A 282,708-nucleotide genomic window follows, 5' to 3' on the forward strand; every position below is an offset into this window, starting at 1 on the left:
GCAAAACACCCCGCGTCCAACGAAGTGTGATCCTCGAAAGGCCCAGTGTGGCTGAAAGTCTCCAGTAGTCAGTCAGAGAGTGCTGGTCAATGCGCTGGGGGGTCAAGTTGGCAACTGGAGAATGTGGGAGAAGCCCGACCTTCCCCCTTTGGAAAGCAACTTCGTTGCAGCTTCCAAGCCGCCTGAAAACCCCACCACCAGGGCACTAGTCACTCCACAGATGCCTCTGAGGGGCAGTGAGTCTTTCCAAAAGAAACCAGATGCTTGCGATTCCTTCCTGGGAGCTCACCCCAGGAGCATACTGTAGCTAAATGGCCAACTAAATGTGACCTCTAGTCGCGAGGTAATGTGCACATTTTCTCATTACCAGAGCTAGTGGTGCACTGTTTCCAGGAAGTCTTACTCAATGGATGGCTTTAGCTTTAGTGTGCCTCACAGCTCTCAAGACGCTCACGTGGGCACTTCTTTCCAAGGAAGTACACTGTGTACTCAAAGCCTTCTGAGCACAACCCAGGGATACACAGCTCTGGGAACATCCCTCACTATGCAGTTGGAAGGGCCGGGAACTGAGGTGGTCTCTACGGCTAGCGCTCCACAGCTTTGAAACAACCTCAGGACCACGGTTCTTGGCAGGCTTTCGTTCCATGTGTGTCTGCCACGTTGAGGAAAGCTACACTGCCCTGAAAGAAACCCCCGGGGCTCCAATTCAGTTTGGGGGCTCCTGCCCGACGTCTCTCTAAGTGACGCGGAAGCTGGACTTTAGGTCCAGCCCGAAATCAGGTAGAGAGTTACCCTGAGCATTGCTAGGCATTTGGAACATCCAAAGTCACCTAGGCCTACTGAGGGCATTCAGAGGATTATGCCGTTCACCACATGCAGCACACACTGCCTCCAAAAGTTTCAGCGCCGAAGGCCGAAGTGTGTTCCAAGGGTCTCCCTTGGACTGTCAGAGAAGATAGGTGTGTGTGCTGGGTGATCCAGTCTGTTATTGAGAAGCCTGGAAAAAGGCAGTCTTTTCCCCATTTGAAAGGTAGATAGTGGCGGCCTCCAGGCTGACTGAAAGACAGCGCTGTTACCCGTCTTCTAGTCACCTCGAGGAATGCCTCAGTGAAGAAAGTGAGTTTCTCCTATGAAACCAGGGGGTCGCCAGTGCCTTGCTGGGAGCTCATCCCACGCTTGCCCTAGCTAAAGTGCGAAGTAAACGTGAGCCCTGGCCTCAAGGTAAGCACGAGTGTTTCTTATCCGCAAAGTTTTCTGTGCAGCCACCTCCATGAACCCTGACTCGATAGAGTGCTTTCAGTCCTCTACGGCTTTCCGTAGGCCTCAGAGAGTCGCGTATGAATTCCACTCTGAGGGAGAGCGTGTGCGCTGTGAGTCCCCTTTTTGTTTCCCGAGCCACACAGCACAGAACGGACTGTTGGGGTCAACTCTTTCTATGCAGAGGGGAGGGCAATGAACTGCTTCTCGCTTGGAGAGCTTGATTTCTACAGCTGTAAGGCAGCCCCGGGACAACGTTTTTGCCAGGATTACAGTCAACGTGGCTCTCCCTCTGTGGGGGCCCTCTGAACGGCACTGAAAGAATCCCTGAGCCTAAAGTGCATCCTGGCAACTCTTACCTGTCATCTCTGTGTTGTGACGCCAGGTACACTGTAGGTCCAGCCTGACAGAAAGTACAGAAAAACCGGTACACTTGTGAGGCATTTGGACGATCCAAAGTCACCTAGGCCTGACTAAGTCATTAAGCGGCTAATGCTATTCAGGGCACACAAAACACCCCGCGTCCAACGAAGTGTGATCCTCGAAAGGCCCAGTGTGGCTGAAAGTCTCCAGTAGTCAGTCAGAGAGTGCTGGTCAATGCGCTGGGGGGTCAAGTTGGCAACTGGAGAATGTGGGAGAAGCCCGACCTTCCCCCTTTGGAAAGCAACTTCGTTGCAGCTTCCAAGCCGCCTGAAAACCCCACCACCAGGGCACTAGTCACTCCACAGATGCCTCTGAGGGGCAGTGAGTCTTTCCAAAAGAAACCAGATGCTTGCGATTCCTTCCTGGGAGCTCACCCCAGGAGCATACTGTAGCTAAATGGCCAACTAAATGTGACCTCTAGTCGCAAGGTAATGTGCACATTTTCTCATTACCAGAGCTAGTGGTGCACTGTTTCCAGGAAGTCTTACTCAATGGATGGCTTTAGCTTTAGTGTGCCTCACAGCTCTCAAGACGCTCACGTGGGCACTTCTTTCCAAGGAAGTACACTGTGTACTCAAAGCCTTCTGAGCACAACCCAGGGATACACAGCTCTGGGACCATCCCTCACTATGCAGTTGGAAGGGCCGTGAACTGAGGTGGTCTCTACGGCTAGCGTTCCACACCTTTGAAACAGCCTCAGGACCGCGGTTCTTGGCAGGCTTTCGTGCCATGTGCGTCTGCCACGTTGAGGAAAGCTACACTGCCCTGAAAGAAACCCCCGGGGCTCCAATTCAGTTTGGGGGCTCCTGCCCGACGTCTCTCTAAGTGACGCGGAAGCTGGACTTTAGGTCCAGCCCGAAATCAGGTAGAGAGTTACCCTGAGCATTGCTAGGCATTTGGAACATCCAAAGTCACCTAGGCCTACTGAGGGCATTCAGAGGATTATGCCGTTCACCACATGCAGCACACACTGCCTCCAAAAGTTTCAGCGCCGAAGACCGAAGTGTGTTCCAAGAGTCTCCCTTGGACTGTCAGAGAAGATAGGTGTGTGTGCTGGGTGATCCAGTCTGTTATTGAGAAGCCTGGAAAAAGGCAGCCTTTTCCCCATTTGAAAGGTAGATAGTGGCGGCCTCCAGGCTGACTGAAAGACAGCGCTGTTACCCGTCTTCTAGTCACCTCGAGGAATGCCTCAGTGAAGAAAGTGAGTTTCTCCTATGAAACCAGGGTGTCGCCAGTGCCTTGCTGGGAGCTCATCCCACGCTTGCCCTAGCTAAAGTGCGAAGTAAACGTGAGCCCTGGCCTCAAGGTAAGCACGAGTGTTTCTTATCCGCAAAGTTTTCTGTGCAGCCACCTCCATGAACCCTGACTCGATAGAGTGCTTTCAGTCCTCTACGGCTTTCCGTAGGCCTCAGAGAGTCGCGTATGAATTCCACTCTGAGGGAGAGCGTGTGCGCTGTGAGTCCCCTTTTTGTTTCCCGAGCCACACAGCACAGAACGGACTGTTGGGGTCAACTCTTTCTATGCAGAGGGGAGGGCAATGAACTGCTTCTCGCTTGGAGAGCTTGATTTCTACAGCTGTAAGGCAGCCCCGGGACAACGTTTTTGCCAGGATTACAGTCAACGTGGCTCTCCCTCTGTGGGGGCCCTCTGAACGGCACTGAAAGAATCCCTGAGCCTAAAGTGCATCCTGGCAACTCTTACCTGTCATCTCTGTGTTGTGACGCCAGGTACACTGTAGGTCCAGCCTGACAGAAAGTACAGAAAAACCGGTACACTTGTGAGGCATTTGGACGATCCAAAGTCACCTAGGCCTGACTAAGTCATTAAGCGGCTAATGCTATTCATGGCACGCAAAACACCCCGCGTCCAACGAAGTGTGATCCTCGAAAGGCCCAGTGTGGCTGAAAGTCTCCAGTAGTCAGTCAGAGAGTGCTGGTCAATGCGCTGGGGGGTCAAGTTGGCAACTGGAGAATGTGGGAGAAGCCCGACCTTCCCCCTTTGGAAAGCAACTTCGTTGCAGCTTCCAAGCCGCCTGAAAACCCCACCACCAGGGCACTAGTCACTCCATAGATGCCTCTGAGGGGCAGTGAGGCTTTCCAAAAGAAACCAGGTGCTTGCGATTCCTTCCTGGGAGCTCACGCCAGGAGCATACTGTAGCTAAATGGCCAACTAAATGTGACCTCTAGTCGCGAGGTAATGTGCACATTTTCACATTACCAGAGCTAGTGGTGCACTGTTTCCAGGAAGTCTAACTCAATGGATGGCATTAGCTTTAGTGTGCCTCACAGCTCTCAAGACGCTCACGTGGGCACTTCTTTCCAAGGAAGTACACTGTGTACTCAAAGCCTTCTGAGCACAACCCAGGGATACACAGCTCTGGGAACATCCCTCACTATGCAGTTGGAAGGGCCGGGAACTAAGGTGGTCTCTACGGCTAGCGCTCCACAGCTTTGAAACAGCCTCAGGACCGCGGTTCTTGGCAGGCTTTCGTTCCATGTGTGTCTGCCACGTCGAGGAAAGCTACGCTGCCCTGAAAGAAACCCCCGGGGCTCCAATTCAGTTTGGGGGCTCCTGCCCGACGTCTCTCTAAGTGACGCGGAAGCTGGACTTTAGGTCCAGCCCGAAATCAGGTAGAGAGTTACCCTGAGCATTGCTAGGCATTTGGAACATCCAAAGTCACCTAGGCCTACTGAGGGCATTCAGAGGATTATGCCGTTCACCACCTGCAGCACACACTGCCTCCAAAAGTTTCAGCGCCGAAGGCCGAAGTGTGTTCCAAGGGTCTCCCTTGGACTGTCCGAGAAGATAGGTGTGTGTGCTGGGTGATCCAGTCTGTTATTGAGAAGCCTGGAATAAGGCAGTCTTTTCCCCATTTGAAAGGTAGATAGTGGCGGCCTCCAGGCTGACTGAAAGACAGCGCTGTTACCCGTCTTCTAGTCACCTCGAGGAATGCCTCAGTGAAGAAAGTGAGTTTCTCCTATGAAACCAGGGGGTCGCCAGTGCCTTGCTGGGAGCTCATCCCACGCTTGCCCTAGCTAAAGTGCGAAGTAAACGTGAGCCCTGGCCTCAAGGTAAGCACGAGTGTTTCTTATCCGCAAGGTTTTGTGTGCAGCCATCTCCATGAACCCTGACTCGATAGAGTGCTTTCAGTCCTCTATGGCTTTCCGTAGGCCTCAGAGAGTCACGTATGAATTCCACTCTGAGGGAGAGCGTGTGCGCTGTGAGTCCCCTTTTTGTTTCCCGAGCCACACAGCACAGAACGGACTGTTGAGGTCAACTCTTTCTATGCAGAGGGGAGGGCAATGAACTGCTTCTCGCTTGGAGAGCTTGATTTCTACAGCTGTAAGGCAGCCCCGGGACAACGTTTTTGCCAGGATTACAGTCAACGTGGCTCTCCCTCTGTGGGGGCCCTCTGAACGGCACTGAAAGAATCCCTGAGCCTAAAGTGCATCCTGGCAACTCTTACCTGTCATCTCTGTGTTGTGACGCCAGGTACACTGTAGGTCCAGCCTGACAGAAAGTACAGAAAAACCGGTACACTTGTGAGGCATTTGGACGATCCAAAGTCACCTACGCCTGACTAAGTCATTAAGCGGCTAATGCTATTCAGGGCACGCAAAACACCCCGCGTCCAACGAAGTGTGATCCTCGAAAGGCCCAGTGTGGCTGAAAGTCTCCAGTAGTCAGTCAGAGAGTGCTGGTCAATGCGCTGGGGGGTCAAGTTGGCAACTGGAGAATGTGGGAGAAGCCCGACCTTCCCCCTTTGGAAAGCAACTTCGTTGCAGCTTCCAAGCCGCCTGAAAACCCCACCACCAGGGCACTAGTCACTCCACAGATGCCTCTGAGGGGCAGTGAGTCTTTCCAAAAGAAACCAGATGCTTGCGATTCCTTCCTGGGAGCTCACCCCAGGAGCATACTGTAGCTAAATGGCCAACTAAATGTGACCTCTAGTCGCGAGGTAATGTGCACATTTTCTCATTACCAGAGCTAGTGGTGCACTGTTTCCAGGAAGTCTTACTCAATGGATGGCTTTAGCTTTAGTGTGCCTCACAGCTCTCAAGACGCTCACGTGGGCACTTCTTTCCAAGGAAGTACACTGTGTACTCAAAGCCTTCTGAGCACAACCCAGGGATACACAGCTCTGGGAACATCCCTCACTATGCAGTTGGAAGGGCCGGGAACTGAGGTGGTCTCTACGGCTAGCGCTCCACAGCTTTGAAACAACCTCAGGACCGCGGTTCTTGGCAGGCTTTCGTTCCATGTGTGTCTGCCACGTTGAGGAAAGCTACACTGCCCTGAAAGAAACCCCCGGGGCTCCAATTCAGTTTGGGGGCTCCTGCCCGACGTCTCTCTAAGTGACGCGGAAGCTGGACTTTAGGTCCAGCCCGAAATCAGGTAGAGAGTTACCCTGAGCATTGCTAGGCATTTGGAACATCCAAAGTCACCTAGGCCTACTGAGGGCATTCAGAGGATTATGCCGTTCACCACATGCAGCACACACTGCCTCCAAAAGTTTCAGCGCCGAAGGCCGAAGTGTGTTCCAAGGGTCTCCCTTGGACTGTCAGAGAAGATAGGTGTGTGTGCTGGGTGATCCAGTCTGTTATTGAGAAGCCTGGAAAAAGGCAGTCTTTTCCCCATTTGAAAGGTAGATAGTGGCGGCCTCCAGGCTGACTGAAAGACAGCGCTGTTACCCGTCTTCTAGTCACCTCGAGGAATGCCTCAGTGAACAAAGTGAGTTTCTCCTATGAAACCAGGGGGTCGCCAGTGCCTTGCTGGGAGCTCATCCCACGCTTGCCCTAGCTAAAGTGCGAAGTAAACGTGAGCCCTGGCCTCAAGGTAAGCACGAGTGTTTCTTATCCGCAAAGTTTTCTGTGCAGCCACCTCCATGAACCCTGACTCGATAGAGTGCTTTCAGTCCTCTACGGCTTTCCGTAGGCCTCAGAGAGTCGCGTATGAATTCCACTCTGAGGGAGAGCGTGTGCGCTGTGAGTCCCCTTTTTGTTTCCCGAGCCACACAGCACAGAACGGACTGTTGGGGTCAACTCTTTCTATGCAGAGGGGAGGGCAATGAACTGCTTCTCGCTTGGAGAGCTTGATTTCTACAGCTGTAAGGCAGCCCCGGGACAACGTTTTTGCCAGGATTACAGTCAACGTGGCTCTCCCTCTGTGGGGGCCCTCTGAACGGCACTGAAAGAATCCCTGAGCCTAAAGTGCATCCTGGCAACTCTTACCTGTCATCTCTGTGTTGTGACGCCAGGTACACTGTAGGTCCAGCCTGACAGAAAGTACAGAAAAACCGGTACACTTGTGAGGCATTTGGACGATCCAAAGTCACCTAGGCCTGACTAAGTCATTAAGCGGCTAATGCTATTCATGGCACGCAAAACACCCCGCGTCCAACGAAGTGTGATCCTCGAAAGGCCCAGTGTGGCTGAAAGTCTCCAGTAGTCAGTCAGAGAGTGCTGGTCAATGCGCTGTGGGGTCAAGTTGGCAACTGGAGAATGTGGGAGAAGCCCGACCTTCCCCCTTTGGAAAGCAACTTCGTTGCAGCTTCCAAGCCGCCTGAAAACCCCACCACCAGGGCACTAGTCACTCCATAGATGCCTCTGAGGGGCAGTGAGGCTTTCCAAAAGAAACCAGGTGCTTGCGATTCCTTCCTGGGAGCTCACCCCAGGAGCATACTGTAGCTAAATGGCCAACTAAATGTGACCTCTAGTCGCGAGGTAATGTGCACATTTTCACATTACCAGAGCTAGTGGTGCACTGTTTCCAGGAAGTCTAACTCAATGGATGGCATTAGCTTTAGTGTGCCTCACAGCTCTCAAGACGCTCATGTGGGCACTTCTTTCCAAGGAAGTACACTGTGTACTCAAAGCCTTCTGAGCACAACCCAGGGATACACAGCTCTGGGAACATCCCTCACTATGCAGTTGGAAGGGCCGGGAACTAAGGTGGTCTCTACGGCTAGCGCTCCACAGCTTTGAAACAGCCTCAGGACCGCGGTTCTTGGCAGGCTTTCGTTCCATGTGCGTCTGCCACGTTGAGGAAAGCTACGCTGCCCTGAAAGAAACCCCCGGGGCTCCAATTCAGTTTGGGGGCTCCTGCCCGACGTCTCTCTAAGTGACACGGAAGCTGGAATTTAGGTCCAGCCCGAAATCAGGTAGAGAGTTACCCTGAGCATTGCTAGGCATTTGGAACATCCAAAGTCACCTAGGCCTACTGAGGGCATTCAGAGGATTATGCCGTTCACCACCTGCAGCACACACTGCCTCCAAAAGTTTCAGCGCCGAAGGCCGAAGTGTGTTCCAAGGGTCTCCCTTGGACTGTCAGAGAAGATAGGTGTGTGTGCTGGGTGATCCAGTCTGTTATTGAGAAGCCTGGAAAAAGGCAGTCTTTTTCCCATTTGAAAGGTAGATAGTGGCGGCCTCCAGGCTGACTGAAAGACAGCGCTGTTACCCGTCTTCTAGTCACCTCGAGGAATGCCTCAGTGAAGAAAGTGAGTTTCTCCTATGAAACCAGGGGGTCGCCAGTGCCTTGCTGGGAGCTCATCCCACGCTTGCCCTAGCTAAAGTGCGAAGTAAACGTGAGCCCTGGCCTCAAGGTAAGCACGAGTGTTTCTTATCCGCAAGGTTTTGTGTGCAGCCATCTCCATGAACCCTGACTCGATAGAGTGCTTTCAGTCCTCTATGGCTTTCCGTAGGCCTCAGAGAGTCACGTATGAATTCCACTCTGAGGGAGAGCGTGTGCGCTGTGAGTCCCCTTTTTGTTTCCCGAGCCACACAGCACAGAACGGACTGTTGAGGTCAACTCTTTCTATGCAGAGGGGAGGGCAATGAACTGCTTCTCGCTTGGAGAGCTTGATTTCTACAGCTGTAAGGCAGCCCCGGGACAACGTTTTTGCCAGGATTACAGTCAACGTGGCTCTCCCTCTGTGGGGGCCCTCTGAACGGCACTGAAAGAATCCCTGAGCCTAAAGTGCATCCTGGCAACTCTTACCTGTCATCTCTGTGTTGTGACGCCAGGTACACTGTAGGTCCAGCCTGACAGAAAGTACAGAAAAACCGGTACACTTGTGAGGCATTTGGACGATCCAAAGTCACCTAGGCCTGACTAAGTCATTAAGCGGCTAATGCTATTCAGGGCACGCAAAACACCCCGCGTCCAACGAAGTGTGATCCTCGAAAGGCCCAGTGTGGCTGAAAGTCTCCAGTAGTCAGTCAGAGAGTGCTGGTCAATGCGCTGGGGGGCAAGTTGGCAACTGGAGAATGTGGGAGAAGCCCGACCTTCCCCCTTTGGAAAGCAACTTCGTTGCAGCTTCCAAGCCGCCTGAAAACCCCACCACCAGGGCACTAGTCACTCCACAGATGCCTCTGAGGGGCAGTGAGTCTTTCCAAAAGAAACCAGATGCTTGCGATTCCTTCCTGGGAGCTCACCCCAGGAGCATACTGTAGCTAAATGGCCAACTAAATGTGACCTCTAGTCGCAAGGTAATGTGCACATTTTCTCATTACCAGAGCTAGTGGTGCACTGTTTCCAGGAAGTCTTACTCAATGGATGGCTTTAGCTTTAGTGTGCCTCACAGCTCTCAAGACGCTCACGTGGGCACTTCTTTCCAAGGAAGTACACTGTGTACTCAAAGCCTTCTGAGCACAACCCAGGGATACACAGCTCTGGGAACATCCCTCACTATGCAGTTGGAAGGGCCGGGAACTGAGGTGGTCTCTACGGCTAGCGCTCCACAGCTTTGAAACAGCCTCAGGACCGCGGTTCTTGGCAGGCTTTCGTTCCATGTGTGTCTGCCACGTTGAGGAAAGCTACGCTGCCCTGAAAGAAACCCCCGGGGCTCCAATTCAGTTTCGGGGCTCCTGCCCGACGTCTCTCTAAGTGACGCGGAAGCTGGACTTTAGGTCCAGCCCGAAATCAGGTAGAGAGTTACCCTGAGCATTGCTAGGCATTTGGAACATCCAAAGTCACCTAGGCCTACTGAGGGCATTCAGAGGATTATGCCGTTCACCACATGCAGCACACACTGCCTCCAAAAGTTTCAGCGCCGAAGGCCGAAGTGTGTTCCAAGGGTCTCCCTTGGACTGTCAGAGAAGATAGGTGTGTGTGCTGGGTGATCCAGTCTGTTATTGAGAAGCCTGGAAAAAGGCAGCCTTTTCCCCATTTGAAAGGTAGATAGTGGCGGCCTCCAGGCTGACTGAAAGACAGCGCTGTTACCCGTCTTCTAGTCACCTCGAGGAATGCCTCAGTGAAGAAAGTGAGTTTCTCCTATGAAACCAGGGGGTCGCCAGTGCCTTGCTGGGAGCTCATCCCACGCTTGCCCTAGCTAAAGTGCGAAGTAAACGTGAGCCCTGGCCTCAAGGTAAGCACGAGTGTTTCTTATCCGCAAGGTTTTGTGTGCAGCCATCTCCATGAACCCTGACTCGATAGAGTGCTTTCAGTCCTCTATGGCTTTCCGTAGGCCTCAGAGAGTCACGTATGAATTCCACTCTGAGGGAGAGCATGTGCGCTGTGAGTCCCCTTTTTGTTTCCCGAGCCACACAGCACAGAACGGACTGTTGGGGTCAACTCTTTCTATGCAGAGGGGAGGGCAATGAACTGCTTCTCGCTTGGAGAGCTTGATTTCTACAGCTGTAAGGCAGCCCCGGGACAACGTTTTTGCCAGGATTACAGTCAACGTGGCTCTCCCTCTGTGGGGGCCCTCTGAACGGCACTGAAAGAATCCCTGAGCCTAAAGTGCATCCTGGCAACTCTTACCTGTCATCTCTGTGTTGTGACGCCAGGTACACTGTAGGTCCAGCCTGACAGAAAGGACAGAAAAACCGGTACACTTGTGAGGCATTTGGACGATCCAAAGTCACCTAGGCCTGACTAAGTCATTAAGCGGCTAATGCTATTCAGGGCACGCAAAACACCCCGCGTCCAACGAAGTGTGATCCTCGAAAGGCCCAGTGTGGCTGAAAGTCTCCAGTAGTCAGTCAGAGAGTGCTGGTCAATGCGCTGGGGGGTCAAGTTGGCAACTGGAGAATGTGGGAGAAGCCCGACCTTCCCCCTTTGGAAAGCAACTTCGTTGCAGCTTCCAAGCCGCCTGAAAACCCCACCACCAGGGCACTAGTCACTCCATAGATGCCTCTGAGGGGCAGTGAGGCTTTCCAAAAGAAACCAGATGCTTGCGATTCCTTTTTGGGAGCTCACCCCAGGAGCATACTGTAGCTAAATGGCCAACTAAATGTGACCTCTCGTCGCGAGGTAATGTGCACATTTTCTCATTACCAGAGCTAGTGGTGCACTGTTTCCAGGAAGTCTTACTCAATGGATGGCTTTAGCTTTAGTGTGCCTCACAGCTCTCAAGACGCTCACGTGGGCACTTCTTTCCAAGGAAGTACACTGTGTACTCAAAGCCTTCTGAGCACAACCCAGGGATACACAGCTCTGGGAACATCCCTCACTATGCAGTTGGAAGGGCCGGGAACTAAGGTGGTCTCTACGGCTAGCGCTCCACAGCTTTGAAACAGCCTCAGGACCGCGGTTCTTGGCAGGCTTTCGTTCCATGTGCGTCTGCCACGTTGAGGAAAGCTACGCTGCCCTGAAAGAAACCCCCGGGGCTCCAATTCAGTTTGGGGGCTCCTGCCCGACGTCTCTCTAAGTGACGCGGAAGCTGGACTTTAGGTCCAGCCCGAAATCAGGTAGAGAGTTACCCTGAGCATTGCTAGGCATTTGGAACATCCAAAGTCACCTAGGCCTACTGAGGGCATTCAGAGGATTATGCCGTTCACCACCTCCAGCACACACTGCCTCCAAAAGTTTCAGCGCCGAAGGCCGAAGTGTGTTCCAAGGGTCTCCCTTGGACTGTCAGAGAAGATAGGTGTGTGTGCTGGGTGATCCAGTCTGTTATTGAGAAGCCTGGAAAAAGGCAGTCTTTTCCCCATTTGAAAGGTAGATAGTGGCGGCCTCCAGGCTGACTGAAAGACAGCGCTGTTACCCGTCTTCTAGTCACCTCGAGGAATGCCTCAGTGAAGAAAGTGAGTTTCTCCTATGAAACCAGGGGGTCGCCAGTGCCTTGCTGGGAGCTCATCCCACGCTTGCCCTAGCTAAAGTGCGAAGTAAACGTGAGCCCTGGCCTCAAGGTAAGCACGAGTGTTTCTTATCCGCAAGGTTTTGTGTGCAGCCATCTCCATGAACCCTGACTCGATAGAGTGCTTTCAGTCCTCTATGGCTTTCCGTAGGCCTCAGAGAGTCACGTATGAATTCCACTCTGAGGGAAAGCGTGTGCGCTGTGAGTCCCCTTTTTGTTTCCCGAGCCACACAGCACAGAACGGACTGTTGGGGTCAACTCTTTCTATGCAGAGGGGAGGGCAATGAATTGCTTCTCGCTTGGAGAGCTTGATTTCTACAGCTGTAAGGCAGCCCCGGGACAACGTTTTTGCCAGGATTACAGTCAACGTGGCTCTCCCTCTGTGGGGGCCCTCTGAACGGCACTGAAAGAATCCCTGAGCCTAAAGTGCATCCTGGCAACTCTTACCTGTCATCTCTGTGTTGTGACGCCAGGTACACTGTAGGTCCAGCCTGACAGAAAGTACAGAAAAACCGGTACACTTGTGAGGCATTTGGACGATCCAAAGTCACCTAGGCCTGACTAAGTCATTAAGCGGCTAATGCTATTCAGGGCACGCAAAACACCCCGCGTCCAACGAAGTGTGATCCTCGAAAGGCCCAGTGTGGCTGAAAGTCTCCAGTAGTCAGTCAGAGAGTGCTGGTCAATGCGCTGGGGGGTCAAGTTGGCAACTGGAGAATGTGGGAGAAGCCCGACCTTCCCCCTTTGGAAAGCAACTTCGTTGCAGCTTCCAAGCCGCCTGAAAACCCCACCACCAGGGCACTAGTCACTCCACAGATGCCTCTGAGGGGCAGTGAGTCTTTCCAAAAGAAACCAGATGGTTGCGATTCCTTCCTGGGAGCTCACTCCAGGGGCATACTGTGGCTAAATGGCCAACTAAATGTGACCTCTAGTCGCGAGGTAATGTGCACATTTTCTCATTACCAGAGCTAGTGGTGCACTGTTTCCAGGAAGTCTTACTCAATGGATGGCTTTAGCTTTAGTGTGCCTCACAGCTCTCAAGACGCTCACGTGGGCACTTCTTTCCAAGGAAGTACACTGTGTACTCAAAGCCTTCTGAGCACAACCCAGGGATACACAGCTCTGGGAACATCCCTCACTATGCAGTTGGAAGGGCCGGGAACTGAGGTGGTCTCTACGGCTAGCGCTCCACAGCTTTGAAACAGCCTCAGGACCGCGGTTCTTGGCAGGCTTTCGTTCCATGTGCGTCTGCCACGTTGAGGAAAGCTACACTGCCCTGAAAGAAACCCCCGGGGCTCCAATTCAGTTTGGGGGCTCCTGCCCGACGTCTCTCTAAGTGACGCGGAAGCTGGACTTTAGGTCCAGCCCGAAATCAGGTAGAGAGTTACCCTGAGCATTGCTAGGCATTTGGAACATCCAAAGTCACCTAGGCCTACTGAGGGCATTGAGAGGATTATGCCGTTCACCACATGCAGCACACACTGCCTCCAAAAGTTTCAGCGCCGAAGGCCGAAGTGTGTTCCAAGGGTCTCCCTTGGACTGTCAGAGAAGATAGGTGTGTGTGCTGGGTGATCCAGTCTGTTATTGAGAAGCCTGGAAAAAGGCAGTCTTTTCCCCATTTGAAAGGTAGATAGTGGCGGCCTCCAGGCTGACTGAAAGACAGCGCTGTTACCCGTCTTCTAGTCACCTCGAGGAATGCCTCAGTGAAGAAAGTGAGTTTCTCCTATGAAACCAGAGGGTCGCCAGTGCCTTGCTGGGAGCTCATCCCACGCTTGCCCTAGCTAAAGTGCGAAGTAAACGTGAGCCCTGGCCTCAAGGTAAGCACGAGTGTTTCTTATCCGCAAGGTTTTGTGTGCAGCCACCTCCATGAACCCTGACTCGATAGAGTGCTTTCAGTCCTCTATGGCTTTCCGTAGGCCTCAGAGAGTCACGTATGAATTCCACTCTGAGGGAGAGCGTGTGCGCTGTGAGTCCCCTTTTTGTTTCCCGAGCCACACAGCACAGAACGGACTGTTGGGGTCAACTCTTTCTATGCAGAGGGGAGGGCAATGAACTGCTTCTCGCTTGGAGAGCTTGATTTCTACAGCTGTAAGGCAGCCCCGGGACAACGTTTTTGCCAGGATTACAGTCAACGTGGCTCTCCCTCTGTGGGGGCCCTCTGAACGGCACTGAAAGAATCCCTGAGCCTAAAGTGCATCCTGGCAACTCTTACCTGTCATCTCTGTGTTGTGACGCCAGGTACACTGTAGGTCCAGCCTGACAGAAAGGACAGAAAAACCGGTACACTTGTGAGGCATTTGGACGATCCAAAGTCACCTAGGCCTGACTAAGTCATTAAGCGGCTAATGCTATTCAGGGCACGCAAAACACCCCGCGTCCAACGAAGTGTGATCCTCGAAAGGCCCAGTGTGGCTGAAAGTCTCCAGTAGTCAGTCAGAGAGTGCTGGTCAATGCGCTGGGGGGTCAAGTTGGCAACTGGAGAATGTGGGAGAAGCCCGACCTTCCCCCTTTGGAAAGCAACTTCGTTGCAGCTTCCAAGCCGCCTGAAAACCCCACCACCAGGGCACTAGTCACTCCATAGATGCCTCTGAGGGGCAGTGAGGCTTTCCAAAAGAAACCAGATGCTTGCGATTCCTTTTTGGGAACTCACCCCAGGAGCATACTGTAGCTAAATGGCCAACTAAATGTGACCTCTAGTCGCGAGGTAATGTGCACATTTTCTCATTACCAGAGCTAGTGGTGCACTGTTTCCAGGAAGTCTTACTCAATGGATGGCTTTAGCTTTAGTGTGCCTCGCAGCTCTCAAGACGCTCACGTGGGCACTTCTTTCCAAGGAAGTACACTGTGTACTCAAAGCCTTCTGAGCACAACCCAGGGATACACAGCTCTGGGAACATCCCTCACTATGCAGTTGGAAGGGCCGGGAACTAAGGTGGTCTCTACGGCTAGCGCTCCACAGCTTTGAAACAGCCTCAGGACCACAGTTCTTGGCAGGCTTTCGTTCCATGTGCATCTGCCACGTTGAGGAAAGCTACGCTGCCCTGAAAGAAACCCCCGGGGCTCCAATTCAGTTTGGGGGCTCCTGCCCGACGTCTCTCTAAGTGACGCGGAAGCTGGACTTTAGGTCCAGCCCGAAATCAGGTAGAGAGTTACCCTGAGCATTGCTAGGCATTTGGAACATCCAAAGTCACCTAGGCCTACTGAGGGCATTCAGAGGATTATGCCGTTCACCACATGCAGCACACACTGCCTCCAAAAGTTTCAGCGCCGAAGGCCGAAGTGTGTTCCAAGGGTCTCCCTTGGACTGTCAGAGAAGATAGGTGTGTGTGCTGGGTGATCCAGTCTGTTATTGAGAAGCCTGGAAAAAGGCAGTCTTTTCCCCATTTGAAAGGTAGATAGTGGCGGCCTCCAGGCTGACTGAAAGACAGCGCTGTTACCCGTCTTCTAGTCACCTCGAGGAAAGCCTCAGTGAAGAAAGTGAGTTTCTCCTATGAAACCAGGGGGTCGCCAGTGCCTTGCTGGGAGCTCATCCCACGCTTGCCCTAGCTAAAGTGCGAAGTAAACGTGAGCCCTGGCCTCAAGGTAAGCACGAGTGTTTCCTATCCGCAAAGTTTTGTGTGCAGCCATCTCCATGAACCCTGACTCGATAGAGTGCTTTCAGTCCTCTATGGCTTTCCGTAGGCCTCAGAGAGTCACGTATGAATTCCACTCTGAGGGAGAGCGTGTGCGCTGTGAGTCCCCTTTTTGTTTCCCGAGCCACACAGCAGAGAACGGACTGTTGGGGTCAACTCTTTCTATGCAGAGGGGAGGGCAATGAACTGCTTCTCGTTTGGAGTGCTTGATTTCTACAGCTGTAAGGCAGCCCCGGGACAACGTTTTTGCCAGGATTACAGTCAACGTGGCTCTCCCTCTGTGGGGGCCCTCTGAACGGCACTGAAAGAATCCCTGAGCCTAAAGTGCATCCTGGCAACTCTTACCTGTCATCTCTGTGTTGTGACGCCAGGTACACTGTAGGTCCAGCCTGACAGAAAGTACAGAAAAACCGGTACACTTGTGAGGCATTTGGACGATCCAAAGTCACCTAGGCCTGACTAAGTCATTAAGCGGCTAATGCTATTCAGGGCACGCAAAACACCCCGCGTCCAACGAAGTGTGATCCTCGAAAGGCCCAGTGTGGCTGAAAGTCTCCAGTAGTCAGTCAGAGAGTGCTGGTCAATGCGCTGTGGGGTCAAGTTGGCAACTGGAGAATGTGGGAGAAGCCCGACCTTCCCCCTTTGGAAAGCAACTTCGTTGCAGCTTCCAAGCCACCTGAAAACCCCACCACCAGGGCACTAGTCACTCCATAGATGCCTCTGAGGGGCAGTGAGGCTTTCCAAAAGAAACCAGGTGCTTGCGATTCCTTCCTGGGAGCTCACCCCAGGAGCATACTGTAGCTAAATGGCCAACTAAATGTGACCTCTAGTCGCGAGGTAATGTGCACATTTTCACATTACCAGAGCTAGTGGTGCACTGTTTCCAGGAAGTCTAACTCAATGGATGGCATTAGCTTTAGTGTGCCTCACAGCTCTCAAGACGCTCACGTGGGCACTTCTTTCCAAGGAAGTACACTGTGTACTCAAAGCCTTCTGAGCACAACCCAGGGATACACAGCTCTGGGAACATCCCTCACTATGCAGTTGGAAGGGCCGGGAACTAAGGTGGTCTCTACGGCTAGCGCTCCACAGCTTTGAAACAGCCTCAGGACCGCGGTTCTTGGCAGGCTTTCGTTCCATGTGCGTCTGCCACGTTGAGGAAAGCTACGCTGCCCTGAAAGAAACCCCCGGGGCTCCAATTCAGTTTGGGGGCTCCTGCCCGACGTCTCTCTAAGTGACACGGAAGCTGGACTTTAGGTCCAGCCCGAAATCAGGTAGAGAGTTACCCTGAGCATTGCTAGGCATTTGGAACATCCAAAGTCACCTAGGCCTACTGAGGGCATTCAGAGGATTATGCCGTTCACCACCTGCAGCACACACTGCCTCCAAAAGTTTCAGCGCCGAAGGCCGAAGTGTGTTCCAAGGGTCTCCCTTGGACTGTCAGAGAAGATAGGTGTGTGTGCTGGGTGATCCAGTCTGTTATTGAGAAGCCTGGAAAAAGGCAGTCTTTTCCCCATTTGAAAGGTAGATAGTGGCGGCCTCCAGGCTGACTGAAAGACAGCGCTGTTACCCGTCTTCTAGTCACCTCGAGGAAAGCCTCAGTGAAGAAAGTGAGTTTCTCCTATGAAACCAGGGGGTCGCCAGTGCCTTGCTGGGAGCTCATCCCACGCTTGCCCTAGCTAAAGTGCGAAGTAAACGTGAGCCCTGGCCTCAAGGTAAGCACGAGTGTTTCTTATCCGCAAGGTTTTGTGTGCAGCCATCTCCATGAACCCTGACTCGATAGAGTGCTTTCAGTCCTCTATGGCTTTCCGTAGGCCTCAGAGAGTCACGTATGAATTCCACTCTGAGGGAGAGCGTGTGCGCTGTGAGTCCCCTTTTTGTTTCCCGAGCCACACAGCAGAGAACGGACTGTTGGGGTCAACTCTTTCTATGCAGAGGGGAGGGCAATGAACTGCTTCTCGTTTGGAGTGCTTGATTTCTACAGCTGTAAGGCAGCCCCGGGACAACGTTTTTGCCAGGATTACAGTCAACGTGGCTCTCCCTCTGTGGGGGCCCTCTGAACGGCACTGAAAGAATCCCTGAGCCTAAAGTGCATCCTGGCAACTCTTACCTGTCATCTCTGTGTTGTGACGCCAGGTACACTGTAGGTCCAGCCTGACAGAAAGTACAGAAAAACCGGTACACTTGTGAGGCATTTGGACGATCCAAAGTCACCTAGGCCTGACTAAGTCATTAAGCGGCTAATGCTATTCAGGGCACGCAAAACACCCCGCGTCCAACGAAGTGTGATCCTCGAAAGGCCCAGTGTGGCTGAAAGTCTCCAGTAGTCAGTCAGAGAGTGCTGGTCAATGCGCTGGGGGGTCAAGTTGGCAACTGGAGAATGTGGGAGAAGCCCGACCTTCCCCCTTTGGAAAGCAACTTCGTTGCAGCTTCCAAGCCGCCTGAAAACCCCACCACCAGGGCACTAGTCACTCCATAGATGCCTCTGAGGGGCAGTGAGGCTTTCCAAAAGAAACCAGGTGCTTGCGATTCCTTCCTGGGAGCTCACCCCAGGAGCATACTGTAGCTAAATGGCCAACTAAATGTGACCTCTAGTCGCGAGGTAATGTGCACATTTTCACATTACCAGAGCTAGTGGTGCACTGTTTCCAGGAAGTCTAACTCAATGGATGGCAATAGCTTTAGTGTGCCTCACAGCTCTCAAGACGCTCACGTGGGCACTTCTTTCCAAGGAAGTACACTGTGTACTCAAAGCCTTCTGAGCACAACCCAGGGATACACAGCTCTGGGAACATCCCTCACTATGCAGTTGGAAGGGCCGGGAACTAAGGTGGTCTCTACGGCTAGCGTTCCACAGCTTTGAAACAGCCTCAGGACCGCGGTTCTTGGCAGGCTTTCGTTCCATGTGCGTCTGCCACGTTGAGGAAAGCTACGCTGCCCTGAAAGAAATCCCCGGGGCTCCAATTCAGTTTGGGGGCTCCTGCCCGACGTCTCTCTAAGTGACGCGGAAGCTGGACTTTAGGTCCAGCCCGAAATCAGGTAGAGAGTTACCCTGAGCATTGCTAGGCATTTGGAACATCCAAAGTCACCTAGGCCTACTGAGGGCATTCAGAGGATTATGCCGTTCACCACATGCAGCACACACTGCCTCCAAAAGTTTCAGCGCCGAAGGCCGAAGTGTGTTCCAAGGGTCTCCCTTGGACTGTCAGAGAAGATAGGTGTGTGTGCTGGGTGATCCAGTCTGTTATTGAGAAGCCTGGAAAAAGGCAGTCTTTTCCCCATTTGAAAAGTAGATAGTGGCGGCCTCCAGGCTGACTGAAAGACAGCGCTGTTACCCGTCTTCTAGTCACCTCGAGGAATGCCTCAGTGAAGAAAGTGAGTTTCTCCTATGAAACCAGGGGGTCGCCAGTGCCTTGCTGGGAGCTCATCCCACGCTTGCCCTAGCTAAAGTGCGAAGTAAACGTGAGCCCTGGCCTCAAGGTAAGCACGAGTGTTTCTTATCCGCAAGGTTTTGTGTGCAGCCATCTCCATGAACCCTGACTCGATAGAGTGCTTTCAGTCCTCTATGGCTTTCCGTAGGCCTCAGAGAGTCACGTATGAATTCCACTCTGAGGGAGAGCGTGTGCGCTGTGAGTCCCCTTTTTGTTTCCCGAGCCACACAGCACAGAACGGACTGTTGAGGTCAACTCTTTCTATGCAGAGGGGAGGGCAATGAACTGCTTCTCGCTTGGAGAGCTTGATTTCTACAGCTGTAAGGCAGCCCCGGGACAACGTTTTTGCCAGGATTACAGTCAACGTGGCTCTCCCTCTGTGGGGGCCCTCTGAACGGCACTGAAAGAATCCCTGAGCCTAAAGTGCATCCTGGCAACTCTTACCTGTCATCTCTGTGTTGTGACGCCAGGTACACTGTAGGTCCAGCCTGACAGAAAGTACAGAAAAACCGGTACACTTGTGAGGCATTTGGACGATCCAAAGTCACCTAGGCCTGACTAAGTCATTAAGCGGCTAATGCTATTCAGGGCACGCAAAACACCCCGCGTCCAACGAAGTGTGATCCTCGAAAGGCCCAGTGTGGCTGAAAGTCTCCAGTAGTCAGTCAGAGAGTGCTGGTCAATGCGCTGGGGGTCAAGTTGGCAACTGGAGAATGTGGGAGAAGCCCGACCTTCCCCCTTTGGAAAGCAACTTCGTTGCAGCTTCCAAGCCGCCTGAAAACCCCACCACCAGGGCACTAGTCACTCCACAGATGCCTCTGAGGGGCAGTGAGTCTTTCCAAAAGAAACCAGATGCTTGCGATTCCTTCCTGGGAGCTCACCCCAGGAGCATACTGTAGCTAAATGGCCAACTAAATGTGACCTCTAGTCGCAAGGTAATGTGCACATTTTCTCATTACCAGAGCTAGTGGTGCACTGTTTCCAGGAAGTCTTACTCAATGGATGGCTTTAGCTTTAGTGTGCCTCACAGCTCTCAAGACGCTCACGTGGGCACTTCTTTCCAAGGAAGTACACTGTGTACTCAAAGCCTTCTGAGCACAACCCAGGGATACACAGCTCTGGGAACATCCCTCACTATGCAGTTGGAAGGGCCGGGAACTGAGGTGGTCTCTACGGCTAGCGCTCCACAGCTTTGAAACAGCCTCAGGACCGCGGTTCTTGGCAGGCTTTCGTTCCATGTGTGTCTGCCACGTTGAGGAAAGCTACGCTGCCCTGAAAGAAACCCCCGGGGCTCCAATTCAGTTTCGGGGCTCCTGCCCGACGTCTCTCTAAGTGACGCGGAAGCTGGACTTTAGGTCCAGCCCGAAATCAGGTAGAGAGTTACCCTGAGCATTGCTAGGCATTTGGAACATCCAAAGTCACCTAGGCCTACTGAGGGCATTCAGAGGATTATGCCGTTCACCACATGCAGCACACACTGCCTCCAAAAGTTTCAGCGCCGAAGGCCGAAGTGTGTTCCAAGGGTCTCCCTTGGACTGTCAGAGAAGATAGGTGTGTGTGCTGGGTGATCCAGTCTGTTATTGAGAAGCCTGGAAAAAGGCAGCCTTTTCCCCATTTGAAAGGTAGATAGTGGCGGCCTCCAGGCTGACTGAAAGACAGCGCTGTTACCCGTCTTCTAGTCACCTCGAGGAATGCCTCAGTGAAGAAAGTGAGTTTCTCCTATGAAACCAGGGGGTCGCCAGTGCCTTGCTGGGAGCTCATCCCACGCTTGCCCTAGCTAAAGTGCGAAGTAAACGTGAGCCCTGGCCTCAAGGTAAGCACGAGTGTTTCTTATCCGCAAGGTTTTGTGTGCAGCCATCTCCATGAACCCTGACTCGATAGAGTGCTTTCAGTCCTCTATGGCTTTCCGTAGGCCTCAGAGAGTCACGTATGAATTCCACTCTGAGGGAGAGCGTGTGCGCTGTGAGTCCCCTTTTTGTTTCCCGAGCCACACAGCACAGAACGGACTGTTGGGGTCAACTCTTTCTATGCAGAGGGGAGGGCAATGAACTGCTTCTCGCTTGGAGAGCTTGATTTCTACAGCTGTAAGGCAGCCCCGGGACAACGTTTTTGCCAGGATTACAGTCAACGTGGCTCTCCCTCTGTGGGGGCCCTCTGAACGGCACTGAAAGAATCCCTGAGCCTAAAGTGCATCCTGGCAACTCTTACCTGTCATCTCTGTGTTGTGACGCCAGGTACACTGTAGGTCCAGCCTGACAGAAAGGACAGAAAAACCGGTACACTTGTGAGGCATTTGGACGATCCAAAGTCACCTAGGCCTGACTAAGTCATTAAGCGGCTAATGCTATTCAGGGCACGCAAAACACCCCGCGTCCAACGAAGCGTGATCCTCGAAAGGCCCAGTGTGGCTGAAAGTCTCCAGTAGTCAGTCAGAGAGTGCTGGTCAATGCGCTGGGGGGTCAAGTTGGCAACTGGAGAATGTGGGAGAAGCCCGACCTTCCCCCTTTGGAAAGCAACTTCGTTGCAGCTTCCAAGCCGCCTGAAAACCCCACCACCAGGGCACTAGTCACTCCATAGATGCCTCTGAGGGGCAGTGAGGCTTTCCAAAAGAAACCAGATGCTTGCGATTCCTTTTTGGGAGCTCACCCCAGGAGCATACTGTAGCTAAATGGCCAACTAAATGTGACCTCTCGTCGCGAGGTAATGTGCACATTTTCTCATTACCAGAGCTAGTGGTGCACTGTTTCCAGGAAGTCTTACTCAATGGATGGCTTTAGCTTTAGTGTGCCTCACAGCTCTCAAGACGCTCACGTGGGCACTTCTTTCCAAGGAAGTACACTGTGTACTCAAAGCCTTCTGAGCACAACCCAGGGATACACAGCTCTGGGAACATCCCTCACTATGCAGTTGGAAGGGCCGGGAACTAAGGTGGTCTCTACGGCTAGCGCTCCACAGCTTTGAAACAGCCTCAGGACCGCGGTTCTTGGCAGGCTTTCGTTCCATGTGCGTCTGCCACGTTGAGGAAAGCTACGCTGCCCTGAAAGAAACCCCCGGGGCTCCAATTCAGTTTGGGGGCTCCTGCCCGACGTCTCTCTAAGTGACGCGGAAGCTGGACTTTAGGTCCAGCCCGAAATCAGGTAGAGAGTTACCCTGAGCATTGCTAGGCATTTGGAACATCCAAAGTCACCTAGGCCTACTGAGGGCATTCAGAGGATTATGCCGTTCACCACCTCCAGCACACACTGCCTCCAAAAGTTTCAGCGCCGAAGGCCGAAGTGTGTTCCAAGGGTCTCCCTTGGACTGTCAGAGAAGATAGGTGTGTGTGCTGGGTGATCCAGTCTGTTATTGAGAAGCCTGGAAAAAGGCAGTCTTTTCCCCATTTGAAAGGTAGATAGTGGCGGCCTCCAGGCTGACTGAAAGACAGCGCTGTTACCCGTCTTCTAGTCACCTCGAGGAATGCCTCAGTGAAGAAAGTGAGTTTCTCCTATGAAACCAGGGGGTCGCCAGTGCCTTGCTGGGAGCTCATCCCACGCTTGCCCTAGCTAAAGTGCGAAGTAAACGTGAGCCCTGGCCTCAAGGTAAGCACGAGTGTTTCTTATCCGCAAGGTTTTGTGTGCAGCCATCTCCATGAACCCTGACTCGATAGAGTGCTTTCAGTCCTCTATGGCTTTCCGTAGGCCTCAGAGAGTCACGTATGAATTCCACTCTGAGGGAAAGCGTGTGCGCTGTGAGTCCCCTTTTTGTTTCCTGAGCCACACAGCACAGAACGGACTGTTGGGGTCAACTCTTTCTATGCAGAGGGGAGGGCAATGAATTGCTTCTCGCTTGGAGAGCTTGATTTCTACAGCTGTAAGGCAGCCCCGGGACAACGTTTTTGCCAGGATTACAGTCAACGTGGCTCTCCCTCTGTGGGGGCCCTCTGAACGGCACTGAAAGAATCCCTGAGCCTAAAGTGCATCCTGGCAACTCTTACCTGTCATCTCTGTGTTGTGACGCCAGGTACACTGTAGGTCCAGCCTGACAGAAAGTACAGAAAAACCGGTACACTTGTGAGGCATTTGGACGATCCAAAGTCACCTAGGCCTGACTAAGTCATTAAGCGGCTAATGCTATTCAGGGCACGCAAAACACCCCGCGTCCAACGAAGTGTGATCCTCGAAAGGCCCAGTGTGGCTGAAAGTCTCCAGTAGTCAGTCAGAGAGTGCTGGTCAATGCGCTGGGGGGTCAAGTTGGCAACTGGAGAATGTGGGAGAAGCCCGACCTTCCCCCTTTGGAAAGCAACTTCGTTGCAGCTTCCAAGCCGCCTGAAAACCCCACCACCAGGGCACTAGTCACTCCACAGATGCCTCTGAGGGGCAGTGAGTCTTTCCAAAAGAAACCAGATGGTTGCGATTCCTTCCTGGGAGCTCACTCCAGGGGCATACTGTGGCTAAATGGCCAACTAAATGTGACCTCTAGTCGCGAGGTAATGTGCACATTTTCTCATTACCAGAGCTAGTGGTGCACTGTTTCCAGGAAGTCTTACTCAATGGATGGCTTTAGCTTTAGTGTGCCTCACAGCTCTCAAGACGCTCACGTGGGCACTTCTTTCCAAGGAAGTACACTGTGTACTCAAAGCCTTCTGAGCACAACCCAGGGATACACAGCTCTGGGAACATCCCTCACTATGCAGTTGGAAGGGCCGGGAACTGAGGTGGTCTCTACGGCTAGCGCTCCACAGCTTTGAAACAGCCTCAGGACCGCGGTTCTTGGCAGGCTTTCGTTCCATGTGCGTCTGCCACGTTGAGGAAAGCTACACTGCCCTGAAAGAAACCCCCGGGGCTCCAATTCAGTTTGGGGGCTCCTGCCCGACGTCTCTCTAAGTGACGCGGAAGCTGGACTTTAGGTCCAGCCCGAAATCAGGTAGAGAGTTACCCTGAGCATTGCTAGGCATTTGGAACATCCAAAGTCACCTAGGCCTACTGAGGGCATTGAGAGGATTATGCCGTTCACCACATGCAGCACACACTGCCTCCAAAAGTTTCAGCGCCGAAGGCCGAAGTGTGTTCCAAGGGTCTCCCTTGGACTGTCAGAGAAGATAGGTGTGTGTGCTGGGTGATCCAGTCTGTTATTGAGAAGCCTGGAAAAAGGCAGTCTTTTCCCCATTTGAAAGGTAGATAGTGGCGGCCTCCAGGCTGACTGAAAGACAGCGCTGTTACCCGTCTTCTAGTCACCTCGAGGAATGCCTCAGTGAAGAAAGTGAGTTTCTCCTATGAAACCAGGGGGTCGCCAGTGCCTTGCTGGGAGCTCATCCCACGCTTGCCCTAGCTAAAGTGCGAAGTAAACGTGAGCCCTGGCCTCAAGGTAAGCACGAGTGTTTCTTATCCGCAAGGTTTTGTGTGCAGCCACCTCCATGAACCCTGACTCGATAGAGTGCTTTCAGTCCTCTATGGCTTTCCGTAGGCCTCAGAGAGTCACGTATGAATTCCACTCTGAGGGAGAGCGTGTGCGCTGTGAGTCCCCTTTTTGTTTCCCGAGCCACACAGCACAGAACGGACTGTTGGGGTCAACTCTTTCTATGCAGAGGGGAGGGCAATGAACTGCTTCTCGCTTGGAGAGCTTGATTTCTACAGCTGTAAGGCAGCCCCGGGACAACGTTTTTGCCAGGATTACAGTCAACGTGGCTCTCCCTCTGTGGGGGCCCTCTGAACGGCACTGAAAGAATCCCTGAGCCTAAAGTGCATCCTGGCAACTCTTACCTGTCATCTCTGTGTTGTGACGCCAGGTACACTGTAGGTCCAGCCTGACAGAAAGGACAGAAAAACCGGTACACTTGTGAGGCATTTGGACGATCCAAAGTCACCTAGGCCTGACTAAGTCATTAAGCGGCTAATGCTATTCAGGGCACGCAAAACACCCCGCGTCCAACGAAGTGTGATCCTCGAAAGGCCCAGTGTGGCTGAAAGTCTCCAGTAGTCAGTCAGAGAGTGCTGGTCAATGCGCTGGGGGGTCAAGTTGGCAACTGGAGAATGTGGGAGAAGCCCGACCTTCCCCCTTTGGAAAGCAACTTCGTTGCAGCTTCCAAGCCGCCTGAAAACCCCACCACCAGGGCACTAGTCACTCCATAGATGCCTCTAGGGACAGTGAGGCTTTCCAAAAGAAACCAGATGCTTGCGATTCCTTTTTGGGAACTCACCCCAGGAGCATACTGTAGCTAAATGGCCAACTAAATGTGACCTCTAGTCGCGAGGTAATGTGCACATTTTCTCATTACCAGAGCTAGTGGTGCACTGTTTCCAGGAAGTCTTACTCAATGGATGGCTTTAGCTTTAGTGTGCCTCGCAGCTCTCAAGACGCTCACGTGGGCACTTCTTTCCAAGGAAGTACACTGTGTACTCAAAGCCTTCTGAGCACAACCCAGGGATACACAGCTCTGGGAACATCTCTCACTATGCAGTTGGAAGGGCCGGGAACTAAGGTGGTCTCTACGGCTAGCGCTCCACAGCTTTGAAACAGCCTCAGGACCACAGTTCTTGGCAGGCTTTCGTTCCATGTGCATCTGCCACGTTGAGGAAAGCTACGCTGCCCTGAAAGAAACCCCCGGGGCTCCAATTCAGTTTGGGGGCTCCTGCCCGACGTCTCTCTAAGTGACGCGGAAGCTGGACTTTAGGTCCAGCCCGAAATCAGGTAGAGAGTTACCCTGAGCATTGCTAGGCATTTGGAACATCCAAAGTCACCTAGGCCTACTGAGGGCATTCAGAGGATTATGCCGTTCACCACATGCAGCACACACTGCCTCCAAAAGTTTCAGCGCCGAAGGCCGAAGTGTGTTCCAAGGGTCTCCCTTGGACTGTCAGAGAAGATAGGTGTGTGTGCTGGGTGATCCAGTCTGTTATTGAGAAGCCTGGAAAAAGGCAGTCTTTTCCCCATTTGAAAGGTAGATAGTGGCGGCCTCCAGGCTGACTGAAAGACAGCGCTGTTACCCGTCTTCTAGTCACCTCGAGGAAAGCCTCAGTGAAGAAAGTGAGTTTCTCCTATGAAACCAGGGGGTCGCCAGTGCCTTGCTGGGAGCTCATCCCACGCTTGCCCTAGCTAAAGTGCGAAGTAAACGTGAGCCCTGGCCTCAAGGTAAGCACGAGTGTTTCCTATCCGCAAAGTTTTGTGTGCAGCCATCTCCATGAACCCTGACTCGATAGAGTGCTTTCAGTCCTCTATGGCTTTCCGTAGGCCTCAGAGAGTCACGTATGAATTCCACTCTGAGGGAGAGCGTGTGCGCTGTGAGTCCCCTTTTTGTTTCCCGAGCCACACAGCAGAGAACGGACTGTTGGGGTCAACTCTTTCTATGCAGAGGGGAGGGCAATGAACTGCTTCTCGTTTGGAGTGCTTGATTTCTACAGCTGTAAGGCAGCCCCGGGACAACGTTTTTGCCAGGATTACAGTCAACGTGGCTCTCCCTCTGTGGGGGCCCTCTGAACGGCACTGAAAGAATCCCTGAGCCTAAAGTGCATCCTGGCAACTCTTACCTGTCATCTCTGTGTTGTGACGCCAGGTACACTGTAGGTCCAGCCTGACAGAAAGTACAGAAAAACCGGTACACTTGTGAGGCATTTGGACGATCCAAAGTCACCTAGGCCTGACTAAGTCATTAAGCGGCTAATGCTATTCAGGGCACGCAAAACACCCCGCGTCCAACGAAGTGTGATCCTCGAAAGGCCCAGTGTGGCTGAAAGTCTCCAGTAGTCAGTCAGAGAGTGCTGGTCAATGCGCTGTGGGGTCAAGTTGGCAACTGGAGAATGTGGGAGAAGCCCGACCTTCCCCCTTTGGAAAGCAACTTCGTTGCAGCTTCCAAGCCACCTGAAAACCCCACCACCAGGGCACTAGTCACTCCATAGATGCCTCTGAGGGGCAGTGAGGCTTTCCAAAAGAAACCAGGTGCTTGCGATTCCTTCCTGGGAGCTCACCCCAGGAGCATACTGTAGCTAAATGGCCAACTAAATGTGACCTCTAGTCGCGAGGTAATGTGCACATTTTCACATTACCAGAGCTAGTGGTGCACTGTTTCCAGGAAGTCTAACTCAATGGATGGCATTAGCTTTAGTGTGCCTCACAGCTCTCAAGACGCTCACGTGGGCACTTCTTTCCAAGGAAGTACACTGTGTACTCAAAGCCTTCTGAGCACAACCCAGGGATACACAGCTCTGGGAACATCCCTCACTATGCAGTTGGAAGGGCCGGGAACTAAGGTGGTCTCTACGGCTAGCGCTCCACAGCTTTGAAACAGCCTCAGGACCGCGGTTCTTGGCAGGCTTTCGTTCCATGTGCGTCTGCCACGTTGAGGAAAGCTACGCTGCCCTGAAAGAAACCCCCGGGGCTCCAATTCAGTTTGGGGGCTCCTGCCCGACGTCTCTCTAAGTGACACGGAAGCTGGACTTTAGGTCCAGCCCGAAATCAGGTAGAGAGTTACCCTGAGCATTGCTAGGCATTTGGAACATCCAAAGTCACCTAGGCCTACTGAGGGCATTCAGAGGATTATGCCGTTCACCACCTGCAGCACACACTGCCTCCAAAAGTTTCAGCGCCGAAGGCCGAAGTGTGTTCCAAGGGTCTCCCTTGGACTGTCAGAGAAGATAGGTGTGTGTGCTGGGTGATCCAGTCTGTTATTGAGAAGCCTGGAAAAAGGCAGTCTTTTCCCCATTTGAAAGGTAGATAGTGGCGGCCTCCAGGCTGACTGAAAGACAGCGCTGTTACCCGTCTTCTAGTCACCTCGAGGAAAGCCTCAGTGAAGAAAGTGAGTTTCTCCTATGAAACCAGGGGGTCGCCAGTGCCTTGCTGGGAGCTCATCCCACGCTTGCCCTAGCTAAAGTGCGAAGTAAACGTGAGCCCTGGCCTCAAGGTAAGCACGAGTGTTTCTTATCCGCAAGGTTTTGTGTGCAGCCATCTCCATGAACCCTGACTCGATAGAGTGCTTTCAGTCCTCTATGGCTTTCCGTAGGCCTCAGAGAGTCACGTATGAATTCCACTCTGAGGGAGAGCGTGTGCGCTGTGAGTCCCCTTTTTGTTTCCCGAGCCACACAGCAGAGAACGGACTGTTGGGGTCAACTCTTTCTATGCAGAGGGGAGGGCAATGAACTGCTTCTCGTTTGGAGTGCTTGATTTCTACAGCTGTAAGGCAGCCCCGGGACAACGTTTTTGCCAGGATTACAGTCAACGTGGCTCTCCCTCTGTGGGGGCCCTCTGAACGGCACTGAAAGAATCCCTGAGCCTAAAGTGCATCCTGGCAACTCTTACCTGTCATCTCTGTGTTGTGACGCCAGGTACACTGTAGGTCCAGCCTGACAGAAAGTACAGAAAAACCGGTACACTTGTGAGGCATTTGGACGATCCAAAGTCACCTAGGCCTGACTAAGTCATTAAGCGGCTAATGCTATTCAGGGCACGCAAAACACCCCGCGTCCAACGAAGTGTGATCCTCGAAAGGCCCAGTGTGGCTGAAAGTCTCCAGTAGTCAGTCAGAGAGTGCTGGTCAATGCGCTGGGGGGTCAAGTTGGCAACTGGAGAATGTGGGAGAAGCCCGACCTTCCCCCTTTGGAAAGCAACTTCGTTGCAGCTTCCAAGCCGCCTGAAAACCCCACCACCAGGGCACTAGTCACTCCATAGATGCCTCTGAGGGGCAGTGAGGCTTTCCAAAAGAAACCAGGTGCTTGCGATTCCTTCCTGGGAGCTCACCCCAGGAGCATACTGTAGCTAAATGGCCAACTAAATGTGACCTCTAGTCGCGAGGTAATGTGCACATTTTCACATTACCAGAGCTAGTGGTGCACTGTTTCCAGGAAGTCTAACTCAATGGATGGCAATAGCTTTAGTGTGCCTCACAGCTCTCAAGACGCTCACGTGGGCACTTCTTTCCAAGGAAGTACACTGTGTACTCAAAGCCTTCTGAGCACAACCCAGGGATACACAGCTCTGGGAACATCCCTCACTATGCAGTTGGAAGGGCCGGGAACTAAGGTGGTCTCTACGGCTAGCGTTCCACAGCTTTGAAACAGCCTCAGGACCGCGGTTCTTGGCAGGCTTTCGTTCCATGTGCGTCTGCCACGTTGAGGAAAGCTACGCTGCCCTGAAAGAAATCCCCGGGGCTCCAATTCAGTTTGGGGGCTCCTGCCCGACGTCTCTCTAAGTGACGCGGAAGCTGGACTTTAGGTCCAGCCCGAAATCAGGTAGAGAGTTACCCTGAGCATTGCTAGGCATTTGGAACATCCAAAGTCACCTAGGCCTACTGAGGGCATTCAGAGGATTATGCCGTTCACCACATGCAGCACACACTGCCTCCAAAAGTTTCAGCGCCGAAGGCCGAAGTGTGTTCCAAGGGTCTCCCTTGGACTGTCAGAGAAGATAGGTGTGTGTGCTGGGTGATCCAGTCTGTTATTGAGAAGCCTGGAAAAAGGCAGTCTTTTCCCCATTTGAAAAGTAGATAGTGGCGGCCTCCAGGCTGACTGAAAGACAGCGCTGTTACCCGTCTTCTAGTCACCTCGAGGAATGCCTCAGTGAAGAAAGTGAGTTTCTCCTATGAAACCAGGGGGTCGCCAGTGCCTTGCTGGGAGCTCATCCCACGCTTGCCCTAGCTAAAGTGCGAAGTAAACGTGAGCCCTGGCCTCAAGGTAAGCACGAGTGTTTCTTATCCGCAAGGTTTTGTGTGCAGCCATCTCCATGAACCCTGACTCGATAGAGTGCTTTCAGTCCTCTATGGCTTTCCGTAGGCCTCAGAGAGTCACGTATGAATTCCACTCTGAGGGAGAGCGTGTGCGCTGTGAGTCCCCTTTTTGTTTCCCGAGCCACACAGCACAGAACGGACTGTTGAGGTCAACTCTTTCTATGCAGAGGGGAGGGCAATGAACTGCTTCTCGCTTGGAGAGCTTGATTTCTACAGCTGTAAGGCAGCCCCGGGACAACGTTTTTGCCAGGATTACAGTCAACGTGGCTCTCCCTCTGTGGGGGCCCTCTGAACGGCACTGAAAGAATCCCTGAGCCTAAAGTGCATCCTGGCAACTCTTACCTGTCATCTCTGTGTTGTGACGCCAGGTACACTGTAGGTCCAGCCTGACAGAAAGTACAGAAAAACCGGTACACTTGTGAGGCATTTGGACGATCCAAAGTCACCTAGGCCTGACTAAGTCATTAAGCGGCTAATGCTATTCAGGGCACGCAAAACACCCCGCGTCCAACGAAGTGTGATCCTCGAAAGGCCCAGTGTGGCTGAAAGTCTCCAGTAGTCAGTCAGAGAGTGCTGGTCAATGCGCTGGGGGTCAAGTTGGCAACTGGAGAATGTGGGAGAAGCCCGACCTTCCCCCTTTGGAAAGCAACTTCGTTGCAGCTTCCAAGCCGCCTGAAAACCCCACCACCAGGGCACTAGTCACTCCACAGATGCCTCTGAGGGGCAGTGAGTCTTTCCAAAAGAAACCAGATGCTTGCGATTCCTTCCTGGGAGCTCACCCCAGGAGCATACTGTAGCTAAATGGCCAACTAAATGTGACCTCTAGTCGCAAGGTAATGTGCACATTTTCTCATTACCAGAGCTAGTGGTGCACTGTTTCCAGGAAGTCTTACTCAATGGATGGCTTTAGCTTTAGTGTGCCTCACAGCTCTCAAGACGCTCACGTGGGCACTTCTTTCCAAGGAAGTACACTGTGTACTCAAAGCCTTCTGAGCACAACCCAGGGATACACAGCTCTGGGAACATCCCTCACTATGCAGTTGGAAGGGCCGGGAACTGAGGTGGTCTCTACGGCTAGCGCTCCACAGCTTTGAAACAGCCTCAGGACCGCGGTTCTTGGCAGGCTTTCGTTCCATGTGTGTCTGCCACGTTGAGGAAAGCTACGCTGCCCTGAAAGAAACCCCCGGGGCTCCAATTCAGTTTCGGGGCTCCTGCCCGACGTCTCTCTAAGTGACGCGGAAGCTGGACTTTAGGTCCAGCCCGAAATCAGGTAGAGAGTTACCCTGAGCATTGCTAGGCATTTGGAACATCCAAAGTCACCTAGGCCTACTGAGGGCATTCAGAGGATTATGCCGTTCACCACATGCAGCACACACTGCCTCCAAAAGTTTCAGCGCCGAAGGCCGAAGTGTGTTCCAAGGGTCTCCCTTGGACTGTCAGAGAAGATAGGTGTGTGTGCTGGGTGATCCAGTCTGTTATTGAGAAGCCTGGAAAAAGGCAGCCTTTTCCCCATTTGAAAGGTAGATAGTGGCGGCCTCCAGGCTGACTGAAAGACAGCGCTGTTACCCGTCTTCTAGTCACCTCGAGGAATGCCTCAGTGAAGAAAGTGAGTTTCTCCTATGAAACCAGGGGGTCGCCAGTGCCTTGCTGGGAGCTCATCCCACGCTTGCCCTAGCTAAAGTGCGAAGTAAACGTGAGCCCTGGCCTCAAGGTAAGCACGAGTGTTTCTTATCCGCAAGGTTTTGTGTGCAGCCATCTCCATGAACCCTGACTCGATAGAGTGCTTTCAGTCCTCTATGGCTTTCCGTAGGCCTCAGAGAGTCACGTATGAATTCCACTCTGAGGGAGAGCGTGTGCGCTGTGAGTCCCCTTTTTGTTTCCCGAGCCACACAGCACAGAACGGACTGTTGGGGTCAACTCTTTCTATGCAGAGGGGAGGGCAATGAACTGCTTCTCGCTTGGAGAGCTTGATTTCTACAGCTGTAAGGCAGCCCCGGGACAACGTTTTTGCCAGGATTACAGTCAACGTGGCTCTCCCTCTGTGGGGGCCCTCTGAACGGCACTGAAAGAATCCCTGAGCCTAAAGTGCATCCTGGCAACTCTTACCTGTCATCTCTGTGTTGTGACGCCAGGTACACTGTAGGTCCAGCCTGACAGAAAGGACAGAAAAACCGGTACACTTGTGAGGCATTTGGACGATCCAAAGTCACCTAGGCCTGACTAAGTCATTAAGCGGCTAATGCTATTCATGGCACGCAAAACACCCCGCGTCCAACGAAGTGTGATCCTCGAAAGGCCCAGTGTGGCTGAAAGTCTCCAGTAGTCAGTCAGAGAGTGCTGGTCAATGCGCTGGGGGGTCAAGTTGGCAACTGGAGAATGTGGGAGAAGCCCGACCTTCCCCCTTTGGAAAGCAACTTCGTTGCAGCTTCCAAGCCGCCTGAAAACCCCACCACCAGGGCACTAGTCACTCCATAGATGCCTCTGAGGGGCAGTGAGGCTTTCCAAAAGAAACCAGATGCTTGCGATTCCTTTTTGGGAGCTCACCCCAGGAGCATACTGTAGCTAAATGGCCAACTAAATGTGACCTCTAGTCGCGAGGTAATGTGCACATTTTCTCATTACCAGAGCTAGTGGTGCACTGTTTCCAGGAAGTCTTACTCAATGGATGGCTTTAGCTTTAGTGTGCCTCACAGCTCTCAAGACGCTCACGTGGGCACTTCTTTCCAAGGAAGTACACTGTGTACTCAAAGCCTTCTGAGCACAACCCAGGGATACACAGCTCTGGGAACATCCCTCACTATGCAGTTGGAAGGGCCGGGAACTAAGGTGGTCTCTACGGCTAGCGCTCCACAGCTTTGAAACAGCCTCAGGACCGCGGTTCTTGGCAGGCTTTCGTTCCATGTGCGTCTGCCACGTTGAGGAAAGCTACGCTGCCCTGAAAGAAACCCCCGGGGCTCCAATTCAGTTTGGGGGCTCCTGCCCGACGTCTCTCTAAGTGACGCGGAAGCTGGACTTTAGGTCCAGCCCGAAATCAGGTAGAGAGTTACCCTGAGCATTGCTAGGCATTTGGAACATCCAAAGTCACCTAGGCCTACTGAGGGCATTCAGAGGATTATGCCGTTCACCACCTCCAGCACACACTGCCTCCAAAAGTTTCAGCGCCGAAGGCCGAAGTGTGTTCCAAGGGTCTCCCTTGGACTGTCAGAGAAGATAGGTGTGTGTGCTGGGTGATCCAGTCTGTTATTGAGAAGCCTGGAAAAAGGCAGTCTTTTCCCCATTTGAAAGGTAGATAGTGGCGGCCTCCAGGCTGACTGAAAGACAGCGCTGTTACCCGTCTTCTAGTCACCTCGAGGAATGCCTCAGTGAAGAAAGTGAGTTTCTCCTATGAAACCAGGGGGTCGCCAGTGCCTTGCTGGGAGCTCATCCCACGCTTGCCCTAGCTAAAGTGCGAAGTAAACGTGAGCCCTGGCCTCAAGGTAAGCACGAGTGTTTCTTATCCGCAAGGTTTTGTGTGCAGCCATCTCCATGAACCCTGACTCGATAGAGTGCTTTCAGTCCTCTATGGCTTTCCGTAGGCCTCAGAGAGTCACGTATGAATTCCACTCTGAGGGAAAGCGTGTGCGCTGTGAGTCCCCTTTTTGTTTCCCGAGCCACACAGCACAGAACGGACTGTTGGGGTCAACTCTTTCTATGCAGAGGGGAGGGCAATGAATTGCTTCTCGCTTGGAGAGCTTGATTTCTACAGCTGTAAGGCAGCCCCGGGACAACGTTTTTGCCAGGATTACAGTCAACGTGGCTCTCCCTCTGTGGGGGCCCTCTGAACGGCACTGAAAGAATCCCTGAGCCTAAAGTGCATCCTGGCAACTCTTACCTGTCATCTCTGTGTTGTGACGCCAGGTACACTGTAGGTCCAGCCTGACAGAAAGTACAGAAAAACCGGTACACTTGTGAGGCATTTGGACGATCCAAAGTCACCTAGGCCTGACTAAGTCATTAAGCGGCTAATGCTATTCAGGGCACGCAAAACACCCCGCGTCCAACGAAGTGTGATCCTCGAAAGGCCCAGTGTGGCTGAAAGTCTCCAGTAGTCAGTCAGAGAGTGCTGGTCAATGCGCTGGGGGGTCAAGTTGGCAACTGGAGAATGTGGGAGAAGCCCGACCTTCCCCCTTTGGAAAGCAACTTCGTTGCAGCTTCCAAGCCGCCTGAAAACCCCACCACCAGGGCACTAGTCACTCCACAGATGCCTCTGAGGGGCAGTGAGTCTTTCCAAAAGAAACCAGATGGTTGCGATTCCTTCCTGGGAGCTCACTCCAGGGGCATACTGTGGCTAAATGGCCAACTAAATGTGACCTCTAGTCGCGAGGTAATGTGCACATTTTCTCATTACCAGAGCTAGTGGTGCACTGTTTCCAGGAAGTCTTACTCAATGGATGGCTTTAGCTTTAGTGTGCCTCACAGCTCTCAAGACGCTCACGTGGGCACTTCTTTCCAAGGAAGTACACTGTGTACTCAAAGCCTTCTGAGCACAACCCAGGGATACACAGCTCTGGGAACATCCCTCACTATGCAGTTGGAAGGGCCGGGAACTGAGGTGGTCTCTACGGCTAGCGCTCCACAGCTTTGAAACAGCCTCAGGACCGCGGTTCTTGGCAGGCTTTCGTTCCATGTGCGTCTGCCACGTTGAGGAAAGCTACACTGCCCTGAAAGAAACCCCCGGGGCTCCAATTCAGTTTGGGGGCTCCTGCCCGACGTCTCTCTAAGTGACGCGGAAGCTGGACTTTAGGTCCAGCCCGAAATCAGGTAGAGAGTTACCCTGAGCATTGCTAGGCATTTGGAACATCCAAAGTCACCTAGGCCTACTGAGGGCATTCAGAGGATTATGCCGTTCACCACATGCAGCACACACTGCCTCCAAAAGTTTCAGCGCCGAAGGCCGAAGTGTGTTCCAAGGGTCTCCCTTGGACTGTCAGAGAAGATAGGTGTGTGTGCTGGGTGATCCAGTCTGTTATTGAGAAGCCTGGAAAAAGGCAGTCTTTTCCCCATTTGAAAGGTAGATAGTGGCGGCCTCCAGGCTGACTGAAAGACAGCGCTGTTACCCGTCTTCTAGTCACCTCGAGGAATGCCTCAGTGAAGAAAGTGAGTTTCTCCTATGAAACCAGGGGGTCGCCAGTGCCTTGCTGGGAGCTCATCCCACGCTTGCCCTAGCTAAAGTGCGAAGTAAACGTGAGCCCTGGCCTCAAGGTAAGCACGAGTGTTTCTTATCCGCAAGGTTTTGTGTGCAGCCACCTCCATGAACCCTGACTCGATAGAGTGCTTTCAGTCCTCTATGGCTTTCCGTAGGCCTCAGAGAGTCACGTATGAATTCCACTCTGAGGGAGAGCGTGTGCGCTGTGAGTCCCCTTTTTGTTTCCCGAGCCACACAGCACAGAACGGACTGTTGGGGTCAACTCTTTCTATGCAGAGGGGAGGGCAATGAACTGCTTCTCGCTTGGAGAGCTTGATTTCTACAGCTGTAAGGCAGCCCCGGGACAACGTTTTTGCCAGGATTACAGTCAACGTGGCTCTCCCTCTGTGGGGGCCCTCTGAACGGCACTGAAAGAATCCCTGAGCCTAAAGTGCATCCTGGCAACTCTTACCTGTCATCTCTGTGTTGTGACGCCAGGTACACTGTAGGTCCAGCCTGACAGAAAGGACAGAAAAACCGGTACACTTGTGAGGCATTTGGACGATCCAAAGTCACCTAGGCCTGACTAAGTCATTAAGCGGCTAATGCTATTCAGGGCACGCAAAACACCCCGCGTCCAACGAAGTGTGATCCTCGAAAGGCCCAGTGTGGCTGAAAGTCTCCAGTAGTCAGTCAGAGAGTGCTGGTCAATGCGCTGGGGGGTCAAGTTGGCAACTGGAGAATGTGGGAGAAGCCCGACCTTCCCCCTTTGGAAAGCAACTTCGTTGCAGCTTCCAAGCCGCCTGAAAACCCCACCACCAGGGCACTAGTCACTCCATAGATGCCTCTGAGGGGCAGTGAGGCTTTCCAAAAGAAACCAGATGCTTGCGATTCCTTTTTGGGAACTCACCCCAGGAGCATACTGTAGCTAAATGGCCAACTAAATGTGACCTCTAGTCGCGAGGTAATGTGCACATTTTCTCATTACCAGAGCTAGTGGTGCACTGTTTCCAGGAAGTCTTACTCAATGGATGGCTTTAGCTTTAGTGTGCCTCGCAGCTCTCAAGAGGCTCACGTGGGCACTTCTTTCCAAGGAAGTACACTGTGTACTCAAAGCCTTCTGAGCACAACCCAGGGATACACAGCTCTGGGAACATCCCTCACTATGCAGTTGGAAGGGCCGGGAACTAAGGTGGTCTCTACGGCTAGCGCTCCACAGCTTTGAAACAGCCTCAGGACCACAGTTCTTGGCAGGCTTTCGTTCCATGTGCATCTGCCACGTTGAGGAAAGCTACGCTGCCCTGAAAGAAACCCCCGGGGCTCCAATTCAGTTTGGGGGCTCCTGCCCGACGTCTCTCTAAGTGACGCGGAAGCTGGACTTTAGGTCCAGCCCGAAATCAGGTAGAGAGTTACCCTGAGCATTGCTAGGCATTTGGAACATCCAAAGTCACCTAGGCCTACTGAGGGCATTCAGAGGATTATGCCGTTCACCACCTGCAGCACACACTGCCTCCAAAAGTTTCAGCGCCGAAGGCCGAAGTGTGTTCCAAGGGTCTCCCTTGGACTGTCAGAGAAGATAGGTGTGTGTGCTGGGTGATCCAGTCTGTTATTGAGAAGCCTGGAAAAAGGCAGTCTTTTCCCCATTTGAAAGGTAGATAGTGGCGGCCTCCAGGCTGACTGAAAGACAGCGCTGTTACCCGTCTTCTAGTCACCTCGAGGAAAGCCTCAGTGAAGAAAGTGAGTTTCTCCTATGAAACCAGGGGGTCGCCAGTGCCTTGCTGGGAGCTCATCCCACGCTTGCCCTAGCTAAAGTGCGAAGTAAACGTGAGCCCTGGCCTCAAGGTAAGCACGAGTGTTTCTTATCCGCAAGGTTTTGTGTGCAGCCATCTCCATGAACCCTGACTCGATAGAGTGCTTTCAGTCCTCTATGGCTTTCCGTAGGCCTCAGAGAGTCACGTATGAATTCCACTCTGAGGGAGAGCGTGTGCGCTGTGAGTCCCCTTTTTGTTTCCCGAGCCACACAGCAGAGAACGGACTGTTGGGGTCAACTCTTTCTATGCAGAGGGGAGGGCAATGAACTGCTTCTCGTTTGGAGTGCTTGATTTCTACAGCTGTAAGGCAGCCCCGGGACAACGTTTTTGCCAGGATTACAGTCAACGTGGCTCTCCCTCTGTGGGGGCCCTCTGAACGGCACTGAAAGAATCCCTGAGCCTAAAGTGCATCCTGGCAACTCTTACCTGTCATCTCTGTGTTGTGACGCCAGGTACACTGTAGGTCCAGCCTGACAGAAAGTACAGAAAAACCGGTACACTTGTGAGGCATTTGGACGATCCAAAGTCACCTAGGCCTGACTAAGTCATTAAGCGGCTAATGCTATTCAGGGCACGCAAAACACCCCGCGTCCAACGAAGTGTGATCCTCGAAAGGCCCAGTGTGGCTGAAAGTCTCCAGTAGTCAGTCAGAGAGTGCTGGTCAATGCGCTGGGGGGTCAAGTTGGCAACTGGAGAATGTGGGAGAAGCCCGACCTTCCCCCTTTGGAAAGCAACTTCGTTGCAGCTTCCAAGCCGCCTGAAAACCCCACCACCAGGGCACTAGTCACTCCATAGATGCCTCTGAGGGGCAGTGAGGCTTTCCAAAAGAAACCAGGTGCTTGCGATTCCTTCCTGGGAGCTCACCCCAGGAGCATACTGTAGCTAAATGGCCAACTAAATGTGACCTCTAGTCGCGAGGTAATGTGCACATTTTCACATTACCAGAGCTAGTGGTGCACTGTTTCCAGGAAGTCTAACTCAATGGATGGCAATAGCTTTAGTGTGCCTCACAGCTCTCAAGACGCTCACGTGGGCACTTCTTTCCAAGGAAGTACACTGTGTACTCAAAGCCTTCTGAGCACAACCCAGGGATACACAGCTCTGGGAACATCCCTCACTATGCAGTTGGAAGGGCCGGGAACTAAGGTGGTCTCTACGGCTAGCGTTCCACAGCTTTGAAACAGCCTCAGGACCGCGGTTCTTGGCAGGCTTTCGTTCCATGTGCGTCTGCCACGTTGAGGAAAGCTACGCTGCCCTGAAAGAAATCCCCGGGGCTCCAATTCAGTTTGGGGGCTCCTGCCCGACGTCTCTCTAAGTGACGCGGAAGCTGGACTTTAGGTCCAGCCCGAAATCAGGTAGAGAGTTACCCTGAGCATTGCTAGGCATTTGGAACATCCAAAGTCACCTAGGCCTACTGAGGGCATTCAGAGGATTATGCCGTTCACCACATGCAGCACACACTGCCTCCAAAAGTTTCAGCGCCGAAGGCCGAAGTGTGTTCCAAGGGTCTCCCTTGGACTGTCAGAGAAGATAGGTGTGTGTGCTGGGTGATCCAGTCTGTTATTGAGAAGCCTGGAAAAAGGCAGTCTTTTCCCCATTTGAAAAGTAGATAGTGGCGGCCTCCAGGCTGACTGAAAGACAGCGCTGTTACCCGTCTTCTAGTCACCTCGAGGAATGCCTCAGTGAAGAAAGTGAGTTTCTCCTATGAAACCAGGGGGTCGCCAGTGCCTTGCTGGGAGCTCATCCCACGCTTGCCCTAGCTAAAGTGCGAAGTAAACGTGAGCCCTGGCCTCAAGGTAAGCACGAGTGTTTCTTATCCGCAAGGTTTTGTGTGCAGCCATCTCCATGAACCCTGACTCGATAGAGTGCTTTCAGTCCTCTATGGCTTTCCGTAGGCCTCAGAGAGTCACGTATGAATTCCACTCTGAGGGAGAGCGTGTGCGCTGTGAGTCCCCTTTTTGTTTCCCGAGCCACACAGCACAGAACGGACTGTTGAGGTCAACTCTTTCTATGCAGAGGGGAGGGCAATGAACTGCTTCTCGCTTGGAGAGCTTGATTTCTACAGCTGTAAGGCAGCCCCGGGACAACGTTTTTGCCAGGATTACAGTCAACGTGGCTCTCCCTCTGTGGGGGCCCTCTGAACGGCACTGAAAGAATCCCTGAGCCTAAAGTGCATCCTGGCAACTCTTACCTGTCATCTCTGTGTTGTGACGCCAGGTACACTGTAGGTCCAGCCTGACAGAAAGTACAGAAAAACCGGTACACTTGTGAGGCATTTGGACGATCCAAAGTCACCTAGGCCTGACTAAGTCATTAAGCGGCTAATGCTATTCAGGGCACGCAAAACACCCCGCGTCCAACGAAGTGTGATCCTCGAAAGGCCCAGTGTGGCTGAAAGTCTCCAGTAGTCAGTCAGAGAGTGCTGGTCAATGCGCTGGGGGTCAAGTTGGCAACTGGAGAATGTGGGAGAAGCCCGACCTTCCCCCTTTGGAAAGCAACTTCGTTGCAGCTTCCAAGCCGCCTGAAAACCCCACCACCAGGGCACTAGTCACTCCACAGATGCCTCTGAGGGGCAGTGAGTCTTTCCAAAAGAAACCAGATGCTTGCGATTCCTTCCTGGGAGCTCACCCCAGGAGCATACTGTAGCTAAATGGCCAACTAAATGTGACCTCTAGTCGCAAGGTAATGTGCACATTTTCTCATTACCAGAGCTAGTGGTGCACTGTTTCCAGGAAGTCTTACTCAATGGATGGCTTTAGCTTTAGTGTGCCTCACAGCTCTCAAGACGCTCACGTGGGCACTTCTTTCCAAGGAAGTACACTGTGTACTCAAAGCCTTCTGAGCACAACCCAGGGATACACAGCTCTGGGAACATCCCTCACTATGCAGTTGGAAGGGCCGGGAACTGAGGTGGTCTCTACGGCTAGCGCTCCACAGCTTTGAAACAGCCTCAGGACCGCGGTTCTTGGCAGGCTTTCGTTCCATGTGTGTCTGCCACGTTGAGGAAAGCTACGCTGCCCTGAAAGAAACCCCCGGGGCTCCAATTCAGTTTCGGGGCTCCTGCCCGACGTCTCTCTAAGTGACGCGGAAGCTGGACTTTAGGTCCAGCCCGAAATCAGGTAGAGAGTTACCCTGAGCATTGCTAGGCATTTGGAACATCCAAAGTCACCTAGGCCTACTGAGGGCATTCAGAGGATTATGCCGTTCACCACATGCAGCACACACTGCCTCCAAAAGTTTCAGCGCCGAAGGCCGAAGTGTGTTCCAAGGGTCTCCCTTGGACTGTCAGAGAAGATAGGTGTGTGTGCTGGGTGATCCAGTCTGTTATTGAGAAGCCTGGAAAAAGGCAGCCTTTTCCCCATTTGAAAGGTAGATAGTGGCGGCCTCCAGGCTGACTGAAAGACAGCGCTGTTACCCGTCTTCTAGTCACCTCGAGGAATGCCTCAGTGAAGAAAGTGAGTTTCTCCTATGAAACCAGGGGGTCGCCAGTGCCTTGCTGGGAGCTCATCCCACGCTTGCCCTAGCTAAAGTGCGAAGTAAACGTGAGCCCTGGCCTCAAGGTAAGCACGAGTGTTTCTTATCCGCAAGGTTTTGTGTGCAGCCATCTCCATGAACCCTGACTCGATAGAGTGCTTTCAGTCCTCTATGGCTTTCCGTAGGCCTCAGAGAGTCACGTATGAATTCCACTCTGAGGGAGAGCGTGTGCGCTGTGAGTCCCCTTTTTGTTTCCCGAGCCACACAGCACAGAACGGACTGTTGGGGTCAACTCTTTCTATGCAGAGGGGAGGGCAATGAACTGCTTCTCGCTTGGAGAGCTTGATTTCTACAGCTGTAAGGCAGCCCCGGGACAACGTTTTTGCCAGGATTACAGTCAACGTGGCTCTCCCTCTGTGGGGGCCCTCTGAACGGCACTGAAAGAATCCCTGAGCCTAAAGTGCATCCTGGCAACTCTTACCTGTCATCTCTGTGTTGTGACGCCAGGTACACTGTAGGTCCAGCCTGACAGAAAGGACAGAAAAACCGGTACACTTGTGAGGCATTTGGACGATCCAAAGTCACCTAGGCCTGACTAAGTCATTAAGCGGCTAATGCTATTCAGGGCACGCAAAACACCCCGCGTCCAACGAAGTGTGATCCTCGAAAGGCCCAGTGTGGCTGAAAGTCTCCAGTAGTCAGTCAGAGAGTGCTGGTCAATGCGCTGGGGGGTCAAGTTGGCAACTGGAGAATGTGGGAGAAGCCCGACCTTCCCCCTTTGGAAAGCAACTTCGTTGCAGCTTCCAAGCCGCCTGAAAACCCCACCACCAGGGCACTAGTCACTCCATAGATGCCTCTGAGGGGCAGTGAGGCTTTCCAAAAGAAACCAGATGCTTGCGATTCCTTTTTGGGAGCTCACCCCAGGAGCATACTGTAGCTAAATGGCCAACTAAATGTGACCTCTAGTCGCGAGGTAATGTGCACATTTTCTCATTACCAGAGCTAGTGGTGCACTGTTTCCAGGAAGTCTTACTCAATGGATGGCTTTAGCTTTAGTGTGCCTCACAGCTCTCAAGACGCTCACGTGGGCACTTCTTTCCAAGGAAGTACACTGTGTACTCAAAGCCTTCTGAGCACAACCCAGGGATACACAGCTCTGGGAACATCCCTCACTATGCAGTTGGAAGGGCCGGGAACTAAGGTGGTCTCTACGGCTAGCGCTCCACAGCTTTGAAACAGCCTCAGGACCGCGGTTCTTGGCAGGCTTTCGTTCCATGTGCGTCTGCCACGTTGAGGAAAGCTACGCTGCCCTGAAAGAAACCCCCGGGGCTCCAATTCAGTTTGGGGGCTCCTGCCCGACGTCTCTCTAAGTGACGCGGAAGCTGGACTTTAGGTCCAGCCCGAAATCAGGTAGAGAGTTACCCTGAGCATTGCTAGGCATTTGGAACATCCAAAGTCACCTAGGCCTACTGAGGGCATTCAGAGGATTATGCCGTTCACCACCTCCAGCACACACTGCCTCCAAAAGTTTCAGCGCCGAAGGCCGAAGTGTGTTCCAAGGGTCTCCCTTGGACTGTCAGAGAAGATAGGTGTGTGTGCTGGGTGATCCAGTCTGTTATTGAGAAGCCTGGAAAAAGGCAGTCTTTTCCCCATTTGAAAGGTAGATAGTGGCGGCCTCCAGGCTGACTGAAAGACAGCGCTGTTACCCGTCTTCTAGTCACCTCGAGGAATGCCTCAGTGAAGAAAGTGAGTTTCTCCTATGAAACCAGGGGGTCGCCAGTGCCTTGCTGGGAGCTCATCCCACGCTTGCCCTAGCTAAAGTGCGAAGTAAACGTGAGCCCTGGCCTCAAGGTAAGCACGAGTGTTTCTTATCCGCAAGGTTTTGTGTGCAGCCATCTCCATGAACCCTGACTCGATAGAGTGCTTTCAGTCCTCTATGGCTTTCCGTAGGCCTCAGAGAGTCACGTATGAATTCCACTCTGAGGGAAAGCGTGTGCGCTGTGAGTCCCCTTTTTGTTTCCCGAGCCACACAGCACAGAACGGACTGTTGGGGTCAACTCTTTCTATGCAGAGGGGAGGGCAATGAATTGCTTCTCGCTTGGAGAGCTTGATTTCTACAGCTGTAAGGCAGCCCCGGGACAACGTTTTTGCCAGGATTACAGTCAACGTGGCTCTCCCTCTGTGGGGGCCCTCTGAACGGCACTGAAAGAATCCCTGAGCCTAAAGTGCATCCTGGCAACTCTTACCTGTCATCTCTGTGTTGTGACGCCAGGTACACTGTAGGTCCAGCCTGACAGAAAGTACAGAAAAACCGGTACACTTGTGAGGCATTTGGACGATCCAAAGTCACCTAGGCCTGACTAAGTCATTAAGCGGCTAATGCTATTCAGGGCACGCAAAACACCCCGCGTCCAACGAAGTGTGATCCTCGAAAGGCCCAGTGTGGCTGAAAGTCTCCAGTAGTCAGTCAGAGAGTGCTGGTCAATGCGCTGGGGGGTCAAGTTGGCAACTGGAGAATGTGGGAGAAGCCCGACCTTCCCCCTTTGGAAAGCAACTTCGTTGCAGCTTCCAAGCCGCCTGAAAACCCCACCACCAGGGCACTAGTCACTCCACAGATGCCTCTGAGGGGCAGTGAGTCTTTCCAAAAGAAACCAGATGGTTGCGATTCCTTCCTGGGAGCTCACTCCAGGGGCATACTGTGGCTAAATGGCCAACTAAATGTGACCTCTAGTCGCGAGGTAATGTGCACATTTTCTCATTACCAGAGCTAGTGGTGCACTGTTTCCAGGAAGTCTTACTCAATGGATGGCTTTAGCTTTAGTGTGCCTCACAGCTCTCAAGACGCTCAAGTGGGCACTTCTTTCCAAGGAAGTACACTGTGTACTCAAAGCCTTCTGAGCACAACCCAGGGATACACAGCTCTGGGAACATCCCTCACTATGCAGTTGGAAGGGCCGGGAACTGAGGTGGTCTCTACGGCTAGCGCTCCACAGCTTTGAAACAGCCTCAGGACCGCGGTTCTTGGCAGGCTTTCGTTCCATGTGCGTCTGCCACGTTGAGGAAAGCTACACTGCCCTGAAAGAAACCCCCGGGGCTCCAATTCAGTTTGGGGGCTCCTGCCCGACGTCTCTCTAAGTGACGCGGAAGCTGGACTTTAGGTCCAGCCCGAAATCAGGTAGAGAGTTACCCTGAGCATTGCTAGGCATTTGGAACATCCAAAGTCACCTAGGCCTACTGAGGGCATTCAGAGGATTATGCCGTTCACCACATGCAGCACACACTGCCTCCAAAAGTTTCAGCGCCGAAGGCCGAAGTGTTTTCCAAGGGTCTCCCTTGGACTGTCAGAGAAGATAGGTGTGTGTGCTGGGTGATCCAGTCTGTTATTGAGAAGCCTGGAAAAAGGCAGTCTTTTCCCCATTTGAAAGGTAGATAGTGGCGGCCTCCAGGCTGACTGAAAGACAGCGCTGTTACCCGTCTTCTAGTCACCTCGAGGAATGCCTCAGTGAAGAAAGTGAGTTTCTCCTATGAAACCAGGGGGTCGCCAGTGCCTTGCTGGGAGCTCATCCCACGCTTGCCCTAGCTAAAGTGCGAAGTAAACGTGAGCCCTGGCCTCAAGGTAAGCACGAGTGTTTCTTATCCGCAAGGTTTTGTGTGCAGCCACCTCCATGAACCCTGACTCGATAGAGTGCTTTCAGTCCTCTATGGCTTTCCGTAGGCCTCAGAGAGTCGCGTATGAATTCCACTCTGAGGGAGAGCGTGTGCGCTGTGAGTCCCCTTTTTGTTTCCCGAGCCACACAGCACAGAACGGACTGTTGGGGTCAACTCTTTCTATGCAGAGGGGAGGGCAATGAACTGCTTCTCGCTTGGAGAGCTTGATTTCTACAGCTGTAAGGCAGCCCCGGGACAACGTTTTTGCCAGGATTACAGTCAACGTGGCTCTCCCTCTGTGGGGGCCCTCTGAACGGCACTGAAAGAATCCCTGAGCCTAAAGTGCATCCTGGCAACTCTTACCTGTCATCTCTGTGTTGTGACGCCAGGTACACTGTAGGTCCAGCCTGACAGAAAGTACAGAAAAACCGGTACACTTGTGAGGCATTTGGACGATCCAAAGTCACCTAGGCCTGACTAAGTCATTAAGCGGCTAATGCTATTCAGGGCACGCAAAACACCCCGCGTCCAACGAAGTGTGATCCTCGAAAGGCCCAGTGTGGCTGAAAGTCTCCAGTAGTCAGTCAGAGAGTGCTGGTCAATGCGCTGGGGGGTCAAGTTGGCAACTGGAGAATGTGGGAGAAGCCCGACCTTCCCCCTTTGGAAAGCAACTTCGTTGCAGCTTCCAAGCCGCCTGAAAACCCCACCACCAGGGCACTAGTCACTCCATAGATGCCTCTGAGGGGCAGTGAGGCTTTCCAAAAGAAACCAGATGCTTGCGATTCCTTTTTGGGAACTCACCCCAGGAGCATACTGTAGCTAAATGGCCAACTAAATGTGACCTCTAGTCGCGAGGTAATGTGCACATTTTCTCATTACCAGAGCTAGTGGTGCACTGTTTCCAGGAAGTCTTACTCAATGGATGGCTTTAGCTTTAGTGTGCCTCGCAGCTCTCAAGACGCTCACGTGGGCACTTCTTTCCAAGGAAGTACACTGTGTACTCAAAGCCTTCTGAGCACAACCCAGGGATACACAGCTCTGGGAACATCCCTCACTATGCAGTTGGAAGGGCCGGGAACTAAGGTGGTCTCTACGGCTAGCGCTCCACAGCTTTGAAACAGCCTCAGGACCACAGTTCTTGGCAGGCTTTCGTTCCATGTGCATCTGCCACGTTGAGGAAAGCTACGCTGCCCTGAAAGAAACCCCCGGGGCTCCAATTCAGTTTGGGGGCTCCTGCCCGACGTCTCTCTAAGTGACGCGGAAGCTGGACTTTAGGTCCAGCCCGAAATCAGGTAGAGAGTTACCCTGAGCATTGCTAGGCATTTGGAACATCCAAAGTCACCTAGGCCTACTGAGGGCATTCAGAGGATTATGCCGTTCACCACATGCAGCACACACTGCCTCCAAAAGTTTCAGCGCCGAAGGCCGAAGTGTGTTCCAAGGGTCTCCCTTGGACTGTCAGAGAAGATAGGTGTGTGTGCTGGGTGATCCAGTCTGTTATTGAGAAGCCTGGAAAAAGGCAGTCTTTTCCCCATTTGAAAGGTAGATAGTGGCGGCCTCCAGGCTGACTGAAAGACAGCGCTGTTACCCGTCTTCTAGTCACCTCGAGGAATGCCTCAGTGAAGAAAGTGAGTTTCTCCTATGAAACCAGGGGGTCGCCAGTGCCTTGCTGGGAGCTCATCCCACGCTTGCCCTAGCTAAAGTGCGAAGTAAACGTGAGCCCTGGCCTCAAGGTAAGCACGAGTGTTTCTTATCCGCAAAGTTTTCTGTGCAGCCACCTCCATGAACCCTGACTCGATAGAGTGCTTTCAGTCCTCTACGGCTTTCCGTAGGCCTCAGAGAGTCGCGTATGAATTCCACTCTGAGGGAGAGCGTGTGCGCTGTGAGTCCCCTTTTTGTTTCCCGAGCCACACAGCACAGAACGGACTGTTGGGGTCAACTCTTTCTATGCAGAGGGGAGGGCAATGAACTGCTTCTCGCTTGGAGAGCTTGATTTCTACAGCTGTAAGGCAGCCCCGGGACAACGTTTTTGCCAGGATTACAGTCAACGTGGCTCTCCCTCTGTGGGGGCCCTCTGAACGGCACTGAAAGAATCCCTGAGCCTAAAGTGCATCCTGGCAACTCTTACCTGTCATCTCTGTGTTGTGACGCCAGGTACACTGTAGGTCCAGCCTGACAGAAAGTACAGAAAAACCGGTACACTTGTGAGGCATTTGGACGATCCAAAGTCACCTAGGCCTGACTAAGTCATTAAGCGGCTAATGCTATTCAGGGCACGCAAAACACCCCGCGTCCAACGAAGTGTGATCCTCGAAAGGCCCAGTGTGGCTGAAAGTCTCCAGTAGTCAGTCAGAGAGTGCTGGTCAATGCGCTGGGGGGTCAAGTTGGCAACTGGAGAATGTGGGAGAAGCCCGACCTTCCCCCTTTGGAAAGCAACTTCGTTGCAGCTTCCAAGCCGCCTGAAAACCCCACCACCAGGGCACTAGTCACTCCATAGATGCCTCTGAGGGGCAGTGAGGATTTCCAAAAGAAACCAGGTGCTTGCGATTCCTTCCTGGGAGCTCACGCCAGGAGCATACTGTGGCTAAATGGCCAACTAAATGTGACCTCTATTCGCGAGGTAATGTGCACATTTTCACATTACCAGAGCTAGTGGTGCACTGTTTCCAGGAAGTCTAACTCAATGGATGGCATTAGCTTTAGTGTGCCTCACAGCTCTCAAGACGCTCACGTGGGCACTTCTTTCCAAGGAAGTACACTGTGTACTCAAAGCCTTCTGAGCACAACCCAGGGATACACAGCTCTGGGAACATCCCTCACTATGCAGTTGGAAGGGCCGGGAACTAAGGTGGTCTCTACGGCTAGCGCTCCACAGCTTTGAAACAGCCTCAGGACCGCGGTTCTTGGCAGGCTTTCGTTCCATGTGCGTCTGCCACGTTGAGGAAAGCTACGCTGCCCTGAAAGAAACCCCCGGGGCTCCAATTCAGTTTGGGGGCTCCTGCCCGACGTCTCTCTAAGTGACACGGAAGCTGGACTTTAGGTCCAGCCCGAAATCAGGTAGAGAGTTACCCTGAGCATTGCTAGGCATTTGGAACATCCAAAGTCACCTAGGCCTACTGAGGGCATTCAGAGGATTATGCCGTTCACCACCTGCAGCACACACTGCCTCCAAAAGTTTCAGCGCCGAAGGCCGAAGTGTTCCAAGGGTCTCCCTTGGACTGTCAGAGAAGATAGGTGTGTGTGCTGGGTGATCCAGTCTGTTATTGAGAAGCCTGGAAAAAGGCAGTCTTTTCCCCATTTGAAAGGTAGATAGTGGCGGCCTCCAGGCTGACTGAAAGACAGCGCTGTTACCCGTCTTCTAGTCACCTCGAGGAATGCCTCAGTGAAGAAAGTGAGTTTCTCCTATGAAACCAGGGGGTCGCCAGTGCCTTGCTGGGAGCTCATCCCACGCTTGCCCTAGCTAAAGTGCGAAGTAAACGTGAGCCCTGGCCTCAAGGTAAGCACGAGTGTTTCTTATCCGCAAGGTTTTGTGTGCAGCCATCTCCATGAACCCTGACTCGATAGAGTGCTTTCAGTCCTCTATGGCTTTCCGTAGGCCTCAGAGAGTCACGTATGAGTTCCACTCTGAGGGAGAGCGTGTGCGCTGTGAGTCCCCTTTTTGTTTCCCGAGCCACACAGCACAGAACGGACTGTTGAGGTCAACTCTTTCTATGCAGAGGGGAGGGCAATGAACTGCTTCTCGCTTGGAGAGCTTGATTTCTACAGCTGTAAGGCAGCCCCGGGACAACGTTTTTGCCAGGATTACAGTCAACGTGGCTCTCCCTCTGTGGGGGCCCTCTGAACGGCACTGAAAGAATCCCTGAGCCTAAAGTGCATCCTGGCAACTCTTACCTGTCATCTCTGTGTTGTGACGCCAGGTACACTGTAGGTCCAGCCTGACAGAAAGTACAGAAAAACCGGTACACTTGTGAGGCATTTGGACGATCCAAAGTCACCTAGGCCTGACTAAGTCATTAAGCGGCTAATGCTATTCAGGGCACGCAAAACACCCCACGTCCAACGAAGTGTGATCCTCGAAAGGCCCAGTGTGGCTGAAAGTCTCCAGTAGTCAGTCAGAGAGTGCTGGTCAATGCGCTGGGGGGTCAAGTTGGCAACTGGAGAATGTGGGAGAAGCCCGACCTTCCCCCTTTGGAAAGCAACTTCGTTGCAGCTTCCAAGCCGCCTGAAAACCCCACCACCAGGGCACTAGTCACTCCACAGATGCCTCTGAGGGGCAGTGAGTCTTTCCAAAAGAAACCAGATGCTTGCGATTCCTTCCTGGGAGCTCACCCCAGGAGCATACTGTAGCTAAATGGCCAACTAAATGTGACCTCTAGTCGCAAGGTAATGTGCACATTTTCTCATTACCAGAGCTAGTGGTGCACTGTTTCCAGGAAGTCTTACTCAATGGATGGCTTTAGCTTTAGTGTGCCTCACAGCTCTCAAGACGCTCACGTGGGCACTTCTTTCCAAGGAAGTACACTGTGTACTCAAAGCCTTCTGAGCACAACCCAGGGATACACAGCTCTGGGAACATCCCTCACTATGCAGTTGGAAGGGCCGGGAACTGAGGTGGTCTCTACGGCTAGCGCTCCACAGCTTTGAAACAGCCTCAGGACCGCGGTTCTTGGCAGGCTTTCGTTCCATGTGTGTCTGCCACGTTGAGGAAAGCTATGCTGCCCTGAAAGAAACCCCCGGGGCTCCAATTCAGTTTGGGGGCTCCTGCCCGACGTCTCTCTAAGTGACGCGGAAGCTGGACTTTAGGTCCAGCCCGAAATCAGGTAGAGAGTTACCCTGAGCATTGCTAGGCATTTGGAACATCCAAAGTCACCTAGGCCTACTGAGGGCATTGAGAGGATTATGCCGTTCACCACATGCAGCACACACTGCCTCCAAAAGTTTCAGCGCCGAAGGCCGAAGTGTGTTCCAAGGGTCTCCCTTGGACTGTCAGAGAAGATAGGTGTGTGTGCTGGGTGATCCAGTCTGTTATTGAGAAGCCTGGAAAAAGGCAGCCTTTTCCCCATTTGAAAGGTAGATAGTGGCGGCCTCCAGGCTGACTGAAAGACAGCGCTGTTACCCGTCTTCTAGTCACCTCGAGGAATGCCTCAATGAAGAAAGTGAGTTTCTCTTATGAAACCAGGGGGTCGCCAGTGCCTTGCTGGGAGCTCATCCCACGCTTGCCCTAGCTAAAGTGCGAAGTAAACGTGAGCCCTGGCCTCAAGGTAAGCACGAGTGTTTCTTATCCGCAAAGTTTTCTGTGCAGCCACCTCCATGAACCCTGACTCGATAGAGTGCTTTCAGTCCTCTACGGCTTTCCGTAGGCCTCAGAGAGTCGCGTATGAATTCCACTCTGAGGGAGAGCGTGTGAGCTGTGAGTCCCCTTTTTGTTTCCCGAGCCACACAGCAGAGAACGGACTGTTGGGGTCAACTCTTTCTATGCAGAGGGGAGGGCAATGAACTGCTTCTCGCTTGGAGAGCTTGATTTCTACAGCTGTAAGGCAGCCCCGGGACAACGTTTTTGCCAGGATTACAGTCAACGTGGCTCTCCCTCTGTGGGGGCCCTCTGAACGGCACTGAAAGAATCCCTGAGCCTAAAGTGCATCCTGGCAACTCTTACCTGTCATCTCTGTGTTGTGACGCCAGGTACACTGTAGGTCCAGCCTGACAGAAAGTACAGAAAAACCGGTACACTTGTGAGGCATTTGGACGATCCAAAGTCACCTAGGCCTGACTAAGTCATTAAGCGGCTAATGCTATTCAGGGCACGCAAAACACCCCGCGTCCAACGAAGTGTGATCCTCGAAAGGCCCAGTGTGGCTGAAAGTCTCCAGTAGTCAGTCAGAGAGGGCTGGTCAATGCGCTGGGGGGTCAAGGTGGCAACTGGAGAATGTGGGAGAAGCCCGACCTTCCCCCTTTGGAAAGCAACTTCGTTGCAGCTTCCAAGCCGCCTGAAAACCCCACCACCAGGGCACTAGTCACTCCACAGATGCCTCTGAGGGGCAGTGAGGCTTTCCAAAAGAAACCAGATGCTTGCGATTCCTTCCTGGGAGCTCACTCCAGGGGCATACTGTGGCTAAATGGCCAACTAAATGTGACCTCTAGTCGCGAGGTAATGTGCACATTTTCTCATTACCAGAGCTAGTGGTGCACTGTTTCCAGGAAGTCTTACTCAATGGATGGCTTTAGCTTTAGTGTGCCTCGCAGCTCTCAAGACGCTCACGTGGGCACTTCTTTCCAAGGAAGTACACTGTGTACTCAAAGCCTTCTGAGCACAACCCAGGGATACACAGCTCTGGGAACATCCCTCACTATGCAGTTGGAAGGGCCGGGAACTAAGGTGGTCTCTACGGCTAGCGCTCCACAGCTTTGAAACAGCCTCAGGACCACAGTTCTTGGCAGGCTTTCGTTCCATGTGCATCTGCCACGTTGAGGAAAGCTACGCTGCCCTGAAAGAAACCCCCGGGGCTCCAATTCAGTTTGGGGGCTCCTGCCCGACGTCTCTCTAAGTGACGCGGAAGCTGGACTTTAGGTCCAGCCCGAAATCAGGTAGAGAGTTACCCTGAGCATTGCTAGGCATTTGGAACATCCAAAGTCACCTAGGCCTACTGAGGGCATTCAGAGGATTATGCCGTTCACCACATGCAGCACACACTGCCTCCAAAAGTTTCAGCGCCGAAGGCCGAAGTGTGTTCCAAGGGTCTCCCTTGGACTGTCAGAGAAGATAGGTGTGTGTGCTGGGTGATCCAGTCTGTTATTGAGAAGCCTGGAAAAAGGCAGTCTTTTCCCCATTTGAAAGGTAGATAGTGGCGGCCTCCAGGCTGACTGAAAGACAGCGCTGTTACCCGTCTTCTAGTCACCTCGAGGAATGCCTCAGTGAAGAAAGTGAGTTTCTCCTATGAAACCAGGGGGTCGCCAGTGCCTTGCTGGGAGCTCATCCCACGCTTGCCCTAGCTAAAGTGCGAAGTAAACGTGAGCCCTGGCCTCAAGGTAAGCACGAGTGTTTCTTATCCGCAAAGTTTTCTGTGCAGCCACCTCCATGAACCCTGACTCGATAGAGTGCTTTCAGTCCTCTACGGCTTTCCGTAGGCCTCAGAGAGTCGCGTATGAATTCCACTCTGAGGGAGAGCGTGTGCGCTGTGAGTCCCCTTTTTGTTTCCCGAGCCACACAGCACAGAACGGACTGTTGGGGTCAACTCTTTCTATGCAGAGGGGAGGGCAATGAACTGCTTCTCGCTTGGAGAGCTTGATTTCTACAGCTGTAAGGCAGCCCCGGGACAACGTTTTTGCCAGGATTACAGTCAACGTGGCTCTCCCTCTGTGGGGGCCCTCTGAACGGCACTGAAAGAATCCCTGAGCCTAAAGTGCATCCTGGCAACTCTTACCTGTCATCTCTGTGTTGTGACGCCAGGTACACTGTAGGTCCAGCCTGACAGAAAGTACAGAAAAACCGGTACACTTGTGAGGCATTTGGACGATCCAAAGTCACCTAGGCCTGACTAAGTCATTAAGCGGCTAATGCTATTCAGGGCACGCAAAACACCCCGCGTCCAACGAAGTGTGATCCTCGAAAGGCCCAGTGTGGCTGAAAGTCTCCAGTAGTCAGTCAGAGAGGGCTGGTCAATGCGCTGGGGGGTCAAGTTGGCAACTGGAGAATGTGGGAGAAGCCCGACCTTCCCCCTTTGGAAAGCAACTTCGTTGCAGCTTCCAAGCCGCCTGAAAACCCCACCACCAGGGCACTAGTCACTCCATAGATGCCTCTGAGGGGCAGTGAGGCTTTCCAAAAGAAACCAGATGCTTGCGATTCCTTTTTGGGAACTCACCCCAGGAGCATACTGTAGCTAAATGGCCAACTAAATGTGACCTCTAGTCGCGAGGTAATGTGCACATTTTCTCATTACCAGAGCTAGTGGTGCACTGTTTCCAGGAAGTCTTACTCAATGGATGGCTTTAGCTTTAGTGTGCCTCGCAGCTCTCAAGACGCTCACGTGGGCACTTCTTTCCAAGGAAGTACACTGTGTACTCAAAGCCTTCTGAGCACAACCCAGGGATACACAGCTCTGGGAACATCCCTCACTATGCAGTTGGAAGGGCCGGGAACTAAGGTGGTCTCTACGGCTAGCGCTCCACAGCTTTGAAACAGCCTCAGGACCACAGTTCTTGGCAGGCTTTCGTTCCATGTGCATCTGCCACGTTGAGGAAAGCTACGCTGCCCTGAAAGAAACCCCCGGGGCTCCAATTCAGTTTGGGGGCTCCTGCCCGACGTCTCTCTAAGTGACGCGGAAGCTGGACTTTAGGTCCAGCCCGAAATCAGGTAGAGAGTTACCCTGAGCATTGCTAGGCATTTGGAACATCCAAAGTCACCTAGGCCTACTGAGGGCATTCAGAGGATTATGCCGTTCACCACATGCAGCACACACTGCCTCCAAAAGTTTCAGCGCCGAAGGCCGAAGTGTGTTCCAAGGGTCTCCCTTGGACTGTCAGAGAAGATAGGTGTGTGTGCTGGGTGATCCAGTCTGTTATTGAGAAGCCTGGAAAAAGGCAGTCTTTTCCCCATTTGAAAGGTAGATAGTGGCGGCCTCCAGGCTGACTGAAAGACAGCGCTGTTACCCGTCTTCTAGTCACCTCGAGGAATGCCTCAGTGAAGAAAGTGAGTTTCTCCTATGAAACCAGGGGGTCGCCAGTGCCTTGCTGGGAGCTCATCCCACGCTTGCCCTAGCTAAAGTGCGAAGTAAACGTGAGCCCTGGCCTCAAGGTAAGCACGAGTGTTTCTTATCCGCAAAGTTTTCTGTGCAGCCACCTCCATGAACCCTGACTCGATAGAGTGCTTTCAGTCCTCTACGGCTTTCCGTAGGCCTCAGAGAGTCGCGTATGAATTCCACTCTGAGGGAGAGCGTGTGCGCTGTGAGTCCCCTTTTTGTTTCCCGAGCCACACAGCACAGAACGGACTGTTGGGGTCAACTCTTTCTATGCAGAGGGGAGGGCAATGAACTGCTTCTCGCTTGGAGAGCTTGATTTCTACAGCTGTAAGGCAGCCCCGGGACAACGTTTTTGCCAGGATTACAGTCAACGTGGCTCTCCCTCTGTGGGGGCCCTCTGAACGGCACTGAAAGAATCCCTGAGCCTAAAGTGCATCCTGGCAACTCTTACCTGTCATCTCTGTGTTGTGACGCCAGGTACACTGTAGGTCCAGCCTGACAGAAAGTACAGAAAAACCGGTACACTTGTGAGGCATTTGGACGATCCAAAGTCACCTAGGCCTGACTAAGTCATTAAGCGGCTAATGCTATTCAGGGCACGCAAAACACCCCGCGTCCAACGAAGTGTGATCCTCGAAAGGCCCAGTGTGGCTGAAAGTCTCCAGTAGTCAGTCAGAGAGTGCTGGTCAATGCGCTGGGGGGTCAAGTTGGCAACTGGAGAATGTGGGAGAAGCCCGACCTTCCCCCTTTGGAAAGCAACTTCGTTGCAGCTTCCAAGCCGCCTGAAAACCCCACCACCAGGGCACTAGTCACTCCATAGATGCCTCTGAGGGGCAGTGAGGATTTCCAAAAGAAACCAGGTGCTTGCGATTCCTTCCTGGGAGCTCACGCCAGGAGCATACTGTGGCTAAATGGCCAACTAAATGTGACCTCTATTCGCGAGGTAATGTGCACATTTTCACATTACCAGAGCTAGTGGTGCACTGTTTCCAGGAAGTCTAACTCAATGGATGGCATTAGCTTTAGTGTGCCTCACAGCTCTCAAGACGCTCACGTGGGCACTTCTTTCCAAGGAAGTACACTGTGTACTCAAAGCCTTCTGAGCACAACCCAGGGATACACAGCTCTGGGAACATCCCTCACTATGCAGTTGGAAGGGCCGGGAACTAAGGTGGTCTCTACGGCTAGCGCTCCACAGCTTTGAAACAGCCTCAGGACCGCGGTTCTTGGCAGGCTTTCGTTCCATGTGCGTCTGCCACGTTGAGGAAAGCTACGCTGCCCTGAAAGAAACCCCCGGGGCTCCAATTCAGTTTGGGGGCTCCTGCCCGACGTCTCTCTAAGTGACACGGAAGCTGGACTTTAGGTCCAGCCCGAAATCAGGTAGAGAGTTACCCTGAGCATTGCTAGGCATTTGGAACATCCAAAGTCACCTAGGCCTACTGAGGGCATTCAGAGGATTATGCCGTTCACCACCTGCAGCACACACTGCCTCCAAAAGTTTCAGCGCCGAAGGCCGAAGTGTTCCAAGGGTCTCCCTTGGACTGTCAGAGAAGATAGGTGTGTGTGCTGGGTGATCCAGTCTGTTATTGAGAAGCCTGGAAAAAGGCAGTCTTTTCCCCATTTGAAAGGTAGATAGTGGCGGCCTCCAGGCTGACTGAAAGACAGCGCTGTTACCCGTCTTCTAGTCACCTCGAGGAATGCCTCAGTGAAGAAAGTGAGTTTCTCCTATGAAACCAGGGGGTCGCCAGTGCCTTGCTGGGAGCTCATCCCACGCTTGCCCTAGCTAAAGTGCGAAGTAAACGTGAGCCCTGGCCTCAAGGTAAGCACGAGTGTTTCTTATCCGCAAGGTTTTGTGTGCAGCCATCTCCATGAACCCTGACTCGATAGAGTGCTTTCAGTCCTCTATGGCTTTCCGTAGGCCTCAGAGAGTCACGTATGAGTTCCACTCTGAGGGAGAGCGTGTGCGCTGTGAGTCCCCTTTTTGTTTCCCGAGCCACACAGCACAGAACGGACTGTTGAGGTCAACTCTTTCTATGCAGAGGGGAGGGCAATGAACTGCTTCTCGCTTGGAGAGCTTGATTTCTACAGCTGTAAGGCAGCCCCGGGACAACGTTTTTGCCAGGATTACAGTCAACGTGGCTCTCCCTCTGTGGGGGCCCTCTGAACGGCACTGAAAGAATCCCTGAGCCTAAAGTGCATCCTGGCAACTCTTACCTGTCATCTCTGTGTTGTGACGCCAGGTACACTGTAGGTCCAGCCTGACAGAAAGTACAGAAAAACCGGTACACTTGTGAGGCATTTGGACGATCCAAAGTCACCTAGGCCTGACTAAGTCATTAAGCGGCTAATGCTATTCAGGGCACGCAAAACACCCCGCGTCCAACGAAGTGTGATCCTCGAAAGGCCCAGTGTGGCTGAAAGTCTCCAGTAGTCAGTCAGAGAGTGCTGGTCAATGCGCTGGGGGGTCAAGTTGGCAACTGGAGAATGTGGGAGAAGCCCGACCTTCCCCCTTTGGAAAGCAACTTCGTTGCAGCTTCCAAGCCGCCTGAAAACCCCACCACCAGGGCACTAGTCACTCCACAGATGCCTCTGAGGGGCAGTGAGTCTTTCCAAAAGAAACCAGATGCTTGCGATTCCTTCCTGGGAGCTCACCCCAGGAGCATACTGTAGCTAAATGGCCAACTAAATGTGACCTCTAGTCGCAAGGTAATGTGCACATTTTCTCATTACCAGAGCTAGTGGTGCACTGTTTCCAGGAAGTCTTACTCAATGGATGGCTTTAGCTTTAGTGTGCCTCACAGCTCTCAAGACGCTCACGTGGGCACTTCTTTCCAAGGAAGTACACTGTGTACTCAAAGCCTTCTGAGCACAACCCAGGGATACACAGCTCTGGGAACATCCCTCACTATGCAGTTGGAAGGGCCGGGAACTGAGGTGGTCTCTACGGCTAGCGCTCCACAGCTTTGAAACAGCCTCAGGACCGCGGTTCTTGGCAGGCTTTCGTTCCATGTGTGTCTGCCACGTTGAGGAAAGCTACGCTGCCCTGAAAGAAACCCCCGGGGCTCCAATTCAGTTTCGGGGCTCCTGCCCGACGTCTCTCTAAGTGACGCGGAAGCTGGACTTTAGGTCCAGCCCGAAATCAGGTAGAGAGTTACCCTGAGCATTGCTAGGCATTTGGAACATCCAAAGTCACCTAGGCCTACTGAGGGCATTCAGAGGATTATGCCGTTCACCACATGCAGCACACACTGCCTCCAAAAGTTTCAGCGCCGAAGGCCGAAGTGTGTTCCAAGGGTCTCCCTTGGACTGTCAGAGAAGATAGGTGTGTGTGCTGGGTGATCCAGTCTGTTATTGAGAAGCCTGGAAAAAGGCAGCCTTTTCCCCATTTGAAAGGTAGATAGTGGCGGCCTCCAGGCTGACTGAAAGACAGCGCTGTTACCCGTCTTCTAGTCACCTCGAGGAATGCCTCAGTGAAGAAAGTGAGTTTCTCCTATGAAACCAGGGGGTCGCCAGTGCCTTGCTGGGAGCTCATCCCACGCTTGCCCTAGCTAAAGTGCGAAGTAAACGTGAGCCCTGGCCTCAAGGTAAGCACGAGTGTTTCTTATCCGCAAAGTTTTCTGTGCAGCCACCTCCATGAACCCTGACTCGATAGAGTGCTTTCAGTCCTCTACGGCTTTCCGTAGGCCTCAGAGAGTCGCGTATGAATTCCACTCTGAGGGAGAGCGTGTGCGCTGTGAGTCCCCTTTTTGTTTCCCGAGCCACACAGCACAGAACGGACTGTTGGGGTCAACTCTTTCTATGCAGAGGGGAGGGCAATGAACTGCTTCTCGCTTGGAGAGCTTGATTTCTACAGCTGTAAGGCAGCCCCGGGACAACGTTTTTGCCAGGATTACAGTCAACGTGGCTCTCCCTCTGTGGGGGCCCTCTGAACGGCACTGAAAGAATCCCTGAGCCTAAAGTGCATCCTGGCAACTCTTACCTGTCATCTCTGTGTTGTGACGCCAGGTACACTGTAGGTCCAGCCTGACAGAAAGGACAGAAAAACCGGTACACTTGTGAGGCATTTGGACGATCCAAAGTCACCTAGGCCTGACTAAGTCATTAAGCGGCTAATGCTATTCAGGGCACGCAAAACACCCCGCGTCCAACGAAGTGTGATCCTCGAAAGGCCCAGTGTGGCTGAAAGTCTCCAGTAGTCAGTCAGAGAGTGCTGGTCAATGCGCTGGGGGGTCAAGTTGGCAACTGGAGAATGTGGGAGAAGCCCGACCTTCCCCCTTTGGAAAGCAACTTCGTTGCAGCTTCCAAGCCGCCTGAAAACCCCACCACCAGGGCACTAGTCACTCCATAGATGCCTCTGAGGGGCAGTGAGGATTTCCAAAAGAAACCAGGTGCTTGCGATTCCTTCCTGGGAGCTCACGCCAGGAGCATACTGTGGCTAAATGGCCAACTAAATGTGACCTCTATTCGCGAGGTAATGTGCACATTTTCACATTACCAGAGCTAGTGGTGCACTGTTTCCAGGAAGTCTAACTCAATGGATGGCATTAGCTTTAGTGTGCCTCACAGCTCTCAAGACGCTCACGTGGGCACTTCTTTCCAAGGAAGTACACTGTGTACTCAAAGCCTTCTGAGCACAACCCAGGGATACACAGCTCTGGGAACATCCCTCACTATGCAGTTGGAAGGGCCGGGAACTAAGGTGGTCTCTACGGCTAGCGCTCCACAGCTTTGAAACAGCCTCAGGACCGCGGTTCTTGGCAGGCTTTCGTTCCATGTGCGTCTGCCACGTTGAGGAAAGCTACGCTGCCCTGAAAGAAACCCCCGGGGCTCCAATTCAGTTTGGGGGCTCCTGCCCGACGTCTCTCTAAGTGACACGGAAGCTGGACTTTAGGTCCAGCCCGAAATCAGGTAGAGAGTTACCCTGAGCATTGCTAGGCATTTGGAACATCCAAAGTCACCTAGGCCTACTGAGGGCATTCAGAGGATTATGCCGTTCACCACCTGCAGCACACACTGCCTCCAAAAGTTTCAGCGCCGAAGGCCGAAGTGTTCCAAGGGTCTCCCTTGGACTGTCAGAGAAGATAGGTGTGTGTGCTGGGTGATCCAGTCTGTTATTGAGAAGCCTGGAAAAAGGCAGTCTTTTCCCCATTTGAAAGGTAGATAGTGGCGGCCTCCAGGCTGACTGAAAGACAGCGCTGTTACCCGTCTTCTAGTCACCTCGAGGAATGCCTCAGTGAAGAAAGTGAGTTTCTCCTATGAAACCAGGGGGTCGCCAGTGCCTTGCTGGGAGCTCATCCCACGCTTGCCCTAGCTAAAGTGCGAAGTAAACGTGAGCCCTGGCCTCAAGGTAAGCACGAGTGTTTCTTATCCGCAAGGTTTTGTGTGCAGCCATCTCCATGAACCCTGACTCGATAGAGTGCTTTCAGTCCTCTATGGCTTTCCGTAGGCCTCAGAGAGTCACGTATGAGTTCCACTCTGAGGGAGAGCGTGTGCGCTGTGAGTCCCCTTTTTGTTTCCCGAGCCACACAGCACAGAACGGACTGTTGAGGTCAACTCTTTCTATGCAGAGGGGAGGGCAATGAACTGCTTCTCGCTTGGAGAGCTTGATTTCTACAGCTGTAAGGCAGCCCCGGGACAACGTTTTTGCCAGGATTACAGTCAACGTGGCTCTCCCTCTGTGGGGGCCCTCTGAACGGCACTGAAAGAATCCCTGAGCCTAAAGTGCATCCTGGCAACTCTTACCTGTCATCTCTGTGTTGTGACGCCAGGTACACTGTAGGTCCAGCCTGACAGAAAGTACAGAAAAACCGGTACACTTGTGAGGCATTTGGACGATCCAAAGTCACCTAGGCCTGACTAAGTCATTAAGCGGCTAATGCTATTCAGGGCACGCAAAACACCCCACGTCCAACGAAGTGTGATCCTCGAAAGGCCCAGTGTGGCTGAAAGTCTCCAGTAGTCAGTCAGAGAGTGCTGGTCAATGCGCTGGGGGGTCAAGTTGGCAACTGGAGAATGTGGGAGAAGCCCGACCTTCCCCCTTTGGAAAGCAACTTCGTTGCAGCTTCCAAGCCGCCTGAAAACCCCACCACCAGGGCACTAGTCACTCCACAGATGCCTCTGAGGGGCAGTGAGTCTTTCCAAAAGAAACCAGATGCTTGCGATTCCTTCCTGGGAGCTCACCCCAGGAGCATACTGTAGCTAAATGGCCAACTAAATGTGACCTCTAGTCGCAAGGTAATGTGCACATTTTCTCATTACCAGAGCTAGTGGTGCACTGTTTCCAGGAAGTCTTACTCAATGGATGGCTTTAGCTTTAGTGTGCCTCACAGCTCTCAAGACGCTCACGTGGGCACTTCTTTCCAAGGAAGTACACTGTGTACTCAAAGCCTTCTGAGCACAACCCAGGGATACACAGCTCTGGGAACATCCCTCACTATGCAGTTGGAAGGGCCGGGAACTGAGGTGGTCTCTACGGCTAGCGCTCCACAGCTTTGAAACAGCCTCAGGACCGCGGTTCTTGGCAGGCTTTCGTTCCATGTGTGTCTGCCACGTTGAGGAAAGCTATGCTGCCCTGAAAGAAACCCCCGGGGCTCCAATTCAGTTTGGGGGCTCCTGCCCGACGTCTCTCTAAGTGACGCGGAAGCTGGACTTTAGGTCCAGCCCGAAATCAGGTAGAGAGTTACCCTGAGCATTGCTAGGCATTTGGAACATCCAAAGTCACCTAGGCCTACTGAGGGCATTGAGAGGATTATGCCGTTCACCACATGCAGCACACACTGCCTCCAAAAGTTTCAGCGCCGAAGGCCGAAGTGTGTTCCAAGGGTCTCCCTTGGACTGTCAGAGAAGATAGGTGTGTGTGCTGGGTGATCCAGTCTGTTATTGAGAAGCCTGGAAAAAGGCAGCCTTTTCCCCATTTGAAAGGTAGATAGTGGCGGCCTCCAGGCTGACTGAAAGACAGCGCTGTTACCCGTCTTCTAGTCACCTCGAGGAATGCCTCAATGAAGAAAGTGAGTTTCTCTTATGAAACCAGGGGGTCGCCAGTGCCTTGCTGGGAGCTCATCCCACGCTTGCCCTAGCTAAAGTGCGAAGTAAACGTGAGCCCTGGCCTCAAGGTAAGCACGAGTGTTTCTTATCCGCAAAGTTTTCTGTGCAGCCACCTCCATGAACCCTGACTCGATAGAGTGCTTTCAGTCCTCTACGGCTTTCCGTAGGCCTCAGAGAGTCGCGTATGAATTCCACTCTGAGGGAGAGCGTGTGAGCTGTGAGTCCCCTTTTTGTTTCCCGAGCCACACAGCAGAGAACGGACTGTTGGGGTCAACTCTTTCTATGCAGAGGGGAGGGCAATGAACTGCTTCTCGCTTGGAGAGCTTGATTTCTACAGCTGTAAGGCAGCCCCGGGACAACGTTTTTGCCAGGATTACAGTCAACGTGGCTCTCCCTCTGTGGGGGCCCTCTGAACGGCACTGAAAGAATCCCTGAGCCTAAAGTGCATCCTGGCAACTCTTACCTGTCATCTCTGTGTTGTGACGCCAGGTACACTGTAGGTCCAGCCTGACAGAAAGTACAGAAAAACCGGTACACTTGTGAGGCATTTGGACGATCCAAAGTCACCTAGGCCTGACTAAGTCATTAAGCGGCTAATGCTATTCAGGGCACGCAAAACACCCCGCGTCCAACGAAGTGTGATCCTCGAAAGGCCCAGTGTGGCTGAAAGTCTCCAGTAGTCAGTCAGAGAGTGCTGGTCAATGCGCTGGGGGGTCAAGGTGGCAACTGGAGAATGTGGGAGAAGCCCGACCTTCCCCCTTTGGAAAGCAACTTCGTTGCAGCTTCCAAGCCGCCTGAAAACCCCACCACCAGGGCACTAGTCACTCCACAGATGCCTCTGAGGGGCAGTGAGGCTTTCCAAAAGAAACCAGATGCTTGCGATTCCTTCCTGGGAGCTCACTCCAGGGGCATACTGTGGCTAAATGGCCAACTAAATGTGACCTCTAGTCGCGAGGTAATGTGCACATTTTCTCATTACCAGAGCTAGTGGTGCACTGTTTCCAGGAAGTCTTACTCAATGGATGGCTTTAGCTTTAGTGTGCCTCGCAGCTCTCAAGACGCTCACGTGGGCACTTCTTTCCAAGGAAGTACACTGTGTACTCAAAGCCTTCTGAGCACAACCCAGGGATACACAGCTCTGGGAACATCCCTCACTATGCAGTTGGAAGGGCCGGGAACTAAGGTGGTCTCTACGGCTAGCGCTCCACAGCTTTGAAACAGCCTCAGGACCACAGTTCTTGGCAGGCTTTCGTTCCATGTGCATCTGCCACGTTGAGGAAAGCTACGCTGCCCTGAAAGAAACCCCCGGGGCTCCAATTCAGTTTGGGGGCTCCTGCCCGACGTCTCTCTAAGTGACGCGGAAGCTGGACTTTAGGTCCAGCCCGAAATCAGGTAGAGAGTTACCCTGAGCATTGCTAGGCATTTGGAACATCCAAAGTCACCTAGGCCTACTGAGGGCATTCAGAGGATTATGCCGTTCACCACATGCAGCACACACTGCCTCCAAAAGTTTCAGCGCCGAAGGCCGAAGTGTGTTCCAAGGGTCTCCCTTGGACTGTCAGAGAAGATAGGTGTGTGTGCTGGGTGATCCAGTCTGTTATTGAGAAGCCTGGAAAAAGGCAGTCTTTTCCCCATTTGAAAGGTAGATAGTGGCGGCCTCCAGGCTGACTGAAAGACAGCGCTGTTACCCGTCTTCTAGTCACCTCGAGGAATGCCTCAGTGAAGAAAGTGAGTTTCTCCTATGAAACCAGGGGGTCGCCAGTGCCTTGCTGGGAGCTCATCCCACGCTTGCCCTAGCTAAAGTGCGAAGTAAACGTGAGCCCTGGCCTCAAGGTAAGCACGAGTGTTTCTTATCCGCAAAGTTTTCTGTGCAGCCACCTCCATGAACCCTGACTCGATAGAGTGCTTTCAGTCCTCTACGGCTTTCCGTAGGCCTCAGAGAGTCGCGTATGAATTCCACTCTGAGGGAGAGCGTGTGCGCTGTGAGTCCCCTTTTTGTTTCCCGAGCCACACAGCACAGAACGGACTGTTGGGGTCAACTCTTTCTATGCAGAGGGGAGGGCAATGAACTGCTTCTCGCTTGGAGAGCTTGATTTCTACAGCTGTAAGGCAGCCCCGGGACAACGTTTTTGCCAGGATTACAGTCAACGTGGCTCTCCCTCTGTGGGGGCCCTCTGAACGGCACTGAAAGAATCCCTGAGCCTAAAGTGCATCCTGGCAACTCTTACCTGTCATCTCTGTGTTGTGACGCCAGGTACACTGTAGGTCCAGCCTGACAGAAAGTACAGAAAAACCGGTACACTTGTGAGGCATTTGGACGATCCAAAGTCACCTAGGCCTGACTAAGTCATTAAGCGGCTAATGCTATTCAGGGCACGCAAAACACCCCGCGTCCAACGAAGTGTGATCCTCGAAAGGCCCAGTGTGGCTGAAAGTCTCCAGTAGTCAGTCAGAGAGGGCTGGTCAATGCGCTGGGGGGTCAAGTTGGCAACTGGAGAATGTGGGAGAAGCCCGACCTTCCCCCTTTGGAAAGCAACTTCGTTGCAGCTTCCAAGCCGCCTGAAAACCCCACCACCAGGGCACTAGTCACTCCATAGATGCCTCTGAGGGGCAGTGAGGCTTTCCAAAAGAAACCAGATGCTTGCGATTCCTTTTTGGGAACTCACCCCAGGAGCATACTGTAGCTAAATGGCCAACTAAATGTGACCTCTAGTCGCGAGGTAATGTGCACATTTTCTCATTACCAGAGCTAGTGGTGCACTGTTTCCAGGAAGTCTTACTCAATGGATGGCTTTAGCTTTAGTGTGCCTCGCAGCTCTCAAGACGCTCACGTGGGCACTTCTTTCCAAGGAAGTACACTGTGTACTCAAAGCCTTCTGAGCACAACCCAGGGATACACAGCTCTGGGAACATCCCTCACTATGCAGTTGGAAGGGCCGGGAACTAAGGTGGTCTCTACGGCTAGCGCTCCACAGCTTTGAAACAGCCTCAGGACCACAGTTCTTGGCAGGCTTTCGTTCCATGTGCATCTGCCACGTTGAGGAAAGCTACGCTGCCCTGAAAGAAACCCCCGGGGCTCCAATTCAGTTTGGGGGCTCCTGCCCGACGTCTCTCTAAGTGACGCGGAAGCTGGACTTTAGGTCCAGCCCGAAATCAGGTAGAGAGTTACCCTGAGCATTGCTAGGCATTTGGAACATCCAAAGTCACCTAGGCCTACTGAGGGCATTCAGAGGATTATGCCGTTCACCACATGCAGCACACACTGCCTCCAAAAGTTTCAGCGCCGAAGGCCGAAGTGTGTTCCAAGGGTCTCCCTTGGACTGTCAGAGAAGATAGGTGTGTGTGCTGGGTGATCCAGTCTGTTATTGAGAAGCCTGGAAAAAGGCAGTCTTTTCCCCATTTGAAAGGTAGATAGTGGCGGCCTCCAGGCTGACTGAAAGACAGCGCTGTTACCCGTCTTCTAGTCACCTCGAGGAATGCCTCAGTGAAGAAAGTGAGTTTCTCCTATGAAACCAGGGGGTCGCCAGTGCCTTGCTGGGAGCTCATCCCACGCTTGCCCTAGCTAAAGTGCGAAGTAAACGTGAGCCCTGGCCTCAAGGTAAGCACGAGTGTTTCTTATCCGCAAAGTTTTCTGTGCAGCCACCTCCATGAACCCTGACTCGATAGAGTGCTTTCAGTCCTCTACGGCTTTCCGTAGGCCTCAGAGAGTCGCGTATGAATTCCACTCTGAGGGAGAGCGTGTGCGCTGTGAGTCCCCTTTTTGTTTCCCGAGCCACACAGCACAGAACGGACTGTTGGGGTCAACTCTTTCTATGCAGAGGGGAGGGCAATGAACTGCTTCTCGCTTGGAGAGCTTGATTTCTACAGCTGTAAGGCAGCCCCGGGACAACGTTTTTGCCAGGATTACAGTCAACGTGGCTCTCCCTCTGTGGGGGCCCTCTGAACGGCACTGAAAGAATCCCTGAGCCTAAAGTGCATCCTGGCAACTCTTACCTGTCATCTCTGTGTTGTGACGCCAGGTACACTGTAGGTCCAGCCTGACAGAAAGTACAGAAAAACCGGTACACTTGTGAGGCATTTGGACGATCCAAAGTCACCTAGGCCTGACTAAGTCATTAAGCGGCTAATGCTATTCAGGGCACGCAAAACACCCCGCGTCCAACGAAGTGTGATCCTCGAAAGGCCCAGTGTGGCTGAAAGTCTCCAGTAGTCAGTCAGAGAGTGCTGGTCAATGCGCTGGGGGGTCAAGTTGGCAACTGGAGAATGTGGGAGAAGCCCGACCTTCCCCCTTTGGAAAGCAACTTCGTTGCAGCTTCCAAGCCGCCTGAAAACCCCACCACCAGGGCACTAGTCACTCCATAGATGCCTCTGAGGGGCAGTGAGGATTTCCAAAAGAAACCAGGTGCTTGCGATTCCTTCCTGGGAGCTCACGCCAGGAGCATACTGTGGCTAAATGGGCAACTAAATGTGACCTCTATTCGCGAGGTAATGTGCACATTTTCACATTACCAGAGCTAGTGGTGCACTGTTTCCAGGAAGTCTAACTCAATGGATGGCATTAGCTTTAGTGTGCCTCACAGCTCTCAAGACGCTCACGTGGGCACTTCTTTCCAAGGAAGTACACTGTGTACTCAAAGCCTTCTGAGCACAACCCAGGGATACACAGCTCTGGGAACATCCCTCACTATGCAGTTGGAAGGGCCGGGAACTAAGGTGGTCTCTACGGCTAGCGCTCCACAGCTTTGAAACAGCCTCAGGACCGCGGTTCTTGGCAGGCTTTCGTTCCATGTGCGTCTGCCACGTTGAGGAAAGCTACGCTGCCCTGAAAGAAACCCCCGGGGCTCCAATTCAGTTTGGGGGCTCCTGCCCGACGTCTCTCTAAGTGACACGGAAGCTGGACTTTAGGTCCAGCCCGAAATCAGGTAGAGAGTTACCCTGAGCATTGCTAGGCATTTGGAACATCCAAAGTCACCTAGGCCTACTGAGGGCATTCAGAGGATTATGCCGTTCACCACCTGCAGCACACACTGCCTCCAAAAGTTTCAGCGCCGAAGGCCGAAGTGTTCCAAGGGTCTCCCTTGGACTGTCAGAGAAGATAGGTGTGTGTGCTGGGTGATCCAGTCTGTTATTGAGAAGCCTGGAAAAAGGCAGTCTTTTCCCCATTTGAAAGGTAGATAGTGGCGGCCTCCAGGCTGACTGAAAGACAGCGCTGTTACCCGTCTTCTAGTCACCTCGAGGAATGCCTCAGTGAAGAAAGTGAGTTTCTCCTATGAAACCAGGGGGTCGCCAGTGCCTTGCTGGGAGCTCATCCCACGCTTGCCCTAGCTAAAGTGCGAAGTAAACGTGAGCCCTGGCCTCAAGGTAAGCACGAGTGTTTCTTATCCGCAAGGTTTTGTGTGCAGCCATCTCCATGAACCCTGACTCGATAGAGTGCTTTCAGTCCTCTATGGCTTTCCGTAGGCCTCAGAGAGTCACGTATGAGTTCCACTCTGAGGGAGAGCGTGTGCGCTGTGAGTCCCCTTTTTGTTTCCCGAGCCACACAGCACAGAACGGACTGTTGAGGTCAACTCTTTCTATGCAGAGGGGAGGGCAATGAACTGCTTCTCGCTTGGAGAGCTTGATTTCTACAGCTGTAAGGCAGCCCCGGGACAACGTTTTTGCCAGGATTACAGTCAACGTGGCTCTCCCTCTGTGGGGGCCCTCTGAACGGCACTGAAAGAATCCCTGAGCCTAAAGTGCATCCTGGCAACTCTTACCTGTCATCTCTGTGTTGTGACGCCAGGTACACTGTAGGTCCAGCCTGACAGAAAGTACAGAAAAACCGGTACACTTGTGAGGCATTTGGACGATCCAAAGTCACCTAGGCCTGACTAAGTCATTAAGCGGCTAATGCTATTCAGGGCACGCAAAACACCCCGCGTCCAACGAAGTGTGATCCTCGAAAGGCCCAGTGTGGCTGAAAGTCTCCAGTAGTCAGTCAGAGAGTGCTGGTCAATGCGCTGGGGGGTCAAGTTGGCAACTGGAGAATGTGGGAGAAGCCCGACCTTCCCCCTTTGGAAAGCAACTTCGTTGCAGCTTCCAAGCCGCCTGAAAACCCCACCACCAGGGCACTAGTCACTCCACAGATGCCTCTGAGGGGCAGTGAGTCTTTCCAAAAGAAACCAGATGCTTGCGATTCCTTCCTGGGAGCTCACCCCAGGAGCATACTGTAGCTAAATGGCCAACTAAATGTGACCTCTAGTCGCAAGGTAATGTGCACATTTTCTCATTACCAGAGCTAGTGGTGCACTGTTTCCAGGAAGTCTTACTCAATGGATGGCTTTAGCTTTAGTGTGCCTCACAGCTCTCAAGACGCTCACGTGGGCACTTCTTTCCAAGGAAGTACACTGTGTACTCAAAGCCTTCTGAGCACAACCCAGGGATACACAGCTCTGGGAACATCCCTCACTATGCAGTTGGAAGGGCCGGGAACTGAGGTGGTCTCTACGGCTAGCGCTCCACAGCTTTGAAACAGCCTCAGGACCGCGGTTCTTGGCAGGCTTTCGTTCCATGTGTGTCTGCCACGTTGAGGAAAGCTACGCTGCCCTGAAAGAAACCCCCGGGGCTCCAATTCAGTTTCGGGGCTCCTGCCCGACGTCTCTCTAAGTGACGCGGAAGCTGGACTTTAGGTCCAGCCCGAAATCAGGTAGAGAGTTACCCTGAGCATTGCTAGGCATTTGGAACATCCAAAGTCACCTAGGCCTACTGAGGGCATTCAGAGGATTATGCCGTTCACCACATGCAGCACACACTGCCTCCAAAAGTTTCAGCGCCGAAGGCCGAAGTGTGTTCCAAGGGTCTCCCTTGGACTGTCAGAGAAGATAGGTGTGTGTGCTGGGTGATCCAGTCTGTTATTGAGAAGCCTGGAAAAAGGCAGCCTTTTCCCCATTTGAAAGGTAGATAGTGGCGGCCTCCAGGCTGACTGAAAGACAGCGCTGTTACCCGTCTTCTAGTCACCTCGAGGAATGCCTCAGTGAAGAAAGTGAGTTTCTCCTATGAAACCAGGGGGTCGCCAGTGCCTTGCTGGGAGCTCATCCCACGCTTGCCCTAGCTAAAGTGCGAAGTAAACGTGAGCCCTGGCCTCAAGGTAAGCACGAGTGTTTCTTATCCGCAAGGTTTTGTGTGCAGCCATCTCCATGAACCCTGACTCGATAGAGTGCTTTCAGTCCTCTATGGCTTTCCGTAGGCCTCAGAGAGTCACGTATGAATTCCACTCTGAGGGAGAGCGTGTGCGCTGTGAGTCCCCTTTTTGTTTCCCGAGCCACACAGCACAGAACGGACTGTTGGGGTCAACTCTTTCTATGCAGAGGGGAGGGCAATGAACTGCTTCTCGCTTGGAGAGCTTGATTTCTACAGCTGTAAGGCAGCCCCGGGACAACGTTTTTGCCAGGATTACAGTCAACGTGGCTCTCCCTCTGTGGGGGCCCTCTGAACGGCACTGAAAGAATCCCTGAGCCTAAAGTGCATCCTGGCAACTCTTACCTGTCATCTCTGTGTTGTGACGCCAGGTACACTGTAGGTCCAGCCTGACAGAAAGGACAGAAAAACCGGTACACTTGTGAGGCATTTGGACGATCCAAAGTCACCTAGGCCTGACTAAGTCATTAAGCGGCTAATGCTATTCAGGGCACGCAAAACACCCCGCGTCCAACGAAGTGTGATCCTCGAAAGGCCCAGTGTGGCTGAAAGTCTCCAGTAGTCAGTCAGAGAGTGCTGGTCAATGCGCTGGGGGGTCAAGTTGGCAACTGGAGAATGTGGGAGAAGCCCGACCTTCCCCCTTTGGAAAGCAACTTCGTTGCAGCTTCCAAGCCGCCTGAAAACCCCACCACCAGGGCACTAGTCACTCCACAGATGCCTCTGAGGGGCAGTGAGTCTTTCCAAAAGAAACCAGATGCTTGCGATTCCTTCCTGGGAGCTCACCCCAGGAGCATACTGTAGCTAAATGGCCAACTAAATGTGACCTCTAGTCGCAAGGTAATGTGCACATTTTCTCATTACCAGAGCTAGTGGTGCACTGTTTCCAGGAAGTCTTACTCAATGGATGGCTTTAGCTTTAGTGTGCCTCACAGCTCTCAAGACGCTCACGTGGGCACTTCTTTCCAAGGAAGTACACTGTGTACTCAAAGCCTTCTGAGCACAACCCAGGGATACACAGCTCTGGGAACATCCCTCACTATGCAGTTGGAAGGGCCGGGAACTGAGGTGGTCTCTACGGCTAGCGCTCCACAGCTTTGAAACAGCCTCAGGACCGCGGTTCTTGGCAGGCTTTCGTTCCATGTGTGTCTGCCACGTTGAGGAAAGCTATGCTGCCCTGAAAGAAACCCCCGGGGCTCCAATTCAGTTTGGGGGCTCCTGCCCGACGTCTCTCTAAGTGACGCGGAAGCTGGACTTTAGGTCCAGCCCGAAATCAGGTAGAGAGTTACCCTGAGCATTGCTAGGCATTTGGAACATCCAAAGTCACCTAGGCCTACTGAGGGCATTCAGAGGATTATGCCGTTCACCACATGCAGCACACACTGCCTCCAAAAGTTTCAGCGCCGAAGGCCGAAGTGTGTTCCAAGGGTCTCCCTTGGACTGTCAGAGAAGATAGGTGTGTGTGCTGGGTGATCCAGTCTGTTATTGAGAAGCCTGGAAAAAGGCAGTCTTTTCCCCATTTGAAAGGTAGATAGTGGCGGCCTCCAGGCTGACTGAAAGACAGCGCTGTTACCCGTCTTCTAGTCACCTCGAGGAATGCCTCAGTGAAGAAAGTGAGTTTCTCCTATGAAACCAGGGGGTCGCCAGTGCCTTGCTGGGAGCTCATCCCACGCTTGCCCTAGCTAAAGTGCGAAGTAAACGTGAGCCCTGGCCTCAAGGTAAGCACGAGTGTTTCTTATCCGCAAAGTTTTCTGTGCAGCCACCTCCATGAACCCTGACTCGATAGAGTGCTTTCAGTCCTCTACGGCTTTCCGTAGGCCTCAGAGAGTCGCGTATGAATTCCACTCTGAGGGAGAGCGTGTGCGCTGTGAGTCCCCTTTTTGTTTCCCGAGCCACACAGCAGAGAACGGACTGTTGGGGTCAACTCTTTCTATGCAGAGGGGAGGGCAATGAACTGCTTCTCGCTTGGAGAGCTTGATTTCTACAGCTGTAAGGCAGCCCCGGGACAACGTTTTTGCCAGGATTACAGTCAACGTGGCTCTCCCTCTGTGGGGGCCCTCTGAACGGCACTGAAAGAATCCCTGAGCCTAAAGTGCATCCTGGCAACTCTTACCTGTCATCTCTGTGTTGTGACGCCAGGTACACTGTAGGTCCAGCCTGACAGAAAGTACAGAAAAACCGGTACACTTGTGAGGCATTTGGACGATCCAAAGTCACCTAGGCCTGACTAAGTCATTAAGCGGCTAATGCTATTCAGGGCACGCAAAACACCCCGCGTCCAACGAAGTGTGATCCTCGAAAGGCCCAGTGTGGCTGAAAGTCTCCAGTAGTCAGTCAGAGAGTGCTGGTCAATGCGCTGGGGGGTCAAGGTGGCAACTGGAGAATGTGGGAGAAGCCCGACCTTCCCCCTTTGGAAAGCAACTTCGTTGCAGCTTCCAAGCCGCCTGAAAACCCCACCACCAGGGCACTAGTCACTCCACAGATGCCTCTGAGGGGCAGTGAGGCTTTCCAAAAGAAACCAGATGCTTGCGATTCCTTTTTGGGAGCTCACCCCAGGGGCATACTGTGGCTAAATGGCCAACTAAATGTGACCTCTAGTCGCGAGGTAATGTGCACATTTTCTCATTACCAGAGCTAGTGGTGCACTGTTTCCAGGAAGTCTTACTCAATGGATGGCTTTAGCTTTAGTGTGCCTCGCAGCTCTCAAGACGCTCACGTGGGCACTTCTTTCCAAGGAAGTACACTGTGTACTCAAAGCCTTCTGAGCACAACCCAGGGATACACAGCTCTGGGAACATCCCTCACTATGCAGTTGGAAGGGCCGGGAACTAAGGTGGTCTCTACGGCTAGCGCTCCACAGCTTTGAAACAGCCTCAGGACCGCGGTTCTTGGCAGGCTTTCGTTCCATGTGCGTCTGCCACGTTGAGGAAAGCTACGCTGCCCTGAAAGAAACCCCCGGGGCTCCAATTCAGTTTGGGGGCTCCTGCCCGACGTCTCTCTAAGTGACGCGGAAGCTGGACTTTAGGTCCAGCCCGAAATCAGGTAGAGAGTTACCCTGAGCATTGCTAGGCATTTGGAACATCCAAAGTCACCTAGGCCTACTGAGGGCATTCAGAGGATTATGCCGTTCACCACCTCCAGCACACACTGCCTCCAAAAGTTTCAGCGCCGAAGGCCGAAGTGTGTTCCAAGGGTCTCCCTTGGACTGTCAGAGAAGATAGGTGTGTGTGCTGGGTGATCCAGTCTGTTATTGAGAAGCCTGGAAAAAGGCAGTCTTTTCCCCATTTGAAAGGTAGATAGTGGCGGCCTCCAGGCTGACTGAAAGACAGCGCTGTTACCCGTCTTCTAGTCACCTCGAGGAATGCCTCAGTGAAGAAAGTGAGTTTCTCCTATGAAACCAGGGGGTCGCCAGTGCCTTGCTGGGAGCTCATCCCACGCTTGCCCTAGCTAAAGTGCGAAGTAAACGTGAGCCCTGGCCTCAAGGTAAGCACGAGTGTTTCTTATCCGCAAAGTTTTCTGTGCAGCCACCTCCATGAACCCTGACTCGATAGAGTGCTTTCAGTCCTCTACGGCTTTCCGTAGGCCTCAGAGAGTCGCGTATGAATTCCACTCTGAGGGAGAGCGTGTGCGCTGTGAGTCCCCTTTTTGTTTCCCGAGCCACACAGCACAGAACGGACTGTTGGGGTCAACTCTTTCTATGCAGAGGGGAGGGCAATGAACTGCTTCTCGCTTGGAGAGCTTGATTTCTACAGCTGTAAGGCAGCCCCGGGACAACGTTTTTGCCAGGATTACAGTCAACGTGGCTCTCCCTCTGTGGGGGCCCTCTGAACGGCACTGAAAGAATCCCTGAGCCTAAAGTGCATCCTGGCAACTCTTACCTGTCATCTCTGTGTTGTGACGCCAGGTACACTGTAGGTCCAGCCTGACAGAAAGTACAGAAAAACCGGTACACTTGTGAGGCATTTGGACGATCCAAAGTCACCTAGGCCTGACTAAGTCATTAAGCGGCTAATGCTATTCAGGGCACGCAAAACACCCCGCGTCCAACGAAGTGTGATCCTCGAAAGGCCCAGTGTGGCTGAAAGTCTCCAGTAGTCAGTCAGAGAGTGCTGGTCAATGCGCTGGGGGGTCAAGTTGGCAACTGGAGAATGTGGGAGAAGCCCGACCTTCCCCCTTTGGAAAGCAACTTCGTTGCAGCTTCCAAGCCGCCTGAAAACCCCACCACCAGGGCACTAGTCACTCCATAGATGCCTCTGAGGGGCAGTGAGGATTTCCAAAAGAAACCAGGTGCTTGCGATTCCTTCCTGGGAGCTCACGCCAGGAGCATACTGTGGCTAAATGGCCAACTAAATGTGACCTCTATTCGCGAGGTAATGTGCACATTTTCACATTACCAGAGCTAGTGGTGCACTGTTTCCAGGAAGTCTAACTCAATGGATGGCATTAGCTTTAGTGTGCCTCACAGCTCTCAAGACGCTCACGTGGGCACTTCTTTCCAAGGAAGTACACTGTGTACTCAAAGCCTTCTGAGCACAACCCAGGGATACACAGCTCTGGGAACATCCCTCACTATGCAGTTGGAAGGGCCGGGAACTAAGGTGGTCTCTACGGCTAGCGCTCCACAGCTTTGAAACAGCCTCAGGACCGCGGTTCTTGGCAGGCTTTCGTTCCATGTGCGTCTGCCACGTTGAGGAAAGCTACGCTGCCCTGAAAGAAACCCCCGGGGCTCCAATTCAGTTTGGGGGCTCCTGCCCGACGTCTCTCTAAGTGACACGGAAGCTGGACTTTAGGTCCAGCCCGAAATCAGGTAGAGAGTTACCCTGAGCATTGCTAGGCATTTGGAACATCCAAAGTCACCTAGGCCTACTGAGGGCATTCAGAGGATTATGCCGTTCACCACCTGCAGCACACACTGCCTCCAAAAGTTTCAGCGCCGAAGGCCGAAGTGTTCCAAGGGTCTCCCTTGGACTGTCAGAGAAGATAGGTGTGTGTGCTGGGTGATCCAGTCTGTTATTGAGAAGCCTGGAAAAAGGCAGTCTTTTCCCCATTTGAAAGGTAGATAGTGGCGGCCTCCAGGCTGACTGAAAGACAGCGCTGTTACCCGTCTTCTAGTCACCTCGAGGAATGCCTCAGTGAAGAAAGTGAGTTTCTCCTATGAAACCAGGGGGTCGCCAGTGCCTTGCTGGGAGCTCATCCCACGCTTGCCCTAGCTAAAGTGCGAAGTAAACGTGAGCCCTGGCCTCAAGGTAAGCACGAGTGTTTCTTATCCGCAAGGTTTTGTGTGCAGCCATCTCCATGAACCCTGACTCGATAGAGTGCTTTCAGTCCTCTATGGCTTTCCGTAGGCCTCAGAGAGTCACGTATGAGTTCCACTCTGAGGGAGAGCGTGTGCGCTGTGAGTCCCCTTTTTGTTTCCCGAGCCACACAGCACAGAACGGACTGTTGAGGTCAACTCTTTCTATGCAGAGGGGAGGGCAATGAACTGCTTCTCGCTTGGAGAGCTTGATTTCTACAGCTGTAAGGCAGCCCCGGGACAACGTTTTTGCCAGGATTACAGTCAACGTGGCTCTCCCTCTGTGGGGGCCCTCTGAACGGCACTGAAAGAATCCCTGAGCCTAAAGTGCATCCTGGCAACTCTTACCTGTCATCTCTGTGTTGTGACGCCAGGTACACTGTAGGTCCAGCCTGACAGAAAGTACAGAAAAACCGGTACACTTGTGAGGCATTTGGACGATCCAAAGTCACCTAGGCCTGACTAAGTCATTAAGCGGCTAATGCTATTCAGGGCACGCAAAACACCCCGCGTCCAACGAAGTGTGATCCTCGAAAGGCCCAGTGTGGCTGAAAGTCTCCAGTAGTCAGTCAGAGAGTGCTGGTCAATGCGCTGGGGGGTCAAGTTGGCAACTGGAGAATGTGGGAGAAGCCCGACCTTCCCCCTTTGGAAAGCAACTTCGTTGCAGCTTCCAAGCCGCCTGAAAACCCCACCACCAGGGCACTAGTCACTCCACAGATGCCTCTGAGGGGCAGTGAGTCTTTCCAAAAGAAACCAGATGCTTGCGATTCCTTCCTGGGAGCTCACCCCAGGAGCATACTGTAGCTAAATGGCCAACTAAATGTGACCTCTAGTCGCAAGGTAATGTGCACATTTTCTCATTACCAGAGCTAGTGGTGCACTGTTTCCAGGAAGTCTTACTCAATGGATGGCTTTAGCTTTAGTGTGCCTCACAGCTCTCAAGACGCTCACGTGGGCACTTCTTTCCAAGGAAGTACACTGTGTACTCAAAGCCTTCTGAGCACAACCCAGGGATACACAGCTCTGGGAACATCCCTCACTATGCAGTTGGAAGGGCCGGGAACTGAGGTGGTCTCTACGGCTAGCGCTCCACAGCTTTGAAACAGCCTCAGGACCGCGGTTCTTGGCAGGCTTTCGTTCCATGTGTGTCTGCCACGTTGAGGAAAGCTACGCTGCCCTGAAAGAAACCCCCGGGGCTCCAATTCAGTTTCGGGGCTCCTGCCCGACGTCTCTCTAAGTGACGCGGAAGCTGGACTTTAGGTCCAGCCCGAAATCAGGTAGAGAGTTACCCTGAGCATTGCTAGGCATTTGGAACATCCAAAGTCACCTAGGCCTACTGAGGGCATTCAGAGGATTATGCCGTTCACCACATGCAGCACACACTGCCTCCAAAAGTTTCAGCGCCGAAGGCCGAAGTGTGTTCCAAGGGTCTCCCTTGGACTGTCAGAGAAGATAGGTGTGTGTGCTGGGTGATCCAGTCTGTTATTGAGAAGCCTGGAAAAAGGCAGCCTTTTCCCCATTTGAAAGGTAGATAGTGGCGGCCTCCAGGCTGACTGAAAGACAGCGCTGTTACCCGTCTTCTAGTCACCTCGAGGAATGCCTCAGTGAAGAAAGTGAGTTTCTCCTATGAAACCAGGGGGTCGCCAGTGCCTTGCTGGGAGCTCATCCCACGCTTGCCCTAGCTAAAGTGCGAAGTAAACGTGAGCCCTGGCCTCAAGGTAAGCACGAGTGTTTCTTATCCGCAAGGTTTTGTGTGCAGCCATCTCCATGAACCCTGACTCGATAGAGTGCTTTCAGTCCTCTATGGCTTTCCGTAGGCCTCAGAGAGTCACGTATGAATTCCACTCTGAGGGAGAGCGTGTGCGCTGTGAGTCCCCTTTTTGTTTCCCGAGCCACACAGCACAGAACGGACTGTTGGGGTCAACTCTTTCTATGCAGAGGGGAGGGCAATGAACTGCTTCTCGCTTGGAGAGCTTGATTTCTACAGCTGTAAGGCAGCCCCGGGACAACGTTTTTGCCAGGATTACAGTCAACGTGGCTCTCCCTCTGTGGGGGCCCTCTGAACGGCACTGAAAGAATCCCTGAGCCTAAAGTGCATCCTGGCAACTCTTACCTGTCATCTCTGTGTTGTGACGCCAGGTACACTGTAGGTCCAGCCTGACAGAAAGGACAGAAAAACCGGTACACTTGTGAGGCATTTGGACGATCCAAAGTCACCTAGGCCTGACTAAGTCATTAAGCGGCTAATGCTATTCAGGGCACGCAAAACACCCCGCGTCCAACGAAGTGTGATCCTCGAAAGGCCCAGTGTGGCTGAAAGTCTCCAGTAGTCAGTCAGAGAGTGCTGGTCAATGCGCTGGGGGGTCAAGTTGGCAACTGGAGAATGTGGGAGAAGCCCGACCTTCCCCCTTTGGAAAGCAACTTCGTTGCAGCTTCCAAGCCGCCTGAAAACCCCACCACCAGGGCACTAGTCACTCCATAGATGCCTCTGAGGGGCAGTGAGGCTTTCCAAAAGAAACCAGATGCTTGCGATTCCTTTTTGGGAGCTCACCCCAGGAGCATACTGTAGCTAAATGGCCAACTAAATGTGACCTCTAGTCGCGAGGTAATGTGCACATTTTCTCATTACCAGAGCTAGTGGTGCACTGTTTCCAGGAAGTCTTACTCAATGGATGGCTTTAGCTTTAGTGTGCCTCACAGCTCTCAAGACGCTCACGTGGGCACTTCTTTCCAAGGAAGTACACTGTGTACTCAAAGCCTTCTGAGCACAACCCAGGGATACACAGCTCTGGGAACATCCCTCACTATGCAGTTGGAAGGGCCGGGAACTAAGGTGGTCTCTACGGCTAGCGCTCCACAGCTTTGAAACAGCCTCAGGACCGCGGTTCTTGGCAGGCTTTCGTTCCATGTGCGTCTGCCACGTTGAGGAAAGCTACGCTGCCCTGAAAGAAATCCCCGGGGCTCCAATTCAGTTTGGGGGCTCCTGCCCGACGTCTCTCTAAGTGACGCGGAAGCTGGACTTTAGGTCCAGCCCGAAATCAGGTAGAGAGTTACCCTGAGCATTGCTAGGCATTTGGAACATCCAAAGTCACCTAGGCCTACTGAGGGCATTCAGAGGATTATGCCGTTCACCACCTCCAGCACACACTGCCTCCAAAAGTTTCAGCGCCGAAGGCCGAAGTGTGTTCCAAGGGTCTCCCTTGGACTGTCAGAGAAGATAGGTGTGTGTGCTGGGTGATCCAGTCTGTTATTGAGAAGCCTGGAAAAAGGCAGTCTTTTCCCCATTTGAAAGGTAGATAGTGGCGGCCTCCAGGCTGACTGAAAGACAGCGCTGTTACCCGTCTTCTAGTCACCTCGAGGAATGCCTCAGTGAAGAAAGTGAGTTTCTCCTATGAAACCAGGGGGTCGCCAGTGCCTTGCTGGGAGCTCATCCCACGCTTGCCCTAGCTAAAGTGCGAAGTAAACGTGAGCCCTGGCCTCAAGGTAAGCACGAGTGTTTCTTATCCGCAAGGTTTTGTGTGCAGCCATCTCCATGAACCCTGACTCGATAGAGTGCTTTCAGTCCTCTATGGCTTTCCGTAGGCCTCAGAGAGTCACGTATGAATTCCACTCTGAGGGAAAGCGTGTGCGCTGTGAGTCCCCTTTTTGTTTCCCGAGCCACACAGCACAGAACGGACTGTTGGGGTCAACTCTTTCTATGCAGAGGGGAGGGCAATGAATTGCTTCTCGCTTGGAGAGCTTGATTTCTACAGCTGTAAGGCAGCCCCGGGACAACGTTTTTGCCAGGATTACAGTCAACGTGGCTCTCCCTCTGTGGGGGCCCTCTGAACGGCACTGAAAGAATCCCTGAGCCTAAAGTGCATCCTGGCAACTCTTACCTGTCATCTCTGTGTTGTGACGCCAGGTACACTGTAGGTCCAGCCTGACAGAAAGTACAGAAAAACCGGTACACTTGTGAGGCATTTGGACGATCCAAAGTCACCTAGGCCTGACTAAGTCATTAAGCGGCTAATGCTATTCAGGGCACGCAAAACACCCCGCGTCCAACGAAGTGTGATCCTCGAAAGGCCCAGTGTGGCTGAAAGTCTCCAGTAGTCAGTCAGAGAGTGCTGGTCAATGCGCTGGGGGGTCAAGTTGGCAACTGGAGAATGTGGGAGAAGCCCGACCTTCCCCCTTTGGAAAGCAACTTCGTTGCAGCTTCCAAGCCGCCTGAAAACCCCACCACCAGGGCACTAGTCACTCCACAGATGCCTCTGAGGGGCAGTGAGTCTTTCCAAAAGAAACCAGATGGTTGCGATTCCTTCCTGTGAGCTCACTCCAGGGGCATACTGTGGCTAAATGGCCAACTAAATGTGACCTCTAGTCGCGAGGTAATGTGCACATTTTCTCATTACCAGAGCTAGTGGTGCACTGTTTCCAGGAAGTCTTACTCAATGGATGGCTTTAGCTTTAGTGTGCCTCACAGCTCTCAAGACGCTCACGTGGGCACTTCTTTCCAAGGAAGTACACTGTGTACTCAAAGCCTTCTGAGCACAACCCAGGGATACACAGCTCTGGGAACATCCCTCACTATGCAGTTGGAAGGGCCGGGAACTGAGGTGGTCTCTACGGCTAGCGCTCCACAGCTTTGAAACAGCCTCAGGACCGCGGTTCTTGGCAGGCTTTCGTTCCATGTGCGTCTGCCACGTTGAGGAAAGCTACACTGCCCTGAAAGAAACCCCCGGGGCTCCAATTCAGTTTGGGGGCTCCTGCCCGACGTCTCTCTAAGTGACGCGGAAGCTGGACTTTAGGTCCAGCCCGAAATCAGGTAGAGAGTTACCCTGAGCATTGCTAGGCATTTGGAACATCCAAAGTCACCTAGGCCTACTGAGGGCATTCAGAGGATTATGCCGTTCACCACATGCAGCACACACTGCCTCCAAAAGTTTCAGCGCCGAAGGCCGAAGTGTGTTCCAAGGGTCTCCCTTGGACTGTCAGAGAAGATAGGTGTGTGTGCTGGGTGATCCAGTCTGTTATTGAGAAGCCTGGAAAAAGGCAGTCTTTTCCCCATTTGAAAGGTAGATAGTGGCGGCCTCCAGGCTGACTGAAAGACAGCGCTGTTACCCGTCTTCTAGTCACCTCGAGGAATGCCTCAGTGAAGAAAGTGAGTTTCTCCTATGAAACCAGGGGGTCGCCAGTGCCTTGCTGGGAGCTCATCCCACGCTTGCCCTAGCTAAAGTGCGAAGTAAACGTGAGCCCTGGCCTCAAGGTAAGCACGAGTGTTTCTTATCCGCAAGGTTTTGTGTGCAGCCACCTCCATGAACCCTGACTCGATAGAGTGCTTTCAGTCCTCTATGGCTTTCCGTAGGCCTCAGAGAGTCACGTATGAATTCCACTCTGAGGGAGAGCGTGTGCGCTGTGAGTCCCCTTTTTGTTTCCCGAGCCACACAGCACAGAACGGACTGTTGGGGTCAACTCTTTCTATGCAGAGGGGAGGGCAATGAACTGCTTCTCGCTTGGAGAGCTTGATTTCTACAGCTGTAAGGCAGCCCCGGGACAACGTTTTTGCCAGGATTACAGTCAACGTGGCTCTCCCTCTGTGGGGGCCCTCTGAACGGCACTGAAAGAATCCCTGAGCCTAAAGTGCATCCTGGCAACTCTTACCTGTCATCTCTGTGTTGTGACGCCAGGTACACTGTAGGTCCAGCCTGACAGAAAGGACAGAAAAACCGGTACACTTGTGAGGCATTTGGACGATCCAAAGTCACCTAGGCCTGACTAAGTCATTAAGCGGCTAATGCTATTCAGGGCACGCAAAACACCCCGCGTCCAACGAAGTGTGATCCTCGAAAGGCCCAGTGTGGCTGAAAGTCTCCAGTAGTCAGTCAGAGAGTGCTGGTCAATGCGCTGGGGGGTCAAGTTGGCAACTGGAGAATGTGGGAGAAGCCCGACCTTCCCCCTTTGGAAAGCAACTTCGTTGCAGCTTCCAAGCCGCCTGAAAACCCCACCACCAGGGCACTAGTCACTCCATAGATGCCTCTGAGGGGCAGTGAGGCTTTCCAAAAGAAACCAGATGCTTGCGATTCCTTTTTGGGAACTCACCCCAGGAGCATACTGTAGCTAAATGGCCAACTAAATGTGACCTCTAGTCGCGAGGTAATGTGCACATTTTCTCATTACCAGAGCTAGTGGTGCACTGTTTCCAGGAAGTCTTACTCAATGGATGGCTTTAGCTTTAGTGTGCCTCGCAGCTCTCAAGACGCTCACGTGGGCACTTCTTTCCAAGGAAGTACACTGTGTACTCAAAGCCTTCTGAGCACAACCCAGGGATACACAGCTCTGGGAACATCCCTCACTATGCAGTTGGAAGGGCCGGGAACTAAGGTGGTCTCTACGGCTAGCGCTCCACAGCTTTGAAACAGCCTCAGGACCACAGTTCTTGGCAGGCTTTCGTTCCATGTGCATCTGCCACGTTGAGGAAAGCTACGCTGCCCTGAAAGAAACCCCCGGGGCTCCAATTCAGTTTGGGGGCTCCTGCCCGACGTCTCTCTAAGTGACGCGGAAGCTGGACTTTAGGTCCAGCCCGAAATCAGGTAGAGAGTTACCCTGAGCATTGCTAGGCATTTGGAACATCCAAAGTCACCTAGGCCTACTGAGGGCATTCAGAGGATTATGCCGTTCACCACATGCAGCACACACTGCCTCCAAAAGTTTCAGCGCCGAAGGCCGAAGTGTGTTCCAAGGGTCTCCCTTGGACTGTCAGAGAAGATAGGTGTGTGTGCTGGGTGATCCAGTCTGTTATTGAGAAGCCTGGAAAAAGGCAGTCTTTTCCCCATTTGAAAGGTAGATAGTGGCGGCCTCCAGGCTGACTGAAAGACAGCGCTGTTACCCGTCTTCTAGTCACCTCGAGGAATGCCTCAGTGAAGAAAGTGAGTTTCTCCTATGAAACCAGGGGGTCGCCAGTGCCTTGCTGGGAGCTCATCCCACGCTTGCCCTAGCTAAAGTGCGAAGTAAACGTGAGCCCTGGCCTCAAGGTAAGCACGAGTGTTTCTTATCCGCAAAGTTTTCTGTGCAGCCACCTCCATGAACCCTGACTCGATAGAGTGCTTTCAGTCCTCTACGGCTTTCCGTAGGCCTCAGAGAGTCGCGTATGAATTCCACTCTGAGGGAGAGCGTGTGCGCTGTGAGTCCCCTTTTTGTTTCCCGAGCCACACAGCACAGAACGGACTGTTGGGGTCAACTCTTTCTATGCAGAGGGGAGGGCAATGAACTGCTTCTCGCTTGGAGAGCTTGATTTCTACAGCTGTAAGGCAGCCCCGGGACAACGTTTTTGCCAGGATTACAGTCAACGTGGCTCTCCCTCTGTGGGGGCCCTCTGAACGGCACTGAAAGAATCCCTGAGCCTAAAGTGCATCCTGGCAACTCTTACCTGTCATCTCTGTGTTGTGACGCCAGGTACACTGTAGGTCCAGCCTGACAGAAAGTACAGAAAAACCGGTACACTTGTGAGGCATTTGGACGATCCAAAGTCACCTAGGCCTGACTAAGTCATTAAGCGGCTAATGCTATTCAGGGCACGCAAAACACCCCGCGTCCAACGAAGTGTGATCCTCGAAAGGCCCAGTGTGGCTGAAAGTCTCCAGTAGTCAGTCAGAGAGTGCTGGTCAATGCGCTGGGGGGTCAAGTTGGCAACTGGAGAATGTGGGAGAAGCCCGACCTTCCCCCTTTGGAAAGCAACTTCGTTGCAGCTTCCAAGCCGCCTGAAAACCCCACCACCAGGGCACTAGTCACTCCATAGATGCCTCTGAGGGGCAGTGAGGATTTCCAAAAGAAACCAGGTGCTTGCGATTCCTTCCTGGGAGCTCACGCCAGGAGCATACTGTGGCTAAATGGCCAACTAAATGTGACCTCTATTCGCGAGGTAATGTGCACATTTTCACATTACCAGAGCTAGTGGTGCACTGTTTCCAGGAAGTCTAACTCAATGGATGGCATTAGCTTTAGTGTGCCTCACAGCTCTCAAGACGCTCACGTGGGCACTTCTTTCCAAGGAAGTACACTGTGTACTCAAAGCCTTCTGAGCACAACCCAGGGATACACAGCTCTGGGAACATCCCTCACTATGCAGTTGGAAGGGCCGGGAACTAAGGTGGTCTCTACGGCTAGCGCTCCACAGCTTTGAAACAGCCTCAGGACCGCGGTTCTTGGCAGGCTTTCGTTCCATGTGCGTCTGCCACGTTGAGGAAAGCTACGCTGCCCTGAAAGAAACCCCCGGGGCTCCAATTCAGTTTGGGGGCTCCTGCCCGACGTCTCTCTAAGTGACACGGAAGCTGGACTTTAGGTCCAGCCCGAAATCAGGTAGAGAGTTACCCTGAGCATTGCTAGGCATTTGGAACATCCAAAGTCACCTAGGCCTACTGAGGGCATTCAGAGGATTATGCCGTTCACCACCTGCAGCACACACTGCCTCCAAAAGTTTCAGCGCCGAAGGCCGAAGTGTTCCAAGGGTCTCCCTTGGACTGTCAGAGAAGATAGGTGTGTGTGCTGGGTGATCCAGTCTGTTATTGAGAAGCCTGGAAAAAGGCAGTCTTTTCCCCATTTGAAAGGTAGATAGTGGCGGCCTCCAGGCTGACTGAAAGACAGCGCTGTTACCCGTCTTCTAGTCACCTCGAGGAATGCCTCAGTGAAGAAAGTGAGTTTCTCCTATGAAACCAGGGGGTCGCCAGTGCCTTGCTGGGAGCTCATCCCACGCTTGCCCTAGCTAAAGTGCGAAGTAAACGTGAGCCCTGGCCTCAAGGTAAGCACGAGTGTTTCTTATCCGCAAGGTTTTGTGTGCAGCCATCTCCATGAACCCTGACTCGATAGAGTGCTTTCAGTCCTCTATGGCTTTCCGTAGGCCTCAGAGAGTCACGTATGAGTTCCACTCTGAGGGAGAGCGTGTGCGCTGTGAGTCCCCTTTTTGTTTCCCGAGCCACACAGCACAGAACGGACTGTTGAGGTCAACTCTTTCTATGCAGAGGGGAGGGCAATGAACTGCTTCTCGCTTGGAGAGCTTGATTTCTACAGCTGTAAGGCAGCCCCGGGACAACGTTTTTGCCAGGATTACAGTCAACGTGGCTCTCCCTCTGTGGGGGCCCTCTGAACGGCACTGAAAGAATCCCTGAGCCTAAAGTGCATCCTGGCAACTCTTACCTGTCATCTCTGTGTTGTGACGCCAGGTACACTGTAGGTCCAGCCTGACAGAAAGGACAGAAAAACCGGTACACTTGTGAGGCATTTGGACGATCCAAAGTCACCTAGGCCTGACTAAGTCATTAAGCGGCTAATGCTATTCAGGGCACGCAAAACACCCCGCGTCCAACGAAGTGTGATCCTCGAAAGGCCCAGTGTGGCTGAAAGTCTCCAGTAGTCAGTCAGAGAGTGCTGGTCAATGCGCTGGGGGGTCAAGTTGGCAACTGGAGAATGTGGGAGAAGCCCGACCTTCCCCCTTTGGAAAGCAACTTCGTTGCAGCTTCCAAGCCGCCTGAAAACCCCACCACCAGGGCACTAGTCACTCCATAGATGCCTCTGAGGGGCAGTGAGGCTTTCCAAAAGAAACCAGATGCTTGCGATTCCTTTTTGGGAACTCACCCCAGGAGCATACTGTAGCTAAATGGCCAACTAAATGTGACCTCTAGTCGCGAGGTAATGTGCACATTTTCTCATTACCAGAGCTAGTGGTGCACTGTTTCCAGGAAGTCTTACTCAATGGATGGCTTTAGCTTTAGTGTGCCTCGCAGCTCTCAAGACGCTCACGTGGGCACTTCTTTCCAAGGAAGTACACTGTGTACTCAAAGCCTTCTGAGCACAACCCAGGGATACACAGCTCTGGGAACATCCCTCACTATGCAGTTGGAAGGGCCGGGAACTAAGGTGGTCTCTACGGCTAGCGCTCCACAGCTTTGAAACAGCCTCAGGACCACAGTTCTTGGCAGGCTTTCGTTCCATGTGCATCTGCCACGTTGAGGAAAGCTACGCTGCCCTGAAAGAAACCCCCGGGGCTCCAATTCAGTTTGGGGGCTCCTGCCCGACGTCTCTCTAAGTGACGCGGAAGCTGGACTTTAGGTCCAGCCCGAAATCAGGTAGAGAGTTACCCTGAGCATTGCTAGGCATTTGGAACATCCAAAGTCACCTAGGCCTACTGAGGGCATTCAGAGGATTATGCCGTTCACCACATGCAGCACACACTGCCTCCAAAAGTTTCAGCGCCGAAGGCCGAAGTGTGTTCCAAGGGTCTCCCTTGGACTGTCAGAGAAGATAGGTGTGTGTGCTGGGTGATCCAGTCTGTTATTGAGAAGCCTGGAAAAAGGCAGTCTTTTCCCCATTTGAAAGGTAGATAGTGGCGGCCTCCAGGCTGACTGAAAGACAGCGCTGTTACCCGTCTTCTAGTCACCTCGAGGAATGCCTCAGTGAAGAAAGTGAGTTTCTCCTATGAAACCAGGGGGTCGCCAGTGCCTTGCTGGGAGCTCATCCCACGCTTGCCCTAGCTAAAGTGCGAAGTAAACGTGAGCCCTGGCCTCAAGGTAAGCACGAGTGTTTCTTATCCGCAAAGTTTTCTGTGCAGCCACCTCCATGAACCCTGACTCGATAGAGTGCTTTCAGTCCTCTACGGCTTTCCGTAGGCCTCAGAGAGTCGCGTATGAATTCCACTCTGAGGGAGAGCGTGTGCGCTGTGAGTCCCCTTTTTGTTTCCCGAGCCACACAGCACAGAACGGACTGTTGGGGTCAACTCTTTCTATGCAGAGGGGAGGGCAATGAACTGCTTCTCGCTTGGAGAGCTTGATTTCTACAGCTGTAAGGCAGCCCCGGGACAACGTTTTTGCCAGGATTACAGTCAACGTGGCTCTCCCTCTGTGGGGGCCCTCTGAACGGCACTGAAAGAATCCCTGAGCCTAAAGTGCATCCTGGCAACTCTTACCTGTCATCTCTGTGTTGTGACGCCAGGTACACTGTAGGTCCAGCCTGACAGAAAGTACAGAAAAACCGGTACACTTGTGAGGCATTTGGACGATCCAAAGTCACCTAGGCCTGACTAAGTCATTAAGCGGCTAATGCTATTCAGGGCACGCAAAACACCCCGCGTCCAACGAAGTGTGATCCTCGAAAGGCCCAGTGTGGCTGAAAGTCTCCAGTAGTCAGTCAGAGAGTGCTGGTCAATGCGCTGGGGGGTCAAGTTGGCAACTGGAGAATGTGGGAGAAGCCCGACCTTCCCCCTTTGGAAAGCAACTTCGTTGCAGCTTCCAAGCCGCCTGAAAACCCCACCACCAGGGCACTAGTCACTCCATAGATGCCTCTGAGGGGCAGTGAGGATTTCCAAAAGAAACCAGGTGCTTGCGATTCCTTCCTGGGAGCTCACGCCAGGAGCATACTGTGGCTAAATGGCCAACTAAATGTGACCTCTATTCGCGAGGTAATGTGCACATTTTCACATTACCAGAGCTAGTGGTGCACTGTTTCCAGGAAGTCTAACTCAATGGATGGCATTAGCTTTAGTGTGCCTCACAGCTCTCAAGACGCTCACGTGGGCACTTCTTTCCAAGGAAGTACACTGTGTACTCAAAGCCTTCTGAGCACAACCCAGGGATACACAGCTCTGGGAACATCCCTCACTATGCAGTTGGAAGGGCCGGGAACTAAGGTGGTCTCTACGGCTAGCGCTCCACAGCTTTGAAACAGCCTCAGGACCGCGGTTCTTGGCAGGCTTTCGTTCCATGTGCGTCTGCCACGTTGAGGAAAGCTACGCTGCCCTGAAAGAAACCCCCGGGGCTCCAATTCAGTTTGGGGGCTCCTGCCCGACGTCTCTCTAAGTGACACGGAAGCTGGACTTTAGGTCCAGCCCGAAATCAGGTAGAGAGTTACCCTGAGCATTGCTAGGCATTTGGAACATCCAAAGTCACCTAGGCCTACTGAGGGCATTCAGAGGATTATGCCGTTCACCACCTGCAGCACACACTGCCTCCAAAAGTTTCAGCGCCGAAGGCCGAAGTGTTCCAAGGGTCTCCCTTGGACTGTCAGAGAAGATAGGTGTGTGTGCTGGGTGATCCAGTCTGTTATTGAGAAGCCTGGAAAAAGGCAGTCTTTTCCCCATTTGAAAGGTAGATAGTGGCGGCCTCCAGGCTGACTGAAAGACAGCGCTGTTACCCGTCTTCTAGTCACCTCGAGGAATGCCTCAGTGAAGAAAGTGAGTTTCTCCTATGAAACCAGGGGGTCGCCAGTGCCTTGCTGGGAGCTCATCCCACGCTTGCCCTAGCTAAAGTGCGAAGTAAACGTGAGCCCTGGCCTCAAGGTAAGCACGAGTGTTTCTTATCCGCAAGGTTTTGTGTGCAGCCATCTCCATGAACCCTGACTCGATAGAGTGCTTTCAGTCCTCTATGGCTTTCCGTAGGCCTCAGAGAGTCACGTATGAGTTCCACTCTGAGGGAGAGCGTGTGCGCTGTGAGTCCCCTTTTTGTTTCCCGAGCCACACAGCACAGAACGGACTGTTGAGGTCAACTCTTTCTATGCAGAGGGGAGGGCAATGAACTGCTTCTCGCTTGGAGAGCTTGATTTCTACAGCTGTAAGGCAGCCCCGGGACAACGTTTTTGCCAGGATTACAGTCAACGTGGCTCTCCCTCTGTGGGGGCCCTCTGAACGGCACTGAAAGAATCCCTGAGCCTAAAGTGCATCCTGGCAACTCTTACCTGTCATCTCTGTGTTGTGACGCCAGGTACACTGTAGGTCCAGCCTGACAGAAAGTACAGAAAAACCGGTACACTTGTGAGGCATTTGGACGATCCAAAGTCACCTAGGCCTGACTAAGTCATTAAGCGGCTAATGCTATTCAGGGCACGCAAAACACCCCGCGTCCAACGAAGTGTGATCCTCGAAAGGCCCAGTGTGGCTGAAAGTCTCCAGTAGTCAGTCAGAGAGTGCTGGTCAATGCGCTGGGGGGTCAAGTTGGCAACTGGAGAATGTGGGAGAAGCCCGACCTTCCCCCTTTGGAAAGCAACTTCGTTGCAGCTTCCAAGCCGCCTGAAAACCCCACCACCAGGGCACTAGTCACTCCACAGATGCCTCTGAGGGGCAGTGAGTCTTTCCAAAAGAAACCAGATGCTTGCGATTCCTTCCTGGGAGCTCACCCCAGGAGCATACTGTAGCTAAATGGCCAACTAAATGTGACCTCTAGTCGCAAGGTAATGTGCACATTTTCTCATTACCAGAGCTAGTGGTGCACTGTTTCCAGGAAGTCTTACTCAATGGATGGCTTTAGCTTTAGTGTGCCTCACAGCTCTCAAGACGCTCACGTGGGCACTTCTTTCCAAGGAAGTACACTGTGTACTCAAAGCCTTCTGAGCACAACCCAGGGATACACAGCTCTGGGAACATCCCTCACTATGCAGTTGGAAGGGCCGGGAACTGAGGTGGTCTCTACGGCTAGCGCTCCACAGCTTTGAAACAGCCTCAGGACCGCGGTTCTTGGCAGGCTTTCGTTCCATGTGTGTCTGCCACGTTGAGGAAAGCTATGCTGCCCTGAAAGAAACCCCCGGGGCTCCAATTCAGTTTGGGGGCTCCTGCCCGACGTCTCTCTAAGTGACGCGGAAGCTGGACTTTAGGTCCAGCCCGAAATCAGGTAGAGAGTTACCCTGAGCATTGCTAGGCATTTGGAACATCCAAAGTCACCTAGGCCTACTGAGGGCATTGAGAGGATTATGCCGTTCACCACATGCAGCACACACTGCCTCCAAAAGTTTCAGCGCCGAAGGCCGAAGTGTGTTCCAAGGGTCTCCCTTGGACTGTCAGAGAAGATAGGTGTGTGTGCTGGGTGATCCAGTCTGTTATTGAGAAGCCTGGAAAAAGGCAGCCTTTTCCCCATTTGAAAGGTAGATAGTGGCGGCCTCCAGGCTGACTGAAAGACAGCGCTGTTACCCGTCTTCTAGTCACCTCGAGGAATGCCTCAATGAAGAAAGTGAGTTTCTCTTATGAAACCAGGGGGTCGCCAGTGCCTTGCTGGGAGCTCATCCCACGCTTGCCCTAGCTAAAGTGCGAAGTAAACGTGAGCCCTGGCCTCAAGGTAAGCACGAGTGTTTCTTATCCGCAAAGTTTTCTGTGCAGCCACCTCCATGAACCCTGACTCGATAGAGTGCTTTCAGTCCTCTACGGCTTTCCGTAGGCCTCAGAGAGTCGCGTATGAATTCCACTCTGAGGGAGAGCGTGTGAGCTGTGAGTCCCCTTTTTGTTTCCCGAGCCACACAGCAGAGAACGGACTGTTGGGGTCAACTCTTTCTATGCAGAGGGGAGGGCAATGAACTGCTTCTCGCTTGGAGAGCTTGATTTCTACAGCTGTAAGGCAGCCCCGGGACAACGTTTTTGCCAGGATTACAGTCAACGTGGCTCTCCCTCTGTGGGGGCCCTCTGAACGGCACTGAAAGAATCCCTGAGCCTAAAGTGCATCCTGGCAACTCTTACCTGTCATCTCTGTGTTGTGACGCCAGGTACACTGTAGGTCCAGCCTGACAGAAAGTACAGAAAAACCGGTACACTTGTGAGGCATTTGGACGATCCAAAGTCACCTAGGCCTGACTAAGTCATTAAGCGGCTAATGCTATTCAGGGCACGCAAAACACCCCGCGTCCAACGAAGTGTGATCCTCGAAAGGCCCAGTGTGGCTGAAAGTCTCCAGTAGTCAGTCAGAGAGTGCTGGTCAATGCGCTGGGGGGTCAAGGTGGCAACTGGAGAATGTGGGAGAAGCCCGACCTTCCCCCTTTGGAAAGCAACTTCGTTGCAGCTTCCAAGCCGCCTGAAAACCCCACCACCAGGGCACTAGTCACTCCACAGATGCCTCTGAGGGGCAGTGAGTCTTTCCAAAAGAAACCAGATGCTTGCGATTCCTTCCTGGGAGCTCACTCCAGGGGCATACTGTGGCTAAATGGCCAACTAAATGTGACCTCTAGTCGCGAGGTAATGTGCACATTTTCTCATTACCAGAGCTAGTGGTGCACTGTTTCCAGGAAGTCTTACTCAATGGATGGCTTTAGCTTTAGTGTGCCTCGCAGCTCTCAAGACGCTCACGTGGGCACTTCTTTCCAAGGAAGTACACTGTGTACTCAAAGCCTTCTGAGCACAACCCAGGGATACACAGCTCTGGGAACATCCCTCACTATGCAGTTGGAAGGGCCGGGAACTAAGGTGGTCTCTACGGCTAGCGCTCCACAGCTTTGAAACAGCCTCAGGACCACAGTTCTTGGCAGGCTTTCGTTCCATGTGCATCTGCCACGTTGAGGAAAGCTACGCTGCCCTGAAAGAAACCCCCGGGGCTCCAATTCAGTTTGGGGGCTCCTGCCCGACGTCTCTCTAAGTGACGCGGAAGCTGGACTTTAGGTCCAGCCCGAAATCAGGTAGAGAGTTACCCTGAGCATTGCTAGGCATTTGGAACATCCAAAGTCACCTAGGCCTACTGAGGGCATTCAGAGGATTATGCCGTTCACCACATGCAGCACACACTGCCTCCAAAAGTTTCAGCGCCGAAGGCCGAAGTGTGTTCCAAGGGTCTCCCTTGGACTGTCAGAGAAGATAGGTGTGTGTGCTGGGTGATCCAGTCTGTTATTGAGAAGCCTGGAAAAAGGCAGTCTTTTCCCCATTTGAAAGGTAGATAGTGGCGGCCTCCAGGCTGACTGAAAGACAGCGCTGTTACCCGTCTTCTAGTCACCTCGAGGAATGCCTCAGTGAAGAAAGTGAGTTTCTCCTATGAAACCAGGGGGTCGCCAGTGCCTTGCTGGGAGCTCATCCCACGCTTGCCCTAGCTAAAGTGCGAAGTAAACGTGAGCCCTGGCCTCAAGGTAAGCACGAGTGTTTCTTATCCGCAAAGTTTTCTGTGCAGCCACCTCCATGAACCCTGACTCGATAGAGTGCTTTCAGTCCTCTACGGCTTTCCGTAGGCCTCAGAGAGTCGCGTATGAATTCCACTCTGAGGGAGAGCGTGTGCGCTGTGAGTCCCCTTTTTGTTTCCCGAGCCACACAGCACAGAACGGACTGTTGGGGTCAACTCTTTCTATGCAGAGGGGAGGGCAATGAACTGCTTCTCGCTTGGAGAGCTTGATTTCTACAGCTGTAAGGCAGCCCCGGGACAACGTTTTTGCCAGGATTACAGTCAACGTGGCTCTCCCTCTGTGGGGGCCCTCTGAACGGCACTGAAAGAATCCCTGAGCCTAAAGTGCATCCTGGCAACTCTTACCTGTCATCTCTGTGTTGTGACGCCAGGTACACTGTAGGTCCAGCCTGACAGAAAGTACAGAAAAACCGGTACACTTGTGAGGCATTTGGACGATCCAAAGTCACCTAGGCCTGACTAAGTCATTAAGCGGCTAATGCTATTCAGGGCACGCAAAACACCCCGCGTCCAACGAAGTGTGATCCTCGAAAGGCCCAGTGTGGCTGAAAGTCTCCAGTAGTCAGTCAGAGAGGGCTGGTCAATGCGCTGGGGGGTCAAGTTGGCAACTGGAGAATGTGGGAGAAGCCCGACCTTCCCCCTTTGGAAAGCAACTTCGTTGCAGCTTCCAAGCCGCCTGAAAACCCCACCACCAGGGCACTAGTCACTCCATAGATGCCTCTGAGGGGCAGTGAGGCTTTCCAAAAGAAACCAGATGCTTGCGATTCCTTTTTGGGAACTCACCCCAGGAGCATACTGTAGCTAAATGGCCAACTAAATGTGACCTCTAGTCGCGAGGTAATGTGCACATTTTCTCATTACCAGAGCTAGTGGTGCACTGTTTCCAGGAAGTCTTACTCAATGGATGGCTTTAGCTTTAGTGTGCCTCGCAGCTCTCAAGACGCTCACGTGGGCACTTCTTTCCAAGGAAGTACACTGTGTACTCAAAGCCTTCTGAGCACAACCCAGGGATACACAGCTCTGGGAACATCCCTCACTATGCAGTTGGAAGGGCCGGGAACTAAGGTGGTCTCTACGGCTAGCGCTCCACAGCTTTGAAACAGCCTCAGGACCACAGTTCTTGGCAGGCTTTCGTTCCATGTGCATCTGCCACGTTGAGGAAAGCTACGCTGCCCTGAAAGAAACCCCCGGGGCTCCAATTCAGTTTGGGGGCTCCTGCCCGACGTCTCTCTAAGTGACGCGGAAGCTGGACTTTAGGTCCAGCCCGAAATCAGGTAGAGAGTTACCCTGAGCATTGCTAGGCATTTGGAACATCCAAAGTCACCTAGGCCTACTGAGGGCATTCAGAGGATTATGCCGTTCACCACATGCAGCACACACTGCCTCCAAAAGTTTCAGCGCCGAAGGCCGAAGTGTGTTCCAAGGGTCTCCCTTGGACTGTCAGAGAAGATAGGTGTGTGTGCTGGGTGATCCAGTCTGTTATTGAGAAGCCTGGAAAAAGGCAGTCTTTTCCCCATTTGAAAGGTAGATAGTGGCGGCCTCCAGGCTGACTGAAAGACAGCGCTGTTACCCGTCTTCTAGTCACCTCGAGGAATGCCTCAGTGAAGAAAGTGAGTTTCTCCTATGAAACCAGGGGGTCGCCAGTGCCTTGCTGGGAGCTCATCCCACGCTTGCCCTAGCTAAAGTGCGAAGTAAACGTGAGCCCTGGCCTCAAGGTAAGCACGAGTGTTTCTTATCCGCAAAGTTTTCTGTGCAGCCACCTCCATGAACCCTGACTCGATAGAGTGCTTTCAGTCCTCTACGGCTTTCCGTAGGCCTCAGAGAGTCGCGTATGAATTCCACTCTGAGGGAGAGCGTGTGCGCTGTGAGTCCCCTTTTTGTTTCCCGAGCCACACAGCACAGAACGGACTGTTGGGGTCAACTCTTTCTATGCAGAGGGGAGGGCAATGAACTGCTTCTCGCTTGGAGAGCTTGATTTCTACAGCTGTAAGGCAGCCCCGGGACAACGTTTTTGCCAGGATTACAGTCAACGTGGCTCTCCCTCTGTGGGGGCCCTCTGAACGGCACTGAAAGAATCCCTGAGCCTAAAGTGCATCCTGGCAACTCTTACCTGTCATCTCTGTGTTGTGACGCCAGGTACACTGTAGGTCCAGCCTGACAGAAAGTACAGAAAAACCGGTACACTTGTGAGGCATTTGGACGATCCAAAGTCACCTAGGCCTGACTAAGTCATTAAGCGGCTAATGCTATTCAGGGCACGCAAAACACCCCGCGTCCAACGAAGTGTGATCCTCGAAAGGCCCAGTGTGGCTGAAAGTCTCCAGTAGTCAGTCAGAGAGTGCTGGTCAATGCGCTGGGGGGTCAAGTTGGCAACTGGAGAATGTGGGAGAAGCCCGACCTTCCCCCTTTGGAAAGCAACTTCGTTGCAGCTTCCAAGCCGCCTGAAAACCCCACCACCAGGGCACTAGTCACTCCATAGATGCCTCTGAGGGGCAGTGAGGATTTCCAAAAGAAACCAGGTGCTTGCGATTCCTTCCTGGGAGCTCACGCCAGGAGCATACTGTGGCTAAATGGCCAACTAAATGTGACCTCTATTCGCGAGGTAATGTGCACATTTTCACATTACCAGAGCTAGTGGTGCACTGTTTCCAGGAAGTCTAACTCAATGGATGGCATTAGCTTTAGTGTGCCTCACAGCTCTCAAGACGCTCACGTGGGCACTTCTTTCCAAGGAAGTACACTGTGTACTCAAAGCCTTCTGAGCACAACCCAGGGATACACAGCTCTGGGAACATCCCTCACTATGCAGTTGGAAGGGCCGGGAACTAAGGTGGTCTCTACGGCTAGCGCTCCACAGCTTTGAAACAGCCTCAGGACCGCGGTTCTTGGCAGGCTTTCGTTCCATGTGCGTCTGCCACGTTGAGGAAAGCTACGCTGCCCTGAAAGAAACCCCCGGGGCTCCAATTCAGTTTGGGGGCTCCTGCCCGACGTCTCTCTAAGTGACACGGAAGCTGGACTTTAGGTCCAGCCCGAAATCAGGTAGAGAGTTACCCTGAGCATTGCTAGGCATTTGGAACATCCAAAGTCACCTAGGCCTACTGAGGGCATTCAGAGGATTATGCCGTTCACCACCTGCAGCACACACTGCCTCCAAAAGTTTCAGCGCCGAAGGCCGAAGTGTTCCAAGGGTCTCCCTTGGACTGTCAGAGAAGATAGGTGTGTGTGCTGGGTGATCCAGTCTGTTATTGAGAAGCCTGGAAAAAGGCAGTCTTTTCCCCATTTGAAAGGTAGATAGTGGCGGCCTCCAGGCTGACTGAAAGACAGCGCTGTTACCCGTCTTCTAGTCACCTCGAGGAATGCCTCAGTGAAGAAAGTGAGTTTCTCCTATGAAACCAGGGGGTCGCCAGTGCCTTGCTGGGAGCTCATCCCACGCTTGCCCTAGCTAAAGTGCGAAGTAAACGTGAGCCCTGGCCTCAAGGTAAGCACGAGTGTTTCTTATCCGCAAGGTTTTGTGTGCAGCCATCTCCATGAACCCTGACTCGATAGAGTGCTTTCAGTCCTCTATGGCTTTCCGTAGGCCTCAGAGAGTCACGTATGAGTTCCACTCTGAGGGAGAGCGTGTGCGCTGTGAGTCCCCTTTTTGTTTCCCGAGCCACACAGCACAGAACGGACTGTTGAGGTCAACTCTTTCTATGCAGAGGGGAGGGCAATGAACTGCTTCTCGCTTGGAGAGCTTGATTTCTACAGCTGTAAGGCAGCCCCGGGACAACGTTTTTGCCAGGATTACAGTCAACGTGGCTCTCCCTCTGTGGGGGCCCTCTGAACGGCACTGAAAGAATCCCTGAGCCTAAAGTGCATCCTGGCAACTCTTACCTGTCATCTCTGTGTTGTGACGCCAGGTACACTGTAGGTCCAGCCTGACAGAAAGTACAGAAAAACCGGTACACTTGTGAGGCATTTGGACGATCCAAAGTCACCTAGGCCTGACTAAGTCATTAAGCGGCTAATGCTATTCAGGGCACGCAAAACACCCCGCGTCCAACGAAGTGTGATCCTCGAAAGGCCCAGTGTGGCTGAAAGTCTCCAGTAGTCAGTCAGAGAGTGCTGGTCAATGCGCTGGGGGGTCAAGTTGGCAACTGGAGAATGTGGGAGAAGCCCGACCTTCCCCCTTTGGAAAGCAACTTCGTTGCAGCTTCCAAGCCGCCTGAAAACCCCACCACCAGGGCACTAGTCACTCCACAGATGCCTCTGAGGGGCAGTGAGTCTTTCCAAAAGAAACCAGATGCTTGCGATTCCTTCCTGGGAGCTCACCCCAGGAGCATACTGTAGCTAAATGGCCAACTAAATGTGACCTCTAGTCGCAAGGTAATGTGCACATTTTCTCATTACCAGAGCTAGTGGTGCACTGTTTCCAGGAAGTCTTACTCAATGGATGGCTTTAGCTTTAGTGTGCCTCACAGCTCTCAAGACGCTCACGTGGGCACTTCTTTCCAAGGAAGTACACTGTGTACTCAAAGCCTTCTGAGCACAACCCAGGGATACACAGCTCTGGGAACATCCCTCACTATGCAGTTGGAAGGGCCGGGAACTGAGGTGGTCTCTACGGCTAGCGCTCCACAGCTTTGAAACAGCCTCAGGACCGCGGTTCTTGGCAGGCTTTCGTTCCATGTGTGTCTGCCACGTTGAGGAAAGCTATGCTGCCCTGAAAGAAACCCCCGGGGCTCCAATTCAGTTTGGGGGCTCCTGCCCGACGTCTCTCTAAGTGACGCGGAAGCTGGACTTTAGGTCCAGCCCGAAATCAGGTAGAGAGTTACCCTGAGCATTGCTAGGCATTTGGAACATCCAAAGTCACCTAGGCCTACTGAGGGCATTGAGAGGATTATGCCGTTCACCACATGCAGCACACACTGCCTCCAAAAGTTTCAGCGCCGAAGGCCGAAGTGTGTTCCAAGGGTCTCCCTTGGACTGTCAGAGAAGATAGGTGTGTGTGCTGGGTGATCCAGTCTGTTATTGAGAAGCCTGGAAAAAGGCAGCCTTTTCCCCATTTGAAAGGTAGATAGTGGCGGCCTCCAGGCTGACTGAAAGACAGCGCTGTTACCCGTCTTCTAGTCACCTCGAGGAATGCCTCAATGAAGAAAGTGAGTTTCTCTTATGAAACCAGGGGGTCGCCAGTGCCTTGCTGGGAGCTCATCCCACGCTTGCCCTAGCTAAAGTGCGAAGTAAACGTGAGCCCTGGCCTCAAGGTAAGCACGAGTGTTTCTTATCCGCAAAGTTTTCTGTGCAGCCACCTCCATGAACCCTGACTCGATAGAGTGCTTTCAGTCCTCTACGGCTTTCCGTAGGCCTCAGAGAGTCGCGTATGAATTCCACTCTGAGGGAGAGCGTGTGAGCTGTGAGTCCCCTTTTTGTTTCCCGAGCCACACAGCAGAGAACGGACTGTTGGGGTCAACTCTTTCTATGCAGAGGGGAGGGCAATGAACTGCTTCTCGCTTGGAGAGCTTGATTTCTACAGCTGTAAGGCAGCCCCGGGACAACGTTTTTGCCAGGATTACAGTCAACGTGGCTCTCCCTCTGTGGGGGCCCTCTGAACGGCACTGAAAGAATCCCTGAGCCTAAAGTGCATCCTGGCAACTCTTACCTGTCATCTCTGTGTTGTGACGCCAGGTACACTGTAGGTCCAGCCTGACAGAAAGTACAGAAAAACCGGTACACTTGTGAGGCATTTGGACGATCCAAAGTCACCTAGGCCTGACTAAGTCATTAAGCGGCTAATGCTATTCAGGGCACGCAAAACACCCCGCGTCCAACGAAGTGTGATCCTCGAAAGGCCCAGTGTGGCTGAAAGTCTCCAGTAGTCAGTCAGAGAGTGCTGGTCAATGCGCTGGGGGGTCAAGGTGGCAACTGGAGAATGTGGGAGAAGCCCGACCTTCCCCCTTTGGAAAGCAACTTCGTTGCAGCTTCCAAGCCGCCTGAAAACCCCACCACCAGGGCACTAGTCACTCCACAGATGCCTCTGAGGGGCAGTGAGTCTTTCCAAAAGAAACCAGATGCTTGCGATTCCTTCCTGGGAGCTCACTCCAGGGGCATACTGTGGCTAAATGGCCAACTAAATGTGACCTCTAGTCGCGAGGTAATGTGCACATTTTCTCATTACCAGAGCTAGTGGTGCACTGTTTCCAGGAAGTCTTACTCAATGGATGGCTTTAGCTTTAGTGTGCCTCGCAGCTCTCAAGACGCTCACGTGGGCACTTCTTTCCAAGGAAGTACACTGTGTACTCAAAGCCTTCTGAGCACAACCCAGGGATACACAGCTCTGGGAACATCCCTCACTATGCAGTTGGAAGGGCCGGGAACTAAGGTGGTCTCTACGGCTAGCGCTCCACAGCTTTGAAACAGCCTCAGGACCACAGTTCTTGGCAGGCTTTCGTTCCATGTGCATCTGCCACGTTGAGGAAAGCTACGCTGCCCTGAAAGAAACCCCCGGGGCTCCAATTCAGTTTGGGGGCTCCTGCCCGACGTCTCTCTAAGTGACGCGGAAGCTGGACTTTAGGTCCAGCCCGAAATCAGGTAGAGAGTTACCCTGAGCATTGCTAGGCATTTGGAACATCCAAAGTCACCTAGGCCTACTGAGGGCATTCAGAGGATTATGCCGTTCACCACATGCAGCACACACTGCCTCCAAAAGTTTCAGCGCCGAAGGCCGAAGTGTGTTCCAAGGGTCTCCCTTGGACTGTCAGAGAAGATAGGTGTGTGTGCTGGGTGATCCAGTCTGTTATTGAGAAGCCTGGAAAAAGGCAGTCTTTTCCCCATTTGAAAGGTAGATAGTGGCGGCCTCCAGGCTGACTGAAAGACAGCGCTGTTACCCGTCTTCTAGTCACCTCGAGGAATGCCTCAGTGAAGAAAGTGAGTTTCTCCTATGAAACCAGGGGGTCGCCAGTGCCTTGCTGGGAGCTCATCCCACGCTTGCCCTAGCTAAAGTGCGAAGTAAACGTGAGCCCTGGCCTCAAGGTAAGCACGAGTGTTTCTTATCCGCAAAGTTTTCTGTGCAGCCACCTCCATGAACCCTGACTCGATAGAGTGCTTTCAGTCCTCTACGGCTTTCCGTAGGCCTCAGAGAGTCGCGTATGAGTTCCACTCTGAGGGAGAGCGTGTGCGCTGTGAGTCCCCTTTTTGTTTCCCGAGCCACACAGCACAGAACGGACTGTTGGGGTCAACTCTTTCTATGCAGAGGGGAGGGCAATGAACTGCTTCTCGCTTGGAGAGCTTGATTTCTACAGCTGTAAGGCAGCCCCGGGACAACGTTTTTGCCAGGATTACAGTCAACGTGGCTCTCCCTCTGTGGGGGCCCTCTGAACGGCACTGAAAGAATCCCTGAGCCTAAAGTGCATCCTGGCAACTCTTACCTGTCATCTCTGTGTTGTGACGCCAGGTACACTGTAGGTCCAGCCTGACAGAAAGTACAGAAAAACCGGTACACTTGTGAGGCATTTGGACGATCCAAAGTCACCTAGGCCTGACTAAGTCATTAAGCGGCTAATGCTATTCAGGGCACGCAAAACACCCCGCGTCCAACGAAGTGTGATCCTCGAAAGGCCCAGTGTGGCTGAAAGTCTCCAGTAGTCAGTCAGAGAGTGCTGGTCAATGCGCTGGGGGGTCAAGTTGGCAACTGGAGAATGTGGGAGAAGCCCGACCTTCCCCCTTTGGAAAGCAACTTCGTTGCAGCTTCCAAGCCGCCTGAAAACCCCACCACCAGGGCACTAGTCACTCCACAGATGCCTCTGAGGGGCAGTGAGTCTTTCCAAAAGAAACCAGATGCTTGCGATTCCTTCCTGGGAGCTCACCCCAGGAGCATACTGTAGCTAAATGGCCAACTAAATGTGACCTCTAGTCGCAAGGTAATGTGCACATTTTCTCATTACCAGAGCTAGTGGTGCACTGTTTCCAGGAAGTCTTACTCAATGGATGGCTTTAGCTTTAGTGTGCCTCACAGCTCTCAAGACGCTCACGTGGGCACTTCTTTCCAAGGAAGTACACTGTGTACTCAAAGCCTTCTGAGCACAACCCAGGGATACACAGCTCTGGGAACATCCCTCACTATGCAGTTGGAAGGGCCGGGAACTGAGGTGGTCTCTACGGCTAGCGCTCCACAGCTTTGAAACAGCCTCAGGACCGCGGTTCTTGGCAGGCTTTCGTTCCATGTGTGTCTGCCACGTTGAGGAAAGCTATGCTGCCCTGAAAGAAACCCCCGGGGCTCCAATTCAGTTTGGGGGCTCCTGCCCGACGTCTCTCTAAGTGACGCGGAAGCTGGACTTTAGGTCCAGCCCGAAATCAGGTAGAGAGTTACCCTGAGCATTGCTAGGCATTTGGAACATCCAAAGTCACCTAGGCCTACTGAGGGCATTCAGAGGATTATGCCGTTCACCACATGCAGCACACACTGCCTCCAAAAGTTTCAGCGCCGAAGGCCGAAGTGTGTTCCAAGGGTCTCCCTTGGACTGTCAGAGAAGATAGGTGTGTGTGCTGGGTGATCCAGTCTGTTATTGAGAAGCCTGGAAAAAGGCAGCCTTTTCCCCATTTGAAAGGTAGATAGTGGCGGCCTCCAGGCTGACTGAAAGACAGCGCTGTTACCCGTCTTCTAGTCACCTCGAGGAATGCCTCAATGAAGAAAGTGAGTTTCTCCTATGAAACCAGGGGGTCGCCAGTGCCTTGCTGGGAGCTCATCCCACGCTTGCCCTAGCTAAAGTGCGAAGTAAACGTGAGCCCTGGCCTCAAGGTAAGCACGAGTGTTTCTTATCCGCAAAGTTTTCTGTGCAGCCACCTCCATGAACCCTGACTCGATAGAGTGCTTTCAGTCCTCTACGGCTTTCCGTAGGCCTCAGAGAGTCGCGTATGAATTCCACTCTGAGGGAGAGCGTGTGCGCTGTGAGTCCCCTTTTTGTTTCCCGAGCCACACAGCAGAGAACGGACTGTTGGGGTCAACTCTTTCTATGCAGAGGGGAGGGCAATGAACTGCTTCTCGCTTGGAGAGCTTGATTTCTACAGCTGTAAGGCAGCCCCGGGACAACGTTTTTGCCAGGATTACAGTCAACGTGGCTCTCCCTCTGTGGGGGCCCTCTGAACGGCACTGAAAGAATCCCTGAGCCTAAAGTGCATCCTGGCAACTCTTACCTGTCATCTCTGTGTTGTGACGCCAGGTACACTGTAGGTCCAGCCTGACAGAAAGTACAGAAAAACCGGTACACTTGTGAGGCATTTGGACGATCCAAAGTCACCTAGGCCTGACTAAGTCATTAAGCGGCTAATGCTATTCAGGGCACGCAAAACACCCCGCGTCCAACGAAGTGTGATCCTCGAAAGGCCCAGTGTGGCTGAAAGTCTCCAGTAGTCAGTCAGAGAGTGCTGGTCAATGCGCTGGGGGGTCAAGTTGGCAACTGGAGAATGTGGGAGAAGCCCGACCTTCCCCCTTTGGAAAGCAACTTCGTTGCAGCTTCCAAGCCGCCTGAAAACCCCACCACCAGGGCACTAGTCACTCCATAGATGCCTCTGAGGGGCAGTGAGGATTTCCAAAAGAAACCAGGTGCTTGCGATTCCTTCCTGGGAGCTCACGCCAGGAGCATACTGTGGCTAAATGGCCAACTAAATGTGACCTCTATTCGCGAGGTAATGTGCACATTTTCACATTACCAGAGCTAGTGGTGCACTGTTTCCAGGAAGTCTAACTCAATGGATGGCATTAGCTTTAGTGTGCCTCACAGCTCTCAAGACGCTCACGTGGGCACTTCTTTCCAAGGAAGTACACTGTGTACTCAAAGCCTTCTGAGCACAACCCAGGGATACACAGCTCTGGGAACATCCCTCACTATGCAGTTGGAAGGGCCGGGAACTAAGGTGGTCTCTACGGCTAGCGCTCCACAGCTTTGAAACAGCCTCAGGACCGCGGTTCTTGGCAGGCTTTCGTTCCATGTGCGTCTGCCACGTTGAGGAAAGCTACGCTGCCCTGAAAGAAACCCCCGGGGCTCCAATTCAGTTTGGGGGCTCCTGCCCGACGTCTCTCTAAGTGACACGGAAGCTGGACTTTAGGTCCAGCCCGAAATCAGGTAGAGAGTTACCCTGAGCATTGCTAGGCATTTGGAACATCCAAAGTCACCTAGGCCTACTGAGGGCATTCAGAGGATTATGCCGTTCACCACCTGCAGCACACACTGCCTCCAAAAGTTTCAGCGCCGAAGGCCGAAGTGTTCCAAGGGTCTCCCTTGGACTGTCAGAGAAGATAGGTGTGTGTGCTGGGTGATCCAGTCTGTTATTGAGAAGCCTGGAAAAAGGCAGTCTTTTCCCCATTTGAAAGGTAGATAGTGGCGGCCTCCAGGCTGACTGAAAGACAGCGCTGTTACCCGTCTTCTAGTCACCTCGAGGAATGCCTCAGTGAAGAAAGTGAGTTTCTCCTATGAAACCAGGGGGTCGCCAGTGCCTTGCTGGGAGCTCATCCCACGCTTGCCCTAGCTAAAGTGCGAAGTAAACGTGAGCCCTGGCCTCAAGGTAAGCACGAGTGTTTCTTATCCGCAAGGTTTTGTGTGCAGCCATCTCCATGAACCCTGACTCGATAGAGTGCTTTCAGTCCTCTATGGCTTTCCGTAGGCCTCAGAGAGTCACGTATGAGTTCCACTCTGAGGGAGAGAGTGTGCGCTGTGAGTCCCCTTTTTGTTTCCCGAGCCACACAGCACAGAACGGACTGTTGAGGTCAACTCTTTCTATGCAGAGGGGAGGGCAATGAACTGCTTCTCGCTTGGAGAGCTTGATTTCTACAGCTGTAAGGCAGCCCCGGGACAACGTTTTTGCCAGGATTACAGTCAACGTGGCTCTCCCTCTGTGGGGGCCCTCTGAACGGCACTGAAAGAATCCCTGAGCCTAAAGTGCATCCTGGCAACTCTTACCTGTCATCTCTGTGTTGTGACGCCAGGTACACTGTAGGTCCAGCCTGACAGAAAGTACAGAAAAACCGGTACACTTGTGAGGCATTTGGACGATCCAAAGTCACCTAGGCCTGACTAAGTCATTAAGCGGCTAATGCTATTCAGGGCACGCAAAACACCCCGCGTCCAACGAAGTGTGATCCTCGAAAGGCCCAGTGTGGCTGAAACTCTCCAGTAGTCAGTCAGAGAGTGCTGGTCAATGCGCTGGGGGGTCAAGGTGGCAACTGGAGAATGTGGGAGAAGCCCGACCTTCCCCCTTTGGAAAGCAACTTCGTTGCAGCTTCCAAGCCGCCTGAAAACCCCACCACCAGGGCACTAGTCACTCCACAGATGCCTCTGAGGGGCAGTGAGTCTTTCCAAAAGAAACCAGATGCTTGCGATTCCTTCCTGGGAGCTCACTCCAGGGGCATACTGTGGCTAAATGGCCAACTAAATGTGACCTCTAGTCGCGAGGTAATGTGCACATTTTCTCATTACCAGAGCTAGTGGTGCACTGTTTCCAGGAAGTCTTACTCAATGGATGGCTTTAGCTTTAGTGTGCCTCGCAGCTCTCAAGACGCTCACGTGGGCACTTCTTTCCAAGGAAGTACACTGTGTACTCAAAGCCTTCTGAGCACAACCCAGGGATACACAGCTCTGGGAACATCCCTCACTATGCAGTTGGAAGGGCCGGGAACTAAGGTGGTCTCTACGGCTAGCGCTCCACAGCTTTGAAACAGCCTCAGGACCACAGTTCTTGGCAGGCTTTCGTTCCATGTGCATCTGCCACGTTGAGGAAAGCTACGCTGCCCTGAAAGAAACCCCCGGGGCTCCAATTCAGTTTGGGGGCTCCTGCCCGACGTCTCTCTAAGTGACGCGGAAGCTGGACTTTAGGTCCAGCCCGAAATCAGGTAGAGAGTTACCCTGAGCATTGCTAGGCATTTGGAACATCCAAAGTCACCTAGGCCTACTGAGGGCATTCAGAGGATTATGCCGTTCACCACATGCAGCACACACTGCCTCCAAAAGTTTCAGCGCCGAAGGCCGAAGTGTGTTCCAAGGGTCTCCCTTGGACTGTCAGAGAAGATAGGTGTGTGTGCTGGGTGATCCAGTCTGTTATTGAGAAGCCTGGAAAAAGGCAGTCTTTTCCCCATTTGAAAGGTAGATAGTGGCGGCCTCCAGGCTGACTGAAAGACAGCGCTGTTACCCGTCTTCTAGTCACCTCGAGGAATGCCTCAGTGAAGAAAGTGAGTTTCTCCTATGAAACCAGGGGGTCGCCAGTGCCTTGCTGGGAGCTCATCCCACGCTTGCCCTAGCTAAAGTGCGAAGTAAACGTGAGCCCTGGCCTCAAGGTAAGCACGAGTGTTTCTTATCCGCAAAGTTTTCTGTGCAGCCACCTCCATGAACCCTGACTCGATAGAGTGCTTTCAGTCCTCTACGGCTTTCCGTAGGCCTCAGAGAGTCGCGTATGAATTCCACTCTGAGGGAGAGCGTGTGCGCTGTGAGTCCCCTTTTTGTTTCCCGAGCCACACAGCACAGAACGGACTGTTGGGGTCAACTCTTTCTATGCAGAGGGGAGGGCAATGAACTGCTTCTCGCTTGGAGAGCTTGATTTCTACAGCTGTAAGGCAGCCCCGGGACAACGTTTTTGCCAGGATTACAGTCAACGTGGCTCTCCCTCTGTGGGGGCCCTCTGAACGGCACTGAAAGAATCCCTGAGCCTAAAGTGCATCCTGGCAACTCTTACCTGTCATCTCTGTGTTGTGACGCCAGGTACACTGTAGGTCCAGCCTGACAGAAAGTACAGAAAAACCGGTACACTTGTGAGGCATTTGGACGATCCAAAGTCACCTAGGCCTGACTAAGTCATTAAGCGGCTAATGCTATTCAGGGCACGCAAAACACCCCGCGTCCAACGAAGTGTGATCCTCGAAAGGCCCAGTGTGGCTGAAAGTCTCCAGTAGTCAGTCAGAGAGGGCTGGTCAATGCGCTGGGGGGTCAAGTTGGCAACTGGAGAATGTGGGAGAAGCCCGACCTTCCCCCTTTGGAAAGCAACTTCGTTGCAGCTTCCAAGCCGCCTGAAAACCCCACCACCAGGGCACTAGTCACTCCATAGATGCCTCTGAGGGGCAGTGAGGATTTCCAAAAGAAACCAGGTGCTTGCGATTCCTTCCTGGGAGCTCACGCCAGGAGCATACTGTGGCTAAATGGCCAACTAAATGTGACCTCTATTCGCGAGGTAATGTGCACATTTTCACATTACCAGAGCTAGTGGTGCACTGTTTCCAGGAAGTCTAACTCAATGGATGGCATTAGCTTTAGTGTGCCTCACAGCTCTCAAGACGCTCACGTGGGCACTTCTTTCCAAGGAAGTACACTGTGTACTCAAAGCCTTCTGAGCACAACCCAGGGATACACAGCTCTGGGAACATCCCTCACTATGCAGTTGGAAGGGCCGGGAACTGAGGTGGTCTCTACGGCTAGCGCTCCACAGCTTTGAAACAGCCTCAGGACCGCGGTTCTTGGCAGGCTTTCGTTCCATGTGCGTCTGCCACGTTGAGGAAAGCTACGCTGCCCTGAAAGAAACCCCCGGGGCTCCAATTCAGTTTGGGGGCTCCTGCCCGACGTCTCTCTAAGTGACGCGGAAGCTGGACTTTAGGTCCAGCCCGAAATCAGGTAGAGAGTTACCCTGAGCATTGCTAGGCATTTGGAACATCCAAAGTCACCTAGGCCTACTGAGGGCATTCAGAGGATTATGCCGTTCACCACCTGCAGCACACACTGCCTCCAAAAGTTTCAGCGCCGAAGGCCGAAGTGTTCCAAGGGTCTCCCTTGGACTGTCAGAGAAGATAGGTGTGTGTGCTGGGTGATCCAGTCTGTTATTGAGAAGCCTGGAAAAAGGCAGTCTTTTCCCCATTTGAAAGGTAGATAGTGGCGGCCTCCAGGCTGACTGAAAGACAGCGCTGTTACCCGTCTTCTACTCACCTCGAGGAATGCCTCAGTGAAGAAAGTGAGTTTCTCCTATGAAACCAGGGGGTCGCCAGTGCCTTGCTGGGAGCTCATCCCACGCTTGCCCTAGCTAAAGTGCGAAGTAAACGTGAGCCCTGGCCTCAAGGTAAGCACGAGTGTTTCTTATCCGCAAGGTTTTGTGTGCAGCCACCTCCATGAACCCTGACTCGATAGAGTGCTTTCAGTCCTCTATGGCTTTCCGTAGGCCTCAGAGAGTCACGTATGAATTCCACTCTGAGGGAGAGCGTGTGCGCTGTGAGTCCCCTTTTTGTTTCCCGAGCCACACAGCACAGAACGGACTGTTGGGGTCAACTCTTTCTATGCAGAGGGGAGGGCAATGAACTGCTTCTCGCTTGGAGAGCTTGATTTCTACAGCTGTAAGGCAGCCCCGGGACAACGTTTTTGCCAGGATTACAGTCAACGTGGCTCTCCCTCTGTGGGGGCCCTCTGAACGGCACTGAAAGAATCCCTGAGCCTAAAGTGCATCCTGGCAACTCTTACCTGTCATCTCTGTGTTGTGACGCCAGGTACACTGTAGGTCCAGCCTGACAGAAAGTACAGAAAAACCGGTACACTTGTGAGGCATTTGGACGATCCAAAGTCACCTAGGCCTGACTAAGTCATTAAGCGGCTAATGCTATTCAGGGCACGCAAAACACCCCGCGTCCAACGAAGTGTGATCCTCGAAAGGCCCAGTGTGGCTGAAAGTCTCCAGTAGTCAGTCAGAGAGTGCTGGTCAATGCGCTGGGGGGTCAAGTTGGCAACTGGAGAATGTGGGAGAAGCCCGACCTTCCCCCTTTGGAAAGCAACTTCGTTGCAGCTTCCAAGCCGCCTGAAAACCCCACCACCAGGGCACTAGTCACTCCATAGATGCCTCTGAGGGGCAGTGAGGCTTTCCAAAAGAAACCAGATGCTTGCGATTCCTTTTTGGGACCTCACCCCAGGAGCATACTGTAGCTAAATGGCCAACTAAATGTGACCTCTAGTCGCGAGGTAATGTGCACATTTTCTCATTACCAGAGCTAGTGGTGCACTGTTTCCAGGAAGTCTTACTCAATGGATGGCTTTAGCTTTAGTGTGCCTCGCAGCTCTCAAGACGCTCACGTGGGCACTTCTTTCCAAGGAAGTACACTGTGTACTCAAAGCCTTCTGAGCACAACCCAGGGATACACAGCTCTGGGAACATCCCTCACTATGCAGTTGGAAGGGCCGGGAACTAAGGTGGTCTCTACGGCTAGCGCTCCACAGCTTTGAAACAGCCTCAGGACCACAGTTCTTGGCAGGCTTTCGTTCCATGTGCATCTGCCACGTTGAGGAAAGCTACGCTGCCCTGAAAGAAACCCCCGGGGCTCCAATTCAGTTTGGGGGCTCCTGCCCGACGTCTCTCTAAGTGACGCGGAAGCTGGACTTTAGGTCCAACCCGAAATCAGGTAGAGAGTTACCCTGAGCATTGCTAGGCATTTGGAACATCCAAAGTCACCTAGGCCTACTGAGGGCATTCAGAGGATTATGCCGTTCACCACATGCAGCACACACTGCCTCCAAAAGTTTCAGCGCCGAAGGCCGAAGTGTGTTCCAAGGGTCTCCCTTGGACTGTCAGAGAAGATAGGTGTGTGTGCTGGGTGATCCAGTCTGTTATTGAGAAGCCTGGAAAAAGGCAGTCTTTTCCCCATTTGAAAGGTAGATAGTGGCGGCCTCCAGGCTGACTGAAAGACAGCGCTGTTACCCGTCTTCTAGTCACCTCGAGGAATGCCTCAGTGAAGAAAGTGAGTTTCTCCTATGAAACCAGGGGGTCGCCAGTGCCTTGCTGGGAGCTCATCCCACGCTTGCCCTAGCTAAAGTGCGAAGTAAACGTGAGCCCTGGCCTCAAGGTAAGCACGAGTGTTTCTTATCCGCAAAGTTTTCTGTGCAGCCACCTCCATGAACCCTGACTCGATAGAGTGCTTTCAGTCCTCTACGGCTTTCCGTAGGCCTCAGAGAGTCGCGTATGAATTCCACTCTGAGGGAGAGCGTGTGCGCTGTGAGTCCCCTTTTTGTTTCCCGAGCCACACAGCACAGAACGGACTGTTGGGGTCAACTCTTTCTATGCAGAGGGGAGGGCAATGAACTGCTTCTCGCTTGGAGAGCTTGATTTCTACAGCTGTAAGGCAGCCCCGGGACAACGTTTTTGCCAGGATTACAGTCAACGTGGCTCTCCCTCTGTGGGGGCCCTCTGAACGGCACTGAAAGAATCCCTGAGCCTAAAGTGCATCCTGGCAACTCTTACCTGTCATCTCTGTGTTGTGACGCCAGGTACACTGTAGGTCCAGCCTGACAGAAAGTACAGAAAAACCGGTACACTTGTGAGGCATTTGGACGATCCAAAGTCACCTAGGCCTGACTAAGTCATTAAGCGGCTAATGCTATTCAGGGCACGCAAAACACCCCGCGTCCAACGAAGTGTGATCCTCGAAAGGCCCAGTGTGGCTGAAAGTCTCCAGTAGTCAGTCAGAGAGTGCTGGTCAATGCGCTGGGGGGTCAAGTTGGCAACTGGAGAATGTGGGAGAAGCCCGACCTTCCCCCTTTGGAAAGCAACTTCGTTGCAGCTTCCAAGCCGCCTGAAAACCCCACCACCAGGGCACTAGTCACTCCATAGATGCCTCTGAGGGGCAGTGAGGATTTCCAAAAGAAACCAGGTGCTTGCGATTCCTTCCTGGGAGCTCACGCCAGGAGCATACTGTGGCTAAATGGCCAACTAAATGTGACCTCTATTCGCGAGGTAATGTGCACATTTTCACATTACCAGAGCTAGTGGTGCACTGTTTCCAGGAAGTCTAACTCAATGGATGGCATTAGCTTTAGTGTGCCTCACAGCTCTCAAGACGCTCACGTGGGCACTTCTTTCCAAGGAAGTACACTGTGTACTCAAAGCCTTCTGAGCACAACCCAGGGATACACAGCTCTGGGAACATCCCTCACTATGCAGTTGGAAGGGCCGGGAACTAAGGTGGTCTCTACGGCTAGCGCTCCACAGCTTTGAAACAGCCTCAGGACCGCGGTTCTTGGCAGGCTTTCGTTCCATGTGCGTCTGCCACGTTGAGGAAAGCTACGCTGCCCTGAAAGAAACCCCCGGGGCTCCAATTCAGTTTGGGGGCTCCTGCCCGACGTCTCTCTAAGTGACACGGAAGCTGGACTTTAGGTCCAGCCCGAAATCAGGTAGAGAGTTACCCTGAGCATTGCTAGGCATTTGGAACATCCAAAGTCACCTAGGCCTACTGAGGGCATTCAGAGGATTATGCCGTTCACCACCTGCAGCACACACTGCCTCCAAAAGTTTCAGCGCCGAAGGCCGAAGTGTTCCAAGGGTCTCCCTTGGACTGTCAGAGAAGATAGGTGTGTGTGCTGGGTGATCCAGTCTGTTATTGAGAAGCCTGGAAAAAGGCAGTCTTTTCCCCATTTGAAAGGTAGATAGTGGCGGCCTCCAGGCTGACTGAAAGACAGCGCTGTTACCCGTCTTCTAGTCACCTCGAGGAATGCCTCAGTGAAGAAAGTGAGTTTCTCCTATGAAACCAGGGGGTCGCCAGTGCCTTGCTGGGAGCTCATCCCACGCTTGCCCTAGCTAAAGTGCGAAGTAAACGTGAGCCCTGGCCTCAAGGTAAGCACGAGTGTTTCTTATCCGCAAAGTTTTCTGTGCAGCCACCTCCATGAACCCTGACTCGATAGAGTGCTTTCAGTCCTCTACGGCTTTCCGTAGGCCTCAGAGAGTCGCGTATGAATTCCACTCTGAGGGAGAGCGTGTGCGCTGTGAGTCCCCTTTTTGTTTCCCGAGCCACACAGCACAGAACGGACTGTTGGGGTCAACTCTTTCTATGCAGAGGGGAGGGCAATGAACTGCTTCTCGCTTGGAGAGCTTGATTTCTACAGCTGTAAGGCAGCCCCGGGACAACGTTTTTGCCAGGATTACAGTCAACGTGGCTCTCCCTCTGTGGGGGCCCTCTGAACGGCACTGAAAGAATCCCTGAGCCTAAAGTGCATCCTGGCAACTCTTACCTGTCATCTCTGTGTTGTGACGCCAGGTACACTGTAGGTCCAGCCTGACAGAAAGTACAGAAAAACCGGTACACTTGTGAGGCATTTGGACGATCCAAAGTCACCTAGGCCTGACTAAGTCATTAAGCGGCTAATGCTATTCAGGGCACGCAAAACACCCCGCGTCCAACGAAGTGTGATCCTCGAAAGGCCCAGTGTGGCTGAAAGTCTCCAGTAGTCAGTCAGAGAGGGCTGGTCAATGCGCTGGGGGGTCAAGTTGGCAACTGGAGAATGTGGGAGAAGCCCGACCTTCCCCCTTTGGAAAGCAACTTCGTTGCAGCTTCCAAGCCGCCTGAAAACCCCACCACCAGGGCACTAGTCACTCCATAGATGCCTCTGAGGGGCAGTGAGGATTTCCAAAAGAAACCAGGTGCTTGCGATTCCTTCCTGGGAGCTCACGCCAGGAGCATACTGTGGCTAAATGGCCAACTAAATGTGACCTCTATTCGCGAGGTAATGTGCACATTTTCACATTACCAGAGCTAGTGGTGCACTGTTTCCAGGAAGTCTAACTCAATGGATGGCATTAGCTTTAGTGTGCCTCACAGCTCTCAAGACGCTCACGTGGGCACTTCTTTCCAAGGAAGTACACTGTGTACTCAAAGCCTTCTGAGCACAACCCAGGGATACACAGCTCTGGGAACATCCCTCACTATGCAGTTGGAAGGGCCGGGAACTAAGGTGGTCTCTACGGCTAGCGCTCCACAGCTTTGAAACAGCCTCAGGACCGCGGTTCTTGGCAGGCTTTCGTTCCATGTGCGTCTGCCACGTTGAGGAAAGCTACGCTGCCCTGAAAGAAACCCCCGGGGCTCCAATTCAGTTTGGGGGCTCCTGCCCGACGTCTCTCTAAGTGACACGGAAGCTGGACTTTAGGTCCAGCCCGAAATCAGGTAGAGAGTTACCCTGAGCATTGCTAGGCATTTGGAACATCCAAAGTCACCTAGGCCTACTGAGGGCATTCAGAGGATTATGCCGTTCACCACCTGCAGCACACACTGCCTCCAAAAGTTTCAGCGCCGAAGGCCGAAGTGTTCCAAGGGTCTCCCTTGGACTGTCAGAGAAGATAGGTGTGTGTGCTGGGTGATCCAGTCTGTTATTGAGAAGCCTGGAAAAAGGCAGTCTTTTCCCCATTTGAAAGGTAGATAGTGGCGGCCTCCAGGCTGACTGAAAGACAGCGCTGTTACCCGTCTTCTACTCACCTCGAGGAATGCCTCAGTGAAGAAAGTGAGTTTCTCCTATGAAACCAGGGGGTCGCCAGTGCCTTGCTGGGAGCTCATCCCACGCTTGCCCTAGCTAAAGTGCGAAGTAAACGTGAGCCCTGGCCTCAAGGTAAGCACGAGTGTTTCTTATCCGCAAGGTTTTGTGTGCAGCCACCTCCATGAACCCTGACTCGATAGAGTGCTTTCAGTCCTCTATGGCTTTCCGTAGGCCTCAGAGAGTCACGTATGAATTCCACTCTGAGGGAGAGCGTGTGCGCTGTGAGTCCCCTTTTTGTTTCCCGAGCCACACAGCACAGAACGGACTGTTGGGGTCAACTCTTTCTATGCAGAGGGGAGGGCAATGAACTGCTTCTCGCTTGGAGAGCTTGATTTCTACAGCTGTAAGGCAGCCCCGGGACAACGTTTTTGCCAGGATTACAGTCAACGTGGCTCTCCCTCTGTGGGGGCCCTCTGAACGGCACTGAAAGAATCCCTGAGCCTAAAGTGCATCCTGGCAACTCTTACCTGTCATCTCTGTGTTGTGACGCCAGGTACACTGTAGGTCCAGCCTGACAGAAAGTACAGAAAAACCGGTACACTTGTGAGGCATTTGGACGATCCAAAGTCACCTAGGCCTGACTAAGTCATTAAGCGGCTAATGCTATTCAGGGCACGCAAAACACCCCGCGTCCAACGAAGTGTGATCCTCGAAAGGCCCAGTGTGGCTGAAAGTCTCCAGTAGTCAGTCAGAGAGTGCTGGTCAATGCGCTGGGGGGTCAAGTTGGCAACTGGAGAATGTGGGAGAAGCCCGACCTTCCCCCTTTGGAAAGCAACTTCGTTGCAGCTTCCAAGCCGCCTGAAAACCCCACCACCAGGGCACTAGTCACTCCATAGATGCCTCTGAGGGGCAGTGAGGCTTTCCAAAAGAAACCAGATGCTTGCGATTCCTTTTTGGGACCTCACCCCAGGAGCATACTGTAGCTAAATGGCCAACTAAATGTGACCTCTAGTCGCGAGGTAATGTGCACATTTTCTCATTACCAGAGCTAGTGGTGCACTGTTTCCAGGAAGTCTTACTCAATGGATGGCTTTAGCTTTAGTGTGCCTCGCAGCTCTCAAGACGCTCACGTGGGCACTTCTTTCCAAGGAAGTACACTGTGTACTCAAAGCCTTCTGAGCACAACCCAGGGATACACAGCTCTGGGAACATCCCTCACTATGCAGTTGGAAGGGCCGGGAACTAAGGTGGTCTCTACGGCTAGCGCTCCACAGCTTTGAAACAGCCTCAGGACCACAGTTCTTGGCAGGCTTTCGTTCCATGTGCATCTGCCACGTTGAGGAAAGCTACGCTGCCCTGAAAGAAACCCCCGGGGCTCCAATTCAGTTTGGGGGCTCCTGCCCGACGTCTCTCTAAGTGACGCGGAAGCTGGACTTTAGGTCCAACCCGAAATCAGGTAGAGAGTTACCCTGAGCATTGCTAGGCATTTGTAACATCCAAAGTCACCTAGGCCTACTGAGGGCATTCAGAGGATTATGCCGTTCACCACATGCAGCACACACTGCCTCCAAAAGTTTCAGCGCCGAAGGCCGAAGTGTGTTCCAAGGGTCTCCCTTGGACTGTCAGAGAAGATAGGTGTGTGTGCTGGGTGATCCAGTCTGTTATTGAGAAGCCTGGAAAAAGGCAGTCTTTTCCCCATTTGAAAGGTAGATAGTGGCGGCCTCCAGGCTGACTGAAAGACAGCGCTGTTACCCGTCTTCTAGTCACCTCGAGGAATGCCTCAGTGAAGAAAGTGAGTTTCTCCTATGAAACCAGGGGGTCGCCAGTGCCTTGCTGGGAGCTCATCCCACGCTTGCCCTAGCTAAAGTGCGAAGTAAACGTGAGCCCTGGCCTCAAGGTAAGCACGAGTGTTTCTTATCCGCAAAGTTTTCTGTGCAGCCACCTCCATGAACCCTGACTCGATAGAGTGCTTTCAGTCCTCTACGGCTTTCCGTAGGCCTCAGAGAGTCGCGTATGAATTCCACTCTGAGGGAGAGCGTGTGCGCTGTGAGTCCCCTTTTTGTTTCCCGAGCCACACAGCACAGAACGGACTGTTGGGGTCAACTCTTTCTATGCAGAGGGGAGGGCAATGAACTGCTTCTCGCTTGGAGAGCTTGATTTCTACAGCTGTAAGGCAGCCCCGGGACAACGTTTTTGCCAGGATTACAGTCAACGTGGCTCTCCCTCTGTGGGGGCCCTCTGAACGGCACTGAAAGAATCCCTGAGCCTAAAGTGCATCCTGGCAACTCTTACCTGTCATCTCTGTGTTGTGACGCCAGGTACACTGTAGGTCCAGCCTGACAGAAAGTACAGAAAAACCGGTACACTTGTGAGGCATTTGGACGATCCAAAGTCACCTAGGCCTGACTAAGTCATTAAGCGGCTAATGCTATTCAGGGCACGCAAAACACCCCGCGTCCAACGAAGTGTGATCCTCGAAAGGCCCAGTGTGGCTGAAAGTCTCCAGTAGTCAGTCAGAGAGTGCTGGTCAATGCGCTGGGGGGTCAAGTTGGCAACTGGAGAATGTGGGAGAAGCCCGACCTTCCCCCTTTGGAAAGCAACTTCGTTGCAGCTTCCAAGCCGCCTGAAAACCCCACCACCAGGGCACTAGTCACTCCATAGATGCCTCTGAGGGGCAGTGAGGATTTCCAAAAGAAACCAGGTGCTTGCGATTCCTTCCTGGGAGCTCACGCCAGGAGCATACTGTGGCTAAATGGCCAACTAAATGTGACCTCTATTCGCGAGGTAATGTGCACATTTTCACATTACCAGAGCTAGTGGTGCACTGTTTCCAGGAAGTCTAACTCAATGGATGGCATTAGCTTTAGTGTGCCTCACAGCTCTCAAGACGCTCACGTGGGCACTTCTTTCCAAGGAAGTACACTGTGTACTCAAAGCCTTCTGAGCACAACCCAGGGATACACAGCTCTGGGAACATCCCTCACTATGCAGTTGGAAGGGCCGGGAACTAAGGTGGTCTCTACGGCTAGCGCTCCACAGCTTTGAAACAGCCTCAGGACCGCGGTTCTTGGCAGGCTTTCGTTCCATGTGCGTCTGCCACGTTGAGGAAAGCTACGCTGCCCTGAAAGAAACCCCCGGGGCTCCAATTCAGTTTGGGGGCTCCTGCCCGACGTCTCTCTAAGTGACACGGAAGCTGGACTTTAGGTCCAGCCCGAAATCAGGTAGAGAGTTACCCTGAGCATTGCTAGGCATTTGGAACATCCAAAGTCACCTAGGCCTACTGAGGGCATTCAGAGGATTATGCCGTTCACCACCTGCAGCACACACTGCCTCCAAAAGTTTCAGCGCCGAAGGCCGAAGTGTTCCAAGGGTCTCCCTTGGACTGTCAGAGAAGATAGGTGTGTGTGCTGGGTGATCCAGTCTGTTATTGAGAAGCCTGGAAAAAGGCAGTCTTTTCCCCATTTGAAAGGTAGATAGTGGCGGCCTCCAGGCTGACTGAAAGACAGCGCTGTTACCCGTCTTCTAGTCACCTCGAGGAATGCCTCAGTGAAGAAAGTGAGTTTCTCCTATGAAACCAGGGGGTCGCCAGTGCCTTGCTGGGAGCTCATCCCACGCTTGCCCTAGCTAAAGTGCGAAGTAAACGTGAGCCCTGGCCTCAAGGTAAGCACGAGTGTTTCTTATCCGCAAGGTTTTGTGTGCAGCCATCTCCATGAACCCTGACTCGATAGAGTGCTTTCAGTCCTCTATGGCTTTCCGTAGGCCTCAGAGAGTCACGTATGAGTTCCACTCTGAGGGAGAGCGTGTGCGCTGTGAGTCCCCTTTTTGTTTCCCGAGCCACACAGCACAGAACGGACTGTTGAGGTCAACTCTTTCTATGCAGAGGGGAGGGCAATGAACTGCTTCTCGCTTGGAGAGCTTGATTTCTACAGCTGTAAGGCAGCCCCGGGACAACGTTTTTGCCAGGATTACAGTCAACGTGGCTCTCCCTCTGTGGGGGCCCTCTGAACGGCACTGAAAGAATCCCTGAGCCTAAAGTGCATCCTGGCAACTCTTACCTGTCATCTCTGTGTTGTGACGCCAGGTACACTGTAGGTCCAGCCTGACAGAAAGTACAGAAAAACCGGTACACTTGTGAGGCATTTGGACGATCCAAAGTCACCTAGGCCTGACTAAGTCATTAAGCGGCTAATGCTATTCAGGGCACGCAAAACACCCCGCGTCCAACGAAGTGTGATCCTCGAAAGGCCCAGTGTGGCTGAAAGTCTCCAGTAGTCAGTCAGAGAGTGCTGGTCAATGCGCTGGGGGGTCAAGTTGGCAACTGGAGAATGTGGGAGAAGCCCGACCTTCCCCCTTTGGAAAGCAACTTCGTTGCAGCTTCCAAGCCGCCTGAAAACCCCACCACCAGGGCACTAGTCACTCCACAGATGCCTCTGAGGGGCAGTGAGTCTTTCCAAAAGAAACCAGATGCTTGCGATTCCTTCCTGGGAGCTCACCCCAGGAGCATACTGTAGCTAAATGGCCAACTAAATGTGACCTCTAGTCGCAAGGTAATGTGCACATTTTCTCATTACCAGAGCTAGTGGTGCACTGTTTCCAGGAAGTCTTACTCAATGGATGGCTTTAGCTTTAGTGTGCCTCACAGCTCTCAAGACGCTCACGTGGGCACTTCTTTCCAAGGAAGTACACTGTGTACTCAAAGCCTTCTGAGCACAACCCAGGGATACACAGCTCTGGGAACATCCCTCACTATGCAGTTGGAAGGGCCGGGAACTGAGGTGGTCTCTACGGCTAGCGCTCCACAGCTTTGAAACAGCCTCAGGACCGCGGTTCTTGGCAGGCTTTCGTTCCATGTGTGTCTGCCACGTTGAGGAAAGCTATGCTGCCCTGAAAGAAACCCCCGGGGCTCCAATTCAGTTTGGGGGCTCCTGCCCGACGTCTCTCTAAGTGACGCGGAAGCTGGACTTTAGGTCCAGCCCGAAATCAGGTAGAGAGTTACCCTGAGCATTGCTAGGCATTTGGAACATCCAAAGTCACCTAGGCCTACTGAGGGCATTGAGAGGATTATGCCGTTCACCACATGCAGCACACACTGCCTCCAAAAGTTTCAGCGCCGAAGGCCGAAGTGTGTTCCAAGGGTCTCCCTTGGACTGTCAGAGAAGATAGGTGTGTGTGCTGGGTGATCCAGTCTGTTATTGAGAAGCCTGGAAAAAGGCAGCCTTTTCCCCATTTGAAAGGTAGATAGTGGCGGCCTCCAGGCTGACTGAAAGACAGCGCTGTTACCCGTCTTCTAGTCACCTCGAGGAATGCCTCAATGAAGAAAGTGAGTTTCTCTTATGAAACCAGGGGGTCGCCAGTGCCTTGCTGGGAGCTCATCCCACGCTTGCCCTAGCTAAAGTGCGAAGTAAACGTGAGCCCTGGCCTCAAGGTAAGCACGAGTGTTTCTTATCCGCAAAGTTTTCTGTGCAGCCACCTCCATGAACCCTGACTCGATAGAGTGCTTTCAGTCCTCTACGGCTTTCCGTAGGCCTCAGAGAGTCGCGTATGAATTCCACTCTGAGGGAGAGCGTGTGCGCTGTGAGTCCCCTTTTTGTTTCCCGAGCCACACAGCAGAGAACGGACTGTTGGGGTCAACTCTTTCTATGCAGAGGGGAGGGCAATGAACTGCTTCTCGCTTGGAGAGCTTGATTTCTACAGCTGTAAGGCAGCCCCGGGACAACGTTTTTGCCAGGATTACAGTCAACGTGGCTCTCCCTCTGTGGGGGCCCTCTGAACGGCACTGAAAGAATCCCTGAGCCTAAAGTGCATCCTGGCAACTCTTACCTGTCATCTCTGTGTTGTGACGCCAGGTACACTGTAGGTCCAGCCTGACAGAAAGTACAGAAAAACCGGTACACTTGTGAGGCATTTGGACGATCCAAAGTCACCTAGGCCTGACTAAGTCATTAAGCGGCTAATGCTATTCAGGGCACGCAAAACACCCCGCGTCCAACGAAGTGTGATCCTCGAAAGGCCCAGTGTGGCTGAAAGTCTCCAGTAGTCAGTCAGAGAGTGCTGGTCAATGCGCTGGGGGGTCAAGGTGGCAACTGGAGAATGTGGGAGAAGCCCGACCTTCCCCCTTTGGAAAGCAACTTCGTTGCAGCTTCCAAGCCGCCTGAAAACCCCACCACCAGGGCACTAGTCACTCCACAGATGCATCTGAGGGGCAGTGAGTCTTTCCAAAAGAAACCAGATGCTTGCGATTCCTTCCTGGGAGCTCACTCCAGGGGCATACTGTGGCTAAATGGCCAACTAAATGTGACCTCTAGTCGCGAGGTAATGTGCACATTTTCTCATTACCAGAGCTAGTGGTGCACTGTTTCCAGGAAGTCTTACTCAATGGATGGCTTTAGCTTTAGTGTGCCTCGCAGCTCTCAAGACGCTCACGTGGGCACTTCTTTCCAAGGAAGTACACTGTGTACTCAAAGCCTTCTGAGCACAACCCAGGGATACACAGCTCTGGGAACATCCCTCACTATGCAGTTGGAAGGGCCGGGAACTAAGGTGGTCTCTACGGCTAGCGCTCCACAGCTTTGAAACAGCCTCAGGACCACAGTTCTTGGCAGGCTTTCGTTCCATGTGCATCTGCCACGTTGAGGAAAGCTACGCTGCCCTGAAAGAAACCCCCGGGGCTCCAATTCAGTTTGGGGGCTCCTGCCCGACGTCTCTCTAAGTGACGCGGAAGCTGGACTTTAGGTCCAGCCCGAAATCAGGTAGAGAGTTACCCTGAGCATTGCTAGGCATTTGTAACATCCAAAGTCACCTAGGCCTACTGAGGGCATTCAGAGGATTATGCCGTTCACCACCTGCAGCACACACTGCCTCCAAAAGTTTCAGCGCCGAAGGCCGAAGTGTTCCAAGGGTCTCCCTTGGACTGTCAGAGAAGATAGGTGTGTGTGCTGGGTGATCCAGTCTGTTATTGAGAAGCCTGGAAAAAGGCAGTCTTTTCCCCATTTGAAAGGTAGATAGTGGCGGCCTCCAGGCTGACTGAAAGACAGCGCTGTTACCCGTCTTCTAGTCACCTCGAGGAATGCCTCAGTGAAGAAAGTGAGTTTCTCCTATGAAACCAGGGGGTCGCCAGTGCCTTGCTGGGAGCTCATCCCACGCTTGCCCTAGCTAAAGTGCGAAGTAAACGTGAGCCCTGGCCTCAAGGTAAGCACGAGTGTTTCTTATCCGCAAAGTTTTCTGTGCAGCCACCTCCATGAACCCTGACTCGATAGAGTGCTTTCAGTCCTCTACGGCTTTCCGTAGGCCTCAGAGAGTCGCGTATGAATTCCACTCTGAGGGAGAGCGTGTGCGCTGTGAGTCCCCTTTTTGTTTCCCGAGCCACACAGCACAGAACGGACTGTTGGGGTCAACTCTTTCTATGCAGAGGGGAGGGCAATGAACTGCTTCTCGCTTGGAGAGCTTGATTTCTACAGCTGTAAGGCAGCCCCGGGACAACGTTTTTGCCAGGATTACAGTCAACGTGGCTCTCCCTCTGTGGGGGCCCTCTGAACGGCACTGAAAGAATCCCTGAGCCTAAAGTGCATCCTGGCAACTCTTACCTGTCATCTCTGTGTTGTGACGCCAGGTACACTGTAGGTCCAGCCTGACAGAAAGTACAGAAAAACCGGTACACTTGTGAGGCATTTGGACGATCCAAAGTCACCTAGGCCTGACTAAGTCATTAAGCGGCTAATGCTATTCAGGGCACGCAAAACACCCCGCGTCCAACGAAGTGTGATCCTCGAAAGGCCCAGTGTGGCTGAAAGTCTCCAGTAGTCAGTCAGAGAGTGCTGGTCAATGCGCTGGGGGGTCAAGTTGGCAACTGGAGAATGTGGGAGAAGCCCGACCTTCCCCCTTTGGAAAGCAACTTCGTTGCAGCTTCCAAGCCGCCTGAAAACCCCACCACCAGGGCACTAGTCACTCCATAGATGCCTCTGAGGGGCAGTGAGGATTTCCAAAAGAAACCAGGTGCTTGCGATTCCTTCCTGGGAGCTCACGCCAGGAGCATACTGTGGCTAAATGGCCAACTAAATGTGACCTCTATTCGCGAGGTAATGTGCACATTTTCACATTACCAGAGCTAGTGGTGCACTGTTTCCAGGAAGTCTAACTCAATGGATGGCATTAGCTTTAGTGTGCCTCACAGCTCTCAAGACGCTCACGTGGGCACTTCTTTCCAAGGAAGTACACTGTGTACTCAAAGCCTTCTGAGCACAACCCAGGGATACACAGCTCTGGGAACATCCCTCACTATGCAGTTGGAAGGGCCGGGAACTAAGGTGGTCTCTACGGCTAGCGCTCCACAGCTTTGAAACAGCCTCAGGACCGCGGTTCTTGGCAGGCTTTCGTTCCATGTGCGTCTGCCACGTTGAGGAAAGCTACGCTGCCCTGAAAGAAACCCCCGGGGCTCCAATTCAGTTTGGGGGCTCCTGCCCGACGTCTCTCTAAGTGACACGGAAGCTGGACTTTAGGTCCAGCCCGAAATCAGGTAGAGAGTTACCCTGAGCATTGCTAGGCATTTGGAACATCCAAAGTCACCTAGGCCTACTGAGGGCATTCAGAGGATTATGCCGTTCACCACCTGCAGCACACACTGCCTCCAAAAGTTTCAGCGCCGAAGGCCGAAGTGTTCCAAGGGTCTCCCTTGGACTGTCAGAGAAGATAGGTGTGTGTGCTGGGTGATCCAGTCTGTTATTGAGAAGCCTGGAAAAAGGCAGTCTTTTCCCCATTTGAAAGGTAGATAGTGGCGGCCTCCAGGCTGACTGAAAGACAGCGCTGTTACCCGTCTTCTAGTCACCTCGAGGAATGCCTCAGTGAAGAAAGTGAGTTTCTCCTATGAAACCAGGGGGTCGCCAGTGCCTTGCTGGGAGCTCATCCCACGCTTGCCCTAGCTAAAGTGCGAAGTAAACGTGAGCCCTGGCCTCAAGGTAAGCACGAGTGTTTCTTATCCGCAAGGTTTTGTGTGCAGCCATCTCCATGAACCCTGACTCGATAGAGTGCTTTCAGTCCTCTATGGCTTTCCGTAGGCCTCAGAGAGTCACGTATGAGTTCCACTCTGAGGGAGAGCGTGTGCGCTGTGAGTCCCCTTTTTGTTTCCCGAGCCACACAGCACAGAACGGACTGTTGAGGTCAACTCTTTCTATGCAGAGGGGAGGGCAATGAACTGCTTCTCGCTTGGAGAGCTTGATTTCTACAGCTGTAAGGCAGCCCCGGGACAACGTTTTTGCCAGGATTACAGTCAACGTGGCTCTCCCTCTGTGGGGGCCCTCTGAACGGCACTGAAAGAATCCCTGAGCCTAAAGTGCATCCTGGCAACTCTTACCTGTCATCTCTGTGTTGTGACGCCAGGTACACTGTAGGTCCAGCCTGACAGAAAGTACAGAAAAACCGGTACACTTGTGAGGCATTTGGACGATCCAAAGTCACCTAGGCCTGACTAAGTCATTAAGCGGCTAATGCTATTCAGGGCACGCAAAACACCCCGCGTCCAACGAAGTGTGATCCTCGAAAGGCCCAGTGTGGCTGAAAGTCTCCAGTAGTCAGTCAGAGAGTGCTGGTCAATGCGCTGGGGGGTCAAGTTGGCAACTGGAGAATGTGGGAGAAGCCCGACCTTCCCCCTTTGGAAAGCAACTTCGTTGCAGCTTCCAAGCCGCCTGAAAACCCCACCACCAGGGCACTAGTCACTCCACAGATGCCTCTGAGGGGCAGTGAGTCTTTCCAAAAGAAACCAGATGCTTGCGATTCCTTCCTGGGAGCTCACCCCAGGAGCATACTGTAGCTAAATGGCCAACTAAATGTGACCTCTAGTCGCAAGGTAATGTGCACATTTTCTCATTACCAGAGCTAGTGGTGCACTGTTTCCAGGAAGTCTTACTCAATGGATGGCTTTAGCTTTAGTGTGCCTCACAGCTCTCAAGACGCTCACGTGGGCACTTCTTTCCAAGGAAGTACACTGTGTACTCAAAGCCTTCTGAGCACAACCCAGGGATACACAGCTCTGGGAACATCCCTCACTATGCAGTTGGAAGGGCCGGGAACTGAGGTGGTCTCTACGGCTAGCGCTCCACAGCTTTGAAACAGCCTCAGGACCGCGGTTCTTGGCAGGCTTTCGTTCCATGTGTGTCTGCCACGTTGAGGAAAGCTATGCTGCCCTGAAAGAAACCCCCGGGGCTCCAATTCAGTTTGGGGGCTCCTGCCCGACGTCTCTCTAAGTGACGCGGAAGCTGGACTTTAGGTCCAGCCCGAAATCAGGTAGAGAGTTACCCTGAGCATTGCTAGGCATTTGGAACATCCAAAGTCACCTAGGCCTACTGAGGGCATTCAGAGGATTATGCCGTTCACCACATGCAGCACACACTGCCTCCAAAAGTTTCAGCGCCGAAGGCCGAAGTGTGTTCCAAGGGTCTCCCTTGGACTGTCAGAGAAGATAGGTGTGTGTGCTGGGTGATCCAGTCTGTTATTGAGAAGCCTGGAAAAAGGCAGCCTTTTCCCCATTTGAAAGGTAGATAGTGGCGGCCTCCAGGCTGACTGAAAGACAGCGCTGTTACCCGTCTTCTAGTCACCTCGAGGAATGCCTCAATGAAGAAAGTGAGTTTCTCTTATGAAACCAGGGGGTCGCCAGTGCCTTGCTGGGAGCTCATCCCACGCTTGCCCTAGCTAAAGTGCGAAGTAAACGTGAGCCCTGGCCTCAAGGTAAGCACGAGTGTTTCTTATCCGCAAAGTTTTCTGTGCAGCCACCTCCATGAACCCTGACTCGATAGAGTGCTTTCAGTCCTCTACGGCTTTCCGTAGGCCTCAGAGAGTCGCGTATGAATTCCACTCTGAGGGAGAGCGTGTGCGCTGTGAGTCCCCTTTTTGTTTCCCGAGCCACACAGCAGAGAACGGACTGTTGGGGTCAACTCTTTCTATGCAGAGGGGAGGGCAATGAACTGCTTCTCGCTTGGAGAGCTTGATTTCTACAGCTGTAAGGCAGCCCCGGGACAACGTTTTTGCCAGGATTACAGTCAACGTGGCTCTCCCTCTGTGGGGGCCCTCTGAACGGCACTGAAAGAATCCCTGAGCCTAAAGTGCATCCTGGCAACTCTTACCTGTCATCTCTGTGTTGTGACGCCAGGTACACTGTAGGTCCAGCCTGACAGAAAGTACAGAAAAACCGGTACACTTGTGAGGCATTTGGACGATCCAAAGTCACCTAGGCCTGACTAAGTCATTAAGCGGCTAATGCTATTCAGGGCACGCAAAACACCCCGCGTCCAACGAAGTGTGATCCTCGAAAGGCCCAGTGTGGCTGAAAGTCTCCAGTAGTCAGTCAGAGAGGGCTGGTCAATGCGCTGGGGGGTCAAGTTGGCAACTGGAGAATGTGGGAGAAGCCCGACCTTCCCCCTTTGGAAAGCAACTTCGTTGCAGCTTCCAAGCCGCCTGAAAACCCCACCACCAGGGCACTAGTCACTCCATAGATGCCTCTGAGGGGCAGTGAGGATTTCCAAAAGAAACCAGGTGCTTGCGATTCCTTCCTGGGAGCTCACGCCAGGAGCATACTGTGGCTAAATGGCCAACTAAATGTGACCTCTATTCGCGAGGTAATGTGCACATTTTCACATTACCAGAGCTAGTGGTGCACTGTTTCCAGGAAGTCTAACTCAATGGATGGCATTAGCTTTAGTGTGCCTCACAGCTCTCAAGACGCTCACGTGGGCACTTCTTTCCAAGGAAGTACACTGTGTACTCAAAGCCTTCTGAGCACAACCCAGGGATACACAGCTCTGGGAACATCCCTCACTATGCAGTTGGAAGGGCCGGGAACTAAGGTGGTCTCTACGGCTAGCGCTCCACAGCTTTGAAACAGCCTCAGGACCGCGGTTCTTGGCAGGCTTTCGTTCCATGTGCGTCTGCCACGTTGAGGAAAGCTACGCTGCCCTGAAAGAAACCCCCGGGGCTCCAATTCAGTTTGGGGGCTCCTGCCCGACGTCTCTCTAAGTGACACGGAAGCTGGACTTTAGGTCCAGCCCGAAATCAGGTAGAGAGTTACCCTGAGCATTGCTAGGCATTTGGAACATCCAAAGTCACCTAGGCCTACTGAGGGCATTCAGAGGATTATGCCGTTCACCACCTGCAGCACACACTGCCTCCAAAAGTTTCAGCGCCGAAGGCCGAAGTGTTCCAAGGGTCTCCCTTGGACTGTCAGAGAAGATAGGTGTGTGTGCTGGGTGATCCAGTCTGTTATTGAGAAGCCTGGAAAAAGGCAGTCTTTTCCCCATTTGAAAGGTAGATAGTGGCGGCCTCCAGGCTGACTGAAAGACAGCGCTGTTACCCGTCTTCTAGTCACCTCGAGGAATGCCTCAGTGAAGAAAGTGAGTTTCTCCTATGAAACCAGGGGGTCGCCAGTGCCTTGCTGGGAGCTCATCCCACGCTTGCCCTAGCTAAAGTGCGAAGTAAACGTGAGCCCTGGCCTCAAGGTAAGCACGAGTGTTTCTTATCCGCAAGGTTTTGTGTGCAGCCACCTCCATGAACCCTGACTCGATAGAGTGCTTTCAGTCCTCTATGGCTTTCCGTAGGCCTCAGAGAGTCACGTATGAATTCCACTCTGAGGGAGAGCGTGTGCGCTGTGAGTCCCCTTTTTGTTTCCCGAGCCACACAGCACAGAACGGACTGTTGGGGTCAACTCTTTCTATGCAGAGGGGAGGGCAATGAACTGCTTCTCGCTTGGAGAGCTTGATTTCTACAGCTGTAAGGCAGCCCCGGGACAACGTTTTTGCCAGGATTACAGTCAACGTGGCTCTCCCTCTGTGGGGGCCCTCTGAACGGCACTGAAAGAATCCCTGAGCCTAAAGTGCATCCTGGCAACTCTTACCTGTCATCTCTGTGTTGTGACGCCAGGTACACTGTAGGTCCAGCCTGACAGAAAGTACAGAAAAACCGGTACACTTGTGAGGCATTTGGACGATCCAAAGTCACCTAGGCCTGACTAAGTCATTAAGCGGCTAATGCTATTCAGGGCACGCAAAACACCCCGCGTCCAACGAAGTGTGATCCTCGAAAGGCCCAGTGTGGCTGAAAGTCTCCAGTAGTCAGTCAGAGAGTGCTGGTCAATGCGCTGGGGGGTCAAGTTGGCAACTGGAGAATGTGGGAGAAGCCCGACCTTCCCCCTTTGGAAAGCAACTTCGTTGCAGCTTCCAAGCCGCCTGAAAACCCCACCACCAGGGCACTAGTCACTCCATAGATGCCTCTGAGGGGCAGTGAGGCTTTCCAAAAGAAACCAGATGCTTGCGATTCCTTTTTGGGACCTCACCCCAGGAGCATACTGTAGCTAAATGGCCAACTAAATGTGACCTCTAGTCGCGAGGTAATGTGCACATTTTCTCATTACCAGAGCTAGTGGTGCACTGTTTCCAGGAAGTCTTACTCAATGGATGGCTTTAGCTTTAGTGTGCCTCGCAGCTCTCAAGACGCTCACGTGGGCACTTCTTTCCAAGGAAGTACACTGTGTACTCAAAGCCTTCTGAGCACAACCCAGGGATACACAGCTCTGGGAACATCCCTCACTATGCAGTTGGAAGGGCCGGGAACTAAGGTGGTCTCTACGGCTAGCGCTCCACAGCTTTGAAACAGCCTCAGGACCACAGTTCTTGGCAGGCTTTCGTTCCATGTGCATCTGCCACGTTGAGGAAAGCTACGCTGCCCTGAAAGAAACCCCCGGGGCTCCAATTCAGTTTGGGGGCTCCTGCCCGACGTCTCTCTAAGTGACGCGGAAGCTGGACTTTAGGTCCAGCCCGAAATCAGGTAGAGAGTTACCCTGAGCATTGCTAGGCATTTGGAACATCCAAAGTCACCTAGGCCTACTGAGGGCATTCAGAGGATTATGCCGTTCACCACATGCAGCACACACTGCCTCCAAAAGTTTCAGCGCCGAAGGCCGAAGTGTGTTCCAAGGGTCTCCCTTGGACTGTCAGAGAAGATAGGTGTGTGTGCTGGGTGATCCAGTCTGTTATTGAGAAGCCTGGAAAAAGGCAGTCTTTTCCCCATTTGAAAGGTAGATAGTGGCGGCCTCCAGGCTGACTGAAAGACAGCGCTGTTACCCGTCTTCTAGTCACCTCGAGGAATGCCTCAGTGAAGAAAGTGAGTTTCTCCTATGAAACCAGGGGGTCGCCAGTGCCTTGCTGGGAGCTCATCCCACGCTTGCCCTAGCTAAAGTGCGAAGTAAACGTGAGCCCTGGCCTCAAGGTAAGCACGAGTGTTTCTTATCCGCAAAGTTTTCTGTGCAGCCACCTCCATGAACCCTGACTCGATAGAGTGCTTTCAGTCCTCTACGGCTTTCCGTAGGCCTCAGAGAGTCGCGTATGAATTCCACTCTGAGGGAGAGCGTGTGCGCTGTGAGTCCCCTTTTTGTTTCCCGAGCCACACAGCACAGAACGGACTGTTGGGGTCAACTCTTTCTATGCAGAGGGGAGGGCAATGAACTGCTTCTCGCTTGGAGAGCTTGATTTCTACAGCTGTAAGGCAGCCCCGGGACAACGTTTTTGCCAGGATTACAGTCAACGTGACTCTCCCTCTGTGGGGGCCCTCTGAACGGCACTGAAAGAATCCCTGAGCCTAAAGTGCATCCTGGCAACTCTTACCTGTCATCTCTGTGTTGTGACGCCAGGTACACTGTAGGTCCAGCCTGACAGAAAGTACAGAAAAACCGGTACACTTGTGAGGCATTTGGACGATCCAAAGTCACCTAGGCCTGACTAAGTCATTAAGCGGCTAATGCTATTCAGGGCACGCAAAACACCCCGCGTCCAACGAAGTGTGATCCTCGAAAGGCCCAGTGTGGCTGAAAGTCTCCAGTAGTCAGTCAGAGAGTGCTGGTCAATGCGCTGGGGGGTCAAGTTGGCAACTGGAGAATGTGGGAGAAGCCCGACCTTCCCCCTTTGGAAAGCAACTTCGTTGCAGCTTCCAAGCCGCCTGAAAACCCCACCACCAGGGCACTAGTCACTCCATAGATGCCTCTGAGGGGCAGTGAGGATTTCCAAAAGAAACCAGGTGCTTGCGATTCCTTCCTGGGAGCTCACGCCAGGAGCATACTGTGGCTAAATGGCCAACTAAATGTGACCTCTATTCGCGAGGTAATGTGCACATTTTCACATTACCAGAGCTAGTGGTGCACTGTTTCCAGGAAGTCTAACTCAATGGATGGCATTAGCTTTAGTGTGCCTCACAGCTCTCAAGACGCTCACGTGGGCACTTCTTTCCAAGGAAGTACACTGTGTACTCAAAGCCTTCTGAGCACAACCCAGGGATACACAGCTCTGGGAACATCCCTCACTATGCAGTTGGAAGGGCCGGGAACTAAGGTGGTCTCTACGGCTAGCGCTCCACAGCTTTGAAACAGCCTCAGGACCGCGGTTCTTGGCAGGCTTTCGTTCCATGTGCGTCTGCCACGTTGAGGAAAGCTACGCTGCCCTGAAAGAAACCCCCGGGGCTCCAATTCAGTTTGGGGGCTCCTGCCCGACGTCTCTCTAAGTGACACGGAAGCTGGACTTTAGGTCCAGCCCGAAATCAGGTAGAGAGTTACCCTGAGCATTGCTAGGCATTTGGAACATCCAAAGTCACCTAGGCCTACTGAGGGCATTCAGAGGATTATGCCGTTCACCACCTGCAGCACACACTGCCTCCAAAAGTTTCAGCGCCGAAGGCCGAAGTGTTCCAAGGGTCTCCCTTGGACTGTCAGAGAAGATAGGTGTGTGTGCTGGGTGATCCAGTCTGTTATTGAGAAGCCTGGAAAAAGGCAGTCTTTTCCCCATTTGAAAGGTAGATAGTGGCGGCCTCCAGGCTGACTGAAAGACAGCGCTGTTACCCGTCTTCTAGTCACCTCGAGGAATGCCTCAGTGAAGAAAGTGAGTTTCTCCTATGAAACCAGGGGGTCGCCAGTGCCTTGCTGGGAGCTCATCCCACGCTTGCCCTAGCTAAAGTGCGAAGTAAACGTGAGCCCTGGCCTCAAGGTAAGCACGAGTGTTTCTTATCCGCAAAGTTTTCTGTGCAGCCACCTCCATGAACCCTGACTCGATAGAGTGCTTTCAGTCCTCTACGGCTTTCCGTAGGCCTCAGAGAGTCGCGTATGAATTCCACTCTGAGGGAGAGCGTGTGCGCTGTGAGTCCCCTTTTTGTTTCCCGAGCCACACAGCACAGAACGGACTGTTGGGGTCAACTCTTTCTATGCAGAGGGGAGGGCAATGAACTGCTTCTCGCTTGGAGAGCTTGATTTCTACAGCTGTAAGGCAGCCCCGGGACAACGTTTTTGCCAGGATTACAGTCAACGTGGCTCTCCCTCTGTGGGGGCCCTCTGAACGGCACTGAAAGAATCCCTGAGCCTAAAGTGCATCCTGGCAACTCTTACCTGTCATCTCTGTGTTGTGACGCCAGGTACACTGTAGGTCCAGCCTGACAGAAAGTACAGAAAAACCGGTACACTTGTGAGGCATTTGGACGATCCAAAGTCACCTAGGCCTGACTAAGTCATTAAGCGGCTAATGCTATTCAGGGCACGCAAAACACCCCGCGTCCAACGAAGTGTGATCCTCGAAAGGCCCAGTGTGGCTGAAAGTCTCCAGTAGTCAGTCAGAGAGTGCTGGTCAATGCGCTGGGGGGTCAAGTTGGCAACTGGAGAATGTGGGAGAAGCCCGACCTTCCCCCTTTGGAAAGCAACTTCGTTGCAGCTTCCAAGCCGCCTGAAAACCCCACCACCAGGGCACTAGTCACTCCACAGATGCATCTGAGGGGCAGTGAGTCTTTCCAAAAGAAACCAGATGCTTGCGATTCCTTCCTGGGAGCTCACTCCAGGGGCATACTGTGGCTAAATGGCCAACTAAATGTGACCTCTAGTCGCGAGGTAATGTGCACATTTTCTCATTACCAGAGCTAGTGGTGCACTGTTTCCAGGAAGTCTTACTCAATGGATGGCTTTAGCTTTAGTGTGCCTCGCAGCTCTCAAGACGCTCACGTGGGCACTTCTTTCCAAGGAAGTACACTGTGTACTCAAAGCCTTCTGAGCACAACCCAGGGATACACAGCTCTGGGAACATCCCTCACTATGCAGTTGGAAGGGCCGGGAACTAAGGTGGTCTCTACGGCTAGCGCTCCACAGCTTTGAAACAGCCTCAGGACCACAGTTCTTGGCAGGCTTTCGTTCCATGTGCATCTGCCACGTTGAGGAAAGCTACGCTGCCCTGAAAGAAACCCCCGGGGCTCCAATTCAGTTTGGGGGCTCCTGCCCGACGTCTCTCTAAGTGACGCGGAAGCTGGACTTTAGGTCCAGCCCGAAATCAGGTAGAGAGTTACCCTGAGCATTGCTAGGCATTTGGAACATCCAAAGTCACCTAGGCCTACTGAGGGCATTCAGAGGATTATGCCGTTCACCACATGCAGCACACACTGCCTCCAAAAGTTTCAGCGCCGAAGGCCGAAGTGTGTTCCAAGGGTCTCCCTTGGACTGTCAGAGAAGATAGGTGTGTGTGCTGGGTGATCCAGTCTGTTATTGAGAAGCCTGGAAAAAGGCAGTCTTTTCCCCATTTGAAAGGTAGATAGTGGCGGCCTCCAGGCTGACTGAAAGACAGCGCTGTTACCCGTCTTCTAGTCACCTCGAGGAATGCCTCAGTGAAGAAAGTGAGTTTCTCCTATGAAACCAGGGGGTCGCCAGTGCCTTGCTGGGAGCTCATCCCACGCTTGCCCTAGCTAAAGTGCGAAGTAAACGTGAGCCCTGGCCTCAAGGTAAGCACGAGTGTTTCTTATCCGCAAAGTTTTCTGTGCAGCCACCTCCATGAACCCTGACTCGATAGAGTGCTTTCAGTCCTCTACGGCTTTCCGTAGGCCTCAGAGAGTCGCGTATGAATTCCACTCTGAGGGAGAGCGTGTGCGCTGTGAGTCCCCTTTTTGTTTCCCGAGCCACACAGCACAGAACGGACTGTTGGGGTCAACTCTTTCTATGCAGAGGGGAGGGCAATGAACTGCTTCTCGCTTGGAGAGCTTGATTTCTACAGCTGTAAGGCAGCCCCGGGACAACGTTTTTGCCAGGATTACAGTCAACGTGGCTCTCCCTCTGTGGGGGCCCTCTGAACGGCACTGAAAGAATCCCTGAGCCTAAAGTGCATCCTGGCAACTCTTACCTGTCATCTCTGTGTTGTGACGCCAGGTACACTGTAGGTCCAGCCTGACAGAAAGTACAGAAAAACCGGTACACTTGTGAGGCATTTGGACGATCCAAAGTCACCTAGGCCTGACTAAGTCATTAAGCGGCTAATGCTATTCAGGGCACGCAAAACACCCCGCGTCCAACGAAGTGTGATCCTCGAAAGGCCCAGTGTGGCTGAAAGTCTCCAGTAGTCAGTCAGAGAGGGCTGGTCAATGCGCTGGGGGGTCAAGTTGGCAACTGGAGAATGTGGGAGAAGCCCGACCTTCCCCCTTTGGAAAGCAACTTCGTTGCAGCTTCCAAGCCGCCTGAAAACCCCACCACCAGGGCACTAGTCACTCCATAGATGCCTCTGAGGGGCAGTGAGGATTTCCAAAAGAAACCAGGTGCTTGCGATTCCTTCCTGGGAGCTCACGCCAGGAGCATACTGTGGCTAAATGGCCAACTAAATGTGACCTCTATTCGCGAGGTAATGTGCACATTTTCACATTACCAGAGCTAGTGGTGCACTGTTTCCAGGAAGTCTAACTCAATGGATGGCATTAGCTTTAGTGTGCCTCACAGCTCTCAAGACGCTCACGTGGGCACTTCTTTCCAAGGAAGTACACTGTGTACTCAAAGCCTTCTGAGCACAACCCAGGGATACACAGCTCTGGGAACATCCCTCACTATGCAGTTGGAAGGGCCGGGAACTAAGGTGGTCTCTACGGCTAGCGCTCCACAGCTTTGAAACAGCCTCAGGACCGCGGTTCTTGGCAGGCTTTCGTTCCATGTGCGTCTGCCACGTTGAGGAAAGCTACGCTGCCCTGAAAGAAACCCCCGGGGCTCCAATTCAGTTTGGGGGCTCCTGCCCGACGTCTCTCTAAGTGACACGGAAGCTGGACTTTAGGTCCAGCCCGAAATCAGGTAGAGAGTTACCCTGAGCATTGCTAGGCATTTGGAACATCCAAAGTCACCTAGGCCTACTGAGGGCATTCAGAGGATTATGCCGTTCACCACCTGCAGCACACACTGCCTCCAAAAGTTTCAGCGCCGAAGGCCGAAGTGTTCCAAGGGTCTCCCTTGGACTGTCAGAGAAGATAGGTGTGTGTGCTGGGTGATCCAGTCTGTTATTGAGAAGCCTGGAAAAAGGCAGTCTTTTCCCCATTTGAAAGGTAGATAGTGGCGGCCTCCAGGCTGACTGAAAGACAGCGCTGTTACCCGTCTTCTAGTCACCTCGAGGAATGCCTCAGTGAAGAAAGTGAGTTTCTCCTATGAAACCAGGGGGTCGCCAGTGCCTTGCTGGGAGCTCATCCCACGCTTGCCCTAGCTAAAGTGCGAAGTAAACGTGAGCCCTGGCCTCAAGGTAAGCACGAGTGTTTCTTATCCGCAAGGTTTTGTGTGCAGCCATCTCCATGAACCCTGACTCGATAGAGTGCTTTCAGTCCTCTATGGCTTTCCGTAGGCCTCAGAGAGTCACGTATGAGTTCCACTCTGAGGGAGAGCGTGTGCGCTGTGAGTCCCCTTTTTGTTTCCCGAGCCACACAGCACAGAACGGACTGTTGAGGTCAACTCTTTCTATGCAGAGGGGAGGGCAATGAACTGCTTCTCGCTTGGAGAGCTTGATTTCTACAGCTGTAAGGCAGCCCCGGGACAACGTTTTTGCCAGGATTACAGTCAACGTGGCTCTCCCTCTGTGGGGGCCCTCTGAACGGCACTGAAAGAATCCCTGAGCCTAAAGTGCATCCTGGCAACTCTTACCTGTCATCTCTGTGTTGTGACGCCAGGTACACTGTAGGTCCAGCCTGACAGAAAGTACAGAAAAACCGGTACACTTGTGAGGCATTTGGACGATCCAAAGTCACCTAGGCCTGACTAAGTCATTAAGCGGCTAATGCTATTCAGGGCACGCAAAACACCCCGCGTCCAACGAAGTGTGATCCTCGAAAGGCCCAGTGTGGCTGAAAGTCTCCAGTAGTCAGTCAGAGAGTGCTGGTCAATGCGCTGGGGGGTCAAGTTGGCAACTGGAGAATGTGGGAGAAGCCCGACCTTCCCCCTTTGGAAAGCAACTTCGTTGCAGCTTCCAAGCCGCCTGAAAACCCCACCACCAGGGCACTAGTCACTCCATAGATGCCTCTGAGGGGCAGTGAGGCTTTCCAAAAGAAACCAGATGCTTGCGATTCCTTTTTGGGACCTCACCCCAGGAGCATACTGTAGCTAAATGGCCAACTAAATGTGACCTCTAGTCGCGAGGTAATGTGCACATTTTCTCATTACCAGAGCTAGTGGTGCACTGTTTCCAGGAAGTCTTACTCAATGGATGGCTTTAGCTTTAGTGTGCCTCGCAGCTCTCAAGACGCTCACGTGGGCACTTCTTTCCAAGGAAGTACACTGTGTACTCAAAGCCTTCTGAGCACAACCCAGGGATACACAGCTCTGGGAACATCCCTCACTATGCAGTTGGAAGGGCCGGGAACTAAGGTGGTCTCTACGGCTAGCGCTCCACAGCTTTGAAACAGCCTCAGGACCACAGTTCTTGGCAGGCTTTCGTTCCATGTGCATCTGCCACGTTGAGGAAAGCTACGCTGCCCTGAAAGAAACCCCCGGGGCTCCAATTCAGTTTGGGGGCTCCTGCCCGACGTCTCTCTAAGTGACGCGGAAGCTGGACTTTAGGTCCAGCCCGAAATCAGGTAGAGAGTTACCCTGAGCATTGCTAGGCATTTGGAACATCCAAAGTCACCTAGGCCTACTGAGGGCATTCAGAGGATTATGCCGTTCACCACATGCAGCACACACTGCCTCCAAAAGTTTCAGCGCCGAAGGCCGAAGTGTGTTCCAAGGGTCTCCCTTGGACTGTCAGAGAAGATAGGTGTGTGTGCTGGGTGATCCAGTCTGTTATTGAGAAGCCTGGAAAAAGGCAGTCTTTTCCCCATTTGAAAGGTAGATAGTGGCGGCCTCCAGGCTGACTGAAAGACAGCGCTGTTACCCGTCTTCTAGTCACCTCGAGGAATGCCTCAGTGAAGAAAGTGAGTTTCTCCTATGAAACCAGGGGGTCGCCAGTGCCTTGCTGGGAGCTCATCCCACGCTTGCCCTAGCTAAAGTGCGAAGTAAACGTGAGCCCTGGCCTCAAGGTAAGCACGAGTGTTTCTTATCCGCAAAGTTTTCTGTGCAGCCACCTCCATGAACCCTGACTCGATAGAGTGCTTTCAGTCCTCTACGGCTTTCCGTAGGCCTCAGAGAGTCGCGTATGAATTCCACTCTGAGGGAGAGCGTGTGCGCTGTGAGTCCCCTTTTTGTTTCCCGAGCCACACAGCACAGAACGGACTGTTGGGGTCAACTCTTTCTATGCAGAGGGGAGGGCAATGAACTGCTTCTCGCTTGGAGAGCTTGATTTCTACAGCTGTAAGGCAGCCCCGGGACAACGTTTTTGCCAGGATTACAGTCAACGTGGCTCTCCCTCTGTGGGGGCCCTCTGAACGGCACTGAAAGAATCCCTGAGCCTAAAGTGCATCCTGGCAACTCTTACCTGTCATCTCTGTGTTGTGACGCCAGGTACACTGTAGGTCCAGCCTGACAGAAAGTACAGAAAAACCGGTACACTTGTGAGGCATTTGGACGATCCAAAGTCACCTAGGCCTGACTAAGTCATTAAGCGGCTAATGCTATTCAGGGCACGCAAAACACCCCGCGTCCAACGAAGTGTGATCCTCGAAAGGCCCAGTGTGGCTGAAAGTCTCCAGTAGTCAGTCAGAGAGTGCTGGTCAATGCGCTGGGGGGTCAAGTTGGCAACTGGAGAATGTGGGAGAAGCCCGACCTTCCCCCTTTGGAAAGCAACTTCGTTGCAGCTTCCAAGCCGCCTGAAAACCCCACCACCAGGGCACTAGTCACTCCATAGATGCCTCTGAGGGGCAGTGAGGATTTCCAAAAGAAACCAGGTGCTTGCGATTCCTTCCTGGGAGCTCACGCCAGGAGCATACTGTGGCTAAATGGCCAACTAAATGTGACCTCTATTCGCGAGGTAATGTGCACATTTTCACATTACCAGAGCTAGTGGTGCACTGTTTCCAGGAAGTCTAACTCAATGGATGGCATTAGCTTTAGTGTGCCTCACAGCTCTCAAGACGCTCACGTGGGCACTTCTTTCCAAGGAAGTACACTGTGTACTCAAAGCCTTCTGAGCACAACCCAGGGATACACAGCTCTGGGAACATCCCTCACTATGCAGTTGGAAGGGCCGGGAACTAAGGTGGTCTCTACGGCTAGCGCTCCACAGCTTTGAAACAGCCTCAGGACCGCGGTTCTTGGCAGGCTTTCGTTCCATGTGCGTCTGCCACGTTGAGGAAAGCTACGCTGCCCTGAAAGAAACCCCCGGGGCTCCAATTCAGTTTGGGGGCTCCTGCCCGACGTCTCTCTAAGTGACACGGAAGCTGGACTTTAGGTCCAGCCCGAAATCAGGTAGAGAGTTACCCTGAGCATTGCTAGGCATTTGGAACATCCAAAGTCACCTAGGCCTACTGAGGGCATTCAGAGGATTATGCCGTTCACCACCTGCAGCACACACTGCCTCCAAAAGTTTCAGCGCCGAAGGCCGAAGTGTTCCAAGGGTCTCCCTTGGACTGTCAGAGAAGATAGGTGTGTGTGCTGGGTGATCCAGTCTGTTATTGAGAAGCCTGGAAAAAGGCAGTCTTTTCCCCATTTGAAAGGTAGATAGTGGCGGCCTCCAGGCTGACTGAAAGACAGCGCTGTTACCCGTCTTCTAGTCACCTCGAGGAATGCCTCAGTGAAGAAAGTGAGTTTCTCCTATGAAACCAGGGGGTCGCCAGTGCCTTGCTGGGAGCTCATCCCACGCTTGCCCTAGCTAAAGTGCGAAGTAAACGTGAGCCCTGGCCTCAAGGTAAGCACGAGTGTTTCTTATCCGCAAGGTTTTGTGTGCAGCCATCTCCATGAACCCTGACTCGATAGAGTGCTTTCAGTCCTCTATGGCTTTCCGTAGGCCTCAGAGAGTCACGTATGAGTTCCACTCTGAGGGAGAGCGTGTGCGCTGTGAGTCCCCTTTTTGTTTCCCGAGCCACACAGCACAGAACGGACTGTTGAGGTCAACTCTTTCTATGCAGAGGGGAGGGCAATGAACTGCTTCTCGCTTGGAGAGCTTGATTTCTACAGCTGTAAGGCAGCCCCGGGACAACGTTTTTGCCAGGATTACAGTCAACGTGGCTCTCCCTCTGTGGGGGCCCTCTGAACGGCACTGAAAGAATCCCTGAGCCTAAAGTGCATCCTGGCAACTCTTACCTGTCATCTCTGTGTTGTGACGCCAGGTACACTGTAGGTCCAGCCTGACAGAAAGTACAGAAAAACCGGTACACTTGTGAGGCATTTGGACGATCCAAAGTCACCTAGGCCTGACTAAGTCATTAAGCGGCTAATGCTATTCAGGGCACGCAAAACACCCCGCGTCCAACGAAGTGTGATCCTCGAAAGGCCCAGTGTGGCTGAAAGTCTCCAGTAGTCAGTCAGAGAGTGCTGGTCAATGCGCTGGGGGGTCAAGTTGGCAACTGGAGAATGTGGGAGAAGCCCGACCTTCCCCCTTTGGAAAGCAACTTCGTTGCAGCTTCCAAGCCGCCTGAAAACCCCACCACCAGGGCACTAGTCACTCCACAGATGCCTCTGAGGGGCAGTGAGTCTTTCCAAAAGAAACCAGATGCTTGCGATTCCTTCCTGGGAGCTCACCCCAGGAGCATACTGTAGCTAAATGGCCAACTAAATGTGACCTCTAGTCGCAAGGTAATGTGCACATTTTCTCATTACCAGAGCTAGTGGTGCACTGTTTCCAGGAAGTCTTACTCAATGGATGGCTTTAGCTTTAGTGTGCCTCACAGCTCTCAAGACGCTCACGTGGGCACTTCTTTCCAAGGAAGTACACTGTGTACTCAAAGCCTTCTGAGCACAACCCAGGGATACACAGCTCTGGGAACATCCCTCACTATGCAGTTGGAAGGGCCGGGAACTGAGGTGGTCTCTACGGCTAGCGCTCCACAGCTTTGAAACAGCCTCAGGACCGCGGTTCTTGGCAGGCTTTCGTTCCATGTGTGTCTGCCACGTTGAGGAAAGCTATGCTGCCCTGAAAGAAACCCCCGGGGCTCCAATTCAGTTTGGGGGCTCCTGCCCGACGTCTCTCTAAGTGACGCGGAAGCTGGACTTTAGGTCCAGCCCGAAATCAGGTAGAGAGTTACCCTGAGCATTGCTAGGCATTTGGAACATCCAAAGTCACCTAGGCCTACTGAGGGCATTGAGAGGATTATGCCGTTCACCACATGCAGCACACACTGCCTCCAAAAGTTTCAGCGCCGAAGGCCGAAGTGTGTTCCAAGGGTCTCCCTTGGACTGTCAGAGAAGATAGGTGTGTGTGCTGGGTGATCCAGTCTGTTATTGAGAAGCCTGGAAAAAGGCAGCCTTTTCCCCATTTGAAAGGTAGATAGTGGCGGCCTCCAGGCTGACTGAAAGACAGCGCTGTTACCCGTCTTCTAGTCACCTCGAGGAATGCCTCAATGAAGAAAGTGAGTTTCTCTTATGAAACCAGGGGGTCGCCAGTGCCTTGCTGGGAGCTCATCCCACGCTTGCCCTAGCTAAAGTGCGAAGTAAACGTGAGCCCTGGCCTCAAGGTAAGCACGAGTGTTTCTTATCCGCAAAGTTTTCTGTGCAGCCACCTCCATGAACCCTGACTCGATAGAGTGCTTTCAGTCCTCTACGGCTTTCCGTAGGCCTCAGAGAGTCGCGTATGAATTCCACTCTGAGGGAGAGCGTGTGCGCTGTGAGTCCCCTTTTTGTTTCCCGAGCCACACAGCAGAGAACGGACTGTTGGGGTCAACTCTTTCTATGCAGAGGGGAGGGCAATGAACTGCTTCTCGCTTGGAGAGCTTGATTTCTACAGCTGTAAGGCAGCCCCGGGACAACGTTTTTGCCAGGATTACAGTCAACGTGGCTCTCCCTCTGTGGGGGCCCTCTGAACGGCACTGAAAGAATCCCTGAGCCTAAAGTGCATCCTGGCAACTCTTACCTGTCATCTCTGTGTTGTGACGCCAGGTACACTGTAGGTCCAGCCTGACAGAAAGTACAGAAAAACCGGTACACTTGTGAGGCATTTGGACGATCCAAAGTCACCTAGGCCTGACTAAGTCATTAAGCGGCTAATGCTATTCAGGGCACGCAAAACACCCCGCGTCCAACGAAGTGTGATCCTCGAAAGGCCCAGTGTGGCTGAAAGTCTCCAGTAGTCAGTCAGAGAGTGCTGGTCAATGCGCTGGGGGGTCAAGGTGGCAACTGGAGAATGTGGGAGAAGCCCGACCTTCCCCCTTTGGAAAGCAACTTCGTTGCAGCTTCCAAGCCGCCTGAAAACCCCACCACCAGGGCACTAGTCACTTCACAGATGCATCTGAGGGGCAGTGAGTCTTTCCAAAAGAAACCAGATGCTTGCGATTCCTTCCTGGGAGCTCACTCCAGGGGCATACTGTGGCTAAATGGCCAACTAAATGTGACCTCTAGTCGCGAGGTAATGTGCACATTTTCTCATTACCAGAGCTAGTGGTGCACTGTTTCCAGGAAGTCTTACTCAATGGATGGCTTTAGCTTTAGTGTGCCTCGCAGCTCTCAAGACGCTCACGTGGGCACTTCTTTCCAAGGAAGTACACTGTGTACTCAAAGCCTTCTGAGCACAACCCAGGGATACACAGCTCTGGGAACATCCCTCACTATGCAGTTGGAAGGGCCGGGAACTAAGGTGGTCTCTACGGCTAGCGCTCCACAGCTTTGAAACAGCCTCAGGACCACAGTTCTTGGCAGGCTTTCGTTCCATGTGCATCTGCCACGTTGAGGAAAGCTACGCTGCCCTGAAAGAAACCCCCGGGGCTCCAATTCAGTTTGGGGGCTCCTGCCCGACGTCTCTCTAAGTGACGCGGAAGCTGGACTTTAGGTCCAGCCCGAAATCAGGTAGAGAGTTACCCTGAGCATTGCTAGGCATTTGGAACATCCAAAGTCACCTAGGCCTACTGAGGGCATTCAGAGGATTATGCCGTTCACCACATGCAGCACACACTGCCTCCAAAAGTTTCAGCGCCGAAGGCCGAAGTGTGTTCCAAGGGTCTCCCTTGGACTGTCAGAGAAGATAGGTGTGTGTGCTGGGTGATCCAGTCTGTTATTGAGAAGCCTGGAAAAAGGCAGTCTTTTCCCCATTTGAAAGGTAGATAGTGGCGGCCTCCAGGCTGACTGAAAGACAGCGCTGTTACCCGTCTTCTAGTCACCTCGAGGAATGCCTCAGTGAAGAAAGTGAGTTTCTCCTATGAAACCAGGGGGTCGCCAGTGCCTTGCTGGGAGCTCATCCCACGCTTGCCCTAGCTAAAGTGCGAAGTAAACGTGAGCCCTGGCCTCAAGGTAAGCACGAGTGTTTCTTATCCGCAAAGTTTTCTGTGCAGCCACCTCCATGAACCCTGACTCGATAGAGTGCTTTCAGTCCTCTACGGCTTTCCGTAGGCCTCAGAGAGTCGCGTATGAATTCCACTCTGAGGGAGAGCGTGTGCGCTGTGAGTCCCCTTTTTGTTTCCCGAGCCACACAGCACAGAACGGACTGTTGGGGTCAACTCTTTCTATGCAGAGGGGAGGGCAATGAACTGCTTCTCGCTTGGAGAGCTTGATTTCTACAGCTGTAAGGCAGCCCCGGGACAACGTTTTTGCCAGGATTACAGTCAACGTGGCTCTCCCTCTGTGGGGGCCCTCTGAACGGCACTGAAAGAATCCCTGAGCCTAAAGTGCATCCTGGCAACTCTTACCTGTCATCTCTGTGTTGTGACGCCAGGTACACTGTAGGTCCAGCCTGACAGAAAGTACAGAAAAACCGGTACACTTGTGAGGCATTTGGACGATCCAAAGTCACCTAGGCCTGACTAAGTCATTAAGCGGCTAATGCTATTCAGGGCACGCAAAACACCCCGCGTCCAACGAAGTGTGATCCTCGAAAGGCCCAGTGTGGCTGAAAGTCTCCAGTAGTCAGTCAGAGAGTGCTGGTCAATGCGCTGGGGGGTCAAGTTGGCAACTGGAGAATGTGGGAGAAGCCCGACCTTCCCCCTTTGGAAAGCAACTTCGTTGCAGCTTCCAAGCCGCCTGAAAACCCCACCACCAGGGCACTAGTCACTCCATAGATGCCTCTGAGGGGCAGTGAGGATTTCCAAAAGAAACCAGGTGCTTGCGATTCCTTCCTGGGAGCTCACGCCAGGAGCATACTGTGGCTAAATGGCCAACTAAATGTGACCTCTATTCGCGAGGTAATGTGCACATTTTCACATTACCAGAGCTAGTGGTGCACTGTTTCCAGGAAGTCTAACTCAATGGATGGCATTAGCTTTAGTGTGCCTCACAGCTCTCAAGACGCTCACGTGGGCACTTCTTTCCAAGGAAGTACACTGTGTACTCAAAGCCTTCTGAGCACAACCCAGGGATACACAGCTCTGGGAACATCCCTCACTATGCAGTTGGAAGGGCCGGGAACTAAGGTGGTCTCTACGGCTAGCGCTCCACAGCTTTGAAACAGCCTCAGGACCGCGGTTCTTGGCAGGCTTTCGTTCCATGTGCGTCTGCCACGTTGAGGAAAGCTACGCTGCCCTGAAAGAAACCCCCGGGGCTCCAATTCAGTTTGGGGGCTCCTGCCCGACGTCTCTCTAAGTGACACGGAAGCTGGACTTTAGGTCCAGCCCGAAATCAGGTAGAGAGTTACCCTGAGCATTGCTAGGCATTTGGAACATCCAAAGTCACCTAGGCCTACTGAGGGCATTCAGAGGATTATGCCGTTCACCACCTGCAGCACACACTGCCTCCAAAAGTTTCAGCGCCGAAGGCCGAAGTGTTCCAAGGGTCTCCCTTGGACTGTCAGAGAAGATAGGTGTGTGTGCTGGGTGATCCAGTCTGTTATTGAGAAGCCTGGAAAAAGGCAGTCTTTTCCCCATTTGAAAGGTAGATAGTGGCGGCCTCCAGGCTGACTGAAAGACAGCGCTGTTACCCGTCTTCTAGTCACCTCGAGGAATGCCTCAGTGAAGAAAGTGAGTTTCTCCTATGAAACCAGGGGGTCGCCAGTGCCTTGCTGGGAGCTCATCCCACGCTTGCCCTAGCTAAAGTGCGAAGTAAACGTGAGCCCTGGCCTCAAGGTAAGCACGAGTGTTTCTTATCCGCAAGGTTTTGTGTGCAGCCATCTCCATGAACCCTGACTCGATAGAGTGCTTTCAGTCCTCTATGGCTTTCCGTAGGCCTCAGAGAGTCACGTATGAGTTCCACTCTGAGGGAGAGCGTGTGCGCTGTGAGTCCCCTTTTTGTTTCCCGAGCCACACAGCACAGAACGGACTGTTGAGGTCAACTCTTTCTATGCAGAGGGGAGGGCAATGAACTGCTTCTCGCTTGGAGAGCTTGATTTCTACAGCTGTAAGGCAGCCCCGGGACAACGTTTTTGCCAGGATTACAGTCAACGTGGCTCTCCCTCTGTGGGGGCCCTCTGAACGGCACTGAAAGAATCCCTGAGCCTAAAGTGCATCCTGGCAACTCTTACCTGTCATCTCTGTGTTGTGACGCCAGGTACACTGTAGGTCCAGCCTGACAGAAAGTACAGAAAAACCGGTACACTTGTGAGGCATTTGGACGATCCAAAGTCACCTAGGCCTGACTAAGTCATTAAGCGGCTAATGCTATTCAGGGCACGCAAAACACCCCGCGTCCAACGAAGTGTGATCCTCGAAAGGCCCAGTGTGGCTGAAAGTCTCCAGTAGTCAGTCAGAGAGTGCTGGTCAATGCGCTGGGGGGTCAAGTTGGCAACTGGAGAATGTGGGAGAAGCCCGACCTTCCCCCTTTGGAAAGCAACTTCGTTGCAGCTTCCAAGCCGCCTGAAAACCCCACCACCAGGGCACTAGTCACTCCACAGATGCCTCTGAGGGGCAGTGAGTCTTTCCAAAAGAAACCAGATGCTTGCGATTCCTTCCTGGGAGCTCACCCCAGGAGCATACTGTAGCTAAATGGCCAACTAAATGTGACCTCTAGTCGCAAGGTAATGTGCACATTTTCTCATTACCAGAGCTAGTGGTGCACTGTTTCCAGGAAGTCTTACTCAATGGATGGCTTTAGCTTTAGTGTGCCTCACAGCTCTCAAGACGCTCACGTGGGCACTTCTTTCCAAGGAAGTACACTGTGTACTCAAAGCCTTCTGAGCACAACCCAGGGATACACAGCTCTGGGAACATCCCTCACTATGCAGTTGGAAGGGCCGGGAACTGAGGTGGTCTCTACGGCTAGCGCTCCACAGCTTTGAAACAGCCTCAGGACCGCGGTTCTTGGCAGGCTTTCGTTCCATGTGTCTCTGCCACGTTGAGGAAAGCTATGCTGCCCTGAAAGAAACCCCCGGGGCTCCAATTCAGTTTGGGGGCTCCTGCCCGACGTCTCTCTAAGTGACGCGGAAGCTGGACTTTAGGTCCAGCCCGAAATCAGGTAGAGAGTTACCCTGAGCATTGCTAGGCATTTGGAACATCCAAAGTCACCTAGGCCTACTGAGGGCATTGAGAGGATTATGCCGTTCACCACATGCAGCACACACTGCCTCCAAAAGTTTCAGCGCCGAAGGCCGAAGTGTGTTCCAAGGGTCTCCCTTGGACTGTCAGAGAAGATAGGTGTGTGTGCTGGGTGATCCAGTCTGTTATTGAGAAGCCTGGAAAAAGGCAGCCTTTTCCCCATTTGAAAGGTAGATAGTGGCGGCCTCCAGGCTGACTGAAAGACAGCGCTGTTACCCGTCTTCTAGTCACCTCGAGGAATGCCTCAATGAAGAAAGTGAGTTTCTCTTATGAAACCAGGGGGTCGCCAGTGCCTTGCTGGGAGCTCATCCCACGCTTGCCCTAGCTAAAGTGCGAAGTAAACGTGAGCCCTGGCCTCAAGGTAAGCACGAGTGTTTCTTATCCGCAAAGTTTTCTGTGCAGCCATCTCCATGAACCCTGTCTCGATAGAGTGCTTTCAGTCCTCTACGGCTTTCCGTAGGCCTCAGAGAGTCGCGTATGAATTCCACTCTGAGGGAGAGCGTGTGCGCTGTGAGTCCCCTTTTTGTTTCCCGAGCCACACAGCAGAGAACGGACTGTTGGGGTCAACTCTTTCTATGCAGAGGGGAGGGCAATGAACTGCTTCTCGCTTGGAGAGCTTGATTTCTACAGCTGTAAGGCAGCCCCGGGACAACGTTTTTGCCAGGATTACAGTCAACGTGGCTCTCCCTCTGTGGGGGCCCTCTGAACGGCACTGAAAGAATCCCTGAGCCTAAAGTGCATCCTGGCAACTCTTACCTGTCATCTCTGTGTTGTGACGCCAGGTACACTGTAGGTCCAGCCTGACAGAAAGTACAGAAAAACCGGTACACTTGTGAGGCATTTGGACGATCCAAAGTCACCTAGGCCTGACTAAGTCATTAAGCGGCTAATGCTATTCAGGGCACGCAAAACACCCCGCGTCCAACGAAGTGTGATCCTCGAAAGGCCCAGTGTGGCTGAAAGTCTCCAGTAGTCAGTCAGAGAGTGCTGGTCAATGCGCTGGGGGGTCAAGGTGGCAACTGGAGAATGTGGGAGAAGCCCGACCTTCCCCCTTTGGAAAGCAACTTCGTTGCAGCTTCCAAGCCGCCTGAAAACCCCACCACCAGGGCACTAGTCACTCCACAGATGCATCTGAGGGGCAGTGAGTCTTTCCAAAAGAAACCAGATGCTTGCGATTCCTTCCTGGGAGCTCACTCCAGGGGCATACTGTGGCTAAATGGCCAACTAAATGTGACCTCTAGTCGCGAGGTAATGTGCACATTTTCTCATTACCAGAGCTAGTGGTGCACTGTTTCCAGGAAGTCTTACTCAATGGATGGCTTTAGCTTTAGTGTGCCTCGCAGCTCTCAAGACGCTCACGTGGGCACTTCTTTCCAAGGAAGTACACTGTGTACTCAAAGCCTTCTGAGCACAACCCAGGGATACACAGCTCTGGGAACATCCCTCACTATGCAGTTGGAAGGGCCGGGAACTAAGGTGGTCTCTACGGCTAGCGCTCCACAGCTTTGAAACAGCCTCAGGACCACAGTTCTTGGCAGGCTTTCGTTCCATGTGCATCTGCCACGTTGAGGAAAGCTACGCTGCCCTGAAAGAAACCCCCGGGGCTCCAATTCAGTTTGGGGGCTCCTGCCCGACGTCTCTCTAAGTGACGCGGAAGCTGGACTTTAGGTCCAGCCCGAAATCAGGTAGAGAGTTACCCTGAGCATTGCTAGGCATTTGGAACATCCAAAGTCACCTAGGCCTACTGAGGGCATTCAGAGGATTATGCCGTTCACCACATGCAGCACACACTGCCTCCAAAAGTTTCAGCGCCGAAGGCCGAAGTGTGTTCCAAGGGTCTCCCTTGGACTGTCAGAGAAGATAGGTGTGTGTGCTGGGTGATCCAGTCTGTTATTGAGAAGCCTGGAAAAAGGCAGTCTTTTCCCCATTTGAAAGGTAGATAGTGGCGGCCTCCAGGCTGACTGAAAGACAGCGCTGTTACCCGTCTTCTAGTCACCTCGAGGAATGCCTCAGTGAAGAAAGTGAGTTTCTCCTATGAAACCAGGGGGTCGCCAGTGCCTTGCTGGGAGCTCATCCCACGCTTGCCCTAGCTAAAGTGCGAAGTAAACGTGAGCCCTGGCCTCAAGGTAAGCACGAGTGTTTCTTATCCGCAAAGTTTTCTGTGCAGCCACCTCCATGAACCCTGACTCGATAGAGTGCTTTCAGTCCTCTACGGCTTTCCGTAGGCCTCAGAGAGTCGCGTATGAATTCCACTCTGAGGGAGAGCGTGTGCGCTGTGAGTCCCCTTTTTGTTTCCCGAGCCACACAGCACAGAACGGACTGTTGGGGTCAACTCTTTCTATGCAGAGGGGAGGGCAATGAACTGCTTCTCGCTTGGAGAGCTTGATTTCTACAGCTGTAAGGCAGCCCCGGGACAACGTTTTTGCCAGGATTACAGTCAACGTGGCTCTCCCTCTGTGGGGGCCCTCTGAACGGCACTGAAAGAATCCCTGAGCCTAAAGTGCATCCTGGCAACTCTTACCTGTCATCTCTGTGTTGTGACGCCAGGTACACTGTAGGTCCAGCCTGACAGAAAGTACAGAAAAACCGGTACACTTGTGAGGCATTTGGACGATCCAAAGTCACCTAGGCCTGACTAAGTCATTAAGCGGCTAATGCTATTCAGGGCACGCAAAACACCCCGCGTCCAACGAAGTGTGATCCTCGAAAGGCCCAGTGTGGCTGAAAGTCTCCAGTAGTCAGTCAGAGAGGGCTGGTCAATGCGCTGGGGGGTCAAGTTGGCAACTGGAGAATGTGGGAGAAGCCCGACCTTCCCCCTTTGGAAAGCAACTTCGTTGCAGCTTCCAAGCCGCCTGAAAACCCCACCACCAGGGCACTAGTCACTCCATAGATGCCTCTGAGGGGCAGTGAGGATTTCCAAAAGAAACCAGGTGCTTGCGATTCCTTCCTGGGAGCTCACGCCAGGAGCATACTGTGGCTAAATGGCCAACTAAATGTGACCTCTATTCGCGAGGTAATGTGCACATTTTCACATTACCAGAGCTAGTGGTGCACTGTTTCCAGGAAGTCTAACTCAATGGATGGCATTAGCTTTAGTGTGCCTCACAGCTCTCAAGACGCTCACGTGGGCACTTCTTTCCAAGGAAGTACACTGTGTACTCAAAGCCTTCTGAGCACAACCCAGGGATACACAGCTCTGGGAACATCCCTCACTATGCAGTTGGAAGGGCCGGGAACTAAGGTGGTCTCTACGGCTAGCGCTCCACAGCTTTGAAACAGCCTCAGGACCGCGGTTCTTGGCAGGCTTTCGTTCCATGTGCGTCTGCCACGTTGAGGAAAGCTACGCTGCCCTGAAAGAAACCCCCGGGGCTCCAATTCAGTTTGGGGGCTCCTGCCCGACGTCTCTCTAAGTGACACGGAAGCTGGACTTTAGGTCCAGCCCGAAATCAGGTAGAGAGTTACCCTGAGCATTGCTAGGCATTTGGAACATCCAAAGTCACCTAGGCCTACTGAGGGCATTCAGAGGATTATGCCGTTCACCACCTGCAGCACACACTGCCTCCAAAAGTTTCAGCGCCGAAGGCCGAAGTGTTCCAAGGGTCTCCCTTGGACTGTCAGAGAAGATAGGTGTGTGTGCTGGGTGATCCAGTCTGTTATTGAGAAGCCTGGAAAAAGGCAGTCTTTTCCCCATTTGAAAGGTAGATAGTGGCGGCCTCCAGGCTGACTGAAAGACAGCGCTGTTACCCGTCTTCTAGTCACCTCGAGGAATGCCTCAGTGAAGAAAGTGAGTTTCTCCTATGAAACCAGGGGGTCGCCAGTGCCTTGCTGGGAGCTCATCCCACGCTTGCCCTAGCTAAAGTGCGAAGTAAACGTGAGCCCTGGCCTCAAGGTAAGCACGAGTGTTTCTTATCCGCAAGGTTTTGTGTGCAGCCATCTCCATGAACCCTGACTCGATAGAGTGCTTTCAGTCCTCTATGGCTTTCCGTAGGCCTCAGAGAGTCACGTATGAGTTCCACTCTGAGGGAGAGCGTGTGCGCTGTGAGTCCCCTTTTTGTTTCCCGAGCCACACAGCACAGAACGGACTGTTGAGGTCAACTCTTTCTATGCAGAGGGGAGGGCAATGAACTGCTTCTCGCTTGGAGAGCTTGATTTCTACAGCTGTAAGGCAGCCCCGGGACAACGTTTTTGCCAGGATTACAGTCAACGTGGCTCTCCCTCTGTGGGGGCCCTCTGAACGGCACTGAAAGAATCCCTGAGCCTAAAGTGCATCCTGGCAACTCTTACCTGTCATCTCTGTGTTGTGACGCCAGGTACACTGTAGGTCCAGCCTGACAGAAAGTACAGAAAAACCGGTACACTTGTGAGGCATTTGGACGATCCAAAGTCACCTAGGCCTGACTAAGTCATTAAGCGGCTAATGCTATTCAGGGCACGCAAAACACCCCGCGTCCAACGAAGTGTGATCCTCGAAAGGCCCAGTGTGGCTGAAAGTCTCCAGTAGTCAGTCAGAGAGTGCTGGTCAATGCGCTGGGGGGTCAAGTTGGCAACTGGAGAATGTGGGAGAAGCCCGACCTTCCCCCTTTGGAAAGCAACTTCGTTGCAGCTTCCAAGCCGCCTGAAAACCCCACCACCAGGGCACTAGTCACTCCACAGATGCCTCTGAGGGGCAGTGAGTCTTTCCAAAAGAAACCAGATGCTTGCGATTCCTTCCTGGGAGCTCACCCCAGGAGCATACTGTAGCTAAATGGCCAACTAAATGTGACCTCTAGTCGCAAGGTAATGTGCACATTTTCTCATTACCAGAGCTAGTGGTGCACTGTTTCCAGGAAGTCTTACTCAATGGATGGCTTTAGCTTTAGTGTGCCTCACAGCTCTCAAGACGCTCACGTGGGCACTTCTTTCCAAGGAAGTACACTGTGTACTCAAAGCCTTCTGAGCACAACCCAGGGATACACAGCTCTGGGAACATCCCTCACTATGCAGTTGGAAGGGCCGGGAACTGAGGTGGTCTCTACGGCTAGCGCTCCACAGCTTTGAAACAGCCTCAGGACCGCGGTTCTTGGCAGGCTTTCGTTCCATGTGTGTCTGCCACGTTGAGGAAAGCTATGCTGCCCTGAAAGAAACCCCCGGGGCTCCAATTCAGTTTGGGGGCTCCTGCCCGACGTCTCTCTAAGTGACGCGGAAGCTGGACTTTAGGTCCAGCCCGAAATCAGGTAGAGAGTTACCCTGAGCATTGCTAGGCATTTGGAACATCCAAAGTCACCTAGGCCTACTGAGGGCATTGAGAGGATTATGCCGTTCACCACATGCAGCACACACTGCCTCCAAAAGTTTCAGCGCCGAAGGCCGAAGTGTGTTCCAAGGGTCTCCCTTGGACTGTCAGAGAAGATAGGTGTGTGTGCTGGGTGATCCAGTCTGTTATTGAGAAGCCTGGAAAAAGGCAGCCTTTTCCCCATTTGAAAGGTAGATAGTGGCGGCCTCCAGGCTGACTGAAAGACAGCGCTGTTACCCGTCTTCTAGTCACCTCGAGGAATGCCTCAATGAAGAAAGTGAGTTTCTCTTATGAAACCAGGGGGTCGCCAGTGCCTTGCTGGGAGCTCATCCCACGCTTGCCCTAGCTAAAGTGCGAAGTAAACGTGAGCCCTGGCCTCAAGGTAAGCACGAGTGTTTCTTATCCGCAAAGTTTTCTGTGCAGCCACCTCCATGAACCCTGACTCGATAGAGTGCTTTCAGTCCTCTATGGCTTTCCGTAGGCCTCAGAGAGTCGCGTATGAATTCCACTCTGAGGGAGAGCGTGTGCGCTGTGAGTCCCCTTTTTGTTTCCCGAGCCACACAGCAGAGAACGGACTGTTGGGGTCAACTCTTTCTATGCAGAGGGGAGGGCAATGAACTGCTTCTCGCTTGGAGAGCTTGATTTCTACAGCTGTAAGGCAGCCCCGGGACAACGTTTTTGCCAGGATTACAGTCAACGTGGCTCTCCCTCTGTGGGGGCCCTCTGAACGGCACTGAAAGAATCCCTGAGCCTAAAGTGCATCCTGGCAACTCTTACCTGTCATCTCTGTGTTGTGACGCCAGGTACACTGTAGGTCCAGCCTGACAGAAAGTACAGAAAAACCGGTACACTTGTGAGGCATTTGGACGATCCAAAGTCACCTAGGCCTGACTAAGTCATTAAGTGGCTAATGCTATTCAGGGCACGCAAAACACCCCGCGTCCAACGAAGTGTGATCCTCGAAAGGCCCAGTGTGGCTGAAAGTCTCCAGTAGTCAGTCAGAGAGTGCTGGTCAATGCGCTGGGGGGTCAAGTTGGCAACTGGAGAATGTGGGAGAAGCCCGACCTTCCCCCTTTGGAAAGCAACTTCGTTGCAGCTTCCAAGCCGCCTGAAAACCCCACCACCAGGGCACTAGTCACTCCATAGATGCCTCTGAGGGGCAGTGAGGCTTTCCAAAAGAAACCAGATGCTTGCGATTCCTTTTTGGGACCTCACCCCAGGAGCATACTGTAGCTAAATGGCCAACTAAATGTGACCTCTAGTCGCGAGGTAATGTGCACATTTTCTCATTACCAGAGCTAGTGGTGCACTGTTTCCAGGAAGTCTTACTCAATGGATGGCTTTAGCTTTAGTGTGCCTCGCAGCTCTCAAGACGCTCACGTGGGCACTTCTTTCCAAGGAAGTACACTGTGTACTCAAAGCCTTCTGAGCACAACCCAGGGATACACAGCTCTGGGAACATCCCTCACTATGCAGTTGGAAGGGCCGGGAACTAAGGTGGTCTCTACGGCTAGCGCTCCACAGCTTTGAAACAGCCTCAGGACCACAGTTCTTGGCAGGCTTTCGTTCCATGTGCATCTGCCACGTTGAGGAAAGCTACGCTGCCCTGAAAGAAACCCCCGGGGCTCCAATTCAGTTTGGGGGCTCCTGCCCGACGTCTCTCTAAGTGACGCGGAAGCTGGACTTTAGGTCCAGCCCGAAATCAGGTAGAGAGTTACCCTGAGCATTGCTAGGCATTTGGAACATCCAAAGTCACCTAGGCCTACTGAGGGCATTCAGAGGATTATGCCGTTCACCACATGCAGCACACACTGCCTCCAAAAGTTTCAGCGCCGAAGGCCGAAGTGTGTTCCAAGGGTCTCCCTTGGACTGTCAGAGAAGATAGGTGTGTGTGCTGGGTGATCCAGTCTGTTATTGAGAAGCCTGGAAAAAGGCAGTCTTTTCCCCATTTGAAAGGTAGATAGTGGCGGCCTCCAGGCTGACTGAAAGACAGCGCTGTTACCCGTCTTCTAGTCACCTCGAGGAATGCCTCAGTGAAGAAAGTGAGTTTCTCCTATGAAACCAGGGGGTCGCCAGTGCCTTGCTGGGAGCTCATCCCACGCTTGCCCTAGCTAAAGTGCGAAGTAAACGTGAGCCCTGGCCTCAAGGTAAGCACGAGTGTTTCTTATCCGCAAAGTTTTCTGTGCAGCCACCTCCATGAACCCTGACTCGATAGAGTGCTTTCAGTCCTCTACGGCTTTCCGTAGGCCTCAGAGAGTCGCGTATGAATTCCACTCTGAGGGAGAGCGTGTGCGCTGTGAGTCCCCTTTTTGTTTCCCGAGCCACACAGCACAGAACGGACTGTTGGGGTCAACTCTTTCTATGCAGAGGGGAGGGCAATGAACTGCTTCTCGCTTGGAGAGCTTGATTTCTACAGCTGTAAGGCAGCCCCGGGACAACGTTTTTGCCAGGATTACAGTCAACGTGGCTCTCCCTCTGTGGGGGCCCTCTGAACGGCACTGAAAGAATCCCTGAGCCTAAAGTGCATCCTGGCAACTCTTACCTGTCATCTCTGTGTTGTGACGCCAGGTACACTGTAGGTCCAGCCTGACAGAAAGTACAGAAAAACCGGTACACTTGTGAGGCATTTGGACGATCCAAAGTCACCTAGGCCTGACTAAGTCATTAAGCGGCTAATGCTATTCAGGGCACGCAAAACACCCCGCGTCCAACGAAGTGTGATCCTCGAAAGGCCCAGTGTGGCTGAAAGTCTCCAGTAGTCAGTCAGAGAGTGCTGGTCAATGCGCTGGGGGGTCAAGTTGGCAACTGGAGAATGTGGGAGAAGCCCGACCTTCCCCCTTTGGAAAGCAACTTCGTTGCAGCTTCCAAGCCGCCTGAAAACCCCACCACCAGGGCACTAGTCACTCCATAGATGCCTCTGAGGGGCAGTGAGGATTTCCAAAAGAAACCAGGTGCTTGCGATTCCTTCCTGGGAGCTCACGCCAGGAGCATACTGTGGCTAAATGGCCAACTAAATGTGACCTCTATTCGCGAGGTAATGTGCACATTTTCACATTACCAGAGCTAGTGGTGCACTGTTTCCAGGAAGTCTAACTCAATGGATGGCATTAGCTTTAGTGTGCCTCACAGCTCTCAAGACGCTCACGTGGGCACTTCTTTCCAAGGAAGTACACTGTGTACTCAAAGCCTTCTGAGCACAACCCAGGGATACACAGCTCTGGGAACATCCCTCACTATGCAGTTGGAAGGGCCGGGAACTAAGGTGGTCTCTACGGCTAGCGCTCCACAGCTTTGAAACAGCCTCAGGACCGCGGTTCTTGGCAGGCTTTCGTTCCATGTGCGTCTGCCACGTTGAGGAAAGCTACGCTGCCCTGAAAGAAACCCCCGGGGCTCCAATTCAGTTTGGGGGCTCCTGCCCGACGTCTCTCTAAGTGACACGGAAGCTGGACTTTAGGTCCAGCCCGAAATCAGGTAGAGAGTTACCCTGAGCATTGCTAGGCATTTGGAACATCCAAAGTCACCTAGGCCTACTGAGGGCATTCAGAGGATTATGCCGTTCACCACCTGCAGCACACACTGCCTCCAAAAGTTTCAGCGCCGAAGGCCGAAGTGTTCCAAGGGTCTCCCTTGGACTGTCAGAGAAGATAGGTGTGTGTGCTGGGTGATCCAGTCTGTTATTGAGAAGCCTGGAAAAAGGCAGTCTTTTCCCCATTTGAAAGGTAGATAGTGGCGGCCTCCAGGCTGACTGAAAGACAGCGCTGTTACCCGTCTTCTAGTCACCTCGAGGAATGCCTCAGTGAAGAAAGTGAGTTTCTCCTATGAAACCAGGGGGTCGCCAGTGCCTTGCTGGGAGCTCATCCCACGCTTGCCCTAGCTAAAGTGCGAAGTAAACGTGAGCCCTGGCCTCAAGGTAAGCACGAGTGTTTCTTATCCGCAAGGTTTTGTGTGCAGCCATCTCCATGAACCCTGACTCGATAGAGTGCTTTCAGTCCTCTATGGCTTTCCGTAGGCCTCAGAGAGTCACGTATGAGTTCCACTCTGAGGGAGAGCGTGTGCGCTGTGAGTCCCCTTTTTGTTTCCCGAGCCACACAGCACAGAACGGACTGTTGAGGTCAACTCTTTCTATGCAGAGGGGAGGGCAATGAACTGCTTCTCGCTTGGAGAGCTTGATTTCTACAGCTGTAAGGCAGCCCCGGGACAACGTTTTTGCCAGGATTACAGTCAACGTGGCTCTCCCTCTGTGGGGGCCCTCTGAACGGCACTGAAAGAATCCCTGAGCCTAAAGTGCATCCTGGCAACTCTTACCTGTCATCTCTGTGTTGTGACGCCAGGTACACTGTAGGTCCAGCCTGACAGAAAGTACAGAAAAACCGGTACACTTGTGAGGCATTTGGACGATCCAAAGTCACCTAGGCCTGACTAAGTCATTAAGCGGCTAATGCTATTCAGGGCACGCAAAACACCCCGCGTCCAACGAAGTGTGATCCTCGAAAGGCCCAGTGTGGCTGAAAGTCTCCAGTAGTCAGTCAGAGAGTGCTGGTCAATGCGCTGGGGGGTCAAGTTGGCAACTGGAGAATGTGGGAGAAGCCCGACCTTCCCCCTTTGGAAAGCAACTTCGTTGCAGCTTCCAAGCCGCCTGAAAACCCCACCACCAGGGCACTAGTCACTCCACAGATGCCTCTGAGGGGCAGTGAGTCTTTCCAAAAGAAACCAGATGCTTGCGATTCCTTCCTGGGAGCTCACCCCAGGAGCATACTGTAGCTAAATGGCCAACTAAATGTGACCTCTAGTCGCAAGGTAATGTGCACATTTTCTCATTACCAGAGCTAGTGGTGCACTGTTTCCAGGAAGTCTTACTCAATGGATGGCTTTAGCTTTAGTGTGCCTCACAGCTCTCAAGACGCTCACGTGGGCACTTCTTTCCAAGGAAGTACACTGTGTACTCAAAGCCTTCTGAGCACAACCCAGGGATACACAGCTCTGGGAACATCCCTCACTATGCAGTTGGAAGGGCCGGGAACTGAGGTGGTCTCTACGGCTAGCGCTCCACAGCTTTGAAACAGCCTCAGGACCGCGGTTCTTGGCAGGCTTTCGTTCCATGTGTGTCTGCCACGTTGAGGAAAGCTATGCTGCCCTGAAAGAAACCCCCGGGGCTCCAATTCAGTTTGGGGGCTCCTGCCCGACGTCTCTCTAAGTGACGCGGAAGCTGGACTTTAGGTCCAGCCCGAAATCAGGTAGAGAGTTACCCTGAGCATTGCTAGGCATTTGGAACATCCAAAGTCACCTAGGCCTACTGAGGGCATTGAGAGGATTATGCCGTTCACCACATGCAGCACACACTGCCTCCAAAAGTTTCAGCGCCGAAGGCCGAAGTGTGTTCCAAGGGTCTCCCTTGGACTGTCAGAGAAGATAGGTGTGTGTGCTGGGTGATCCAGTCTGTTATTGAGAAGCCTGGAAAAAGGCAGCCTTTTCCCCATTTGAAAGGTAGATAGTGGCGGCCTCCAGGCTGACTGAAAGACAGCGCTGTTACCCGTCTTCTAGTCACCTCGAGGAATGCCTCAATGAAGAAAGTGAGTTTCTCTTATGAAACCAGGGGGTCGCCAGTGCCTTGCTGGGAGCTCATCCCACGCTTGCCCTAGCTAAAGTGCGAAGTAAACGTGAGCCCTGGCCTCAAGGTAAGCACGAGTGTTTCTTATCCGCAAAGTTTTCTGTGCAGCCACCTCCATGAACCCTGACTCGATAGAGTGCTTTCAGTCCTCTACGGCTTTCCGTAGGCCTCAGAGAGTCGCGTATGAATTCCACTCTGAGGGAGAGCGTGTGCGCTGTGAGTCCCCTTTTTGTTTCCCGAGCCACACAGCACAGAACGGACTGTTGGGGTCAACTCTTTCTATGCAGAGGGGAGGGCAATGAACTGCTTCTCGCTTGGAGAGCTTGATTTCTACAGCTGTAAGGCAGCCCCGGGACAACGTTTTTGCCAGGATTACAGTCAACGTGGCTCTCCCTCTGTGGGGGCCCTCTGAACGGCACTGAAAGAATCCCTGAGCCTAAAGTGCATCCTGGCAACTCTTACCTGTCATCTCTGTGTTGTGACGCCAGGTACACTGTAGGTCCAGCCTGACAGAAAGTACAGAAAAACCGGTACACTTGTGAGGCATTTGGACGATCCAAAGTCACCTAGGCCTGACTAAGTCATTAAGCGGCTAATGCTATTCAGGGCACGCAAAACACCCCGCGTCCAACGAAGTGTGATCCTCGAAAGGCCCAGTGTGGCTGAAAGTCTCCAGTAGTCAGTCAGAGAGTGCTGGTCAATGCGCTGGGGGGTCAAGTTGGCAACTGGAGAATGTGGGAGAAGCCCGACCTTCCCCCTTTGGAAAGCAACTTCGTTGCAGCTTCCAAGCCGCCTGAAAACCCCACCACCAGGGCACTAGTCACTCCATAGATGCCTCTGAGGGGCAGTGAGGCTTTCCAAAAGAAACCAGATGCTTGCGATTCCTTTTTGGGACCTCACCCCAGGAGCATACTGTAGCTAAATGGCCAACTAAATGTGACCTCTAGTCGCGAGGTAATGTGCACATTTTCTCATTACCAGAGCTAGTGGTGCACTGTTTCCAGGAAGTCTTACTCAATGGATGGCTTTAGCTTTAGTGTGCCTCGCAGCTCTCAAGACGCTCACGTGGGCACTTCTTTCCAAGGAAGTACACTGTGTACTCAAAGCCTTCTGAGCACAACCCAGGGATACACAGCTCTGGGAACATCCCTCACTATGCAGTTGGAAGGGCCGGGAACTAAGGTGGTCTCTACGGCTAGCGCTCCACAGCTTTGAAACAGCCTCAGGACCACAGTTCTTGGCAGGCTTTCGTTCCATGTGCATCTGCCACGTTGAGGAAAGCTACGCTGCCCTGAAAGAAACCCCCGGGGCTCCAATTCAGTTTGGGGGCTCCTGCCCGACGTCTCTCTAAGTGACGCGGAAGCTGGACTTTAGGTCCAGCCCGAAATCAGGTAGAGAGTTACCCTGAGCATTGCTAGGAATTTGGAACATCCAAAGTCACCTAGGCCTACTGAGGGCATTCAGAGGATTATGCCGTTCACCACATGCAGCACACACTGCCTCCAAAAGTTTCAGCGCCGAAGGCCGAAGTGTGTTCCAAGGGTCTCCCTTGGACTGTCAGAGAAGATAGGTGTGTGTGCTGGGTGATCCAGTCTGTTATTGAGAAGCCTGGAAAAAGGCAGTCTTTTCCCCATTTGAAAGGTAGATAGTGGCGGCCTCCAGGCTGACTGAAAGACAGCGCTGTTACCCGTCTTCTAGTCACCTCGAGGAATGCCTCAGTGAAGAAAGTGAGTTTCTCCTATGAAACCAGGGGGTCGCCAGTGCCTTGCTGGGAGCTCATCCCACGCTTGCCCTAGCTAAAGTGCGAAGTAAACGTGAGCCCTGGCCTCAAGGTAAGCACGAGTGTTTCTTATCCGCAAAGTTTTCTGTGCAGCCACCTCCATGAACCCTGACTCGATAGAGTGCTTTCAGTCCTCTACGGCTTTCCGTAGGCCTCAGAGAGTCGCGTATGAATTCCACTCTGAGGGAGAGCGTGTGCGCTGTGAGTCCCCTTTTTGTTTCCCGAGCCACACAGCACAGAACGGACTGTTGGGGTCAACTCTTTCTATGCAGAGGGGAGGGCAATGAACTGCTTCTCGCTTGGAGAGCTTGATTTCTACAGCTGTAAGGCAGCCCCGGGACAACGTTTTTGCCAGGATTACAGTCAACGTGGCTCTCCCTCTGTGGGGGCCCTCTGAACGGCACTGAAAGAATCCCTGAGCCTAAAGTGCATCCTGGCAACTCTTACCTGTCATCTCTGTGTTGTGACGCCAGGTACACTGTAGGTCCAGCCTGACAGAAAGTACAGAAAAACCGGTACACTTGTGAGGCATTTGGACGATCCAAAGTCACCTAGGCCTGACTAAGTCATTAAGCGGCTAATGCTATTCAGGGCACGCAAAACACCCCGCGTCCAACGAAGTGTGATCCTCGAAAGGCCCAGTGTGGCTGAAAGTCTCCAGTAGTCAGTCAGAGAGTGCTGGTCAATGCGCTGGGGGGTCAAGTTGGCAACTGGAGAATGTGGGAGAAGCCCGACCTTCCCCCTTTGGAAAGCAACTTCGTTGCAGCTTCCAAGCCGCCTGAAAACCCCACCACCAGGGCACTAGTCACTCCATAGATGCCTCTGAGGGGCAGTGAGGATTTCCAAAAGAAACCAGGTGCTTGCGATTCCTTCCTGGGAGCTCACGCCAGGAGCATACTGTGGCTAAATGGCCAACTAAATGTGACCTCTATTCGCGAGGTAATGTGCACATTTTCACATTACCAGAGCTAGTGGTGCACTGTTTCCAGGAAGTCTAACTCAATGGATGGCATTAGCTTTAGTGTGCCTCACAGCTCTCAAGACGCTCACGTGGGCACTTCTTTCCAAGGAAGTACACTGTGTACTCAAAGCCTTCTGAGCACAACCCAGGGATACACAGCTCTGGGAACATCCCTCACTATGCAGTTGGAAGGGCCGGGAACTAAGGTGGTCTCTACGGCTAGCGCTCCACAGCTTTGAAACAGCCTCAGGACCGCGGTTCTTGGCAGGCTTTCGTTCCATGTGCGTCTGCCACGTTGAGGAAAGCTACGCTGCCCTGAAAGAAACCCCCGGGGCTCCAATTCAGTTTGGGGGCTCCTGCCCGACGTCTCTCTAAGTGACACGGAAGCTGGACTTTAGGTCCAGCCCGAAATCAGGTAGAGAGTTACCCTGAGCATTGCTAGGCATTTGGAACATCCAAAGTCACCTAGGCCTACTGAGGGCATTCAGAGGATTATGCCGTTCACCACCTGCAGCACACACTGCCTCCAAAAGTTTCAGCGCCGAAGGCCGAAGTGTTCCAAGGGTCTCCCTTGGACTGTCAGAGAAGATAGGTGTGTGTGCTGGGTGATCCAGTCTGTTATTGAGAAGCCTGGAAAAAGGCAGTCTTTTCCCCATTTGAAAGGTAGATAGTGGCGGCCTCCAGGCTGACTGAAAGACAGCGCTGTTACCCGTCTTCTAGTCACCTCGAGGAATGCCTCAGTGAAGAAAGTGAGTTTCTCCTATGAAACCAGGGGGTCGCCAGTGCCTTGCTGGGAGCTCATCCCACGCTTGCCCTAGCTAAAGTGCGAAGTAAACGTGAGCCCTGGCCTCAAGGTAAGCACGAGTGTTTCTTATCCGCAAGGTTTTGTGTGCAGCCATCTCCATGAACCCTGACTCGATAGAGTGCTTTCAGTCCTCTATGGCTTTCCGTAGGCCTCAGAGAGTCACGTATGAGTTCCACTCTGAGGGAGAGCGTGTGCGCTGTGAGTCCCCTTTTTGTTTCCCGAGCCACACAGCACAGAACGGACTGTTGAGGTCAACTCTTTCTATGCAGAGGGGAGGGCAATGAACTGCTTCTCGCTTGGAGAGCTTGATTTCTACAGCTGTAAGGCAGCCCCGGGACAACGTTTTTGCCAGGATTACAGTCAACGTGGCTCTCCCTCTGTGGGGGCCCTCTGAACGGCACTGAAAGAATCCCTGAGCCTAAAGTGCATCCTGGCAACTCTTACCTGTCATCTCTGTGTTGTGACGCCAGGTACACTGTAGGTCCAGCCTGACAGAAAGTACAGAAAAACCGGTACACTTGTGAGGCATTTGGACGATCCAAAGTCACCTAGGCCTGACTAAGTCATTAAGCGGCTAATGCTATTCAGGGCACGCAAAACACCCCGCGTCCAACGAAGTGTGATCCTCGAAAGGCCCAGTGTGGCTGAAAGTCTCCAGTAGTCAGTCAGAGAGTGCTGGTCAATGCGCTGGGGGGTCAAGTTGGCAACTGGAGAATGTGGGAGAAGCCCGACCTTCCCCCTTTGGAAAGCAACTTCGTTGCAGCTTCCAAGCCGCCTGAAAACCCCACCACCAGGGCACTAGTCACTCCACAGATGCCTCTGAGGGGCAGTGAGTCTTTCCAAAAGAAACCAGATGCTTGCGATTCCTTCCTGGGAGCTCACCCCAGGAGCATACTGTAGCTAAATGGCCAACTAAATGTGACCTCTAGTCGCAAGGTAATGTGCACATTTTCTCATTACCAGAGCTAGTGGTGCACTGTTTCCAGGAAGTCTTACTCAATGGATGGCTTTAGCTTTAGTGTGCCTCACAGCTCTCAAGACGCTCACGTGGGCACTTCTTTCCAAGGAAGTACACTGTGTACTCAAAGCCTTCTGAGCACAACCCAGGGATACACAGCTCTGGGAACATCCCTCACTATGCAGTTGGAAGGGCCGGGAACTGAGGTGGTCTCTACGGCTAGCGCTCCACAGCTTTGAAACAGCCTCAGGACCGCGGTTCTTGGCAGGCTTTCGTTCCATGTGTGTCTGCCACGTTGAGGAAAGCTATGCTGCCCTGAAAGAAACCCCCGGGGCTCCAATTCAGTTTGGGGGCTCCTGCCCGACGTCTCTCTAAGTGACGCGGAAGCTGGACTTTAGGTCCAGCCCGAAATCAGGTAGAGAGTTACCCTGAGCATTGCTAGGAATTTGGAACATCCAAAGTCACCTAGGCCTACTGAGGGCATTCAGAGGATTATGCCGTTCACCACATGCAGCACACACTGCCTCCAAAAGTTTCAGCGCCGAAGGCCGAAGTGTGTTCCAAGGGTCTCCCTTGGACTGTCAGAGAAGATAGGTGTGTGTGCTGGGTGATCCAGTCTGTTATTGAGAAGCCTGGAAAAAGGCAGCCTTTTCCCCATTTGAAAGGTAGATAGTGGCGGCCTCCAGGCTGACTGAAAGACAGCGCTGTTACCCGTCTTCTAGTCACCTCGAGGAATGCCTCAATGAAGAAAGTGAGTTTCTCTTATGAAACCAGGGGGTCGCCAGTGCCTTGCTGGGAGCTCATCCCACGCTTGCCCTAGCTAAAGTGCGAAGTAAACGTGAGCCCTGGCCTCAAGGTAAGCACGAGTGTTTCTTATCCGCAAAGTTTTCTGTGCAGCCACCTCCATGAACCCTGACTCGATAGAGTGCTTTCAGTCCTCTACGGCTTTCCGTAGGCCTCAGAGAGTCGCGTATGAATTCCACTCTGAGGGAGAGCGTGTGCGCTGTGAGTCCCCTTTTTGTTTCCCGAGCCACACAGCACAGAACGGACTGTTGGGGTCAACTCTTTCTATGCAGAGGGGAGGGCAATGAACTGCTTCTCGCTTGGAGAGCTTGATTTCTACAGCTGTAAGGCAGCCCCGGGACAACGTTTTTGCCAGGATTACAGTCAACGTGGCTCTCCCTCTGTGGGGGCCCTCTGAACGGCACTGAAAGAATCCCTGAGCCTAAAGTGCATCCTGGCAACTCTTACCTGTCATCTCTGTGTTGTGACGCCAGGTACACTGTAGGTCCAGCCTGACAGAAAGTACAGAAAAACCGGTACACTTGTGAGGCATTTGGACGATCCAAAGTCACCTAGGCCTGACTAAGTCATTAAGCGGCTAATGCTATTCAGGGCACGCAAAACACCCCGCGTCCAACGAAGTGTGATCCTCGAAAGGCCCAGTGTGGCTGAAAGTCTCCAGTAGTCAGTCAGAGAGTGCTGGTCAATGCGCTGGGGGGTCAAGGTGGCAACTGGAGAATGTGGGAGAAGCCCGACCTTCCCCCTTTGGAAAGCAACTTCGTTGCAGCTTCCAAGCCGCCTGAAAACCCCACCACCAGGGCACTAGTCACTCCACAGATGCATCTGAGGGGCAGTGAGTCTTTCCAAAAGAAACCAGATGCTTGCGATTCCTTCCTGGGAGCTCACTCCAGGGGCATACTGTGGCTAAATGGCCAACTAAATGTGACCTCTAGTCGCGAGGTAATGTGCACATTTTCTCATTACCAGAGCTAGTGGTGCACTGTTTCCAGGAAGTCTTACTCAATGGATGGCTTTAGCTTTAGTGTGCCTCGCAGCTCTCAAGACGCTCACGTGGGCACTTCTTTCCAAGGAAGTACACTGTGTACTCAAAGCCTTCTGAGCACAACCCAGGGATACACAGCTCTGGGAACATCCCTCACTATGCAGTTGGAAGGGCCGGGAACTAAGGTGGTCTCTACGGCTAGCGCTCCACAGCTTTGAAACAGCCTCAGGACCACAGTTCTTGGCAGGCTTTCGTTCCATGTGCATCTGCCACGTTGAGGAAAGCTACGCTGCCCTGAAAGAAACCCCCGGGGCTCCAATTCAGTTTGGGGGCTCCTGCCCGACGTCTCTCTAAGTGACGCGGAAGCTGGACTTTAGGTCCAGCCCGAAATCAGGTAGAGAGTTACCCTGAGCATTGCTAGGCATTTGGAACATCCAAAGTCACCTAGGCCTACTGAGGGCATTCAGAGGATTATGCCGTTCACCACATGCAGCACACACTGCCTCCAAAAGTTTCAGCGCCGAAGGCCGAAGTGTGTTCCAAGGGTCTCCCTTGGACTGTCAGAGAAGATAGGTGTGTGTGCTGGGTGATCCAGTCTGTTATTGAGAAGCCTGGAAAAAGGCAGTCTTTTCCCCATTTGAAAGGTAGATAGTGGCGGCCTCCAGGCTGACTGAAAGACAGCGCTGTTACCCGTCTTCTAGTCACCTCGAGGAATGCCTCAGTGAAGAAAGTGAGTTTCTCCTATGAAACCAGGGGGTCGCCAGTGCCTTGCTGGGAGCTCATCCCACGCTTGCCCTAGCTAAAGTGCGAAGTAAACGTGAGCCCTGGCCTCAAGGTAAGCACGAGTGTTTCTTATCCGCAAAGTTTTCTGTGCAGCCACCTCCATGAACCCTGACTCGATAGAGTGCTTTCAGTCCTCTACGGCTTTCCGTAGGCCTCAGAGAGTCGCGTATGAATTCCACTCTGAGGGAGAGCGTGTGCGCTGTGAGTCCCCTTTTTGTTTCCCGAGCCACACAGCACAGAACGGACTGTTGGGGTCAACTCTTTCTATGCAGAGGGGAGGGCAATGAACTGCTTCTCGCTTGGAGAGCTTGATTTCTACAGCTGTAAGGCAGCCCCGGGACAACGTTTTTGCCAGGATTACAGTCAACGTGGCTCTCCCTCTGTGGGGGCCCTCTGAACGGCACTGAAAGAATCCCTGAGCCTAAAGTGCATCCTGGCAACTCTTACCTGTCATCTCTGTGTTGTGACGCCAGGTACACTGTAGGTCCAGCCTGACAGAAAGTACAGAAAAACCGGTACACTTGTGAGGCATTTGGACGATCCAAAGTCACCTAGGCCTGACTAAGTCATTAAGCGGCTAATGCTATTCAGGGCACGCAAAACACCCCGCGTCCAACGAAGTGTGATCCTCGAAAGGCCCAGTGTGGCTGAAAGTCTCCAGTAGTCAGTCAGAGAGGGCTGGTCAATGCGCTGGGGGGTCAAGTTGGCAACTGGAGAATGTGGGAGAAGCCCGACCTTCCCCCTTTGGAAAGCAACTTCGTTGCAGCTTCCAAGCCGCCTGAAAACCCCACCACCAGGGCACTAGTCACTCCATAGATGCCTCTGAGGGGCAGTGAGGATTTCCAAAAGAAACCAGGTGCTTGCGATTCCTTCCTGGGAGCTCACGCCAGGAGCATACTGTGGCTAAATGGCCAACTAAATGTGACCTCTATTCGCGAGGTAATGTGCACATTTTCACATTACCAGAGCTAGTGGTGCACTGTTTCCAGGAAGTCTAACTCAATGGATGGCATTAGCTTTAGTGTGCCTCACAGCTCTCAAGACGCTCACGTGGGCACTTCTTTCCAAGGAAGTACACTGTGTACTCAAAGCCTTCTGAGCACAACCCAGGGATACACAGCTCTGGGAACATCCCTCACTATGCAGTTGGAAGGGCCGGGAACTAAGGTGGTCTCTACGGCTAGCGCTCCACAGCTTTGAAACAGCCTCAGGACCGCGGTTCTTGGCAGGCTTTCGTTCCATGTGCGTCTGCCACGTTGAGGAAAGCTACGCTGCCCTGAAAGAAACCCCCGGGGCTCCAATTCAGTTTGGGGGCTCCTGCCCGACGTCTCTCTAAGTGACACGGAAGCTGGACTTTAGGTCCAGCCCGAAATCAGGTAGAGAGTTACCCTGAGCATTGCTAGGCATTTGGAACATCCAAAGTCACCTAGGCCTACTGAGGGCATTCAGAGGATTATGCCGTTCACCACCTGCAGCACACACTGCCTCCAAAAGTTTCAGCGCCGAAGGCCGAAGTGTTCCAAGGGTCTCCCTTGGACTGTCAGAGAAGATAGGTGTGTGTGCTGGGTGATCCAGTCTGTTATTGAGAAGCCTGGAAAAAGGCAGTCTTTTCCCCATTTGAAAGGTAGATAGTGGCGGCCTCCAGGCTGACTGAAAGACAGCGCTGTTACCCGTCTTCTAGTCACCTCGAGGAATGCCTCAGTGAAGAAAGTGAGTTTCTCCTATGAAACCAGGGGGTCGCCAGTGCCTTGCTGGGAGCTCATCCCACGCTTGCCCTAGCTAAAGTGCGAAGTAAACGTGAGCCCTGGCCTCAAGGTAAGCACGAGTGTTTCTTATCCGCAAGGTTTTGTGTGCAGCCATCTCCATGAACCCTGACTCGATAGAGTGCTTTCAGTCCTCTATGGCTTTCCGTAGGCCTCAGAGAGTCACGTATGAGTTCCACTCTGAGGGAGAGCGTGTGCGCTGTGAGTCCCCTTTTTGTTTCCCGAGCCACACAGCACAGAACGGACTGTTGAGGTCAACTCTTTCTATGCAGAGGGGAGGGCAATGAACTGCTTCTCGCTTGGAGAGCTTGATTTCTACAGCTGTAAGGCAGCCCCGGGACAACGTTTTTGCCAGGATTACAGTCAACGTGGCTCTCCCTCTGTGGGGGCCCTCTGAACGGCACTGAAAGAATCCCTGAGCCTAAAGTGCATCCTGGCAACTCTTACCTGTCATCTCTGTGTTGTGACGCCAGGTACACTGTAGGTCCAGCCTGACAGAAAGTACAGAAAAACCGGTACACTTGTGAGGCATTTGGACGATCCAAAGTCACCTAGGCCTGACTAAGTCATTAAGCGGCTAATGCTATTCAGGGCACGCAAAACACCCCGCGTCCAACGAAGTGTGATCCTCGAAAGGCCCAGTGTGGCTGAAAGTCTCCAGTAGTCAGTCAGAGAGTGCTGGTCAATGCGCTGGGGGGTCAAGTTGGCAACTGGAGAATGTGGGAGAAGCCCGACCTTCCCCCTTTGGAAAGCAACTTCGTTGCAGCTTCCAAGCCGCCTGAAAACCCCACCACCAGGGCACTAGTCACTCCACAGATGCCTCTGAGGGGCAGTGAGTCTTTCCAAAAGAAACCAGATGCTTGCGATTCCTTCCTGGGAGCTCACCCCAGGAGCATACTGTAGCTAAATGGCCAACTAAATGTGACCTCTAGTCGCAAGGTAATGTGCACATTTTCTCATTACCAGAGCTAGTGGTGCACTGTTTCCAGGAAGTCTTACTCAATGGATGGCTTTAGCTTTAGTGTGCCTCACAGCTCTCAAGACGCTCACGTGGGCACTTCTTTCCAAGGAAGTACACTGTGTACTCAAAGCCTTCTGAGCACAACCCAGGGATACACAGCTCTGGGAACATCCCTCACTATGCAGTTGGAAGGGCCGGGAACTGAGGTGGTCTCTACGGCTAGCGCTCCACAGCTTTGAAACAGCCTCAGGACCGCGGTTCTTGGCAGGCTTTCGTTCCATGTGTGTCTGCCACGTTGAGGAAAGCTATGCTGCCCTGAAAGAAACCCCCGGGGCTCCAATTCAGTTTGGGGGCTCCTGCCCGACGTCTCTCTAAGTGACGCGGAAGCTGGACTTTAGGTCCAGCCCGAAATCAGGTAGAGAGTTACCCTGAGCATTGCTAGGCATTTGGAACATCCAAAGTCACCTAGGCCTACTGAGGGCATTGAGAGGATTATGCCGTTCACCACATGCAGCACACACTGCCTCCAAAAGTTTCAGCGCCGAAGGCCGAAGTGTGTTCCAAGGGTCTCCCTTGGACTGTCAGAGAAGATAGGTGTGTGTGCTGGGTGATCCAGTCTGTTATTGAGAAGCCTGGAAAAAGGCAGCCTTTTCCCCATTTGAAAGGTAGATAGTGGCGGCCTCCAGGCTGACTGAAAGACAGCGCTGTTACCCGTCTTCTAGTCACCTCGAGGAATGCCTCAATGAAGAAAGTGAGTTTCTCTTATGAAACCAGGGGGTCGCCAGTGCCTTGCTGGGAGCTCATCCCACGCTTGCCCTAGCTAAAGTGCGAAGTAAACGTGAGCCCTGGCCTCAAGGTAAGCACGAGTGTTTCTTATCCGCAAAGTTTTCTGTGCAGCCACCTCCATGAACCCTGACTCGATAGAGTGCTTTCAGTCCTCTACGGCTTTCCGTAGGCCTCAGAGAGTCGCGTATGAATTCCACTCTGAGGGAGAGCATGTGCGCTGTGAGTCCCCTTTTTGTTTCCCGAGCCACACAGCAGAGAACGGACTGTTGGGGTCAACTCTTTCTATGCAGAGGGGAGGGCAATGAACTGCTTCTCGCTTGGAGAGCTTGATTTCTACAGCTGTAAGGCAGCCCCGGGACAACGTTTTTGCCAGGATTACAGTCAACGTGGCTCTCCCTCAGTGGGGGCCCTCTGAACGGCACTGAAAGAATCCCTGAGCCTAAAGTGCATCCTGGCAACTCTTACCTGTCATCTCTGTGTTGTGACGCCAGGTACACTGTAGGTCCAGCCTGACAGAAAGTACAGAAAAACCGGTACACTTGTGAGGCATTTGGACGATCCAAAGTCACCTAGGCCTGACTAAGTCATTAAGCGGCTAATGCTATTCAGGGCACGCAAAACACCCCGCGTCCAACGAAGTGTGATCCTCGAAAGGCCCAGTGTGGCTGAAAGTCTCCAGTAGTCAGTCAGAGAGTGCTGGTCAATGCGCTGGGGGGGTCAAGTTGGCAACTGGAGAATGTGGGAGAAGCCCGACCTTCCCCCTTTGGAAAGCAACTTCGTTGCAGCTTCCAAGCCGCCTGAAAACCCCACCACCAGGGCACTAGTCACTCCACAGATGGCTCTGAGGGGCAGTGAGTCTTTCCAAAAGAAACCAGATGCTTGCGATTCCTTCCTGGGAGCTCACCCCAGGAGCATACTGTAGCTAAATGGCCAACTAAATGTGACCTCTAGTCGCAAGGAAATGTGCACATTTTCTCATTACCAGAGCTAGTGGTGCACTGTTTCCAGGAAGTCTTACTCAATGGATGGCTTTAGCTTTAGTGTGCCTCACAGCTCTCAAGACGCTCACGTGGGCACTTCTTTCCAAGGAAGTACACTGTGTACTCAAAGCCTTCTGAGCACAACCCAGGGATACACAGCTCTGGGAACATCCCTCACTATGCAGTTGGAAGGGCCGGGAACTGACGTGGTCTCTACGGCTAGCGCTCCACAGCTTTGAAACAGCCTCAGGACCACGGTTCTTGGCAGGCTTTCGTTCCATGTGCGTCTGCCACATTGAGGAAAGCTACACTGCCCTGAAAGAAACCCCCGGGGCTCCAATTCAGTTTGGGGGCTCCTGCCCGACGTCTCTCTAAGTGACGCGGAAGCTGGACTTTAGGTCCAGCCCGAAATCAGGTAGAGAGTTACCCTGAGCATTGCTAGGCATTTGGAACATCCAAAGTCACCTAGGCCTACTGAGGGCATTCAGAGGATTATGCCGTTCACCACATGCAGCACACACTGCCTCCAAAAGTTTCAGCGCCGAAGGCCGAAGTGTGTTCCAAGGGTCTCCCTTGGACTGTCAGAGAAGATAGGTGTGTGTGCTGGGTGATCCAGTCTGTTATTGAGAAGCCTGGAAAAAGGCAGTCTTTTCCCCATTTGAAAGGTAGATAGTGGCGGCCTCCAGGCTGACTGAAAGACAGCGCTGTTACCCGTCTTCTAGTCACCTCGAGGAATGCCTCAGTGAAGAAAGTGAGTTTCTCCTATGAAACCAGGGGGTCGCCAGTGCCTTGCTGGGAGCTCATCCCACGCTTGCCCTAGCTAAAGTGCGAAGTAAACGTGAGCCCTGGCCTCAAGGTAAGCACGAGTGTTTCTTATCCGCAAAGTTTCTGTGCAGCCACCTCCATGAACCCTGACTCGATAGAGTGCTTTCAGTCCTCTACGGCTTTCCGTAGGCCTCAGAGAGTCGCGTATGAATTCCACTCTGAGGGAGAGCGTGTGCGCTGTGAGTCCCCTTTTTGTTTCCCGAGCCACACAGCACAGAACGGACTGTTGGGGTCAACCCTTTCTATGCAGAGGGGAGGGCAATGAACTGCTTCTCGCTTGGAGAGCTTGATTTCTACAGCTGTAAGGCAGCCCCGGGACAACGTTTTTGCCAGGATTACAGTCAACGTGGCTCTCCCTCTGTGGGGGCCCTCTGAACGGCACTGAAAGAATCCCTGAGCCTAAAGTGCATCCTGGCAACTCTTACCTGTCATCTCTGTGTTGTGACGCCAGGTACACTGTAGGTCCAGCCTGACAGAAAGTACAGAAAAACCGGTACACTTGTGAGGCATTTGGACGATCCAAAGTCACCTAGGCCTGACTAAGTCATTAAGCGGCTAATGCTATTCATGGCACGCAAAACACCCCGCGTCCAACGAAGTGTGATCCTCGAAAGGCCCAGTGTGGCTGAAAGTCTCCAGTAGTCAGTCAGAGAGTGCTGGTCAATGCGCTGTGGGGTCAAGTTGGCAACTGGAGAATGTGGGAGAAGCCCGACCTTCCCCCTTTGGAAAGCAACTTCGTTGCAGCTTCCAAGCCGCCTGAAAACCCCACCACCAGGGCACTAGTCACTCCATAGATGCCTCTGAGGGGCAGTGAGGCTTTCCAAAAGAAACCAGGTGCTTGCGATTCCTTCCTGGGAGCTCACGCCAGGAGCATACTGTAGCTAAATGGCCAACTAAATGTGACCTCTAGTCACGAGGTAATGTGCACATTTTCACATTACCAGAGCTAGTGGTGCACTGTTTCCAGGAAGTCTAACTCAATGGATGGCATTAGCTTTAGTGTGCCTCACAGCTCTCAAGACGCTCACGTGGGCACTTCTTTCCAAGGAAGTACACTGTGTACTCAAAGCCTTCTGAGCACAACCCAGGGATACACAGCTCTGGGAACATCCCTCACTATGCAGTTGGAAGGTCTGGGAACTAAGGTGGTCTCTACGGCTAGCGCTCCACAGCTTTGAAACAGCCTCAGGACCGCGGTTCTTGGCAGGCTTTCATTCCATGTGCGTCTGCCACGTTGAGGAAAGCTACGCTGCCCTGAAAGAAACCCCCGGGGCTCCAATTCAGTTTGGGGGCTCCTGCCCGACGTCTCTCTAAGTGACACGGAAGCTGGACTTTAGGTCCAGCCCGAAATCAGGTAGAGAGTTACCCTGAGCATTGCTAGGCATTTGGAACATCCAAAGTCACCTAGGCCTACTGAGGGCATTCAGAGGATTATGCCGTTCACCACCTGCAGCACACACTGCCTCCAAAAGTTTCAGCGCCGAAGGCCGAAGTGTTCCAAGGGTCTCCCTTGGACTGTCAGAGAAGATAGGTGTGTGTGCTGGGTGATCCAGTCTGTTATTGAGAAGCCTGGAAAAAGGCAGTCTTTTCCCCATTTGAAAGGTAGATAGTGGCGGCCTCCAGGCTGACTGAAAGACAGCGCTGTTACCCGTCTTCTAGTCACCTCGAGGAATGCCTCAGTGAAGAAAGTGAGTTTCTCCTATGAAACCAGGGGGTCGCCAGTGCCTTGCTGGGAGCTCATCCCACGCTTGCCCTAGCTAAAGTGCGAAGTAAACGTGAGCCCTGGCCTCAAGGTAAGCACGAGTGTTTCTTATCCGCAAGGTTTTGTGTGCAGCCATCTCCATGAACCCTGACTCGATAGAGTGCTTTCAGTCCTCTATGGCTTTCCGTAGGCCTCAGAGAGTCACGTATGAGTTCCACTCTGAGGGAGAGCGTGTGCGCTGTGAGTCCCCTTTTTGTTTCCCGAGCCACACAGCACAGAACGGACTGTTGAGGTCAACTCTTTCTATGCAGAGGGGAGGGCAATGAACTGCTTCTCGCTTGGAGAGCTTGATTTCTACAGCTGTAAGGCAGCCCCGGGACAACGTTTTTGCCAGGATTACAGTCAACGTGGCTCTCCCTCTGTGGGGGCCCTCTGAACGGCACTGAAAGAATCCCTGAGCCTAAAGTGCATCCTGGCAACTCTTACCTGTCATCTCTGTGTTGTGACGCCAGGTACACTGTAGGTCCAGCCTGACAGAAAGTACAGAAAAACCGGTACACTTGTGAGGCATTTGGACGATCCAAAGTCACCTAGGCCTGACTAAGTCATTAAGCGGCTAATGCTATTCAGGGCACGCAAAACACCCCGCGTCCAACGAAGTGTGATCCTCGAAAGGCCCAGTGTGGCTGAAAGTCTCCAGTAGTCAGTCAGAGAGTGCTGGTCAATGCGCTGGGGGGTCAAGTTGGCAACTGGAGAATGTGGGAGAAGCCCGACCTTCCCCCTTTGGAAAGCAACTTCGTTGCAGCTTCCAAGCCGCCTGAAAACCCCACCACCAGGGCACTAGTCACTCCACAGATGCCTCTGAGGGGCAGTGAGTCTTTCCAAAAGAAACCAGATGCTTGCGATTCCTTCCTGGGAGCTCACCCCAGGAGCATACTGTAGCTAAATGGCCAACTAAATGTGACCTCTAGTCGCAAGGTAATGTGCACATTTTCTCATTACCAGAGCTAGTGGTGCACTGTTTCCAGGAAGTCTTACTCAATGGATGGCTTTAGCTTTAGTGTGCCTCACAGCTCTCAAGACGCTCACGTGGGCACTTCTTTCCAAGGAAGTACACTGTGTACTCAAAGCCTTCTGAGCACAACCCAGGGATACACAGCTCTGGGAACATCCCTCACTATGCAGTTGGAAGGGCCGGGAACTGAGGTGGTCTCTACGGCTAGCGCTCCACAGCTTTGAAACAGCCTCAGGACCGCGGTTCTTGGCAGGCTTTCATTCCATGTGTGTCTGCCACGTTGAGGAAAGCTATGCTGCCCTGAAAGAAACCCCCGGGGCTCCAATTCAGTTTGGGGGCTCCTGCCCGACGTCTCTCTAAGTGACGCGGAAGCTGGACTTTAGGTCCAGCCCGAAATCAGGTAGAGAGTTACCCTGAGCATTGCTAGGCATTTGGAACATCCAAAGTCACCTAGGCCTACTGAGGGCATTCAGAGGATTATGCCGTTCACCACATGCAGCACACACTGCCTCCAAAAGTTTCAGCACCGAAGGCCGAAGTGTGTTCCAAGGGTCTCCCTTGGACTGTCAGAGAAGATAGGTGTGTGTGCTGGGTGATCCAGTCTGTTATTGAGAAGCCTGGAAAAAGGCAGCCTTTTCCCCATTTGAAAGGTAGATAGTGGCGGCCTCCAGGCTGACTGAAAGACAGCGCTGTTACCCGTCTTCTAGTCACCTCGAGGAATGCCTCAATGAAGAAAGTGAGTTTCTCTTATGAAACCAGGGGGTCGCCAGTGCCTTGCTGGGAGCTCATCCCACGCTTGCCCTAGCTAAAGTGCGAAGTAAACGTGAGCCCTGGCCTCAAGGTAAGCACGAGTGTTTCTTATCCGCAAAGTTTTCTGTGCAGCCACCTCCATGAACCCTGACTCGATAGAGTGCTTTCAGTCCTCTACGGCTTTCCGTAGGCCTCAGAGAGTCGCGTATGAATTCCACTCTGAGGGAGAGCGTGTGCGCTGTGAGTCCCCTTTTTGTTTCCCGAGCCACACAGCAGAGAACGGACTGTTGGGGTCAACTCTTTCTATGCAGAGGGGAGGGCAATGAACTGCTTCTCGCTTGGAGAGCTTGATTTCTACAGCTGTAAGGCAGCCCCGGGACAACGTTTTTGCCAGGATTACAGTCAACGTGGCTCTCCCTCTGTGGGGGCCCTCTGAACGGCACTGAAAGAATCCCTGAGCCTAAAGTGCATCCTGGCAACTCTTACCTGTCATCTCTGTGTTGTGACGCCAGGTACACTGTAGGTCCAGCCTGACAGAAAGTACAGAAAAACCGGTACACTTGTGAGGCATTTGGACGATCCAAAGTCACCTAGGCCTGACTAAGTCATTAAGCGGCTAATGCTATTCAGGGCACGCAAAACACCCCGCGTCCAACGAAGTGTGATCCTCGAAAGGCCCAGTGTGGCTGAAAGTCTCCAGTAGTCAGTCAGAGAGTGCTGGTCAATGCGCTGGGGGGTCAAGTTGGCAACTGGAGAATGTGGGAGAAGCCCGACCTTCCCCTTTTGGAAAGCAACTTCGTTGCAGCTTCCAAGCCCCCTGAAAACCCCACCACCAGAGCACTAGTCACTCCATAGATGCCTCTGAGGGGCAGTGAGGCTTTCCAAAAGAAACCAGGTGCTTGCGATTCCTTCCTGGGAGCTCACGCCAGGAGCATACTGTGGCTAAATGGCCAACTAAATGTGACCTCTAGTCGCGAGGTAATGTGCACATTTTCTCATTACCAGAGCTAGTGGTGCACTGTTTCCAGGAAGTCTAACTCAATGGATGGCATTAGCTTTAGTGTGCCTCACAGCTCTCAAGACGCTCACGTGGGCACTTCTTTCCAAGGAAGTACACTGTGTACTCAAAGCCTTCTGAGCACAACCCAGGGATACACAGCTCTGGGAACATCCCTCACTATGCAGTTGGAAGGGCCGGGAACTAAGGTGGTCTCTACGGCTAGCGCTCCACAGCTTTGAAACAGCCTCAGGACCGCGGTTCTTGGCAGGCTTTCGTTCCATGTGCGTCTGCCACGTTGAGGAAAGCTACGCTGCCCTGAAAGAAACCCCCGGGGCTCCAATTCAGTTTGGGGGCTCCTGCCCGACGTCTCTCTAAGTGACACGGAAGCTGGACTTTAGGTCCAGCCCGAAATCAGGTAGAGAGTTACCCTGAGCATTGCTAGGCATTTGGAACATCCAAAGTCACCTAGGCCTACTGAGGGCATTCAGAGGATTATGCCGTTCACCACCTGCAGCACACACTGCCTCCAAAAGTTTCAGCGCCGAAGGCCGAAGTGTGTTCCAAGGGTCTCCCTTGGACTGTCAGAGAAGATAGGTGTGTGTGCTGGGTGATCCAGTCTGTTATTGAGAAGCCTGGAAAAAGGCAGTCTTTTCCCCATTTGAAAGGTAGATAGTGGCGGCCTCCAGGCTGACTGAAAGACAGCGCTGTTACCCGTCTTCTAGTCACCTCGAGGAATGCCTCAGTGAAGAAAGTGAGTTTCTCCTATGAAACCAGGGGGTCGCCAGTGCCTTGCTGGGAGCTCATCCCACGCTTGCCCTAGCTAAAGTGCGAAGTAAACGTGAGCCCTGGCCTCAAGGTAAGCACGAGTGTTTCTTATCCGCAAGGTTTTGTGTGCAGCCATCTCCATGAACCCTGACTCGATAGAGTGCTTTCAGTCCTCTATGGCTTTCCGTAGGCCTCAGAGAGTCACGTATGAATTCCACTCTGAGGGAGAGCGTGTGCGCTGTGAGTCCCCTTTTTGTTTCCCGAGCCACACAGCACAGAACGGACTGTTGGGGTCAACTCTTTCTATGCAGAGCGGAGGGCAATGAACTGCTTCTCGCTTGGAGAGCTTGATTTCTACAGCTGTAAGGCAGCCCCGGGACAACGTTTTTGCCAGGATTACAGTCAACGTGGCTCTCCCTCTGTGGGGGCCCTCTGAACGGCACTGAAAGAATCCCTGAGCCTAAAGTGCATCCTGGCAACTCTTACCTGTCATCTCTGTGTTGTGACGCCAGGTACACTGTAGGTCCAGCCTGACAGAAAGTACAGAAAAACCGGTACACTTGTGAGGCATTTGGACGATCCAAAGTCACCTAGGCCTGACTAAGTCATTAAGCGGCTAATGCTATTCAGGGCACGCAAAACACCCCGCGTCCAACGAAGTGTGATCCTCGAAAGGCCCAGTGTGGCTGAAAGTCCCCAGTAGTCAGTCAGAGAGTGCTGGTCAATGCGCTGGGGGGTCAAGTTGGCAACTGGAGAATGTGGGAGAAGCCCGACCTTCCCCCTTTGGAAAGCAACTTCGTTGCAGCTTCCAAGCCGCCTGAAAACCCCACCACCAGGGCACTAGTCACTCCACAGATGCCTCTGAGGGGCAGTGAGTCTTTCCAAAAGAAACCAGATGCTTGCGATTCCTTCCTGGGAGCTCACCCCAGGAGCATACTGTAGCTAAATGGCCAACTAAATGTGACCTCTAGTCGCGAGGTAATGTGCACATTTTCTCATTACCAGAGCTAGTGGTGCACTGTTTCCAGGAAGTCTTACTCAATGGATGGCTTTAGCTTTAGTGTGCCTCACAGCTCTCAAGACGCTCACGTGGGCACTTCTTTCCAAGGAAGTACACTGTGTACTCAAAGCCTTCTGAGCACAACCCAGGGATACACAGCTCTGGGAACATCCCTCACTATGCAGTTGGAAGGGCCGGGAACTAAGGTGGTCTCTACGGCTAGCGCTCCACAGCTTTGAAACAGCCTCAGGACCGCGGTTCTTGGCAGGCTTTCGTTCCATGTGTGTCTGCCACGTTGAGGAAAGCTACGCTGCCCTGAAAGAAACCCCCGGGGCTCCAATTCAGTTTGGGGACTCCTGCCCGACGTCTCTCTAAGTGACGCGGAAGCTGGACTTTAGGTCCAGCCCGAAATCAGGTAGAGAGTTACCCTGAGCATTGCTAGGCATTTGGAACATCCAAAGTCACCTAGGCCTACTGAGGGCATTCAGAGGATTATGCCGTTCACCACATGCAGCACACACTGCCTCCAAAAGTTTCAGCGCCGAAGGCCGAAGTGTGTTCCAAGGGTCTCCCTTGGACTGTCAGAGAAGATAGGTGTGTGTGCTGGGTGATCCAGTCTGTTATTGAGAAGCCTGGAAAAAGGCAGTCTTTTCCCCATTTGAAAGGTAGATAGTGGCGGCCTCCAGGCTGACTGAAAGACAGCGCTGTTACCCGTCTTCTAGTCACCTCGAGGAATGCCTCAGTGAAGAAAGTGAGTTTCTCCTATGAAACCAGGGGGTCGCCAGTGCCTTGCTGGGAGCTCATCCCACGCTTGCCCTAGCTAAAGTGCGAAGTAAATGTGAGCCCTGTCCTCAAGGTAAGCACGAGTGTTTCCTATCCGCAAAGTTTTGTGTGCAGCCATCTCCATGAACCCTGACTCGATAGAGTGCTTTCAGTCCTCTACGGCTTTCGGTAGGCCTCAGAGAGTCGCGTATGAATTCCACTCTGAGGGAGAGCGTGTGCGCTGTCAGTCCCCTTTTTGTTTCCCGAGCCACACAGCAGAGAACGGACTGTTGGGGTCAACTCTTTCTATGCAGAGGGGAGGGCAATGAACTGCTTCTCGCTTGGAGAGCTTGATTTCTACAGCTGTAAGGCAGCCCCGGGACAACGTTTTTGCCAGGATTACAGTCAACGTGGCTCTCCCTCTGTGGGGGCCCTCTGAACGGCACTGAAAGAATCCCTGAGCCTAAAGTGCATCCTGGCAACTCTTACCTGTCATCTCTGTGTTGTGACGCCAGGTACACTGTAGGTCCAGCCTGACAGAAAGTACAGAAAAACCGGTACACTTGTGAGGCATTTGGACGATCCAAAGTCACCTAGGCCTGACTAAGTCATTAAGCGGCTAATGCTATTCAGGGCACGCAAAACACCCCGCGTCCAACGAAGTGTGATCCTCGAAAGGCCCAGTGTGGCTGAAAGTCCCCAGTAGTCAGTCAGAGAGTGCTGGTCAATGCGCTGGGGGGTCAAGTTGGCAACTGGAGAATGTGGGAGAAGCCCGACCTTCCCCCTTTGGAAAGCAACTTCGTTGCAGCTTCCAAGCCGCCTGAAAACCCCACCACCAGGGCACTAGTCACTCCACAGATGCCTCTGAGGGGCAGTGAGTCTTTCCAAAAGAAACCAGATGCTTGCGATTCCTTCCTGGGAGCTCACCCCAGGAGCATACTGTAGCTAAATGGCCAACTAAATGTGACCTCTAGTCGCGAGGTAATGTGCACATTTTCTCATTACCAGAGCTAGTGGTGCACTGTTTCCAGGAAGTCTTACTCAATGGATGGCTTTAGCTTTAGTGTGCCTCACAGCTCTCAAGACGCTCACGTGGGCACTTCTTTCCAAGGAAGTACACTGTGTACTCAAAGCCTTCTGAGCACAACCCAGGGATACACAGCTCTGGGAACATCCCTCACTATGCAGTTGGAAGGGCCGGGAACTAAGGTGGTCTCTACGGCTAGCGCTCCACAGCTTTGAAACAGCCTCAGGACCGCGGTTCTTGGCAGGCTTTCGTTCCATGTGTGTCTGCCACGTTGAGGAAAGCTACGCTGCCCTGAAAGAAACCCCCGGGGCTCCAATTCAGTTTCGGGGCTCCTGCCCGACGTCTCTCTAAGTGACGCGGAAGCTGGACTTTAGGTCCAGCCCGAAATCAGGTAGAGAGTTACCCTGAGCATTGCTAGGCATTTGGAACATCCAAAGTCACCTAGGCCTACTGAGGGCATTCAGAGGATTATGCCGTTCACCACATGCAGCACACACTGCCTCCAAAAGTTTCAGCGCCGAAGGCCGAAGTGTGTTCCAAGGGTCTCCCTTGGACTGTCAGAGAAGATAGGTGTGTGTGCTGGGTGATCCAGTCTGTTATTGAGAAGCCTGGAAAAAGGCAGCCTTTTCCCCATTTGAAAGGTAGATAGTGGCGGCCTCCAGGCTGACTGAAAGACAGCGCTGTTACCCGTCTTCTAGTCACCTCGAGGAATGCCTCAGTGAAGAAAGTGAGTTTCTCCTATGAAACCAGGGGGTCGCCAGTGCCTTGCTGGGAGCTCATCCCACGCTTGCCCTAGCTAAAGTGCGAAGTAAACGTGAGCCCTGGCCTCAAGGTAAGCACGAGTGTTTCTTATCCGCAAGGTTTTGTGTGCAGCCATCTCCATGAACCCTGACTCGATAGAGTGCTTTCAGTCCTCTATGGCTTTCCGTAGGCCTCAGAGAGTCACGTATGAATTCCACTCTGAGGGAGAGCGTGTGCGCTGTGAGTCCCCTTTTTGTTTCCCGAGCCACACAGCACAGAACGGACTGTTGGGGTCAACTCTTTCTATGCAGAGGGGAGGGCAATGAACTGCTTCTCGCTTGGAGAGCTTGATTTCTACAGCTGTAAGGCAGCCCCGGGACAACGTTTTTGCCAGGATTACAGTCAACGTGGCTCTCCCTCTGTGGGGGCCCTCTGAACGGCACTGAAAGAATCCCTGAGCCTAAAGTGCATCCTGGCAACTCTTACCTGTCATCTCTGTGTTGTGACGCCAGGTACACTGTAGGTCCAGCCTGACAGAAAGGACAGAAAAACCGGTACACTTGTGAGGCATTTGGACGATCCAAAGTCACCTAGGCCTGACTAAGTCATTAAGCGGCTAATGCTATTCAGGGCACGCAAAACACCCCGCGTCCAACGAAGTGTGATCCTCGAAAGGCCCAGTGTGGCTGAAAGTCTCCAGTAGTCAGTCAGAGAGTGCTGGTCAATGCGCTGGGGGGTCAAGTTGGCAACTGGAGAATGTGGGAGAAGCCCGACCTTCCCCCTTTGGAAAGCAACTTCGTTGCAGCTTCCAAGCCGCCTGAAAACCCCACCACCAGGGCACTAGTCACTCCATAGATGCCTCTGAGGGGCAGTGAGGCTTTCCAAAAGAAACCAGATGCTTGCGATTCCTTTTTGGGAGCTCACCCCAGGAGCATACTGTAGCTAAATGGCCAACTAAATGTGACCTCTAGTCGCGAGGTAATGTGCACATTTTCTCATTACCAGAGCTAGTGGTGCACTGTTTCCAGGAAGTCTTACTCAATGGATGGCTTTAGCTTTAGTGTGCCTCACAGCTCTCAAGACGCTCACGTGGGCACTTCTTTCCAAGGAAGTACACTGTGTACTCAAAGCCTTCTGAGCACAACCCAGGGATACACAGCTCTGGGAACATCCCTCACTATGCAGTTGGAAGGGCCGGGAACTAAGGTGGTCTCTACGGCTAGCGCTCCACAGCTTTGAAACAGCCTCAGGACCGCGGTTCTTGGCAGGCTTTCGTTCCATGTGCGTCTGCCACGTTGAGGAAAGCTACGCTGCCCTGAAAGAAACCCCCGGGGCTCCAATTCAGTTTGGGGGCTCCTGCCCGACGTCTCTCTAAGTGACGCGGAAGCTGGACTTTAGGTCCAGCCCGAAATCAGGTAGAGAGTTACCCTGAGCATTGCTAGGCATTTGGAACATCCAAAGTCACCTAGGCCTACTGAGGGCATTCAGAGGATTATGCCGTTCACCACCTGCAGCACACACTGCCTCCAAAAGTTTCAGCGCCGAAGGCCGAAGTGTGTTCCAAGGGTCTCCCTTGGACTGTCAGAGAAGATAGGTGTGTGTGCTGGGTGATCCAGTCTGTTATTGAGAAGCCTGGAAAAAGGCAGTCTTTTCCCCATTTGAAAGGTAGATAGTGGCGGCCTCCAGGCTGACTGAAAGACAGCGCTGTTACCCGTCTTCTAGTCACCTCGAGGAATGCCTCAGTGAAGAAAGTGAGTTTCTCCTATGAAACCAGGGGGTCGCCAGTGCCTTGCTGGGAGCTCATCCCACGCTTGCCCTAGCTAAAGTGCGAAGTAAACGTGAGCCCTGGCCTCAAGGTAAGCACGAGTGTTTCTTATCCGCAAGGTTTTGTGTGCAGCCATCTCCATGAACCCTGACTCGATAGAGTGCTTTCAGTCCTCTATGGCTTTCCGTAGGCCTCAGAGAGTCACGTATGAATTCCACTCTGAGGGAAAGCGTGTGCGCTGTGAGTCCCCTTTTTGTTTCCCGAGCCACACAGCACAGAACGGACTGTTGGGGTCAACTCTTTCTATGCAGAGGGGAGGGCAATGAATTGCTTCTCGCTTGGAGAGCTTGATTTCTACAGCTGTAAGGCAGCCCCGGGACAACGTTTTTGCCAGGATTACAGTCAACGTGGCTCTCCCTCTGTGGGGGCCCTCTGAACGGCACTGAAAGAATCCCTGAGCCTAAAGTGCATCCTGGCAACTCTTACCTGTCATCTCTGTGTTGTGACGCCAGGTACACTGTAGGTCCAGCCTGACAGAAAGTACAGAAAAACCGGTACACTTGTGAGGCATTTGGACGATCCAAAGTCACCTAGGCCTGACTAAGTCATTAAGCGGCTAATGCTATTCAGGGCACGCAAAACACCCCGCGTCCAACGAAGTGTGATCCTCGAAAGGCCCAGTGTGGCTGAAAGTCTCCAGTAGTCAGTCAGAGAGTGCTGGTCAATGCGCTGGGGGGTCAAGTTGGCAACTGGAGAATGTGGGAGAAGCCCGACCTTCCCCCTTTGGAAAGCAACTTCGTTGCAGCTTCCAAGCCGCCTGAAAACCCCACCACCAGGGCACTAGTCACTCCACAGATGCCTCTGAGGGGCAGTGAGTCTTTCCAAAAGAAACCAGATGGTTGCGATTCCTTCCTGGGAGCTCACTCCAGGGGCATACTGTGGCTAAATGGCCAACTAAATGTGACCTCTAGTCGCGAGGTAATGTGCACATTTTCTCATTACCAGAGCTAGTGGTGCACTGTTTCCAGGAAGTCTTACTCAATGGATGGCTTTAGCTTTAGTGTGCCTCACAGCTCTCAAGACGCTCACGTGGGCACTTCTTTCCAAGGAAGTACACTGTGTACTCAAAGCCTTCTGAGCACAACCCAGGGATACACAGCTCTGGGAACATCCCTCACTATGCAGTTGGAAGGGCCGGGAACTGAGGTGGTCTCTACGGCTAGCGCTCCACAGCTTTGAAACAGCCTCAGGACCGCGGTTCTTGGCAGGCTTTCGTTCCATGTGCGTCTGCCACGTTGAGGAAAGCTACACTGCCCTGAAAGAAACCCCCGGGGCTCCAATTCAGTTTGGGGGCTCCTGCCCGACGTCTCTCTAAGTGACGCGGAAGCTGGACTTTAGGTCCAGCCCGAAATCAGGTAGAGAGTTACCCTGAGCATTGCTAGGCATTTGGAACATCCAAAGTCACCTAGGCCTACTGAGGGCATTCAGAGGATTATGCCGTTCACCACATGCAGCACACACTGCCTCCAAAAGTTTCAGCGCCGAAGGCCGAAGTGTGTTCCAAGGGTCTCCCTTGGACTGTCAGAGAAGATAGGTGTGTGTGCTGGGTGATCCAGTCTGTTATTGAGAAGCCTGGAAAAAGGCAGTCTTTTCCCCATTTGAAAGGTAGATAGTGGCGGCCTCCAGGCTGACTGAAAGACAGCGCTGTTACCCGTCTTCTAGTCACCTCGAGGAATGCCTCAGTGAAGAAAGTGAGTTTCTCCTATGAAACCAGGGGGTCGCCAGTGCCTTGCTGGGAGCTCATCCCACGCTTGCCCTAGCTAAAGTGCGAAGTAAACGTGAGCCCTGGCCTCAAGGTAAGCACGAGTGTTTCTTATCCGCAAGGTTTTGTGTGCAGCCACCTCCATGAACCCTGACTCGATAGAGTGCTTTCAGTCCTCTATGGCTTTCCGTAGGCCTCAGAGAGTCACGTATGAATTCCACTCTGAGGGAGAGCGTGTGCGCTGTGAGTCCCCTTTTTGTTTCCCGAGCCACACAGCACAGAACGGACTGTTGGGGTCAACTCTTTCTATGCAGAGGGGAGGGCAATGAACTGCTTCTCGCTTGGAGAGCTTGATTTCTACAGCTGTAAGGCAGCCCCGGGACAACGTTTTTGCCAGGATTACAGTCAACGTGGCTCTCCCTCTGTGGGGGCCCTCTGAACGGCACTGAAAGAATCCCTGAGCCTAAAGTGCATCCTGGCAACTCTTACCTGTCATCTCTGTGTTGTGACGCCAGGTACACTGTAGGTCCAGCCTGACAGAAAGTACAGAAAAACCGGTACACTTGTGAGGCATTTGGACGATCCAAAGTCACCTAGGCCTGACTAAGTCATTAAGCGGCTAATGCTATTCAGGGCACGCAAAACACCCCGCGTCCAACGAAGTGTGATCCTCGAAAGGCCCAGTGTGGCTGAAAGTCTCCAGTAGTCAGTCAGAGAGTGCTGGTCAATGCGCTGGGGGGTCAAGTTGGCAACTGGAGAATGTGGGAGAAGCCCGACCTTCCCCCTTTGGAAAGCAACTTCGTTGCAGCTTCCAAGCCGCCTGAAAACCCCACCACCAGGGCACTAGTCACTCCATAGATGCCTCTGAGGGGCAGTGAGGCTTTCCAAAAGAAACCAGATGCTTGCGATTCCTTTTTGGGAACTCACCCCAGGAGCATACTGTAGCTAAATGGCCAACTAAATGTGACCTCTAGTCGCGAGGTAATGTGCACATTTTCTCATTACCAGAGCTAGTGGTGCACTGTTTCCAGGAAGTCTTACTCAATGGATGGCTTTAGCTTTAGTGTGCCTCGCAGCTCTCAAGACGCTCACGTGGGCACTTCTTTCCAAGGAAGTACACTGTGTACTCAAAGCCTTCTGAGCACAACCCAGGGATACACAGCTCTGGGAACATCCCTCACTATGCAGTTGGAAGGGCCGGGAACTAAGGTGGTCTCTACGGCTAGCGCTCCACAGCTTTGAAACAGCCTCAGGACCACAGTTCTTGGCAGGCTTTCGTTCCATGTGCATCTGCCACGTTGAGGAAAGCTACGCTGCCCTGAAAGAAACCCCCGGGGCTCCAATTCAGTTTGGGGGCTCCTGCCCGACGTCTCTCTAAGTGACGCGGAAGCTGGACTTTAGGTCCAGCCCGAAATCAGGTAGAGAGTTACCCTGAGCATTGCTAGGCATTTGGAACATCCAAAGTCACCTAGGCCTACTGAGGGCATTCAGAGGATTATGCCGTTCACCACATGCAGCACACACTGCCTCCAAAAGTTTCAGCGCCGAAGGCCGAAGTGTGTTCCAAGGGTCTCCCTTGGACTGTCAGAGAAGATAGGTGTGTGTGCTGGGTGATCCAGTCTGTTATTGAGAAGCCTGGAAAAAGGCAGTCTTTTCCCCATTTGAAAGGTAGATAGTGGCGGCCTCCAGGCTGACTGAAAGACAGCGCTGTTACCCGTCTTCTAGTCACCTCGAGGAATGCCTCAGTGAAGAAAGTGAGTTTCTCCTATGAAACCAGGGGGTCGCCAGTGCCTTGCTGGGAGCTCATCCCACGCTTGCCCTAGCTAAAGTGCGAAGTAAACGTGAGCCCTGGCCTCAAGGTAAGCACGAGTGTTTCTTATCCGCAAAGTTTTCTGTGCAGCCACCTCCATGAACCCTGACTCGATAGAGTGCTTTCAGTCCTCTACGGCTTTCCGTAGGCCTCAGAGAGTCGCGTATGAATTCCACTCTGAGGGAGAGCGTGTGCGCTGTGAGTCCCCTTTTTGTTTCCCGAGCCACACAGCACAGAACGGACTGTTGGGGTCAACTCTTTCTATGCAGAGGGGAGGGCAATGAACTGCTTCTCGCTTGGAGAGCTTGATTTCTACAGCTGTAAGGCAGCCCCGGGACAACGTTTTTGCCAGGATTACAGTCAACGTGGCTCTCCCTCTGTGGGGGCCCTCTGAACGGCACTGAAAGAATCCCTGAGCCTAAAGTGCATCCTGGCAACTCTTACCTGTCATCTCTGTGTTGTGACGCCAGGTACACTGTAGGTCCAGCCTGACAGAAAGTACAGAAAAACCGGTACACTTGTGAGGCATTTGGACGATCCAAAGTCACCTAGGCCTGACTAAGTCATTAAGCGGCTAATGCTATTCAGGGCACGCAAAACACCCCGCGTCCAACGAAGTGTGATCCTCGAAAGGCCCAGTGTGGCTGAAAGTCTCCAGTAGTCAGTCAGAGAGTGCTGGTCAATGCGCTGGGGGGTCAAGTTGGCAACTGGAGAATGTGGGAGAAGCCCGACCTTCCCCCTTTGGAAAGCAACTTCGTTGCAGCTTCCAAGCCGCCTGAAAACCCCACCACCAGGGCACTAGTCACTCCATAGATGCCTCTGAGGGGCAGTGAGGATTTCCAAAAGAAACCAGGTGCTTGCGATTCCTTCCTGGGAGCTCACGCCAGGAGCATACTGTGGCTAAATGGCCAACTAAATGTGACCTCTATTCGCGAGGTAATGTGCACATTTTCACATTACCAGAGCTAGTGGTGCACTGTTTCCAGGAAGTCTAACTCAATGGATGGCATTAGCTTTAGTGTGCCTCACAGCTCTCAAGACGCTCACGTGGGCACTTCTTTCCAAGGAAGTACACTGTGTACTCAAAGCCTTCTGAGCACAACCCAGGGATACACAGCTCTGGGAACATCCCTCACTATGCAGTTGGAAGGGCCGGGAACTAAGGTGGTCTCTACGGCTAGCGCTCCACAGCTTTGAAACAGCCTCAGGACCGCGGTTCTTGGCAGGCTTTCGTTCCATGTGCGTCTGCCACGTTGAGGAAAGCTACGCTGCCCTGAAAGAAACCCCCGGGGCTCCAATTCAGTTTGGGGGCTCCTGCCCGACGTCTCTCTAAGTGACACGGAAGCTGGACTTTAGGTCCAGCCCGAAATCAGGTAGAGAGTTACCCTGAGCATTGCTAGGCATTTGGAACATCCAAAGTCACCTAGGCCTACTGAGGGCATTCAGAGGATTATGCCGTTCACCACCTGCAGCACACACTGCCTCCAAAAGTTTCAGCGCCGAAGGCCGAAGTGTGTTCCAAGGGTCTCCCTTGGACTGTCAGAGAAGATAGGTGTGTGTGCTGGGTGATCCAGTCTGTTATTGAGAAGCCTGGAAAAAGGCAGTCTTTTCCCCATTTGAAAGGTAGATAGTGGCGGCCTCCAGGCTGACTGAAAGACAGCGCTGTTACCCGTCTTCTAGTCACCTCGAGGAATGCCTCAGTGAAGAAAGTGAGTTTCTCCTATGAAACCAGGGGGTCGCCAGTGCCTTGCTGGGAGCTCATCCCACGCTTGCCCTAGCTAAAGTGCGAAGTAAACGTGAGCCCTGGCCTCAAGGTAAGCACGAGTGTTTCTTATCCGCAAGGTTTTGTGTGCAGCCATCTCCATGAACCCTGACTCGATAGAGTGCTTTCAGTCCTCTATGGCTTTCCGTAGGCCTCAGAGAGTCACGTATGAATTCCACTCTGAGGGAGAGCGTGTGCGCTGTGAGTCCCCTTTTTGTTTCCCGAGCCACACAGCACAGAACGGACTGTTGGGGTCAACTCTTTCTATGCAGAGCGGAGGGCAATGAACTGCTTCTCGCTTGGAGAGCTTGATTTCTACAGCTGTAAGGCAGCCCCGGGACAACGTTTTTGCCAGGATTACAGTCAACGTGGCTCTCCCTCTGTGGGGGCCCTCTGAACGGCACTGAAAGAATCCCTGAGCCTAAAGTGCATCCTGGCAACTCTTACCTGTCATCTCTGTGTTGTGACGCCAGGTACACTGTAGGTCCAGCCTGACAGAAAGTACAGAAAAACCGGTACACTTGTGAGGCATTTGGACGATCCAAAGTCACCTAGGCCTGACTAAGTCATTAAGCGGCTAATGCTATTCAGGGCACGCAAAACACCCCGCGTCCAACGAAGTGTGATCCTCGAAAGGCCCAGTGTGGCTGAAAGTCCCCAGTAGTCAGTCAGAGAGTGCTGGTCAATGCGCTGGGGGGTCAAGTTGGCAACTGGAGAATGTGGGAGAAGCCCGACCTTCCCCCTTTGGAAAGCAACTTCGTTGCAGCTTCCAAGCCGCCTGAAAACCCCACCACCAGGGCACTAGTCACTCCACAGATGCCTCTGAGGGGCAGTGAGTCTTTCCAAAAGAAACCAGATGCTTGCGATTCCTTCCTGGGAGCTCACCCCAGGAGCATACTGTAGCTAAATGGCCAACTAAATGTGACCTCTATTCGCGAGGTAATGTGCACATTTTCTCATTACCAGAGCTAGTGGTGCACTGTTTCCAGGAAGTCTTACTCAATGGATGGCTTTAGCTTTAGTGTGCCTCACAGCTCTCAAGACGCTCACGTGGGCACTTCTTTCCAAGGAAGTACACTGTGTACTCAAAGCCTTCTGAGCACAACCCAGGGATACACAGCTCTGGGAACATCCCTCACTATGCAGTTGGAAGGGCCGGGAACTAAGGTGGTCTCTACGGCTAGCGCTCCACAGCTTTGAAACAGCCTCAGGACCGCGGTTCTTGGCAGGCTTTCGTTCCATGTGTGTCTGCCACGTTGAGGAAAGCTACGCTGCCCTGAAAGAAACCCCCGGGGCTCCAATTCAGTTTGGGGACTCCTGCCCGACGTCTCTCTAAGTGACGCGGAAGCTGGACTTTAGGTCCAGCCCGAAATCAGGTAGAGAGTTACCCTGAGCATTGCTAGGCATTTGGAACATCCAAAGTCACCTAGGCCTACTGAGGGCATTCAGAGGATTATGCCGTTCACCACATGCAGCACACACTGCCTCCAAAAGTTTCAGCGCCGAAGGCCGAAGTGTGTTCCAAGGGTCTCCCTTGGACTGTCAGAGAAGATAGGTGTGTGTGCTGGGTGATCCAGTCTGTTATTGAGAAGCCTGGAAAAAGGCAGTCTTTTCCCCATTTGAAAGGTAGATAGTGGCGGCCTCCAGGCTGACTGAAAGACAGCGCTGTTACCCGTCTTCTAGTCACCTCGAGGAATGCCTCAGTGAAGAAAGTGAGTTTCTCCTATGAAACCAGGGGGTCGCCAGTGCCTTGCTGGGAGCTCATCCCACGCTTGCCCTAGCTAAAGTGCGAAGTAAATGTGAGCCCTGTCCTCAAGGTAAGCACGAGTGTTTCCTATCCGCAAAGTTTTGTGTGCAGCCATCTCCATGAACCCTGACTCGATAGAGTGCTTTCAGTCCTCTACGGCTTTCGGTAGGCCTCAGAGAGTCGCGTATGAATTCCACTCTGAGGGAGAGCGTGTGCGCTGTCAGTCCCCTTTTTGTTTCCCGAGCCACACAGCAGAGAACGGACTGTTGGGGTCAACTCTTTCTATGCAGAGGGGAGGGCAATGAATTGCTTCTCGCTTGGAGAGCTTGATTTCTACAGCTGTAAGGCAGCCCCGGGACAACGTTTTTGCCAGGATTACAGTCAACGTGGCTCTCCCTCTGTGGGGGCCCTCTGAACGGCACTGAAAGAATCCCTGAGCCTAAAGTGCATCCTGGCAACTCTTACCTGTCATCTCTGTGTTGTGACGCCAGGTACACTGTAGGTCCAGCCTGACAGAAAGTACAGAAAAACCGGTACACTTGTGAGGCATTTGGACGATCCAAAGTCACCTAGGCCTGACTAAGTCATTAAGCGGCTAATGCTATTCAGGGCACGCAAAACACCCCGCGTCCAACGAAGTGTGATCCTCGAAAGGCCCAGTGTGGCTGAAAGTCCCCAGTAGTCAGTCAGAGAGTGCTGGTCAATGCGCTGGGGGGTCAAGTTGGCAACTGGAGAATGTGGGAGAAGCCCGACCTTCCCCCTTTGGAAAGCAACTTCGTTGCAGCTTCCAAGCCGCCTGAAAACCCCACCACCAGGGCACTAGTCACTCCACAGATGCCTCTGAGGGGCAGTGAGTCTTTCCAAAAGAAACCAGATGCTTGCGATTCCTTCCTGGGAGCTCACCCCAGGAGCATACTGTAGCTAAATGGCCAACTAAATGTGACCTCTAGTCGCGAGGTAATGTGCACATTTTCTCATTACCAGAGCTAGTGGTGCACTGTTTCCAGGAAGTCTTACTCAATGGATGGCTTTAGCTTTAGTGTGCCTCACAGCTCTCAAGACGCTCACGTGGGCACTTCTTTCCAAGGAAGTACACTGTGTACTCAAAGCCTTCTGAGCACAACCCAGGGATACACAGCTCTGGGAACATCCCTCACTATGCAGTTGGAAGGGCCGGGAACTAAGGTGGTCTCTACGGCTAGCGCTCCACAGCTTTGAAACAGCCTCAGGACCGCGGTTCTTGGCAGGCTTTCGTTCCATGTGTGTCTGCCACGTTGAGGAAAGCTACGCTGCCCTGAAAGAAACCCCCGGGGCTCCAATTCAGTTTGGGGACTCCTGCCCGACGTCTCTCTAAGTGACGCGGAAGCTGGACTTTAGGTCCAGCCCGAAATCAGGTAGAGAGTTACCCTGAGCATTGCTAGGCATTTGGAACATCCAAAGTCACCTAGGCCTACTGAGGGCATTCAGAGGATTATGCCGTTCACCACATGCAGCACACACTGCCTCCAAAAGTTTCAGCGCCGAAGGCCGAAGTGTGTTCCAAGGGTCTCCCTTGGACTGTCAGAGAAGATAGGTGTGTGTGCTGGGTGATCCAGTCTGTTATTGAGAAGCCTGGAAAAAGGCAGTCTTTTCCCCATTTGAAAGGTAGATAGTGGCGGCCTCCAGGCTGACTGAAAGACAGCGCTGTTACCCGTCTTCTAGTCACCTCGAGGAATGCCTCAGTGAAGAAAGTGAGTTTCTCCTATGAAACCAGGGGGTCGCCAGTGCCTTGCTGGGAGCTCATCCCACGCTTGCCCTAGCTAAAGTGCGAAGTAAATGTGAGCCCTGTCCTCAAGGTAAGCACGAGTGTTTCCTATCCGCAAAGTTTTGTGTGCAGCCATCTCCATGAACCCTGACTCGATAGAGTGCTTTCAGTCCTCTACGGCTTTCGGTAGGCCTCAGAGAGTCGCGTATGAATTCCACTCTGAGGGAGAGCGTGTGCGCTGTCAGTCCCCTTTTTGTTTCCCGAGCCACACAGCAGAGAACGGACTGTTGGGGTCAACTCTTTCTATGCAGAGGGGAGGGCAATGAACTGCTTCTCGCTTGGAGAGCTTGATTTCTACAGCTGTAAGGCAGCCCCGGGACAACGTTTTTGCCAGGATTACAGTCAACGTGGCTCTCCCTCTGTGGGGGCCCTCTGAACGGCACTGAAAGAATCCCTGAGCCTAAAGTGCATCCTGGCAACTCTTACCTGTCATCTCTGTGTTGTGACGCCAGGTACACTGTAGGTTCAGCCTGACAGAAAGTACAGAAAAACCGGTACACTTGTGAGGCATTTGGACGATCCAAAGTCACCTAGGCCTGACTAAGTCATTAAGCGGCTAATGCTATTCAGGGCACGCAAAACACCCCGCGTCCAACGAAGTGTGATCCTCGAAAGGCCCAGTGTGGCTGAAAGTCTCCAGTAGTCAGTCAGAGAGTGCTGGTCAATGCGCTGTGGGGTCAAGTTGGCAACTGGAGAATGTGGGAGAAGCCCGACCTTCCCCCTTTGGAAAGCAACTTCGTTGCAGCTTCCAAGCCGCCTGAAAACCCCACCACCAGGGCACTAGTCACTCCACAGATGCCTCTGAGGGGCAGTGAGTCTTTCCAAAAGAAACCAGATGCTTGCGATTCCTTCCTGGGAGCTCACCCCAGGAGCATACTGTAGCTAAATGGCCAACTAAATGTGACCTCTAGTCGCGAGGTAATGTGCACATTTTCTCATTACCAGAGCTAGTGGTGCACTGTTTCCAGGAAGTCTTACTCAATGGATGGCTTTAGCTTTAGTGTGCCTCACAGCTCTCAAGACGCTCACGTGGGCACTTCTTTCCAAGGAAGTACACTGTGTACTCAAAGCCTTCTGAGCACAACCCAGGGATACACAGCTCTGGGAACATCCCTCACTATGCAGTTGGAAGGGCCGGGAACTAAGGTGGTCTCTACGGCTAGCGCTCCACAGCTTTGAAACAGCCTCAGGACCGCGGTTCTTGGCAGGCTTTCGTTCCATGTGTGTCTGCCACGTTGAGGAAAGCTACGCTGCCCTGAAAGAAACCCCCGGGGCTCCAATTCAGTTTCGGGGCTCCTGCCCGACGTCTCTCTAAGTGACGCGGAAGCTGGACTTTAGGTCCAGCCCGAAATCAGGTAGAGAGTTACCCTGAGCATTGCTAGGCATTTGGAACATCCAAAGTCACCTAGGCCTACTGAGGGCATTCAGAGGATTATGCCGTTCACCACATGCAGCACACACTGCCTCCAAAAGTTTCAGCGCCGAAGGCCGAAGTGTGTTCCAAGGGTCTCCCTTGGACTGTCAGAGAAGATAGGTGTGTGTGCTGGGTGATCCAGTCTGTTATTGAGAAGCCTGGAAAAAGGCAGCCTTTTCCCCATTTGAAAGGTAGATAGTGGCGGCCTCCAGGCTGACTGAAAGACAGCGCTGTTACCCGTCTTCTAGTCACCTCGAGGAATGCCTCAGTGAAGAAAGTGAGTTTCTCCTATGAAACCAGGGGGTCGCCAGTGCCTTGCTGGGAGCTCATCCCACGCTTGCCCTAGCTAAAGTGCGAAGTAAACGTGAGCCCTGGCCTCAAGGTAAGCACGAGTGTTTCTTATCCGCAAGGTTTTGTGTGCAGCCATCTCCATGAACCCTGACTCGATAGAGTGCTTTCAGTCCTCTATGGCTTTCCGTAGGCCTCAGAGAGTCACGTATGAATTCCACTCTGAGGGAGAGCGTGTGCGCTGTGAGTCCCCTTTTTGTTTCCCGAGCCACACAGCACAGAACGGACTGTTGGGGTCAACTCTTTCTATGCAGAGGGGAGGGCAATGAACTGCTTCTCGCTTGGAGAGCTTGATTTCTACAGCTGTAAGGCAGCCCCGGGACAACGTTTTTGCCAGGATTACAGTCAACGTGGCTCTCCCTCTGTGGGGGCCCTCTGAACGGCACTGAAAGAATCCCTGAGCCTAAAGTGCATCCTGGCAACTCTTACCTGTCATCTCTGTGTTGTGACGCCAGGTACACTGTAGGTCCAGCCTGACAGAAAGGACAGAAAAACCGGTACACTTGTGAGGCATTTGGACGATCCAAAGTCACCTAGGCCTGACTAAGTCATTAAGCGGCTAATGCTATTCAGGGCACGCAAAACACCCCGCGTCCAACGAAGTGTGATCCTCGAAAGGCCCAGTGTGGCTGAAAGTCTCCAGTAGTCAGTCAGAGAGTGCTGGTCAATGCGCTGGGGGGTCAAGTTGGCAACTGGAGAATGTGGGAGAAGCCCGACCTTCCCCCTTTGGAAAGCAACTTCGTTGCAGCTTCCAAGCCGCCTGAAAACCCCACCACCAGGGCACTAGTCACTCCATAGATGCCTCTGAGGGGCAGTGAGGCTTTCCAAAAGAAACCAGATGCTTGCGATTCCTTTTTGGGAGCTCACCCCAGGAGCATACTGTAGCTAAATGGCCAACTAAATGTGACCTCTAGTCGCGAGGTAATGTGCACATTTTCTCATTACCAGAGCTAGTGGTGCACTGTTTCCAGGAAGTCTTACTCAATGGATGGCTTTAGCTTTAGTGTGCCTCACAGCTCTCAAGACGCTCACGTGGGCACTTCTTTCCAAGGAAGTACACTGTGTACTCAAAGCCTTCTGAGCACAACCCAGGGATACACAGCTCTGGGAACATCCCTCACTATGCAGTTGGAAGGGCCGGGAACTAAGGTGGTCTCTACGGCTAGCGCTCCACAGCTTTGAAACAGCCTCAGGACCGCGGTTCTTGGCAGGCTTTCGTTCCATGTGCGTCTGCCACGTTGAGGAAAGCTACGCTGCCCTGAAAGAAACCCCCGGGGCTCCAATTCAGTTTGGGGGCTCCTGCCCGACGTCTCTCTAAGTGACGCGGAAGCTGGACTTTAGGTCCAGCCCGAAATCAGGTAGAGAGTTACCCTGAGCATTGCTAGGCATTTGGAACATCCAAAGTCACCTAGGCCTACTGAGGGCATTCAGAGGATTATGCCGTTCACCACCTGCAGCACACACTGCCTCCAAAAGTTTCAGCGCCGAAGGCCGAAGTGTGTTCCAAGGGTCTCCCTTGGACTGTCAGAGAAGATAGGTGTGTGTGCTGGGTGATCCAGTCTGTTATTGAGAAGCCTGGAAAAAGGCAGTCTTTTCCCCATTTGAAAGGTAGATAGTGGCGGCCTCCAGGCTGACTGAAAGACAGCGCTGTTACCCGTCTTCTAGTCACCTCGAGGAATGCCTCAGTGAAGAAAGTGAGTTTCTCCTATGAAACCAGGGGGTCGCCAGTGCCTTGCTGGGAGCTCATCCCACGCTTGCCCTAGCTAAAGTGCGAAGTAAACGTGAGCCCTGGCCTCAAGGTAAGCACGAGTGTTTCTTATCCGCAAGGTTTTGTGTGCAGCCATCTCCATGAACCCTGACTCGATAGAGTGCTTTCAGTCCTCTATGGCTTTCCGTAGGCCTCAGAGAGTCACGTATGAATTCCACTCTGAGGGAAAGCGTGTGCGCTGTGAGTCCCCTTTTTGTTTCCCGAGCCACACAGCACAGAACGGACTGTTGGGGTCAACTCTTTCTATGCAGAGGGGAGGGCAATGAATTGCTTCTCGCTTGGAGAGCTTGATTTCTACAGCTGTAAGGCAGCCCCGGGACAACGTTTTTGCCAGGATTACAGTCAACGTGGCTCTCCCTCTGTGGGGGCCCTCTGAACGGCACTGAAAGAATCCCTGAGCCTAAAGTGCATCCTGGCAACTCTTACCTGTCATCTCTGTGTTGTGACGCCAGGTACACTGTAGGTCCAGCCTGACAGAAAGTACAGAAAAACCGGTACACTTGTGAGGCATTTGGACGATCCAAAGTCACCTAGGCCTGACTAAGTCATTAAGCGGCTAATGCTATTCAGGGCACGCAAAACACCCCGCGTCCAACGAAGTGTGATCCTCGAAAGGCCCAGTGTGGCTGAAAGTCTCCAGTAGTCAGTCAGAGAGTGCTGGTCAATGCGCTGGGGGGTCAAGTTGGCAACTGGAGAATGTGGGAGAAGCCCGACCTTCCCCCTTTGGAAAGCAACTTCGTTGCAGCTTCCAAGCCGCCTGAAAACCCCACCACCAGGGCACTAGTCACTCCACAGATGCCTCTGAGGGGCAGTGAGTCTTTCCAAAAGAAACCAGATGGTTGCGATTCCTTCCTGGGAGCTCACTCCAGGGGCATACTGTGGCTAAATGGCCAACTAAATGTGACCTCTAGTCGCGAGGTAATGTGCACATTTTCTCATTACCAGAGCTAGTGGTGCACTGTTTCCAGGAAGTCTTACTCAATGGATGGCTTTAGCTTTAGTGTGCCTCACAGCTCTCAAGACGCTCACGTGGGCACTTCTTTCCAAGGAAGTACACTGTGTACTCAAAGCCTTCTGAGCACAACCCAGGGATACACAGCTCTGGGAACATCCCTCACTATGCAGTTGGAAGGGCCGGGAACTGAGGTGGTCTCTACGGCTAGCGCTCCACAGCTTTGAAACAGCCTCAGGACCGCGGTTCTTGGCAGGCTTTCGTTCCATGTGCGTCTGCCACGTTGAGGAAAGCTACACTGCCCTGAAAGAAACCCCCGGGGCTCCAATTCAGTTTGGGGGCTCCTGCCCGACGTCTCTCTAAGTGACGCGGAAGCTGGACTTTAGGTCCAGCCCGAAATCAGGTAGAGAGTTACCCTGAGCATTGCTAGGCATTTGGAACATCCAAAGTCACCTAGGCCTACTGAGGGCATTCAGAGGATTATGCCGTTCACCACATGCAGCACACACTGCCTCCAAAAGTTTCAGCGCCGAAGGCCGAAGTGTGTTCCAAGGGTCTCCCTTGGACTGTCAGAGAAGATAGGTGTGTGTGCTGGGTGATCCAGTCTGTTATTGAGAAGCTTGGAAAAAGGCAGTCTTTTCCCCATTTGAAAGGTAGATAGTGGCGGCCTCCAGGCTGACTGAAAGACAGCGCTGTTACCCGTCTTCTAGTCACCTCGAGGAATGCCTCAGTGAAGAAAGTGAGTTTCTCCTATGAAACCAGGGGGTCGCCAGTGCCTTGCTGGGAGCTCATCCCACGCTTGCCCTAGCTAAAGTGCGAAGTAAACGTGAGCCCTGGCCTCAAGGTAAGCACGAGTGTTTCTTATCCGCAAGGTTTTGTGTGCAGCCACCTCCATGAACCCTGACTCGATAGAGTGCTTTCAGTCCTCTATGGCTTTCCGTAGGCCTCAGAGAGTCACGTATGAATTCCACTCTGAGGGAGAGCGTGTGCGCTGTGAGTCCCCTTTTTGTTTCCCGAGCCACACAGCACAGAACGGACTGTTGGGGTCAACTCTTTCTATGCAGAGGGGAGGGCAATGAACTGCTTCTCGCTTGGAGAGCTTGATTTCTACAGCTGTAAGGCAGCCCCGGGACAACGTTTTTGCCAGGATTACAGTCAACGTGGCTCTCCCTCTGTGGGGGCCCTCTGAACGGCACTGAAAGAATCCCTGAGCCTAAAGTGCATCCTGGCAACTCTTACCTGTCATCTCTGTGTTGTGACGCCAGGTACACTGTAGGTCCAGCCTGACAGAAAGTACAGAAAAACCGGTACACTTGTGAGGCATTTGGACGATCCAAAGTCACCTAGGCCTGACTAAGTCATTAAGCGGCTAATGCTATTCAGGGCACGCAAAACACCCCGCGTCCAACGAAGTGTGATCCTCGAAAGGCCCAGTGTGGCTGAAAGTCTCCAGTAGTCAGTCAGAGAGTGCTGGTCAATGCGCTGGGGGGTCAAGTTGGCAACTGGAGAATGTGGGAGAAGCCCGACCTTCCCCCTTTGGAAAGCAACTTCGTTGCAGCTTCCAAGCCGCCTGAAAACCCCACCACCAGGGCACTAGTCACTCCATAGATGCCTCTGAGGGGCAGTGAGGCTTTCCAAAAGAAACCAGATGCTTGCGATTCCTTTTTGGGAACTCACCCCAGGAGCATACTGTAGCTAAATGGCCAACTAAATGTGACCTCTAGTCGCGAGGTAATGTGCACATTTTCTCATTACCAGAGCTAGTGGTGCACTGTTTCCAGGAAGTCTTACTCAATGGATGGCTTTAGCTTTAGTGTGCCTCGCAGCTCTCAAGACGCTCACGTGGGCACTTCTTTCCAAGGAAGTACACTGTGTACTCAAAGCCTTCTGAGCACAACCCAGGGATACACAGCTCTGGGAACATCCCTCACTATGCAGTTGGAAGGGCCGGGAACTAAGGTGGTCTCTACGGCTAGCGCTCCACAGCTTTGAAACAGCCTCAGGACCACAGTTCTTGGCAGGCTTTCGTTCCATGTGCATCTGCCACGTTGAGGAAAGCTACGCTGCCCTGAAAGAAACCCCCGGGGCTCCAATTCAGTTTGGGGGCTCCTGCCCGACGTCTCTCTAAGTGACGCGGAAGCTGGACTTTAGGTCCAGCCCGAAATCAGGTAGAGAGTTACCCTGAGCATTGCTAGGCATTTGGAACATCCAAAGTCACCTAGGCCTACTGAGGGCATTCAGAGGATTATGCCGTTCACCACATGCAGCACACACTGCCTCCAAAAGTTTCAGCGCCGAAGGCCGAAGTGTGTTCCAAGGGTCTCCCTTGGACTGTCAGAGAAGATAGGTGTGTGTGCTGGGTGATCCAGTCTGTTATTGAGAAGCCTGGAAAAAGGCAGTCTTTTCCCCATTTGAAAGGTAGATAGTGGCGGCCTCCAGGCTGACTGAAAGACAGCGCTGTTACCCGTCTTCTAGTCACCTCGAGGAATGCCTCAGTGAAGAAAGTGAGTTTCTCCTATGAAACCAGGGGGTCGCCAGTGCCTTGCTGGGAGCTCATCCCACGCTTGCCCTAGCTAAAGTGCGAAGTAAACGTGAGCCCTGGCCTCAAGGTAAGCACGAGTGTTTCTTATCCGCAAGGTTTTGTGTGCAGCCATCTCCATGAACCCTGACTCGATAGAGTGCTTTCAGTCCTCTATGGCTTTCCGTAGGCCTCAGAGAGTCACGTATGAATTCCACTCTGAGGGAAAGCGTGTGCGCTGTGAGTCCCCTTTTTGTTTCCCGAGCCACACAGCACAGAACGGACTGTTGGGGTCAACTCTTTCTATGCAGAGGGGAGGGCAATGAATTGCTTCTCGCTTGGAGAGCTTGATTTCTACAGCTGTAAGGCAGCCCCGGGACAACGTTTTTGCCAGGATTACAGTCAACGTGGCTCTCCCTCTGTGGGGGCCCTCTGAACGGCACTGAAAGAATCCCTGAGCCTAAAGTGCATCCTGGCAACTCTTACCTGTCATCTCTGTGTTGTGACGCCAGGTACACTGTAGGTCCAGCCTGACAGAAAGTACAGAAAAACCGGTACACTTGTGAGGCATTTGGACGATCCAAAGTCACCTAGGCCTGACTAAGTCATTAAGCGGCTAATGCTATTCAGGGCACGCAAAACACCCCGCGTCCAACGAAGTGTGATCCTCGAAAGGCCCAGTGTGGCTGAAAGTCTCCAGTAGTCAGTCAGAGAGTGCTGGTCAATGCGCTGGGGGGTCAAGGTGGCAACTGGAGAATGTGGGAGAAGCCCGACCTTCCCCCTTTGGAAAGCAACTTCGTTGCAGCTTCCAAGCCGCCTGAAAACCCCACCACCAGGGCACTAGTCACTCCACAGATGCATCTGAGGGGCAGTGAGTCTTTCCAAAAGAAACCAGATGCTTGCGATTCCTTCCTGGGAGCTCACTCCAGGGGCATACTGTGGCTAAATGGCCAACTAAATGTGACCTCTAGTCGCGAGGTAATGTGCACATTTTCTCATTACCAGAGCTAGTGGTGCACTGTTTCCAGGAAGTCTTACTCAATGGATGGCTTTAGCTTTAGTGTGCCTCGCAGCTCTCAAGACGCTCACGTGGGCACTTCTTTCCAAGGAAGTACACTGTGTACTCAAAGCCTTCTGAGCACAACCCAGGGATACACAGCTCTGGGAACATCCCTCACTATGCAGTTGGAAGGGCCGGGAACTAAGGTGGTCTCTACGGCTAGCGCTCCACAGCTTTGAAACAGCCTCAGGACCACAGTTCTTGGCAGGCTTTCGTTCCATGTGCATCTGCCACGTTGAGGAAAGCTACGCTGCCCTGAAAGAAACCCCCGGGGCTCCAATTCAGTTTGGGGGCTCCTGCCCGACGTCTCTCTAAGTGACGCGGAAGCTGGACTTTAGGTCCAGCCCGAAATCAGGTAGAGAGTTACCCTGAGCATTGCTAGGCATTTGGAACATCCAAAGTCACCTAGGCCTACTGAGGGCATTCAGAGGATTATGCCGTTCACCACATGCAGCACACACTGCCTCCAAAAGTTTCAGCGCCGAAGGCCGAAGTGTGTTCCAAGGGTCTCCCTTGGACTGTCAGAGAAGATAGGTGTGTGTGCTGGGTGATCCAGTCTGTTATTGAGAAGCCTGGAAAAAGGCAGTCTTTTCCCCATTTGAAAGGTAGATAGTGGCGGCCTCCAGGCTGACTGAAAGACAGCGCTGTTACCCGTCTTCTAGTCACCTCGAGGAATGCCTCAGTGAAGAAAGTGAGTTTCTCCTATGAAACCAGGGGGTCGCCAGTGCCTTGCTGGGAGCTCATCCCACGCTTGCCCTAGCTAAAGTGCGAAGTAAACGTGAGCCCTGGCCTCAAGGTAAGCACGAGTGTTTCTTATCCGCAAAGTTTTCTGTGCAGCCACCTCCATGAACCCTGACTCGATAGAGTGCTTTCAGTCCTCTACGGCTTTCCGTAGGCCTCAGAGAGTCGCGTATGAATTCCACTCTGAGGGAGAGCGTGTGCGCTGTGAGTCCCCTTTTTGTTTCCCGAGCCACACAGCACAGAACGGACTGTTGGGGTCAACTCTTTCTATGCAGAGGGGAGGGCAATGAACTGCTTCTCGCTTGGAGAGCTTGATTTCTACAGCTGTAAGGCAGCCCCGGGACAACGTTTTTGCCAGGATTACAGTCAACGTGGCTCTCCCTCTGTGGGGGCCCTCTGAACGGCACTGAAAGAATCCCTGAGCCTAAAGTGCATCCTGGCAACTCTTACCTGTCATCTCTGTGTTGTGACGCCAGGTACACTGTAGGTCCAGCCTGACAGAAAGTACAGAAAAACCGGTACACTTGTGAGGCATTTGGACGATCCAAAGTCACCTAGGCCTGACTAAGTCATTAAGCGGCTAATGCTATTCAGGGCACGCAAAACACCCCGCGTCCAACGAAGTGTGATCCTCGAAAGGCCCAGTGTGGCTGAAAGTCTCCAGTAGTCAGTCAGAGAGGGCTGGTCAATGCGCTGGGGGGTCAAGTTGGCAACTGGAGAATGTGGGAGAAGCCCGACCTTCCCCCTTTGGAAAGCAACTTCGTTGCAGCTTCCAAGCCGCCTGAAAACCCCACCACCAGGGCACTAGTCACTCCATAGATGCCTCTGAGGGGCAGTGAGGATTTCCAAAAGAAACCAGGTGCTTGCGATTCCTTCCTGGGAGCTCACGCCAGGAGCATACTGTGGCTAAATGGCCAACTAAATGTGACCTCTATTCGCGAGGTAATGTGCACATTTTCACATTACCAGAGCTAGTGGTGCACTGTTTCCAGGAAGTCTAACTCAATGGATGGCATTAGCTTTAGTGTGCCTCACAGCTCTCAAGACGCTCACGTGGGCACTTCTTTCCAAGGAAGTACACTGTGTACTCAAAGCCTTCTGAGCACAACCCAGGGATACACAGCTCTGGGAACATCCCTCACTATGCAGTTGGAAGGGCCGGGAACTAAGGTGGTCTCTACGGCTAGCGCTCCACAGCTTTGAAACAGCCTCAGGACCGCGGTTCTTGGCAGGCTTTCGTTCCATGTGCGTCTGCCACGTTGAGGAAAGCTACGCTGCCCTGAAAGAAACCCCCGGGGCTCCAATTCAGTTTGGGGGCTCCTGCCCGACGTCTCTCTAAGTGACACGGAAGCTGGACTTTAGGTCCAGCCCGAAATCAGGTAGAGAGTTACCCTGAGCATTGCTAGGCATTTGGAACATCCAAAGTCACCTAGGCCTACTGAGGGCATTCAGAGGATTATGCCGTTCACCACCTGCAGCACACACTGCCTCCAAAAGTTTCAGCGCCGAAGGCCGAAGTGTTCCAAGGGTCTCCCTTGGACTGTCAGAGAAGATAGGTGTGTGTGCTGGGTGATCCAGTCTGTTATTGAGAAGCCTGGAAAAAGGCAGTCTTTTCCCCATTTGAAAGGTAGATAGTGGCGGCCTCCAGGCTGACTGAAAGACAGCGCTGTTACCCGTCTTCTAGTCACCTCGAGGAATGCCTCAGTGAAGAAAGTGAGTTTCTCCTATGAAACCAGGGGGTCGCCAGTGCCTTGCTGGGAGCTCATCCCACGCTTGCCCTAGCTAAAGTGCGAAGTAAACGTGAGCCCTGGCCTCAAGGTAAGCACGAGTGTTTCTTATCCGCAAGGTTTTGTGTGCAGCCATCTCCATGAACCCTGACTCGATAGAGTGCTTTCAGTCCTCTATGGCTTTCCGTAGGCCTCAGAGAGTCACGTATGAGTTCCACTCTGAGGGAGAGCGTGTGCGCTGTGAGTCCCCTTTTTGTTTCCCGAGCCACACAGCACAGAACGGACTGTTGAGGTCAACTCTTTCTATGCAGAGGGGAGGGCAATGAACTGCTTCTCGCTTGGAGAGCTTGATTTCTACAGCTGTAAGGCAGCCCCGGGACAACGTTTTTGCCAGGATTACAGTCAACGTGGCTCTCCCTCTGTGGGGGCCCTCTGAACGGCACTGAAAGAATCCCTGAGCCTAAAGTGCATCCTGGCAACTCTTACCTGTCATCTCTGTGTTGTGACGCCAGGTACACTGTAGGTCCAGCCTGACAGAAAGTACAGAAAAACCGGTACACTTGTGAGGCATTTGGACGATCCAAAGTCACCTAGGCCTGACTAAGTCATTAAGCGGCTAATGCTATTCAGGGCACGCAAAACACCCCGCGTCCAACGAAGTGTGATCCTCGAAAGGCCCAGTGTGGCTGAAAGTCTCCAGTAGTCAGTCAGAGAGTGCTGGTCAATGCGCTGGGGGGTCAAGTTGGCAACTGGAGAATGTGGGAGAAGCCCGACCTTCCCCCTTTGGAAAGCAACTTCGTTGCAGCTTCCAAGCCGCCTGAAAACCCCACCACCAGGGCACTAGTCACTCCACAGATGCCTCTGAGGGGCAGTGAGTCTTTCCAAAAGAAACCAGATGCTTGCGATTCCTTCCTGGGAGCTCACCCCAGGAGCATACTGTAGCTAAATGGCCAACTAAATGTGACCTCTAGTCGCAAGGTAATGTGCACATTTTCTCATTACCAGAGCTAGTGGTGCACTGTTTCCAGGAAGTCTTACTCAATGGATGGCTTTAGCTTTAGTGTGCCTCACAGCTCTCAAGACGCTCACGTGGGCACTTCTTTCCAAGGAAGTACACTGTGTACTCAAAGCCTTCTGAGCACAACCCAGGGATACACAGCTCTGGGAACATCCCTCACTATGCAGTTGGAAGGGCCGGGAACTGAGGTGGTCTCTACGGCTAGCGCTCCACAGCTTTGAAACAGCCTCAGGACCGCGGTTCTTGGCAGGCTTTCGTTCCATGTGTGTCTGCCACGTTGAGGAAAGCTATGCTGCCCTGAAAGAAACCCCCGGGGCTCCAATTCAGTTTGGGGGCTCCTGCCCGACGTCTCTCTAAGTGACGCGGAAGCTGGACTTTAGGTCCAGCCCGAAATCAGGTAGAGAGTTACCCTGAGCATTGCTAGGCATTTGGAACATCCAAAGTCACCTAGGCCTACTGAGGGCATTGAGAGGATTATGCCGTTCACCACATGCAGCACACACTGCCTCCAAAAGTTTCAGCGCCGAAGGCCGAAGTGTGTTCCAAGGGTCTCCCTTGGACTGTCAGAGAAGATAGGTGTGTGTGCTGGGTGATCCAGTCTGTTATTGAGAAGCCTGGAAAAAGGCAGCCTTTTCCCCATTTGAAAGGTAGATAGTGGCGGCCTCCAGGCTGACTGAAAGACAGCGCTGTTACCCGTCTTCTAGTCACCTCGAGGAATGCCTCAATGAAGAAAGTGAGTTTCTCTTATGAAACCAGGGGGTCGCCAGTGCCTTGCTGGGAGCTCATCCCACGCTTGCCCTAGCTAAAGTGCGAAGTAAACGTGAGCCCTGGCCTCAAGGTAAGCACGAGTGTTTCTTATCCGCAAAGTTTTCTGTGCAGCCACCTCCATGAACCCTGACTCGATAGAGTGCTTTCAGTCCTCTACGGCTTTCCGTAGGCCTCAGAGAGTCGCGTATGAATTCCACTCTGAGGGAGAGCATGTGCGCTGTGAGTCCCCTTTTTGTTTCCCGAGCCACACAGCAGAGAACGGACTGTTGGGGTCAACTCTTTCTATGCAGAGGGGAGGGCAATGAACTGCTTCTCGCTTGGAGAGCTTGATTTCTACAGCTGTAAGGCAGCCCCGGGACAACGTTTTTGCCAGGATTACAGTCAACGTGGCTCTCCCTCAGTGGGGGCCCTCTGAACGGCACTGAAAGAATCCCTGAGCCTAAAGTGCATCCTGGCAACTCTTACCTGTCATCTCTGTGTTGTGACGCCAGGTACACTGTAGGTCCAGCCTGACAGAAAGTACAGAAAAACCGGTACACTTGTGAGGCATTTGGACGATCCAAAGTCACCTAGGCCTGACTAAGTCATTAAGCGGCTAATGCTATTCAGGGCACGCAAAACACCCCGCGTCCAACGAAGTGTGATCCTCGAAAGGCCCAGTGTGGCTGAAAGTCTCCAGTAGTCAGTCAGAGAGTGCTGGTCAATGCGCTGGGGGGGTCAAGTTGGCAACTGGAGAATGTGGGAGAAGCCCGACCTTCCCCCTTTGGAAAGCAACTTCGTTGCAGCTTCCAAGCCGCCTGAAAACCCCACCACCAGGGCACTAGTCACTCCACAGATGGCTCTGAGGGGCAGTGAGTCTTTCCAAAAGAAACCAGATGCTTGCGATTCCTTCCTGGGAGCTCACCCCAGGAGCATACTGTAGCTAAATGGCCAACTAAATGTGACCTCTAGTCGCAAGGAAATGTGCACATTTTCTCATTACCAGAGCTAGTGGTGCACTGTTTCCAGGAAGTCTTACTCAATGGATGGCTTTAGCTTTAGTGTGCCTCACAGCTCTCAAGACGCTCACGTGGGCACTTCTTTCCAAGGAAGTACACTGTGTACTCAAAGCCTTCTGAGCACAACCCAGGGATACACAGCTCTGGGAACATCCCTCACTATGCAGTTGGAAGGGCCGGGAACTGACGTGGTCTCTACGGCTAGCGCTCCACAGCTTTGAAACAGCCTCAGGACCACGGTTCTTGGCAGGCTTTCGTTCCATGTGCGTCTGCCACATTGAGGAAAGCTACACTGCCCTGAAAGAAACCCCCGGGGCTCCAATTCAGTTTGGGGGCTCCTGCCCGACGTCTCTCTAAGTGACGCGGAAGCTGGACTTTAGGTCCAGCCCGAAATCAGGTAGAGAGTTACCCTGAGCATTGCTAGGCATTTGGAACATCCAAAGTCACCTAGGCCTACTGAGGGCATTCAGAGGATTATGCCGTTCACCACATGCAGCACACACTGCCTCCAAAAGTTTCAGCGCCGAAGGCCGAAGTGTGTTCCAAGGGTCTCCCTTGGACTGTCAGAGAAGATAGGTGTGTGTGCTGGGTGATCCAGTCTGTTATTGAGAAGCCTGGAAAAAGGCAGTCTTTTCCCCATTTGAAAGGTAGATAGTGGCGGCCTCCAGGCTGACTGAAAGACAGCGCTGTTACCCGTCTTCTAGTCACCTCGAGGAATGCCTCAGTGAAGAAAGTGAGTTTCTCCTATGAAACCAGGGGGTCGCCAGTGCCTTGCTGGGAGCTCATCCCACGCTTGCCCTAGCTAAAGTGCGAAGTAAACGTGAGCCCTGGCCTCAAGGTAAGCACGAGTGTTTCTTATCCGCAAAGTTTCTGTGCAGCCACCTCCATGAACCCTGACTCGATAGAGTGCTTTCAGTCCTCTACGGCTTTCCGTAGGCCTCAGAGAGTCGCGTATGAATTCCACTCTGAGGGAGAGCGTGTGCGCTGTGAGTCCCCTTTTTGTTTCCCGAGCCACACAGCACAGAACGGACTGTTGGGGTCAACCCTTTCTATGCAGAGGGGAGGGCAATGAACTGCTTCTCGCTTGGAGAGCTTGATTTCTACAGCTGTAAGGCAGCCCCGGGACAACGTTTTTGCCAGGATTACAGTCAACGTGGCTCTCCCTCTGTGGGGGCCCTCTGAACGGCACTGAAAGAATCCCTGAGCCTAAAGTGCATCCTGGCAACTCTTACCTGTCATCTCTGTGTTGTGACGCCAGGTACACTGTAGGTCCAGCCTGACAGAAAGTACAGAAAAACCGGTACACTTGTGAGGCATTTGGACGATCCAAAGTCACCTAGGCCTGACTAAGTCATTAAGCGGCTAATGCTATTCATGGCACGCAAAACACCCCGCGTCCAACGAAGTGTGATCCTCGAAAGGCCCAGTGTGGCTGAAAGTCTCCAGTAGTCAGTCAGAGAGTGCTGGTCAATGCGCTGTGGGGTCAAGTTGGCAACTGGAGAATGTGGGAGAAGCCCGACCTTCCCCCTTTGGAAAGCAACTTCGTTGCAGCTTCCAAGCCGCCTGAAAACCCCACCACCAGGGCACTAGTCACTCCATAGATGCCTCTGAGGGGCAGTGAGGCTTTCCAAAAGAAACCAGGTGCTTGCGATTCCTTCCTGGGAGCTCACGCCAGGAGCATACTGTAGCTAAATGGCCAACTAAATGTGACCTCTAGTCACGAGGTAATGTGCACATTTTCACATTACCAGAGCTAGTGGTGCACTGTTTCCAGGAAGTCTAACTCAATGGATGGCATTAGCTTTAGTGTGCCTCACAGCTCTCAAGACGCTCACGTGGGCACTTCTTTCCAAGGAAGTACACTGTGTACTCAAAGCCTTCTGAGCACAACCCAGGGATACACAGCTCTGGGAACATCCCTCACTATGCAGTTGGAAGGTCTGGGAACTAAGGTGGTCTCTACGGCTAGCGCTCCACAGCTTTGAAACAGCCTCAGGACCGCGGTTCTTGGCAGGCTTTCATTCCATGTGCGTCTGCCACGTTGAGGAAAGCTACGCTGCCCTGAAAGAAACCCCCGGGGCTCCAATTCAGTTTGGGGGCTCCTGCCCGACGTCTCTCTAAGTGACACGGAAGCTGGACTTTAGGTCCAGCCCGAAATCAGGTAGAGAGTTACCCTGAGCATTGCTAGGCATTTGGAACATCCAAAGTCACCTAGGCCTACTGAGGGCATTCAGAGGATTATGCCGTTCACCACCTGCAGCACACACTGCCTCCAAAAGTTTCAGCGCCGAAGGCCGAAGTGTTCCAAGGGTCTCCCTTGGACTGTCAGAGAAGATAGGTGTGTGTGCTGGGTGATCCAGTCTGTTATTGAGAAGCCTGGAAAAAGGCAGTCTTTTCCCCATTTGAAAGGTAGATAGTGGCGGCCTCCAGGCTGACTGAAAGACAGCGCTGTTACCCGTCTTCTAGTCACCTCGAGGAATGCCTCAGTGAAGAAAGTGAGTTTCTCCTATGAAACCAGGGGGTCGCCAGTGCCTTGCTGGGAGCTCATCCCACGCTTGCCCTAGCTAAAGTGCGAAGTAAACGTGAGCCCTGGCCTCAAGGTAAGCACGAGTGTTTCTTATCCGCAAGGTTTTGTGTGCAGCCATCTCCATGAACCCTGACTCGATAGAGTGCTTTCAGTCCTCTATGGCTTTCCGTAGGCCTCAGAGAGTCACGTATGAGTTCCACTCTGAGGGAGAGCGTGTGCGCTGTGAGTCCCCTTTTTGTTTCCCGAGCCACACAGCAGAGAACGGACTGTTGGGGTCAACTCTTTCTATGCAGAGGGGAGGGCAATGAACTGCTTCTCGCTTGGAGAGCTTGATTTCTACAGCTGTAAGGCAGCCCCGGGACAACGTTTTTGCCAGGATTACAGTCAACGTGGCTCTCCCTCTGTGGGGGCCCTCTGAACGGCACTGAAAGAATCCCTGAGCCTAAAGTGCATCCTGGCAACTCTTACCTGTCATCTCTGTGTTGTGACGCCAGGTACACTGTAGGTCCAGCCTGACAGAAAGTACAGAAAAACCGGTACACTTGTGAGGCATTTGGACGATCCAAAGTCACCTAGGCCTGACTAAGTCATTAAGCGGCTAATGCTATTCAGGGCACGCAAAACACCCCGCGTCCAACGAAGTGTGATCCTCGAAAGGCCCAGTGTGGCTGAAAGTCTCCAGTAGTCAGTCAGAGAGTGCTGGTCAATGCGCTGTGGGGTCAAGTTGGCAACTGGAGAATGTGGGAGAAGCCCGACCTTCCCCCTTTGGAAAGCAACTTCGTTGCAGCTTCCAAGCCGCCTGAAAACCCCACCACCAGGGCACTAGTCACTCCACAGATGCCTCTGAGGGGCAGTGAGTCTTTCCAAAAGAAACCAGATGCTTGCGATTCCTTCCTGGGAGCTCACCCCAGGAGCATACTGTAGCTAAATGGCCAACTAAATGTGACCTCTAGTCGCAAGGTAATGTGCACATTTTCTCATTACCAGAGCTAGTGGTGCACTGTTTCCAGGAAGTCTTACTCAATGGATGGCTTTAGCTTTAGTGTGCCTCACAGCTCTCAAGACGCTCACGTGGGCACTTCTTTCCAAGGAAGTACACTGTGTACTCAAAGCCTTCTGAGCACAACCCAGGGATACACAGCTCTGGGAACATCCCTCACTATGCAGTTGGAAGGGCCGGGAACTGAGGTGGTCTCTACGGCTAGCGCTCCACAGCTTTGAAACAGCCTCAGGACCGCGGTTCTTGGCAGGCTTTCATTCCATGTGTGTCTGCCACGTTGAGGAAAGCTATGCTGCCCTGAAAGAAACCCCCGGGGCTCCAATTCAGTTTGGGGGCTCCTGCCCGACGTCTCTCTAAGTGACGCGGAAGCTGGACTTTAGGTCCAGCCCGAAATCAGGTAGAGAGTTACCCTGAGCATTGCTAGGCATTTGGAACATCCAAAGTCACCTAGGCCTACTGAGGGCATTCAGAGGATTATGCCGTTCACCACATGCAGCACACACTGCCTCCAAAAGTTTCAGCACCGAAGGCCGAAGTGTGTTCCAAGGGTCTCCCTTGGACTGTCAGAGAAGATAGGTGTGTGTGCTGGGTGATCCAGTCTGTTATTGAGAAGCCTGGAAAAAGGCAGCCTTTTCCCCATTTGAAAGGTAGATAGTGGCGGCCTCCAGGCTGACTGAAAGACAGCGCTGTTACCCGTCTTCTAGTCACCTCGAGGAATGCCTCAATGAAGAAAGTGAGTTTCTCTTATGAAACCAGGGGGTCGCCAGTGCCTTGCTGGGAGCTCATCCCACGCTTGCCCTAGCTAAAGTGCGAAGTAAACGTGAGCCCTGGCCTCAAGGTAAGCACGAGTGTTTCTTATCCGCAAAGTTTTCTGTGCAGCCACCTCCATGAACCCTGACTCGATAGAGTGCTTTCAGTCCTCTACGGCTTTCCGTAGGCCTCAGAGAGTCGCGTATGAATTCCACTCTGAGGGAGAGCGTGTGCGCTGTGAGTCCCCTTTTTGTTTCCCGAGCCACACAGCAGAGAACGGACTGTTGGGGTCAACTCTTTCTATGCAGAGGGGAGGGCAATGAACTGCTTCTCGCTTGGAGAGCTTGATTTCTACAGCTGTAAGGCAGCCCCGGGACAACGTTTTTGCCAGGATTACAGTCAACGTGGCTCTCCCTCTGTGGGGGCCCTCTGAACGGCACTGAAAGAATCCCTGAGCCTAAAGTGCATCCTGGCAACTCTTACCTGTCATCTCTGTGTTGTGACGCCAGGTACACTGTAGGTCCAGCCTGACAGAAAGTACAGAAAAACCGGTACACTTGTGAGGCATTTGGACGATCCAAAGTCACCTAGGCCTGACTAAGTCATTAAGCGGCTAATGCTATTCAGGGCACGCAAAACACCCCGCGTCCAACGAAGTGTGATCCTCGAAAGGCCCAGTGTGGCTGAAAGTCTCCAGTAGTCAGTCAGAGAGTGCTGGTCAATGCGCTGGGGGGTCAAGTTGGCAACTGGAGAATGTGGGAGAAGCCCGACCTTCCCCTTTTGGAAAGCAACTTCGTTGCAGCTTCCAAGCCCCCTGAAAACCCCACCACCAGAGCACTAGTCACTCCATAGATGCCTCTGAGGGGCAGTGAGGCTTTCCAAAAGAAACCAGGTGCTTGCGATTCCTTCCTGGGAGCTCACGCCAGGAGCATACTGTGGCTAAATGGCCAACTAAATGTGACCTCTAGTCGCGAGGTAATGTGCACATTTTCTCATTACCAGAGCTAGTGGTGCACTGTTTCCAGGAAGTCTAACTCAATGGATGGCATTAGCTTTAGTGTGCCTCACAGCTCTCAAGACGCTCACGTGGGCACTTCTTTCCAAGGAAGTACACTGTGTACTCAAAGCCTTCTGAGCACAACCCAGGGATACACAGCTCTGGGAACATCCCTCACTATGCAGTTGGAAGGGCCGGGAACTAAGGTGGTCTCTACGGCTAGCGCTCCACAGCTTTGAAACAGCCTCAGGACCGCGGTTCTTGGCAGGCTTTCGTTCCATGTGCGTCTGCCACGTTGAGGAAAGCTACGCTGCCCTGAAAGAAACCCCCGGGGCTCCAATTCAGTTTGGGGGCTCCTGCCCGACGTCTCTCTAAGTGACACGGAAGCTGGACTTTAGGTCCAGCCCGAAATCAGGTAGAGAGTTACCCTGAGCATTGCTAGGCATTTGGAACATCCAAAGTCACCTAGGCCTACTGAGGGCATTCAGAGGATTATGCCGTTCACCACCTGCAGCACACACTGCCTCCAAAAGTTTCAGCGCCGAAGGCCGAAGTGTGTTCCAAGGGTCTCCCTTGGACTGTCAGAGAAGATAGGTGTGTGTGCTGGGTGATCCAGTCTGTTATTGAGAAGCCTGGAAAAAGGCAGTCTTTTCCCCATTTGAAAGGTAGATAGTGGCGGCCTCCAGGCTGACTGAAAGACAGCGCTGTTACCCGTCTTCTAGTCACCTCGAGGAATGCCTCAGTGAAGAAAGTGAGTTTCTCCTATGAAACCAGGGGGTCGCCAGTGCCTTGCTGGGAGCTCATCCCACGCTTGCCCTAGCTAAAGTGCGAAGTAAACGTGAGCCCTGGCCTCAAGGTAAGCACGAGTGTTTCTTATCCGCAAGGTTTTGTGTGCAGCCATCTCCATGAACCCTGACTCGATAGAGTGCTTTCAGTCCTCTATGGCTTTCCGTAGGCCTCAGAGAGTCACGTATGAATTCCACTCTGAGGGAGAGCGTGTGCGCTGTGAGTCCCCTTTTTGTTTCCCGAGCCACACAGCACAGAACGGACTGTTGGGGTCAACTCTTTCTATGCAGAGCGGAGGGCAATGAACTGCTTCTCGCTTGGAGAGCTTGATTTCTACAGCTGTAAGGCAGCCCCGGGACAACGTTTTTGCCAGGATTACAGTCAACGTGGCTCTCCCTCTGTGGGGGCCCTCTGAACGGCACTGAAAGAATCCCTGAGCCTAAAGTGCATCCTGGCAACTCTTACCTGTCATCTCTGTGTTGTGACGCCAGGTACACTGTAGGTCCAGCCTGACAGAAAGTACAGAAAAACCGGTACACTTGTGAGGCATTTGGACGATCCAAAGTCACCTAGGCCTGACTAAGTCATTAAGCGGCTAATGCTATTCAGGGCACGCAAAACACCCCGCGTCCAACGAAGTGTGATCCTCGAAAGGCCCAGTGTGGCTGAAAGTCCCCAGTAGTCAGTCAGAGAGTGCTGGTCAATGCGCTGGGGGGTCAAGTTGGCAACTGGAGAATGTGGGAGAAGCCCGACCTTCCCCCTTTGGAAAGCAACTTCGTTGCAGCTTCCAAGCCGCCTGAAAACCCCACCACCAGGGCACTAGTCACTCCACAGATGCCTCTGAGGGGCAGTGAGTCTTTCCAAAAGAAACCAGATGCTTGCGATTCCTTCCTGGGAGCTCACCCCAGGAGCATACTGTAGCTAAATGGCCAACTAAATGTGACCTCTAGTCGCGAGGTAATGTGCACATTTTCTCATTACCAGAGCTAGTGGTGCACTGTTTCCAGGAAGTCTTACTCAATGGATGGCTTTAGCTTTAGTGTGCCTCACAGCTCTCAAGACGCTCACGTGGGCACTTCTTTCCAAGGAAGTACACTGTGTACTCAAAGCCTTCTGAGCACAACCCAGGGATACACAGCTCTGGGAACATCCCTCACTATGCAGTTGGAAGGGCCGGGAACTAAGGTGGTCTCTACGGCTAGCGCTCCACAGCTTTGAAACAGCCTCAGGACCGCGGTTCTTGGCAGGCTTTCGTTCCATGTGTGTTTGCCACGTTGAGGAAAGCTACGCTGCCCTGAAAGAAACCCCCGGGGCTCCAATTCAGTTTGGGGACTCCTGCCCGACGTCTCTCTAAGTGACGCGGAAGCTGGACTTTAGGTCCAGCCCGAAATCAGGTAGAGAGTTACCCTGAGCATTGCTAGGCATTTGGAACATCCAAAGTCACCTAGGCCTACTGAGGGCATTCAGAGGATTATGCCGTTCACCACATGCAGCACACACTGCCTCCAAAAGTTTCAGCGCCGAAGGCCGAAGTGTGTTCCAAGGGTCTCCCTTGGACTGTCAGAGAAGATAGGTGTGTGTGCTGGGTGATCCAGTCTGTTATTGAGAAGCCTGGAAAAAGGCAGTCTTTTCCCCATTTGAAAGGTAGATAGTGGCGGCCTCCAGGCTGACTGAAAGACAGCGCTGTTACCCGTCTTCTAGTCACCTCGAGGAATGCCTCAGTGAAGAAAGTGAGTTTCTCCTATGAAACCAGGGGGTCGCCAGTGCCTTGCTGGGAGCTCATCCCACGCTTGCCCTAGCTAAAGTGCGAAGTAAACGTGAGCCCTGTCCTCAAGGTAAGCACGAGTGTTTCCTATCCGCAAAGTTTTGTGTGCAGCCATCTCCATGAACCCTGACTCGATAGAGTGCTTTCAGTCCTCTACGGCTTTCGGTAGGCCTCAGAGAGTCGCGTATGAATTCCACTCTGAGGGAGAGCGTGTGCGCTGTCAGTCCCCTTTTTGTTTCCCGAGCCACACAGCAGAGAACGGACTGTTGGGGTCAACTCTTTCTATGCAGAGGGGAGGGCAATGAACTGCTTCTCGCTTGGAGAGCTTGATTTCTACAGCTGTAAGGCAGCCCCGGGACAACGTTTTTGCCAGGATTACAGTCAACGTGGCTCTCCCTCTGTGGGGGCCCTCTGAACGGCACTGAAAGAATCCCTGAGCCTAAAGTGCATCCTGGCAACTCTTACCTGTCATCTCTGTGTTGTGACGCCAGGTACACTGTAGGTCCAGCCTGACAGAAAGTACAGAAAAACCGGTACACTTGTGAGGCATTTGGACGATCCAAAGTCACCTAGGCCTGACTAAGTCATTAAGCGGCTAATGCTATTCAGGGCACGCAAAACACCCCGCGTCCAACGAAGTGTGATCCTCGAAAGGCCCAGTGTGGCTGAAAGTCCCCAGTAGTCAGTCAGAGAGTGCTGGTCAATGCGCTGGGGGGTCAAGTTGGCAACTGGAGAATGTGGGAGAAGCCCGACCTTCCCCCTTTGGAAAGCAACTTCGTTGCAGCTTCCAAGCCGCCTGAAAACCCCACCACCAGGGCACTAGTCACTCCACAGATGCCTCTGAGGGGCAGTGAGTCTTTCCAAAAGAAACCAGATGCTTGCGATTCCTTCCTGGGAGCTCACCCCAGGAGCATACTGTAGCTAAATGGCCAACTAAATGTGACCTCTAGTCGCGAGGTAATGTGCACATTTTCTCATTACCAGAGCTAGTGGTGCACTGTTTCCAGGAAGTCTTACTCAATGGATGGCTTTAGCTTTAGTGTGCCTCACAGCTCTCAAGACGCTCACGTGGGCACTTCTTTCCAAGGAAGTACACTGTGTACTCAAAGCCTTCTGAGCACAACCCAGGGATACACAGCTCTGGGAACATCCCTCACTATGCAGTTGGAAGGGCCGGGAACTAAGGTGGTCTCTACGGCTAGCGCTCCACAGCTTTGAAACAGCCTCAGGACCGCGGTTCTTGGCAGGCTTTCGTTCCATGTGTGTCTGCCACGTTGAGGAAAGCTACGCTGCCCTGAAAGAAACCCCCGGGGCTCCAATTCAGTTTGGGGACTCCTGCCCGACGTCTCTCTAAGTGACGCGGAAGCTGGACTTTAGGTCCAGCCCGAAATCAGGTAGAGAGTTACCCTGAGCATTGCTAGGCATTTGGAACATCCAAAGTCACCTAGGCCTACTGAGGGCATTGAGAGGATTATGCCGTTCACCACATGCAGCACACACTGCCTCCAAAAGTTTCAGCGCCGAAGGCCGAAGTGTGTTCCAAGGGTCTCCCTTGGACTGTCAGAGAAGATAGGTGTGTGTGCTGGGTGATCCAGTCTGTTATTGAGAAGCCTGGAAAAAGGCAGTCTTTTCCCCATTTGAAAGGTAGATAGTGGCGGCCTCCAGGCTGACTGAAAGACAGCGCTGTTACCCGTCTTCTAGTCACCTCGAGGAATGCCTCAGTGAAGAAAGTGAGTTTCTCCTATGAAACCAGGGGGTCGCCAGTGCCTTGCTGGGAGCTCATCCCACGCTTGCCCTAGCTAAAGTGCGAAGTAAATGTGAGCCCTGTCCTCAAGGTAAGCACGAGTGTTTCCTATCCGCAAAGTTTTGTGTGCAGCCATCTCCATGAACCCTGACTCGATAGAGTGCTTTCAGTCCTCTACGGCTTTCGGTAGGCCTCAGAGAGTCGCGTATGAATTCCACTCTGAGGGAGAGCGTGTGCGCTGTCAGTCCCCTTTTTGTTTCCCGAGCCACACAGCAGAGAACGGACTGTTGGGGTCAACTCTTTCTATGCAGAGGGGAGGGCAATGAACTGCTTCTCGCTTGGAGAGCTTGATTTCTACAGCTGTAAGGCAGCCCCGGGACAACGTTTTTGCCAGGATTACAGTCAACGTGGCTCTCCCTCTGTGGGGGCCCTCTGAACGGCACTGAAAGAATCCCTGAGCCTAAAGTGCATCCTGGCAACTCTTACCTGTCATCTCTGTGTTGTGACGCCAGGTACACTGTAGGTTCAGCCTGACAGAAAGTACAGAAAAACCGGTACACTTGTGAGGCATTTGGACGATCCAAAGTCACCTAGGCCTGACTAAGTCATTAAGCGGCTAATGCTATTCAGGGCACGCAAAACACCCCGCGTCCAACGAAGTGTGATCCTCGAAAGGCCCAGTGTGGCTGAAAGTCTCCAGTAGTCAGTCAGAGAGTGCTGGTCAATGCGCTGTGGGGTCAAGTTGGCAACTGGAGAATGTGGGAGAAGCCCGACCTTCCCCCTTTGGAAAGCAACTTCGTTGCAGCTTCCAAGCCGCCTGAAAACCCCACCACCAGGGCACTAGTCACTCCACAGATGCCTCTGAGGGGCAGTGAGTCTTTCCAAAAGAAACCAGATGCTTGCGATTCCTTCCTGGGAGCTCACCCCAGGAGCATACTGTAGCTAAATGGCCAACTAAATGTGACCTCTAGTCGCGAGGTAATGTGCACATTTTCTCATTACCAGAGCTAGTGGTGCACTGTTTCCAGGAAGTCTTACTCAATGGATGGCTTTAGCTTTAGTGTGCCTCACAGCTCTCAAGACGCTCACGTGGGCACTTCTTTCCAAGGAAGTACACTGTGTACTCAAAGCCTTCTGAGCACAACCCAGGGATACACAGCTCTGGGAACATCCCTCACTATGCAGTTGGAAGGGCCGGGAACTAAGGTGGTCTCTACGGCTAGCGCTCCACAGCTTTGAAACAGCCTCAGGACCGCGGTTCTTGGCAGGCTTTCGTTCCATGTGTGTCTGCCACGTTGAGGAAAGCTACGCTGCCCTGAAAGAAACCCCCGGGGCTCCAATTCAGTTTCGGGGCTCCTGCCCGACGTCTCTCTAAGTGACGCGGAAGCTGGACTTTAGGTCCAGCCCGAAATCAGGTAGAGAGTTACCCTGAGCATTGCTAGGCATTTGGAACATCCAAAGTCACCTAGGCCTACTGAGGGCATTCAGAGGATTATGCCGTTCACCACATGCAGCACACACTGCCTCCAAAAGTTTCAGCGCCGAAGGCCGAAGTGTGTTCCAAGGGTCTCCCTTGGACTGTCAGAGAAGATAGGTGTGTGTGCTGGGTGATCCAGTCTGTTATTGAGAAGCCTGGAAAAAGGCAGCCTTTTCCCCATTTGAAAGGTAGATAGTGGCGGCCTCCAGGCTGACTGAAAGACAGCGCTGTTACCCGTCTTCTAGTCACCTCGAGGAATGCCTCAGTGAAGAAAGTGAGTTTCTCCTATGAAACCAGGGGGTCGCCAGTGCCTTGCTGGGAGCTCATCCCACGCTTGCCCTAGCTAAAGTGCGAAGTAAACGTGAGCCCTGGCCTCAAGGTAAGCACGAGTGTTTCTTATCCGCAAGGTTTTGTGTGCAGCCATCTCCATGAACCCTGACTCGATAGAGTGCTTTCAGTCCTCTATGGCTTTCCGTAGGCCTCAGAGAGTCACGTATTAATTCCACTCTGAGGGAGAGCGTGTGCGCTGTGAGTCCCCTTTTTGTTTCCCGAGCCACACAGCACAGAACGGACTGTTGGGGTCAACTCTTTCTATGCAGAGGGGAGGGCAATGAACTGCTTCTCGCTTGGAGAGCTTGATTTCTACAGCTGTAAGGCAGCCCCGGGACAACGTTTTTGCCAGGATTACAGTCAACGTGGCTCTCCCTCTGTGGGGGCCCTCTGAACGGCACTGAAAGAATCCCTGAGCCTAAAGTGCATCCTGGCAACTCTTACCTGTCATCTCTGTGTTGTGACGCCAGGTACACTGTAGGTCCAGCCTGACAGAAAGGACAGAAAAACCGGTACACTTGTGAGGCATTTGGACGATCCAAAGTCACCTAGGCCTGACTAAGTCATTAAGCGGCTAATGCTATTCAGGGCACGCAAAACACCCCGCGTCCAACGAAGTGTGATCCTCGAAAGGCCCAGTGTGGCTGAAAGTCTCCAGTAGTCAGTCAGAGAGTGCTGGTCAATGCGCTGGGGGGTCAAGTTGGCAACTGGAGAATGTGGGAGAAGCCCGACCTTCCCCCTTTGGAAAGCAACTTCGTTGCAGCTTCCAAGCCGCCTGAAAACCCCACCACCAGGGCACTAGTCACTCCATAGATGCCTCTGAGGGGCAGTGAGGATTTCCAAAAGAAACCAGATGCTTGCGATTCCTTTTTGGGAGCTCACCCCAGGAGCATACTGTAGCTAAATGGCCAACTAAATGTGACCTCTAGTCGCGAGGTAATGTGCACATTTTCTCATTACCAGAGCTAGTGGTGCACTGTTTCCAGGAAGTCTTACTCAATGGATGGCTTTAGCTTTAGTGTGCCTCACAGCTCTCAAGACGCTCACGTGGGCACTTCTTTCCAAGGAAGTACACTGTGTACTCAAAGCCTTCTGAGCACAACCCAGGGATACACAGCTCTGGGAACATCCCTCACTATGCAGTTGGAAGGGCCGGGAACTAAGGTGGTCTCTACGGCTAGCGCTCCACAGCTTTGAAACAGCCTCAGGACCGCGGTTCTTGGCAGGCTTTCGTTCCATGTGCGTCTGCCACGTTGAGGAAAGCTACGCTGCCCTGAAAGAAACCCCCGGGGCTCCAATTCAGTTTGGGGGCTCCTGCCCGACGTCTCTCTAAGTGACGCGGAAGCTGGACTTTAGGTCCAGCCCGAAATCAGGTAGAGAGTTACCCTGAGCATTGCTAGGCATTTGGAACATCCAAAGTCACCTAGGCCTACTGAGGGCATTCAGAGGATTATGCCGTTCACCACCTGCAGCACACACTGCCTCCAAAAGTTTCAGCGCCGAAGGCCGAAGTGTGTTCCAAGGGTCTCCCTTGGACTGTCAGAGAAGATAGGTGTGTGTGCTGGGTGATCCAGTCTGTTATTGAGAAGCCTGGAAAAAGGCAGTCTTTTCCCCATTTGAAAGGTAGATAGTGGCGGCCTCCAGGCTGACTGAAAGACAGCGCTGTTACCCGTCTTCTAGTCACCTCGAGGAATGCCTCAGTGAAGAAAGTGAGTTTCTCCTATGAAACCAGGGGGTCGCCAGTGCCTTGCTGGGAGCTCATCCCACGCTTGCCCTAGCTAAAGTGCGAAGTAAACGTGAGCCCTGGCCTCAAGGTAAGCACGAGTGTTTCTTATCCGCAAGGTTTTGTGTGCAGCCATCTCCATGAACCCTGACTCGATAGAGTGCTTTCAGTCCTCTATGGCTTTCCGTAGGCCTCAGAGAGTCACGTATGAATTCCACTCTGAGGGAAAGCGTGTGCGCTGTGAGTCCCCTTTTTGTTTCCCGAGCCACACAGCACAGAACGGACTGTTGGGGTCAACTCTTTCTATGCAGAGGGGAGGGCAATGAATTGCTTCTCGCTTGGAGAGCTTGATTTCTACAGCTGTAAGGCAGCCCCGGGACAACGTTTTTGCCAGGATTACAGTCAACGTGGCTCTCCCTCTGTGGGGGCCCTCTGAACGGCACTGAAAGAATCCCTGAGCCTAAAGTGCATCCTGGCAACTCTTACCTGTCATCTCTGTGTTGTGACGCCAGGTACACTGTAGGTCCAGCCTGACAGAAAGTACAGAAAAACCGGTACACTTGTGAGGCATTTGGACGATCCAAAGTCACCTAGGCCTGACTAAGTCATTAAGCGGCTAATGCTATTCAGGGCACGCAAAACACCCCGCGTCCAACGAAGTGTGATCCTCGAAAGGCCCAGTGTGGCTGAAAGTCTCCAGTAGTCAGTCAGAGAGTGCTGGTCAATGCGCTGGGGGGTCAAGTTGGCAACTGGAGAATGTGGGAGAAGCCCGACCTTCCCCCTTTGGAAAGCAACTTCGTTGCAGCTTCCAAGCCGCCTGAAAACCCCACCACCAGGGCACTAGTCACTCCACAGATGCCTCTGAGGGGCAGTGAGTCTTTCCAAAAGAAACCAGATGGTTGCGATTCCTTCCTGGGAGCTCACTCCAGGGGCATACTGTGGCTAAATGGCCAACTAAATGTGACCTCTAGTCGCGAGGTAATGTGCACATTTTCTCATTACCAGAGCTAGTGGTGCACTGTTTCCAGGAAGTCTTACTCAATGGATGGCTTTAGCTTTAGTGTGCCTCACAGCTCTCAAGACGCTCACGTGGGCACTTCTTTCCAAGGAAGTACACTGTGTACTCAAAGCCTTCTGAGCACAACCCAGGGATACACAGCTCTGGGAACATCCCTCACTATGCAGTTGGAAGGGCCGGGAACTGAGGTGGTCTCTACGGCTAGCGCTCCACAGCTTTGAAACAGCCTCAGGACCGCGGTTCTTGGCAGGCTTTCGTTCCATGTGCGTCTGCCACGTTGAGGAAAGCTACACTGCCCTGAAAGAAACCCCCGGGGCTCCAATTCAGTTTGGGGGCTCCTGCCCGACGTCTCTCTAAGTGACGCGGAAGCTGGACTTTAGGTCCAGCCCGAAATCAGGTAGAGAGTTACCCTGAGCATTGCTAGGCATTTGGAACATCCAAAGTCACCTAGGCCTACTGAGGGCATTCAGAGGATTATGCCGTTCACCACATGCAGCACACACTGCCTCCAAAAGTTTCAGCGCCGAAGGCCGAAGTGTGTTCCAAGGGTCTCCCTTGGACTGTCAGAGAAGATAGGTGTGTGTGCTGGGTGATCCAGTCTGTTATTGAGAAGCCTGGAAAAAGGCAGTCTTTTCCCCATTTGAAAGGTAGATAGTGGCGGCCTCCAGGCTGACTGAAAGACAGCGCTGTTACCCGTCTTCTAGTCACCTCGAGGAATGCCTCAGTGAAGAAAGTGAGTTTCTCCTATGAAACCAGGGGGTCGCCAGTGCCTTGCTGGGAGCTCATCCCACGCTTGCCCTAGCTAAAGTGCGAAGTAAACGTGAGCCCTGGCCTCAAGGTAAGCACGAGTGTTTCTTATCCGCAAGGTTTTGTGTGCAGCCACCTCCATGAACCCTGACTCGATAGAGTGCTTTCAGTCCTCTATGGCTTTCCGTAGGCCTCAGAGAGTCACGTATGAATTCCACTCTGAGGGAGAGCGTGTGCGCTGTGAGTCCCCTTTTTGTTTCCCGAGCCACACAGCACAGAACGGACTGTTGGGGTCAACTCTTTCTATGCAGAGGGGAGGGCAATGAACTGCTTCTCGCTTGGAGAGCTTGATTTCTACAGCTGTAAGGCAGCCCCGGGACAACGTTTTTGCCAGGATTACAGTCAACGTGGCTCTCCCTCTGTGGGGGCCCTCTGAACGGCACTGAAAGAATCCCTGAGCCTAAAGTGCATCCTGGCAACTCTTACCTGTCATCTCTGTGTTGTGACGCCAGGTACACTGTAGGTCCAGCCTGACAGAAAGTACAGAAAAACCGGTACACTTGTGAGGCATTTGGACGATCCAAAGTCACCTAGGCCTGACTAAGTCATTAAGCGGCTAATGCTATTCAGGGCACGCAAAACACCCCGCGTCCAACGAAGTGTGATCCTCGAAAGGCCCAGTGTGGCTGAAAGTCTCCAGTAGTCAGTCAGAGAGTGCTGGTCAATGCGCTGGGGGGTCAAGTTGGCAACTGGAGAATGTGGGAGAAGCCCGACCTTCCCCCTTTGGAAAGCAACTTCGTTGCAGCTTCCAAGCCGCCTGAAAACCCCACCACCAGGGCACTAGTCACTCCATAGATGCCTCTGAGGGGCAGTGAGGCTTTCCAAAAGAAACCAGATGCTTGCGATTCCTTTTTGGGAACTCACCCCAGGAGCATACTGTAGCTAAATGGCCAACTAAATGTGACCTCTAGTCGCGAGGTAATGTGCACATTTTCTCATTACCAGAGCTAGTGGTGCACTGTTTCCAGGAAGTCTTACTCAATGGATGGCTTTAGCTTTAGTGTGCCTCGCAGCTCTCAAGACGCTCACGTGGGCACTTCTTTCCAAGGAAGTACACTGTGTACTCAAAGCCTTCTGAGCACAACCCAGGGATACACAGCTCTGGGAACATCCCTCACTATGCAGTTGGAAGGGCCGGGAACTAAGGTGGTCTCTACGGCTAGCGCTCCACAGCTTTGAAACAGCCTCAGGACCACAGTTCTTGGCAGGCTTTCGTTCCATGTGCATCTGCCACGTTGAGGAAAGCTACGCTGCCCTGAAAGAAACCCCCGGGGCTCCAATTCAGTTTGGGGGCTCCTGCCCGACGTCTCTCTAAGTGACGCGGAAGCTGGACTTTAGGTCCAGCCCGAAATCAGGTAGAGAGTTACCCTGAGCATTGCTAGGCATTTGGAACATCCAAAGTCACCTAGGCCTACTGAGGGCATTCAGAGGATTATGCCGTTCACCACATGCAGCACACACTGCCTCCAAAAGTTTCAGCGCCGAAGGCCGAAGTGTGTTCCAAGGGTCTCCCTTGGACTGTCAGAGAAGATAGGTGTGTGTGCTGGGTGATCCAGTCTGTTATTGAGAAGCCTGGAAAAAGGCAGTCTTTTCCCCATTTGAAAGGTAGATAGTGGCGGCCTCCAGGCTGACTGAAAGACAGCGCTGTTACCCGTCTTCTAGTCACCTCGAGGAATGCCTCAGTGAAGAAAGTGAGTTTCTCCTATGAAACCAGGGGGTCGCCAGTGCCTTGCTGGGAGCTCATCCCACGCTTGCCCTAGCTAAAGTGCGAAGTAAACGTGAGCCCTGGCCTCAAGGTAAGCACGAGTGTTTCTTATCCGCAAAGTTTTCTGTGCAGCCACCTCCATGAACCCTGACTCGATAGAGTGCTTTCAGTCCTCTACGGCTTTCCGTAGGCCTCAGAGAGTCGCGTATGAATTCCACTCTGAGGGAGAGCGTGTGCGCTGTGAGTCCCCTTTTTGTTTCCCGAGCCACACAGCACAGAACGGACTGTTGGGGTCAACTCTTTCTATGCAGAGGGGAGGGCAATGAACTGCTTCTCGCTTGGAGAGCTTGATTTCTACAGCTGTAAGGCAGCCCCGGGACAACGTTTTTGCCAGGATTACAGTCAACGTGGCTCTCCCTCTGTGGGGGCCCTCTGAACGGCACTGAAAGAATCCCTGAGCCTAAAGTGCATCCTGGCAACTCTTACCTGTCATCTCTGTGTTGTGACGCCAGGTACACTGTAGGTCCAGCCTGACAGAAAGTACAGAAAAACCGGTACACTTGTGAGGCATTTGGACGATCCAAAGTCACCTAGGCCTGACTAAGTCATTAAGCGGCTAATGCTATTCAGGGCACGCAAAACACCCCGCGTCCAACGAAGTGTGATCCTCGAAAGGCCCAGTGTGGCTGAAAGTCTCCAGTAGTCAGTCAGAGAGTGCTGGTCAATGCGCTGGGGGGTCAAGTTGGCAACTGGAGAATGTGGGAGAAGCCCGACCTTCCCCCTTTGGAAAGCAACTTCGTTGCAGCTTCCAAGCCGCCTGAAAACCCCACCACCAGGGCACTAGTCACTCCATAGATGCCTCTGAGGGGCAGTGAGGATTTCCAAAAGAAACCAGGTGCTTGCGATTCCTTCCTGGGAGCTCACGCCAGGAGCATACTGTGGCTAAATGGCCAACTAAATGTGACCTCTATTCGCGAGGTAATGTGCACATTTTCACATTACCAGAGCTAGTGGTGCACTGTTTCCAGGAAGTCTAACTCAATGGATGGCATTAGCTTTAGTGTGCCTCACAGCTCTCAAGACGCTCACGTGGGCACTTCTTTCCAAGGAAGTACACTGTGTACTCAAAGCCTTCTGAGCACAACCCAGGGATACACAGCTCTGGGAACATCCCTCACTATGCAGTTGGAAGGGCCGGGAACTAAGGTGGTCTCTACGGCTAGCGCTCCACAGCTTTGAAACAGCCTCAGGACCGCGGTTCTTGGCAGGCTTTCGTTCCATGTGCGTCTGCCACGTTGAGGAAAGCTACGCTGCCCTGAAAGAAACCCCCGGGGCTCCAATTCAGTTTGGGGGCTCCTGCCCGACGTCTCTCTAAGTGACACGGAAGCTGGACTTTAGGTCCAGCCCGAAATCAGGTAGAGAGTTACCCTGAGCATTGCTAGGCATTTGGAACATCCAAAGTCACCTAGGCCTACTGAGGGCATTCAGAGGATTATGCCGTTCACCACCTGCAGCACACACTGCCTCCAAAAGTTTCAGCGCCGAAGGCCGAAGTGTGTTCCAAGGGTCTCCCTTGGACTGTCAGAGAAGATAGGTGTGTGTGCTGGGTGATCCAGTCTGTTATTGAGAAGCCTGGAAAAAGGCAGTCTTTTCCCCATTTGAAAGGTAGATAGTGGCGGCCTCCAGGCTGACTGAAAGACAGCGCTGTTACCCGTCTTCTAGTCACCTCGAGGAATGCCTCAGTGAAGAAAGTGAGTTTCTCCTATGAAACCAGGGGGTCGCCAGTGCCTTGCTGGGAGCTCATCCCACGCTTGCCCTAGCTAAAGTGCGAAGTAAACGTGAGCCCTGGCCTCAAGGTAAGCACGAGTGTTTCTTATCCGCAAGGTTTTGTGTGCAGCCATCTCCATGAACCCTGACTCGATAGAGTGCTTTCAGTCCTCTATGGCTTTCCGTAGGCCTCAGAGAGTCACGTATGAATTCCACTCTGAGGGAGAGCGTGTGCGCTGTGAGTCCCCTTTTTGTTTCCCGAGCCACACAGCACAGAACGGACTGTTGGGGTCAACTCTTTCTATGCAGAGCGGAGGGCAATGAACTGCTTCTCGCTTGGAGAGCTTGATTTCTACAGCTGTAAGGCAGCCCCGGGACAACGTTTTTGCCAGGATTACAGTCAACGTGGCTCTCCCTCTGTGGGGGCCCTCTGAACGGCACTGAAAGAATCCCTGAGCCTAAAGTGCATCCTGGCAACTCTTACCTGTCATCTCTGTGTTGTGACGCCAGGTACACTGTAGGTCCAGCCTGACAGAAAGTACAGAAAAACCGGTACACTTGTGAGGCATTTGGACGATCCAAAGTCACCTAGGCCTGACTAAGTCATTAAGCGGCTAATGCTATTCAGGGCACGCAAAACACCCCGCGTCCAACGAAGTGTGATCCTCGAAAGGCCCAGTGTGGCTGAAAGTCCCCAGTAGTCAGTCAGAGAGTGCTGGTCAATGCGCTGGGGGGTCAAGTTGGCAACTGGAGAATGTGGGAGAAGCCCGACCTTCCCCCTTTGGAAAGCAACTTCGTTGCAGCTTCCAAGCCGCCTGAAAACCCCACCACCAGGGCACTAGTCACTCCACAGATGCCTCTGAGGGGCAGTGAGTCTTTCCAAAAGAAACCAGATGCTTGCGATTCCTTCCTGGGAGCTCACCCCAGGAGCATACTGTAGCTAAATGGCCAACTAAATGTGACCTCTATTCGCGAGGTAATGTGCACATTTTCTCATTACCAGAGCTAGTGGTGCACTGTTTCCAGGAAGTCTTACTCAATGGATGGCTTTAGCTTTAGTGTGCCTCACAGCTCTCAAGACGCTCACGTGGGCACTTCTTTCCAAGGAAGTACACTGTGTACTCAAAGCCTTCTGAGCACAACCCAGGGATACACAGCTCTGGGAACATCCCTCACTATGCAGTTGGAAGGGCCGGGAACTAAGGTGGTCTCTACGGCTAGCGCTCCACAGCTTTGAAACAGCCTCAGGACCGCGGTTCTTGGCAGGCTTTCGTTCCATGTGTGTCTGCCACGTTGAGGAAAGCTACGCTGCCCTGAAAGAAACCCCCGGGGCTCCAATTCAGTTTGGGGACTCCTGCCCGACGTCTCTCTAAGTGACGCGGAAGCTGGACTTTAGGTCCAGCCCGAAATCAGGTAGAGAGTTACCCTGAGCATTGCTAGGCATTTGGAACATCCAAAGTCACCTAGGCCTACTGAGGGCATTCAGAGGATTATGCCGTTCACCACATGCAGCACACACTGCCTCCAAAAGTTTCAGCGCCGAAGGCCGAAGTGTGTTCCAAGGGTCTCCCTTGGACTGTCAGAGAAGATAGGTGTGTGTGCTGGGTGATCCAGTCTGTTATTGAGAAGCCTGGAAAAAGGCAGTCTTTTCCCCATTTGAAAGGTAGATAGTGGCGGCCTCCAGGCTGACTGAAAGACAGCGCTGTTACCCGTCTTCTAGTCACCTCGAGGAATGCCTCAGTGAAGAAAGTGAGTTTCTCCTATGAAACCAGGGGGTCGCCAGTGCCTTGCTGGGAGCTCATCCCACGCTTGCCCTAGCTAAAGTGCGAAGTAAATGTGAGCCCTGTCCTCAAGGTAAGCACGAGTGTTTCCTATCCGCAAAGTTTTGTGTGCAGCCATCTCCATGAACCCTGACTCGATAGAGTGCTTTCAGTCCTCTACGGCTTTCGGTAGGCCTCAGAGAGTCGCGTATGAATTCCACTCTGAGGGAGAGCGTGTGCGCTGTCAGTCCCCTTTTTGTTTCCCGAGCCACACAGCAGAGAACGGACTGTTGGGGTCAACTCTTTCTATGCAGAGGGGAGGGCAATGAACTGCTTCTCGCTTGGAGAGCTTGATTTCTACAGCTGTAAGGCAGCCCCGGGACAACGTTTTTGCCAGGATTACAGTCAACGTGGCTCTCCCTCTGTGGGGGCCCTCTGAACGGCACTGAAAGAATCCCTGAGCCTAAAGTGCATCCTGGCAACTCTTACCTGTCATCTCTGTGTTGTGACGCCAGGTACACTGTAGGTCCAGCCTGACAGAAAGTACAGAAAAACCGGTACACTTGTGAGGCATTTGGACGATCCAAAGTCACCTAGGCCTGACTAAGTCATTAAGCGGCTAATGCTATTCAGGGCACGCAAAACACCCCGCGTCCAACGAAGTGTGATCCTCGAAAGGCCCAGTGTGGCTGAAAGTCCCCAGTAGTCAGTCAGAGAGTGCTGGTCAATGCGCTGGGGGGTCAAGTTGGCAACTGGAGAATGTGGGAGAAGCCCGACCTTCCCCCTTTGGAAAGCAACTTCGTTGCAGCTTCCAAGCCGCCTGAAAACCCCACCACCAGGGCACTAGTCACTCCACAGATGCCTCTGAGGGGCAGTGAGTCTTTCCAAAAGAAACCAGATGCTTGCGATTCCTTCCTGGGAGCTCACCCCAGGAGCATACTGTAGCTAAATGGCCAACTAAATGTGACCTCTAGTCGCGAGGTAATGTGCACATTTTCTCATTACCAGAGCTAGTGGTGCACTGTTTCCAGGAAGTCTTACTCAATGGATGGCTTTAGCTTTAGTGTGCCTCACAGCTCTCAAGACGCTCACGTGGGCACTTCTTTCCAAGGAAGTACACTGTGTACTCAAAGCCTTCTGAGCACAACCCAGGGATACACAGCTCTGGGAACATCCCTCACTATGCAGTTGGAAGGGCCGGGAACTAAGGTGGTCTCTACGGCTAGCGCTCCACAGCTTTGAAACAGCCTCAGGACCGCGGTTCTTGGCAGGCTTTCGTTCCATGTGTGTCTGCCACGTTGAGGAAAGCTACGCTGCCCTGAAAGAAACCCCCGGGGCTCCAATTCAGTTTGGGGACTCCTGCCCGACGTCTCTCTAAGTGACGCGGAAGCTGGACTTTAGGTCCAGCCCGAAATCAGGTAGAGAGTTACCCTGAGCATTGCTAGGCATTTGGAACATCCAAAGTCACCTAGGCCTACTGAGGGCATTCAGAGGATTATGCCGTTCACCACATGCAGCACACACTGCCTCCAAAAGTTTCAGCGCCGAAGGCCGAAGTGTGTTCCAAGGGTCTCCCTTGGACTGTCAGAGAAGATAGGTGTGTGTGCTGGGTGATCCAGTCTGTTATTGAGAAGCCTGGAAAAAGGCAGTCTTTTCCCCATTTGAAAGGTAGATAGTGGCGGCCTCCAGGCTGACTGAAAGACAGCGCTGTTACCCGTCTTCTAGTCACCTCGAGGAATGCCTCAGTGAAGAAAGTGAGTTTCTCCTATGAAACCAGGGGGTCGCCAGTGCCTTGCTGGGAGCTCATCCCACGCTTGCCCTAGCTAAAGTGCGAAGTAAATGTGAGCCCTGTCCTCAAGGTAAGCACGAGTGTTTCCTATCCGCAAAGTTTTGTGTGCAGCCATCTCCATGAACCCTGACTCGATAGAGTGCTTTCAGTCCTCTACGGCTTTCGGTAGGCCTCAGAGAGTCGCGTATGAATTCCACTCTGAGGGAGAGCGTGTGCGCTGTCAGTCCCCTTTTTGTTTCCCGAGCCACACAGCAGAGAACGGACTGTTGGGGTCAACTCTTTCTATGCAGAGGGGAGGGCAATGAACTGCTTCTCGCTTGGAGAGCTTGATTTCTACAGCTGTAAGGCAGCCCCGGGACAACGTTTTTGCCAGGATTACAGTCAACGTGGCTCTCCCTCTGTGGGGGCCCTCTGAACGGCACTGAAAGAATCCCTGAGCCTAAAGTGCATCCTGGCAACTCTTACCTGTCATCTCTGTGTTGTGACGCCAGGTACACTGTAGGTTCAGCCTGACAGAAAGTACAGAAAAACCGGTACACTTGTGAGGCATTTGGACGATCCAAAGTCACCTAGGCCTGACTAAGTCATTAAGCGGCTAATGCTATTCAGGGCACGCAAAACACCCCGCGTCCAACGAAGTGTGATCCTCGAAAGGCCCAGTGTGGCTGAAAGTCTCCAGTAGTCAGTCAGAGAGTGCTGGTCAATGCGCTGTGGGGTCAAGTTGGCAACTGGAGAATGTGGGAGAAGCCCGACCTTCCCCCTTTGGAAAGCAACTTCGTTGCAGCTTCCAAGCCGCCTGAAAACCCCACCACCAGGGCACTAGTCACTCCACAGATGCCTCTGAGGGGCAGTGAGTCTTTCCAAAAGAAACCAGATGCTTGCGATTCCTTCCTGGGAGCTCACCCCAGGAGCATACTGTAGCTAAATGGCCAACTAAATGTGACCTCTAGTCGCGAGGTAATGTGCACATTTTCTCATTACCAGAGCTAGTGGTGCACTGTTTCCAGGAAGTCTTACTCAATGGATGGCTTTAGCTTTAGTGTGCCTCACAGCTCTCAAGACGCTCACGTGGGCACTTCTTTCCAAGGAAGTACACTGTGTACTCAAAGCCTTCTGAGCACAACCCAGGGATACACAGCTCTGGGAACATCCCTCACTATGCAGTTGGAAGGGCCGGGAACTAAGGTGGTCTCTACGGCTAGCGCTCCACAGCTTTGAAACAGCCTCAGGACCGCGGTTCTTGGCAGGCTTTCGTTCCATGTGTGTCTGCCACGTTGAGGAAAGCTACGCTGCCCTGAAAGAAACCCCCGGGGCTCCAATTCAGTTTCGGGGCTCCTGCCCGACGTCTCTCTAAGTGACGCGGAAGCTGGACTTTAGGTCCAGCCCGAAATCAGGTAGAGAGTTACCCTGAGCATTGCTAGGCATTTGGAACATCCAAAGTCACCTAGGCCTACTGAGGGCATTCAGAGGATTATGCCGTTCACCACATGCAGCACACACTGCCTCCAAAAGTTTCAGCGCCGAAGGCCGAAGTGTGTTCCAAGGGTCTCCCTTGGACTGTCAGAGAAGATAGGTGTGTGTGCTGGGTGATCCAGTCTGTTATTGAGAAGCCTGGAAAAAGGCAGCCTTTTCCCCATTTGAAAGGTAGATAGTGGCGGCCTCCAGGCTGACTGAAAGACAGCGCTGTTACCCGTCTTCTAGTCACCTCGAGGAATGCCTCAGTGAAGAAAGTGAGTTTCTCCTATGAAACCAGGGGGTCGCCAGTGCCTTGCTGGGAGCTCATCCCACGCTTGCCCTAGCTAAAGTGCGAAGTAAACGTGAGCCCTGGCCTCAAGGTAAGCACGAGTGTTTCTTATCCGCAAGGTTTTGTGTGCAGCCATCTCCATGAACCCTGACTCGATAGAGTGCTTTCAGTCCTCTATGGCTTTCCGTAGGCCTCAGAGAGTCACGTATGAATTCCACTCTGAGGGAGAGCGTGTGCGCTGTGAGTCCCCTTTTTGTTTCCCGAGCCACACAGCACAGAACGGACTGTTGGGGTCAACTCTTTCTATGCAGAGGGGAGGGCAATGAACTGCTTCTCGCTTGGAGAGCTTGATTTCTACAGCTGTAAGGCAGCCCCGGGACAACGTTTTTGCCAGGATTACAGTCAACGTGGCTCTCCCTCTGTGGGGGCCCTCTGAACGGCACTGAAAGAATCCCTGAGCCTAAAGTGCATCCTGGCAACTCTTACCTGTCATCTCTGTGTTGTGACGCCAGGTACACTGTAGGTCCAGCCTGACAGAAAGGACAGAAAAACCGGTACACTTGTGAGGCATTTGGACGATCCAAAGTCACCTAGGCCTGACTAAGTCATTAAGCGGCTAATGCTATTCAGGGCACGCAAAACACCCCGCGTCCAACGAAGTGTGATCCTCGAAAGGCCCAGTGTGGCTGAAAGTCTCCAGTAGTCAGTCAGAGAGTGCTGGTCAATGCGCTGGGGGGTCAAGTTGGCAACTGGAGAATGTGGGAGAAGCCCGACCTTCCCCCTTTGGAAAGCAACTTCGTTGCAGCTTCCAAGCCGCCTGAAAACCCCACCACCAGGGCACTAGTCACTCCATAGATGCCTCTGAGGGGCAGTGAGGCTTTCCAAAAGAAACCAGATGCTTGCGATTCCTTTTTGGGAGCTCACCCCAGGAGCATACTGTAGCTAAATGGCCAACTAAATGTGACCTCTAGTCGCGAGGTAATGTGCACATTTTCTCATTACCAGAGCTAGTGGTGCACTGTTTCCAGGAAGTCTTACTCAATGGATGGCTTTAGCTTTAGTGTGCCTCACAGCTCTCAAGACGCTCACGTGGGCACTTCTTTCCAAGGAAGTACACTGTGTACTCAAAGCCTTCTGAGCACAACCCAGGGATACACAGCTCTGGGAACATCCCTCACTATGCAGTTGGAAGGGCCGGGAACTAAGGTGGTCTCTACGGCTAGCGCTCCACAGCTTTGAAACAGCCTCAGGACCGCGGTTCTTGGCAGGCTTTCGTTCCATGTGCGTCTGCCACGTTGAGGAAAGCTACGCTGCCCTGAAAGAAACCCCCGGGGCTCCAATTCAGTTTGGGGGCTCCTGCCCGACGTCTCTCTAAGTGACGCGGAAGCTGGACTTTAGGTCCAGCCCGAAATCAGGTAGAGAGTTACCCTGAGCATTGCTAGGCATTTGGAACATCCAAAGTCACCTAGGCCTACTGAGGGCATTCAGAGGATTATGCCGTTCACCACCTGCAGCACACACTGCCTCCAAAAGTTTCAGCGCCGAAGGCCGAAGTGTGTTCCAAGGGTCTCCCTTGGACTGTCAGAGAAGATAGGTGTGTGTGCTGGGTGATCCAGTCTGTTATTGAGAAGCCTGGAAAAAGGCAGTCTTTTCCCCATTTGAAAGGTAGATAGTGGCGGCCTCCAGGCTGACTGAAAGACAGCGCTGTTACCCGTCTTCTAGTCACCTCGAGGAATGCCTCAGTGAAGAAAGTGAGTTTCTCCTATGAAACCAGGGGGTCGCCAGTGCCTTGCTGGGAGCTCATCCCACGCTTGCCCTAGCTAAAGTGCGAAGTAAACGTGAGCCCTGGCCTCAAGGTAAGCACGAGTGTTTCTTATCCGCAAGGTTTTGTGTGCAGCCATCTCCATGAACCCTGACTCGATAGAGTGCTTTCAGTCCTCTATGGCTTTCCGTAGGCCTCAGAGAGTCACGTATGAATTCCACTCTGAGGGAGAGCGTGTGCGCTGTGAGTCCCCTTTTTGTTTCCCGAGCCACACAGCACAGAACGGACTGTTGGGGTCAACTCTTTCTATGCAGAGCGGAGGGCAATGAACTGCTTCTCGCTTGGAGAGCTTGATTTCTACAGCTGTAAGGCAGCCCCGGGACAACGTTTTTGCCAGGATTACAGTCAACGTGGCTCTCCCTCTGTGGGGGCCCTCTGAACGGCACTGAAAGAATCCCTGAGCCTAAAGTGCATCCTGGCAACTCTTACCTGTCATCTCTGTGTTGTGACGCCAGGTACACTGTAGGTCCAGCCTGACAGAAAGTACAGAAAAACCGGTACACTTGTGAGGCATTTGGACGATCCAAAGTCACCTAGGCCTGACTAAGTCATTAAGCGGCTAATGCTATTCAGGGCACGCAAAACACCCCGCGTCCAACGAAGTGTGATCCTCGAAAGGCCCAGTGTGGCTGAAAGTCTCCAGTAGTCAGTCAGAGAGTGCTGGTCAATGCGCTGGGGGGTCAAGTTGGCAACTGGAGAATGTGGGAGAAGCCCGACCTTCCCCCTTTGGAAAGCAACTTCGTTGCAGCTTCCAAGCCGCCTGAAAACCCCACCACCAGGGCACTAGTCACTCCACAGATGCCTCTGAGGGGCAGTGAGTCTTTCCAAAAGAAACCAGATGGTTGCGATTCCTTCCTGGGAGCTCACTCCAGGGGCATACTGTGGCTAAATGGCCAACTAAATGTGACCTCTAGTCGCGAGGTAATGTGCACATTTTCTCATTACCAGAGCTAGTGGTGCACTGTTTCCAGGAAGTCTTACTCAATGGATGGCTTTAGCTTTAGTGTGCCTCACAGCTCTCAAGACGCTCACGTGGGCACTTCTTTCCAAGGAAGTACACTGTGTACTCAAAGCCTTCTGAGCACAACCCAGGGATACACAGCTCTGGGAACATCCCTCACTATGCAGTTGGAAGGGCCGGGAACTGAGGTGGTCTCTACGGCTAGCGCTCCACAGCTTTGAAACAGCCTCAGGACCGCGGTTCTTGGCAGGCTTTCGTTCCATGTGCGTCTGCCACGTTGAGGAAAGCTACACTGCCCTGAAAGAAACCCCCGGGGCTCCAATTCAGTTTGGGGGCTCCTGCCCGACGTCTCTCTAAGTGACGCGGAAGCTGGACTTTAGGTCCAGCCCGAAATCAGGTAGAGAGTTACCCTGAGCATTGCTAGGCATTTGGAACATCCAAAGTCACCTAGGCCTACTGAGGGCATTCAGAGGATTATGCCGTTCACCACATGCAGCACACACTGCCTCCAAAAGTTTCAGCGCCGAAGGCCGAAGTGTGTTCCAAGGGTCTCCCTTGGACTGTCAGAGAAGATAGGTGTGTGTGCTGGGTGATCCAGTCTGTTATTGAGAAGCTTGGAAAAAGGCAGTCTTTTCCCCATTTGAAAGGTAGATAGTGGCGGCCTCCAGGCTGACTGAAAGACAGCGCTGTTACCCGTCTTCTAGTCACCTCGAGGAATGCCTCAGTGAAGAAAGTGAGTTTCTCCTATGAAACCAGGGGGTCGCCAGTGCCTTGCTGGGAGCTCATCCCACGCTTGCCCTAGCTAAAGTGCGAAGTAAACGTGAGCCCTGGCCTCAAGGTAAGCACGAGTGTTTCTTATCCGCAAGGTTTTGTGTGCAGCCATCTCCATGAACCCTGACTCGATAGAGTGCTTTCAGTCCTCTATGGCTTTCCGTAGGCCTCAGAGAGTCACGTATGAATTCCACTCTGAGGGAAAGCGTGTGCGCTGTGAGTCCCCTTTTTGTTTCCCGAGCCACACAGCACAGAACGGACTGTTGGGGTCAACTCTTTCTATGCAGAGGGGAGGGCAATGAATTGCTTCTCGCTTGGAGAGCTTGATTTCTACAGCTGTAAGGCAGCCCCGGGACAACGTTTTTGCCAGGATTACAGTCAACGTGGCTCTCCCTCTGTGGGGGCCCTCTGAACGGCACTGAAAGAATCCCTGAGCCTAAAGTGCATCCTGGCAACTCTTACCTGTCATCTCTGTGTTGTGACGCCAGGTACACTGTAGGTCCAGCCTGACAGAAAGTACAGAAAAACCGGTACACTTGTGAGGCATTTGGACGATCCAAAGTCACCTAGGCCTGACTAAGTCATTAAGCGGCTAATGCTATTCAGGGCACGCAAAACACCCCGCGTCCAACGAAGTGTGATCCTCGAAAGGCCCAGTGTGGCTGAAAGTCTCCAGTAGTCAGTCAGAGAGTGCTGGTCAATGCGCTGGGGGGTCAAGTTGGCAACTGGAGAATGTGGGAGAAGCCCGACCTTCCCCCTTTGGAAAGCAACTTCGTTGCAGCTTCCAAGCCGCCTGAAAACCCCACCACCAGGGCACTAGTCACTCCACAGATGCCTCTGAGGGGCAGTGAGTCTTTCCAAAAGAAACCAGATGGTTGCGATTCCTTCCTGGGAGCTCACTCCAGGGGCATACTGTGGCTAAATGGCCAACTAAATGTGACCTCTAGTCGCGAGGTAATGTGCACATTTTCTCATTACCAGAGCTAGTGGTGCACTGTTTCCAGGAAGTCTTACTCAATGGATGGCTTTAGCTTTAGTGTGCCTCACAGCTCTCAAGACGCTCACGTGGGCACTTCTTTCCAAGGAAGTACACTGTGTACTCAAAGCCTTCTGAGCACAACCCAGGGATACACAGCTCTGGGAACATCCCTCACTATGCAGTTGGAAGGGCCGGGAACTGAGGTGGTCTCTACGGCTAGCGCTCCACAGCTTTGAAACAGCCTCAGGACCGCGGTTCTTGGCAGGCTTTCGTTCCATGTGCGTCTGCCACGTTGAGGAAAGCTACACTGCCCTGAAAGAAACCCCCGGGGCTCCAATTCAGTTTGGGGGCTCCTGCCCGACGTCTCTCTAAGTGACGCGGAAGCTGGACTTTAGGTCCAGCCCGAAATCAGGTAGAGAGTTACCCTGAGCATTGCTAGGCATTTGGAACATCCAAAGTCACCTAGGCCTACTGAGGGCATTCAGAGGATTATGCCGTTCACCACATGCAGCACACACTGCCTCCAAAAGTTTCAGCGCCGAAGGCCGAAGTGTGTTCCAAGGGTCTCCCTTGGACTGTCAGAGAAGATAGGTGTGTGTGCTGGGTGATCCAGTCTGTTATTGAGAAGCCTGGAAAAAGGCAGTCTTTTCCCCATTTGAAAGGTAGATAGTGGCGGCCTCCAGGCTGACTGAAAGACAGCGCTGTTACCCGTCTTCTAGTCACCTCGAGGAATGCCTCAGTGAAGAAAGTGAGTTTCTCCTATGAAACCAGGGGGTCGCCAGTGCCTTGCTGGGAGCTCATCCCACGCTTGCCCTAGCTAAAGTGCGAAGTAAACGTGAGCCCTGGCCTCAAGGTAAGCACGAGTGTTTCTTATCCGCAAGGTTTTGTGTGCAGCCACCTCCATGAACCCTGACTCGATAGAGTGCTTTCAGTCCTCTATGGCTTTCCGTAGGCCTCAGAGAGTCACGTATGAATTCCACTCTGAGGGAGAGCGTGTGCGCTGTGAGTCCCCTTTTTGTTTCCCGAGCCACACAGCACAGAACGGACTGTTGGGGTCAACTCTTTCTATGCAGAGGGGAGGGCAATGAACTGCTTCTCGCTTGGAGAGCTTGATTTCTACAGCTGTAAGGCAGCCCCGGGACAACGTTTTTGCCAGGATTACAGTCAACGTGGCTCTCCCTCTGTGGGGGCCCTCTGAACGGCACTGAAAGAATCCCTGAGCCTAAAGTGCATCCTGGCAACTCTTACCTGTCATCTCTGTGTTGTGACGCCAGGTACACTGTAGGTCCAGCCTGACAGAAAGTACAGAAAAACCGGTACACTTGTGAGGCATTTGGACGATCCAAAGTCACCTAGGCCTGACTAAGTCATTAAGCGGCTAATGCTATTCAGGGCACGCAAAACACCCCGCGTCCAACGAAGTGTGATCCTCGAAAGGCCCAGTGTGGCTGAAAGTCTCCAGTAGTCAGTCAGAGAGTGCTGGTCAATGCGCTGGGGGGTCAAGTTGGCAACTGGAGAATGTGGGAGAAGCCCGACCTTCCCCCTTTGGAAAGCAACTTCGTTGCAGCTTCCAAGCCGCCTGAAAACCCCACCACCAGGGCACTAGTCACTCCATAGATGCCTCTGAGGGGCAGTGAGGCTTTCCAAAAGAAACCAGATGCTTGCGATTCCTTTTTGGGAACTCACCCCAGGAGCATACTGTAGCTAAATGGCCAACTAAATGTGACCTCTAGTCGCGAGGTAATGTGCACATTTTCTCATTACCAGAGCTAGTGGTGCACTGTTTCCAGGAAGTCTTACTCAATGGATGGCTTTAGCTTTAGTGTGCCTCGCAGCTCTCAAGACGCTCACGTGGGCACTTCTTTCCAAGGAAGTACACTGTGTACTCAAAGCCTTCTGAGCACAACCCAGGGATACACAGCTCTGGGAACATCCCTCACTATGCAGTTGGAAGGGCCGGGAACTAAGGTGGTCTCTACGGCTAGCGCTCCACAGCTTTGAAACAGCCTCAGGACCACAGTTCTTGGCAGGCTTTCGTTCCATGTGCATCTGCCACGTTGAGGAAAGCTACGCTGCCCTGAAAGAAACCCCCGGGGCTCCAATTCAGTTTGGGGGCTCCTGCCCGACGTCTCTCTAAGTGACGCGGAAGCTGGACTTTAGGTCCAGCCCGAAATCAGGTAGAGAGTTACCCTGAGCATTGCTAGGCATTTGGAACATCCAAAGTCACCTAGGCCTACTGAGGGCATTCAGAGGATTATGCCGTTCACCACATGCAGCACACACTGCCTCCAAAAGTTTCAGCGCCGAAGGCCGAAGTGTGTTCCAAGGGTCTCCCTTGGACTGTCAGAGAAGATAGGTGTGTGTGCTGGGTGATCCAGTCTGTTATTGAGAAGCCTGGAAAAAGGCAGTCTTTTCCCCATTTGAAAGGTAGATAGTGGCGGCCTCCAGGCTGACTGAAAGACAGCGCTGTTACCCGTCTTCTAGTCACCTCGAGGAATGCCTCAGTGAAGAAAGTGAGTTTCTCCTATGAAACCAGGGGGTCGCCAGTGCCTTGCTGGGAGCTCATCCCACGCTTGCCCTAGCTAAAGTGCGAAGTAAACGTGAGCCCTGGCCTCAAGGTAAGCACGAGTGTTTCTTATCCGCAAAGTTTTCTGTGCAGCCACCTCCATGAACCCTGACTCGATAGAGTGCTTTCAGTCCTCTACGGCTTTCCGTAGGCCTCAGAGAGTCGCGTATGAATTCCACTCTGAGGGAGAGCGTGTGCGCTGTGAGTCCCCTTTTTGTTTCCCGAGCCACACAGCACAGAACGGACTGTTGGGGTCAACTCTTTCTATGCAGAGGGGAGGGCAATGAACTGCTTCTCGCTTGGAGAGCTTGATTTCTACAGCTGTAAGGCAGCCCCGGGACAACGTTTTTGCCAGGATTACAGTCAACGTGGCTCTCCCTCTGTGGGGGCCCTCTGAACGGCACTGAAAGAATCCCTGAGCCTAAAGTGCATCCTGGCAACTCTTACCTGTCATCTCTGTGTTGTGACGCCAGGTACACTGTAGGTCCAGCCTGACAGAAAGTACAGAAAAACCGGTACACTTGTGAGGCATTTGGACGATCCAAAGTCACCTAGGCCTGACTAAGTCATTAAGCGGCTAATGCTATTCAGGGCACGCAAAACACCCCGCGTCCAACGAAGTGTGATCCTCGAAAGGCCCAGTGTGGCTGAAAGTCTCCAGTAGTCAGTCAGAGAGTGCTGGTCAATGCGCTGGGGGGTCAAGTTGGCAACTGGAGAATGTGGGAGAAGCCCGACCTTCCCCCTTTGGAAAGCAACTTCGTTGCAGCTTCCAAGCCGCCTGAAAACCCCACCACCAGGGCACTAGTCACTCCATAGATGCCTCTGAGGGGCAGTGAGGATTTCCAAAAGAAACCAGGTGCTTGCGATTCCTTCCTGGGAGCTCACGCCAGGAGCATACTGTGGCTAAATGGCCAACTAAATGTGACCTCTATTCGCGAGGTAATGTGCACATTTTCACATTACCAGAGCTAGTGGTGCACTGTTTCCAGGAAGTCTAACTCAATGGATGGCATTAGCTTTAGTGTGCCTCACAGCTCTCAAGACGCTCACGTGGGCACTTCTTTCCAAGGAAGTACACTGTGTACTCAAAGCCTTCTGAGCACAACCCAGGGATACACAGCTCTGGGAACATCCCTCACTATGCAGTTGGAAGGGCCGGGAACTAAGGTGGTCTCTACGGCTAGCGCTCCACAGCTTTGAAACAGCCTCAGGACCGCGGTTCTTGGCAGGCTTTCGTTCCATGTGCGTCTGCCACGTTGAGGAAAGCTACGCTGCCCTGAAAGAAACCCCCGGGGCTCCAATTCAGTTTGGGGGCTCCTGCCCGACGTCTCTCTAAGTGACACGGAAGCTGGACTTTAGGTCCAGCCCGAAATCAGGTAGAGAGTTACCCTGAGCATTGCTAGGCATTTGGAACATCCAAAGTCACCTAGGCCTACTGAGGGCATTCAGAGGATTATGCCGTTCACCACCTGCAGCACACACTGCCTCCAAAAGTTTCAGCGCCGAAGGCCGAAGTGTGTTCCAAGGGTCTCCCTTGGACTGTCAGAGAAGATAGGTGTGTGTGCTGGGTGATCCAGTCTGTTATTGAGAAGCCTGGAAAAAGGCAGTCTTTTCCCCATTTGAAAGGTAGATAGTGGCGGCCTCCAGGCTGACTGAAAGACAGCGCTGTTACCCGTCTTCTAGTCACCTCGAGGAATGCCTCAGTGAAGAAAGTGAGTTTCTCCTATGAAACCAGGGGGTCGCCAGTGCCTTGCTGGGAGCTCATCCCACGCTTGCCCTAGCTAAAGTGCGAAGTAAACGTGAGCCCTGGCCTCAAGGTAAGCACGAGTGTTTCTTATCCGCAAGGTTTTGTGTGCAGCCATCTCCATGAACCCTGACTCGATAGAGTGCTTTCAGTCCTCTATGGCTTTCCGTAGGCCTCAGAGAGTCACGTATGAATTCCACTCTGAGGGAGAGCGTGTGCGCTGTGAGTCCCCTTTTTGTTTCCCGAGCCACACAGCACAGAACGGACTGTTGGGGTCAACTCTTTCTATGCAGAGCGGAGGGCAATGAACTGCTTCTCGCTTGGAGAGCTTGATTTCTACAGCTGTAAGGCAGCCCCGGGACAACGTTTTTGCCAGGATTACAGTCAACGTGGCTCTCCCTCTGTGGGGGCCCTCTGAACGGCACTGAAAGAATCCCTGAGCCTAAAGTGCATCCTGGCAACTCTTACCTGTCATCTCTGTGTTGTGACGCCAGGTACACTGTAGGTCCAGCCTGACAGAAAGTACAGAAAAACCGGTACACTTGTGAGGCATTTGGACGATCCAAAGTCACCTAGGCCTGACTAAGTCATTAAGCGGCTAATGCTATTCAGGGCACGCAAAACACCCCGCGTCCAACGAAGTGTGATCCTCGAAAGGCCCAGTGTGGCTGAAAGTCCCCAGTAGTCAGTCAGAGAGTGCTGGTCAATGCGCTGGGGGGTCAAGTTGGCAACTGGAGAATGTGGGAGAAGCCCGACCTTCCCCCTTTGGAAAGCAACTTCGTTGCAGCTTCCAAGCCGCCTGAAAACCCCACCACCAGGGCACTAGTCACTCCACAGATGCCTCTGAGGGGCAGTGAGTCTTTCCAAAAGAAACCAGATGGTTGCGATTCTTTCCTGGGAGCTCACCCCAGGAGCATACTGTAGCTAAATGGCCAACTAAATGTGACCTCTAGTCGCGAGGTAATGTGCACATTTTCTCATTACCAGAGCTAGTGGTGCACTGTTTCCAGGAAGTCTTACTCAATGGATGGCTTTAGCTTTAGTGTGCCTCACAGCTCTCAAGACGCTCACGTGGGCACTTCTTTCCAAGGAAGTACACTGTGTACTCAAAGCCTTCTGAGCACAACCCAGGGATACACAGCTCTGGGAACATCCCTCACTATGCAGTTGGAAGGGCCGGGAACTAAGGTGGTCTCTACGGCTAGCGCTCCACAGCTTTGAAACAGCCTCAGGACCGCGGTTCTTGGCAGGCTTTCGTTCCATGTGTGTCTGCCACGTTGAGGAAAGCTACGCTGCCCTGAAAGAAACCCCCGGGGCTCCAATTCAGTTTGGGGACTCCTGCCCGACGTCTCTCTAAGTGACGCGGAAGCTGGACTTTAGGTCCAGCCCGAAATCAGGTAGAGAGTTACCCTGAGCATTGCTAGGCATTTGGAACATCCAAAGTCACCTAGGCCTACTGAGGGCATTCAGAGGATTATGCCGTTCACCACATGCAGCACACACTGCCTCCAAAAGTTTCAGCGCCGAAGGCCGAAGTGTGTTCCAAGGGTCTCCCTTGGACTGTCAGAGAAGATAGGTGTGTGTGCTGGGTGATCCAGTCTGTTATTGAGAAGCCTGGAAAAAGGCAGTCTTTTCCCCATTTGAAAGGTAGATAGTGGCGGCCTCCAGGCTGACTGAAAGACAGCGCTGTTACCCGTCTTCTAGTCACCTCGAGGAATGCCTCAGTGAAGAAAGTGAGTTTCTCCTATGAAACCAGGGGGTCGCCAGTGCCTTGCTGGGAGCTCATCCCACGCTTGCCCTAGCTAAAGTGCGAAGTAAATGTGAGCCCTGTCCTCAAGGTAAGCACGAGTGTTTCCTATCCGCAAAGTTTTGTGTGCAGCCATCTCCATGAACCCTGACTCGATAGAGTGCTTTCAGTCCTCTACGGCTTTCGGTAGGCCTCAGAGAGTCGCGTATGAATTCCACTCTGAGGGAGAGCGTGTGCGCTGTCAGTCCCCTTTTTGTTTCCCGAGCCACACAGCAGAGAACGGACTGTTGGGGTCAACTCTTTCTATGCAGAGGGGAGGGCAATGAACTGCTTCTCGCTTGGAGAGCTTGATTTCTACAGCTGTAAGGCAGCCCCGGGACAACGTTTTTGCCAGGATTACAGTCAACGTGGCTCTCCCTCTGTGGGGGCCCTCTGAACGGCACTGAAAGAATCCCTGAGCCTAAAGTGCATCCTGGCAACTCTTACCTGTCATCTCTGTGTTGTGACGCCAGGTACACTGTAGGTCCAGCCTGACAGAAAGTACAGAAAAACCGGTACACTTGTGAGGCATTTGGACGATCCAAAGTCACCTAGGCCTGACTAAGTCATTAAGCGGCTAATGCTATTCAGGGCACGCAAAACACCCCGCGTCCAACGAAGTGTGATCCTCGAAAGGCCCAGTGTGGCTGAAAGTCCCCAGTAGTCAGTCAGAGAGTGCTGGTCAATGCGCTGGGGGGTCAAGTTGGCAACTGGAGAATGTGGGAGAAGCCCGACCTTCCCCCTTTGGAAAGCAACTTCGTTGCAGCTTCCAAGCCGCCTGAAAACCCCACCACCAGGGCACTAGTCACTCCACAGATGCCTCTGAGGGGCAGTGAGTCTTTCCAAAAGAAACCAGATGCTTGCGATTCCTTCCTGGGAGCTCACCCCAGGAGCATACTGTAGCTAAATGGCCAACTAAATGTGACCTCTAGTCGCGAGGTAATGTGCACATTTTCTCATTACCAGAGCTAGTGGTGCACTGTTTCCAGGAAGTCTTACTCAATGGATGGCTTTAGCTTTAGTGTGCCTCACAGCTCTCAAGACGCTCACGTGGGCACTTCTTTCCAAGGAAGTACACTGTGTACTCAAAGCCTTCTGAGCACAACCCAGGGATACACAGCTCTGGGAACATCCCTCACTATGCAGTTGGAAGGGCCGGGAACTAAGGTGGTCTCTACGGCTAGCGCTCCACAGCTTTGAAACAGCCTCAGGACCGCGGTTCTTGGCAGGCTTTCGTTCCATGTGTGTCTGCCACGTTGAGGAAAGCTACGCTGCCCTGAAAGAAACCCCCGGGGCTCCAATTCAGTTTGGGGACTCCTGCCCGACGTCTCTCTAAGTGACGCGGAAGCTGGACTTTAGGTCCAGCCCGAAATCAGGTAGAGAGTTACCCTGAGCATTGCTAGGCATTTGGAACATCCAAAGTCACCTAGGCCTACTGAGGGCATTCAGAGGATTATGCCGTTCACCACATGCAGCACACACTGCCTCCAAAAGTTTCAGCGCCGAAGGCCGAAGTGTGTTCCAAGGGTCTCCCTTGGACTGTCAGAGAAGATAGGTGTGTGTGCTGGGTGATCCAGTCTGTTATTGAGAAGCCTGGAAAAAGGCAGTCTTTTCCCCATTTGAAAGGTAGATAGTGGCGGCCTCCAGGCTGACTGAAAGACAGCGCTGTTACCCGTCTTCTAGTCACCTCGAGGAATGCCTCAGTGAAGAAAGTGAGTTTCTCCTATGAAACCAGGGGGTCGCCAGTGCCTTGCTGGGAGCTCATCCCACGCTTGCCCTAGCTAAAGTGCGAAGTAAATGTGAGCCCTGTCCTCAAGGTAAGCACGAGTGTTTCCTATCCGCAAAGTTTTGTGTGCAGCCATCTCCATGAACCCTGACTCGATAGAGTGCTTTCAGTCCTCTACGGCTTTCGGTAGGCCTCAGAGAGTCGCGTATGAATTCCACTCTGAGGGAGAGCGTGTGCGCTGTCAGTCCCCTTTTTGTTTCCCGAGCCACACAGCAGAGAACGGACTGTTGGGGTCAACTCTTTCTATGCAGAGGGGAGGGCAATGAACTGCTTCTCGCTTGGAGAGCTTGATTTCTACAGCTGTAAGGCAGCCCCGGGACAACGTTTTTGCCAGGATTACAGTCAACGTGGCTCTCCCTCTGTGGGGGCCCTCTGAACGGCACTGAAAGAATCCCTGAGCCTAAAGTGCATCCTGGCAACTCTTACCTGTCATCTCTGTGTTGTGACGCCAGGTACACTGTAGGTTCAGCCTGACAGAAAGGACAGAAAAACCGGTACACTTGTGAGGCATTTGGACGATCCAAAGTCACCTAGGCCTGACTAAGTCATTAAGCGGCTAATGCTATTCAGGGCACGCAAAACACCCCGCGTCCAACGAAGTGTGATCCTCGAAAGGCCCAGTGTGGCTGAAAGTCTCCAGTAGTCAGTCAGAGAGTGCTGGTCAATGCGCTGTGGGGTCAAGTTGGCAACTGGAGAATGTGGGAGAAGCCCGACCTTCCCCCTTTGGAAAGCAACTTCGTTGCAGCTTCCAAGCCGCCTGAAAACCCCACCACCAGGGCACTAGTCACTCCACAGATGCCTCTGAGGGGCAGTGAGTCTTTCCAAAAGAAACCAGATGCTTGCGATTCCTTCCTGGGAGCTCACCCCAGGAGCATACTGTAGCTAAATGGCCAACTAAATGTGACCTCTAGTCGCGAGGTAATGTGCACATTTTCTCATTACCAGAGCTAGTGGTGCACTGTTTCCAGGAAGTCTTACTCAATGGATGGCTTTAGCTTTAGTGTGCCTCACAGCTCTCAAGACGCTCACGTGGGCACTTCTTTCCAAGGAAGTACACTGTGTACTCAAAGCCTTCTGAGCACAACCCAGGGATACACAGCTCTGGGAACATCCCTCACTATGCAGTTGGAAGGGCCGGGAACTAAGGTGGTCTCTACGGCTAGCGCTCCACAGCTTTGAAACAGCCTCAGGACCGCGGTTCTTGGCAGGCTTTCGTTCCATGTGTGTCTGCCACGTTGAGGAAAGCTACGCTGCCCTGAAAGAAACCCCCGGGGCTCCAATTCAGTTTCGGGGCTCCTGCCCGACGTCTCTCTAAGTGACGCGGAAGCTGGACTTTAGGTCCAGCCCGAAATCAGGTAGAGAGTTACCCTGAGCATTGCTAGGCATTTGGAACATCCAAAGTCACCTAGGCCTACTGAGGGCATTCAGAGGATTATGCCGTTCACCACATGCAGCACACACTGCCTCCAAAAGTTTCAGCGCCGAAGGCCGAAGTGTGTTCCAAGGGTCTCCCTTGGACTGTCAGAGAAGATAGGTGTGTGTGCTGGGTGATCCAGTCTGTTATTGAGAAGCCTGGAAAAAGGCAGCCTTTTCCCCATTTGAAAGGTAGATAGTGGCGGCCTCCAGGCTGACTGAAAGACAGCGCTGTTACCCGTCTTCTAGTCACCTCGAGGAATGCCTCAGTGAAGAAAGTGAGTTTCTCCTATGAAACCAGGGGGTCGCCAGTGCCTTGCTGGGAGCTCATCCCACGCTTGCCCTAGCTAAAGTGCGAAGTAAACGTGAGCCCTGGCCTCAAGGTAAGCACGAGTGTTTCTTATCCGCAAGGTTTTGTGTGCAGCCATCTCCATGAACCCTGACTCGATAGAGTGCTTTCAGTCCTCTATGGCTTTCCGTAGGCCTCAGAGAGTCACGTATGAATTCCACTCTGAGGGAGAGCGTGTGCGCTGTGAGTCCCCTTTTTGTTTCCCGAGCCACACAGCACAGAACGGACTGTTGGGGTCAACTCTTTCTATGCAGAGGGGAGGGCAATGAACTGCTTCTCGCTTGGAGAGCTTGATTTCTACAGCTGTAAGGCAGCCCCGGGACAACGTTTTTGCCAGGATTACAGTCAACGTGGCTCTCCCTCTGTGGGGGCCCTCTGAACGGCACTGAAAGAATCCCTGAGCCTAAAGTGCATCCTGGCAACTCTTACCTGTCATCTCTGTGTTGTGACGCCAGGTACACTGTAGGTCCAGCCTGACAGAAAGGACAGAAAAACCGGTACACTTGTGAGGCATTTGGACGATCCAAAGTCACCTAGGCCTGACTAAGTCATTAAGCGGCTAATGCTATTCAGGGCACGCAAAACACCCCGCGTCCAACGAAGTGTGATCCTCGAAAGGCCCAGTGTGGCTGAAAGTCTCCAGTAGTCAGTCAGAGAGTGCTGGTCAATGCGCTGGGGGGTCAAGTTGGCAACTGGAGAATGTGGGAGAAGCCCGACCTTCCCCCTTTGGAAAGCAACTTCGTTGCAGCTTCCAAGCCGCCTGAAAACCCCACCACCAGGGCACTAGTCACTCCATAGATGCCTCTGAGGGGCAGTGAGGCTTTCCAAAAGAAACCAGATGCTTGCGATTCCTTTTTGGGAGCTCACCCCAGGAGCATACTGTAGCTAAATGGCCAACTAAATGTGACCTCTAGTCGCGAGGTAATGTGCACATTTTCTCATTACCAGAGCTAGTGGTGCACTGTTTCCAGGAAGTCTTACTCAATGGATGGCTTTAGCTTTAGTGTGCCTCACAGCTCTCAAGACGCTCACGTGGGCACTTCTTTCCAAGGAAGTACACTGTGTACTCAAAGCCTTCTGAGCACAACCCAGGGATACACAGCTCTGGGAACATCCCTCACTATGCAGTTGGAAGGGCCGGGAACTAAGGTGGTCTCTACGGCTAGCGCTCCACAGCTTTGAAACAGCCTCAGGACCGCGGTTCTTGGCAGGCTTTCGTTCCATGTGCGTCTGCCACGTTGAGGAAAGCTACGCTGCCCTGAAAGAAACCCCCGGGGCTCCAATTCAGTTTGGGGGCTCCTGCCCGACGTCTCTCTAAGTGACGCGGAAGCTGGACTTTAGGTCCAGCCCGAAATCAGGTAGAGAGTTACCCTGAGCATTGCTAGGCATTTGGAACATCCAAAGTCACCTAGGCCTACTGAGGGCATTCAGAGGATTATGCCGTTCACCACCTGCAGCACACACTGCCTCCAAAAGTTTCAGCGCCGAAGGCCGAAGTGTGTTCCAAGGGTCTCCCTTGGACTGTCAGAGAAGATAGGTGTGTGTGCTGGGTGATCCAGTCTGTTATTGAGAAGCCTGGAAAAAGGCAGTCTTTTCCCCATTTGAAAGGTAGATAGTGGCGGCCTCCAGGCTGACTGAAAGACAGCGCTGTTACCCGTCTTCTAGTCACCTCGAGGAATGCCTCAGTGAAGAAAGTGAGTTTCTCCTATGAAACCAGGGGGTCGCCAGTGCCTTGCTGGGAGCTCATCCCACGCTTGCCCTAGCTAAAGTGCGAAGTAAACGTGAGCCCTGGCCTCAAGGTAAGCACGAGTGTTTCTTATCCGCAAAGTTTTCTGTGCAGCCACCTCCATGAACCCTGACTCGATAGAGTGCTTTCAGTCCTCTACGGCTTTCCGTAGGCCTCAGAGAGTCGCGTATGAATTCCACTCTGAGGGAGAGCGTGTGCGCTGTGAGTCCCCTTTTTGTTTCCCGAGCCACACAGCACAGAACGGACTGTTGGGGTCAACTCTTTCTATGCAGAGGGGAGGGCAATGAATTGCTTCTCGCTTGGAGAGCTTGATTTCTACAGCTGTAAGGCAGCCCCGGGACAACGTTTTTGCCAGGATTACAGTCAACGTGGCTCTCCCTCTGTGGGGGCCCTCTGAACGGCACTGAAAGAATCCCTGAGCCTAAAGTGCATCCTGGCAACTCTTACCTGTCATCTCTGTGTTGTGACGCCAGGTACACTGTAGGTCCAGCCTGACAGAAAGTACAGAAAAACCGGTACACTTGTGAGGCATTTGGACGATCCAAAGTCACCTAGGCCTGACTAAGTCATTAAGCGGCTAATGCTATTCAGGGCACGCAAAACACCCCGCGTCCAACGAAGTGTGATCCTCGAAAGGCCCAGTGTGGCTGAAAGTCTCCAGTAGTCAGTCAGAGAGTGCTGGTCAATGCGCTGGGGGGTCAAGTTGGCAACTGGAGAATGTGGGAGAAGCCCGACCTTCCCCCTTTGGAAAGCAACTTCGTTGCAGCTTCCAAGCCGCCTGAAAACCCCACCACCAGGGCACTAGTCACTCCACAGATGCCTCTGAGGGGCAGTGAGTCTTTCCAAAAGAAACCAGATGGTTGCGATTCCTTCCTGGGAGCTCACTCCAGGGGCATACTGTGGCTAAATGGCCAACTAAATGTGACCTCTAGTCGCGAGGTAATGTGCACATTTTCTCATTACCAGAGCTAGTGGTGCACTGTTTCCAGGAAGTCTTACTCAATGGATGGCTTTAGCTTTAGTGTGCCTCACAGCTCTCAAGACGCTCACGTGGGCACTTCTTTCCAAGGAAGTACACTGTGTACTCAAAGCCTTCTGAGCACAACCCAGGGATACACAGCTCTGGGAACATCCCTCACTATGCAGTTGGAAGGGCCGGGAACTGAGGTGGTCTCTACGGCTAGCGCTCCACAGCTTTGAAACAGCCTCAGGACCGCGGTTCTTGGCAGGCTTTCGTTCCATGTGCGTCTGCCACGTTGAGGAAAGCTACACTGCCCTGAAAGAAACCCCCGGGGCTCCAATTCAGTTTGGGGGCTCCTGCCCGACGTCTCTCTAAGTGACGCGGAAGCTGGACTTTAGGTCCAGCCCGAAATCAGGTAGAGAGTTACCCTGAGCATTGCTAGGCATTTGGAACATCCAAAGTCACCTAGGCCTACTGAGGGCATTGAGAGGATTATGCCGTTCACCACATGCAGCACACACTGCCTCCAAAAGTTTCAGCGCCGAAGGCCGAAGTGTGTTCCAAGGGTCTCCCTTGGACTGTCAGAGAAGATAGGTGTGTGTGCTGGGTGATCCAGTCTGTTATTGAGAAGCCTGGAAAAAGGCAGTCTTTTCCCCATTTGAAAGGTAGATAGTGGCGGCCTCCAGGCTGACTGAAAGACAGCGCTGTTACCCGTCTTCTAGTCACCTCGAGGAATGCCTCAGTGAAGAAAGTGAGTTTCTCCTATGAAACCAGGGGGTCGCCAGTGCCTTGCTGGGAGCTCATCCCACGCTTGCCCTAGCTAAAGTGCGAAGTAAACGTGAGCCCTGGCCTCAAGGTAAGCACGAGTGTTTCTTATCCGCAAGGTTTTGTGTGCAGCCACCTCCATGAACCCTGACTCGATAGAGTGCTTTCAGTCCTCTATGGCTTTCCGTAGGCCTCAGAGAGTCACGTATGAATTCCACTCTGAGGGAGAGCGTGTGCGCTGTGAGTCCCCTTTTTGTTTCCCGAGCCACACAGCACAGAACGGACTGTTGGGGTCAACTCTTTCTATGCAGAGGGGAGGGCAATGAACTGCTTCTCGCTTGGAGAGCTTGATTTCTACAGCTGTAAGGCAGCCCCGGGACAACGTTTTTGCCAGGATTACAGTCAACGTGGCTCTCCCTCTGTGGGGGCCCTCTGAACGGCACTGAAAGAATCCCTGAGCCTAAAGTGCATCCTGGCAACTCTTACCTGTCATCTCTGTGTTGTGACGCCAGGTACACTGTAGGTCCAGCCTGACAGAAAGTACAGAAAAACCGGTACACTTGTGAGGCATTTGGACGATCCAAAGTCACCTAGGCCTGACTAAGTCATTAAGCGGCTAATGCTATTCAGGGCACGCAAAACACCCCGCGTCCAACGAAGTGTGATCCTCGAAAGGCCCAGTGTGGCTGAAAGTCTCCAGTAGTCAGTCAGAGAGTGCTGGTCAATGCGCTGGGGGGTCAAGTTGGCAACTGGAGAATGTGGGAGAAGCCCGACCTTCCCCCTTTGGAAAGCAACTTCGTTGCAGCTTCCAAGCCGCCTGAAAACCCCACCACCAGGGCACTAGTCACTCCATAGATGCCTCTGAGGGGCAGTGAGGCTTTCCAAAAGAAACCAGATGCTTGCGATTCCTTTTTGGGAACTCACCCCAGGAGCATACTGTAGCTAAATGGCCAACTAAATGTGACCTCTAGTCGCGAGGTAATGTGCACATTTTCTCATTACCAGAGCTAGTGGTGCACTGTTTCCAGGAAGTCTTACTCAATGGATGGCTTTAGCTTTAGTGTGCCTCGCAGCTCTCAAGACGCTCACGTGGGCACTTCTTTCCAAGGAAGTACACTGTGTACTCAAAGCCTTCTGAGCACAACCCAGGGATACACAGCTCTGGGAACATCCCTCACTATGCAGTTGGAAGGGCCGGGAACTAAGGTGGTCTCTACGGCTAGCGCTCCACAGCTTTGAAACAGCCTCAGGACCACAGTTCTTGGCAGGCTTTCGTTCCATGTGCATCTGCCACGTTGAGGAAAGCTACGCTGCCCTGAAAGAAACCCCCGGGGCTCCAATTCAGTTTGGGGGCTCCTGCCCGACGTCTCTCTAAGTGACGCGGAAGCTGGACTTTAGGTCCAGCCCGAAATCAGGTAGAGAGTTACCCTGAGCATTGCTAGGCATTTGGAACATCCAAAGTCACCTAGGCCTACTGAGGGCATTCAGAGGATTATGCCGTTCACCACATGCAGCACACACTGCCTCCAAAAGTTTCAGCGCCGAAGGCCGAAGTGTGTTCCAAGGGTCTCCCTTGGACTGTCAGAGAAGATAGGTGTGTGTGCTGGGTGATCCAGTCTGTTATTGAGAAGCCTGGAAAAAGGCAGTCTTTTCCCCATTTGAAAGGTAGATAGTGGCGGCCTCCAGGCTGACTGAAAGACAGCGCTGTTACCCGTCTTCTAGTCACCTCGAGGAATGCCTCAGTGAAGAAAGTGAGTTTCTCCTATGAAACCAGGGGGTCGCCAGTGCCTTGCTGGGAGCTCATCCCACGCTTGCCCTAGCTAAAGTGCGAAGTAAACGTGAGCCCTGGCCTCAAGGTAAGCACGAGTGTTTCTTATCCGCAAAGTTTTCTGTGCAGCCACCTCCATGAACCCTGACTCGATAGAGTGCTTTCAGTCCTCTACGGCTTTCCGTAGGCCTCAGAGAGTCGCGTATGAATTCCACTCTGAGGGAGAGCGTGTGCGCTGTGAGTCCCCTTTTTGTTTCCCGAGCCACACAGCACAGAACGGACTGTTGGGGTCAACTCTTTCTATGCAGAGGGGAGGGCAATGAACTGCTTCTCGCTTGGAGAGCTTGATTTCTACAGCTGTAAGGCAGCCCCGGGACAACGTTTTTGCCAGGATTACAGTCAACGTGGCTCTCCCTCTGTGGGGGCCCTCTGAACGGCACTGAAAGAATCCCTGAGCCTAAAGTGCATCCTGGCAACTCTTACCTGTCATCTCTGTGTTGTGACGCCAGGTACACTGTAGGTCCAGCCTGACAGAAAGTACAGAAAAACCGGTACACTTGTGAGGCATTTGGACGATCCAAAGTCACCTAGGCCTGACTAAGTCATTAAGCGGCTAATGCTATTCAGGGCACGCAAAACACCCCGCGTCCAACGAAGTGTGATCCTCGAAAGGCCCAGTGTGGCTGAAAGTCTCCAGTAGTCAGTCAGAGAGTGCTGGTCAATGCGCTGGGGGGTCAAGTTGGCAACTGGAGAATGTGGGAGAAGCCCGACCTTCCCCCTTTGGAAAGCAACTTCGTTGCAGCTTCCAAGCCGCCTGAAAACCCCACCACCAGGGCACTAGTCACTCCATAGATGCCTCTGAGGGGCAGTGAGGATTTCCAAAAGAAACCAGGTGCTTGCGATTCCTTCCTGGGAGCTCACGCCAGGAGCATACTGTGGCTAAATGGCCAACTAAATGTGACCTCTATTCGCGAGGTAATGTGCACATTTTCCCATTACCAGAGCTAGTGGTGCACTGTTTCCAGGAAGTCTAACTCAATGGATGGCATTAGCTTTAGTGTGCCTCACAGCTCTCAAGACGCTCACGTGGGCACTTCTTTCCAAGGAAGTACACTGTGTACTCAAAGCCTTCTGAGCACAACCCAGGGATACACAGCTCTGGGAACATCCCTCACTATGCAGTTGGAAGGGCCGGGAACTAAGGTGGTCTCTACGGCTAGCGCTCCACAGCTTTGAAACAGCCTCAGGACCGCGGTTCTTGGCAGGCTTTCGTTCCATGTGCGTCTGCCACGTTGAGGAAAGCTACGCTGCCCTGAAAGAAACCCCCGGGGCTCCAATTCAGTTTGGGGGCTCCTGCCCGACGTCTCTCTAAGTGACACGGAAGCTGGACTTTAGGTCCAGCCCGAAATCAGGTAGAGAGTTACCCTGAGCATTGCTAGGCATTTGGAACATCCAAAGTCACCTAGGCCTACTGAGGGCATTCAGAGGATTATGCCGTTCACCACCTGCAGCACACACTGCCTCCAAAAGTTTCAGCGCCGAAGGCCGAAGTGTTCCAAGGGTCTCCCTTGGACTGTCAGAGAAGATAGGTGTGTGTGCTGGGTGATCCAGTCTGTTATTGAGAAGCCTGGAAAAAGGCAGTCTTTTCCCCATTTGAAAGGTAGATAGTGGCGGCCTCCAGGCTGACTGAAAGACAGCGCTGTTACCCGTCTTCTAGTCACCTCGAGGAATGCCTCAGTGAAGAAAGTGAGTTTCTCCTATGAAACCAGGGGGTCGCCAGTGCCTTGCTGGGAGCTCATCCCACGCTTGCCCTAGCTAAAGTGCGAAGTAAACGTGAGCCCTGGCCTCAAGGTAAGCACGAGTGTTTCTTATCCGCAAGGTTTTGTGTGCAGCCATCTCCATGAACCCTGACTCGATAGAGTGCTTTCAGTCCTCTATGGCTTTCCGTAGGCCTCAGAGAGTCACGTATGAGTTCCACTCTGAGGGAGAGCGTGTGCGCTGTGAGTCCCCTTTTTGTTTCCCGAGCCACACAGCACAGAACGGACTGTTGAGGTCAACTCTTTCTATGCAGAGGGGAGGGCAATGAACTGCTTCTCGCTTGGAGAGCTTGATTTCTACAGCTGTAAGGCAGCCCCGGGACAACGTTTTTGCCAGGATTACAGTCAACGTGGCTCTCCCTCTGTGGGGGCCCTCTGAACGGCACTGAAAGAATCCCTGAGCCTAAAGTGCATCCTGGCAACTCTTACCTGTCATCTCTGTGTTGTGACGCCAGGTACACTGTAGGTCCAGCCTGACAGAAAGTACAGAAAAACCGGTACACTTGTGAGGCATTTGGACGATCCAAAGTCACCTAGGCCTGACTAAGTCATTAAGCGGCTAATGCTATTCAGGGCACGCAAAACACCCCGCGTCCAACGAAGTGTGATCCTCGAAAGGCCCAGTGTGGCTGAAAGTCTCCAGTAGTCAGTCAGAGAGTGCTGGTCAATCCGCTGGGGGGTCAAGTTGGCAACTGGAGAATGTGGGAGAAGCCCGACCTTCCCCCTTTGGAAAGCAACTTCGTTGCAGCTTCCAAGCCGCCTGAAAACCCCACCACCAGGGCACTAGTCACTCCACAGATGCCTCTGAGGGGCAGTGAGTCTTTCCAAAAGAAACCAGATGCTTGCGATTCCTTCCTGGGAGCTCACCCCAGGAGCATACTGTAGCTAAATGGCCAACTAAATGTGACCTCTAGTCGCAAGGTAATGTGCACATTTTCTCATTACCAGAGCTAGTGGTGCACTGTTTCCAGGAAGTCTTACTCAATGGATGGCTTTAGCTTTAGTGTGCCTCACAGCTCTCAAGACGCTCACGTGGGCACTTCTTTCCAAGGAAGTACACTGTGTACTCAAAGCCTTCTGAGCACAACCCAGGGATACACAGCTCTGGGAACATCCCTCACTATGCAGTTGGAAGGGCCGGGAACTGAGGTGGTCTCTACGGCTAGCGCTCCACAGCTTTGAAACAGCCTCAGGACCGCGGTTCTTGGCAGGCTTTCGTTCCATGTGTGTCTGCCACGTTGAGGAAAGCTATGCTGCCCTGAAAGAAACCCCCGGGGCTCCAATTCAGTTTGGGGGCTCCTGCCCGACGTCTCTCTAAGTGACGCGGAAGCTGGACTTTAGGTCCAGCCCGAAATCAGGTAGAGAGTTACCCTGAGCATTGCTAGGCATTTGGAACATCCAAAGTCACCTAGGCCTACTGAGGGCATTGAGAGGATTATGCCGTTCACCACATGCAGCACACACTGCCTCCAAAAGTTTCAGCGCCGAAGGCCGAAGTGTGTTCCAAGGGTCTCCCTTGGACTGTCAGAGAAGATAGGTGTGTGTGCTGGGTGATCCAGTCTGTTATTGAGAAGCCTGGAAAAAGGCAGCCTTTTCCCCATTTGAAAGGTAGATAGTGGCGGCCTCCAGGCTGACTGAAAGACAGCGCTGTTACCCGTCTTCTAGTCACCTCGAGGAATGCCTCAATGAAGAAAGTGAGTTTCTCTTATGAAACCAGGGGGTCGCCAGTGCCTTGCTGGGAGCTCATCCCACGCTTGCCCAAGCTAAAGTGCGAAGTAAACGTGAGCCCTGGCCTCAAGGTAAGCACGAGTGTTTCTTATCCGCAAAGTTTTCTGTGCAGCCACCTCCATGAACCCTGACTCGATAGAGTGCTTTCAGTCCTCTACGGCTTTCCGTAGGCCTCAGAGAGTCGCGTATGAATTCCACTCTGAGGGAGAGCGTGTGCGCTGTGAGTCCCCTTTTTGTTTCCCGAGCCACACAGCAGAGAACGGACTGTTGGGGTCAACTCTTTCTATGCAGAGGGGAGGGCAATGAACTGCTTCTCGCTTGGAGAGCTTGATTTCTACAGCTGTAAGGCAGCCCCGGGACAACGTTTTTGCCAGGATTACAGTCAACGTGGCTCTCCCTCTGTGGGGGCCCTCTGAACGGCACTGAAAGAATCCCTGAGCCTAAAGTGCATCCTGGCAACTCTTACCTGTCATCTCTGTGTTGTGACGCCAGGTACACTGTAGGTCCAGCCTGACAGAAAGTACAGAAAAACCGGTACACTTGTGAGGCATTTGGACGATCCAAAGTCACCTAGGCCTGACTAAGTCATTAAGCGGCTAATGCTATTCAGGGCACGCAAAACACCCCGCGTCCAACGAAGTGTGATCCTCGAAAGGCCCAGTGTGGCTGAAAGTCTCCAGTAGTCAGTCAGAGAGTGCTGGTCAATGCGCTGGGGGGTCAAGGTGGCAACTGGAGAATGTGGGAGAAGCCCGACCTTCCCCCTTTGGAAAGCAACTTCGTTGCAGCTTCCAAGCCGCCTGAAAACCCCACCACCAGGGCACTAGTCACTCCACAGATGCCTCTGAGGGGCAGTGAGTCTTTCCAAAAGAAACCAGATGCTTGCGATTCCTTCCTGGGAGCTCACTCCAGGGGCATACTGTGGCTAAATGGCCAACTAAATGTGACCTCTAGTCGCGAGGTAATGTGCACATTTTCTCATTACCAGAGCTAGTGGTGCACTGTTTCCAGGAAGTCTTACTCAATGGATGGCTTTAGCTTTAGTGTGCCTCGCAGCTCTCAAGACGCTCACGTGGGCACTTCTTTCCAAGGAAGTACACTGTGTACTCAAAGCCTTCTGAGCACAACCCAGGGATACACAGCTCTGGGAACATCCCTCACTATGCAGTTGGAAGGGCCGGGAACTAAGGTGGTCTCTACGGCTAGCGCTCCACAGCTTTGAAACAGCCTCAGGACCACAGTTCTTGGCAGGCTTTCGTTCCATGTGCATCTGCCACGTTGAGGAAAGCTACGCTGCCCTGAAAGAAACCCCCGGGGCTCCAATTCAGTTTGGGGGCTCCTGCCCGACGTCTCTCTAAGTGACGCGGAAGCTGGACTTTAGGTCCAGCCCGAAATCAGGTAGAGAGTTACCCTGAGCATTGCTAGGCATTTGGAACATCCAAAGTCACCTAGGCCTACTGAGGGCATTCAGAGGATTATGCCGTTCACCACATGCAGCACACACTGCCTCCAAAAGTTTCAGCGCCGAAGGCCGAAGTGTGTTCCAAGGGTCTCCCTTGGACTGTCAGAGAAGATAGGTGTGTGTGCTGGGTGATCCAGTCTGTTATTGAGAAGCCTGGAAAAAGGCAGTCTTTTCCCCATTTGAAAGGTAGATAGTGGCGGCCTCCAGGCTGACTGAAAGACAGCGCTGTTACCCGTCTTCTAGTCACCTCGAGGAATGCCTCAGTGAAGAAAGTGAGTTTCTCCTATGAAACCAGGGGGTCGCCAGTGCCTTGCTGGGAGCTCATCCCACGCTTGCCCTAGCTAAAGTGCGAAGTAAACGTGAGCCCTGGCCTCAAGGTAAGCACGAGTGTTTCTTATCCGCAAAGTTTTCTGTGCAGCCACCTCCATGAACCCTGACTCGATAGAGTGCTTTCAGTCCTCTACGGCTTTCCGTAGGCCTCAGAGAGTCGCGTATGAATTCCACTCTGAGGGAGAGCGTGTGCGCTGTGAGTCCCCTTTTTGTTTCCCGAGCCACACAGCACAGAACGGACTGTTGGGGTCAACTCTTTCTATGCAGAGGGGAGGGCAATGAACTGCTTCTCGCTTGGAGAGCTTGATTTCTACAGCTGTAAGGCAGCCCCGGGACAACGTTTTTGCCAGGATTACAGTCAACGTGGCTCTCCCTCTGTGGGGGCCCTCTGAACGGCACTGAAAGAATCCCTGAGCCTAAAGTGCATCCTGGCAACTCTTACCTGTCATCTCTGTGTTGTGACGCCAGGTACACTGTAGGTCCAGCCTGACAGAAAGTACAGAAAAACCGGTACACTTGTGAGGCATTTGGACGATCCAAAGTCACCTAGGCCTGACTAAGTCATTAAGCGGTTAATGCTATTCAGGGCACGCAAAACACCCCGCGTCCAACGAAGTGTGATCCTCGAAAGGCCCAGTGTGGCTGAAAGTCTCCAGTAGTCAGTCAGAGAGTGCTGGTCAATGCGCTGGGGGGTCAAGTTGGCAACTGGAGAATGTGGGAGAAGCCCGACCTTCCCCCTTTGGAAAGCAACTTCGTTGCAGCTTCCAAGCCGCCTGAAAACCCCACCACCAGGGCACTAGTCACTCCATAGATGCCTCTGAGGGGCAGTGAGGATTTCCAAAAGAAACCAGGTGCTTGCGATTCCTTCCTGGGAGCTCACGCCAGGAGCATACTGTGGCTAAATGGCCAACTAAATGTGACCTCTATTCGCGAGGTAATGTGCACATTTTCACATTACCAGAGCTAGTGGTGCACTGTTTCCAGGAAGTCTAACTCAATGGATGGCATTAGCTTTAGTGTGCCTCACAGCTCTCAAGACGCTCACGTGGGCACTTCTTTCCAAGGAAGTACACTGTGTACTCAAAGCCTTCTGAGCACAACCCAGGGATACACAGCTCTGGGAACATCCCTCACTATGCAGTTGGAAGGGCCGGGAACTAAGGTGGTCTCTACGGCTAGCGCTCCACAGCTTTGAAACAGCCTCAGGACCGCGGTTCTTGGCAGGCTTTCGTTCCATGTGCGTCTGCCACGTTGAGGAAAGCTACGCTGCCCTGAAAGAAACCCCCGGGGCTCCAATTCAGTTTGGGGGCTCCTGCCCGACGTCTCTCTAAGTGACACGGAAGCTGGACTTTAGGTCCAGCCCGAAATCAGGTAGAGAGTTACCCTGAGCATTGCTAGGCATTTGGAACATCCAAAGTCACCTAGGCCTACTGAGGGCATTCAGAGGATTATGCCGTTCACCACCTGCAGCACACACTGCCTCCAAAAGTTTCAGCGCCGAAGGCCGAAGTGTTCCAAGGGTCTCCCTTGGACTGTCAGAGAAGATAGGTGTGTGTGCTGGGTGATCCAGTCTGTTATTGAGAAGCCTGGAAAAAGGCAGTCTTTTCCCCATTTGAAAGGTAGATAGTGGCGGCCTCCAGGCTGACTGAAAGACAGCGCTGTTACCCGTCTTCTAGTCACCTCGAGGAATGCCTCAGTGAAGAAAGTGAGTTTCTCCTATGAAACCAGGGGGTCGCCAGTGCCTTGCTGGGAGCTCATCCCACGCTTGCCCTAGCTAAAGTGCGAAGTAAACGTGAGCCCTGGCCTCAAGGTAAGCACGAGTGTTTCTTATCCGCAAGGTTTTGTGTGCAGCCATCTCCATGAACCCTGACTCGATAGAGTGCTTTCAGTCCTCTATGGCTTTCCGTAGGCCTCAGAGAGTCACGTATGAGTTCCACTCTGAGGGAGAGCGTGTGCGCTGTGAGTCCCCTTTTTGTTTCCCGAGCCACACAGCACAGAACGGAGTGTTGAGGTCAACTCTTTCTATGCAGAGGGGAGGGCAATGAACTGCTTCTCGCTTGGAGAGCTTGATTTCTACAGCTGTAAGGCAGCCCCGGGACAACGTTTTTGCCAGGATTACAGTCAACGTGGCTCTCCCTCTGTGGGGGCCCTCTGAACGGCACTGAAAGAATCCCTGAGCCTAAAGTGCATCCTGGCAACTCTTACCTGTCATCTCTGTGTTGTGACGCCAGGTACACTGTAGGTCCAGCCTGACAGAAAGTACAGAAAAACCGGTACACTTGTGAGGCATTTGGACGATCCAAAGTCACCTAGGCCTGACTAAGTCATTAAGCGGCTAATGCTATTCAGGGCACGCAAAACACCCCGCGTCCAACGAAGTGTGATCCTCGAAAGGCCCAGTGTGGCTGAAAGTCTCCAGTAGTCAGTCAGAGAGTGCTGGTCAATGCGCTGGGGGGTCAAGTTGGCAACTGGAGAATGTGGGAGAAGCCCGACCTTCCCCCTTTGGAAAGCAACTTCGTTGCAGCTTCCAAGCCGCCTGAAAACCCCACCACCAGGGCACTAGTCACTCCACAGATGCCTCTGAGGGGCAGTGAGTCTTTCCAAAAGAAACCAGATGCTTGCGATTCCTTCCTGGGAGCTCACCCCAGGAGCATACTGTAGCTAAATGGCCAACTAAATGTGACCTCTAGTCGCAAGGTAATGTGCACATTTTCTCATTACCAGAGCTAGTGGTGCACTGTTTCCAGGAAGTCTTACTCAATGGATGGCTTTAGCTTTAGTGTGCCTCACAGCTCTCAAGACGCTCACGTGGGCACTTCTTTCCAAGGAAGTACACTGTGTACTCAAAGCCTTCTGAGCACAACCCAGGGATACACAGCTCTGGGAACATCCCTCACTATGCAGTTGGAAGGGCCGGGAACTGAGGTGGTCTCTACGGCTAGCGCTCCACAGCTTTGAAACAGCCTCAGGACCGCGGTTCTTGGCAGGCTTTCGTTCCATGTGTGTCTGCCACGTTGAGGAAAGCTATGCTGCCCTGAAAGAAACCCCCGGGGCTCCAATTCAGTTTGGGGGCTCCTGCCCGACGTCTCTCTAAGTGACGCGGAAGCTGGACTTTAGGTCCAGCCCGAAATCAGGTAGAGAGTTACCCTGAGCATTGCTAGGCATTTGGAACATCCAAAGTCACCTAGGCCTACTGAGGGCATTGAGAGGATTATGCCGTTCACCACATGCAGCACACACTGCCTCCAAAAGTTTCAGCGCCGAAGGCCGAAGTGTGTTCCAAGGGTCTCCCTTGGACTGTCAGAGAAGATAGGTGTGTGTGCTGGGTGATCCAGTCTGTTATTGAGAAGCCTGGAAAAAGGCAGCCTTTTCCCCATTTGAAAGGTAGATAGTGGCGGCCTCCAGGCTGACTGAAAGACAGCGCTGTTACCCGTCTTCTAGTCACCTCGAGGAATGCCTCAAGGAAGAAAGTGAGTTTCTCTTATGAAACCAGGGGGTCGCCAGTGCCTTGCTGGGAGCTCATCCCACGCTTGCCCTAGCTAAAGTGCGAAGTAAACGTGAGCCCTGGCCTCAAGGTAAGCACGAGTGTTTCTTATCCGCAAAGTTTTCTGTGCAGCCACCTCCATGAACCCTGACTCGATAGAGTGCTTTCAGTCCTCTACGGCTTTCCGTAGGCCTCAGAGAGTCGCGTATGAATTCCACTCTGAGGGAGAGCGTGTGCGCTGTGAGTCCCCTTTTTGTTTCCCGAGCCACACAGCAGAGAACGGACTGTTGGGGTCAACTCTTTCTATGCAGAGGGGAGGGCAATGAACTGCTTCTCGCTTGGAGAGCTTGATTTCTACAGCTGTAAGGCAGCCCCGGGACAACGTTTTTGCCAGGATTACAGTCAACGTGGCTCTCCCTCTGTGGGGGCCCTCTGAACGGCACTGAAAGAATCCCTGAGCCTAAAGTGCATCCTGGCAACTCTTACCTGTCATCTCTGTGTTGTGACGCCAGGTACACTGTAGGTCCAGCCTGACAGAAAGTACAGAAAAACCGGTACACTTGTGAGGCATTTGGACGATCCAAAGTCACCTAGGCCTGACTAAGTCATTAAGCGGCTAATGCTATTCAGGGCACGCAAAACACCCCGCGTCCAACGAAGTGTGATCCTCGAAAGGCCCAGTGTGGCTGAAAGTCTCCAGTAGTCAGTCAGAGAGTGCTGGTCAATGCGCTGGGGGGTCAAGGTGGCAACTGGAGAATGTGGGAGAAGCCCGACCTTCCCCCTTTGGAAAGCAACTTCGTTGCAGCTTCCAAGCCGCCTGAAAACCCCACCACCAGGGCACTAGTCACTCCACAGATGCCTCTGAGGGGCAGTGAGTCTTTCCAAAAGAAACCAGATGCTTGCGATTCCTTCCTGGGAGCTCACTCCAGGGGCATACTGTGGCTAAATGGCCAACTAAATGTGACCTCTAGTCGCGAGGTAATGTGCACATTTTCTCATTACCAGAGCTAGTGGTGCACTGTTTCCAGGAAGTCTTACTCAATGGATGGCTTTAGCTTTAGTGTGCCTCGCAGCTCTCAAGACGCTCACGTGGGCACTTCTTTCCAAGGAAGTACACTGTGTACTCAAAGCCTTCTGAGCACAACCCAGGGATACACAGCTCTGGGAACATCCCTCACTATGCAGTTGGAAGGGCCGGGAACTAAGGTGGTCTCTACGGCTAGCGCTCCACAGCTTTGAAACAGCCTCAGGACCACAGTTCTTGGCAGGCTTTCGTTCCATGTGCATCTGCCACGTTGAGGAAAGCTACGCTGCCCTGAAAGAAACCCCCGGGGCTCCAATTCAGTTTGGGGGCTCCTGCCCGACGTCTCTCTAAGTGACGCGGAAGCTGGACTTTAGGTCCAGCCCGAAATCAGGTAGAGAGTTACCCTGAGCATTGCTAGGCATTTGGAACATCCAAAGTCACCTAGGCCTACTGAGGGCATTCAGAGGATTATGCCGTTCACCACATGCAGCACACACTGCCTCCAAAAGTTTCAGCGCCGAAGGCCGAAGTGTGTTCCAAGGGTCTCCCTTGGACTGTCAGAGAAGATAGGTGTGTGTGCTGGGTGATCCAGTCTGTTATTGAGAAGCCTGGAAAAAGGCAGTCTTTTCCCCATTTGAAAGGTAGATAGTGGCGGCCTCCAGGCTGACTGAAAGACAGCGCTGTTACCCGTCTTCTAGTCACCTCGAGGAATGCCTCAGTGAAGAAAGTGAGTTTCTCCTATGAAACCAGGGGGTCGCCAGTGCCTTGCTGGGAGCTCATCCCACGCTTGCCCTAGCTAAAGTGCGAAGTAAACGTGAGCCCTGGCCTCAAGGTAAGCACGAGTGTTTCTTATCCGCAAAGTTTTCTGTGCAGCCACCTCCATGAACCCTGACTCGATAGAGTGCTTTCAGTCCTCTACGGCTTTCCGTAGGCCTCAGAGAGTCGCGTATGAATTCCACTCTGAGGGAGAGCGTGTGCGCTGTGAGTCCCCTTTTTGTTTCCCGAGCCACACAGCACAGAACGGACTGTTGGGGTCAACTCTTTCTATGCAGAGGGGAGGGCAATGAACTGCTTCTCGCTTGGAGAGCTTGATTTCTACAGCTGTAAGGCAGCCCCGGGACAACGTTTTTGCCAGGATTACAGTCAACGTGGCTCTCCCTCTGTGGGGGCCCTCTGAACGGCACTGAAAGAATCCCTGAGCCTAAAGTGCATCCTGGCAACTCTTACCTGTCATCTCTGTGTTGTGACGCCAGGTACACTGTAGGTCCAGCCTGACAGAAAGTACAGAAAAACCGGTACACTTGTGAGGCATTTGGACGATCCAAAGTCACCTAGGCCTGACTAAGTCATTAAGCGGCTAATGCTATTCAGGGCACGCAAAACACCCCGCGTCCAACGAAGTGTGATCCTCGAAAGGCCCAGTGTGGCTGAAAGTCTCCAGTAGTCAGTCAGAGAGTGCTGGTCAATGCGCTGGGGGGTCAAGGTGGCAACTGGAGAATGTGGGAGAAGCCCGACCTTCCCCCTTTGGAAAGCAACTTCGTTGCAGCTTCCAAGCCGCCTGAAAACCCCACCACCAGGGCACTAGTCACTCCATAGATGCCTCTGAGGGGCAGTGAGGATTTCCAAAAGAAACCAGGTGCTTGCGATTCCTTCCTGGGAGCTCACGCCAGGAGCATACTGTGGCTAAATGGCCAACTAAATGTGACCTCTATTCGCGAGGTAATGTGCACATTTTCACATTACCAGAGCTAGTGGTGCACTGTTTCCAGGAAGTCTAACTCAATGGATGGCATTAGCTTTAGTGTGCCTCACAGCTCTCAAGACGCTCACGTGGGCACTTCTTTCCAAGGAAGTACACTGTGTACTCAAAGCCTTCTGAGCACAACCCAGGGATACACAGCTCTGGGAACATCCCTCACTATGCAGTTGGAAGGGCCGGGAACTAAGGTGGTCTCTACGGCTAGCGCTCCACAGCTTTGAAACAGCCTCAGGACCGCGGTTCTTGGCAGGCTTTCGTTCCATGTGCGTCTGCCACGTTGAGGAAAGCTACGCTGCCCTGAAAGAAACCCCCGGGGCTCCAATTCAGTTTGGGGGCTCCTGCCCGACGTCTCTCTAAGTGACACGGAAGCTGGACTTTAGGTCCAGCCCGAAATCAGGTAGAGAGTTACCCTGAGCATTGCTAGGCATTTGGAACATCCAAAGTCACCTAGGCCTACTGAGGGCATTCAGAGGATTATGCCGTTCACCACCTGCAGCACACACTGCCTCCAAAAGTTTCAGCGCCGAAGGCCGAAGTGTTCCAAGGGTCTCCCTTGGACTGTCAGAGAAGATAGGTGTGTGTGCTGGGTGATCCAGTCTGTTATTGAGAAGCCTGGAAAAAGGCAGTCTTTTCCCCATTTGAAAGGTAGATAGTGGCGGCCTCCAGGCTGACTGAAAGACAGCGCTGTTACCCGTCTTCTAGTCACCTCGAGGAATGCCTCAGTGAAGAAAGTGAGTTTCTCCTATGAAACCAGGGGGTCGCCAGTGCCTTGCTGGGAGCTCATCCCACGCTTGCCCTAGCTAAAGTGCGAAGTAAACGTGAGCCCTGGCCTCAAGGTAAGCACGAGTGTTTCTTATCCGCAAGGTTTTGTGTGCAGCCATCTCCATGAACCCTGACTCGATAGAGTGCTTTCAGTCCTCTATGGCTTTCCGTAGGCCTCAGAGAGTCACGTATGAGTTCCACTCTGAGGGAGAGCGTGTGCGCTGTGAGTCCCCTTTTTGTTTCCCGAGCCACACAGCACAGAACGGAGTGTTGAGGTCAACTCTTTCTATGCAGAGGGGAGGGCAATGAACTGCTTCTCGCTTGGAGAGCTTGATTTCTACAGCTGTAAGGCAGCCCCGGGACAACGTTTTTGCCAGGATTACAGTCAACGTGGCTCTCCCTCTGTGGGGGCCCTCTGAACGGCACTGAAAGAATCCCTGAGCCTAAAGTGCATCCTGGCAACTCTTACCTGTCATCTCTGTGTTGTGACGCCAGGTACACTGTAGGTCCAGCCTGACAGAAAGTACAGAAAAACCGGTACACTTGTGAGGCATTTGGACGATCCAAAGTCACCTAGGCCTGACTAAGTCATTAAGCGGCTAATGCTATTCAGGGCACGCAAAACACCCCGCGTCCAACGAAGTGTGATCCTCGAAAGGCCCAGTGTGGCTGAAAGTCTCCAGTAGTCAGTCAGAGAGTGCTGGTCAATGCGCTGGGGGGTCAAGTTGGCAACTGGAGAATGTGGGAGAAGCCCGACCTTCCCCCTTTGGAAAGCAACTTCGTTGCAGCTTCCAAGCCGCCTGAAAACCCCACCACCAGGGCACTAGTCACTCCACAGATGCCTCTGAGGGGCAGTGAGTCTTTCCAAAAGAAACCAGATGCTTGCGATTCCTTCCTGGGAGCTCACCCCAGGAGCATACTGTAGCTAAATGGCCAACTAAATGTGACCTCTAGTCGCAAGGTAATGTGCACATTTTCTCATTACCAGAGCTAGTGGTGCACTGTTTCCAGGAAGTCTTACTCAATGGATGGCTTTAGCTTTAGTGTGCCTCACAGCTCTCAAGACGCTCACGTGGGCACTTCTTTCCAAGGAAGTACACTGTGTACTCAAAGCCTTCTGAGCACAACCCAGGGATACACAGCTCTGGGAACATCCCTCACTATGCAGTTGGAAGGGCCGGGAACTGAGGTGGTCTCTACGGCTAGCGCTCCACAGCTTTGAAACAGCCTCAGGACCGCGGTTCTTGGCAGGCTTTCGTTCCATGTGTGTCTGCCACGTTGAGGAAAGCTATGCTGCCCTGAAAGAAACCCCCGGGGCTCCAATTCAGTTTGGGGGCTCCTGCCCGACGTCTCTCTAAGTGACGCGGAAGCTGGACTTTAGGTCCAGCCCGAAATCAGGTAGAGAGTTACCCTGAGCATTGCTAGGCATTTGGAACATCCAAAGTCACCTAGGCCTACTGAGGGCATTGAGAGGATTATGCCGTTCACCACATGCAGCACACACTGCCTCCAAAAGTTTCAGCGCCGAAGGCCGAAGTGTGTTCCAAGGGTCTCCCTTGGACTGTCAGAGAAGATAGGTGTGTGTGCTGGGTGATCCAGTCTGTTATTGAGAAGCCTGGAAAAAGGCAGCCTTTTCCCCATTTGAAAGGTAGATAGTGGCGGCCTCCAGGCTGACTGAAAGACAGCGCTGTTACCCGTCTTCTAGTCACCTCGAGGAATGCCTCAATGAAGAAAGTGAGTTTCTCTTATGAAACCAGGGGGTCGCCAGTGCCTTGCTGGGAGCTCATCCCACGCTTGCCCTAGCTAAAGTGCGAAGTAAACGTGAGCCCTGGCCTCAAGGTAAGCACGAGTGTTTCTTATCCGCAAAGTTTTCTGTGCAGCCACCTCCATGAACCCTGACTCGATAGAGTGCTTTCAGTCCTCTACGGCTTTCCGTAGGCCTCAGAGAGTCGCGTATGAATTCCACTCTGAGGGAGAGCGTGTGCGCTGTGAGTCCCCTTTTTGTTTCCCGAGCCACACAGCAGAGAACGGACTGTTGGGGTCAACTCTTTCTATGCAGAGGGGAGGGCAATGAACTGCTTCTCGCTTGGAGAGCTTGATTTCTACAGCTGTAAGGCAGCCCCGGGACAACGTTTTTGCCAGGATTACAGTCAACGTGGCTCTCCCTCTGTGGGGGCCCTCTGAACGGCACTGAAAGAATCCCTGAGCCTAAAGTGCATCCTGGCAACTCTTACCTGTCATCTCTGTGTTGTGACGCCAGGTACACTGTAGGTCCAGCCTGACAGAAAGTACAGAAAAACCGGTACACTTGTGAGGCATTTGGACGATCCAAAGTCACCTAGGCCTGACTAAGTCATTAAGCGGCTAATGCTATTCAGGGCACGCAAAACACCCCGCGTCCAACGAAGTGTGATCCTCGAAAGGCCCAGTGTGGCTGAAAGTCTCCAGTAGTCAGTCAGAGAGTGCTGGTCAATGCGCTGGGGGGTCAAGGTGGCAACTGGAGAATGTGGGAGAAGCCCGACCTTCCCCCTTTGGAAAGCAACTTCGTTGCAGCTTCCAAGCCGCCTGAAAACCCCACCACCAGGGCACTAGTCACTCCACAGATGCCTCTGAGGGGCAGTGAGTCTTTCCAAAAGAAACCAGATGCTTGCGATTCCTTCCTGGGAGCTCACTCCAGGGGCATACTGTGGCTAAATGGCCAACTAAATGTGACCTCTAGTCGCGAGGTAATGTGCACATTTTCTCATTACCAGAGCTAGTGGTGCACTGTTTCCAGGAAGTCTTACTCAATGGATGGCTTTAGCTTTAGTGTGCCTCGCAGCTCTCAAGACGCTCACGTGGGCACTTCTTTCCAAGGAAGTACACTGTGTACTCAAAGCCTTCTGAGCACAACCCAGGGATACACAGCTCTGGGAACATCCCTCACTATGCAGTTGGAAGGGCCGGGAACTAAGGTGGTCTCTACGGCTAGCGCTCCACAGCTTTGAAACAGCCTCAGGACCACAGTTCTTGGCAGGCTTTCGTTCCATGTGCATCTGCCACGTTGAGGAAAGCTACGCTGCCCTGAAAGAAACCCCCGGGGCTCCAATTCAGTTTGGGGGCTCCTGCCCGACGTCTCTCTAAGTGACGCGGAAGCTGGACTTTAGGTCCAGCCCGAAATCAGGTAGAGAGTTACCCTGAGCATTGCTAGGCATTTGGAACATCCAAAGTCACCTAGGCCTACTGAGGGCATTCAGAGGATTATGCCGTTCACCACATGCAGCACACACTGCCTCCAAAAGTTTCAGCGCCGAAGGCCGAAGTGTGTTCCAAGGGTCTCCCTTGGACTGTCAGAGAAGATAGGTGTGTGTGCTGGGTGATCCAGTCTGTTATTGAGAAGCCTGGAAAAAGGCAGTCTTTTCCCCATTTGAAAGGTAGATAGTGGCGGCCTCCAGGCTGACTGAAAGACAGCGCTGTTACCCGTCTTCTAGTCACCTCGAGGAATGCCTCAGTGAAGAAAGTGAGTTTCTCCTATGAAACCAGGGGGTCGCCAGTGCCTTGCTGGGAGCTCATCCCACGCTTGCCCTAGCTAAAGTGCGAAGTAAACGTGAGCCCTGGCCTCAAGGTAAGCACGAGTGTTTCTTATCCGCAAAGTTTTCTGTGCAGCCACCTCCATGAACCCTGACTCGATAGAGTGCTTTCAGTCCTCTACGGCTTTCCGTAGGCCTCAGAGAGTCGCGTATGAATTCCACTCTGAGGGAGAGCGTGTGCGCTGTGAGTCCCCTTTTTGTTTCCCGAGCCACACAGCACAGAACGGACTGTTGGGGTCAACTCTTTCTATGCAGAGGGGAGGGCAATGAACTGCTTCTCGCTTGGAGAGCTTGATTTCTACAGCTGTAAGGCAGCCCCGGGACAACGTTTTTGCCAGGATTACAGTCAACGTGGCTCTCCCTCTGTGGGGGCCCTCTGAACGGCACTGAAAGAATCCCTGAGCCTAAAGTGCATCCTGGCAACTCTTACCTGTCATCTCTGTGTTGTGACGCCAGGTACACTGTAGGTCCAGCCTGACAGAAAGTACAGAAAAACCGGTACACTTGTGAGGCATTTGGACGATCCAAAGTCACCTAGGCCTGACTAAGTCATTAAGCGGCTAATGCTATTCAGGGCACGCAAAACACCCCGCGTCCAACGAAGTGTGATCCTCGAAAGGCCCAGTGTGGCTGAAAGTCTCCAGTAGTCAGTCAGAGAGTGCTGGTCAATGCGCTGGGGGGTCAAGGTGGCAACTGGAGAATGTGGGAGAAGCCCGACCTTCCCCCTTTGGAAAGCAACTTCGTTGCAGCTTCCAAGCCGCCTGAAAACCCCACCACCAGGGCACTAGTCACTCCATAGATGCCTCTGAGGGGCAGTGAGGATTTCCAAAAGAAACCAGGTGCTTGCGATTCCTTCCTGGGAGCTCACGCCAGGAGCATACTGTGGCTAAATGGCCAACTAAATGTGACCTCTATTCGCGAGGTAATGTGCACATTTTCACATTACCAGAGCTAGTGGTGCACTGTTTCCAGGAAGTCTAACTCAATGGATGGCATTAGCTTTAGTGTGCCTCACAGCTCTCAAGACGCTCACGTGGGCACTTCTTTCCAAGGAAGTACACTGTGTACTCAAAGCCTTCTGAGCACAACCCAGGGATACACAGCTCTGGGAACATCCCTCACTATGCAGTTGGAAGGGCCGGGAACTAAGGTGGTCTCTACGGCTAGCGCTCCACAGCTTTGAAACAGCCTCAGGACCGCGGTTCTTGGCAGGCTTTCGTTCCATGTGCGTCTGCCACGTTGAGGAAAGCTACGCTGCCCTGAAAGAAACCCCCGGGGCTCCAATTCAGTTTGGGGGCTCCTGCCCGACGTCTCTCTAAGTGACACGGAAGCTGGACTTTAGGTCCAGCCCGAAATCAGGTAGAGAGTTACCCTGAGCATTGCTAGGCATTTGGAACATCCAAAGTCACCTAGGCCTACTGAGGGCATTCAGAGGATTATGCCGTTCACCACCTGCAGCACACACTGCCTCCAAAAGTTTCAGCGCCGAAGGCCGAAGTGTTCCAAGGGTCTCCCTTGGACTGTCAGAGAAGATAGGTGTGTGTGCTGGGTGATCCAGTCTGTTATTGAGAAGCCTGGAAAAAGGCAGTCTTTTCCCCATTTGAAAGGTAGATAGTGGCGGCCTCCAGGCTGACTGAAAGACAGCGCTGTTACCCGTCTTCTAGTCACCTCGAGGAATGCCTCAGTGAAGAAAGTGAGTTTCTCCTATGAAACCAGGGGGTCGCCAGTGCCTTGCTGGGAGCTCATCCCACGCTTGCCCTAGCTAAAGTGCGAAGTAAACGTGAGCCCTGGCCTCAAGGTAAGCACGAGTGTTTCTTATCCGCAAGGTTTTGTGTGCAGCCATCTCCATGAACCCTGACTCGATAGAGTGCTTTCAGTCCTCTATGGCTTTCCGTAGGCCTCAGAGAGTCACGTATGAGTTCCACTCTGAGGGAGAGCGTGTGCGCTGTGAGTCCCCTTTTTGTTTCCCGAGCCACACAGCACAGAACGGACTGTTGAGGTCAACTCTTTCTATGCAGAGGGGAGGGCAATGAACTGCTTCTCGCTTGGAGAGCTTGATTTCTACAGCTGTAAGGCAGCCCCGGGACAACGTTTTTGCCAGGATTACAGTCAACGTGGCTCTCCCTCTGTGGGGGCCCTCTGAACGGCACTGAAAGAATCCCTGAGCCTAAAGTGCATCCTGGCAACTCTTACCTGTCATCTCTGTGTTGTGACGCCAGGTACACTGTAGGTCCAGCCTGACAGAAAGTACAGAAAAACCGGTACACTTGTGAGGCATTTGGACGATCCAAAGTCACCTAGGCCTGACTAAGTCATTAAGCGGCTAATGCTATTCAGGGCACGCAAAACACCCCGCGTCCAACGAAGTGTGATCCTCGAAAGGCCCAGTGTGGCTGAAAGTCTCCAGTAGTCAGTCAGAGAGTGCTGGTCAATGCGCTGGGGGGTCAAGTTGGCAACTGGAGAATGTGGGAGAAGCCCGACCTTCCCCCTTTGGAAAGCAACTTCGTTGCAGCTTCCAAGCCGCCTGAAAACCCCACCACCAGGGCACTAGTCACTCCACAGATGCCTCTGAGGGGCAGTGAGTCTTTCCAAAAGAAACCAGATGCTTGCGATTCCTTCCTGGGAGCTCACCCCAGGAGCATACTGTAGCTAAATGGCCAACTAAATGTGACCTCTAGTCGCAAGGTAATGTGCACATTTTCTCATTACCAGAGCTAGTGGTGCACTGTTTCCAGGAAGTCTTACTCAATGGATGGCTTTAGCTTTAGTGTGCCTCACAGCTCTCAAGACGCTCACGTGGGCACTTCTTTCCAAGGAAGTACACTGTGTACTCAAAGCCTTCTGAGCACAACCCAGGGATACACAGCTCTGGGAACATCCCTCACTATGCAGTTGGAAGGGCCGGGAACTGAGGTGGTCTCTACGGCTAGCGCTCCACAGCTTTGAAACAGCCTCAGGACCGCGGTTCTTGGCAGGCTTTCGTTCCATGTGTGTCTGCCACGTTGAGGAAAGCTATGCTGCCCTGAAAGAAACCCCCGGGGCTCCAATTCAGTTTGGGGGCTCCTGCCCGACGTCTCTCTAAGTGACGCGGAAGCTGGACTTTAGGTCCAGCCCGAAATCAGGTAGAGAGTTACCCTGAGCATTGCTAGGCATTTGGAACATCCAAAGTCACCTAGGCCTACTGAGGGCATTGAGAGGATTATGCCGTTCACCACATGCAGCACACACTGCCTCCAAAAGTTTCAGCGCCGAAGGCCGAAGTGTGTTCCAAGGGTCTCCCTTGGACTGTCAGAGAAGATAGGTGTGTGTGCTGGGTGATCCAGTCTGTTATTGAGAAGCCTGGAAAAAGGCAGCCTTTTCCCCATTTGAAAGGTAGATAGTGGCGGCCTCCAGGCTGACTGAAAGACAGCGCTGTTACCCGTCTTCTAGTCACCTCGAGGAATGCCTCAATGAAGAAAGTGAGTTTCTCTTATGAAACCAGGGGGTCGCCAGTGCCTTGCTGGGAGCTCATCCCACGCTTGCCCTAGCTAAAGTGCGAAGTAAACGTGAGCCCTGGCCTCAAGGTAAGCACGAGTGTTTCTTATCCGCAAAGTTTTCTGTGCAGCCACCTCCATGAACCCTGACTCGATAGAGTGCTTTCAGTCCTCTACGGCTTTCCGTAGGCCTCAGAGAGTCGCGTATGAATTCCACTCTGAGGGAGAGCGTGTGCGCTGTGAGTCCCCTTTTTGTTTCCCGAGCCACACAGCACAGAACGGACTGTTGGGGTCAACTCTTTCTATGCAGAGGGGAGGGCAATGAACTGCTTCTCGCTTGGAGAGCTTGATTTCTACAGCTGTAAGGCAGCCCCGGGACAACGTTTTTGCCAGGATTACAGTCAACGTGGCTCTCCCTCTGTGGGGGCCCTCTGAACGGCACTGAAAGAATCCCTGAGCCTAAAGTGCATCCTGGCAACTCTTACCTGTCATCTCTGTGTTGTGACGCCAGGTACACTGTAGGTCCAGCCTGACAGAAAGTACAGAAAAACCGGTACACTTGTGAGGCATTTGGACGATCCAAAGTCACCTAGGCCTGACTAAGTCATTAAGCGGCTAATGCTATTCAGGGCACGCAAAACACCCCGCGTCCAACGAAGTGTGATCCTCGAAAGGCCCAGTGTGGCTGAAAGTCTCCAGTAGTCAGTCAGAGAGTGCTGGTCAATGCGCTGGGGGGTCAAGGTGGCAACTGGAGAATGTGGGAGAAGCCCGACCTTCCCCCTTTGGAAAGCAACTTCGTTGCAGCTTCCAAGCCGCCTGAAAACCCCACCACCAGGGCACTAGTCACTCCACAGATGCCTCTGAGGGGCAGTGAGTCTTTCCAAAAGAAACCAGATGCTTGCGATTCCTTCCTGGGAGCTCACTCCAGGGGCATACTGTGGCTAAATGGCCAACTAAATGTGACCTCTAGTCGCGAGGTAATGTGCACATTTTCTCATTACCAGAGCTAGTGGTGCACTGTTTCCAGGAAGTCTTACTCAATGGATGGCTTTAGCTTTAGTGTGCCTCGCAGCTCTCAAGACGCTCACGTGGGCACTTCTTTCCAAGGAAGTACACTGTGTACTCAAAGCCTTCTGAGCACAACCCAGGGATACACAGCTCTGGGAACATCCCTCACTATGCAGTTGGAAGGGCCGGGAACTAAGGTGGTCTCTACGGCTAGCGCTCCACAGCTTTGAAACAGCCTCAGGACCACAGTTCTTGGCAGGCTTTCGTTCCATGTGCATCTGCCACGTTGAGGAAAGCTACGCTGCCCTGAAAGAAACCCCCGGGGCTCCAATTCAGTTTGGGGGCTCCTGCCCGACGTCTCTCTAAGTGACGCGGAAGCTGGACTTTAGGTCCAGCCCGAAATCAGGTAGAGAGTTACCCTGAGCATTGCTAGGCATTTGGAACATCCAAAGTCACCTAGGCCTACTGAGGGCATTCAGAGGATTATGCCGTTCACCACATGCAGCACACACTGCCTCCAAAAGTTTCAGCGCCGAAGGCCGAAGTGTGTTCCAAGGGTCTCCCTTGGACTGTCAGAGAAGATAGGTGTGTGTGCTGGGTGATCCAGTCTGTTATTGAGAAGCCTGGAAAAAGGCAGTCTTTTCCCCATTTGAAAGGTAGATAGTGGCGGCCTCCAGGCTGACTGAAAGACAGCGCTGTTACCCGTCTTCTAGTCACCTCGAGGAATGCCTCAGTGAAGAAAGTGAGTTTCTCCTATGAAACCAGGGGGTCGCCAGTGCCTTGCTGGGAGCTCATCCCACGCTTGCCCTAGCTAAAGTGCGAAGTAAACGTGAGCCCTGGCCTCAAGGTAAGCACGAGTGTTTCTTATCCGCAAAGTTTTCTGTGCAGCCACCTCCATGAACCCTGACTCGATAGAGTGCTTTCAGTCCTCTACGGCTTTCCGTAGGCCTCAGAGAGTCGCGTATGAATTCCACTCTGAGGGAGAGCGTGTGCGCTGTGAGTCCCCTTTTTGTTTCCCGAGCCACACAGCACAGAACGGACTGTTGGGGTCAACTCTTTCTATGCAGAGGGGAGGGCAATGAACTGCTTCTCGCTTGGAGAGCTTGATTTCTACAGCTGTAAGGCAGCCCCGGGACAACGTTTTTGCCAGGATTACAGTCAACGTGGCTCTCCCTCTGTGGGGGCCCTCTGAACGGCACTGAAAGAATCCCTGAGCCTAAAGTGCATCCTGGCAACTCTTACCTGTCATCTCTGTGTTGTGACGCCAGGTACACTGTAGGTCCAGCCTGACAGAAAGTACAGAAAAACCGGTACACTTGTGAGGCATTTGGACGATCCAAAGTCACCTAGGCCTGACTAAGTCATTAAGCGGCTAATGCTATTCAGGGCACGCAAAACACCCCGCGTCCAACGAAGTGTGATCCTCGAAAGGCCCAGTGTGGCTGAAAGTCTCCAGTAGTCAGTCAGAGAGGGCTGGTCAATGCGCTGGGGGGTCAAGTTGGCAACTGGAGAATGTGGGAGAAGCCCGACCTTCCCCCTTTGGAAAGCAACTTCGTTGCAGCTTCCAAGCCGCCTGAAAACCCCACCACCAGGGCACTAGTCACTCCATAGATGCCTCTGAGGGGCAGTGAGGATTTCCAAAAGAAACCAGGTGCTTGCGATTCCTTCCTGGGAGCTCACGCCAGGAGCATACTGTGGCTAAATGGCCAACTAAATGTGACCTCTATTCGCGAGGTAATGTGCACATTTTCACATTACCAGAGCTAGTGGTGCACTGTTTCCAGGAAGTCTAACTCAATGGATGGCATTAGCTTTAGTGTGCCTCACAGCTCTCAAGACGCTCACGTGGGCACTTCTTTCCAAGGAAGTACACTGTGTACTCAAAGCCTTCTGAGCACAACCCAGGGATACACAGCTCTGGGAACATCCCTCACTATGCAGTTGGAAGGGCCGGGAACTAAGGTGGTCTCTACGGCTAGCGCTCCACAGCTTTGAAACAGCCTCAGGACCGCGGTTCTTGGCAGGCTTTCGTTCCATGTGCGTCTGCCACGTTGAGGAAAGCTACGCTGCCCTGAAAGAAACCCCCGGGGCTCCAATTCAGTTTGGGGGCTCCTGCCCGACGTCTCTCTAAGTGACACGGAAGCTGGACTTTAGGTCCAGCCCGAAATCAGGTAGAGAGTTACCCTGAGCATTGCTAGGCATTTGGAACATCCAAAGTCACCTAGGCCTACTGAGGGCATTCAGAGGATTATGCCGTTCACCACCTGCAGCACACACTGCCTCCAAAAGTTTCAGCGCCGAAGGCCGAAGTGTTCCAAGGGTCTCCCTTGGACTGTCAGAGAAGATAGGTGTGTGTGCTGGGTGATCCAGTCTGTTATTGAGAAGCCTGGAAAAAGGCAGTCTTTTCCCCATTTGAAAGGTAGATAGTGGCGGCCTCCAGGCTGACTGAAAGACAGCGCTGTTACCCGTCTTCTAGTCACCTCGAGGAATGCCTCAGTGAAGAAAGTGAGTTTCTCCTATGAAACCAGGGGGTCGCCAGTGCCTTGCTGGGAGCTCATCCCACGCTTGCCCTAGCTAAAGTGCGAAGTAAACGTGAGCCCTGGCCTCAAGGTAAGCACGAGTGTTTCTTATCCGCAAGGTTTTGTGTGCAGCCATCTCCATGAACCCTGACTCGATAGAGTGCTTTCAGTCCTCTATGGCTTTCCGTAGGCCTCAGAGAGTCACGTATGAGTTCCACTCTGAGGGAGAGCGTGTGCGCTGTGAGTCCCCTTTTTGTTTCCCGAGCCACACAGCACAGAACGGACTGTTGAGGTCAACTCTTTCTATGCAGAGGGGAGGGCAATGAACTGCTTCTCGCTTGGAGAGCTTGATTTCTACAGCTGTAAGGCAGCCCCGGGACAACGTTTTTGCCAGGATTACAGTCAACGTGGCTCTCCCTCTGTGGGGGCCCTCTGAACGGCACTGAAAGAATCCCTGAGCCTAAAGTGCATCCTGGCAACTCTTACCTGTCATCTCTGTGTTGTGACGCCAGGTACACTGTAGGTCCAGCCTGACAGAAAGTACAGAAAAACCGGTACACTTGTGAGGCATTTGGACGATCCAAAGTCACCTAGGCCTGACTAAGTCATTAAGCGGCTAATGCTATTCAGGGCACGCAAAACACCCCGCGTCCAACGAAGTGTGATCCTCGAAAGGCCCAGTGTGGCTGAAAGTCTCCAGTAGTCAGTCAGAGAGTGCTGGTCAATGCGCTGGGGGGTCAAGTTGGCAACTGGAGAATGTGGGAGAAGCCCGACCTTCCCCCTTTGGAAAGCAACTTCGTTGCAGCTTCCAAGCCGCCTGAAAACCCCACCACCAGGGCACTAGTCACTCCACAGATGCCTCTGAGGGGCAGTGAGTCTTTCCAAAAGAAACCAGATGCTTGCGATTCCTTCCTGGGAGCTCACCCCAGGAGCATACTGTAGCTAAATGGCCAACTAAATGTGACCTCTAGTCGCAAGGTAATGTGCACATTTTCTCATTACCAGAGCTAGTGGTGCACTGTTTCCAGGAAGTCTTACTCAATGGATGGCTTTAGCTTTAGTGTGCCTCACAGCTCTCAAGACGCTCACGTGGGCACTTCTTTCCAAGGAAGTACACTGTGTACTCAAAGCCTTCTGAGCACAACCCAGGGATACACAGCTCTGGGAACATCCCTCACTATGCAGTTGGAAGGGCCGGGAACTGAGGTGGTCTCTACGGCTAGCGCTCCACAGCTTTGAAACAGCCTCAGGACCGCGGTTCTTGGCAGGCTTTCGTTCCATGTGTGTCTGCCACGTTGAGGAAAGCTATGCTGCCCTGAAAGAAACCCCCGGGGCTCCAATTCAGTTTGGGGGCTCCTGCCCGACGTCTCTCTAAGTGACGCGGAAGCTGGACTTTAGGTCCAGCCCGAAATCAGGTAGAGAGTTACCCTGAGCATTGCTAGGCATTTGGAACATCCAAAGTCACCTAGGCCTACTGAGGGCATTGAGAGGATTATGCCGTTCACCACATGCAGCACACACTGCCTCCAAAAGTTTCAGCGCCGAAGGCCGAAGTGTGTTCCAAGGGTCTCCCTTGGACTGTCAGAGAAGATAGGTGTGTGTGCTGGGTGATCCAGTCTGTTATTGAGAAGCCTGGAAAAAGGCAGCCTTTTCCCCATTTGAAAGGTAGATAGTGGCGGCCTCCAGGCTGACTGAAAGACAGCGCTGTTACCCGTCTTCTAGTCACCTCGAGGAATGCCTCAATGAAGAAAGTGAGTTTCTCTTATGAAACCAGGGGGTCGCCAGTGCCTTGCTGGGAGCTCATCCCACGCTTGCCCTAGCTAAAGTGCGAAGTAAACGTGAGCCCTGGCCTCAAGGTAAGCACGAGTGTTTCTTATCCGCAAAGTTTTCTGTGCAGCCACCTCCATGAACCCTGACTCGATAGAGTGCTTTCAGTCCTCTACGGCTTTCCGTAGGCCTCAGAGAGTCGCGTATGAATTCCACTCTGAGGGAGAGCGTGTGCGCTGTGAGTCCCCTTTTTGTTTCCCGAGCCACACAGCACAGAACGGACTGTTGGGGTCAACTCTTTCTATGCAGAGGGGAGGGCAATGAACTGCTTCTCGCTTGGAGAGCTTGATTTCTACAGCTGTAAGGCAGCCCCGGGACAACGTTTTTGCCAGGATTACAGTCAACGTGGCTCTCCCTCTGTGGGGGCCCTCTGAACGGCACTGAAAGAATCCCTGAGCCTAAAGTGCATCCTGGCAACTCTTACCTGTCATCTCTGTGTTGTGACGCCAGGTACACTGTAGGTCCAGCCTGACAGAAAGTACAGAAAAACCGGTACACTTGTGAGGCATTTGGACGATCCAAAGTCACCTAGGCCTGACTAAGTCATTAAGCGGCTAATGCTATTCAGGGCACGCAAAACACCCCGCGTCCAACGAAGTGTGATCCTCGAAAGGCCCAGTGTGGCTGAAAGTCTCCAGTAGTCAGTCAGAGAGTGCTGGTCAATGCGCTGGGGGGTCAAGGTGGCAACTGGAGAATGTGGGAGAAGCCCGACCTTCCCCCTTTGGAAAGCAACTTCGTTGCAGCTTCCAAGCCGCCTGAAAACCCCACCACCAGGGCACTAGTCACTCCACAGATGCCTCTGAGGGGCAGTGAGTCTTTCCAAAAGAAACCAGATGCTTGCGATTCCTTCCTGGGAGCTCACTCCAGGGGCATACTGTGGCTAAATGGCCAACTAAATGTGACCTCTAGTCGCGAGGTAATGTGCACATTTTCTCATTACCAGAGCTAGTGGTGCACTGTTTCCAGGAAGTCTTACTCAATGGATGGCTTTAGCTTTAGTGTGCCTCGCAGCTCTCAAGACGCTCACGTGGGCACTTCTTTCCAAGGAAGTACACTGTGTACTCAAAGCCTTCTGAGCACAACCCAGGGATACACAGCTCTGGGAACATCCCTCACTATGCAGTTGGAAGGGCCGGGAACTAAGGTGGTCTCTACGGCTAGCGCTCCACAGCTTTGAAACAGCCTCAGGACCACAGTTCTTGGCAGGCTTTCGTTCCATGTGCATCTGCCACGTTGAGGAAAGCTACGCTGCCCTGAAAGAAACCCCCGGGGCTCCAATTCAGTTTGGGGGCTCCTGCCCGACGTCTCTCTAAGTGACGCGGAAGCTGGACTTTAGGTCCAGCCCGAAATCAGGTAGAGAGTTACCCTGAGCATTGCTAGGCATTTGGAACATCCAAAGTCACCTAGGCCTACTGAGGGCATTCAGAGGATTATGCCGTTCACCACATGCAGCACACACTGCCTCCAAAAGTTTCAGCGCCGAAGGCCGAAGTGTGTTCCAAGGGTCTCCCTTGGACTGTCAGAGAAGATAGGTGTGTGTGCTGGGTGATCCAGTCTGTTATTGAGAAGCCTGGAAAAAGGCAGTCTTTTCCCCATTTGAAAGGTAGATAGTGGCGGCCTCCAGGCTGACTGAAAGACAGCGCTGTTACCCGTCTTCTAGTCACCTCGAGGAATGCCTCAGTGAAGAAAGTGAGTTTCTCCTATGAAACCAGGGGGTCGCCAGTGCCTTGCTGGGAGCTCATCCCACGCTTGCCCTAGCTAAAGTGCGAAGTAAACGTGAGCCCTGGCCTCAAGGTAAGCACGAGTGTTTCTTATCCGCAAAGTTTTCTGTGCAGCCACCTCCATGAACCCTGACTCGATAGAGTGCTTTCAGTCCTCTACGGCTTTCCGTAGGCCTCAGAGAGTCGCGTATGAATTCCACTCTGAGGGAGAGCGTGTGCGCTGTGAGTCCCCTTTTTGTTTCCCGAGCCACACAGCACAGAACGGACTGTTGGGGTCAACTCTTTCTATGCAGAGGGGAGGGCAATGAACTGCTTCTCGCTTGGAGAGCTTGATTTCTACAGCTGTAAGGCAGCCCCGGGACAACGTTTTTGCCAGGATTACAGTCAACGTGGCTCTCCCTCTGTGGGGGCCCTCTGAACGGCACTGAAAGAATCCCTGAGCCTAAAGTGCATCCTGGCAACTCTTACCTGTCATCTCTGTGTTGTGACGCCAGGTACACTGTAGGTCCAGCCTGACAGAAAGTACAGAAAAACCGGTACACTTGTGAGGCATTTGGACGATCCAAAGTCACCTAGGCCTGACTAAGTCATTAAGCGGCTAATGCTATTCAGGGCACGCAAAACACCCCGCGTCCAACGAAGTGTGATCCTCGAAAGGCCCAGTGTGGCTGAAAGTCTCCAGTAGTCAGTCAGAGAGGGCTGGTCAATGCGCTGGGGGGTCAAGTTGGCAACTGGAGAATGTGGGAGAAGCCCGACCTTCCCCCTTTGGAAAGCAACTTCGTTGCAGCTTCCAAGCCGCCTGAAAACCCCACCACCAGGGCACTAGTCACTCCATAGATGCCTCTGAGGGGCAGTGAGGATTTCCAAAAGAAACCAGGTGCTTGCGATTCCTTCCTGGGAGCTCACGCCAGGAGCATACTGTGGCTAAATGGCCAACTAAATGTGACCTCTATTCGCGAGGTAATGTGCACATTTTCACATTACCAGAGCTAGTGGTGCACTGTTTCCAGGAAGTCTAACTCAATGGATGGCATTAGCTTTAGTGTGCCTCACAGCTCTCAAGACGCTCACGTGGGCACTTCTTTCCAAGGAAGTACACTGTGTACTCAAAGCCTTCTGAGCACAACCCAGGGATACACAGCTCTGGGAACATCCCTCACTATGCAGTTGGAAGGGCCGGGAACTAAGGTGGTCTCTACGGCTAGCGCTCCACAGCTTTGAAACAGCCTCAGGACCGCGGTTCTTGGCAGGCTTTCGTTCCATGTGCGTCTGCCACGTTGAGGAAAGCTACGCTGCCCTGAAAGAAACCCCCGGGGCTCCAATTCAGTTTGGGGGCTCCTGCCCGACGTCTCTCTAAGTGACACGGAAGCTGGACTTTAGGTCCAGCCCGAAATCAGGTAGAGAGTTACCCTGAGCATTGCTAGGCATTTGGAACATCCAAAGTCACCTAGGCCTACTGAGGGCATTCAGAGGATTATGCCGTTCACCACCTGCAGCACACACTGCCTCCAAAAGTTTCAGCGCCGAAGGCCGAAGTGTTCCAAGGGTCTCCCTTGGACTGTCAGAGAAGATAGGTGTGTGTGCTGGGTGATCCAGTCTGTTATTGAGAAGCCTGGAAAAAGGCAGTCTTTTCCCCATTTGAAAGGTAGATAGTGGCGGCCTCCAGGCTGACTGAAAGACAGCGCTGTTACCCGTCTTCTAGTCACCTCGAGGAATGCCTCAGTGAAGAAAGTGAGTTTCTCCTATGAAACCAGGGGGTCGCCAGTGCCTTGCTGGGAGCTCATCCCACGCTTGCCCTAGCTAAAGTGCGAAGTAAACGTGAGCCCTGGCCTCAAGGTAAGCACGAGTGTTTCTTATCCGCAAGGTTTTGTGTGCAGCCACCTCCATGAACCCTGACTCGATAGAGTGCTTTCAGTCCTCTATGGCTTTCCGTAGGCCTCAGAGAGTCACGTATGAATTCCACTCTGAGGGAGAGCGTGTGCGCTGTGAGTCCCCTTTTTGTTTCCCGAGCCACACAGCACAGAACGGACTGTTGGGGTCAACTCTTTCTATGCAGAGGGGAGGGCAATGAACTGCTTCTCGCTTGGAGAGCTTGATTTCTACAGCTGTAAGGCAGCCCCGGGACAACGTTTTTGCCAGGATTACAGTCAACGTGGCTCTCCCTCTGTGGGGGCCCTCTGAACGGCACTGAAAGAATCCCTGAGCCTAAAGTGCATCCTGGCAACTCTTACCTGTCATCTCTGTGTTGTGACGCCAGGTACACTGTAGGTCCAGCCTGACAGAAAGTACAGAAAAACCGGTACACTTGTGAGGCATTTGGACGATCCAAAGTCACCTAGGCCTGACTAAGTCATTAAGCGGCTAATGCTATTCAGGGCACGCAAAACACCCCGCGTCCAACGAAGTGTGATCCTCGAAAGGCCCAGTGTGGCTGAAAGTCTCCAGTAGTCAGTCAGAGAGTGCTGGTCAATGCGCTGGGGGGTCAAGTTGGCAACTGGAGAATGTGGGAGAAGCCCGACCTTCCCCCTTTGGAAAGCAACTTCGTTGCAGCTTCCAAGCCGCCTGAAAACCCCACCACCAGGGCACTAGTCACTCCATAGATGCCTCTGAGGGGCAGTGAGGCTTTCCAAAAGAAACCAGATGCTTGCGATTCCTTTTTGGGAACTCACCCCAGGAGCATACTGTAGCTAAATGGCCAACTAAATGTGACCTCTAGTCGCGAGGTAATGTGCACATTTTCTCATTACCAGAGCTAGTGGTGCACTGTTTCCAGGAAGTCTTACTCAATGGATGGCTTTAGCTGTAGTGTGCCTCGCAGCTCTCAAGACGCTCACGTGGGCACTTCTTTCCAAGGAAGTACACTGTGTACTCAAAGCCTTCTGAGCACAACCCAGGGATACACAGCTCTGGGAACATCCCTCACTATGCAGTTGGAAGGGCCGGGAACTAAGGTGGTCTCTACGGCTAGCGCTCCACAGCTTTGAAACAGCCTCAGGACCACAGTTCTTGGCAGGCTTTCGTTCCATGTGCATCTGCCACGTTGAGGAAAGCTACGCTGCCCTGAAAGAAACCCCCGGGGCTCCAATTCAGTTTGGGGGCTCCTGCCCGACGTCTCTCTAAGTGACGCGGAAGCTGGACTTTAGGTCCAGCCCGAAATCAGGTAGAGAGTTACCCTGAGCATTGCTAGGCATTTGGAACATCCAAAGTCACCTAGGCCTACTGAGGGCATTCAGAGGATTATGCCGTTCACCACCTGCAGCACACACTGCCTCCAAAAGTTTCAGCGCCGAAGGCCGAAGTGTGTTCCAAGGGTCTCCCTTGGACTGTCAGAGAAGATAGGTGTGTGTGCTGGGTGATCCAGTCTGTTATTGAGAAGCCTGGAAAAAGGCAGTCTTTTCCCCATTTGAAAGGTAGATAGTGGCGGCCTCCAGGCTGACTGAAAGACAGCGCTGTTACCCGTCTTCTAGTCACCTCGAGGATGCCTCAGTGAAGAAAGTGAGTTTCTCCTATGAAACCAGGGGGTCGCCAGTGCCTTGCTGGGAGCTCATCCCACGCTTGCCCTAGCTAAAGTGCGAAGTAAACGTGAGCCCTGGCCTCAAGGTAAGCACGAGTGTTTCTTATCCGCAAAGTTTTCTGTGCAGCCACCTCCATGAACCCTGACTCGATAGAGTGCTTTCAGTCCTCTACGGCTTTCCGTAGGCCTCAGAGAGTCGCGTATGAATTCCACTCTGAGGGAGAGCGTGTGCGCTGTGAGTCCCCTTTTTGTTTCCCGAGCCACACAGCAGAGAACGGACTGTTGGGGTCAACTCTTTCTATGCAGAGGGGAGGGCAATGAACTGCTTCTCGCTTGGAGAGCTTGATTTCTACAGCTGTAAGGCAGCCCCGGGACAACGTTTTTGCCAGGATTACAGTCAACGTGGCTCTCCCTCTGTGGGGGCCCTCTGAACGGCACTGAAAGAATCCCTGAGCCTAAAGTGCATCCTGGCAACTCTTACCTGTCATCTCTGTGTTGTGACGCCAGGTACACTGTAGGTCCAGCCTGACAGAAAGTACAGAAAAACCGGTACACTTGTGAGGCATTTGGACGATCCAAAGTCACCTAGGCCTGACTAAGTCATTAAGCGGCTAATGCTATTCAGGGCACGCAAAACACCCCGCGTCCAACGAAGTGTGATCCTCGAAAGGCCCAGTGTGGCTGAAAGTCTCCAGTAGTCAGTCAGAGAGTGCTGGTCAATGCGCTGGGGGGTCAAGTTGGCAACTGGAGAATGTGGGAGAAGCCCGACCTTCCCCCTTTGGAAAGCAACTTCGTTGCAGCTTCCAAGCCGCCTGAAAACCCCACCACCAGGGCACTAGTCACTCCATAGATGCCTCTGAGGGGCAGTGAGGCTTTCCAAAAGAAACCAGATGCTTGCGATTCCTTTTTGGGAACTCACCCCAGGAGCATACTGTAGCTAAATGGCCAACTAAATGTGACCTCTAGTCGCGAGGTAATGTGCACATTTTCTCATTACCAGAGCTAGTGGTGCACTGTTTCCAGGAAGTCTTACTCAATGGATGGCTTTAGCTTTAGTGTGCCTCGCAGCTCTCAAGACGCTCACGTGGGCACTTCTTTCCAAGGAAGTACACTGTGTACTCAAAGCCTTCTGAGCACAACCCAGGGATACACAGCTCTGGGAACATCCCTCACTATGCAGTTGGAAGGGCCGGGAACTAAGGTGGTCTCTACGGCTAGCGCTCCACAGCTTTGAAACAGCCTCAGGACCACAGTTCTTGGCAGGCTTTCGTTCCATGTGCATCTGCCACGTTGAGGAAAGCTACGCTGCCCTGAAAGAAACCCCCGGGGCTCCAATTCAGTTTGGGGGCTCCTGCCCGACGTCTCTCTAAGTGACGCGGAAGCTGGACTTTAGGTCCAGCCCGAAATCAGGTAGAGAGTTACCCTGAGCATTGCTAGGCATTTGGAACATCCAAAGTCACCTAGGCCTACTGAGGGCATTCAGAGGATTATGCCGTTCACCACCTGCAGCACACACTGCCTCCAAAAGTTTCAGCGCCGAAGGCCGAAGTGTGTTCCAAGGGTCTCCCTTGGACTGTCAGAGAAGATAGGTGTGTGTGCTGGGTGATCCAGTCTGTTATTGAGAAGCCTGGAAAAAGGCAGTCTTTTCCCCATTTGAAAGGTAGATAGTGGCGGCCTCCAGGCTGACTGAAAGACAGCGCTGTTACCCGTCTTCTAGTCACCTCGAGGAATGCCTCAGTGAAGAAAGTGAGTTTCTCCTATGAAACCAGGGGGTCGCCAGTGCCTTGCTGGGAGCTCATCCCACGCTTGCCCTAGCTAAAGTGCGAAGTAAACGTGAGCCCTGGCCTCAAGGTAAGCACGAGTGTTTCTTATCCGCAAAGTTTTCTGTGCAGCCACCTCCATGAACCCTGACTCGATAGAGTGCTTTCAGTCCTCTACGGCTTTCCGTAGGCCTCAGAGAGTCGCGTATGAATTCCACTCTGAGGGAGAGCGTGTGCGCTGTGAGTCCCCTTTTTGTTTCCCGAGCCACACAGCACAGAACGGACTGTTGGGGTCAACTCTTTCTATGCAGAGGGGAGGGCAATGAACTGCTTCTCGCTTGGAGAGCTTGATTTCTACAGCTGTAAGGCAGCCCCGGGACAACGTTTTTGCCAGGATTACAGTCAACGTGGCTCTCCCTCTGTGGGGGCCCTCTGAACGGCACTGAAAGAATCCCTGAGCCTAAAGTGCATCCTGGCAACTCTTACCTGTCATCTCTGTGTTGTGACGCCAGGTACACTGTAGGTCCAGCCTGACAGAAAGTACAGAAAAACCGGTACACTTGTGAGGCATTTGGACGATCCAAAGTCACCTAGGCCTGACTAAGTCATTAAGCGGCTAATGCTATTCAGGGCACGCAAAACACCCCGCGTCCAACGAAGTGTGATCCTCGAAAGGCCCAGTGTGGCTGAAAGTCTCCAGTAGTCAGTCAGAGAGTGCTGGTCAATGCGCTGGGGGGTCAAGTTGGCAACTGGAGAATGTGGGAGAAGCCCGACCTTCCCCCTTTGGAAAGCAACTTCGTTGCAGCTTCCAAGCCGCCTGAAAACCCCACCACCAGGGCACTAGTCACTCCATAGATGCCTCTGAGGGGCAGTGAGGATTTCCAAAAGAAACCAGGTGCTTGCGATTCCTTCCTGGGAGCTCACGCCAGGAGCATACTGTGGCTAAATGGCCAACTAAATGTGACCTCTAGTCGCGAGGTAATGTGCACATTTTCCCATTACCAGAGCTAGTGGTGCACTGTTTCCAGGAAGTCTAACTCAATGGATGGCATTAGCTTTAGTGTGCCTCACAGCTCTCAAGACGCTCACGTGGGCACTTCTTTCCAAGGAAGTACACTGTGTACTCAAAGCCTTCTGAGCACAACCCAGGGATACACAGCTCTGGGAACATCCCTCACTATGCAGTTGGAAGGGCCGGGAACTGAGGTGGTCTCTACGGCTAGCGCTCCACAGCTTTGAAACAGCCTCAGGACCGCGGTTCTTGGCAGGCTTTCGTTCCATGTGTGTCTGCCACGTTGAGGAAAGCTATGCTGCCCTGAAAGAAACCCCCGGGGCTCCAATTCAGTTTGGGGGCTCCTGCCCGACGTCTCTCTAAGTGACGCGGAAGCTGGACTTTAGGTCCAGCCCGAAATCAGGTAGAGAGTTACCCTGAGCATTGCTAGGCATTTGGAACATCCAAAGTCACCTAGGCCTACTGAGGGCATTGAGAGGATTATGCCGTTCACCACATGCAGCACACACTGCCTCCAAAAGTTTCAGCGCCGAAGGCCGAAGTGTGTTCCAAGGGTCTCCCTTGGACTGTCAGAGAAGATAGGTGTGTGTGCTGGGTGATCCAGTCTGTTATTGAGAAGCCTGGAAAAAGGCAGTCTTTTCCCCATTTGAAAGGTAGATAGTGGCGGCCTCCAGGCTGACTGAAAGACAGCGCTGTTACCCGTCTTCTAGTCACCTCGAGGAATGCCTCAATGAAGAAAGTGAGTTTCTCTTATGAAACCAGGGGGTCGCCAGTGCCTTGCTGGGAGCTCATCCCACGCTTGCCCTAGCTAAAGTGCGAAGTAAACGTGAGCCCTGGCCTCAAGGTAAGCACGAGTGTTTCTTATCCGCAAAGTTTTCTGTGCAGCCACCTCCATGAACCCTGACTCGATAGAGTGCTTTCAGTCCTCTACGGCTTTCCGTAGGCCTCAGAGAGTCGCGTATGAATTCCACTCTGAGGGAGAGCGTGTGCGCTGTGAGTCCCCTTTTTGTTTCCCGAGCCACACAGCAGAGAACGGACTGTTGGGGTCAACTCTTTCTATGCAGAGGGGAGGGCAATGAACTGCTTCTCGCTTGGAGAGCTTGATTTCTACAGCTGTAAGGCAGCCCCGGGACAACGTTTTTGCCAGGATTACAGTCAACGTGGCTCTCCCTCTGTGGGGGCCCTCTGAACGGCACTGAAAGAATCCCTGAGCCTAAAGTGCATCCTGGCAACTCTTACCTGTCATCTCTGTGTTGTGACGCCAGGTACACTGTAGGTCCAGCCTGACAGAAAGTACAGAAAAACCGGTACACTTGTGAGGCATTTGGACGATCCAAAGTCACCTAGGCCTGACTAAGTCATTAAGCGGCTAATGCTATTCAGGGCACGCAAAACACCCCGCGTCCAACGAAGTGTGATCCTCGAAAGGCCCAGTGTGGCTGAAAGTCTCCAGTAGTCAGTCAGAGAGTGCTGGTCAATGCGCTGGGGGGTCAAGTTGGCAACTGGAGAATGTGGGAGAAGCCCGACCTTCCCCCTTTGGAAAGCAACTTCGTTGCAGCTTCCAAGCCGCCTGAAAACCCCACCACCAGGGCACTAGTCACTCCATAGATGCCTCTGAGGGGCAGTGAGGCTTTCCAAAAGAAACCAGATGCTTGCGATTCCTTTTTGGGAACTCACCCCAGGAGCATACTGTAGCTAAATGGCCAACTAAATGTGACCTCTAGTCGCGAGGTAATGTGCACATTTTCTCATTACCAGAGCTAGTGGTGCACTGTTTCCAGGAAGTCTTACTCAATGGATGGCTTTAGCTTTAGTGTGCCTCGCAGCTCTCAAGACGCTCACGTGGGCACTTCTTTCCAAGGAAGTACACTGTGTACTCAAAGCCTTCTGAGCACAACCCAGGGATACACAGCTCTGGGAACATCCCTCACTATGCAGTTGGAAGGGCCGGGAACTAAGGTGGTCTCTACGGCTAGCGCTCCACAGCTTTGAAACAGCCTCAGGACCACAGTTCTTGGCAGGCTTTCGTTCCATGTGCATCTGCCACGTTGAGGAAAGCTACGCTGCCCTGAAAGAAACCCCCGGGGCTCCAATTCAGTTTGGGGGCTCCTGCCCGACGTCTCTCTAAGTGACGCGGAAGCTGGACTTTAGGTCCAGCCCGAAATCAGGTAGAGAGTTACCCTGAGCATTGCTAGGCATTTGGAACATCCAAAGTCACCTAGGCCTACTGAGGGCATTCAGAGGATTATGCCGTTCACCACCTGCAGCACACACTGCCTCCAAAAGTTTCAGCGCCGAAGGCCGAAGTGTGTTCCAAGGGTCTCCCTTGGACTGTCAGAGAAGATAGGTGTGTGTGCTGGGTGATCCAGTCTGTTATTGAGAAGCCTGGAAAAAGGCAGTCTTTTCCCCATTTGAAAGGTAGATAGTGGCGGCCTCCAGGCTGACTGAAAGACAGCGCTGTTACCCGTCTTCTAGTCACCTCGAGGAATGCCTCAGTGAAGAAAGTGAGTTTCTCCTATGAAACCAGGGGGTCGCCAGTGCCTTGCTGGGAGCTCATCCCACGCTTGCCCTAGCTAAAGTGCGAAGTAAACGTGAGCCCTGGCCTCAAGGTAAGCACGAGTGTTTCTTATCCGCAAAGTTTTCTGTGCAGCCACCTCCATGAACCCTGACTCGATAGAGTGCTTTCAGTCCTCTACGGCTTTCCGTAGGCCTCAGAGAGTCGCGTATGAATTCCACTCTGAGGGAGAGCGTGTGCGCTGTGAGTCCCCTTTTTGTTTCCCGAGCCACACAGCACAGAACGGACTGTTGGGGTCAACTCTTTCTATGCAGAGGGGAGGGCAATGAACTGCTTCTCGCTTGGAGAGCTTGATTTCTACAGCTGTAAGGCAGCCCCGGGACAACGTTTTTGCCAGGATTACAGTCAACGTGGCTCTCCCTCTGTGGGGGCCCTCTGAACGGCACTGAAAGAATCCCTGAGCCTAAAGTGCATCCTGGCAACTCTTACCTGTCATCTCTGTGTTGTGACGCCAGGTACACTGTAGGTCCAGCCTGACAGAAAGTACAGAAAAACCGGTACACTTGTGAGGCATTTGGACGATCCAAAGTCACCTAGGCCTGACTAAGTCATTAAGCGGCTAATGCTATTCAGGGCACGCAAAACACCCCGCGTCCAACGAAGTGTGATCCTCGAAAGGCCCAGTGTGGCTGAAAGTCTCCAGTAGTCAGTCAGAGAGTGCTGGTCAATGCGCTGGGGGGTCAAGTTGGCAACTGGAGAATGTGGGAGAAGCCCGACCTTCCCCCTTTGGAAAGCAACTTCGTTGCAGCTTCCAAGCCGCCTGAAAACCCCACCACCAGGGCACTAGTCACTCCATAGATGCCTCTGAGGGGCAGTGAGGATTTCCAAAAGAAACCAGATGCTTGCGATTCCTTCCTGGGAGCTCACGCCAGGAGCATACTGTGGCTAAATGGCCAACTAAATGTGACCTCTATTCGCGAGGTAATGTGCACATTTTCCCATTACCAGAGCTAGTGGTGCACTGTTTCCAGGAAGTCTAACTCAATGGATGGCATTAGCTTTAGTGTGCCTCACAGCTCTCAAGACGCTCACGTGGGCACTTCTTTCCAAGGAAGTACACTGTGTACTCAAAGCCTTCTGAGCACAACCCAGGGATACACAGCTCTGGGAACATCCCTCACTATGCAGTTGGAAGGGCCGGGAACTGAGGTGGTCTCTACGGCTAGCGCTCCACAGCTTTGAAACAGCCTCAGGACCGCGGTTCTTGGCAGGCTTTCGTTCCATGTGTGTCTGCCACGTTGAGGAAAGCTATGCTGCCCTGAAAGAAACCCCCGGGGCTCCAATTCAGTTTGGGGGCTCCTGCCCGACGTCTCTCTAAGTGACGCGGAAGCTGGACTTTAGGTCCAGCCCGAAATCAGGTAGAGAGTTACCCTGAGCATTGCTAGGCATTTGGAACATCCAAAGTCACCTAGGCCTACTGAGGGCATTGAGAGGATTATGCCGTTCACCACATGCAGCACACACTGCCTCCAAAAGTTTCAGCGCCGAAGGCCGAAGTGTGTTCCAAGGGTCTCCCTTGGACTGTCAGAGAAGATAGGTGTGTGTGCTGGGTGATCCAGTCTGTTATTGAGAAGCCTGGAAAAAGGCAGTCTTTTCCCCATTTGAAAGGTAGATAGTGGCGGCCTCCAGGCTGACTGAAAGACAGCGCTGTTACCCGTCTTCTAGTCACCTCGAGGAATGCCTCAATGAAGAAAGTGAGTTTCTCTTATGAAACCAGGGGGTCGCCAGTGCCTTGCTGGGAGCTCATCCCACGCTTGCCCTAGCTAAAGTGCGAAGTAAACGTGAGCCCTGGCCTCAAGGTAAGCACGAGTGTTTCTTATCCGCAAAGTTTTCTGTGCAGCCACCTCCATGAACCCTGACTCGATAGAGTGCTTTCAGTCCTCTACGGCTTTCCGTAGGCCTCAGAGAGTCGCGTATGAATTCCACTCTGAGGGAGAGCGTGTGCGCTGTGAGTCCCCTTTTTGTTTCCCGAGCCACACAGCAGAGAACGGACTGTTGGGGTCAACTCTTTCTATGCAGAGGGGAGGGCAATGAACTGCTTCTCGCTTGGAGAGCTTGATTTCTACAGCTGTAAGGCAGCCCCGGGACAACGTTTTTGCCAGGATTACAGTCAACGTGGCTCTCCCTCTGTGGGGGCCCTCTGAACGGCACTGAAAGAATCCCTGAGCCTAAAGTGCATCCTGGCAACTCTTACCTGTCATCTCTGTGTTGTGACGCCAGGTACACTGTAGGTCCAGCCTGACAGAAAGTACAGAAAAACCGGTACACTTGTGAGGCATTTGGACGATCCAAAGTCACCTAGGCCTGACTAAGTCATTAAGCGGCTAATGCTATTCAGGGCACGCAAAACACCCCGCGTCCAACGAAGTGTGATCCTCGAAAGGCCCAGTGTGGCTGAAAGTCTCCAGTAGTCAGTCAGAGAGTGCTGGTCAATGCGCTGGGGGGTCAAGTTGGCAACTGGAGAATGTGGGAGAAGCCCGACCTTCCCCCTTTGGAAAGCAACTTCGTTGCAGCTTCCAAGCCGCCTGAAAACCCCACCACCAGGGCACTAGTCACTCCATAGATGCCTCTGAGGGGCAGTGAGGCTTTCCAAAAGAAACCAGATGCTTGCGATTCCTTTTTGGGAACTCACCCCAGGAGCATACTGTAGCTAAATGGCCAACTAAATGTGACCTCTAGTCGCGAGGTAATGTGCACATTTTCTCATTACCAGAGCTAGTGGTGCACTGTTTCCAGGAAGTCTTACTCAATGGATGGCTTTAGCTTTAGTGTGCCTCGCAGCTCTCAAGACGCTCACGTGGGCACTTCTTTCCAAGGAAGTACACTGTGTACTCAAAGCCTTCTGAGCACAACCCAGGGATACACAGCTCTGGGAACATCCCTCACTATGCAGTTGGAAGGGCCGGGAACTAAGGTGGTCTCTACGGCTAGCGCTCCACAGCTTTGAAACAGCCTCAGGACCACAGTTCTTGGCAGGCTTTCGTTCCATGTGCATCTGCCACGTTGAGGAAAGCTACGCTGCCCTGAAAGAAACCCCCGGGGCTCCAATTCAGTTTGGGGGCTCCTGCCCGACGTCTCTCTAAGTGACGCGGAAGCTGGACTTTAGGTCCAGCCCGAAATCAGGTAGAGAGTTACCCTGAGCATTGCTAGGCATTTGGAACATCCAAAGTCACCTAGGCCTACTGAGGGCATTCAGAGGATTATGCCGTTCACCACATGCAGCACACACTGCCTCCAAAAGTTTCAGCGCCGAAGGCCGAAGTGTGTTCCAAGGGTCTCCCTTGGACTGTCAGAGAAGATAGGTGTGTGTGCTGGGTGATCCAGTCTGTTATTGAGAAGCCTGGAAAAAGGCAGTCTTTTCCCCATTTGAAAGGTAGATAGTGGCGGCCTCCAGGCTGACTGAAAGACAGCGCTGTTACCCGTCTTCTAGTCACCTCGAGGAATGCCTCAGTGAAGAAAGTGAGTTTCTCCTATGAAACCAGGGGGTCGCCAGTGCCTTGCTGGGAGCTCATCCCACGCTTGCCCTAGCTAAAGTGCGAAGTAAACGTGAGCCCTGGCCTCAAGGTAAGCACGAGTGTTTCTTATCCGCAAAGTTTTCTGTGCAGCCACCTCCATGAACCCTGACTCGATAGAGTGCTTTCAGTCCTCTACGGCTTTCCGTAGGCCTCAGAGAGTCGCGTATGAATTCCACTCTGAGGGAGAGCGTGTGCGCTGTGAGTCCCCTTTTTGTTTCCCGAGCCACACAGCACAGAACGGACTGTTGGGGTCAACTCTTTCTATGCAGAGGGGAGGGCAATGAACTGCTTCTCGCTTGGAGAGCTTGATTTCTACAGCTGTAAGGCAGCCCCGGGACAACGTTTTTGCCAGGATTACAGTCAACGTGGCTCTCCCTCTGTGGGGGCCCTCTGAACGGCACTGAAAGAATCCCTGAGCCTAAAGTGCATCCTGGCAACTCTTACCTGTCATCTCTGTGTTGTGACGCCAGGTACACTGTAGGTCCAGCCTGACAGAAAGTACAGAAAAACCGGTACACTTGTGAGGCATTTGGACGATCCAAAGTCACCTAGGCCTGACTAAGTCATTAAGCGGCTAATGCTATTCAGGGCACGCAAAACACCCCGCGTCCAACGAAGTGTGATCCTCGAAAGGCCCAGTGTGGCTGAAAGTCTCCAGTAGTCAGTCAGAGAGTGCTGGTCAATGCGCTGGGGGGTCAAGTTGGCAACTGGAGAATGTGGGAGAAGCCCGACCTTCCCCCTTTGGAAAGCAACTTCGTTGCAGCTTCCAAGCCGCCTGAAAACCCCACCACCAGGGCACTAGTCACTCCATAGATGCCTCTGAGGGGCAGTGAGGATTTCCAAAAGAAACCAGGTGCTTGCGATTCCTTCCTGGGAGCTCACGCCAGGAGCATACTGTGGCTAAATGGCCAACTAAATGTGACCTCTATTCGCGAGGTAATGTGCACATTTTCACATTACCAGAGCTAGTGGTGCACTGTTTCCAGGAAGTCTAACTCAATGGATGGCATTAGCTTTAGTGTGCCTCACAGCTCTCAAGACGCTCACGTGGGCACTTCTTTCCAAGGAAGTACACTGTGTACTCAAAGCCTTCTGAGCACAACCCAGGGATACACAGCTCTGGGAACATCCCTCACTATGCAGTTGGAAGGGCCGGGAACTAAGGTGGTCTCTACGGCTAGCGCTCCACAGCTTTGAAACAGCCTCAGGACCGCGGTTCTTGGCAGGCTTTCGTTCCATGTGCGTCTGCCACGTTGAGGAAAGCTACGCTGCCCTGAAAGAAACCCCCGGGGCTCCAATTCAGTTTGGGGGCTCCTGCCCGACGTCTCTCTAAGTGACACGGAAGCTGGACTTTAGGTCCAGCCCGAAATCAGGTAGAGAGTTACCCTGAGCATTGCTAGGCATTTGGAACATCCAAAGTCACCTAGGCCTACTGAGGGCATTCAGAGGATTATGCCGTTCACCACCTGCAGCACACACTGCCTCCAAAAGTTTCAGCGCCGAAGGCCGAAGTGTTCCAAGGGTCTCCCTTGGACTGTCAGAGAAGATAGGTGTGTGTGCTGGGTGATCCAGTCTGTTATTGAGAAGCCTGGAAAAAGGCAGTCTTTTCCCCATTTGAAAGGTAGATAGTGGCGGCCTCCAGGCTGACTGAAAGACAGCGCTGTTACCCGTCTTCTAGTCACCTCGAGGAATGCCTCAGTGAAGAAAGTGAGTTTCTCCTATGAAACCAGGGGGTCGCCAGTGCCTTGCTGGGAGCTCATCCCACGCTTGCCCTAGCTAAAGTGCGAAGTAAACGTGAGCCCTGGCCTCAAGGTAAGCACGAGTGTTTCTTATCCGCAAGGTTTTGTGTGCAGCCATCTCCATGAACCCTGACTCGATAGAGTGCTTTCAGTCCTCTATGGCTTTCCGTAGGCCTCAGAGAGTCACGTATGAGTTCCACTCTGAGGGAGAGCGTGTGCGCTGTGAGTCCCCTTTTTGTTTCCCGAGCCACACAGCACAGAACGGACTGTTGAGGTCAACTCTTTCTATGCAGAGGGGAGGGCAATGAACTGCTTCTCGCTTGGAGAGCTTGATTTCTACAGCTGTAAGGCAGCCCCGGGACAACGTTTTTGCCAGGATTACAGTCAACGTGGCTCTCCCTCTGTGGGGGCCCTCTGAACGGCACTGAAAGAATCCCTGAGCCTAAAGTGCATCCTGGCAACTCTTACCTGTCATCTCTGTGTTGTGACGCCAGGTACACTGTAGGTCCAGCCTGACAGAAAGTACAGAAAAACCGGTACACTTGTGAGGCATTTGGACGATCCAAAGTCACCTAGGCCTGACTAAGTCATTAAGCGGCTAATGCTATTCAGGGCACGCAAAACACCCCGCGTCCAACGAAGTGTGATCCTCGAAAGGCCCAGTGTGGCTGAAAGTCTCCAGTAGTCAGTCAGAGAGTGCTGGTCAATGCGCTGGGGGGTCAAGTTGGCAACTGGAGAATGTGGGAGAAGCCCGACCTTCCCCCTTTGGAAAGCAACTTCGTTGCAGCTTCCAAGCCGCCTGAAAACCCCACCACCAGGGCACTAGTCACTCCACAGATGCCTCTGAGGGGCAGTGAGTCTTTCCAAAAGAAACCAGATGCTTGCGATTCCTTCCTGGGAGCTCACCCCAGGAGCATACTGTAGCTAAATGGCCAACTAAATGTGACCTCTAGTCGCAAGGTAATGTGCACATTTTCTCATTACCAGAGCTAGTGGTGCACTGTTTCCAGGAAGTCTTACTCAATGGATGGCTTTAGCTTTAGTGTGCCTCACAGCTCTCAAGACGCTCACGTGGGCACTTCTTTCCAAGGAAGTACACTGTGTACTCAAAGCCTTCTGAGCACAACCCAGGGATACACAGCTCTGGGAACATCCCTCACTATGCAGTTGGAAGGGCCGGGAACTGAGGTGGTCTCTACGGCTAGCGCTCCACAGCTTTGAAACAGCCTCAGGACCGCGGTTCTTGGCAGGCTTTCGTTCCATGTGTGTCTGCCACGTTGAGGAAAGCTATGCTGCCCTGAAAGAAACCCCCGGGGCTCCAATTCAGTTTGGGGGCTCCTGCCCGACGTCTCTCTAAGTGACGCGGAAGCTGGACTTTAGGTCCAGCCCGAAATCAGGTAGAGAGTTACCCTGAGCATTGCTAGGCATTTGGAACATCCAAAGTCACCTAGGCCTACTGAGGGCATTGAGAGGATTATGCCGTTCACCACATGCAGCACACACTGCCTCCAAAAGTTTCAGCGCCGAAGGCCGAAGTGTGTTCCAAGGGTCTCCCTTGGACTGTCAGAGAAGATAGGTGTGTGTGCTGGGTGATCCAGTCTGTTATTGAGAAGCCTGGAAAAAGGCAGCCTTTTCCCCATTTGAAAGGTAGATAGTGGCGGCCTCCAGGCTGACTGAAAGACAGCGCTGTTACCCGTCCTCTAGTCACCTCGAGGAATGCCTCAATGAAGAAAGTGAGTTTCTCTTATGAAACCAGGGGGTCGCCAGTGCCTTGCTGGGAGCTCATCCCACGCTTGCCCTAGCTAAAGTGCGAAGTAAACGTGAGCCCTGGCCTCAAGGTAAGCACGAGTGTTTCTTATCCGCAAAGTTTTCTGTGCAGCCACCTCCATGAACCCTGACTCGATAGAGTGCTTTCAGTCCTCTACGGCTTTCCGTAGGCCTCAGAGAGTCGCGTATGAATTCCACTCTGAGGGAGAGCATGTGCGCTGTGAGTCCCCTTTTTGTTTCCCGAGCCACACAGCAGAGAACGGACTGTTGGGGTCAACTCTTTCTATGCAGAGGGGAGGGCAATGAACTGCTTCTCGCTTGGAGAGCTTGATTTCTACAGCTGTAAGGCAGCCCCGGGACAACGTTTTTGCCAGGATTACAGTCAACGTGGCTCTCCCTCAGTGGGGGCCCTCTGAACGGCACTGAAAGAATCCCTGAGCCTAAAGTGCATCCTGGCAACTCTTACCTGTCATCTCTGTGTTGTGACGCCAGGTACACTGTAGGTCCAGCCTGACAGAAAGTACAGAAAAACCGGTACACTTGTGAGGCATTTGGACGATCCAAAGTCACCTAGGCCTGACTAAGTCATTAAGCGGCTAATGCTATTCAGGGCACGCAAAACACCCCGCGTCCAACGAAGTGTGATCCTCGAAAGGCCCAGTGTGGCTGAAAGTCTCCAGTAGTCAGTCAGAGAGTGCTGGTCAATGCGCTGGGGGGTCAAGTTGGCAACTGGAGAATGTGGGAGAAGCCCGACCTTCCCCCTTTGGAAAGCAACTTCGTTGCAGCTTCCAAGCCGCCTGAAACCCCACCACCAGGGCACTAGTCACTCCACAGATGGCTCTGAGGGGCAGTGAGTCTTTCCAAAAGAAACCAGATGCTTGCGATTCCTTCCTGGGAGCTCACCCCAGGAGCATACTGTAGCTAAATGGCCAACTAAATGTGACCTCTAGTCGCAAGGAAATGTGCACATTTTCTCATTACCAGAGCTAGTGGTGCACTGTTTCCAGGAAGTCTTACTCAATGGATGGCTTTAGCTTTAGTGTGCCTCACAGCTCTCAAGACGCTCACGTGGGCACTTCTTTCCAAGGAAGTACACTGTGTACTCAAAGCCTTCTGAGCACAACCCAGGGATACACAGCTCTGGGAACATCCCTCACTATGCAGTTGGAAGGGCCCCGAACTGACGTGGTCTCTACGGCTAGCGCTCCACAGCTTTGAAACAGCCTCAGGACCACGGTTCTTGGCAGGCTTTCGTTCCATGTGCGTCTGCCACATTGAGGAAAGCTACACTGCCCTGAAAGAAACCCCCGGGGCTCCAATTCAGTTTGGGGGCTCCTGCCCGACGTCTCTCTAAGTGACGCGGAAGCTGGACTTTAGGTCCAGCCCGAAATCAGGTAGAGAGTTACCCTGAGCATTGCTAGGCATTTGGAACATCCAAAGTCACCTAGGCCTACTGAGGGCATTCAGAGGATTATGCCGTTCACCACATGCAGCACACACTGCCTCCAAAAGTTTCAGCGCCGAAGGCCGAAGTGTGTTCCAAGGGTCTCCCTTGGACTGTCAGAGAAGATAGGTGTGTGTGCTGGGTGATCCAGTCTGTTATTGAGAAGCCTGGAAAAAGGCAGTCTTTTCCCCATTTGAAAGGTAGATAGTGGCGGCCTCCAGGCTGACTGAAAGACAGCGCTGTTACCCGTCTTCTAGTCACCTCGAGGAATGCCTCAGTGAAGAAAGTGAGTTTCTCCTATGAAACCAGGGGGTCGCCAGTGCCTTGCTGGGAGCTCATCCCACGCTTGCCCTAGCTAAAGTGCGAAGTAAACGTGAGCCCTGGCCTCAAGGTAAGCACGAGTGTTTCTTATCCGCAAAGTTTTCTGTGCAGCCACCTCCATGAACCCTGACTCGATAGAGTGCTTTCAGTCCTCTACGGCTTTCCGTAGGCCTCAGAGAGTCGCGTATGAATTCCACTCTGAGGGAGAGCGTGTGCGCTGTGAGTCCCCTTTTTGTTTCCCGAGCCACACAGCACAGAACGGACTGTTGGGGTCAACCCTTTCTATGCAGAGGGGAGGGCAATGAACTGCTTCTCGCTTGGAGAGCTTGATTTCTACAGCTGTAAGGCAGCCCCGGGACAACGTTTTTGCCAGGATTACAGTCAACGTGGCTCTCCCTCTGTGGGGGCCCTCTGAACGGCACTGAAAGAATCCCTGAGCCTAAAGTGCATCCTGGCAACTCTTACCTGTCATCTCTGTGTTGTGACGCCAGGTACACTGTAGGTCCAGCCTGACAGAAATTACAGAAAAACCGGTACACTTGTGAGGCATTTGGACGATCCAAAGTCACCTAGGCCTGACTAAGTCATTAAGCGGCTAATGCTATTCATGGCACGCAAAACACCCCGCGTCCAACGAAGTGTGATCCTCGAAAGGCCCAGTGTGGCTGAAAGTCTCCAGTAGTCAGTCAGAGAGTGCTGGTCAATGCGCTGTGGGGTCAAGTTGGCAACTGGAGAATGTGGGAGAAGCCCGACCTTCCCCCTTTGGAAAGCAACTTCGTTGCAGCTTCCAAGCCGCCTGAAAACCCCACCACCAGGGCACTAGTCACTCCATAGATGCCTCTGAGGGGCAGTGAGGATTTCCAAAAGAAACCAGGTGCTTGCGATTCCTTCCTGGGAGCTCACGCCAGGAGCATACTGTAGCTAAATGGCCAACTAAATGTGACCTCTAGTCACGAGGTAATGTGCACATTTTCACATTACCAGAGCTAGTGGTGCACTGTTTCCAGGAAGTCTAACTCAATGGATGGCATTAGCTTTAGTGTGCCTCACAGCTCTCAAGACGCTCACGTGGGCACTTCTTTCCAAGGAAGTACACTGTGTACTCAAAGCCTTCTGAGCACAACCCAGGGATACACAGCTCTGGGAACATCCCTCACTATGCAGTTGGAAGGTCCGGGAACTAAGGTGGTCTCTACGGCTAGCGCTCCACAGCTTTGAAACAGCCTCAGGACCGCGGTTCTTGGCAGGCTTTCATTCCATGTGCGTCTGCCACGTTGAGGAAAGCTACGCTGCCCTGAAAGAAACCCCCGGGGCTCCAATTCAGTTTGGGGGCTCCTGCCCGACGTCTCTCTAAGTGACACGGAAGCTGGACTTTAGGTCCAGCCCGAAATCAGGTAGAGAGTTACCCTGAGCATTGCTAGGCATTTGGAACATCCAAAGTCACCTAGGCCTACTGAGGGCATTCAGAGGATTATGCCGTTCACCACCTGCAGCACACACTGCCTCCAAAAGTTTCAGCGCCGAAGGCCGAAGTGTTCCAAGGGTCTCCCTTGGACTGTCAGAGAAGATAGGTGTGTGTGCTGGGTGATCCAGTCTGTTATTGAGAAGCCTGGAAAAAGGCAGTCTTTTCCCCATTTGAAAGGTAGATAGTGGCGGCCTCCAGGCTGACTGAAAGACAGCGCTGTTACCCGTCTTCTAGTCACCTCGAGGAATGCCTCAGTGAAGAAAGTGAGTTTCTCCTATGAAACCAGGGGGTCGCCAGTGCCTTGCTGGGAGCTCATCCCATGCTTGCCCTAGCTAAAGTGCGAAGTAAACGTGAGCCCTGGCCTCAAGGTAAGCACGAGTGTTTCTTATCCGCAAGGTTTTGTGTGCAGCCATCTCCATGAACCCTGACTCGATAGAGTGCTTTCAGTCCTCTATGGCTTTCCGTAGGCCTCAGAGAGTCACGTATGAGTTCCACTCTGAGGGAGAGCGTGTGCGCTGTGAGTCCCCTTTTTGTTTCCCGAACCACACAGCACAGAACGGACTGTTGAGGTCAACTCTTTCTATGCAGAGGGGAGGGCAATGAACTGCTTCTCGCTTGGAGAGCTTGATTTCTACAGCTGTAAGGCAGCCCCGGGACAACGTTTTTGCCAGGATTACAGTCAACGTGGCTCTCCCTCTGTGGGGGCCCTCTGAACGGCACTGAAAGAATCCCTGAGCCTAAAGTGCATCCTGGCAACTCTTACCTGTCATCTCTGTGTTGTGACGCCAGGTACACTGTAGGTCCAGCCTGACAGAAAGTACAGAAAAACCGGTACACTTGTGAGGCATTTGGACGATCCAAAGTCACCTAGGCCTGACTAAGTCATTAAGCGGCTAATGCTATTCAGGGCACGCAAAACACCCCGCGTCCAACGAAGTGTGATCCTCGAAAGGCCCAGTGTGGCTGAAAGTCTCCAGTAGTCAGTCAGAGAGTGCTGGTCAATGCGCTGGGGGGTCAAGTTGGCAACTGGAGAATGTGGGAGAAGCCCGACCTTCCCCCTTTGGAAAGCAACTTCGTTGCAGCTTCCAAGCCGCCTGAAAACCCCACCACCAGGGCACTAGTCACTCCACAGATGCCTCTGAGGGGCAGTGAGTCTTTCCAAAAGAAACCAGATGCTTGCGATTCCTTCCTGGGAGCTCACCCCAGGAGCATACTGTAGCTAAATGGCCAACTAAATGTGACCTCTAGTCGCAAGGTAATGTGCACATTTTCTCATTACCAGAGCTAGTGGTGCACT

The sequence above is a fragment of the Hyperoodon ampullatus genome, assembly GCF_949752795.1.
Source record: "Hyperoodon ampullatus genome assembly, chromosome: 4".
In the NCBI taxonomy this organism is placed as follows: domain Eukaryota; kingdom Metazoa; phylum Chordata; class Mammalia; order Artiodactyla; family Ziphiidae; genus Hyperoodon; species Hyperoodon ampullatus.